At 41.6% G+C, this 288,358-nt stretch overlaps 1 protein-coding gene, 1 non-coding gene and 1 pseudogene across 3 annotated transcripts; 1 reads left to right on the top strand and 2 right to left on the bottom strand.

Moving 5' to 3' along the window:
• The first annotated feature begins 24,732 nt into the window (after positions 1-24,732).
• PPP4R2 (protein phosphatase 4 regulatory subunit 2) lies at positions 24,733-176,818 on the top strand. 2 transcript variants are annotated; one of them, XM_067755216.1, is made up of 13 exons: positions 24,733-25,022; positions 45,611-45,803; positions 53,142-53,273; positions 98,958-99,130; positions 111,112-111,200; positions 126,143-126,224; positions 161,024-161,194; positions 170,252-170,345; positions 172,130-172,167; positions 173,027-173,101; positions 173,358-173,501; positions 174,520-174,806; positions 175,067-176,818. In XM_067755216.1, exons 1-13 carry the CDS (start codon positions 24,748-24,750, stop codon positions 175,369-175,371), a joined length of 2,058 nt encoding a protein of 685 aa, XP_067611317.1. In that variant the 5' UTR covers positions 24,733-24,747; the 3' UTR covers positions 175,372-176,818. The 2 variants fall into 2 exon arrangements, with proteins under 2 accessions (XP_067611317.1, XP_067611316.1); XM_067755215.1 differs by lacking the exons at positions 24,733-25,022; positions 45,611-45,803; positions 53,142-53,273; positions 98,958-99,130; positions 111,112-111,200 and adding an exon at positions 124,870-125,129.
• Positions 157,695-157,802, bottom strand: LOC137233225 (U6 spliceosomal RNA). Its single transcript, XR_010947384.1, has one exon. It is a non-coding gene; the product is annotated as a U6 spliceosomal RNA (small nuclear RNA).
• An 86,961-nt stretch (positions 176,819-263,779) lies between the features above and the next one.
• On the bottom strand, positions 263,780-264,677 carry LOC137233138 (S-phase kinase-associated protein 1 pseudogene; annotated as a pseudogene).
• Positions 264,678-288,358: the final 23,681 nt, after the last annotated feature.

Below are 288,358 nucleotides of genomic sequence, written 5' to 3' on the forward strand. Positions count from 1 at the left end.
TGTGTGCCAGCACTGCACAGTATCCTTTATAATGATCTCATTTCCCCATTCTGACAGCTCCGTGAACTAGGCTTTATATATCCCCATGGTTTGCACAGGATTACACAGCTAGTGAGTGGTGCAATGGAAATTGAAACCCAAGTGAGTCTGATTACTGAGCCCAAGCTCTAAAATACTATAGAGCTGACTCCCTTTAATATTACCACATACCCAACTTTTTTCCCATTGTAAGCACAAGTCTCGCTGCTTTAGAACATATTGGGCCTTATAAATAATAGGCACTCAATAATGAAAATAAATTGATACAAACTTGGAAATAGTAAAGCTCTCAAAAGGTCCCTTGACCTCATTCCTGGAGGAATGGGACCTCATTCCTGGAGGTCACAAGCATTAATTTTTTAAATTATTAAAAGCTATGCATGAGGAAAGTCTGTTTGAAAGCACTTTACAAAGTAGAGCTGTGCATTTCCTGGATGTTTTACTCTTTGTTTGGCAACAGACACACACACACACACACACACACACACACACACAAGATTGCAACACAGAAAGACTATATGGTACATTGCTGCTGTTATTTATTTATTTCGATGAAATATATATTGCATTTGCTATATCATAAAATACTGATATATATAACAGGGATTTGTTTACTTGGATTTCTAATTAGTGATAAATTACACAAGTTAGAAGCTCATTCTCTTTTTTAAAAAACAGACTACAGATAAAGTTCCCTTGATTGCTGTCCAACTTCGGTCTTTTCTTCTGCTTCCCCAAGAGTGATCCATCTAGCCACTCTTGCAGAGCTTTTTATCTTTCTATGTACATATTTCTAGGCACCCTGTTACTTTATGTCTGTATGTGCATGGGTACATTATCACACTATAAATGTAAGTCTGCAACATTATTTTATTATTTTTCTTGGGTACTTTTTTAGGCATATCAATATCGATTCAAAGATCCAGTCGAGTTCGTGTTTCTAGATATAGACGTTGCTTGAAAATAAACACATCCTTTCAACGTTTCATTTTAACTCTGCTTTAGAGGGAAAGCAAACAAGAATGAAAATTTTCATCATTTTTGAGCATTTGAAGTTGCTGTATTTATTTATTTTTGTTTGTTTTTTCCATTTTCTTAAGGCCTACTTTTGGATGGCCTTGCACTACTTTAAAAATAGTTTTTTCTGTGGCCAATTTATTGAGGACAAGCATATAACCTGCCATCTCCAATTATATTAAATTAGCCCCTCTTCTGGTCTAACAAACTTAATTGTGATTCACAAGGCTCAAGATTAAATGTCAAATTAAAAAAATTTTTTTCCATAAACAATTCCAGTTTCAACCCTATTACAAAGTGCTACTATTAGGAGTCTTTTAATGAAGTGCTCCTAGCTTCCAGAAGGTGGCAGGCATTTAGGCAAGTAAGACAACCTTATCTTAAAGAACATACTTTTAACCTATGTTGGAAATAGCTTCCTGAATAAGCTGTTTATAACTCTAGTTCATTCTCTGAGCCATTTTGGGGAGATGGTGGGATCTTACACAGAATCTGCAAACTACACCTTAACCACTGTTATTATTTTATTTTATTTATTTACTTTTTAATTCACATTTTTCCTCTTTATTCCTTTAATCAATGATTATGATAATAAGGTGACAGTACATTTCAGATACAAAAATTTCTATAAACTTCTTATGTTCTAATATTTTCTAAATCATTCCTCCCTTCTTTTTCCCCCATTTTTATTATTTTTTATTTTTTTCACACACACACACTGTATTTTATTTTCACAAGAGATAAATAAACTGACAGCAAGCATTGTAAATGGATGACCACAACAAAAGCAACAATGATTGCAATTACCAAACATGAAACACACTCATACGATGTCATAATAGTGACATTCAGTGCAGTAATCCTCCACTGTAACAGCTCCTTTACTTTGCAGTGAAAATTGATTTGTATATTTTTTGCCTCTGAGTCCTTGTGAGATTTTTCTTTTTATTCAAACAGAAAGTCACCAAAATTATAGTCATCCTCATCAGTTCACTCAGTCCCATCGAATTAATTTTTTTTCGTCTTGGTCTTTTGTTAGCACTTTTATGAATTCATCAGTTTTCCATTAGAGTTCTGAAAATGCTTATTCATTCAGTTCAGCAGTATAGTCAGTTACCAGAAACCTGTACTTGTCAGAGTCTTTTCCATGAATTCCTTGAAGATGAAACCCTTTTATAGGAACATTTTTGCAAAAGCATCAGAGTACACCCAGAACTGTCTGAAAATGACAAAAGACTTAAAAATGACCACTGTTAACGATTTCATGAAAGTTCATAATAATGCAATTGACAAGGAAATTTAGTTATTTCTGAGATATACATTTTAAAGTAATAACTAGAATCATGACTTCTAACATTATACCAGATCATACAAGATTTTTAGAAATTTCATGTAATGTCTGAAAAATTTATATTAACATATTTCCATACAAATAACCCAAAAAATTTAGTATTAGTTGTTTTTTTGGTTTGTTTGTATGCTTTTTTATACTGCAGGTTCTTATTAGTCATCAATTTTATACACATCAGTGTATACATGTCAAACCCAATCGCCCAATTCAGCATACCACCATCCCCACCCCACCATGGTTTTCCCCGCTTGGTGTCCATGCGTTTCTTCTCTACATCTGTATCTCAAATTCTGCCCAGCAAACCAGTTCATCTGTACTATTTTTCTAGGTTCCACGTACATGCGTTAATATACAACATTTGTTTTTCTCTTTCTGACTTACTTCACTCTGTATGACAGTCTCTAGATCCATCCATGTCTCAACAAATGACTCAATTTCGTTCCTTTTCATGGCTGAGTAATATTCCATCGTATATATGTACCACCACTTCTTTATCCATTCATCAGTCGATGGGCATTCAGGTTGCTTCCATGACCTGGCTATTGTAAATAGTGCTGCAATGAACATTGGGGTGCATGTGTCTTTTTGAATTATGGTTTTCTCTGGGTATGTGCCCAGTAGTGGAATTGCTGGGTCGTATGGTAATTCTATTTTTAGTTTTTTAAGGAACCTCCATACTGTTCTCCATAGTGGCTGTATCAATTTACATTCCCACCAACAGTGCGAGAGGGTTCCCTTTTCTCCACACACTCTGCAGCATTTGTTGTTTGTAGATTTTCTGATGATGCCCATTCTAACTGGTGTGAGGTGATACCTCATTGTAGTTTTGATTTGCATTTCTCTAATAATAAGTGATGTTGAGCAGCTTTTCATGTGCTTCTTGGCCATCTGTATGTCTTCTTTGCAGAAATGTCTATTTAGGTCTTCTGCCCATTTTTGGATTGGGTTGTTTGTTTCTTTAATATTGAGCTGCATGAGCTGTTTATATATTTTGTAGATTAATCCTTTGTCCATTGATTCGTTTGCAAATAGTTTCTCCCATTCTGAGGACTGTCTTTTCGTCTTGTTTATGGTTTCCTTTGCTGTGCAAAAGCTTTGAAGTTTCATAAGGTCCCATTTGTTTATTTTTGTTTTTATTTCCATTACTCTAGGAAGTGGATCAAAAAAGATCTTGCTGTGATTTATGTCAAAGAGTGTTCTTCCGGGCTTCCCTGGTGGCGCAGTGGTTGAGAGTCCGCCTGCCGATGCAGGGGACACGGGTTTGTGCCCTGGTCCAGGAAGATCCCACATGTCGCAGAGAAGCTGGGCCCATGAGCCATGGCCGCTGAGCCTGCGCGTCCGGAGCCTGTGCTCTGCAACGGGACAGGCCACAACAGTGAGAGGCCCGCGTACCGCCAAAAAAAAAAAAAAAAAAAGAGTGTTCTTCCTATGTTTTCCTCTAAAAGTTTTAGAGTGTCCGGTCTTACATTTAGGTGTATAATCCATTTTGAGTTTATTTTTGTGTATGGTGTTAGGGAGTGTACTAATTTCATTCTTTTACATGTAGCTGTCCAGTTTTCTCAGCACCACTTATTGAAGAGACTGTCTTTTCTCCATTGTATATCTCTGCCTCCTTTGTCATAGATTAGTGGACCATAGGTGCATGGGTTTATCTCTGGGCTTTCTATCCTGTTTCATTGATCTATATTTCTGTTTTTGTGCCAGTACCATATTGTCTTGATTACTGTAGCTTTGTAGTATAGTCTGAAGTCAGGGAGTCTGATTCCTCCAGCTCTGTTTTTTTCCCTCAAGACTGCTTTGGCTATTCGGGGTCTTTTGTGTCTCCATACAAATTTTAACATGATTTGTTCTAGTTCTGTAAAAAATGCCATTGGTAATTTGATAGGGATTGCATTTAATCTGTAGATTGCTTTGGGTAGTATACTCATTTTCACAATATTGATTCTTCCAATCCAAGAACATGGTATATCTCTCCATCTGTTGGTATCATCTTTAATTTCTTTCATCAGTGTCTTATAGTTTTCTGCATACAGGTCTTTTGTCTCCCTAGGTAGGTTTATTCCTAGGTATTTTATTCTTGTTGTTGCAGTGGTAAATGGGAGTGTTTCCATAACATCTGTTTCAGATTTTTCATCATTAGTGTATAGGAATGCAAGAGATTTCTGTGTATTAATTTTGTATCCTGCAATTTTACCAAATTCATTGATTAGCTCTAGTAGTTTTCTGGTGGCATTTTTAGTTTTATACATTCTATGTATAGTAACATGTCATCTGCAAACAGTGACAGTTTTACTTCTTCTTTTCCAATTTGTATTCCTTTTATTTCTTTTTCTTCTCTGATTGCCGTGGCTAGGACTTCCAAAACTATGTTGAATAATAGTGGTGAGAGTGGACATCCTTGTCTCGTTCCTGATCTTAGAGGAAATGCTTTCAGTTTTTCACCATTGAGAATGATGTTTGCTCTGGGTTTGTCATATATGGCCTTTATTATGTTGAGGTAGGTTCCCTCTATGCCCACTTTCTGGAGAGTTTTTATCATAAATGGGTGTTGAATTTTGTCAAAAGCTTTTTCTGCATCTATTGAGATGATCTTATGGTTTTTATTCTTCAATTTGTTAATATGGTGTATCACATTGATTGATTTGCGTATATTGAAGAATCCTTGCATCCCTGGGATAAATCCCACTTGATCATGGTGTATGATCCTTTTAATGTGTTGTTGGATTCTGTTTGCTAGTATTTTGTTGAGGATTTTTGCATCTATATTCATCAGTGATATTAGTCTGTAATTTTCTTTTTTTTTGTAGTATTTTTGTCTGGTTTTGGTATCAGGGTGATGGTGGCCTCATAGAATGAGTTTGGGAGTGTTCCTTCCTCTGCAATTTTTTGGAAGAGTTTGAGAAGGATAGGTGTTAGGTCTTCTCTAAATGTTTGATAAAATTCACCTGTGAAGCCATCTGGTCCTGGACTTTTGTTTGTTGGAAGATTTTTAATCACAGTTTCAATTTCAGGGCTTGTGATTGGTCTGTTCATATTTTCTGTTTCTTCCTGGTTCAGTCTTGGAAGGTTATACCTTTCTAAGAATTTGTCCATTTCTTCCAGGTTGTCCATTTTATTGGCATAGAGTTGCTTGTAGTAGTCTCTTAGGATGCTTTGTACTTCTGCAGTGTCTGTTGTAACTTCTTTTTCATTTCTAATTCTATTGATTTGAGTCCTCTCCCTCTTTTTCTTGATGAGTCTGGCTAAAGGTTTATCAATTTTGTTTATCTTCTCAAAGAACCAGGTTTTAGTTTTATTGATCTTTGCTATTGTTTTCTTTGTTTCTGTTTCATTTATTTCTGCTCTGATTTTTATGATTTCTTTCCTTCTGCTAACTTTGGGTTTTGTTTGTTCTTCTTTCTCTAGTTCCTTTAGGTGTAAGGTTAGATGGTTTACTTGAGATTTTTCTTGTTTCTTGAGGTAGGCTTGTATAGCTATAAACGTCCTCTTAACACTACTTTTGCTGCATCCCATAGGTTTTGGATCATCGTGTTTTCATTGTCATTTATCTCTAGGTATTTTTTGATTTCCTCTTTGATTTCTTCAGGGATCTCTTGGTTATTTAGTGATGTATTGTTTAGCCTCCATGTGTTTGTGTTTTTTACTTTTTTTCTGTGTAATTCATTTCTAATCTCATAGTGTTGTGGTCAGAAAAGATGCTTGATATGATTTCAGTATTCTTAAATTTACTGAGGCTTGATTTGTGACCCAATATGTGATCTCTCCTGGAGAATGTTCTGTGCTCACTTGAGAAGAAAGTGTAATCTGCTGTTTTTGGATGGAATGTCCTATAAATGTCAATTAAATCTATCTGGTCTATTGTGTCATTTAAAGCTTCGGTTTCCTTATTAATTTTCTGTCTGGATGATCTGTCCATTGGTGTAAGTGAGGTGTTAAAGTCCCCCACTATTACTGTGTTACTGTCAATTTCCTCTTTTATAGCTCTTAGCAGTTGCCTTATGTATTGAGGTGCTCCTATGTTGGGGGCATATATATTTATAATTGTTTTATCTTCTTCTTGGATTGATTCCTTGATCATTATGTAGTGTCCTTCCTTGTCTCTTGTAACATTCTTTATTTTAAAGTCTATTTTATCTGATATGAGTATAGCTACTCCAGCTTTCTTTTGATTTCCATTTGCATGGAATATCTTTTTTCATCCCCTCACTCTCAGTCTGTCCCTAGGTCTGAAGTGGGTCTCTTGTAGACAGCATATAGATGGGTCTTGTTTTTGTATCCATTCAGCAAGCCTGTGTCTTTTGGTTGGAGCATTTCATCCATTCACGTTTAAGGTAGTTATCGATATGTATGTTCCTATGACCATTTTCTTAATTGTTTTGGGTTTGTTTCTGTAGCTCCTTTTCTTCTCTTGTGTTTCCCACTTAGAGAAGTTCCTTTAGCAGTTGTTGTAGAGCTGGTTTGGTGGTGCTGAATTCTCTTAGCTTTTATTTGTCTGTAAAGCTTTTGATTTCTCCATGGAATCTGAATGAGATCCTTGCTGGGTAGAGTAATCTTGGTTGTAGGTTCTTCCCTTTCATCACTTTAAATATGTCATGCCACTCCCTTCTGGCTTGTAGAGTTTCTGCTGAGAAATCAGCTGTTAACTTTATGGGAGTTCCCTTGTATGTTATTTGTTGTTTTTCCCTTGCTGCTTTCAATAATTTTTCTTTGTCTTTAATTTTTGCCAAGTTGATTACTATGTGTCTCGGCATGTTTCTCCTTGGATTTATCATGTATGGGACTCTCTGAGCTTCCTGGACTTGGGTGGCTCTTTCCTTTCCCATGTTAGGGAAGTTTTCAACTTTAATCTCTTCAAATATTTTCTCTGGTCCTTTCTCTCTCTCTTCTCCTTCTGGGACCCCTATAATGCAGATGTTGTTGAGTTTACTGTTGTCCCAGAGGTCTCTTAGGCTGTCTTCATTTCTTTTTATTCTTTTTTCTTTATTCTGTTCTGCAGCAGTGAATTCCACCATTCTGACTTCCAGGTCACTTATCCTTTCTTCTGCCTCAGTTATTCTGTTATTGATTCCTTCTAGTGTAGTTTTCATTTCAGTTATCGTATTGTTCATCTCTGTTTGTTTGTTCTTTAATTCTTCTAGGTCTTTGTTAAACAGTTCTTGCATCTTCTTGATCTTTGCCTCCATTCTTTTTCCAAGGTCCTGGATCATCTTCACTATCACTATTCTGCAGTCTTTTTCTGGAAGGTTGGCTGTCTCCACTTCACTTAGTTGTTTTTCTGGGGTTTTATCTTTTTCCCTCATCTGGTACATAGCCCTCTGCCTTTTCATCTTGTCTGTCTTTCTGTGAATGTGGTTTTTGTTCCACAGGCTGTAGGATTGTAGTTATTCTTGCTTCTGCTCTCTGCCCTCTGGTGGATGAGGCTATCTAAGAGGCTTGATGAGAGGGACTGGTGGTGTGTAGAGCTGACTGTTGCTCTGGTGGGCCGAGCTCAGTAAAACTTTAATCCACTTGACTGTTGATGGGTAGGGCTGGGTTCCCTCCCTGTTGGTTGTTTGGCCTGAGGCAACCCAACACTGGTGCCTACCTGGGCTCTTTGGTGGGGCTAATGACAGACTCTGGGAGGGCTTACACCAAGGAGTACTTCCCCGAACTTCTGCTGCCAGTGTCCTTTTCCCCATGGTGAAACAGAGCCAACCCCCGCCTCTGCAGGAGACCCTCCAACACTAGCAGGTAGGTCTGGTTCAGTCTCCCCTGGGGTCACTGCTCCTTCCCCTGGGTCCCGATTCGCACGCTACTTTGTGTGTGCCCTCCAAGAGTGGAGTCTCTGTTTCCCCCAGTCCTGTCAATCAATTCCCACTAGGTTCAAAGTCTGATTCTCTAGGAATTCCTCCTCCTGTTGCCGGACCCTCAGGTTGGGAAGACTGACGTGGGGCTCAGAACCTTCACTCCAGTGGGTGGACTTCTGTGATATAACTGTTCGCCAGTCTGTGAGTCACCCACTCATCAGTTATGGGATTTGATTTTACTGTGATTGCACCCCCTCCTACCACCTCATTGTGGCTTCTCCTTTGTCTTTGGATGTGGGGTGTCCTTTTTGCTGAGTTCCAGTGTCTTCCTGTTGATGACTGTCCAGCAGCTTGTTGTGATTCTGGTGTTCTCACAAGAGGGAGCGAGAGCACATCCTTCTACTCCGCCATCTTGTTTTCCTCCTCCTGTTATTATTTTAGAATACATCTTTTCAGACTCAGTCTATTCATAAAATTCATAAAATATATCTTCTATTCATAAAAAGTACAGAACAATTTTAAACAAAAATGGTATCATACTCTTATTTTCACTTTTTCCACCTAACTTAGCATTATAATATTTCAATTTGACTACTTTTTTGTCAAGAATATTATAGCATAATTATACCCTTTTTATTTATCAATGTTAATATTGTTAATTCTTAAGAAGTTAACAAGGTGATGATTCATTTTGAGAGAGGAAAAAAATGAAACCAGTAGTAAAATCATAAGCATAGATCACAAAACTAGAATAAAAATACAAAAGTTGAAATACAAACTAGATAACACATTTTGAAGTTTGAAAAACAATTATCCTTTTATATACAATGGGACTAGATATCCTAAGTTTTGCAATTCTGAGTTATAAACTGATTCTAAGAGGGCTTGGATGAATTCATAGATAACTTACAGATAAATACTGGATTGTAAAAGAGGATTAAGAGATGGTCCCAACAGGATACAGACCATGAATCTAACACTGGTGATGTCTCCAAAGTTTTTTAAACCCCTTTATAAGCACAACTATTTTTGATCCTTGCACCAATCCATCAGCCCATTCAAATTACAGTTGTTAAAAGAGCACAGTGTTGGCAATAATATAGCACAGTCATGGGTATTTCTGGTAGGATTTAGCCTGATTCCAATTGTATACATACAAGCTCAGTAAAGTTCTGAAGAAAATCTAAAACAGTTACAGCTGATCCCAGGGTATTTTTGTTTTGTTTTGTTTCGGACATTTTTGTGCAGTGTGTAGCTAAGGGCTTAGCAACATATATTTCAAGATGCTAGTCCCATCCCATTAGATGAAATGCAGATCACAGGGGAATGCTAACCAAACTGCATTTTGAACTTCCTTCATTGTTTTTTTTTTTTTTTTTTTGGCCGCCCTGTGCAGCGTTGTGGGATTTTTCTTCCCCCACCAGTGATGGAACCTGCACCATCTGAAGTGGAAGCCTGGAGTCCCAACCACTGGACCTCCCGGGAAGTCCCATGAACTTCCTTCATTGTTTAATGTTGTATATCTAAAAGACATCTACAGAAGGTACCATTTTGATGCCCTGCCCAGATGTTCTTTATGGAACTGGGGAGCCCATCTGTCACTGGCTGCAAACATTGGGGATGACCTCTTCTCCAAAGACTTTCTCTAGTCCAGCGTTTCTCCACCTCAGGTATCTGGAGCCAGATAATTCTTTGCCGTGGGGGGCCCACCTGTGCATTGTGAAATGTTCAGCAGCATCCCTGGCCTCTTACTTCTCAATGCCAAGAGCAGCTCTGCTATGGTGAGAACCACAAATACCTCCAGACTTTGCCAAACGTCTCTTAGGAGGCAAAATTGTCCACAATTGAGAATGACTGCCCTAGATTGATGGAAGGCTCCCGAAGTAATTACCACCACAACCGTGAGGACTGGTACGGGGTACAGAAGACTGCCTTAAAGGGCAGATGAGTCCGGTGTGGCTTACGCTCCAGAGTTCCTTACAGGATCAGGCCAAGGGTAGATTTTCCCTGCCCGTATCTTTGCTCAGCACTTCCCCTTTCCCTGTCCTTCACTTCCTCCCTTACAGGTTTCCCCTGGGTAACACCCCACAATAAATCCCATGCATCCGAATCTTTGTCTCAGGTTCTGCTTCTAGGGAATAGGTTGAAGGTACCTGACCTATGTGCACATCTTGAGGAACATCTTAACATTCCTTACAGTCCCTCAAAACTACTGGAGAAAAGTATCTACAATATCTATGGAGAATACATGACACAAATTTTTATGTTACTTTTTTAAAAGCTCTTATAATCCTGTTATCCTCAGCATAACTAATCTTTTCCTTAATTCATAGTGAACATGATTTTAGTCCATCACGCACAAATGATTTCTACCCAGCTCTTTTGGCACCAAAGATTGTGGTGGGGCCTTCCCTGGTGGTGCAGTGGTTGAGAATCCGCCTGCCGATGCAGGAGGCACGGGTTTGTGCCCCGGTCTGGGAAGATCCCACATGCCGCGGAGCGCCTGGGCCCGTGAGCCATGGCCGCTGAGCCTGTGCATCCGGAGCCTGTGCTCCGCAGCGGGAGAGGCCACAACAGTGAGAGGCCTGCGTACCACCAAAAAAAAAAAAGAAAGAAAGAAAAGATTGTGGTGGGATTGTAAATCGGTACAACCACCTTAAAAAATTATTTGCCAGTATCTACTAAAGCTAAACGTATGTATGCCCTAGCATCCTACAATTCCTCTTTTTGATACATAACAGAAATGAGTGGTAATCGTGCATTAAGAGATATGTATAGGAATGCTCATAGATGCATTATTCATAACAGCCCAAACTGTATACAATTCAAATGCCCATCAAGAGTAGAATAGACAAATTGTGGTATATTCACTCAATATTGCTAAACGGAAGTAAGAAAGAATGGACTAAAGCTATATACAACATGCATGAATCGCATAGGCAAGTTAAGTCAAAAAGACCAGATCCAAAAGACAATGTGGTATATATACAATGGAATATGACTCAGCCATAAAAAAGAATGAAATAATGCCATGTGCAGCAACATGGATGGACCTAGAGATTATCCTACTAAGTGAAGCAAGTCAGACAAAGACACATACAAGACACCACTTATACATGGAATGCAAAAAACTGATACAAATGAGCTTATTGACAAAACAGAAATAGACTCATATAGAAAACAAACTTAGGGTTACCAAAGAGGAAAGTGGAGGGGGGATAAATTAGGAGTTTGGAATTAACAGATACACACTATTATGTATAAAATAGATAAAAAACAAGGACCTACTGTATAGCACAGGGAACTATATTCAGTATCTTGCAATAACCTATAATAGAAAAGAATCTGAAAAAAGCATATATATATAAATATATCTATACGTTCAAATATATGTATATATTTGAATCACTTTGCTATACACCTGAAACTAACACAACATTGTAAATCAACAATACTTCAGTTTTTTTAAAATAGTGAAAAAAAATTTTAAATCCAAAAACAGATACCCTCTGCCTTTCTAAGTGATAAAATCACTCAGATAAGAGAGTTATTAAAGAACGTTTATATGTCAGGAAAAAAAAGACCAGATTCAAAAGAGTTCATACTAGACGTTTCCATTTACACGAAGTTCAGAAACAGGCAAAACAATCTATGGTTGTAGATGTGAGAATAATGATTACTTTTGTGGGGATGGTTATTGACCGGGAGAAGGCATGAGGAAGCCTGCTGGGTGCGAAATATTTACTCTATATCTTGATTTGGGTGGGAATTATGTGGATATATACTATGTAAAAGTCATAGAGCCACACACATATTTAAGATTGGGCACCTTACTGTATGTAATTAATCAATATATAATAAAAGAAATTCTGTGCATGACTACAAAACAATAAGAGCTGACTCACCCCTGGATGCTGGGAATATAGGCTGCTGATGGCTCACAGCCGTGTCCCTCACAGGGCATTGCCCTTGACTGCAGAAAACTGCCTTATCCAAAGTTACCCACCTCCAAAAGGCTAATGCAGGATTCAAAGGTCTGGCTCGCTGCCTCAGACGGGACAACTCTGAAAGCCATCCTGGCTCCAAAGCTCCCTGCAGGATTGGCAGAGGCCTTGGTTGCAATGGCACTGTGGGCCTCTGTCCAGTGTCACTTTCTCTTTACAGGTATATCTCCCAAGGCATCCCTCCTAAAACCACCTTCACTCAATGGTCCTCCTCAGAGTCTGTTTCCAGGAGCTCCGATCTAAGATGCCATCTGTGCTACAGGTCTACTCTTCCAAATAGAGTGGAATGCCCACCTTGCTTTCAATATCGAAATTCCTAAAATTAACTCAACAGCCTACTTCTTGGTCTTTCTGCAGTGTCATTTCCTGGCATTTCTTCACCAAGGGGTCTTGAAGCCATGATTTTGCCTATATTTAAAAAAAACTGTTGCCAGGACTCTCTTTCTTCCTGAATGCCTTTTGATTATTGCAGCCACGCAGAAGAAAACCAGTATTTTGGAGAAAATACTAAGCAAAACTATGAGCTCTAAGGAGGAGAAAAATAGGTCCCCCTGCAATTTGAAACAATTTCTGTTGGTTATGTGTATTGTAAACTCACTGTAAGTACTTCTCTGTAAAAGTGAAACAGCGTAACTGGATGATTTTACGTTATTTTCCCAGAAGAGTTCACATTAGTCACTTTTTTCCTAAATAAGAATAAATCCTTTCAACTAGAGGCCATAGTATTTGAAATGCAGGTAGTAATTATGTCATTGTCAATAGTACATAATGAAGACCTAGCCTTGAATCCTCTCCCAATCTTCTCCCTTGGCTTTGCTCCATTCTGCACTCTGGTTTTTGCATAGTTTCTAAGTGTTCATTCATCCGTCAATTTATTTACACTTCTTCTCCTACGTTGACATTTCCTTCATTTCAAATCAAGATTTTTTCCTTGTGGGTTTTGTTTATTTACACTTGTTTTTCTTGGTCATTTCAGCATTTAACAATCTTTTTATTGTGATTTTTTAGGTCATAATTTGTAGCCAATTAGATGTCTTCTTTCTTTATATGAGACATGAAGAAATAAGAAAATTTAAACTTACGTCTTCACGGCATCAGACGTCTCCAGCCAATGGGACAGAGCCTGCTGCCTTCATTATCATAGTTTATGGAATTTTTTTTCACCCTGGAAAATAATACTTGGGTTCTTTCCTTTTCCTCTGGGCAATACTGCCCCCAAGTTATCATAAATTTATGGTATAAATTTAATCAACAATAATAGCTGGTATTTATTGGTCACTTATTACATAGGAGCCATTTTTCCAAGTGATTTGCAAACAATGTCATTATTTCAGCTCTAGGAGGAAACAGCCGTTATATCACCAGCACCCTCATTTTATAGATGAGGAAACTTGGACTTAACAAGGTTGAATGACTGCCCAGGTCTCATGGCTTATAAGTAGCACAGCCAGGATTGGGACCCCTGAGCTTATCCCACCTCTAGTCCACCATCTATAAAACTCATGTTTCTGTTCTTGATGATCTGGGAAGAGGAGAGAGAGGAGATAATACAAGATGAAAGAAATCATCGCTAACTTCAAATAATTTAGACTTTAGCTATGAAAATAAAACACAGAAGGATTAGCAGTTGTGGTAGCCAATTTCCAAAACTGTGTCTTCCCACAATGAGCCACTCCTCCCGGTAATCATACCCTTGTGTGGTCCCTTTGCACAGTGAATCTGGGTTGGCCCTGTGGAGCCAACAGAATGCAGCAGAGGTGACACTGCATGACTTCTGAGAGCCAGGTCATAAAAAAACCTTGCCACTTCCAATTGCACTATTGAAATGCATGCTCTGAAGGAAGCCAGCCACAGTGCAAGAAATCCAGCTACTCCTGAGACCACCAGGCTGTGGGGAAGCCCAACCTGCCACGTGGAGAGGTTGTGTGGCTGGCCCTAGCTGCCTCCGCCATCCCAGCCCAGGCACCATTCCCAAGAGTGAAGAAGTCACCTTGGCCATTCAAGCCTCAGCAGATGTCACATGAAGAAGAACAGAGGAATCTCACTGTCAGCCAGAAACACAGCTTTAGGCTTATGGCTCCATCCCACCCACCTCTAGGATCTGAGCCACTCCAGCTGAGGCCCCAGTTACATCAGAAGAGAGACAAGCCATCCCCGCTGTGCTTGCCCTACTTTCTAACTCGCAAAATTGTCAGCCTAAGAAAATGATTGTTGTTTCACATTGGTAGGTCTGGGGGAGGTTTGCAATGCAGCAATGGATACATGGAATAGCAATGAAAGACATACTGTGTAGAAATTCAGTCAGAGAGATCCAGAGATAGAGAAATGCATGGGGGTTGGAACAATTAGAAAACTCTCATTTCTGATAAGTGTGGGGCCTGAGCAAAGGCTCCCGGGAGAAAAATCACAGATAAATGGGGTGGAACCAGGTCACCTTATCTTATCTTATGTGGAGGATACAAAAACTGAAGCAACAAGCATTAGGATTGTAAAAGAGGTTGGGGCAAATTGGTAAGGGTGGTGAACGCCAAGGAAGGTAAGTCTGCAGCTGAACAGGACTATAAAAACCATCTAGGGCTTCCCTGGTGGCGCAGTGGTTGAGAGTCTGCCTGCTGATGCAGGGGACACGGGTTCGTGCCCCGGTCCGGGAAGATCCCACATGCCGCGGAGCGGCTGGGCCCGTGAGCCATGGCCACTGAGCCTGCGCGTCCGGAGCCTGTGCTCCGCAACGGGAGAGGCCACAACACTGAGAGGCCCGCGTACCGAAAAAAAAAAAAAAAACCATCTAGTACAATCCACTTTTTTTTTTAAGATAAAGAAATTGAAACTCAGAGAAATGAAGTGATTGCGGGAAGGTCACATAGCAAGTTGGTAGCAAAAGTTAATACTCAAGGCTAAGACTTAGTTTCTTTTCTCCAGGACCCCACAGTTGGCTTAGGAAACAGAATCATAATTCTGTGCCTAATCTAGATAAGCTTTCTCTCCTGGCATCAAAAAATACCACAGTGGATTTCCATGGTGGTGCAGTGGTTAAGAATCCACCTGCCAGTGCAGGGGATATGGGTTCGAGCCCTGGTCTGGGAAGATCCCACATGCCGCGGAGCAACTAAGCCCGTGCGCCACAACTACTGCAGCCCGCGTGCCTAGAGCCCATGCTCCGCCACAAAGAGTAGCCCCCGCTCACCGTGACTAGAGAAAGCCCGCACACAGCAACTAAGACCCAATGCAGACATAAATAAATAAATAAATAAACAAACAAACAAATAAATAAATAAAAACACCATGATATATCCATCCTAAATATCTGGTAAATATCTGGACAGATCCTGTAGTGTTTAATGCCAGATTCTTTCCTCTGTAGTTGTAAAGTCTCGAATCATTCTTTCCTCATCCTCTCTTTCCATGTTAAAACCAAACCAAAACAAAACCTCTAAACCTTTTAGGCTCTGAATTTTCACCAAATTCTCCATTAAGTTTTTAAAAAAACTTTATTGAGGCATAAATTACATTTCATAAAATTCACTCTCTTTTAAGTGTACTGGTCAGCGATTTTTTCTACTGAGCTGTGCAATCATCACCTTAATCTAGTTCCAGAATATTCCCATCCCCCCCCAACAAAATCTCTCTGCAGTTACAATTAATCTTTCTTCCTGCCTTGAGCTGCAGGTCACAAATAACTTACATTTTTTCTCTATAGATTTGCCTTTCTGGACATTTCAGGTAAATTGGACCATACAATAGGTGGTCCTTTGTGCCTGGCTTCCTTCATATAGCATAATGTTTTTGAGGTTCATCCAGGCTGTAACATGAATCAGTAGTTAATTCCCTTTTGTTGCTGAATAGTATTCCATTGTATGGATGTGCCATATTTGTTTATCCATTAACCCGTTAGTGGACATTTGTCTTGTTCCACTTTTCGGCTATCATGAATAAAGCTGCTTCCACTAATTTTTAAAAGTAGTAAGGATTGCTTAGTATAGAGAAGTGTCACAGAAGTTTTGGGAGTTTTGTGGAGATTGTTTATTTAAATTAAAAAATACAGAAAAACATAAAGAAGAATACAAATTAACCATTCAGAGACAACCAGACTATGTTCTACATTTTTTTGCTAAATATATAGACTTTTCTTATAATAAGACTAAACTGTACTTACTTTTTTGATAGCTTATTTTTTTTAAGATTTTTTTTGATGTGGACCATTTTTAAAGTCTTTTATTGAATTTGTTACAACATTGCTTTATGTTTTGGTTTTTTGGGCTCCAGGCATGTGGGATCTTAGCTCCCCAACCAGGGATCGAACCTGCATTAGAAGGTGAAGTCCTAACCACTGGACAGCCAGGGAAGTCCCTTGGTAGCTTATTTTTAAATTAATGTTGTCATGAATAACCTTTCTATGTGAATTACATTGTATTGAATTGAGGTACCACAATTTATCTGATCTCAGTGATTAGGTAATTCAGTTACATCCAATTTGCTGGCCGTTATAAACAACAATGACTTTGGCTATGCTCACTAAAGCTGTCTCCAAACTAAATTCATAAAACGATTTACTTCTGTGTTCTTTCAGCTCTTTTATGGTTTATTGTTTATATTCAACTTTTTATTTCTTCCTGATGGTATTTTGGCATTTGTTTACCCCAAAGTCATCCTTCCACACTGACTTAAAAAGCATTCTTTAATGCACAGCACAGATGGATATTGTCCAGAATCATTTCTTAGGTTTCTATTCTATTTCATCAAGTGACTTAAGTGCCAATAACATCCTGCTGTAATCAGAGCTGACTAGAGCATGATAATACATGGCAGCATTAGTCTTCCTTCAATGTTATCTGGTTTCTTTTTGTGCAGTTCCCCAACAAAAAATCCTCAGAAGTCTAATTTTAGCTAATATGTGTATCCTGGAAATTTAGATAAAATTCACACATTTTAATAGCAAAATTGTTTTCTGAGTTCACCAAGAGAACTCCTGGTTGAAGAGACCTTGGGGTGACTTATTTGGAATCCATATATCAATAGTCCCCTCTTGTCCGTCTTTGTCTATCATCTTCTACTCCCCCACATGACTACCACGTTCTGTTCAGATGGGAGTTCTGCACTCCTTCTCCTGTCCCTGTGATGAGATGGCCATGAACTGTGAGTCAGGTTGTTCTCAGAAGTAGGTGGATCTTAAAACCCTAGTGTACCTACATAGCACCAATACAATCCGTGTTAGGTATGAACTTTCAACTCAGGTACCAAAAAATGTAACTTTGATTTTTCCATATCTGAATTTCATTTCTCTCTCTAGCAGCAGTTTGCCTGTCAATTTATGGTAAACTCAGTCACTTCAGAGCTTTTCTTTAATCTCTCTGAGGTGAACTCAAGGGGTTAAGTTTTTCTCTTCCTCCCTAATTCACCCCAAGGTGTCATTTTATGTCTAGGAAGTTTTCCAAAAATCATGGAACTGAGTAGAGTGGGGTGGGTCTGAGAGGGCATCTGATGCTTGGAGTCATTTCTGTTACACAGACACGTGCAGGAATGTCCAGTCCTGTGTGATCCTCAGTCATGGTCGTCTCTCCATACTACCATCTACGGAGACATCCGAAGTCCTATGTCATAGCTGTACAGTCCGTTCCATTTTCTGCTGAGAAATCGCCTCATCAGCGCAAGGACCTTTATTGTCCTCAAACCACAGGTAGAGTGGCTCCTGCTGGGCCCCATGTTTTATTGACACCCACTCTGGCCCTTGTCAGGCAGTGCCCATCCAGAGCCCTGGACCCTCCTCCTTCTAGAACACACTCTGGATAGCCAAGACTCTGTGATTCCTTATCTAAATGCTCCTGAGCCCATCTCCAGGGTTGGTGCAGGCCTCTTTCCTGAGTGGTCCTTCTGAAGGCAAACTGCCCCTAGTGTACACGTCCTTGGACCTGAGCGTGGCCAAAGGGCAGCTGTTTGCAGGGGCGTGGACAAAGCTTAGACATATGGACAGGGGTGCCCACGCATGGGCCAGGGTGGAGGGAGGAGAGGGGGAGCTCAATGCTGGGGCTGAGTACTTGCTCTCTATCACCCTCAGGCATCATGTAGAAATCAAAAAGTTCCTCCTGGACTTCAAGGCTGTTATCAAAACATATTTGCCATGCAGGAGCATAGAACATATGTCATTTGACAGTGGTTAGTTTGACTTATAACTTGTAAATAGTTAAGCATATGGTAGGTGGGTCTCCATTTTTTTTAATTTTTATTTTATATTGGAGTATAGTCCATTAACAATGTTGTGTTAGCTTCAGCTTCAGGTGTACAGCAAAGTGATTCAGTTATACATATACATGTATCTATTCTTTTTCAAATTCTTTTCTCATTTAGGCTATTACAGAATATTGACCAGAGTTCTCTGTACTATAATGGTGGGTCTCCATTTTTACTCTTGCCCCAGACCCTGAGAATTCTAGGGATGGGCCTGATAAGGTGCTATTGATCAGCTGAGTGATGCTTTATACAGTCTGTGACTGTTATAGTCAGAGTGCCACTCTTTGGGGGACCCAGTTTATTCAGGTGTTCCCACTCCAACCTCATACCTTGCTTGGTTGGGCTCTAGGTTTTATTTCCTATCCAAAGAAAAATTTGACTACAGGGCTGAACAATCTCTCAGGTTTCTTACTTTCTTGTGGTTTCTTGGCCTCAGAGATTTTCCTCACTTTCCCACCCACTCAGTTATGCTTCTCAAAAGTTTATGCATCCTTGAAGGATACCAAATAAGATTTGAACCAATAAGGGACGCTAAATCACTCTCAATTGGAAAAACAAGATTGTGCAGATGTTAATTTGTTGTAAGTTAATTTAAAAATTTGTCTTAATGCCAATAAAGTTGTGTTTTTAATTTTAGAATGAGACAGACTAGTTCTGAGTTCATATCGAAAAACAAATAAAAATAGCCTGGGAAGCTCTAAAACAATAGGAGTCATCCTGATTGATATGTAAGCATGTTTTAATGCTAAGTACGTAAAATTGCACTCTCACACGGGAGACAGACAAGCAGAATGGAATAGAAAACCCAGAAATATCTCAAAATACACCTGGGACTGCAGCACATGACCCAGGCGACACCTCAAATTGATGGGGGAAAGATGGACTGTGCAGTATTGGTGTTGAGAAAACCATCTGAAAAAGAAAAAAAAGGTTGGGCCCATACTCACCCAGGATAAATGCCAAGTTAATCAAAGATTTACATTTAAAAATGAAACTATATTTATTGATAAGGGTTCTTTATGCAGATTCTGGAGAATCCTACAAATCAATCAAATGCAACTCAACAGAAAAATGAGCAAAAGACTGGAGCAGATATTTCATAAAAGACATAAAATAAGAGTCTAGTTGGCCAATACATACATGAAAAGATGCTTAACTTCATTAGTCATCAGGGAAATACAAATTAAAACCACAATACCACTACACACCCACCAGAGTGGCTAAAATGAAACAAACAAACAAAATGTTGGCAAAGATGTTTAGCAACCATGACTCTCATGCATTACTGGTAGGTGGGTAAGTTGATAAAATCATGTGGGAAAACTGTTGGGTAGCAGCCACTAAAGGTAAGCTTATGCCTACTTTGTAGCACAGCAATTTCCATCCTAGTATATATCCAACACACGCATTCTTATGCTCACCAAAAGACAAATACACAAATGTTCACAGTAGGTCTCCAGTGGAAACATTTCCTTCCACCCCTGTCTTCCATCTGTTCTGGATTTCTTACTATGTAAGATGAATATATCAAGTCCTTGCTACTTAAAATGTTGGATCACCACTAGCAGCGGGAGCAATGGTTTTGTTTGTATTTTTTTTTGCGGTACGCGGGCCTCTCACTGCTGTGGCCTCTCCCGTTGCGGAGCACAGGCTCCGGACGCGCAGGCTCAGCCGCTCCGCGGCATATGGGATCCTCCCGGGTCGGGGCACGAAGCCGTGTCCCCTGCATCGGCAGGCGGACTCTCAACCACTGCGCCACCAGGGAAGCCCCAGGGAGCAATGCTTAACAGCTTATTAGAAATGCAGAATCTCAGGCCATGGCTCAGATACACCACCTTGATGTCTACATTTTAATGAGGCCTCCAGACCATTTGTCCACCCATTTAAGTTGGAAAAGCCATAGATTAAGCCACAGTTAGTCAGCTATTCTCTTCCGTTGCTTCTAACTGATACAGACATAACCCCAAACCTCCTGTCCTGCCCACTGGGGTATTTATTGGCTACCATCTTGTAGAGGTCATTTCGCAGCCTTCTCTTTGCTCAAGCAACATATATACATTATACTCTGGGGGGCATGGTTAACAACACGGACAGTAGAGTCAGAGTACTTGAGTGAAAAATCCCATACCTGCTTTTTTAAAAGAATAGATTTTTCTTTAAGAGCAATTTTTTAGGTTCACTGCAAAATTGAAGGGAAACTACAGAGAATTCCAATACACATACTGTCTCCTCTTATACACAGCCTCCTCCACCATCAACACCTCAGCACCAGAGGGGTACATTCGTTCAACTGAAGAATATGCATTGACACACCATTATCACCCAAAGTCCACATCCAACTGTGTGGACGCACTACAGTTTATTGATCCATCACCTGCTGAGGGACACCTTGGTTGCCTCCAAGTTTTCACAATTACTATTAAAGCTGCTATTACGAATTACTAATAACTAATTAGTAATAACCTGCACTGAAGTGCAGGCTATTGTATAGATATAAGTTTTCAGCTACTTTGAATAAATACCAAGGAGTGTGACTGCTGGTTGTATGGTTAAGGGTGTGTTTCATTGTGTAAGAAACCACCAAACTGTCTGTACCATTTTGCATTCCCACCAGCAATGCACGAGAATCCCTGTTGGTCCCCATCCTCGTCAGCATTTGGTGGTGTCAGGGTACCAGATTTTGGCCATTCTGATAGGTGTGTAGTGGTATCTCACTGTTTGTTTTTTGTTTTTTTTAATATTTATTTATTTATTTGGCTGTGCCAGGTCTTAGTTGTGCCACATGGGATCTTCACTGCGGCCTGCAGCGTCTTTAGCTGTGGCATGCAAGATCTTTTTTTAGTTGCAGCATGCAAACTCTTAGTTGTGGGATATGGGATCTAGTTCCCTGACCAGGGATCGAACCCGGGAAGCGCAGAGCGTTAGCCACTGGACCACCCTGGTGACAGAACGTGGAGCATCTTTTCATTCACTTACTGGCCATCTGTATATCACCTGTGGTGAAGCATCTATTAAGGTCTTTGGCCCATTTTTAAATCAGGTTGTTTGTTTTCTTATTGTTAAGTTTTAAGAGTTCTTTGCATGGTTTGCATAACAGTCTTTTGTCAGATGTGTCTTTTGCAAATATTTTCTTCCAGTCTGTAGCTTGTCTTCTGAATCTCTTGACTTTTGTCTTTCACAGAAGTTTTAAATTATAATAAAATCCAGCTTATCAATCATTTCTTTCATGGATTGTGCCTTGGGTATTAGATCTAAAAATTTGTTACCATCCCTGAAGAGTTGTAAGCAAAGGAGAAACAGTTTATGTTTTTAAAAGATTATTCTGGTTTAAGGATTGGAAGAAGCCATGGGAAAAAGCAAGGAGATCAATTAGAAAGTTTCTAGGCCATAGAAGAGCCACTTCATATAATTCAGAGTCGTGGGGGATGGAGTGGGAATAATTTATGTGAAATACTATGGGAACAAGGCCATTAGGAATTGGGCAAGGTTTGATCTTGTCAAGCAAACACTATTGACAATTCAGGAGAGAAGTGGAGAGATGCCGATTATGTCTTGGAGGCAGAGTCCACAGAGCTTGCTGACTCTTTGGGTATGGGCAGTGAGGGAAGCAGCCTTCTAAAACAGCTCCCAGTAATCCTGGTATTCAGGCCCTTGTGTAATCCTCTCCACCTGAGTGCAGAATGAATTTAATGCCTTGCTTCCAACAAGGAGAAGATGGCATAGTGATGGGATATCACTTCCAAAAATAATAAAAAACTGTTACCTCTGTCTTGATGGCATTCTCTCTCTGGCTCTTCTGATGTACTTATTCTGATAGAGAGAGCCACCTGGCAAGGCCCTGAGGGCAGCCTCTGACCAAGAGCCAGCAAGGACCAGAAACCCTCAGTCCAATGAACTGAAACCCTTCCGACGACCATGTGAGTGAGCTTGGGAGCAGCTCCTTCTCCAGTTGAGCCTTCAGATGAGACCACCACCCCCAGGCCAACACTTTGATTACAGCCTTTTGAGAGCCTGTGAAGCAGAGGACCCAGCCAAACCGTGCTGGATTCTTGACCCACAGAAAACATGAGGTTGTACGTGTATTATCTTAAGCCACCACACTTGGGGTAGTTTGTTATGCAACAACAGAGAACTAATACAGGAGGTGAGAGGAAACAGAGAAACCAAGGTTGGTTCCCACCTAATTTCTGGCTTGAGCAACTGAGTATCTAGACAAGGGGAGAAACAGATTTCTGGGGTAGGGGGACAAATACACAAGCATTTGGTATATTTGACATCCAAGTGACAAATGGGATGAGTCATAGATATGGTATCTGGAATCTTTTTTCCATCATGCTAGATATCAGAATGGTAACCCAAACATGAATTTGGATGCAGGGGAAGGAGATAAATCAGGCCTTTCCTTTGTTTCAGCAAGGTAAAAGAAAACAGAGTCCTCTGTTTGGTCAAACCTAGTTGTTCCAAGTTCTACTTTGGTGTTTGAGGCCAAAACCTTAGCTGTTAGCCAAGTGTTACTTTGCCTTATTTTATTCTTATTGCATGTGTCTCCTTGAGGAAGAGAGGAAGTGGCAAGACAGAGTTTGGGAATTCTTGCTTCACTGGGCCACATACTAACATAATAGTGGCCATTTCTAAACTTGGAAGGCCTGAACACCAGGCTTTAGCCTATCCCAGTGTTTCTCCACAGTGCCCCCCCCCCCCGTGTTGGCAGTTGGCCCAGGACAATTCTTTGTGCTGCTGGAGTGTCCTGAGCATTGTGGGAGGTCCAGTATGTGCCAGTAGAACTTGCCAGTTATTGTGACAACCCAAAACATCCTTCCCCCAATTCCAAATGCATCCTAGCGGGACGATACCTCACCCTCAGTGGAAATCGATGGATTTTTTGGTGCTCATTCACCTGCAACATCTGCTGTGCACACCTTGAGCCTGCATCCTGCCATCTCTTAGGTGCCTACTTGGCCAGAGGTTCCAGGTGTTTAAATATTCTCATTCCTAGAACTTTAAATACAATGGGATCTCAAAGAATTAAAATGTAATGCTAATATGAGAACCATTCGGAATATAACTGAATTTTAGACGATTTATAAGGCAACATGGAATCTTGTAGAATCTCAGAGACGTTGTCATAACTGCTGTTCCTTGTCACGTGGCCAAGCAGAAAAGAGAGTTAATAGAACGCTGGCTGTCAGTTCATGGTGAATAATAAGAGGAGGTGTCCTCATGCTTCACATTGATGCTTGGGGATGCCCTGGAAGAAGAGCTGGGAAACTCTGGAAACTTCATCTGGTGATTGCGGCTGTTAAAGTCTCAGAAACATTCATTTCTACACTGGCTTGTGAATATTACTCTATATCAAATCTACGTCAGAAAGAAAAAAATGTGCATTTATGTATATATGACGAGCTCTGTTTTATTGTACTAATTATCACAGAGCTTTTATTGGGCACCAATTGTGAGCCAGGCACTGTGCGAGTTTCTTCGAATGCTTTGTTTAATGTAATGTCCACACAACGGCTCTGCGGAGAGCAGCAATACAATCCCAGTTTGCATGTAAGGAAATTAAGGCTCAAGAAAGTTGTGCCACTTGCTCATGATCACCTAGCCTAGATCACGAGCAGCAGAGTCAGATTTCAAACCCAGACTCTAGAATTCACTCTGTAACTTGTTTAGACAACGTGGATCTGGAGTGGTTATCTTACAGGTACCCACCAAGTGCCAGGCCCTGCATTGGGAAAACTGGACAGAGATGTCCCTGCCTGATTGGATGTATGGGTAGGTGCACGAGTGCGTGGATAGATGGGTAAAAATAAATGATGGGGCAAATGCATGGAATAAGAGAGAATCCGATGAAGAGAAGATGGAATGGGAGAGTAAGTGAATGAGTGACGGAATTGAGGAAGTAAACGAGGGAATGGAACAGAATGGGAGACAATGAATGAATGAACGAATGAATGAATGAGTGGATGAATGAGGAGGTGAGAGGTTTTTAGGCTGCCCTACCTGAAGACGGAGCGCCTGGCGGCTGGCGGGTGGGCGGACGAACGGGCGGCTACTCCACACAGTACGGTAGGCGCGGGCTGCCCCTCCTCGGGCCGGCTCACGCCTCCCCCTCCCTCCCCTTCTTCCTCCTGCGTCGCGCGCCCGCTCGCCTGTCGGCCGCCCGGACCCCAGTCCCCGGCTGGCGGGCTGAGGAGGCGGCCGTCGCGCGCCGCTGCCCTCGCCCCGCCGCCGCTGCCGCCGCCGCCGCCGCCGCCCGGCGCGCCGCGATGCGCAGAGGGACCGCGCCGCCCAGGGGCCGCCGCCGCCGCCGCCGCCGCGCCGCACCATGAAGCTCCGCAACAAGGCGGCGGCGCTGCTCCTGCTCGCGCTGGCCGCGCTCCTGCTCGCGGGGCTGTCCCTGCGCGCCCGCCGCGCCGCGCCCCGCGCGCCGCTCGCTCGCCCCGCGTCCGCCCCGCCGCGCCGCCCAGCGCCGGCCCCCGCGCGCCTCCCGGGCCCGGGTGCCCTCCCGGGGGCGGTCCAGAGCGCTCGCCGGCGCCGGCCTCCGCGTCCGCGCCCCCGAGCCAGCCGTCGGGGCGCCGAGAGCCTGAAGAAGTTGGCGAGGTGAGTCGTGGCAGCCCCAGAATCCCATCCGCGGACCCGTGTCTCCCTCCTTCCACCCGTGTCCGGTCCATGGGAGGCTGTGGGCTGGAGGGACAAACTCCAAGTTCACCCACGGGCTGCCCACTTTTCTTTCTTTCCCCGCTAGAAATGAAAAACCGTCTTCATGGAGTCCTGTTAACAGCGCAGTGCTGGTCATCACGTACCTTTTGAAAAGAGAAGTGTCGGGGAAAGTGGTCTGCATGGTACATTTTTAACTGTCAGGGCAAAGGCTTTTTTTTTTTTTTTGCGTTCTTGCAAACATGCGCCCTTTGTAGAATTTCTCAATAGCCATCACGATTTAAGAATGCTTTATCTAACTCTCATGTTTCACTGGAGAATATCTACCAAAAACTTAGATCTGACTGAGTTGGAAAAGTTAGATGTTTACTAAGTACTGGCTGCCTCTCATTGAACCGCGAATCTCCCCCTGTGCTTAGAACAGAAGAGGCTCTCGACCGGAGTGTACTAAGAAGTGTTCTCCTTGGAAGCGTGGGGCTTTCCCTGTTCCTCCTTCTTTTTCAGACTCATGTGTGGTCAGAGCCCTGTAAGGAAAACATGTTAGCCTTCGACATTCTGTTTGATATCCTCTTTATCTGCACAGAGCTTAACCCGCCACAGCTTTTCATCTTTGGCCTTAGGGTTGCTGGAACACCCGCAGGTTAGGGATTTGCGTTCATTTCCTTTGTTGTGGAGAGCTTTTAAAAAATCCCCTTGTCTGGTAGCCCTCTGTTTCCTCTACCATTTGGAGACTGTTGATGGTTATAACTGCCAGTTGCAACGTCCACATTTGCTGGGCTCCTTAATTACTTGAAACGAGTGGAAGACTTCTTTTTCACCGTAATGACTAAATTTGGTTTGGCGTTTTTACTGTAAGTGAGAGAAAAGTCAGGAAACCTAGTAAGTAGCTGTGTCAGCTTTTGTTTCTCTTCTGCCTGGTAAGAAATGTACAGATGGGTATGGACAAGTTTTAGGGGAAAAAACCCCAGTGATGTATAGAATTGCTTTTAAGTCTATTTAGAACCATTTACAATCTCTTATGAATGTATTCACTCTTTAAAATAAGGATATTTCTGTTAGGAAGTTAATAGGGTTTTCCCTCTTATGTACTGAGGTTTCTTGTAATGGATTCTATTACGGTTTAGCTACAAAGTTGCTATGATTTGTAAGTTGATAGGACAACTTGGAAGATAATTAGAATGGACACCATTTATCACAGCTAACTTTTTACAAGGCATAGTGTTAACCACAGTACATTAAAATAGTCATTATTAACACTTAGGTTACGTTCATTAACTACGCCATCAGCACCATAACCCTAGATAGTGGTTCTCTTGGAGTTCTCTTTGAACCAGCAGCACCAGAGTTACCTGGGGCTTTGTTGGAAATGCTGAGTCTCACCCCTTCCCTCCTCCACCCAGGCTCACAAAATCAAAAATCAAGAGGTTGAGTTCAGTAGTATGTGTTTTAACAAGCACTCCTCCTGTTTCTGATGCACACCAAACTTTGAGAGACAGCTCTGTGAAGTAAGCACTGATTAAGCACTAATATTATCTCCATTTTACAGACGAGGAAAATATTACACAAGGTTTAGCAATTTGTCCAAGGTTCCATGATGAGGATACTGATCCCAGCAGTCTTGGTACAGGTTGAGCCCTTTCGTACTAATGCAGGTGTCATACAGTAGGCTTGCCTGCATTCATAATTTTCCTGAAATTTTTCTGAAGAAACATCATAGATTTTTGGAACTGTCTTCATCCTTCAAGGTGTTGGGAACATTGGGGCAGCATTTTCTTGTCTCTGCCTGAAAAAATTGGCTCTGACTTGGAAGAGACCATGAACAGAATCCAAATGGTTGTTTTCGGGAAGGACTATTTCCATGAGCAACAGTGTCTCCTGAAGCCATTTTTCTTCTAAACGTATCTCTTAGATTATCATGGAAATCATGGGCAACACCATAAGAATAAAGAACAAAATTTTCAAACTCAGGAAAGAGGAAAAAACAAAAAAAAAGCCACAGGAAGTCTCAGGCTCAAATGCATAAACATGAAAGTCTAGCGTCCTCTGGCGATGTTGACATTTTCAGGGACTTATTAACGTTTCTTTTGCTACCTGGGCAGAAACAGCGACAGAGCACTAAGGGAGCAGGAAGAAAGATCTCTGCATGGACGCCTTTGTTGCTTTCCTAATCCTGCCTGGGTTAAATTTTTGTGGTTTAGGAGGAATTTCATTTTAGGGAGGGAAAAGAAAGCCTCATGTTTTCAGAAAATGAGCGCTTTAATCTCTTTACATGGCTAGAATCCAGAAGAGAGGAAGGCTACGGTGATCTTGTATCTCGAGCCTGGGGAGTAGTCGGCAGCAAGCGTGGAGTTGGGTGGGACCCAGTCCACCACCTGCTGACCATCCTTAGGCCAGGCTGCACTGCTCCCCCCCAGGTCCTGGTGTAAGTGAAGTCCTGCCACGTCAGCACAGCAAGCATGGCACTTTCCTTCCACATCTTGTTTTCATTTCGGAGAAGTTTCCAGGGACTTGCCTAGTTAGCGGGCAGACCCTACAATTTTATAACTAGTCATTTGTATGCAGTCTGTCGTGTGGTGGGCTCTCCTTTCTATAAATATAAAGCCGGGAGGTAATGTCTGAGTTTTAGGTCAAGGGTGGGATCTGAAAACGTACACCACACTATAAGTAGCCGTTCCAGTGCACAAGAGAAATGAAATCTTCCTTCTATTTTGTTTTTTTTGGTGATTTAGACCTGGCTGACTTCCAAAACAAATTTGAGACGTCTAACAGTAACACAGACATATACAATAAGGCCATTGAAATACTTATGAAACATGAAAAGTCATCAAGAGGAGTAGGAAAGAAGTACTTTTTGACAAAAACTAAGGCCACTGTTTTTGTTTTTAATTACTAATTTTTCCAAATCTGAATTCTATTTATCTTTAATTTTTGCTGCGTTGGGTCTTCGTTGCTGCACGCGGGCTTTCTCTACTTGCGGTGAGCAGGGGCTGCTCTTTGTTGAAGTGTGCGGGCTTCTTATTGCGGTGGCTTCTCTAGTTGCGGAGCATGGGCTCTAGGCGCGCAGGCTTCAGTAGTTGTGGCTCGCGGGCTCTAGAGCGCAGGCTCAGTAGTTGTGGCGCACGGGCTTAGTTGCTCCGGGGCATGTGGGACCTTCCCGGGCCAGGGCTCGAACCCGTGTCCCCTGCATTGGCAGGCATATTCTTAACCACTGAGGCCACTGTTGTTATGAGGACTAAGTGTTCAATTTAGCTATAACGGGGCTTCCCTGGTGGCGCAGTTGTTAAGAATCTGCCTGCCAATGCAGGGGACACGGGTTCGAGCCCTGGCCCGGGAAGATCCCACATGCCGTGGAGCAACTAAGCCCGTCTGCCACAACTACTGAGCCTGCGCTCTAGAGCTCGCGAGCCACAACTACTGAAGCCCACGTGCCTAGAGCCTGTGCTCTGCAACAAGAGAAGCCACCGCAATGAGAAGCCTGCGCCCCGCAACAAAGAGTAGCCCCCGCTCACTGCAACTAGAGAGAGCCCACGTGCAGCAGCGAAGACCCAATGCAGCCAAAAATTAAATAAATAAATAAATTTATTAGAAAAAGAAAAATTTAGCTCTAACCTTCCTGGCAGCCGTGTCAAAAAGGGAACCATGATGGGCTGCCTTATTTTCTTTGAATGATAAGGGGAAAAGTTTATCAAGAGGGATCATTTATTCTTCATGGAACTGAATTCTAAAATGAGAATTTTATATTAGTATAGACTTCGGATTTCAGAAGACTATCTCTCCAGCTTGCTCTGAAAACTCCTCTTTGAGCCTACATACGGAAGAGGAAGTTCAATATAACTGCCCATCTGTGTGATAGGAAAAAGAATTTGGCATCTGGAGTCCAGAGGATTGGGTTCTAGTCCTGAGCCATTTCACCCTAATTTGCTTATCTGTAAACATGTGGGTCGATCTACAAGTTTTCTAAGATCTCTTCCAGCTCTGACATTTGATGGTCCTGTGACGAGATCAACAAGTTCAGCTGCAAAGTCCCATCAATGACTGTTGCTTAGCCCTTTGTGCCATCTCTTGCAAAATCACTGTTTCTCATTTACTGTCTGTAGCCTAGAGCTCCAACGGATTCGTCAGCCTCAACCCCCTCCTGAACTTTATTCTTTGTCTCTGGGTTAGCCTGGCTATTGCTGTTTTCTCTTAAAATATGACTTCTAAGGGAGACTTAGGCTACCTCTGTCATTTTATTCCACAGTCATTCAGCAAATGTTTATTGAACATGTATCCTGGGGCAGGTACTCAGTGTGCAATGGTGAATGGAGTTGCTTCCCTCCCAGAATTTGGGGGAGGGGGGAGGGGAGACAATACAGAAACACATTACACACTTGGCAGCCTCTGGAGCTGCCCCGAGAGGAAGCCTGCGTATTTGCTCATCAAGAGACAGCACTTCCTGCAGTTCTCTTTGGTCTCTGAGATAAGTCTTCTTAGAGGGTTCAAGCCTGAATAAATGTCTCACTAAAGAGGGATGATGTTATAGAGCAGAATGCCAAGTCTGTGGCCATCCTATAATTAGCTGGTCGCCCCAGAACACATTACAGATCTCTAGATCTTGGGAACCATCTGTGATATTTTGTCACTGTGAGTGCTGATTCTTGTCCAATTCATTTTTGTTGATTGGTCCGTGAGACCCCTCTTTCACCCTCTCTGTGTATTCAGTTAATAAGCCCTCTTGGTTTTATCCCCAAATATAACCCCAATCCCACTACATCTACCACTTCCCTGCTACCACTGAGCTAAACACCATAGTTTGACACATGGACTACAGTAGCTTCTCTCTGGCTTGGGGTTTCCACTCTAGCGCCCTCTACAGTCCATTTTCCATACAGCTGCTGGAATAATCTTAAATATGTAACTGGGTCACTTTGCTGGTTCCAGTGCCTAACTTCCCATCATACACAGTAAAATTCAATTTCTTAGCGTGGCCTTTGAACCGTTGTTTGATTTCAGCCCATTTAGCTCTCTGATCTCATGTCCTGCCCTTCTCCACTTCACTCACTCTGCTTCAGCCACACTGGCCTTCAAATGCCCTCATTCCTACCCCAGCACTGTTTACTTTTTCCTGTGGTGGAATGTTCTTTGCTCACATCCTTGTGTGGCTAACTCCCTCATTTCTTTCAGCTCTGCTTTCAGATTCTGTCCTCAGCGGGATCTTCCCAGCTGCCCTAGGAAAAAGGACCCTGCCCATCATCTTCGACCTCCTTACTCTTATTTCGTATTTTTTTTAAATAGCACTCATCATTGCATGAAAATCCTACTTTGTTTGCTCCTCCCCTCTTCATGCACACTTCATGTCTTATTAACCAATGTACCACTGGCACCTAGAACAGAGATGATTTCACAGTAGGTACTCAATAAATATTTGTCAAATGAACTAATGAATGAGTACATGCAGCAACCCCCCCTTGTGCCAGCACTATATTGATACTAAGACTTTACTTATATTATTAAGTTACATGTTACCTAATAATATTCAAAACAATCTTACACCCTTTAGGAAAATAGTAAGGATCTCTAATAGTAACATCCTTCCAAGAGAGGGAATGTTTTTCTTTTTAAGAGGTTTTATTTTTTAGAACAAATTTGTGGAAAAATTGGGGAGTATGTAGTACAGAGCGTTACCATATAGCCTGTATCCAATTTCCTCTCTGATTAAAATCTTACACTGGTACAATACATTTGTTATCATTTATCAAGTAATAGTGATACATTATTACTAATGTTTAATGTATTTAGATTTCTTTAGTTTTTACTTAGTGCTCTTTTTCTGTTCCAGGATTCTATCCATGACACCACAGTACATTTAGTTGTCATGTCTCTTTAAGCTCCCCTTGACTGTGACAGTTTCTCAGACTTCCCTTGTTTTTTGTTTTTTTTTTGCGGTACGCGGGCCTCTCACTGTTGTGGCCTCTCCCGTTGCGGAGCACAGGCTCCGGACGTGCAGGCTCAGCGGCCATGGCTCACGGGCCCAGCCGCTCCGCGGCATGTGGGATCTTCCCGGACCGAGGCACGAACCCGCGTCCCCTGCATCGGCAGGCGGACTCTCAACCACTGCGCCACCAGGGAAGCCCTCCTTGTTTTTGATGACCTTGCGAGTTTTGGAGAGCACTGGTCAGATATTTTATAAGATACTCCGCTGTTGGAATGTGTCTGGTGTTTTACTCATGGTGATAACTGGGGTTATGGGTTATCTGGAGAAAGACTGTAGAGGTAAAGTGCCGTTTTCATCACGTCCTATCACGTGCGTATACTATCGACATGATTTAACGTTGACCTTGGCCACTGGCTGAGCTAGTGTTTGTCAGCTTTCTCCACTCTAGACTTACTCTTTCCCCCCTCACTATACTCTACTCTTTAGAAGGAAGTCACTGTGCACAACTCCCACCTAAGGAGTGCGGAGTTGTGTTCCCCCTCCTTGAGGGCGGAGTATCTCTATATAAATAATTTGAAATTCTTTTGTGCGAGAGATGGTGTGTTTGTTCTCCCCCCTGTATTATTCAGTCATAAATCAGGATGGACTGGTAGATACTGATTTTGTGCTTTGAGTTACAGTCCAGTATGACTTTATTTTGTTGCTGAAATTGTTTCCGTCTGGTGATTAGTAGCTCTTTCACTTGGCTGCTCTGCTCCTCTGGTAGACCCCCATCACTGTGTTTCGGCTTTCTGTTTTCAGTTTTGCCTTTCTGAGCACTTTCTTACTCTCGGGCGCTACAAGATGCTCCAGGCTCATCTTGCTTCTCTGGATGAGGGAGTGTTTTTATTTCCTAGAAGCACCAGTGAAAGTTTTCTCCCATCTCATTGGCTTTGGTTGGTTTAAATGCCTACAGTGTGGATGAGGAAATGGGAAGGAGTAGAGGGGTGGGATGGGATTAGCTAATTGAAGTAAACCAAGCAAGGGCCACCCGTAGAGTTAGGGATGAAGCCAAGACCACCTAAACCACTGGGGGGAGGGTGATGTAATAGACTTGTCTTTGGCTCCTGACCTCCATTCTCCCACCCCACCCCCAATTTGACAGTGAACTGTACCTCCAGGCAATGGTCTAAGCCTGCCATGACAGTCCCATCCCTGTCGTAGTGTAAACTTTATGTATCCGGGGCTAAGACATAATTTCATTTCTCTGGCAATAGTTACTGGTGTACAGGTGTTACATGACCCAAGCTGGCCCAATCAGCTCCTGCTTAAGAAGGGAACGGGGGCTTCCCTGGTGGCGCAGTGGTTGAGAGTCCGCCTGCCGATGCAGGGGATACAGGTTCGTGCCCCGGTCTGGGAAGATCCCACATGCCGCGGAGCGGCTGGGCCCGTGAGCCATGGCTGCTGAGCCTGTGCTCCGCAGCGGGAGAGGCCACAACAGTGAGAGGCCCGCGTACAGCAAAAAAGAAAAAAGAAAAAAAAAAAAGGGAACAGAATAAGAAGAGAAGGACTTATTTTACATTATTGGACAAAAGACTTTATCTTCTAGATATGAACAAGGAAATAAATAGTCCCAGTTGTCACCACGATCCTTAGAAAACCAGCTTTGGCTGAAGTCATCACTCTGGGCAGTAGAGTAGAGAAAGAAGGAGACTGTGGGTCCCTGAGGACAGTACTGAGCCCTGGGATCCACAGATCCAGAGGCCTGCCCTATCTAGGGCCCTTCTCTTCCACGCTGGAGTTGAGGTTTCTGTTATTTGCATCCAGAATCCTCTTAACAGAACCAGATGGTTCTTTAAATCAAAACCTCAGTGCTGTTGATGGAGAGAGAGGGGAATGGCTCTAGGGGGCACACAGGACATGAAGGTCCGTCACACCCTGGAGTGGCCATTCTGTGCACCTGACCTTGTCCCAGGTGGCAGGTGATTCCGGGATAGGTTCCTAAGCCAAATTAGAGCCTTTTTTTTAGGGATTTAAAAAATTGGGGTCAGAGACAGCATAAGGGAGAACTGTTTCTAGTGGCTGCAGCTGTGTCTCTGCCAGGTGGAGAAAGCTGGTCTGCATGGAGAGTTCATGGACCCAAGGTGACCTGGAGGGGTGAGAAGCAACATCCAGCAGCCGGGGTGGGGGCGGGTTCTGACGTTGTTCCCAAGGCCAGCTTCTGCCCTTTGCCACTGTCCCGTCCCCGTCCTAGCTTCCATGCATTGAGTTTCTGTCACTCACCACCATAACGTCCTGACGGATGTGGATGTGTAGCACCTGCTTTTAGCACCTTTAGAAAATTCCGTCAATAGTGGCCCTATTGACACATCTCCCTAGAAACTCCATAGGTGAGAGTTCTTGGAAGAAAATTTGAGAACAGATTTGTTTCCTTTGGAAATACTTCTCTTCATGTTATAATTTACTGTAAGAAAACAAGAGGTAAAGTTTTATGTTATATCTATCTTGCCACCATTTAAAATATTAAAAAAAAAAAAAAAGAAAAGAAGAGGCTTCAGTTGAAGACGGAATTCATTGTATGTTCCCCTCCAGATCTTCCCCAGCGCTTGATTTATCTCCTACGATGAAATTTCGAAAACTGCCCCCTGGAAAGAGGAGTTTCTTAACTTGATGCTTTTATTGGGAGTCCGTGATTTTTTTGGCAGCCAAGAGCGACTGTGGTGTATTTGAGGGTGATGTTTGGATGCCCCTCCCCCCGACCTCTTTTAGCAACACGGAAGACTGTCATCTTCTGGTAAAAATTCATCATGGTACAATTTAGAGTCCAAGCTTTCCATAAATAGGAGGCAATAGAGAACACATAATCTGAAGCGTGATTTCCTTTTATACAAGAGGAAACTGAGGTCCAAAGAGCTGAAATTGTAATAATGCACATAAAACACCAAGCACAGGGCCAGCTCATGGCGATCACTCAGCAAGTGACGTGCTGCTCTGAGTACCGTTAGTGTCCATGGTTGCTTTATTATTTAGAAACTGAATCCTAACTAGATCCAGCTGACTGGCTGTGTGGCTTTGAATGAGTCAGTGCTCCTCGGCCAATCTAGGCTTTCTTCTAAGTTCAACGAGGAAATGAAACGATGTGAGTCAAAGGCTGGCACGGTACCTGCAACACGAGAAGGTCTCAGCAAATGTTAGCCAGAGCTAAGGATTTAGGCAGGCTTTTCCCTGGGTTGTGTCTTGAGAAAATGAAGACAGCTTCCACATATAACGAATGCTACCCTAACCCCAGTGTCCCGGTCCTTAGTGAAAGCTCGGGGACTAGATGGGACAGAACCCTTTTCACTGCCTCTGGTTGGGTTGGGCGATTGTTCTGGAGACTTTGAGACCTGGAAGTCAGGCTGTCTGTAGCTTTGATTTCCACTCAAGGGCAGAGAACTATTGTTTCCGAGCTTAGAAAAGCAGAGGGTAAGTGAAGAGTTTTCAGGAATTAGGAGGTGTCCTCAGAAACCAAAACGCAGAATTTTGTTCACAGACAGTGCTCTGCGGGGGCCTGTGTCTCTGCTTGGGCTTGAACCCTTGCTCTGCTTTTTCCTCATCCCAGTTTTGTGGGAATTAAAAGGAGCCGGGTTGTCTGACCACTGGTTCCAAAGTAACAAGCCTTAGTGTTCAAGTATCAAATTTCATCCCTCAGGAGGAATGGGTTAATGGATGTCCGTGTTAATGTCTGAGAACTTTTAAAAATGTACAAACACTTCAAACCTCGTTTTGCAGTAATTTAGGGTATTGACACTTAAAATAAATTTTTTGCTGCTCTGCCTCGCCCATTTTGGGCATGGACATAAAATATTTGGAGAAAAATGAAGGCTTCTGATGCATCTAAGTTAATATTTAATAATAATGATGATAACAAGTAATATTTAATGATGACTTAAAACATGTCAGGTACCGTATGAAGCACTTCACCACGTTATTTCATTTAATCTTCGTAACAACCTAAGGGGTGGGTACTATTACTGGATAGGTCAAATTCTTTTTCATTTGGAGTGATGGAATCCCAGCTCATCAGCTCGTATCACTTAATCATAAAAGGGGATTTACTAGCTCATAAAACTGTGATGTGCAAAGGAGATAAAGCTTCAGTCATGGGTGTGTCCAGGATGTGTGACCATCTTGCCTCCATCTTTTAACTCTGCTTCCTTCTGTGTGGGCCACACTCTCAGGCCAGATTTTTCCATGTGATAGTTCCAACGGGTCTGGCTTAAGTCCTCCTTCTTTAGTAACCTTGAAGGGAAAGACTTCATCCAGCAAGAGTCCCAGGGCTGCCTCTAACCGCCCTGGCTTGGATCACATGCACACCAGCCCCTGATGTCTGCATCTGGGGGAGGATGCTTCAGTGCGTCCAAACCTCATGAACTGAGAACAGTGGTTTCCCCCGAAGAAAACTGAGGTGCTCTTACCAGAAACACCTGGAAATGGACGCTAGTAAGAAACACCAAAACCAAAAGCAAAGAGCCACTAGAATCAACAAGCCCTTTTTACAGATGGGGAAACTGAGGGTGAGAAGTAGTTAAAGTGTGTGCCCAAGATGGGACAGCCAAGTGGCAAACCTAGAATTTGAAGCCAGCTCTGTGTGCATCTAGATCCATATTGCTTACAACTATACTGTACTTGGGAACAGATCTTGAAATGTGAAGTATTTGATGGCTTTCCAGAATCCCTTTGAAGAAGATCCCTTTGATAAAATCTCTTTTCTTTTTTTAAAGTTGAAAATTGTTCGTATTTGTAAGGGAAAAGAACAGATTATAAAAATTATCCCATTCTTTAAAGGTTTTTACATGTTTACATACTTATATACACACACCTACATATAGTGGTTGTAACTCTGGAAGACGGTATACCAAAACGTTAACAGAGGTTATGAAGTTGGTTTGGTTACCCCTCGCCCGCCTTCGCTTGTCTGTATTTTACACTTTTTTCTGTGATAAGTATATGCATTACTTATATATTTATGAAACAATTTAAAGTATATTAATTATCATAAAAATTTAAAATCCCTATTGGCCTGAGGCATAAGAGTATGGAAATTAGCTGGGGAGACCACTTTTCCTTTGCTTAAATTGGTAAGTCCCGGGGCTTCCCTGGTGGCGCAGTGGTTGAGAGTCCGCCTGCCGATGCAGGGGACGCGGGTTTGTGCCCCGGTCCGGGAGGATCCCACATGCCGTGGAGCAGCTGGGCCCGTGAGCCATGGCCGCTGAGCCTGCCCGTCCGGAGCCTGTGCTCCAGCAATGTGAGAGGCCGCAACAGTGAGAGGCCCGCGTACTGAAAAAAAAAAATTGGTAAGTCCCTTATGCTCTTTTTCAGGAAATGAGATAGAGGTGCCCATTCTCAGAATATGTAATCCTCATGCTTCCCCCTCGTATGTCACCAGACATGTATTTCAAACCAGCGCTGCTGGTTCATATTTTTTAAATCTCAATAACATCTTAATTTGAAAAGAAGAGGGAGATGGAGAAATAGAATCCCCTGTGTGTCAGGAACAATCACGGGGGGAAGAATGAAATGAGAATCAGTCCAGGCAGCATCCTAGAGTTTTGGAAGGAGAAGAATTATAAACCCAATTGTGCGTGACCTCAGCTAAGAGCGAGAGGATGGATTATGGAGGTAGAGATGGTGCAGGTGTGCTGTGCGAGTCACACCTGGCGGGACTGTGGGTGAGGACTGAAATCCAGTCCACCTTCGGATCATTGAGTCAGGAGCTCTGAGTAGAGATAAAGGCTTCATCTGCCTGGAGGGGCTCCTTTTCTGACTCGCTTGTGTGTGACCCCAAATACAGCGTCATAACTAAAAGCAGGGCTTCTTAAGTCCAGCTGCCTGAGTTTGAATCGTTGCTCTGCTACTTCCTAATCATAAAGCATGTATATGTGTACAGTGATGGCTAAAAGCAGACACACACACCTAGAGACGCACAAAGCCACCAGCTTTGGACATTGAACACCTAATGTGCGTTAGACCTAGACTTTGTTTAGGAGCACAGCCATGTTTCAAATATCATGATCCAGACTAAATACAAACTATTAGTAATTGGATGCCCTTATCGAACGGTTTTATCAAGCCTCCCCCTCATGGCAGATATTTTTGGCACTGTGTCAACACTGTTCATGTAATGCTGGGACTTCAGGCTTTTCTGTCTGTCTTGGAAGATTAAAGATAGTTGATTTAACTCCAAACCATGGGTCGTTAAAAGTGATTTAACTGTTAGCACAGTCCTGAGCATCATGTCTGGGTTGCTAAGTGAAGGCTCTACTTACAGCTTCGGTGCGGAAATTTTTTGTCAAGGGTCTCCCGTGTTCCCAGACCTGTGGTTTGTGAGGAGCTTCACTAGTGCCTCTGGCTGCCAGCACTTAAGGCAGATATAACCACCCATCACCAGACGCTCCTACTAGGGGCTAAATCAAGGTATTTCCACGTCTTCAACTGCCACTCTGACCCCATTTGCAAACTTCTACATTCAGATAGCCGTGGCTTCGTCTTGTAAGAGATTCCACTAGGGGAGAGGGGAGTGGCATTCTGCTAGTCAAGTCTTCCCCTAGGGTGAGCATATTCAACCTCTTAAAATGTGTCTGCTTCCTTCCCCACCCTCATATTTCTGTGTTTCCTTCCCTGTTAAAACTAGTCACCAAATGTTTCAGGCTGTGTTTGAAAGAACTGTGATTTTTTTTCCATCCAGCTCACACTGCCGGCCCGTATCATAGCATCAGCTTTACCTGAGTTAATTTAGCCTGTCAGTTAAGGAGAAGCCCTGGAAACAGAGGTAGCAGCAGATGGCAGAAAAGAGGGTCTGAGTAGAAGCAATTACTCGCTTTAATAATTCAGTGTGTTTTGCGGTAATAGGCTCCAACTTAAATAGCAGACACACAAATGCCGTATTTCATCATTTATACACTCCAGAAATTGAAGTTTAATTAAGTCACACGCTTGAGACTTTTTAAGCAATTAAGGAGACGCTTCGTCTTGGGCAGCGCGGAGGTGGTAAGGCTGCTTCTGCTCTGAGCCTTCTGTGTTATTATGAGCATCATTTCTCATCGGATCACAGGGCTGGCTTAAGCCAGGACAATGGGGGCGGCGTTTTACAAGCCTCAGTTGTTCCCACGTCAGTGTCATGATTCTTTTAACATGACTACCCTATGATATGCTAACTTTAAAAGGAAAAAGTTTAAATCTATCCTTGTTATAAATGTGTGCCTTTTATGTATTTAATAAACAGCTTTATTGCAATATAATTCAAATACCCTTAAAAGGTGTACACTGTGGAGGTTTTTAGTTTACTCACAGAGTTGTGCAGCCATCCCTGCTATCCAATTTCAGAACAGTTTCATCACCCAAAAAAGAAACCCTATACCCATAAAAACAGTCACTCCCCATTTGCCCCTTCTGTGAGTCCCTGGTAACCACTAACCTGCCTTATGTCTCTATGGATTTTTCTATCCTGGACTTTTCATACATATGGAGTCATAAAACATGCGGTCTTTTATATTTTCACGAGGTTCACAGTTCACAGTTTTAAAGGTTCATACATGTTGTCACAGGCATCAGTACTTCATTCCTTTTTATTGCCAAATAATATTCCATTGTATGGATATACCACATTTTGTTTATCCATTCATCAGTTGATGGACATTTGGGTTGGAATTTTTGGCTATTGTGAGTAATGCTCCTATGAACATTTATGAATGTACACGTTTTTGTGAGGACATATGCTTTCATTTCTCTTGGGTAGATACCGAGAAATAGGATTGCTGGGTCATATGGTAGTTCTATATTTAAAATTTTGAGGAACTGTAGAACTGCTTTCTGAAGTGGCGGCACCATTTTGCAATCCCACCAGCAATGTTTGAGGGTGCTAATTTCTCCACATTCTAAGTATATTTGTTTTTAAAGGAAATTTTATAACATCACCATGAATTGTCAGCAAAAACATAAACAGAAGGTAATTGTCAAATCAAACACTAAGAAAACCAAACAATGTTGTTCATTTCTAACTTGATACTCCTGCTGAAGGTTCTGTATCTAAAGTCTGCTGTCTTTTCAGTTGAAAGGGAGGATTAGGCAACATTAGAAAGGTGTTCAGGGGACTTCCCTGGTGGTCCAGTGGTTAAGACTCCATGCTCCCAATGCAGGGGGCCTGGGTTTGATCCCTGGTTGGGGAACTAGATACCACATGAATGCTGCAACTAGGAAGTCTGCATGCTACAACTAAGAAGTCCACATGCCACAGCTAAGAGTCTGCACACCACAACTAAAGATCCCGCGTGCTGCAACTAAGAGCCAGCACAGCCCAAAATAAATAAATATTAAAAAAGAGAAAAAGAAAGGTGTTCAAGACATATTAGCACCAACTGAGACTTTCTTATTGCCATTGTTGAAAAAGAACTGAAAATGGAATAAGTTCTCACTGTGTGACTCAATGTTATTTGATGCAGTGTCTAAATGATAACTGCAACCTAAGCATCACCGCTTCAGAACACAAGGAATTTGGAGGCACTGATGCCATACGCAAGTGTGTTTCATCTTGTTTCAGCAGTCAGCTACACGGTTACCTCATACAAGGAGTTCAGAGGTGGCTGGGCTAATGTTTATTACATTTTTTTTGTTTTTGCTTCTTACGGTCTGGTGTTTTCCAAGAACTCTTGGGTAAATGCGAGAAACTGTCAAAATTACTACATTCTTGCTAGGATAATAGCTATTAACCCAGTAAATCCATTCCAGGGAATGTAGTAAAAGGAAATAATGCAAAGAAAGAAAGAAATCTATTGGCCCACCCATGCTTAGTGCAAGATTTTTTAATATATATAACTGAGAACAATTGGAAACAACAACACAAAGGAAATGATGATAAGCCATATGGTGTTTTAGCCGGATAGAATAAAATGATGGTCATGTTACTTAAAAAGTAACAAGAAAAATAAAAGAAGCAGATGAAAAAAGTAGGATATAAAATTGTATGTACAGCATTACTGCAGCTGTAAAAATATGTATTCAATAGAGTAAAGACCAGAATGTAACATGCAAAAATTTTTTATGGGGCAAGAAGTTTTTTCATGTACCAACTTTACTATTTCAACACGTTTTACATTTTTTAAATTGAAAATGTGCATTGTGTTTTATTCCAGTCTTTTTTCTAAAGATATTTTTAATTTATTGATACACTGTCTTATATTGACCGTAAATAATATTGTGTACTTGCTATAAATTACAATGAAAGAATATATAATCACCAGCTGAGGTTCATTTTTGGAATGAAATAAACAAAGACCATGATGGAAAATAAAAGGGACGGTGCTCCTTCAATGAGGTGTCAGGGGAGGCCATTCTGCTGTCCAAAAGAGAAGGAGGCAGCTTTGCAAAGAGCTAGGGAAGAACATTCCAGGTGGAACAGTTTGTGTGAAGGTCCAGGATATGAGCCCAGCACTAGGTGCTTCAGGTAGGAAGAAGGAAAAGGTGCAGGGTGTTCAGCTCACAAAACTGAAGGATCGGGAACCATCTTCTAAAGAGCAGATGAAGCCCCGAAGAATATTGAGGAACGGGGGTGAGGAGAAACACTGTGGGCAAGAAGCTCAACTCAGTGAATGAAGAGAAGTAAACCGGCAGCTGAGAGATGACGGCAACACGGAAGGTGGAAATAGCCGCATCCACGGACTTCGCCATGGAGACATGGTCCGCGTCTGGGCTCGGCAGTGAGAAGCAAGGAGGGAAACAGCCGCTCCTCCTGCCCTGAGGCCCCTAGGACAGGGCAGGAAGAACAGCTGCCACTCGAGGGGTCTGCCGGGGAGGTGGCGTCCTCACAAGGCAGCATGTTTTCATTAAGGCAAGAGGTGAAGAGGAGACCGTGAGAAAAGGCAGAGGATAGAATGGGCGTTCCTGAGGGCTCGGGGAAGAGTTTGGGAGACAGAGGAGAGGTGAGAGGTCAGCTCAGATGATGAGTTCCTGGCTGGAGATGAACTGCAAGTGGTTGTAGTTCAAGTGTGTTTATGTGCAAACTCTGGGGCCTCACCCCAGACCCACGGAATCAGAATCTCTGTGAGATGGGGTTTCAATACTAACAAACACCTCCCGTGATGATGATATGCAGCCGGGTCGGGAATCCGCTGTGCGACATGGTATCTGGTGTCTCCTCCACCTATGAAACTGGTAGAGTGATGGAGATTTGATCGAGGTCCTAGTAGTGAGCTACAGAGAGGGAGTGGATTCATGGAGCATTTCAAGGATGACTCCCGGTGAGAATATGAGGGAGGCGGAGTGAGTCCAAGGTGATTGGAAACCTATTTTTAAGACCTACGTTAAGACACCTTTTTTTTTTTTTTTTTTTGCGCTACATGGGCCTCTCACTGTTGTGGCCTCTCCCGTTGCGGAGCACAGGCTCCGGACGTGCAGGCTCAGCGGCCATGGCTCACGGGCCCAGCCGCTCCGCGGCATGTGGGATCTTCCCGGACCGGGGCACGAACCCGCGTCCCCTGCATTGGCAGGTGGACCCTCATCCACTGCGCCACCAGGGAAGCCCTTAAGACACTTTTGATTGCTAAGTTGTAAGTTTGTTTCAAACTGACTTAAGTAGAGGAGAATTTATTGGCTTGATCAATGAACTTCCAGGGTTAGGGTCAGTGCACCTGGATTCAGGTGCTCAAGTAATGTCACCCGAGATCTGACCCACCATCTTGTAGCTCTGCATTCTACTCTGCTGACTGCCTTCCAGGCTCCACCAGTGTGGTGGCCAAGGTGCCTGCCATCAGCTCCAGCCTCAGCAACAGGTCTTTAAAAATCCTGGACAGCAAATGTCCACTCCAGTCTTCTTTTATAAAGTGTAAATAAGAACATAGTTAACCACCAGTCAGAGCAGGGGAAGTACAGTTCCCCATCTCCCATTTGCCACCAACACCTGGTGACTTAAGGGGTTAAGAAGTCCTAGGTTCACAGACTGGACTTCCCTGGATCCTTGCAGAGCCTTCAGGTGACATTTGAGAGGGGCTGAGTGTGCTGTTGGTAAGATCTCGTGAAAGGCACACCATTTCAGCACCCTTAAACTTGATTATTCCGTGTGACCACACAGCACAGACGCTTATTACCTGAAGCCCAGGATTTTTAATGTAACGTGAGAGGTAACACAGTAGGGGCAGCAAAGGTCTCGTTAAACCCCAGCCGCTGATACTTGAACTGCCACCAGGAGAGGCTTTTATTTGTCTTTTTTAGTACCTGTCACCAGACACCAAAAAATTGCAGGCCCCAGCCCCTGCTCTGTGTACCGTGCAGTCCTGTATCACTGAAGCCTGCAAAGAAAAGAAGTGGCCTGCTGTGCTGCAGGGAGGTGCAAGCTTTTTTAATCAAAAAGAAAAACAAAGTATATGTCAAATAGTTTGGGCGTACGAATAAAACAGACAATTACATCATGAATTTCTGTGAACCCTGCACTCATCTTAAGAAATAAAAACTTAAGTCCCTGGAAATAACCACTGCCTTGCCTTTGATGTTTGTCATCCTCATGCATGATGACTTTTGCTCCATATGTCTGTGAACGGCACGCAGTGCTGTTTTGCTGGTTTTCAAGCTTCATCGAAACGGTCTCATTCTATCACTATCCTGCTACAAATTGCTGTTTCTCCTCTTGATCCTTATGTTGACACGTGACTTTCTGAGTTGTTCGTTTTCTCTGCTGTGTAGTATTCCACTTAAACTTGTCAAATATATTCATGATTCTCCTGTGCGTAGACAGAAGAGTTTTTTCCAGCTTTTCACTATTATACACAGGGCTGCTGTGAGCATTCTTGTGTGGGTCCTGTGCAAACGTGCAAGAGTTTCTTCAGGTCACATATGTAAGGGTAGAACCAGAAGAGTGAGGGCGTATATATATATATATATATATATATCTTCACTCCTGATAGATGTTGCCAAAAGGCTTTCCAAAGTGTTTGGGTCAACTTACACTGCCGCTAGCGGCCTCTGAGCTGTCCCCCACCTCCATATCCACTCTGAGACGTGTATGGTCCAACTTTTATTTTTTATGTTTTGCCAGTGCGAAAATAACGTGGAATCTCTTTATTGTTTGAATTAGTATTTCCCTGATTACTGAGGTTAAAACTTTTAATTTATGTAAAAGCCCAAGGTGTAAAGCTAAACTAGGCCGAGTGGTTCTATTTGGGGGTGGGGTAATGGTTCGTACTTAAGACATCTAAGCTATTGTATTTATCACTTTAGTACCTTTGGATACCTGTGTTTTTAAATATTGAACATAACTTTAAGCAAGTGAGTTTGCATTTAATCTCTTTTGTAGCATACTTTGGCTGGTGTTTTGACTGTCTTTTTTGTTCATTGACTGTGATTTTAGCATTATCTGTGACGCATCCTTCCCATCCCTTTACATACATTGGTTGGGAGTTGGCTTTAATAGCAGGTATGAAAACCCATCCATGAAGCTGAGGGAGAGAAGACGTCTGAATCCTGAAGGCAAGGGTTCTTGAGTTCACCAGGCATGCTCCTGATTTAGTGTCTTTGCTCTGACTGTCCCCTCTGCCTGGAATCTTCCTCACCCAGAAAAGCACGTGACTCCCTCCTGCCTTCCCCACCGTCGGGCTGTCGTCGGATCTCACTTGCTCAGTGAGGACGCCCCTAACTTTGCACTGTATAATATATTCCAGCCCATCAGCCACTCCTGTATCCCTCCTGGCTCTGTTATCTATTTCCTCCTAGCACTTACCACTGGATAACTTTCTATATGTTACTCAGTTATTGTTTGCTTTGACCATTATTCTTTCTTTGTCTTTTTCCTACCACCTGTAGAATGTAACTTCTGCAAGCGCAGGCATCTTGGTCCGGTTTGTTCGCTACTGTCTTCCTGGCACCTAGAACGGTGTCTGGCACATAGTAGGCACTCAGTATAGATTTGTGGACTCATAAATGGGCTGCAGTTAGCAAGGCAGAGAGAGCAGAGAAGAGCATTTCTGAGAGACAGTGTATGTGCCAAGGCCCGAAGGCAACCCAGCATGGTCTCATGACTAGGAGTGAGCTGGAGAGCTGCAATATAAGTGTGACCGTGATTTTGCATGGCTGCCCATGCAGGCGGAGGGTGCTAGAGGCAGTTACAAGAGATATAAGTAGGAGCCGCAGTCAGCAGTTTGGACTTGACCTTGAAGGCAGTCGGGAGCCTTACATGATTTTTATCAAGGGAGTAACACGATCCTTTGTGCATTTTTAGAAGAACGTCACTCTGGCACCCACAAGAAGAAATCATAGGATAGGGGTTAAGGATCAGACTGGAGACAGGTGGACCATCTAGGGGGCTGTCACAGCGATCAGGTGAGGGAAGTTGGTGATCTCCTCAGGTAGCAGCAGGGGCATGGAGAGACGTGGACAATTTCAGGAGATATGTAGGACAGCTCTACTTGTCTTTTCCTCCGATCCCCGAAATAACTAGAATCTCAGTGACTCCCCGAATCTGAGCTTAACTAAGCCAGCAGGCTGTGCTTCTATTCAGCGTGCTCTTAAGTAATCAAACTGGAAAGCTATCAAAAGTCCTCCACCCACATCTTCAACTTTCCTCTTGGTGAAAGAAATCTGGAGCAAGGCTGCCTTTATTCGACCAAGCAGTGAATAATGGAGCAGCACGCTGATTGAACTCGAAGTTTTTGGAAGGAAGGTAGCATTCCACGTCCAAGTTCCCCTGGTCTCCAGATCTTTTGTGCAAGTAAATTAGTTTCATTTGTCTCAGGGCACCTTTTCCAGGCCAGCTTCTTCCAGCTTGCCTGCAAATGTTTCTCAGTGGTGTGTTTGAGGCTTGGCTGTGTCTCCTTGTCTGGAACAAATGTTTTATTACGAGGAAATAGCTGGATGATGATTCTGGACTTCTTGGACCCTATTCCCCTCTCAGCTGTTGACTGGATATTTGATACCTTGGTAATTTTCAGCTTAACCTGCCCCCTCTCCTGTCTGCTTCTCGTTAATATGCATTTCACACTGGAAGCTGAATTTCGTACCTACCAGCTCCGCAGTCTTGAGCGAGACATTTAGGATTAACACCTGTTTCTTTAAGACTCTCCCAAGATGGAGTGGAGGCCCATGCGTTGTTTTCTTTGCTCACTTCCCGGGTGTGCATGATTTTCCTATGGTCCGGTGGTCATGCATTCCACTGCAAGCTAAAACCATCCAGATCATGGGAGTATCATGTTGCTCGTTTCACATGGGAAAGCCACCGCCCACCTTCCTCTTGTCCAAGTTGCGTTCAAATCTAATTTCCATGGCCCATGTGAGTGGGAGCTCCACAGCCCTGTGTCAGCTGTCAGAGTTTAGCAATACCATTTCCAAACATGGGCCAGTAGGCAGCCAGCAGGCACTAGACAGCTGAATGCTGGCGGAAAAAGCCTCAGACACCTATAGCAGTCCAAACAGTGACTCATCCTGCTATTGCCAGGATAAATATGGGAATAAACGGTATTTTTCCCTAAGCAGGAAGAATTGTCAAAATGCTTATCATTTTATAAAATATAACAGATTGTGCCTGTTCATGTTTTGAAACGTTCCAACCCTTCACTAGCTGTTTTGTTTTTCTTTTATGAGTTTAATAACAGCGTTCACCTGTTTTTCTTCTTTCTAGGAGGCCTGGAGAACTCCGGAGTTTCCAAGCTGTGCTGCCCCCCGAGCTCTGGATCCACCTGGCCGTGGTGGCCTGTGGCAATCGGCTGGAGGAGACGCTGGTCATGCTCAAATCGGCCGTGCTCTTCAGCCACAGGAAGATGCGATTTCACATCTTCACCGAAGAATCTCTGAAGTCCGAGTTTGACAAGCAGGTGAATGTGCAGGAATTGTGGCACGCTGTTTACTGAGTGCAGACAGACTGCATTGCGGGAAAGGCATATCCTGTTTCCTAATTATTCTGCTGCATGCTCAGCTGTGCGCCCATGAACCCTTGACTCCGAGCCTTACTGTTCTCATCTATAATATAGGGATAATTACACCCCCTGTAGAGAGACATGGTGAGGATTAAATGAGATGATGCACTTAAAGCACTTGACCCAGGGCTCCATCCCTCTTGGTGTTATTGACATTGTTCTTAGTGGGAGTCACGTAGCTAATTTTTATCTATGTATGTGTGTTTTTTGAATGACAAATAATATACGCTCATCAAAATAAATTCCAACAGTATAGATGTTATAAATTAAAAAGGCAGAAGTCCTTGCTACGGTTCTTTCCCACACAAGAAACTGTCAGAGTCAACACTTGTGAGTGATTCTCCCATATTTTTTTCATATGCAGGTGTGTGTGTGTTTACACATCTGTGTGATTGTGTATGTTTGTGTGTATACACGTATATTTGTATAAGTATAAACACATATATGTATAACACATGCACATGCACGTATTCTTTTATTTTATATATATAAATATATATAAATATACAATATATAAATATACAATATACTTATTATATTTATTTATCAAAACATATTTCTTTTACAAAATCCAGATCCCTCTCTGTGTATTATTCTGGAACTTGCGTTTCCTCACTTAAAGCCATAGCATCAACATCGTTCCAGGTGAGGACTCATAGATTCTCACCTCATCCCTTTTTGCTGACGACACAGTCTTTTATTATGTGGCTGGGTCATCATTGATTTGACTCTTCCTGTACTGAGGAATAAGTAACAGTTTCCTCCCAGTCCAGGAGAGCTTTGGAAATGCCTCTTCTCCCCGGGCTCGGTACGTGTGCGTCAGCACACTGAGCTTTGTTTTCCTGGAGAGGCTTCTCTTGCGGTGAGTTCTTGTGCGCTGGCAGAGAGAGAAGCTCTTTTGTTTTGTATCTACCGACTTGTGTCACCAGGCTGCATCCTGCTACTGGGGTAGCCATGCTGATGAGAAAGGCCAAAGCAGCCTGTTGGGCAGAGAAAGACTAATAACAGAAAGCTAGAAAACGTGTTATGTTTTCTCCAGAAAAAAAATCACCTCGACATCCTCACCAAGAGAAGTCAGGGCAGAACAGTCTTGGGGCTTTGAAATTGATTGGAAAATGGCTTGAGGAAGGTCTGAGTCAGTGAAAGGGGCAAAGAAAAACATTGAAACACACATAGGTAGCTTCTCTGTGGTGTAAGGGGAATTATAATTAATAATAATAACACTAATAGTAGTAATAATAATTTTAAAAATAAAATAGCCTTTATCAAGGGCTTATGACTTACGATTTACTTTTACTTAATCCTCACAAGAATCCTTTGAAGATGGTAATAACCATGTCCCTATTTTACTAGCTGAGATCATTGAGACTCAGAGAGTCTTAGTGAGTAGCTCATCAGGTGTCAGTTCAAGGTTACTGACTCAGACCTCCACGAACTTAACCACTATATCCTACTACCTCCCAAACTAGTAGATGGAAGTCTTGAATTCAAAATTTAGCTCCACTCTTGCTGTGTGATCTCCGGCAAGTCTTGTGGGCTTTTTGGACTTCGGTTTCCCCCTTTGTAGCTCGGGACCAGCAGAAGTGATACAAGAGATGCTTATCGATAATCTTGATAGGCTACCTCAGGCTGCAGTGACAGCTTCCAGAAAGCTCAGAGACTTTCCACATGCCTGCTGCATGTCTCATGCAGGCACAGCAGGGTCCCTGTCCACACGGCCCCCTCAGCCTGGGACCACAGTTGACAGAGACCATTCATGCACGTAGCTGCACCTGCTGGAACATTTGGCCTCTGCAGTTCTTGAGATGCCACTAAAGGAAACATTGGGACTATCGGATCCCCACTGTGCTTTTCACTCCCTCAACTTGACAGTGACATTTCTGCTCCTATTTAACTGTCCAGAAGCAGTTGGTCACAAGGGCCACCCAACTCCAAGGGGGCTGAGAGGTATCCTACATGAAGGAATGGAGGAAAAGTGGCTATGGGTCAACACTAGTCAGGTCATGTACAATATCCATTGGACAAGCATTTATTGAGTACCTACTGCATGCTAGAAGTTGGGGCATGAGGACAGAGCAGAACATAATACAGGCTTGGACTTAAAAAAGACAAGAGAAGGAAGATGTGTATGTGTAACTATAGATGTGTAACAGATTGTGTTTTCCAAAGGGCCTCCTGTTATTCACACCTTTGTATATTTCCCTCCTGCACTGTCCCAGGCCTGGCCTGTGTGACCAGTAGCATAGGGAAGAAGTGATGCTATGTCACTTTTGAGATTAGGTTTAATAAGGCACTGCACCTTCCATCTTGGTTGCACTCTTTCTCTCTTGGAGGTCAGCTTTTATGTCAGAGCGCCCTTGCAGAGGCCCGTGTGTTAAGGAATGAAGGCCTCTTGCCGACACTTGTGTGCTTGAGCTTGGAGACAGGACCTCTAGCCCCATCCAGCCTTCACATGACTCACCCTCATGAGAGGTCCTGAGCTGGAACAACCCAATTCACAGATCCCTGACCCTAAAAAATGATACGAGTTAATGAACATTTGTGGTTTTAAGCTACTAGCTTTGGGGGTAATTTGTTATAAGGCGAGGGCTAACACAGATACGTCTACATACATAATACGTATGTGTATATAAAATAGAGTATGCCAAATGTCCTGGAGCTAGATCATTGAAAGCATACAGCTTGTGCCTGGCTCTGTCTAGGGATGCCTGGCCCTGGAACCTGACCACCATGCAGTGAGGAAGTCCAAACTCGCCCACACAGAGAGGAGCTGAGGTCCCCAGTCGGTAATTGACCTCCACCACCGGACATGTGAGAACGAGCCTTCAGACGATTCAAGCCCCCAGCCTCCAAGCCTTCTAGCTGAGGCCCCAGACATTGTGGAGCGGACTCAAGCCGTCCCTTCTGTGCCTTGTCTGAATTCCTGATCCTTGGATATCTGAGCATAATAAATGGTCGTTTTATACTGCTGAGTTTTGGGGTAATTTGTTATGAGCCAAAGAACCGGGGACATTATAAATTAGGAGCTAAAGTTTGGGGAAATATTGCAGATACTTGTGAAGTTGAGCCACGTTTTACGTTGCCCTGCTGACTTTATCCCTCTGATGGCTTATTTCCTCAGTTCTTTGTTAGACCAGTGAAGCTCCACTGGCAAAGGAGATTATAATAGGGTGTTCACATCACCGCAGGGCATAGGGAGTCACCCCTTTCTTTTCCATGCTGGGATCATGGTGCAAGTTTAGATGTTAAATATTGGCTCTTCCGTAAGTCACAGAACTTTTCTCAGTCTCAATTTCTTCATCTGTATCAAGCAAAAATCTATAATAGACATACAAAAGGGACCCACGATTCTTGCTCTTCTTATTGCAGAGTGTAATTGTGAGGCTGAATCAGATAACCTATTTATTCTCTCATTCCACAAAGATTCCTTGGAACGTCTCCCTGGGTTGGGCACTGTGTTAGCCCTGAAGCTATAGATCAGCGGCAGTTGGTTTCTGCTCAGCCACATGAGATGCTGGTGTGGAGGCGCAGGTTATACCATCCTTCTGAAGGTTGTCAGTTTCAACACTGAGGCATTGTGGGAATATCCAGAGTGTCTTGGGATAACTTCCGGAGATGCTCAGGGCCACATACCTCAGGGTCAAAACAAAACAAAACAAAACGCTAATTGCCATCATTATCCCTCTGGAAATGGCATTGTGGATGAGTTCTGTTATACTTAAGTAGAAATTTTTTTAAAGCTGCTTAAGTACACTGTCTGGTGGTATTTACTGTCTACGTTGTTGGTATTTAATATTTGAAAGTTTCATTTATTTTTGTCATCTCCCAGTATAAAAGCTGAAAATGCCAGCTGGTTGATTTCGTAGCTTCTCCAGACAGTTCAGGATCAAATATATGATTTAAGTTTGGTTAATTTGTGCTCCTGCCCCAGACTCAGAATCAGGAAATAGTGCGACACAGAAGCAGGGATGGCCACCAATCCGTTCTGGTGATAGGTGGGGCCCCATGGGGCATTGACATCGTGTGTGTGTGTGTGTGTGTGTGTGTGTGTAGCTCTGACATAGGAAGACGTGTCAACAGGAATTTCTAGTGGCTGGAGTCAGTATACTATTCAAATATAGACATAGGAACAAATATAAATGGACTGAACATTCCACTTAAAAGACATGGATCGGCAAAGGTGGATAAACCCTTCTAGAAGACAGGATGCTAAAGATCAAAGAGTCAAGGAAATCAGTAGACTATGGGACCTTCCCGTTCTCCTTTGGGCTGTTGTGCAGTGGCACAGTTGTCCTGAGTATTTGTGCCCAGTGTCTGTTCTGATTGGTTGGTACTGTTGCACTGAATATTCATGCCCAGTGTCAGTTCTGATGTGTTCGTGCACTTGTGTTGGGTATTTATGCCTGAAGATTTCTCTCCCAAATATCCATCTCAAAATTGCAAATTTAAAGTGTTCCCAATGGTGTGGTTTTTCAAAAAATTTTATGCGACTATATAAGCAATACATGTACACTGTAAAAAAAAAAGTTGTATTAGTGGACAGAGAGTAAAAATGTAAACTATCAAAAAAAAGTTATAAAATCAGAAATAAAAAAAATCAACCATCATATTAATGCTGAGGAGAACAATTTTTGTGTATTTATTTACATTTCTTGTCATATCAACATCAGAAATGGAATTATATTCTATATTTTCTATCACTGTTACTTATATTACTGAATTTCTTCTAAAATAGGGTTTGACCAACTTTTTCTGTGAAAGACCAGGTAGTAACTATTTTAGGCTTTGCAGGCTGTCTGGTCTCACAGCTACTCACCTCTATTCCTTCTTATAAAAGCAGCCATAGATATACCTAAACAAATGGGTATGGCTGTGTTCCAACAAAACTTGTATTTATGGACAGTGAAATTCAAATTTCATGTGATTTTCACATGTCACAAAGTGTTACTCTTGTTTTTATTTTTATTTTTTTTGCGGTACGCGGGCCTCTCACTGTTGTGGCCTCTCCCATTGCGGAGCACAGGCTCCGGACGCGCAGGCTCAGCGGCCATGGCTCACGGGCCCAGCCGCTCCGCGGCATGTGGGATCCTCCCGGACCGGGGCACGAACCCATGTCCCCTGCATCGGCAGGCGGACTCTCAACCACTGCACCACCAGGGAAGCCCTCTTGTTTTTATTTTTTCCAACTATTTAAAAATGTCTAACCCATTCTTGGCTTGTGTGCTATTTGTAGCAGGCTGGGTTTGGCTCTTCCACTACCATGTTTTGCTGACCTTTTTCTGCAACATTGTCACTAGTAGCTGCATAGTATTCTGTTGTGTAAGCCTATCCCAGAGCTTATTTCACCAATTTCTTATTTACCTTGTTTCCTATTTTTCACTGTTACAAACAATACTACAGTAAACAACCTTGTAATAAGTGTGTATGTACTTTTGGAATTTTTCCATAGGATAAATTCTCAGAAGTGGAGTTACTGTGGCACTGGGAAGGCATTAACTAAAAAGAATTAAGAAGATACACAGATACATATGCAAATAAGCATATGAAAAGGATGCTTAAGATCACATGTCATTAAGGAATTGCAAATTAAAATGATGAGATACAGCTACATACCATTAGAATTGCTAAAATCCATAACACTGATAACACCAGATGCTGAAGCGGATGTGGAACGACAGGAGCTCTCACTCATTGCTGGTGGGAATGCAAAATGGTACAGCCACTTGGGAAGATGGTTTGGCAGCTTCTTAGAAAGTTAAATGTAGGCTGACCATACAATCTGGTAATCGCACTCCTTGGTATTTACCCAAATGAACTGATAAACTGTCCACACAGAAACCTGCACATGAATGTTTAGAGCAGCTTTATTCCTAGTCACCCCAAACTGGAAGCAGCCAAGATGTCCTTCAATAGATGAATAGGCAAGCAAACTGTGATATGTTTATACAATGGAATAGTGGTCAGTGATAAAAAAAATAAGCTGTGAGGCTACAGAAAGACGTGGAGGAACTTTAAATGCATATTGCCAAGGAGAAAAGCCAATCTGAAAAGACTGTATGCTGTGTGATTCCAACCATATCACATTCTGGAAAAGACAAAACTGAGAGACAGTAAAAAGATCAGTGGTTGCCAGTAGTTCAGAGATGAAAAGGAGGGAGGAGGGATGAGTAGATGGAACAGAGGGGATTTTTAGGGCAGTAGAACTATGCTGTATGATACTATAATGGTAGACACAGAACATCATGCATTTGTCAAAACCTGTAAAATTACACAACACAGAGAATGAACCCTAATGTAAACTATGTATTGATATTGGTTCTTAACAATGTATTGATATTGGTTCATCGGTTGTAACAAACGTACCACATTAATGCAAGATGTCAATGATGGGGAAACTGGGGGGTGGGAGGGGAAGGAGAGAGGGTATATGGGAACTGTCTCTGTACTTCCTGCTCAATTCTGTAACCATAAAACTGCTCTGAAAAATAAAGTCTATAAATTAAAATAATTTTATTATAAAATTAATTTATGCAGACAAAGTAATATACACTGTCCTTAAAAGTCTTAAAGAACACAGAAATATAAACTTAGAAAATGAAACCACCACCACCTCCTCCACAGGTACCCACGTTTAACAATTAGGCGCATATCTGTTCAGATTTTTCTCTACGTGTAAGCGTATGCATATATTTTTCCCTGTAAGATAGAACCATATTATATATTTCGTATTGTACTTTGCTTTTACTAAAACCTAACTACATATTGTAACCATTTTCTCATGACAGCACATATAGATCTGCTTTAACTGTACATTAGTCCACCGCGTAGTTCCATCGTAATGCGTCTTCCCGATTCCTTATTGTTGAGCATTGAGTATTGAACAAGGTTTTTTTGCTTGTTTGTTTGTTTTTATTACAAACTATGTTTCAGTGAAAGTCGTTGTGCGTCTGTCTTGGGATTTGCTGTTACTAGTCTCCAAATTGCCATCCTGGAAGTTTGTTTAAATTTACCCTTGCAGTTTAGGTGCCAGTTTCCCATCATCCTTGCCAACTCTGGGTGTTATTTTTTAAAATCTTAGCAATGGTCTTTTTATTCAGTGAGCATAAATTGTGGTGATAAAATTAGACTTTCTTCGTATGCTACCTGAATAATTTCCACCTGGCCATGCAGAAGACTTAGGTGTTTTTCATATTTCTGGGGTCTAATCACCCTCCCCTGACCTTCCATGTTTTTCAGCTACGACAGTGGCCAGACTCATATACAAAGAAGTTTGAGTACAGAATCTACCCCATCACATTTTCGGTTGGAAACCCTCAGGAATGGAAGAAATTATTCAAACCGTGCGCTGCCCAGAGACTCTTTCTTCCGGTAGGAACACCTGCTTTTAATAAGATGCTGCTTGGGAGAGAATTGCTCTTGGAAACATCATGGAATTAACTAGGGTGTGTTTAGAGACATTTTAATTACAGTGGAAAATATGTTCCTCTTGGTTTCTGTAGTTGATGCTCTGAGTCTTCCGGGTGTAGAGAGAGGGTCCCTGTGGTTGAGAAATTGTCTTTCCCAAAGATTGAGGGACTGAGAGCATCCCAAGCATGTCTTGGATTATGGGTCTTTGTGACTATGGAGGCACCAGTTACTAACTGTGTGGACCTCACTAAACCTCTTAACTTCTCTAAGCCTCACTTTCCTCCATAAGCTTGGCACCTAGTTGGTGCTCAATAAGTGTTATTCTAGATTATTATTATTTCTCTTATAATAATAACTATTTCTAGATGTAGCTATGCTAGGGGATAATTCAGAGAAGGTCCAGAGTTCTGGTTCACCTTTTCCATTTTGAATTTTCACATTGAATGTTTTTGTTTCCTCCTTTAAAATTCTAAATAGAAAAATCACCGAAGATATTCCAAAACTGAGAATATCACTGAACAAAGATGGCAGCTTTGAATTGTGAACTGTAACCTTGACATTTGTGAAGGTCATGCCTTCAGTAAACACTTCTTGAGCGCCCATTAGGTGCAAAGCCCTGGCTTAGTGATGGCGATATGGTGGCGAGCAAGACAGTTGTGGTCTTTTTTTTTTTTTTATTGGAGTAGAGTTGATTTACAATGTTGTGTTACTTTCCGCTGTACAGCAAAGTGAGTCAGTTATACATATACATATATCCACTTTTTTTTTAGTTTCTTTTCCCATGTAGGTCATTATAGAATATTGAGTAGAGTTCCCTGTGCTACACAGTAGGTCCTTATTAGTTATCTATTGGTCTTGCCTCCTTGGAGTTTGAGTCTAGCAAGGCATTGAACAGGTAATTAGAAATGTGATCCATGCTGAGGTGGAGAACAGAGTCTCATGGATGTATGTAACATGGGGTTCCACTCTGGTCTGGGGGATTTCTAGAAGGTTCTCTCGAGGAATGGCTTTTATGCTGAGACGTGAAAGAAGGAGTAGTAGGGGGTCACTGAGAGACTAGGGTGGGTAATGAGAGAAAAGAGTTCCAGGCAAATGGAATAGTAGGTACAAAGGGGCCCTACTGCAAAAGTGGACAGGAACACGTTTGAGAAGATAGAGGGTCCAGTAACCAGAAGATAGAGCACGGTACGATAGAAGAGGTCGGCAGGGGCTGGAGCTTACAGGCTCTGTAAGCCATGTTGGAGTGTCTGGTCTTTGCGTTAAGGGCAGTGAGACGCCATTGAACAATTCTTAGCACGAAAGTGAGGTGATCTGACTTGGGTAATACAGAGGACTCACCGGTTCGTTGCAGTGTGGACAGTGGAATTGCTGAGGCCAATTAATACTGACTTCGGCTATGACAGTTGCCTTAGAGATGGATGCAGACCGTGCCTGAGGAATAGAATTACCAGTCCCCGTGACTGGCTGGCTGTGGGAGTTGAAGGGGAGAGGAGGTGATAAAGATCTCACCCAGGTGTCTGACCTGAACAGCTATGAAGGTTGATCTGTTTGACATTGCCAGTATTCAGCTACTTATGACCTTCAAAACAGGCAATTTCTTATAGTTCAGCCTACAGAATGGGTGGCAGTGCTATTTAGAGATGGAAAAGGCTAAAGAAAGACCATTATTTGTAAGGCAGAAGATGAGTGTAATTTGGGTCATATTTTGATTTCGAGGTGCCTGGGAAACACCCACACAGGGAGGTCTTACCATCTGTTGGTCTGAAATCCCAAATGGCAAATGGCAGTTTTAGCATTTCCTGTGCAGAACCTGTGAAAAAAACAAGGCCTGGCTGTACTCTTGGGGCTGATTTGCTGCACAAGCCCACTCACTACTAAATGACTTATTTTTCACATGCCACAGCCTTTTATACAGGTTGTGAGGTGGGATTCATTGCATTAAAATGGGAGTAAGAAAAGACTGCCCCAAATCAGAACCAACATCTCCAGATTGGTGAAACGAAAAGTAACTACTATTTGAGAAGACGAGAGAAAATCTCAGGCTTCTGCTTCTTATCTCTGTCTTAGGGGAAAAAATATTAGAAATCCCAAGTTATTTTTGGAAAATTGTCTCCCCAACGTATGCAAAAAAATAGTAGCAACCCAGTAGAACACATTTGAATCTTCCCTGACCTTGAATTGTGACTTGATTGCCACTACTAAAAAAACAGACCCACCACATGATGGTTTTCATTCATTCCCAGCTAAACAAGTCTATTCCATTCTGAATGACAAATGAGTGCTGACATTCCTTATCTGCTTTTGATAATGGAAATTAGCCCTCCTTAAAAATAATAAAGACAGATTGCAGTTGACAGGACATTTACCTTCCCTGAGTTGTATATCGTAACAGAAGATTATAAACATAGAGTTTCTGGACATCAGTGAGATATATTGATCCTCAGGGTAATTTGAAATAAAGTCTAGGTGATGTTCTCCTTGAAATTCGTCTCTGTAAAACCAGACCCGTGTGCTGCTGAGGCACTGCAGAGGAGATGGAGATTCTAAAATGCAGGGACTTCCCTGGGGGCACAGTGGTGAAGACTCCGTGCTCCCAACGCAGGGGGCCCAGATCTGATCCCTGGTCAGGGAACTAGATCCCACATGCATGCCACAACTAAGAGTTCACATGCCACAACTAAGGAGTCCGCGAGCTGCAACGAAGACCCAGTGCAACCAAATAAATAAAATAAAATAAAATGCAAACATTCTAGCCCTGGTCAGTCGGTTGACTGAGAATCACAGTCTTACCTCTTTTCTTTCTTTTTTAAAATTTTTAAATTTTTTTTATTTTTAATTTTTATTTATTTTTGTTTTTGGCTGCATTGAGTCTGCTGCTGCGCGGGCTTTCTCTAGTTGCAGGGAGCAGGGGCTACTCTTCGTTGCAGTATGCAGGCTTCTCATTGTGGTGGCTTTTCTTGCTGCGGATCAGGGGCTCTAGGTGCACGGGCTTCAGTAGTTGTGGCTCGCGGACTTTAGAGCGCAGGCTCAGTAGTTGTGGCACACGGGCTTAGTTGCTCCACGGCATGTGGGATCTTCCCGGACTAGGGCTCAAACCCACGTCCCCTGCATCGGCAGGCGGATTCTTAACCACTGCAGCGCCAGGGAAACCCTTACCTCTTTTCTGAGGGAGTGTCATCTACAACAAACCTGTAGATGAAACCCTTTCTCAGGTAAGATTTTACTAATCAGAGCATGTGTCTTTGCAACTCAAGACTGTTAGATTCTCAAGTACAATTAGTGGAATTCAGATCCCACCAATTCAAGATTTATGAAGTCCTAAATCAGTGGATGCTTACTTTTCTATTTCTGTGAATGGTGGATCTAAGGACCATTATTAGTGCAAAGTAAACAGCAGATGACTTGATTAAGCTCCCTAGACTGCATTCTGCTTTCAGGTAATTCAGAAGCTCAAAGTATTTAAAACAATATGCCAATCACAAATAAATCAAACCTGTCAATTAAAACTGACCTTGGAGGACTTTTCCCTTTTTCCTTAGTGAAGGCCAGAAGCCTTTATTCTATAAGAATAACTGAGTTTTGTGAATTCACATCACCTTTTCCTCATTTAATAGGAATTGGTGAGATTGCATAATGGATCTCTACATTTTGTTACACACTGTGCCTGTTTGATTATAAAGACCTGTCTTCTCAATAATGTGCTCCTCTGGAGATCCTAGAGATATTTAAAATATGACAAGAAATCACTGGATTGCAGAATCTACAGAGACTTTATTGGCAAGCGGTACCAAACATGGTAATATGAGGTAGGTTAAGGCACTTTCCAGTCATCCTCCAGAGGAAGACTTTTTTGACCAAGTTTTGTAAGTTCCAGGATTATAATAATGTCTGATGCCGTTGCTCATAAAACTTGTCATAAGTATCCACATTCAAGGAAGGAGTTAGGGAAGAATATTATCAAGAGAGATTGGATAAAATTGCTCACAGTCTTGAACTATAAATACATCCTGAGAATTTCTAACTCTTATGTTTCCAACAAACTTGTCCCATGCTTTAATATGTCAAAGTAGTAATATCCCAAATCAGCAAAAATCTTAATTACCTAGATTTTCTATATCACATCAAGGGCAACAACATAAGTCTTCCCTCTTTCTACTTCTAATTTGTTAAAGAGGTCTTTATCTGGTTCAAATATTTGGAAAACTGTATGCTTACCAGAAATGTTCTAATAAGTTTGCCATAGACCGATGGAAAAGAGAGGTTTACCTGACTTATTAGACCTTTCTATAATTAAAGTTAGGCTTCTGTATTATTATTAATATTATGCCTCAGAATTAGCAATTAACATTGAGACTTCCTTGGAAACAACCCTTTGGGTAGCAACAAATATTGACAGGCAAATAGGAACGTATTAAAAATGCTTATTAAGAGGAACATCAGTTAGAATCATCATAAATGATGTCTATCTATTTCTTCAAGTACTCAGAGGCCATAAATTATCAGGATGAGATTAACTACCTAAATATCACATGAAAATGACCCTAGATACTAATTTTGTTGAACAAGCTTTCCACAGTACTTATCGTTTACTCACACATTATTAAAAGTTTGACATTCAGGGTATTAGTTACAACTCTTGGTTACATGTGAGAGGAACTCCATTGCAACTAGCTAAGCAAAGAAGGCAATTTATTCACTTATCTGACTGTGGAGTCCAGATCAGAGGGCTCATCTCAAGCACAGCTAGATCCAAAGGCTCCTATAATGTCACCGGGTCTGTGTCTGTCTCTCTCCCCGTCCTTTGCAGGGCTCGCTCTGTGAGAATGATGACTGCTTGAAGCAGCCTGAGAGACAAATTCTAACGCTTAGCTACTGCAGCAGAACAAGAGCCTGGCAGGGTGGTGACATCTGAAATGGTGGCATGAGAGCTCTGGAAACTGTTCCCCAGTGAAACAAGCATAACTGTGAACATTGTTTTTAAAACAACTATCTAGAGTCTTTGGAAATTGTCCTAAGGACCTAAGCACAGTAAGAAACAGATTTCTTACTCAAGAAAATCTACTAAAACTTAATAAGGAAGAGCAAGAGTCTGTGACACTTGAATCATGACCCACTCCCTCCCTCTCCCCTTCTAGCTCTGCGTGGTGGAAACCCAACTCTAGACAATTCAGTCAAGAACACAGGGATCCTCCCAGCTCCCAGTTGAGGGCTATGGTATTTCCTTGGGAGGGGCAGGTCATCAGCATTTCTCCTCTCTACCAGCTATATCTTACAGAACTTAAATTTCAGGTAAGTATGTCCAAGGGTTCAGAGGCTCTGTTCATTAAGAGAAAGCTTCATGAGAGCAACAAGCTAAACGATAGGCTAGTTAGTTTACAAGGGAGACCCAGGGAAAGAGACAAATAAAAACTGCACTCCTGGTGTCAGAACAAAGTTTAAATACCAACTTCAAAAACTATCCCTGCAAATGGGCCAGAATTTAATGGATCATACTGCAGGATCAACTTGTGCTCAGGCCGTTGTCAAAAACAGTGGAGCAGGGCTTCCCTCCCTGGTGGCGCAGTGGTTGAGAGTCCGCCTGCCGATGCAGGGGACACGGGTTCGTGCCCCGGTCCGGGAGGATCCCACATGCCACGGAGCGGCTGGGCCCGTGAGCCATGGCTTCTGGGCCTGCGTGTCCGGAGCCTGTGCTCCGCAACAGGAGAGGCCGCGGCAGTGAGAGGCCCGCGTACCGCAAAAAAACAAAAAAAACAGTAGAGCAATCGGCTGGCAGTTAGTGAAGGCTGATAGCTGGGTGTAATACCAGCAGGGATGCACAGCCTAAGAGGATGATTAGAAGAAGCGTCCATCAGAGAGAGCCCTGATAAAACCACTGTCATCCTGGGTGACTGTGGACATGCACAAGGCTGCACCCACTGAGGAAAATCATCATAGGTTTCACACAGTGGATAAAGTGGGCTTCACTGAAATAGCCCAGTCAAGATACTAGACAAATAAACAAGCAAACAACATGAACAAGCCCTGTATGTTGAGTTGGGGTGTGCGGTGGGCAGGGGAGAGTTATCCAGAATTGCTAAAACATCCTAAAATGCATTATCATGCTAAAATATATTAACATGCTAAAAATATGCTCTAACTTTTTTTCAGCAAAAAAATATGAGGCAGGCAAATAAACAGGAAAGTGTGATTCATTCACAGGGAAAAATGCAGGCAGCAGAAGCTGCCTGGTGAGAGGACCCAGCTGTCAGATTTAGGAGGAAAAGACTTCAAAACAGCCATTGTAAATATATTCAGGCACCAAAAGGAACCTGTGCTTAAAGAAGTAAAGTAAGATGTGATGACAATGTTTCATAAAATTGAGACTATCAATAAAGAAATTTAAATTATTTTTTTAAAAAAAGAGCCACATGGAAGTTGTGGAGTTGAAAGGTGAAATAACTGAAGTGAAAAAAATCATTAGAGGGGCTCACTATTGATTTGAACTTAAAGGAGAAAGAATCAGTAAACTTGAAGATAACCAGTAAAGATTATACAATCTGAAGAACAGAGAAAAATAACAAATAAAATTGAACAGAGACTCAGAGATGTGAAACACCATCAGATCCACCAGGACATGTATGATGAGAGCACCAGAAGGAGGAGAGAGAGAAAGGAATAGAGAAAAAAAATTTTTTTGAAGAAATAATGGTTGAAAACTTGCAAATTTGATGAAAAACAATCTACACATCAGAAATCAATTAACTTCAAGTAAGATAAACTCAAAGAGATCCACACACAGATAAATCATAGTAAACGTCCTGAAAGGCAAAGACAAAATCTTATAAGCAGCAAGAGAAAAATAACTTGTCACATGTAAGGGAACTCCAATGAGATTATATGCTGACTTCTCATTAGAAACTATGGATGCCATAAGGCAATGAGATAACATTATCTGAAGTGCCAAAAAGTAGGGGGAACTGTCAACCAAAAACCTTATATCCAGCAAAATGATTTTTAAAATGAAGGTGAAATAAAGTCGCTCCCAGATAAACAACATCTGAGATAATTCATTTACAGCAGAACCACAAGAATAAAGGAAGTTCTTCAGGCTGAAAGCAAGTGACTCCAGGCAGTGATTCAAAACTCACAATAAAAAAAAAAAAAAAAAGAGCACCAATAAAGGCATTAATGCAAAAGACAATATAAGTGAGTATTTTTTACCCTTTATTCTCTGGATTGATTTTAAAAACAATTGTATAAAACATTATGTATATAATAATCATGTGTTGAGCCTGTACCATAGAAATGTAATATAAATATAAATATATATATATATATGTATATATAATAGCACAAAGGAGGTTGGAATGGAGGAAAAATTGTATGGAATAAGAAAATGACACCAGATAGTAACTTGAATCCACAGGAACAAATGAAGAAAATTAAAAATGGCATATGAAAAAGTTAATATAACAAACTCCATAAATATATACTTGCTCTTCTTCCTCTCTCAGCTTCTTTAAACACATAAAATTGTAAGAAGTAGCAATTATACTGTTGGGTTTGTATCAGTATAGATGTAATATGTACAGCAATGTCATAAAATGGAGAAGAGGGAATAGAATTATATATGACTAACATTTGTATATCTCACTGGAATGAAGTTAGTGTAAATCTGAAGTGTATTCTGATAAGATATATATGTTAATCTCTAGGGCAACCGCCAAGGAAATATCTCAAAAAATATGGTGAAAAAATGTATTAAAATGCTATGTTAGAAAATACTCAGTGCAGAAGAAAGCAGTTAAAAGAAGACTACAGGGATAAAAAAGACATGCGATATTGAAAACAAAAATTAAAATAGCAGACATAAGCTCAACTGTATCTATAATAACATTAAATAAGAATGGGTAAAATTCCAATCAAAAGAAAGAAATTGCCAGAGATAGATGGTAAAGAATACAATCCAACTGTGTGCTGTTTACAGGAGACACACCTTAGATTCAAAATACAAATAGGTTGGAAGCAAAAGGATGGAAAAAGATATGTCAATCAAACAGCAACCACAAGAAAGCTGTAGTGGCTATACTAGTATCAGATAAAATCGAATATAATATGTAACATTATTAGAGAAAACCAGAAACATTTTATAATGATGAATGTGTTAGTCCACAAAGAAAATATAACGGTTGTAAACATTCATGCACCTAACAACAGAGCCCCCAAAATACTTGAAGCAAAAGCTGACAGAATTAGAGGGAGAAATAGGTAATCCACCAGTAAGAGTAGGAGATTTCAGTGCCTCACGTTCAATGATGGATTAAGCAGTAGTCAGAACATTGACAAGAGAATAGAAGACTTGAACAACATTATAAACCAGCTGGACCAACAGACATCTCTAGAACAGTCCACCCAACACCAGCAGAACACACATCCATCTGAGTGCATATGGAGCGTTCTCCAAGATAGACCATATGTTAGGCCATATAAAAGCCTCAGTAAACTTGCAGAAACTGACAAGCTAATCCTAAAATTTATATGGAAATTCAAGGATCTTTGAAGTCAATAAGCCTCTAGCGAAGTTATAAATAAAAGAAATGACACAAATTACTCATATCAGAAATGAAAAAGGGGCATTACTACAGATTCTTTCTAATGGACATTAAAAGTACAATTAAAAAAATACTATGAACAACTCTTATGACCACAAATTTAATAACCTAAATGAAATGGACCAATTCCTTGAAAGACGCAATCTGTCAAAACTCACCCAAGAGGAAACAGATGTTCTTAATAGGCCTATATCTATTAAAGAAATTGAATCCATAATTAATAACCTTCCGAATAGAAAGCACCATGCTCAGATGGGTTTGCTGGTGAATTCTACCAAACATTTAAGAAAGATGTTATACCAGTTCATAGAAATAGAACCTTAAATAGATCAATGGAACAGGATAGAGAGTCCAGAAATAGACCCCCATAAATACAGTCAATTGATCTTTGACAAAGGTGCAAAGGCAATACAATAGAGCAAAGATAGTCTCTTCAACAAATGGTGCTGGAACAACTGGACGACCACATACAAAATAATGAATATAGACACACACCTTACACACTACAAAAATTAATTCAAAATGGATCATGTAAATGTAAAATGCAAAACTATAAAACTCTTACAAGATAGCATAGGAGAAAACCTAGATGACCTTGGGTATGGTGATGTCTTTTTGACAACAGTAAGGACACAATCCATGAAGGAAAAAATTGATAAACTAGACTTCATTACAATTCAAAACTTCTGCTCTGTGAAAGACAATATCAAGAGAATGAGAAGACAAGCTACAGACTGGGTCAAAATATTTGCAAAAGACACACCTGATAAAGGACTGTTACCTAAAGTACACAAAGAAGTCTTAAAACTCAACAACAAGAGTATAAATAACCTGATTTTAAAATGGGTGAAAGACCTTAACAGACGCCTCATCAAAGAAGATATACAGGTGGCAGATAAGTATATGAAAATGTGCTCTGCATCATATGCCATCAGAGAAATGCAAAGTAAAACAACAGTGAGATACCACTGCATACTTATCAGAATGACCCAAATCTGGAATACTGACAACACCAAATGCTATCAAGGATGTGGGCCAACAGGCATTGTCATACATTGCTGGTGGCAATGCAAAATGGTACAGCCTCTTTGGAAGACAGTGTGGCAGTTTCTAACAAAACTAAATCTATGCTTACCATATGAGCCAGCAGTAGTGCTCACTGGTATTCACCCAAAGGAGCTGAAAACTTGTGTCTACCTGCACTTGGATCTTTATAGCAGCTTTATTTATAATTGTAAAAACTTGGAAGCAACCAAGATATCCCTCATGAGGTAAATGGATAAATAAACTGTGGTGCATGCAGACAGTGGAATATTATTCAGTGCTAAAATGAAATGAGCCGGCAAACCATAAAAAGTCACGGAGGAATCTTAAATGCATGTTACTAAGTGAAAGAAGCCAATTTGAAAAGGCCAAATACTATATGATTCCAACTATATGACATTGTGGAAAAGGCAAACCTATGGAGACAGTAAACAGTGTTTGCCTGGGGTTTGGAGAGGGGGAATGGATGAATATGTGGTGCCCAGAAGATTTTTAAGGCAGTGATAATATGCTGTATGATATTATAATGATGAATATATGTCATTAAAGCCCATTTTATGGGCTTTGTCCAAACCCATAAAACGTATAACACCAAGAGTGAACCCTAATGTAAACTATGGACTTTGGGTGATTATGATGAGTCACTATAGGTTCATCCCTAGTAACAAATATACCACTCTGGTGAGTGACGTTGATAATAGGGGAGCCTATGCTTGTGTGGAGGCAGGGCATGTATGGGAAATCTCTGTACCTTCCTCTCAATTTTGTTGTGAACCTAAAACTGCTAAATATATATATATATAAAGTTTTTTTAAAAATTCAAGACACCCAAAATATCCAAAACAATCTTGAAAAAGAAGAACAACCTTGGAAGACTCTCACTTCCTGATTTCAAAATTTACAACAAAAGTACAGTAACTATGCCAGTGTAGTACTGGCATAAAGGTAGAGGTATAGATCAGTGGAAGAGATTTGAGAGTCCAGAAATAAACCCTCATATTCACAGTCCATTTATTTTAGACGAAGGTTCCCAGGCAATTCAGTTGGGGAAAGAGTAATCTTTTCAACAGATGGTGTTGGAAGAACTGGATATCCACATTCAAAAGAATGAAGTTATATTCTGTACCTTATACTATACGTAAAATTTAATTCAAATGGATCAAAGACCTAATATAAGAGCTGAAACTATAAAAGTCTTAGAAGAAAATATAGGAGTAAATCTTCAAGACCTTGGATTAGACAGTGGTTTCTTAGATGTGATACCAAAAGCACAAGCAACAAAAGAAAAACTAGATAACTTGGACTACATCAAAATTGAAAACTTTTGTGCTTCAGAGAGCACCATCAAGAAAGCAAAAAGATATCTACAAAATAGGAGAAAATATTCGCATATCATATATCTGATAAAGTACTTTTCTCTAGAATATACAAAGAACTCTTACAACTCAGTAATCACAGACAAATGACCCAACTAGAAATGGGCAACGGATCTGAATAGACAGGTCTCCAAAGAAGATTCAAAAATGGGCAATACACGTGTGAAAAGATGCTCAATATCATTAGTCATCAGGGAAATGCAATCAAAACCACATTGAGGGGCTTCCCTGGTGGCGCAGTGGTTGAGAGTCTGCCTGCCAATGCAGGGGACACGGGTTCAAGCCCTGGTCCGGGAAGACCCCACATGCCACGGAGCAACTAAGCCCGCGAGCCACAACTACTGAGCCTGCTCTCTAAAGCCCATGAGCCAAAACTACTGAGCCCGCGTGCCACAACTACTGAAGCCCACACGCCTAGAACCCGTGCTCCGCGACAAGAGAAGCCACCGCAGTGAGAAGCCCGCGCACCGCAACAAAGAGTAGCCCTGCTCGCCGCAACTAGAGAAAACCCATGCGCAGCAACGAAGACCCAACGCAGCCAAAAATAAATTAAAAAATAAGTTAATTAATTTTTAAAAAATGCATTGAGATGCCACTTCACACTACTAGGATGGCTTTAAACAAAAAGACATAGTAACAAGTGTTAGCAAGGATGTGGAAAAATTGGAACCCTCATGCACTACTCGTAGGAATGTAAAATGGTGTGGCTGCTTTGGAAAACAGTCTGCCACTTCCCCAAAAGATTAAACATAGAGTTACCATATGACCCAGCAAGTCTACTCCTAGATAATGGAGAGAAATGAAAACACATGTACACAAATATTCATAGCAACATGATTCATAAGAGCCAAAAGATAAAAGATGGAAGCAACCCAAACATCCATCAACTGTTGACTGGATGAATAAAATGTAGTATATTCATACAATGGAGTAATATGTTGCTGTAAATAGGAATGAAGTACTGATACAAGCTACAACACTGGGTGTGCTTTGAAAACACTACGCAAAGTGAAAGGAGCCATTCAAAAAAGGACATATATTCTATGATCTTATTTATATGAAATCTCCTAAGTAGGCAAATCTATTTATAGAGATAGAAAGTAGATTAACAACGGAGAAAAGACAGCCTCTTCAATAAGTGGTGCTGGGAAAACTGGACAGCTACATGTAAAAGAATGAAATTTGAACACTCCCTAACACCATACACAAAAATAAACTCAAAATGGATTAATGACCTAAATGTAAGGCCAGACACTATCAAACTCTTAGAGGAAAACATAGGGAGAACACTGTATGACATACATCACAGCAAGATCCTTTTTGACCCACCTCCTAGAGACATGGAAATAAAAACAGAAATAAACAAATGGGACCTAATGAAACTTAAAAGCTTTTGCGTAGCAAAGGAAACCATAAACAAGACGAAAAGACAACCCTCAGAATGGGAGAAAATATTTGCAAACAAAGCAACTGACAAAGGATTAATCTCCAAAATTTACAAGCAGCTCATGCAGCTCAGTATCAAAAAAAACAAACAACTCAATCCAAAAATGGGTGGAAGACCTAAACAGACATTTCTCCAAAGAAGATGTACAGATAGCCAACAAACACAAGAAAGGATGCTCAACATCACTAATCATTAGAGAAATGCAAATCAAATATACAATGAGGTATCACCTCACAACGGTCAGAATGGCTATCATCAAAAAATCTACAAACAATAAATGCTGAAGAGGGTGTAGAGAAAGGGGAACTCTCTTGCACTGTTGGTGGGAATGTAAATTGGTACAGCCACTATGGAAAACAGTATGGAGGTTCCTTAAAAAACTAAAAAAAAAAACTATCATACGGCCCAGCAATCCCACTACTGGGCGTATACCCTGAGAAAACCATAACTCAAAAAGAGTCATGTACCACAATGTTCATTGCAGTTCTATTTACAATAGCCAGGACATGGAAGCAACCTAAGTGTCCATCGACAGATGAATGGATAAAGAAGATGTGGCACATATATACAGTGGAATATTACCCAGCCATAAAAAGAAATGAAACTGAGTTATTTGTAGTGAGGTGGATGGACCTAGAGACTGTCATAGAGTGAAGTAAGTCAGAAAGAGAAAAATAAATACCGTGTGCTAACACATATATATGGAATCTAAAAAAAAAAAAAAAAAACATTCTGAAGAACCTAGGAGCAGGACAGGAATAAAGACGCAGATGTAGAGAACGGACCTGAGGACACAGGGAGGGGGAAGCGTAAGCTGGGACGAAGTGAGAGAGTGGCATGGACATATATACACTACCAAATGTAAAATAGATAGCTAGTGGGAAACAGCTGCATAGCACAGGGAGATCAGCTTCGTGCTTTGTGACCACCTAGAGGGGTGGGATAGGGAGAGTGGGAGGGAGACACAAGAGGGAGGAGCTATGGGGATATATGAATACTATAGCTGATTCACTTTGTTATAAAGCAGAAACTAACACACCATTGTAAAGCAATTATACTCCAATAAAGATGTTAAAAAAAAGAAAAGAAAGTAGATTAGTACTTGCCTAGGGCTACAGGTTGGGCGAAATGGGGAGTGACTGCTAGTGGGTACAGAATTTCTGTTTGAGGTGCTGAAGATGCTCTAAATTTAGATTCTGATGGTGGTTGCACACCTCTGTGAATATACTAAAAACCACTGAATTGTTTACTATGAATGGGTGAATTCTCTGATGTGTAAATTATGTTTCAATAAAGCTATTAAGAGAGGATAAAAGCATGGTCTCTAATAACTCTATCATAAAAATCGTGGTGTATATTTTGACTGGCCCCTCATGGTTCATGTTCTTGTCCCTGAACAATTACTGTGGCCAGGAAAATAGGATACTCTGATTAGCCCAACTTAAGTCACATTCTCTCCTTTGGACGACAGGGACCAATTGCATCGGAACCATATGGATTCAGTTTTTCCACAGGAGAGAGGGTAGATATAATGTTTATATATATATATATAGAGAGAGAGAGAGAGAGAGAGAAGTAACTTTTCTTTGCCTCAATTTACTTATCTGTAAAATGGGAATAAGAATTTTACTAACTCACAGTGTGGTGAACACTTAAATTAGTTAATAAATGTAACACCCTTAGGAATAATGCACAGTACATAATAAGTGTTATCTGTAATTCTTATTATTATTGCTGTTATTATGAGTACTGATAAGTAGCATCAAACTACTGAGATCATTAACTGTTTTCCCCAAAGGACCTTATCTTGCTTAACAGCAGCAAAAGTTTTTTCCGTCTAGTTGTCCAAGCCATAACCAGCACAGAACAATTACAACATGCCCCAGCAGAGGATGCTCCTATTTTGATATCAGACACATCGTAGTCTTTTTGACCAACATGATTACCATCTTAGTAATTCTGGAATTACCATGTTTGTTATGAAGCATAGTACAAGAATCGTGACTAATATTTGTTGATTACTTACTGTTACATAATTCTTTGATTGCAAGCAATTATAATTGACTTAGGCTGAGTTAATCAGAAGAGGACTTGATTGGAAGGATGTTAGGGACTCTCAGAATGGAAAAGAAGTTTAGCACACTAGGCTTGTGTCTGATTAGAGACTGCAAGCAAAACATCTGATTTATATTCGTTCTTTCCCCAAACTATACTAAAATGGATAATTAATTTTTTAAGTAGCATAAACCTTCTATTCTAGGATAGAAAGTACAGAAGAGGAGGCAATTAAAGCTTGAAGTAGATTTTACCACTAAGTTGGTGGTAACCAACTTAGTCTGCTTGAGACATCTGTGTCATTAACCAGCAATGGAGAAAGCCCAGGAGCAAATAACTCACATGACACAATCCCAAAAGGCCAGTGAACTGGTGGCATCAGCCGGAATTGGCAGTGAAAATATGCCTAAAATCAGTGGTTTCATTGCAAGATTCTTTGAGAAACACTTAGACCCCCAGATTGCCAATTTCACATCATGTAACTGGGATTCCGCCTCTCTCTTTCCCTGGGCAAAAGATTGGCGGTTCCATTTCTAGAGAAGATAAAATAGATTATTTCTGGACTATAGGAATCCAGGCACAGTAGTGGGCATCATGTTGAAACATGAGGTTCAGTCTAAAATTTAAATATGAATGCTGAGACCACAGACCTTTCCTCCCATATAGCTCTCAGAACCTTGCAAGGAAAATTATGTCTTCCAAACAGGGATTTGAAAGAAATATCTTTGGGGATTTAAGGACACTGACATCAGGAGTTTCCCCATTAAGGTGGCCCAGCCAGAGCTTCCTACACTGAAGCATACAGCTGACAAGTTCCCTCCACATACTTCCAAACTCCTCTTAAATCTCAATGGAAATCCAGAAATCACTAGATATTTGGAGAAACCCTCTACTAGGAAAGACAGAGGTCAAGACAAATAAAGAGAAAAACATCAATATAGAGGAAAACATCAATACGAAGGATGAATGAAACTTCTAAAAAAATTATCATCAGTATTCTCAGAGAAATAAAAGAAGGTATTACATGAAGAAGCATAGGATTCTATTTTAAAAATGAAACATTTAGGGACTTCCCTGGTGGCGCAGTGGTTAAGAATCCGCCTGCCAATGCAGGGGGCATGGGTTCGAGCCCTGGTCCGGGAGGATCCCACATGCCACGGAGCAGCTGAGCCCGTGCGCCACAACTGCTGAGCCTGTGCTCTAGAGCCCGCGAGCCACAAGTAGAGAAAGCCTGCACACAGTAACAAAGACCCAACACAGCCAAATATAAATAAAATAAATAAATTTATTAAAAAAAAACATTTAGAGGATTTTAAAAACCTCATAAATTCAAACTGTGGTAGTAGAAATGAACAAATCAATAGAAGAATTGGGAGAAAAAGGTTTTTATTCAGAAAGTAGAATAAAAAAACAATAAAAACCAATGATATGGAGGATAGCAATACAATGTTTAGAAAATTAGAGGATAGATCAAACATCTAAAGAACAGGAGCCCTGGAAAGAGAACATAGAACACAAAGGATAGGAAATCAACAGTGAAACTAATTCAAGAAAATTTCGGGACTTCCCTGGTGGTCCAGTGGGTAAGATGCCACACTTCCAGTGCAGGACACCTGGGTTCGATCCCTAGTCAGGGAACTAGATCCTGCATGCATGCCACAACTAAGAAGCCTGCAGGCTGCGATGAAGATCCCGAGTACTGCAGCTAAATTCTCTTCCAGGGTAAGAAGTCAGTAGATGAGGCATATGTGACATAATGAGAAATATACATTTGGTCTCTGGTCCCGGTTCCTGACACAGAGTTCCTAAAACCCTTGTAATTTCTTGAATAATGGGTGTGATAGAGGCATCTTACATAGAGCTTCTTAGTCCCTTGGGATTTCCTGGTTAATAGGTATGTCTTTTTTTTCTAATGAGGTGACTCTTGGTGGGCTTCTGGATGGGGGCCGGTCACTAGAAAGACCAAGCCATGATTGGAACTTTCAGCCCTACTCCCCATCCTCTAGGAGGGGAGAGGGAGATTGGAGATTGAGTTGATGACTGATCATGCCTACGTGATGAAGCCTCCATTAAAATCTGTAAACGATGAGGTCCAGAGAGATTTTGGATTGGTGAACGCATCCATGTGCTGGGAGGGTGGTGCAAACGTTATGGAGACAGAAGCTCCTGGGCTCAGGACCCTTCTGGACCTCACCCTACGTAGTCAGTGTCATAACTGAATTGTAGGACAGCCAGTTGGTGTCTGGAGTGTTGGCGAATTGGTTGGTGTGGGGGAAAGCCCCACACATTTGGTGCCAGAAGTTGTGAGTTCAGAGAATTGTTTTTCTTTTAGCGTGTTATTTAGAGACGTGGAGGTACCTACCCAAAGAATCAGTTTTAAAGGATTGGAATTGGTTGTTTTTGGTGAGAGAGGGAAATGTGGTGGGAGATGTTGAGGACATTTTTATGTATTTGTTCATATGTCTGTTTGTCTGTCCATCTACATTAAATTATTTACCAAGCCTTTGTTAACGGTTCGACCCTTGTGTTTCTCAAATACTAGAAAATTACTCACTGGTAACTCTTGAAATCAGTTTAGTGGCTAATGATCAGTTCTTTAAAAAATTAAATAACTAAAGTAGTATCAAATAAGGGATATGCGTTACTATAGTAAGGACAAATATATATTTGAAAATGTTTCTGTTTTATATATTTATGTGTGCATGTACTACTAGTATCATGATATAAATGCATGTCTTACTGTGGGGTGCAGTTGAAAACAGCATGAGAAATGAGGCTTTAAGACAGGACTTCAAGACATACAACTGAAAGGGGAGATCTGAATGGTTGGTGGTCAATGGCCAGGCAGTGACTGTCACACTAGTACATTCTGGGATCCTCAGGTTCATGATTTCATCAACTCTTCACTTTTTGAGGAATGTACTGATTGGTACCATTTTTTTCTAACAAGGAAACTGAAGTTGAGGGAAGTTAATCATTTTCCTGGAGTAAATCTTAGAGCCTGGATTGGAGCCCAAGTTTCTCCCATAGTATAGTCTTTCTGCCCTGCTTCTTGTAGTTTCTAAATGCCAGAATTTTCTCCTGTATTTGTAGAAAAGATTCCCAAAAATTTCCAAAATACCTCCTTTGGAAGATTCCCTGGAACCTTCCATCCTTATCTGTTAAATGGGTATAAAAATAGTACACATGTCTTTGTTCACACTCACTTGTTCAGTGAAGCTATTGTATTTAAAATTGCTCCCCTCCCTCACTTTATTTTTTCCTCTATGCTACTATCTTTAAAGTTAGAATACTACATACTTTACTTATTCGTTTTATTTTTGGGTTTCTCTCACTAACATGTAAGCTCTATCATGGGAAAGGTTTTTGGTCTCCAACAAGTAGAGTAGTGCACTGCACATATTAGCGGAAGGCACTCAGTAAAACTATTGGGATGTTTGGATGGGAAAGAAGGAAGGGAAGGAAGGATGGAAGGGTGGGAAAGAGGGAGGGAGGATGGACATCGGATGCATGAATGAATGGACTTACAATAAGGGCTTTACCAAGTTCATCAAAGGGTCGTAGAGAGGATTTGAAGATTTAACACTTATAACTTGCTAGACTTGAACCCAGTATATATTCAGTACACGTTAGTTGGATTTGATTTCAAATACAAGGAAAATGAAAACATTTGTCGAAAACCAGTCCAATTCGAGGGAAGAGCTACAGTTCCTTGTGACCCAGTGATCCTGTTTCCAGCAACTCCCTAGCAGACAGCATATTCTCTGGGACAGCATCATCTGACTAAGAAACTGGTCTCTGCTTTAAATGACAGTTGCCAGGGCTAACAGGATGTCTACAGCCTGCAGGAGAAGATAGTGTGTACTTGCTGGCCGGGATTGCAACACCTGATAAGAGGAGGAAGCAAGCCAAAGGGATGGAAGCAGATGGAAGATCTGAGAGAGCCATTATCTCAGAGCATGCCAGAGAAACCAGACACCTTCAGTAACGCAAGGCCTGTGGAAAACGTCCTGCATGCAGTTAAAACAGCTGACCCAACAGCTGAGATGATGAAATCAAAGACCAAACACAAGCTTGACGAGCCAGACTTTTAGGAGAAGCGTCCTGAACAAAGCCATCATTGATTTGCCCAACTCAGAGGCAATCTGAATCTTGTTTGCATGGAGATCAGAGATTAAACTGATCAGAAGAGTCTACTGCGTTGATGGGAACATGTGTGAATGTAGTAGCCAGGACATGGGTACAATCTGCTCTTTGTTAAAACTTCACAAAAATGAGTATGTAAGTTATATATCATTCCACAAGAGGGCACAATAGAGGCAAAAATAAAAATGGATGTAATTTTTCTCCTGGGCCACTGCATTTTTTTAAAAATTATTTATTTAATTAATTTATTTTTGGCCGTGTTGGGTCTTCATTGCTGCGCACGGGCTTTCTCTAGCTGCAGTGAGTGGGGGGCTGCTCTTCGTTGCAGTGTGTGGACTTCTCATTGCGGTGGCTTCCCTTGTTGCAGAGCACAGGCTCTAGGCGCGCGGGCTTCAGTAGTTGTGGCGCACGGGCTTAGTTGCTCCGCAGCATGTGGGATCTTCCCGGACCAGGGATTGAACTCATGTCCCCTGCATTGGCAGGCGGATTCTCAACCACTGCACCACCAGGGAAGCCCCCACTGCATTTTAAGCTAGCCATTTAGTGACCCTGAAAAATCTCAAAACAGTTTAAGTGGTGCGTCACTATTTAATCAAGAGTGGATATTTATTTTTGTACAAGTTCCCAATGGAACAGGGAAGAAAACACTATATGGGAATGATACATTTCAAGTGTTCATAATTCTCTCCCCTACCTTAAACTATTTGCACATTATAAAGGATGTTTGAGAATATGTAGAATCAAACAGAAAGTTCTTTGTTCTCTGCACATCCAAAACAAAAGGGAAATATCTGAAAAGAGAAAATTAGAAAGTATGTATAGAGTGAATCCATTGGTATTTTTAAAAATCCAAAAGTATGTGTTGGTGGGAACATAAATTGGTGCAGCCACTATGGAAAACAGTAGGGAGGTTCCTTAAAAACTAAAAATTCAGTTACCATATGATCCAGGAATCCCAGTCCTGGGCATATACTGGAGAAAAGTCTAATTCAAAAAGATACATGCACCCCAATGTTCATAGCAGCACTATTTATAATAGCCAAGACGTGGAAGCAACCTCAGTGTCCATTGCCAGATGAATGGATAAAGAAAATGTGATACATGTATACAATGGAATATTACTCAGCCATAAAAAAAGAATGAAATAATGCCATTTGCAGCAACATGGATAGACCTAGAGATTATCATACTAAATGAAGTAAGTCAGAGAAAGACAAATATATGATAGCACTTATATGTGGAATCTAAAAAATGATACAGATGAACTTATTTACAAAACAGAGACAGACTCACAGACATAGAAAACAAACTTATGGTTACCAAAGGAGAAAAGGGTGGGGAGGGATAAATTAGGAGTTTGGAATTAGCGGATACAAACTACTATATGTAAAATAGGTAAACAACAACATCCTACTATATATAGCACTGGAAACTATATTCAATATTTTGTAAAGAATATGAAAAAGAATATATATGTATATATTTGAATCACTGTGCTGTACACCAATAAAACACAACATTGTAAATCAACTGTACCTCAAGTTAAAAAAAATCCAAAAGTATGTGCATTTGTGTGTGTGTATATATACACACAAACATTCATATACACAAACATTCATTCAGTAATACTTATTCAGCCCCAACTATGTGACTGGCCCTAGAAATATGACTGTGAGCAAGTTATCCAAGTGTCCTGCTTTCACGGAGCTTACGTCCTAGTCAGGGAAGAATGACAAAAACAATTAAAGTTCATTTCAGGTAGTAATAAGAATAATGGGGGAAAATTAAAGTGTTTAGAGAGTGATGGGGAGTGGGGCTCTCTGAGGAGGTAACAGTTGAGTTGAGATCTGAATTCCTGGCCTTGCAAAGGTCACATATATAGATAAATGTGCAGAAACTGTCTGGGGTGATATTCACTGAACCGTTATGGTTAGTTAATGCAGAAAGAGGAGAGAGGGTTGCAGGGGCATGGAGTGATGGTGTGGTGGGGATAGGCAGAAAAAGAAAAATTTGAATTTCTTATTCTGTGGATTGCTAAATTGTCCATACTTTTATAACACACAAGCATGAATTTGTATATTGTATAATTTAGACAATTTTTTAAAATGGCAAACCAGTCAGAAAAAAAAAAAAGAGCATCAAAGCTTTTCGTAATGTATAGAAACTTTTTGTTCACATTTGCAAATACATACAGGCATGCCAGAATTACAGAAGGTGCTGGCCTCTTTCTGGCCAGGTGTTCTGGTTCTGGGTATATTTACATTAATACAAACAGTAAATGTGGCAATGATAACAGAGAAAATGATGATGGTACTGATCTATTTGTCTCCCTGCCATCCGAGTCCCTTCCCTCCTGCATGCCACTCCTGGCTTTTTGGTTTCTGAATGATATTCTCATGTGGATTCTCAGCCCAGAGCCTTCCCAGAGTCTCTGTAGGATCAATTCGCACCCCCTCAGCCCGGTGTTCAGGGCCCTTTGAATTCTGACCGAGTGCACCTATTAACTTTTCAGCATTATTCCAAATCATGAATTCCCATTCCAGCCAGGCTGCTCTGCCATTGTCTTTCCGAGACGCTGTGTGTATTACCCCCCTCCATACTGTTGCTTGGGGACCACGCCTCTCCACTCTTCCACCTCCAGCCTCACTTATTAAAATCATGCCCAGTAATTCAAAACTCAGCCCAATACCCTGATAATCTAAGCTCAAAATTTTCTGTTTCTTTAACAGATTATTTTTCAAAGGCACATACAGGCTCGTGAGATCAGGTATCAATGTGAATTCATGTTTTTTTTAATAGATAGATAGGTAGTTAACTAGATAGATAGAGATATGTATGTATACCTTGGGTAGTATACATACATGTACTTCCTAGAGATCCACTAAGAGAGGCTAGAAGCAGTGACACCCCAGTAGCAATGAGCACACCTTGCACCCAAATCTTGGTTTCTAAATTCCGTCCTCCAATAATAGGAACCAGGGCTGCTTGTAGAACTTGTTGATTCTAGAACAGAGGGCAGGGAAAGTGCAAGACGAGCCTGGAGTGTCTTGTGGTGCTAGAAGGTAAGGATGTGGAAAAAAAGGAAGGGCGTGCATATTGAAAGCGCACAGGAGCCAATCTGAAAGAGCTCCAAATGACCAAAGTTGAAACAGCTTGAGCAACAAAATAAATAATTATTTATTTAAGAATATATATCTGGGCTTCTCTGGTGGCGCAGTGGTTGAGAGTCCGCCTGCCGATGCAGGGGACACGGGTTCGTGCCCTGGTCCGGGAAGATCCCACATGCCGCGGAGCGGCTGGGCCCGTGAGCCAAGATCCAACTCCGCAACGGGAGAGGCCACAACAGTGAGAGGCCCGCGTACCGCAAAAAAAAAAAAAAAGAATATATATCAAATTTTAACCCCCCAATAAAATAATTTTCATAAGTCCATACTAATACAAATAAATAACTGAACAAATAACTGGATGGAGAGAAATGACAACTCTTTCTTACAGAAGAATTCAATTAATGTAGAAAGAAATGAGGGAAATAGAAAATCACCATTAGAATACTACAGTACTAATTACTGCAGGTAAGATCTGCCAGTGAATACTAAAATTAGGGGGTGTAAGTTTAACCAGAAACAGGATATTTTCATGGTTTCAAAGTGTCTCCTTTACAATATTTAGTAATTACCAAGGAGAAATAGTAAGTTTACTGTGAAGAATACTGATAGACAGAACCTTAGCCAGCCAAGGGATCAAGGCTCACGTCACCAGTAACATATTGATATATCAACATCATGTACACCCAGAGACGGGCACACACAGAGAAAGGACACTTCACCTCTGTAGTATTTTTCCTGACAGTGCATACCCTCAGTCTAATCCTGAGAAAACACCCAAATTGAGAGACTTTGTACAAAATAGCTGACCAGTATTCTTCAAAGCTGTCAAGCTCATGAATAGACAAGGAAAGACTGAAGAACTGTCACAGACTGGAGAAGAGAAAGTACTCCGAACAGCTCAAGGCACTGTGAGATACCAACTGGATTTTGGAACAGAAAGAAGACATTAGTGGAAAAACTGGTAAAATCAGAGTAACTCTGTGGTTAATAGAATTGTACCAAGGTTAATTTCTTAGTCTTAACAAATGTTGGGCGCTTATGTGAGATATTAACACAGGAGAAGCTCAGTGAAGAGTACATGGGAGCTCTCTGGAGTTTTTGCAACTCTTCCGTAAGTCTGAAATGATCTCAAAATTTAAAAAAACACACACATACATACATACAGGCACATTCTAGGGGTCCAGGTCAGACCTAATAATTCAGAATCTGGAGGTAGGGCCTAGGAATCTGCATTTCAACCCAGCTTCTTAAATGAATCTCATGTACGCTGAGGTTTAAGAACAATTGCTCTAGCACTAGTCACATCCATCATTCCCGTTGTGAACAAGCACAATTACTGCTTTGTGGTGGATGAAAAACAACATGGTGGAGCACAAGGAGTGTGAGCTTTGGTGTCAGAGAGCCCTGGTTTCATCCAGGTGCTGCCATTTACTAGTGCTAACCTTAGGTAAGTTATTTAAGCTCATCTATTAAATGAGAGTAATAATACCACACTGGCAGGGTTGTTGAGGCACTGGAAACAATGTACTATGTATAGGAAATGGCTGGAATGATGCTTAGCACATAACACGTGCTAAAAAAAACAGAGGGATCATTATTCCTTTATGTTTGTAAGTTACTTTATTGACAAAAATATCTACCGGTTGAATATTTTCTATAGCTGTGTGACCTTGGGAAAGGAACTTAACCTCTCTCTGTCTCAGTCTCCTCATCTATAAAATGGGGGTCATAATAGTACTACCCCATTAGGTTGTCGTGAGGATGAAATGAGGATTAAATTACCATGATTTTTGCATCTTTCAGATTTCCACTCTGTTTACTAGAGGATCTCTGAGAGGTTACCCAGCCATCAGTGGACATGTCTGTCATTACCTGACCTTCTCCCTTTCCTCAATAATTATTTTCTCTGTAATAGCTTCAAGATAGGTCCAGTGTGCGTTTTTTGAAAAGGAATGTGACATGATGGTAGAGGAAAAGGGAATTTATTTTGATCAATTTGCAAATATGTATTGAAACGTAGAATTTCCTTTTTGTTCTGATTTTGATTTGGAGACTTGGGAATTTTGGTCCCAGAGGAGAAAGTCTAAGAAGCTTGAGAAATTCTATCCCATTCAATTTATCTTTCTGTAGAATGAGAAGGGGTACGGGACCCCAAAAATTTTCCCCGGAATCTACCCCCTTAGGGGAAAGTTCTCTGTTAGAGAGAGGAGGCAGGTGGCAGGGGACGTTGCCCAGGCTCCTTCATTGGCAAAGGTGGGCTCTCGGTCAGCTTTGAAGGACATCTCACCTGGAGAGGTGTGTGCTCTAGGAACGAATTACTCTTCAAAACAGGAAAAGAAGAAAATATAAAGGACAGGAACCTGATAGAATTGTGGAAATTAAAGATCATCTTAGAATAACTCCTGGAGGGCTTCCCTGGTGGCGCAGTGGTTGAGAGTCCGCCTGCCGATGCAGGGGATACGGGTTCGTGCCCCGGTCCGGGAGGATCCCACATGCCGTGGAGCGGCTGGGCCCGTGAGCCATGGCCACTGAGCCTGCGCGTCCGGAGCCTGTGCTCCGCAACGGGAGAGGCCGCAACAGTGAGAGGCCCACGTACCGTAAAAAAAAAAAAAAAAAAAGAATAACTCCTAAAAAGAATAACTCCTAGAATACATTTTGTTTAGGGAAATTAGAATTCACAAAGGTAGAAATAGGTGAGTAAACACCATTGAGTACATTGTTTAAAGCCAACTTTATTTGAATTGAAAAAAGGTTAAGAGTGGTATCTGTATTTCGTTTTTTCCCATTTTTATTGTGGTAAGATATGCATAACATAAAATTTTTTAATTAATCATTTTTAAGTGTACAGGTCAGTGGCATTCAGTACATTGTTGGGCAAACCACTACCGCCATCCATCTCCAGAGCTTCTTCGTCTTCCCAGACTGAAACAGTGGCTGCATTTCTTGGGCCTTTCCATGGAGACCTTCGTTTCTTTAGTCATGACCTGACTTAGTGTATATGGAGACTGTGGCTTTCAGACCGTACGGATAAATTGTTGCTATTTTAGTTATATTCAACTCTCTATTTTTCATAAATGTAGGAGATGTTTCCCCTTGGTAAGAAAACAAACAAAAAAATACGTGTTTCTTTGTTACTTCCTCTTGAAACTTGTCCTTTCCTCCTCTCTGTTTCCACTTCCTGCTTTAACCCTCTTTGAATATTTTTTCCTTCTCCTAATTATCACTAACATCATTTAACAAAGATTCCCTCCTCTGGAATTCAGTCCTACTTGAATCTAAATGGCGTTTTTGTCTTTGCTTCTGTTCTGTCCTTTGCCTCCTGCAGCTCCCTTTCCATTCCTTTAGCTTTTAGGGTCTTTTAAAAATGCTAGTGAGGAACCTGAGTGTTCATCGGCAGATGAAGGGATAAAGAAGATGTGGCACATATACACAATGGAATATTACTCAACCATAAAAAGAAACGTTATTGAGTTATTTGTAGTGAGGTGGATGGACCTAGAGACTGTCATACAGAGTGAAGTAAGTCAGAAAGAGAAAAACAAATACCGTATGCTAACACATATATATGGAATCTAAGAAAAAAAAAAAAGGTCATGAAGAATCTAGGGGTAAGATGGGAATAAAGACACAGACCTACTAAAGCATGGACTTGAGGATACAGGGAGGGGGAAGGGTAAAGCCGTGACAAAGTGAGAGAGTGGCGTGAACATATATACACTACCAAACGTAAAAGAGATGGCTAGTGGGAAGCAGCCGCATAGCACAGGGAGATCAGCTCGGTGGTTTGTGACCACCTAAAGGGGTAGAATGAGACGCAAGAGGGAAGAGATATGGGAACATAGGTATAACTGATTCACTTTGTTATAAAGCAGAAATTAACACACCATTGTAAAGGAATTATACTCCAATAAAGATGTTAAAAAAAAAATGCTAGCGAGGTAAGGAAATGGGATGATATACATACGAAGTGACTTAGCTGTACCATCAACAGGGGCCTGAAGGGTGACGCACTGGACCACACCCGCAAAAGAATGATATTCAGCATGGTAGGTGTTACGTTAGTTTTCTCTTCAGGAACTTAGGTCTTCTATTCTTCAACTATTCACAGACCTTCTTATTTCTCAGGACCTGTCCTTCCTTCTGCAATCAGCCTTGAAACATACTTAAAGTTACAATGTTTCTGAGACAGTTCAGCAGTTGAATTCCTTACTTTGTGTAAATATTTATTGGATGCCTAATATATCTATTAGGCATTGCGTTAGGCACATAAACTTTTAGGAGTTAACTAGACCCAGAAGGTCCCTGTCTTCATGGAACTTCTATTGTTATTGGAGGAGGCAAGCAACAGACGAGAAAATAATTTAACAAAAGGCCACTGGTTGCAGACAGAGGTACGTAGAGTGGTGTGATGGGGAGCCTGGAGGCAGAGAGGAAGGAGGCTCTTGGGTAAGCCTTTCTGAGGAGGTCACACCTGAGCTCAGACCTACAGCGTGAGTTAGAGCTGGCCATTCGAGAATGGTAACTGGAAAGCTCTGCCTCACATCCGGGAGGCAGAGGCTGGGGAAGATGCTTATCCTAGATCACAGGAGCTCCCTAGAGCTTAATCTCAGACCCAAGGAAAGGGGGAGAAATGTGAAGTTACTGCTAATTGATTTACATCAACAGATACAATTTGGGGACATCATTAATTTTCACCCTAATCACAGTTTTGATACTTTAGGCAATTATCTAAGAGGAGAACTCACAAACAATGAAACTGAATAAAGCATCAGGGCTGCACAAGTATTTCATAATTGATAGTGTTTTTCAGCAAATTTGAGTACAGTATCTTCTTTACCTTGGGTGCATTGAATTTCCGGAATGAAGTGAGAAGGAACATTCCAAAAGATGATTCCATTGTTAAATGAGATAGTTTCTACTTTATGTTTTCTTTCCGAAAGGGGGAAACTAACTGTGTTACTTTCTATCTAAAGAAAGACTTAAGAGCATCTCCCACAGAGGAAACCCTGGCTGTAGGCAAGAAGAGAAGTAGGAGCTCGTTAACTTCCCATTAAGTCCATTTTCCTCCTCACCCTCTGTTGATTTTGACAGTAACTGAGCCATAATGAAAACTTGTGCTAGGAGGTGAAAGATCACCACTGATAGGAACTCGGTCCCCTGTAGGGACAGAGTGTGTCCATCCTGCAGAGCCTTTTAGGGACCATGGTTCATGTGTAATGAAAGCACAGTAAAAAGTCTTGAAGGGGTTTAAAGATGAAAGTGGCATCCTCTAATGTAAGGTTTTTAAAAAAGCCCTCTGGATCTTTCATAACAATCAGGCTCAGTCCATCAGGAAGGTGTATCTACCCTAAACGAGTATGCACCTAACAACAGAGCTTCCAGATCTACAAAGCAAAACCATGCTTAGAGAAATAGACAAATCCACAATCAGAGCGAGAGACTTCAACACTCCTTTTTTGATAATTGTCTGTTAGTGTGAAAATAAATGATGGCTCGCAAATCATATCTGTTTTTTGTGTGTTTGTTTGTTTTTGGCTGTGCCACATGGCTTGTGGGATCTCAGTTCCCCACCCAGGGATTGAACCCAGGCCATGGCAGTGAAAGCCCGGAATCCTAAACACTAGGCCACCAGGGAACTCTCCCAAATCATATCTGTTGATGTTAATGAATTTGCAGTAACTTCATATTTCTCCCCTCTTTCTTTGTGTCTGAAGATAAACCTCCATAGAGCTCCTGGGGTTATAATAAGCAAACAGAAAATCAGTTAGCACCTAGAAATCCTTGACAACACTATCAACCAACTGACCTAATTGGCAGCTACAGAATTTACAGAATGCTCCACCCAACAATTGCAGAATAATAAACCTATAGCATTCACCAAGATACACCATATGTGGGCCATAAAACAAGTCTCAGTGAATTTGAGAGGATTGAAATCATGCAGAGTGTGCTCCCTGACTACAAGGAAATTAGATTAGAAATGAATAATAAAAAGATATCTGGAAAATCCCAAATATTTGGAAATTAAACAACCACCCTTGTAAATAACCCATGGGTCAAAGAAGAAATGCCACTGGAGATTAAAAATCCCTCTGGCCGCTCTGTGAGGAATAGATTGAAGGGGAAAGTGTGTACACAGGGAGGCCAGTGAATGGACCCTTCCAGAATTCTAGGGGAGCTGTAATGGTGCCTTGAACTCAGGGTAAGGCAGTGGAAAGGGAGAGAAATGGGCAGATTCAGATGTATTTTGGAGGAAGAGCATACGGGACTTGCTGAGGATTGGATGTGGGCAATGGGGATAGGAGAGGAAACATCAGACCTCAAGGTTTCTGGTTCATGTCATTTCACATCTCCCCATGGCTCTTAGGATCACGTCCAAATTTGTCAGCATAGCTCCTGATTGGGCCCCCACCCACTTAGCCTAATCTCTCCCCACCCCTGGCTCCTGGCTCTCACACTGTAAGCTCCAGCCCCACCAACCAATTTGCTATCCTCCCTGGTGTGTTGCTCCCTCCTGGTCTCTGGGCCTTTTCACATGCTGTTCTATTTATCTTCAGTACTGTGTTTTGGTTTTTTTTTTGTTTTTTTTTTTTAGCGGTACGCGGGCCTCTCACTGTTGTGGCCTCTCCCGTTGCGGAGCACAGGCTCCGGACGCGCAGGCTCAGCGGCCATGGCTCACGGGCCCAGCCGCTCCGCAGCATGCGGGATCTTCCCGGACCGGGGCACGAACCTGCGTCCCCCGCATCGGCAGGTGGACTCTCAACCACTGCGCCACCAGGGAAGCCCTATCTTCAGTACTCTTTGCCCTGCTCTTCACTTGCCTATCTCTCAGCTTAGTTGTCACTTCTGTCCTTTTTTTCAATCCAGAATGGTTTAGTAGCCCTGCCAAGTGCTTCTGTGCTACTCCTACCATTAGCCACATCTTGTTTTGCTTTGCCTCTTATCTGTCTCCCCCACTAAAGCTCTTTGAGAACAGAGCACATGCCTCATTCTTTTACTACCACCACTACTGCAGCCAGTTACCGGGCTATGGATGAAGGAACTAGCCGTCCTGAGAGTGAGCCCATAAGAATGTCACATAGCATTTATTGAGTCCTTACTGTGTGTATGTCAGGGGCTTCACATGCATTACCTCTTTTAATCATCCCGGAAGCACTCTGAAGTGAGTGACCAATCCCATCTACAAGATGAGGAAACAGGGAGTTCCCTGGTGGTCCAGTGGTTAAGACTCCGTGCTTCCACTGCAGGTGGCACGCGTTCGATCCCTGGTCGGGGAACTAAGATTCTGCATGCCGCACAGCACGGCCAAAAAAAAGATCAGGAAACTAAGGCTTAGAAGGCTTAACGCAGCTTGCCCAAGACCGCAGTTTGTAGTAGAAACAGAATCCAAACACAAATGGTTAGATTTCAAACCCCGAACTTTCAGCCACAAAGTTGTACTGTCAAAGTCAGAACAAGGTTGCAGCAAAATGAACTTGAAGGAGTGCCGGTGGCCCCTGATAATCTTGTTGCCGGTGGCCAGGGGCAGCTGCCCAGGTTGGGGTGGTGAGTGGAGCCAGAGCAGCATTGTATACAAATAGCTATTGTCTGTTCTCTATTTGCTCTTCTCTAAGAAAACAGAGGCCTCATTTCTAGCGCTAATTTCCATAAGGGAATTAGAATGGCTAATTTTATATCCTTTCGGTAAATATTCCTCTGCCCGTTATAAAGTGGCCACAGTGATCCTCTTCAAATTAATACCACCAATAATTGCTGCAGAATTAGCCTCCAGAGACGCAATGTTATAAGAAGAGTGGAGTTTTTCTCCTGGTCTTTTATTTTTTCAGATAAAGAGTAAAAAGCCCTGGTGCTCTTGTTTTCAGTCGAGGTAATATGTGGATTATGATATTAGAGATGTTCGAAAACTTCAACTTTTCTCAGCTTAACTTTGTTTATATAAAAGACACTTTGTGGTCGACACATGCTTTGAAGTGCTGTGAACATTGATGTGCATGGTAACTAATTACACGTGAGTTTTAAAAGAAAAAACACGGAGACTTCTTATAGTAGCAACACCGCTATTTACTGAGTACTTACTACGTACGAGCCACTGTACCGAGTTCCCTGTGTGTGTTTTATTTCACTGGATGTTAGTGACAACCCAAAGACAGGGCACGTGGTGGAGGTCTTGCTTTCCACTTTTTATGCATGGGGAACTGAGGAACTTGTCCAGAGTCACAGGGCACATGATGCCAGGATTTGAACTCAGGAATGCCAGACTCAGTATTCCTAAGGACTATCTTCCGTTCCGTCTCTGAGATGTACCATTAGGGCTACTTTTGTGTGTCAGTTTTGAAATATGATCTACCTACCACAAAGAGCCCACCAAAACACTTTATCCTTAGTTTACCACACTCACACCTCTGTAACCACTACTGTGGTCAAGAACTAGAGAAACGACCATCGCCCCAGAAATCCGCCATCAATGCATCCCTTCCTAGGACCACTACAATTTTCTTTATATTTCAGGAAGGGTAAATGCAGAGGAGGAGGGAGGGAGCGAGGCTTTAGCATCTGCCAACTCCAGTACATATGTGCCAGGGCCAGGCAGGTACTTCGGGAGTGACACACATCAGGTGCAATCTCAGTTAAAGGCGATTCCATCATACCTGTTGCTCAGGTTAAAATCCATGGAGTTGCCCTTGACTTTTCTCTTAGTCTCACATTCCACATCCAATCTGTTGCGGAAATCCTGTTGGCTCCATTTCAAACTGTGTTATGGATTCAGCCACTTCTCACTCCCTGAGTTGTTACCACCTGAGCCAAGCCGCCATCGCATCTCACTTGAATTATTAAAATAGCATCCTAACTGGTCTCCCCGCTTCCCCTGTGTGCCCTAATTGTCTTTTCTCCGTGTAGCATCCAAAGTGATCCTTAATCTAAGTCAGACCATGGCACTCTTCTGGTAAAAGCCCTTCAATGGCTTCCATCTCACTGACAGTGAAAGAACAAGTTCTTTCAAAGGCAAACAAAGCCCTAAGTGAAGTGACCGGCCCCCGCTCAGCCCCCGCTCTGCTCCATCCTCATCCCTGGCTCTTCGTTGCCCACTGTGGTCCAGCCACCCTGGCTCCCTGCTGTTCTAAGAGTGGTCCAGCCTCCGCTATTTGTACTTGCCCTCTTTCTTCTCAGTGAGTCCCTCCCAATGTCCCTAATTAAAATTGCAAGCCCCTTCCTACCTGGGACCCCCGCCCCTCTCCCTGCTTTATTTTTAACCAGCTTCTATACTGTATAATCAATATATTTATCTTGCTTATTATTTCACGATGGAATGCCTCCATCCTGAAGGGTTTTTTAGTTTTCCTTTTCCAAACCTTTTTTCAAGTCTTTTTGTTTTCTTTTTTGTTTTGATGAAAGATGGTAACACTTTTATTTTATTGAAGAAAGTGATGATAACTTTAACAATAGTATTGATTTAAGACTGAGAAAAAAACTAATCAAGTCAGTGAGCTTGAATTTAGGGACTAGATGTCTGCATAACCCTTAATTGATTAAAACATTAATATTAATACAGTTTTATTTAGGCCTTATTAGATAATCAGCCATAAAGAGAAATCTGTTCTCTTTCACATGGGTTGAAATAGCTTTCTCGTCCTCTGATTCTCTAATTCTAAATTAGCTTTTTAGTGAAACACTGTGCAGTCTCTCATTTCCTTAAACACATTCTAGAAAGTGACTTTACCGTGTTGCAACTCTATTAGCTCCAAATCCAGCAATTGTTAGCATTATTTGACACATTAACTTGGACAGAACACTTTTCTGTGCATTAGTTTTCCTTCCCAGTAAAATAGGATTGGCAGGATGTTGAGTTCTTTGGGTGGTCTTGAACATCAAAATTGTATTTACATGTGATAAGTAACTTGTATCATGATTGTATAATTTATTATTACTTTTTTTTTTTTGCGGTACGCGGGCCTCTCACTGTTGTGGCCTCTCCCGTTGTGGAGCACAGGCTCCGGACGCTCAGGCTCAGCGGCCATGGCTCACGGGCCCAGCCACTCCGCAGCATGTGGGATCTTCCCGAACCGGGGCACGAACCCGTGTCCCCTGCATCGGCAGGCAGACTCTCAACCACTGCGCCACCAGGGAAGCCCATATTATTACTTTTGTAGAGAGTTTGCCCTTCTTCCACAGTACTCTGGAGTTGTGATTTAAAAAAAAAAAAAAACTCAGCAGGCTCGTGCTAATCTGTGGCAAAGTTTTTACCTGTCCATGGTTAAATAAGAAAAAATAAGTATAGTGTGGTAGATGTTTGTTTAAGTTTGTGTATTCATTTTAAAGAATTCATCCTAATTCTGGAATTAGGATCTTTAAACTGTTAAGACGGATGTCTTCTTTTATGACATGGTAGATGATCATTATTTTTTTTATTTCATTTTATTGATTTGTAAATTCTATTCCTCTAGTAGATGAGGAAGGAAAGATAAATCCTGCAGTTAATCATGTAAGTTTTGAAATTATTCAAGACTGAAATCTCCATGATGCCTGTACCATACAGTGCCCGTGTTCATCAGTTTCAAATATTAGGATCTCAATGGAGTGGTGTCTTAACTTGCCATAACGAAATACCGTAACTGGATGGCTTAAACCACAGAAATTTATTTTCTTATAGTTCTGGAGGCTAGAAGTCTGAGATTGGTGCTGACATGGTTGGGTTCTGGTGAGGACACTCTTCCTGGCATGCAGACTGCTGCCTTCTCACTATGTTCTAATGTAGCAGAGAGAGAGAGAGAAAGAGAGCAAGCTGTCTGGTGTCTCTTTTAATGAGGACATGAATCCCATCTTGAGGGTTCCACCGTCAGGACCTCATCTAACCCTAATTACTTCCCAAAGACCCCATCTCCAAATACCCTCACATTGGGGAGTTAGGGCTTCAACATACGCATTTTGTAAAGACACATTCAGTCCATAACAAGTGTTGTTGTAGTTTTAGGATGATGATCCTTCTTTGGTTAAGCTACCTCTCAATTGGGGAAACAATGGCAAAACAAGGCAAAGAACTCTATTACTAACTATGACTTTAAAGTCTCAAACCCCAGGGCAAAATTCTGGTAAACTAAGCATCTAGCATAGCAAAACTTATTTACTTAAGGTGGCTGACTTGAACGATCTACAACAGAGGTTGACAGACCACAGCCTTTGAGTCAAGAATGGCTTTTACATTTCAGATGGTTGAAAAAAATCAAAAGAAGAAGGCTTTGTGACATCTGAAGATTAAACGAAATTCCAATTTTATTGTCTCTAAATAGTTCTATTGGAAACACCCATGCTCATTTGTTTATATATTGTCCTTGGCTGCTTTTATGCTAACAGCAGTTTAGTAGCTACAACAGAGCCTAAAATATTTACTCTCTGGCCCTTTAGAAAAAGACGTTCGGCCAATCCTTGCAGACAAAGCTGGCCAATGACTTGTTTTGCCTGTTTCCAAGTCTAAATCTTAGCTGAAAATACTATTTCAAAAAGATGCAGAGCCATGTCCATCAACACTAAAAGAAATGGATCCAGAAACAGAGTATTTACCCTAAAGCTTGGCATGAGCTAATCTACGGATTGTCCACTTCAAGTAGTCTAATGCTAGCCCTAGCTTTTCCAGGAAAAAACTGAGAAAGACAGATGGCCTTATTGGAGGATGGAGGAGAAGAAAGCCACAGTCATTTGCTAATGTTTTCATTCCTTGTGACGTTCAACCCTTACCAGATGTAATCCAGGATCCTGGAACTGGACCAATCTGGATCAAGATGGATCTTCCTTTGAGTCTCTACCCTTTGACTGACCCTTATCCCTGAAGTCCAAGGAGAAGGGAGGAATGGAAGCTAAGAGTGGGACCCTTTCTAGCATTAACATTAATCAACAAAATCATTGGCAGTGTTGACTTATCAGGCCGCTTCCTTTGTTTCTTGTTTTCTCCCTCCTCACCCAATACACACAAAGGTGATTTTAAAGGATGTGGACTCCCTTCTCTACGTGGACACCGATGTTCTCTTTCTGAGACCTGTTGATGACATCTGGAAGCTTCTGAGGCAATTTAATTCCACGCAGCTTGCGGCCATGGCCCCCGAGCATGAAATCCCCAAGATCGGCTGGTACAGCCGCTTTGCTCGGCACCCTTTCTATGGCTCTGCGGGAGTTAACTCAGGAGTCATGCTGATGAACTTAACTCGAATAAGAAGTGCCCAGTTCAAGGTAAGGAAGTATGTTATATATCCTTGTTTAAATATCGGGATTTTGTCTCCTCAACGGTGGCGTTCCAGGAGTGTCAGTGTATTGATTTTGGAAGTAGCTGGCTTGCAGGTGAGAATGGAAGAAGCCAGGGAAGAGAAAAGTATTTGGAGAGTTATGGAATATTTGTTGGCTTAGGAGAATTCCAGGTGATTATGGAATTTAAACTGTTCAGCAGAGTTACTATTGGGGAATATTACGTTGCATTTCTGAATTCCATGTTTAAACACTCTGTGTATCCCAGGCTTCAAAAACCCTGGAAAACTTTTTGGAGTTACCCTAGGGATATATTTATGTAAATGTACAGAGATAAACATACAAGGCTGTTCATGGCCTTGTCTTTTATCCTAGCAAAAAACTGGAAGAACCTAAGTGAACATCAGTAGAGAACAAGTCAAAAAAATTATCCTCCTATTGAAAAGAATTAGATCAAATCTATAAGTGAGATAAGAGCTGTAAAAAATATTAAGTGAAAAAATTAAAATGCAACAGAGCATGATGCCATAGAGGTGATCCCTTTTATGCCTTAGAAACTTCCAAAAGAATATCTAAGAGACTGTTCATTAATTGTGGATACATCTAGGGAAAGTGGGAATGGGAATTGCAGGAGGCAGGAGGAAAAATATTTTTACTTTTTACATCTTTGTGTGCTGGTTGAATATTTAGTCTGAATATGTTGCTTTTGTCTTAAAAGTAAATAATTTTTTAAAAAAATTTCTATTGGAGTGTAGCTGATTTACTCTGTTGTGTTAGTTTCAGATGTACAGCAAAGTGAATCAGTTATACATATATGTATATTCACTCTTTTTCAGATTCTTTTCCCATATAGGCCATTAACAGAATACTGAGTAGAGTTCCCTGTGGTCTGCAGTAGGTCTTTGTTGGTTATCTATCTTATATACACTAGTGTGTGTATGTTCATCCCAAGCTCCTGATTTATGCCTCCGCCACATGGGGCGTGATTTTCTGAGCAGAAGCCATAGGCCCAACTGCCAGTTTCTGGTCCATCTACCATCCATGTGTACACCTGTAATCGTCAGCCCTAGTTCTGCTTTGTCCTATGCCTTGAGGCCAACAGGTCCCCTCCTCTGCTGATTTCATTTTCATTCTGGGGAGCGGGGCGGTGAAGGGGAGAACCCGTCCCTGTACACTGATTCTCAGCGAGTGAGATATATTTGCCGTGCTTTAGCCACTCTGATGGTTTTCTCTTTTCCAGAACAGCATGATTCCAACAGGCTTGGCTTGGGAGGACATGCTATACCCTCTGTACCAGAAGTACAAGAATGCCATCACGTGGGGAGACCAGGACTTATTAAATATTATTTTTTATTTCAACCCAGGTAGGTTCCCTTTCAAGAATGCAGTTCTCGGAGGATTCCGCCCACCTCGCCCCACAGAGCACATTCCAGCCTGGGCTGTATTGGCGAAGCCTGAATTGTGCCTGTGTCCCCTGCAAAGGGTGCCTTTTCATCGCCCACCCCACCCCCTCCCCGGGGTCTCACGCGGGCGGTCCTTGCGCTGCTGACACAAAAGGCCAAATGTTGAAACCCCCAACACTGGGCTCCGTTCTTCAAGAATATCTCTTAGGTTTTGCCACGCCATTCTTGCAAGAAGTACAGGCAAAATCAGTGGGTGGCACAGAACTAAATGAAAACAGTATAATCTAGGCACAAGGCCCGCCGTAGCCTGAACAATTGCTAGATTGAAGGGAATTGATTCTTGGGGTCCTTACAATAAAGTGACTTGTTCAGGGTTAAAAGGGTCTAGAAGAAGGACTTGGATTCCCACATCCCTCTTTCTTTTCACCTAGGGCTAAAGAAATTCCTCTTATATTGTTAAGTCAGTGTTTGGGTAGTTGGGGAAGGAAAGGAGATGTAAATTTCTGGTCTGTGTTTTTGTATTGACACCTAAAGCTAAAAATTTTCCTTCTTTTCTTTCATCTTTGCTACAACCTTATTTAATGGTATTAAAACCAAAAGCATGTTTTCTCTTTGAGAAAGATCTCTAGGGGAAAAAAGCACTCTTCACCCCAACCTCCTCAGGCCTCTCCTGTGTCTTTAAAAATCCTGAACTAGAGACTCCTGTTTATAAAGACTTCTGTGTATGTACCTTTTTTTTGTTTTTTAACAAAATTCTGAAATGGAACCTAATCTCACATGCCCTTGGATCAAAAAGTAGCAAATCCTGGAAAAGAAAGCGAGCAGATTGATGTGGAATGGGGTGCATTTCTGGCAAAGAGTCCCAATACTAATTCATTTGATGAAGGGGATGTGTTGGCTGTTCGTTTGTGGCATGTTTTAATCCATTTCACTTTGATAGCAACAGGGATCAACGGGGATTTGAAAGTCTGCCCCTCCTTTTTCTTCTAAAGTGGATTTCATCTTTTTTTCTAGGTGTAGTTATACTGAGTAGGACTCTTGGCTACAAATAAAAGGTCCCTGGAGCTAGTCTAAGCACGAAGGATACTTTTTTTTTAATAAGCAAACTGGTGTCCTGTAGAAACCTAGGGCAGAAAGGCCAGCAGGCTGGGCCCAGGACCTAAAGCAGGAGAGGCAAAAGGAAGAGGAACCCAGGTTGGACTTTCCTTCTCCTGGTGAGACTGTGTATTCCTCTCTTTGAAGGTTCTCATTCTCTGCTCAAAGCAAAGTACCAAGGTTTCATGCTCCACGTCCAGCCTTATGGAAAGACTAACTTCATCCCAGTTCCAAATTCCTGGGGGAGAAATCACATGCTGGCAGTGTGGGTCCCCTAGGCCAGGAGCGTGGAGCTAAGGAATCATGGCTGACATTGATTATTTACTGAGTGTCAGGTGCTCTTCTGAGCATTTTCTTATTTAATCCTCGCAACAACCCTGAGAATAGAATCCCCGTATTATAGACAAAGGTACCAAGGGAAAGAGAGTTAAATAATTTGTGGTGTAGCTAATGAGTGCCAGAGCAGGAGCACAAACCCAGGCCACTCCAACTCCGGCCCCGTGTATTTGGGGGTGAGGGGAAGGTCCCAGAGGAGGGTGGATTCTAGAGAGCTGGGCAGGTTTCCCCAAATGCGTCTCTCTCTCCCGCATTATTTCTGCCCTTTAAATATGGCATTTTTTCCTCTGTGTTGTGTGGCTTAAACTCTCTTCCATGAGCCTATCTGTCCATATTCCCAAACTGAGGAATTCAAAACATTTGCATAGTTGCCTCCGCAGAAATCCTCTTAGCCTGTTGCAGATTATTTGAGGACGTGATCAGTGAGTAAATAACACTCAAAGACGGTCGCAAGCAGCTCTGCCCTTAGATGCGAGCCCCTTGTCTTTAATCAGAGCTGAAAACCAGCTGAGTTTAATGGCGTCACACTGCCCGTCTCAGGTCCACTGAGTACAAGGATATTATAAAATAATTAGGAAGTTGTTCTGAATCTTGGATCTGAGCAGTAGCAAGTAAATAACGGAGCTTCCTAACTTTGGATCAGTGAGTATTAGGGAATTCCTGGATTGTTCTTTGTATGGTCTGCCTTTGATCTTGCATACTTTATCCAGGTACTTTATCAAACATGAGCTCTTTGACCTGAAATCCAGTGATATCCATCACATTGAAAGGTTTTTCTTTGTTTATATTCATTGGGATCATTTTCTATAAACCGGAACTAACTATATTTGAAAAAAAAAAAAGTGTGTCACTTTTATCCCTGGAAAGGAGAGAGAGAGAATTGGCCATGACTCAGGAGATAAACATGCTTATTGTTATGATTCTTTGGGTTGCCATTGGCGAAGCAATACACACAAAACCCAAGCCCGTATCTAGAATGTTTTTACTATTAGAGCCTCTCGTAGCCAATCCCATCGCTTTTAAAATGTGTTTAAAAGCCATTCGCTTAAAAATGTTTTAAAACTCTTGCTATATAATTAGATAGTAAATGCCTGTGGGTGTGTAATTGCCGTGCTGGGTACTAGACTGACTCACAAGAAGACAGCTGAAGCCCATGGGGGACATGCAGGTAGCTCATCCCACGGGACATTTCCTGGCAGGTGAGCCAAGGCAGCTTCTTCAAGGGGTGAAAGACTGAACTCACATATTTACAGGTGAATTTGAGTCAAGAGCAGACTTCTGTAGAAGGGGTAGATTTGACAAGGGCTAAAAGAGAAGCCTATGTAGAAAGATATGCTTGGATTCACGCGCTTAGGTTGCAGGGAATACAACTTAACTCAGACCAGCTAAGTAAAGGTCCAGGTGCCAGTCCCATGAACACATGGGTCAGATCATGCCAGGCCTCATGAGAACCATCTCTGGGCGGCTGCTCAGGATCAAAGCTCATTTCTTCATCCCTCAGAGTCCTCACAGTGTATGTTGTGTCACTTGTCTTCATGCCCATCTGATTCCATTCCATCTGTCCGGCAATAATGTCTGCTTGTACATGGCCCAACCCCAAGCCAGCACAACCTTACAAGCCCATGCCAGTGATGATGGGTTGTCTAGGTTTCTTAATTCGGATTCTTGAAGGTAAGAGAGAGAGGGGTTGGGGGGTTGGCCTGTCCCAGCCTATTAACTGATTCCCAGCCCAGCTATGAACTGGTTCTCTTTCGATGGGGAGACCACCCTTGATCCGGTCATCAGGGACCAGGAGAGCAAGATCACATGGCATTTTCATCTCTCAAACATGAACACCGAGGTCTGTCCCTTCTTTCAAAGCAATTTCTAGAAAAGTGGGGGTGGCCAGGGGAAGAAATGAAACCAGCCCAGTATAGATGACAAGGCAGGGCATCCAGCCAGATGAGAAGCGCTAGGGCTCTGTCCACGAAGAGAGAGAAGAGCTGAAACGCGCATGGAATGTACATAGATCGTCCATGAGTTGAATGTGATACTAGAGAGTCGGGAGGGTTTGCTGGGGCCACAGAGAGCAGGACACACAGTCACATGGAACAGGCCTCTTCAGAGGCCCTGTCAGGCCTTGCTCTCATCCTGCCTGGGTGTGCAACCACACTATATACCCACCTCACCAAAAGCTTCCAGCAGCTGGTAGTTGTGAATGTGTTTTGGGATGGACAGGCCCAATTATTTGGTTTTAGGACTGTCCTGGAAAACTGGAAACAGATCGTTGTTTTGGGAGTCTGAGAAGTTCATGAGCTCTGATACGAAGCTCAAGAATGAAGATCGTAGGGTCCTTGTGAGAAGGGGTTACGTCTACTTTGTCTTCATTGAGTGATTCCAGTGGGAGGGTTAGTGCCTTAACTGGAGTTGATCTTCAGAGGTGTTGGCTGGTTGGAGAAATGGGATTAAGAGACTGGAATGGAAGAAGGAAGGAAATGGAAGAGAAAGAGCACAGCCAGGAAAGTGAGAGGAAGGGATGTTGGGGAGAGAAAGGAGAGGGAGAAAGCAGAGAAAGCGGAAAGATACAGAGGGTAAAGGAACGTATATGCTTTGATTCTCCCATTCATTCAGTGGATATCTTTTGAGCACCTACCTACTAGGTGCCAGCCACAGGGCTAGGCAGAGGGGATGCGGCGGCACGCAGAGGAGACAGCGTCTCTACTTTTACAAAACCTACCTTGTTTTGGGAGAGGTCAGCTTCCAAAGAGTAACAATGAGTCATTCAAAATCACAAACTGTGATCAGTGCTATGAAGGAAACAAACGAGAGGTTGAGAGAGCCACTGTAAAGGCTGGGGAGAGAGGGTTCCATCTTTAAATTGTGTGATCAGAGACATCTTCTTGGAGGAATGAATTGCCCTTTTCTGGAACAAGGTACATTCTGGAAGAAGGAAGAAGAGGAGGCTGGGAAAGCTCAGTTGCAGAATGAGACATTAAAACACAAAGCAGAACAAACAACACGCTGTGGGTCGTGCAAACAGCCTCCGTTCTGTTGATATAGTGTAGTAAGTAAGTAGCAAGCCTATTCCACCAGGAAGTTAAAATGATCAGACATAAACTATTCCATAATCTTAGAGACCCCAAGAGTAGGAAATGATCAGAAATGTAAGGAGCAATCAATTCACACAGTACTTTGCAAGTAGTTAGGAGGCTCTGGAAATAAACGTAGACTCCGGAAAAGGATCGCTAAGGGATTTCAGACTCATAAATAATCAATTACTGAGCTCCTTTATCTACATAAAATGGAGAGGGAAAATAGCAAAGACCCAGGGTTTGAAGAGAGGTTGGCTTGAAAAACATGTTTTTAATAAATTGCAGTGTTTTGAGGCTTTGGAATTTAAAAACCGTTCACTGTATTATTTCCTCAGCAGCAGAAAAAAATAACCCGCACATTTCACCATGCTGTCATTTTTAAACATTAGATTTTGACAGCCATGATAATCTTGCTTAAACTCGATTCGTTTCGGTATAGTTATTCATCGTGTGCCAAATAACCATCATTAATCCACGCTCCGTGTTCATCAGCTGCTCTACAGAGGTTTTCCATCTTCAGCCCAGCCCAGGGTGCTGGTGTAGCCCCTCTCCTCCTCCTTGCCCCCATGGAGAAGGAGATTTCGCAGTGTAACCCACGCCAAATGTATCTGTGAATAAAAAGGCACATCTGTTATTTTTACCTATGCACTCTTTTTTTTTTTAAATTGGAGTATAATTGCTTTACAATGTCGTGTTAGTTTCTGCTGTACAGTGAAGTGAATCGGCTATATGTATACAGACATCCCCCAGCCTTGGGCCTCCCTCCCCCGCCCATCCCACCCATCTAGGTCATTACAGAGCACGGAGCTGAGCTCCCTGTGCTACACAGCAGGTTCCCACTAGCTATCTGTTTTACACATGGTAGTGTATTTATGTCAAACTTTATCTCCCACTTCATCCCACCCTAACCCTTCCCCTCTGTGTCTACACGTCCATTGTCTACGTCTGCGGCTCTATTCCTGCCCTGCAAATAGGTTCATGTAAATGTCCACCTGTGCACTCTTGATTGCCCTTTCTTTTAGTAACAGCACGCAGTTCTCTCAGGGGAATTACTCTTCCCCCATTGCATGCAGTCTTAGAGCCCTGCCCGCCCCTGACTCGCACTTAACTAGTCAGACCATCTCCTGGGAACCTGAGTCTGGGAATCCAAGTAGAAAGTAGGCAGAAAGTAGGCAAGGCTGGTCCATCCTGGCAGCAATGCCGAGAAGCTGACATTAATTAGTCCCCACACCCAGATCCCAGGAGCCACCCCACTTCCTGCCCCAATTCAGCTTTCCCTCTGATTTTTTGAGCTACCTCCTCTCTTTCCAAAGGAAAAAAAATATTTTTTGCCTCACATGCTAGAATCAAAGTTGATTACTTGCAACCTAATAAAGATTTATATATCTTGAATATTTTAGGGCAAAGCAGTCTATTTATATAACAACTTTCCTACCATTATCTTACCTCTTTGAAGAAATCGAGTTTGCCCCCCCCAAAATTAAATGCTTTATCTTTTCTAAAACACACTCTGATTTCCAAACTCTTCGCCATGATCAGGCCATTTTCTCCTCCTCAAATGCTCTTCCAGGCTTCTATTTCTAACTGTCAGAATCCTATCCTTACTATATAAGTCTGAGTTTAAGTAAAGCTTTACCAAAATGCCTTCCTTTTATAAACTCTGATAAAAAATGTTCATTTCTATACTATCTCCCTTAGAAGAGTATAAATTCCCGAAGGGCAGGGGCAGTGCCTTATCACCCAGTGACACCAATGCCTTGCATTGTGGTGAACAAATACTTGTTTCAGTTCTATTCTCACGGTATTTCACGTTTCTTCCTCTGGAAAATTCTGAAGGGAAGGTAAACACGTGAATTGAATTCTGTCTGGGACTGAATTTCACATGTGATGTTCAGTAGCTGTGGTTCCTAGCTGATCTTCGGGAAATCTACAAACCCCTAAATTTGTAAGCAGATATTCTTCATATATTTTTCCAAAGACAGAGTCTAAAGCTTTCATTAGATTCTCAGAGAGATCTGTGACTCATAAAAGGTTAAGAAAGTCTGGCCGCCTGCATGTCTAGAGGCAATTGGTGTAAAACATTTACCACCAATGTGCTATGTGTCTAGAAGGATGCCAGGCTCATTCCATTTAAGTTACCTTGTTTTATCCTTCTAGTAGCCTAATGCAATAGTTCTTGTTATGGCAATAGCAATGATAATAGTAATGATCACAGCTTACATTTACGGGGTGTATCTTCTGTGTGCAGTGAGCACTGTTCCAAGTACTTCTATATATGAACTCATTTAATACTTCCCCAAATCCTACGAGTGATATTTACAATTCTTCCCCTTTTACAGATAATGAAACTGAGGCCCAGAAAAATCATGCCATTTGCTTGAGTTCATGCAACTAATGGCAGAGTTTTGTACTGAAACCCAACAGCTTGACTCGAAAGCTTCCTTCTTAGCCACTCTGCTGTTAGGTCACAGCTAACACGTGGTAGAGCTGGGATTCAAATCTGCATCATTTAACTTCTCTTCAGTGCTTCTAAACTGAGGCCAAGGGTTTCAGCAACTCACCCAAGTTTTTAGAACTAGGAGGTGGTAGAAGCCAACTTTGAACCTACCTGTCTTATTACAAAGCCTTTCGGAAGAATTTCAGTAAAGTAGGTGTTAACTCTTCACTAAATGTTGGACAGAATTCGCCTATGAAGCCATCCGGTCCTGGACTTCTGTTTGTTGGAAGATTTTTTAATCACAGTTTCAATTTCAGTACTTGTGATTGGTCTGTTCATAGTCTCTGTTTCTTCCTGGTTCAGTCTTGGAAGAATTTGTCCTTTCTAAGAATTTGTCCATTTCTTCCAGGTTATCCATTAATTGGCATGTAGTTGCTTGCAGTAGTCTCTTATGATCCTTTGTATTTCTGTGGTGTCCATTGTACCTTCTCCTTTTTCATTTCTAATTTTATTGATTTGAGTCCTCTCCCTTTTTTTCTTGATGAGTCTGGCTCAGGGTTTATCGATTTTGTTTATTTTCTCAAAGAACCAGCTTTTAGTTTCAGTGATCTTTGCTCTTGTTTTCTTCATCTCTATTTCATTTATTTCTGCTCTGATCTTTATGGCTTCTTTCCTTCTACTACCTTTGGGTTTTGTTTGTTCTTCTTTCTCTAGTTCCTTTAGGTGTAAGGTTATATCGTTTATTTGAGATTTTTCTTGTTTCTTGAGGTAAAATTGTATTGCTATAAACTTCCCTCTTAGAACTGCTTTTGCTGCATCCCATAGGTTTTGGATTGTCATATTTTCGTTGTTATTTGTCTCTAGGTATTTTTTGATTTCCTATTTGATTTCTTCAGGGATCCATCAGTTATTTAGTAACATATTGTTTAGACTCTATGTCTTTGTGTTTTGCCTTTGAGTGATGCCCTCATTGGGCTCGGTCCTCTAAGGAGGCTGCAAAGAGAGGAAAAGTTTTCTTTTTGTATTAGAGTCCTTAAACTACTTAGGAAGAGGCAAAAAACCTTCATCACCGATCTTAAACTCCATGAAGGCAGGACCTATACACATAGCAGGCATTTGATAAATATTTGTTCATTCCATCAATCCGTGCGTTTACAAAAACAGAGGTAGTGTCTAGGGCAATTCATTCAGGAGAGAATACTGGCAGGTGCTTAAGCAGGGACTGCAAATCCAAATGGCCGGGCAGGTATCAGAAAGGAGTGAGGTGACTCATGGGATTAAAAAAAAGGCAGCTATTGGGCTGGGGTCAGGTCACAGTTCAGAAGCACAAAAGCATGTTTAGATATTTTCACTCCCACTATCCTCACATCCACCCTCTTCACGGAAGTGCAGCAAAGTCACACAACTAATAGAGGAGTTGGGATTCAGACCTTGATAGTATAACTTCATGATGAGCACCGCTCTCTCCCAGCTGTGGATTATGTATGTGCAAGCGTGGAGGTGAATGCAGGTAAGGGAAACATCCTGGTGGAATGGAGTTCTCCCAAGAAAAGGAAAATCTCATAGTGTGTTGTGAACAGTTAGGAATTAGAGGGTGCTTGGATGTCACAGCAGTCTGTGAGTTTTATGTTTTGTTTTGTTTTGTGGCCGCGCCCCGCGGCTTGCGGGATCTTAGTCCCACAACCAGGGATTTTCACTGCCCTCGGCAGTGAAAGCTCCAAGTCCTAAGCCCTGGACTGCCGGGGAATTCCCCAGTGGCATGTGATTTCTGAATGGTAGAAATATTACACGCCATCTGCCAGAGGGGATGTGCAATGACGTCTTCATTCTTTGCTTTCCATCTCGAAGGTTTCTGTAAATAACCTCTAAGCAGGGGTCCTTTCCATGAGAAGGGAATGACATCAACCCAACCAACAAGCACATCTTTATGACGCTCTTCTGACACTGGTAATTGATTTGCTCTAAGCCTTCTGTGCTGTCACTCGGGGCCTTTCTTATGGTCAGTGGCACACGTTTGCAGAGAACCTTGATCCATCCTCCTCTAGCCCCGGCCCTTAAAGGCACCAGGAAGGAGGAGCCAGGAAGCTCAGGGGTTATGAGCTTACTGCTGATTTTATAATCCCTCGTCACCAAGAAGAAATTTACTGAGTCCATCAGGATTAGAGCAGAGTTTCTCGACCTTGGCACGACTACAGTGGTGGGGCTTGCTGTTCACTGAGGGTATTTATAGCATCCTGGCCTCTACCCACTAGATGCCAGTAGCAGCCTCGTCATGTATGACGAACAATGTCTCCCTCCAAACACTGCCAGGTGGTCCCGGGAGACTGCAGGGTAGCATCACCCCTGGCTAAGAACCACAGGCTTAGAGATGCAAACACACACAAGGACACATGTGCACGTGCTCACCCACAGTGTATATAGTCACCTTGACAGGGGGACTTCTTTTTGTGTTGCTTTTTGTTGTTGTTTTCCTATTGTAATATTTTGTTTGTTGTTTTTTTCCTTCACTTTGTTTCTGTTGGTTGGTTGCTTTTTTTTTTTTTTTTTTTTTGCGATACGCGGGCCTCTCACCGTTGTGCCCTCTCCCGTTGCAGAGCACAGGCTCCGGACGCACAGGCCCAGCGGCCACGGCTCACGGGCCCAGCAGCTCCGCGGCATGTGGGATCCTCCCGGACCGGGTCACGAACCTGTGTCCCCTGCATCAGCAGGCAGACTCCCAACCACTGCGCCACCAGGGAAGCCCTGGTTGGTTGCTTTTTAATCTGAAGAAGAACCTTTGCTTCAATCTTGACTCTAATTTTTCAAGTTGGTCCATTTCACAAAACCTTTTCAAAGAGTTGATTGTAACTGCTAATGCTATGGACCACCGCCGTGTGCTTGTCAGTCTGCTATGCATTTTACATGAGCTTTTTAAAAATTGAATCATCAAAATAACAGGGCAATCCTGTTACATCCATCTTGCGGATGAGGAAATTGAAACACAGGCCGGTTAAGTCACTGGACCCAGGTTGCACTGATTTTGAGTGACAGAGTTCGGATTCTGATCCAGGCCGTCTGCTGCCCTCATTTGCCTTCTTGTCTAAGATGCTATATTGCCCTCCCCTTTGGGGTGAAACCTCCAACATCACTAATGTGTGCTCCTTCAGTTCCTGATCTCAGAATATCGACAAACGTGGTAAAATCTGACCTACAAGTCACAATCACAGTCACGCGCTTTGAAATCCTGTGTGGTGTGCAGTTTATGGAAACGTTGGTTTCGTCGCTGACACTGATTGTACACACATATCTTTCTCTTGTCACCACCAGAGTGTCTGTACGTGTTCCCCTGCCAGTGGAACTACCGTCCTGATCACTGCATGTACGGAAGCAATTGCAGAGCGGCCGAGCGGGAAGGCGTGTCTGTCCTGCATGGGAACCGAGGCGTCTACCATGATGAGAAGCAGCCAACTTTCAAAGCGCTCTATGAAGCAATCCGAGATGTAAGTGTGTTCTCACCCCCCATTCAGCAGACATGTACTTATCAGCATGAAGCAGTGCAGGTGCTGTGGTCACCCGTCCCTTTGAAGGCCAAATAATTCCCAGAAGCATTGAGTTCTACCGCTTTTCCCCAACCTCACTCACGCTACGTCACTCCATCCACTTGCCACCTGGTACTATACTTTGTCCACTCTTGACTTAATATTTCCAAGAAAGTCACTCATTTCTTTTTCTCTGAAATAAATTCGCTGAAGGAAGAAGTGTCCTATCAGACAGAGAAACCCTTGGTAACTGACTATACTGCTGAACTGAACGAATAAGCATTTTCAGAACTCTAATGGAAAACTCATGAATTCATAAAAGTGCTAACAAAAGATCAAGATGAAAACAAAAATTAATTACATGGGACTGAGTGAACTGATGAGGATGATTATAATTTTTGTGACTTTCTGTTTGAATTAAAAAAAAAAATCCCCCCCAAAAAAGAAGAGAACAGTAAGCAAAAAAAAAAAAAAAAGAAAGAGAAACTCTGTGCTATTTGCCGTAATAAAGGGTCAGAGGTTAGGATATAGGTAATACAATAAAAATAAAATATTATGCAGCTCAAGCTAAGTGTTGCCTGGTTGCCAGCTCCACCCTATTGACCAAGCAGGTGTCGAGGTGGTCATTTAGGACAGCGGTCCCCAACCTTTTTGGCACCAGGGACGCATTACAAGGAAGATGATTTTTCCACGGATTGGGTGGGAGGCTGGGAGGGCGTGGGGGATGGTTCAGGCGGTAATGCCAGCGACGGGGAGCGGCACACGAAGCTTCGCTTGCTTGCCCACCGCTCACCTCCTGCTGTGCAGCCCGGCTCCTAACAGGCCGCGGACCGGTACCAGTCCAAGGACCAGGAGTTGGGGACTCCTGAGTTAGGACCAGGAGCCAAACCAAAGTGACAATCAAGTCTTTATTTATGGACTGCCACAGTGCGAGCAAGAGGCAAGAAGAGGCACCAGCTCTCGGTGGTCCATTTTTATCCACCAAAGGATGCTGGCTGAGGGTCAAGTGGCTGCAGCACGGAGGCAGGAATATCTCCTGAATAAAAGGCTTTTGCATCTTTACGGGCCCAGGAATCTTGGGGAAGTGGAGAGGGAAGGAAGAGGGGAGGAGGAGAAAGGTACCCCCCCACACACCTCCCAAAGGAGGCCTCCACATGGAGGTGCTTGGGGCAGGGATGCAAACGTGCGTATAAGCCAGGGTGGCTCATACACACAAAGAAAACTGCAGCTCGCTGCCATGCACCAAGTCTGGGAGGACAGCTTTCCCCCGAGACATGCCAGACAGCCTTGTAATTGCCTCTGGCTGAGTGTGAAGATCACACCAACTATTCTGGCCTGGAGCTGAGGCCCCCTCTTACTCCCTTGAAGAGGTTGATTTTAGCAGGAGCAGTTAAGACCTATGTGAACTATCTTCTTGCAGTAACTGGGAAGGTCGAAAGGACCTTGCTTTGTGGTTCACCACCTAATATCACGTCAAGTACTGCCTGCTGGTACCTGCATCCCTCACTTTGGGAAACACTGCTTTCCACATTGCCTTTCACCTTGAAGTTGGTGGGGCCATTCCAAAACGTAGAGTGTAGGGGTTGGCCAACTTGGGCCAAATATTGGGCCAAATCTGGCCCGTTTTTGTAAGACATGTGGGGTAAGAATGGTTTCTTAAATAGTTGGGAAAAAAATGAACAGAAGAATATTTCGTAACACAGTTTTATGAACTGTGTAACTGTGTAACAAAGTTTTATGAAATTCAAATTTCTCTGTTCATATAGTCTTATCGGGACACAGCAACAACTGTTCATGTTACGTATTGTCTGTGGTCACCGATATGCTACAAAGGCAAAGATGAGTAGCTGTGACAGACTGTACGGCCCACAGAGTCTGAAATATTTACTATCTAGCCCTTTACCGAAAAAATTTGCCAACCCCTGACAGAAGGCATGTAGATTTTATTAGAGGGTTTTTTCCTTGGGGATCTGGGAACCCTCATGATTCATGAAAAGGATTGGGCAGGACTGAGGTGAGGGTGAATCCTGCAACACAGTAATGCATTTTTGCACGTATGAAAGTATGCATTTTGCTAAGGAGAATCCCAGAGAATTCCAATTCTGGAATCCCCAGAATTGTCTTCTGTGGAGGGAAAGAATTTCACGTGCCAATAAACTAACACCTCTTTTTTCTCCTGGGATTCCTGCTGTTGTTTCTCCAAAGCCAGGTGATTTAATTACGCAGAAAATTTGTTCTGTACTTAGTGATATCACATTTAGATATTCAAACACTGACTCCAGGTGCAGATCCATTCAGGAGTACAAATGGAAGGCAAATAAGAATGCAGCAGACGTGGACATCAGAGCCATGCCCCAGGTTGTTCTGTACTGCCAGCCCTGGCCTGGGATTGAGCAACTATGGTTCTAGAGTTACAATCGGTCTTGTTTGTTTTCTGGGTGGATCAGAAAGAGGGCCAAATAACTGTTTCATAAATGATTCTGCATAATACACTCACTGATTTTCCTCAGTTGGGACTAAAAAGACAGTTTTCGTTCACGCATTTCAATCAGGACAGTCACTAACCCCATCCTGAAATTCAAGTAAATATAGACAGACTTCATCATAAAAGACCTATTTCTCCACTTGCCACTGTGCACCCCAGTGCAGTGGAGTCAGGGCTTGGCTTTAGGCATCGACACACCTGGGTTCAGGTCCCAATTTTGTCCCTTTCTGGTGATTAGTCATTAACTCTGTGCTCTTGACTTACTGAGCCTCAGTTTCCTCATCTGTGAAATGGGGATAATAATATTATCTACCTCATAAAACGTGTTGTGAGAATTCAACAAAATGATTGTTTTTACACTTTTAGTACAGCACCCGACATAGAGTTGTTCTCAATAATTAGAAGTTTCACACTCTTTTCTTTTCTTATCTTGTCCACATTTTCTCACTTGCTCTCTCCCTTCCCCTCTATAAATAATTTTCCTCTCTCTCTCTTTCGCTGTATGTCTCTTTCTTCCTTCATCTCTCTCTGAAAATATTCCTCCTGTCCCTCCCTCTTCCTTCTCTTCCCTCCCCTTCTCTCTCTCTCTCCCTCTCCCTCTCACACACGCACACAAACACACATACTCACATACCCTAACTCTGTGTGTATGTTTGTGTGAATGGTAAGTGTGATGTCCCCCCATCATGACCCAAGGAAAATTATATACGAGGCAGACATTCTGCCAGTAATTCTTTCAACAATCATCTCTGAAGAGCCTATTTTATGCAGGAACAATTCTAGGTTCTGGGAACTCAGAAGTCAACAAGACTGACAAAGCCCGCTCCTCATGAAACGTATATTTTGGGTGAGGAAGCCAGACAGTACTCACATAAACGAAGAAATCAATAAAACTCTTACCAGATAGTGGAAGGTTAAAGCAGGTGCTGGGCATCCAGGATGGGCAGCCAGGATGGAGAGGAAGGTTCACAAGCTCGGGTCCTCAGGGAGGCTTCTGCCAGCCTGAGCCTTGATCCCTGGGACAATCTGGGGAGAGATCCTGCCAAGTAGAAGAAATAACCTGGGAAAAGTCCCTGAGTCAGGAGTAAGTTTGTGTGCCCACCGACAGGGAAGAGGCCACAGTAACCAGAATGAACAGAAAAGGGAAGCGAGGAGGAGATGAGCAGGGAGAGTTCCGGGTCACATTGAACCTTTGGGGACAGGAGAGGGGTTGGAATCTTACTCTAATTGCAGCGGGAAGCCCCTGCAGGAAAACGACGTGCTCTGATTTATGCTTTAAAAATATCTCCGTGGTAACTTGGTGCAGGGGGTGCAAGAGTGAAAACAAAAAGGCTATCTATGAGACTTACTGCAGCCTTCCAGGTGAGAGATGGGCTGGCGTGCACTTGGGTGGTGTCGGGAAGATGAGAGGCCAGACTCGGGATGTGCTGTAGAGGTAGAGTTTACGGTACTTGCTGTTGCACCAGGTGAAGGATGTGGGGGAAAGAGAGGAATCAAGCAGGGCTCCACAGTTTTGACCTATTCTGTTCCTGTCACTGGGGATACAGTGATGAAAAGGAGTTTATCAGTGGTCTAAATTGTGCTGTGAAAGAAAAAGCGTTCCAAGCATGGTCTCGGACAGAACCCTTTTTTTGCATTACATAATGTGTAATCTCCTTCTGGGAAGAAATTCACATTTCTGATAAACATGCTTAAGCAATATTTCTGATGAACTTTAAGGGATTAAGACTTGTTCTAGGAAACTAGACACCCACCCACTCTGCTGTCAGGCAATAGTATCTGACTTTTCATCATTCTTATTTCCCTTTTGCTTTTTTCTCTAGTCTTTTTGTTTAGAATGTCCTTGCCAACAATGAATCTTTGACTTGACCTACTAGAGGCCTTTTCCCTTTCGACAAGACTGTAATAAAACTTTGACTCTTGTTCATAATTAGGTGGTCTGAAAGATTTATTTTGGGAAATACAGACACATTCCATAGGAAAACAAGATAATTTCTTTTTAAAGTCCAATATTAAGTGGGAAAAAACCGACAACCAATATTTGGTACCTGAATTACTAAAATAAAGTTCACTGATGATACATTTCACTAGTAGTTGTTAAACTCTGAACTTCGTGAGATTACCATAGTTCCTCCGTTAAGATTGCTACAAAGGCAAGATATATGAACAATTCAGTGTTGGTTGGTTTTTTTTTTTTTGCGGTACGCGGCCCTGTCACCGCTGTGGCCTCTCCCGTTGTGGAGCACAGGCTCCGGACGCGCAGGCGCAGCGGCCATGGCTCACGGGCCCAGCCGCTCCGCGGCATGTGGGATCTTCCTGGACCGGGGCACGAACCCGTGTCCTCTGCATCGGCAGGCGGACTCTCAACCACTGCGCCACCAGGGAAGCCCCAATTCAGTGTTTTATTGTAGTAGATTTCAAGTATCTACTTGAGTCTTTTTAAAAAATTTTATTGAAGTATAGTTGATTTATAATGTTGTGTTAATTTCTTCTGTACACCAAAGTAACTCAGTTATACATATATGTATTCTTTTTCATATTCTTTTCCATTATGGGGTTTGTCACAGGATATTGAACATAGTTTCCCGCGCTATACAGTAGGACCTTTTTGTTTATACCTGAGTCTTGCTTCTACTCAGCAAGAGCATGCTATAGAATATCCTGTCCTGGGAAATATACTTCACTCAGATTTTAAGAGCTTTTAAAACCCAAATAAATCATCTTTTTTTTTTTTTTTTTTTTTTTTAAGAGGTAAAGAAATAGGCCCCAAAAGGGTAAGTGATTGCCTGGGGTTGCACAGGACTGAATCAGGATTTGAACCTCGGTCCTCGGAGGTCCCTTCCTCTGTATCTAAAAACGTACCAAGCTGTGCCTGCATGTTTATATTAATTCCCTGTGTCATTTCTCAGTAAGTTATTTGCGTGTTAAATGGCATTTCAGTAACTAAAATACACTTTTCTTTTTTTTTATTTTTAACTCATCTTTCAGTTTCCCTTTCAAGACAATCTCTTTCAATCCATGTATTACCCTCTTCAGCTGAAGTTTTTGGAGACTGTGCACACTTTATGTGGACGAATCCCACAAGTTTTTCTGAAGCAAATTGAGAAAACCATGAAAAGGGCTTATGAGAAACATGTCATCATCCATGTTGGCCCGAACCAGAGGCGCTGAGTATTTCCCATTGTCTCGAGTCAATTAGGCATCTCATGAACGAGGAAATACTCATCTGCAAGCTGCCTGGATCTCTTTTATGTGAATATTTCATGGTGCTCTATGACAACTAAGTTTAAAAAGACTTGTTAAATGTTGCTAAATCAGTTGCCCCTAAATGGAAATATGCTTTAATTTTTTTCTAAAGTGCTATTTATCTCTCTGTTTTTTTGAAAAAATGATATTTTTGCTCACTTAACACTGTTGAAGTAGGTCGAGCTAGCTGTGAAAAGGAACTCTTGTGAGCCTTCTGATTCCCAAGTGTCTGAGGCAATGTCAGTGGCATCTAATGTGGCACATTTTATCCACTTCTCTTGAGACTCTCTCTATGCAATGGGTTCGCCCCACCCCTTGTTATAAAAGTAATACATGCTTGTTGTAAAACAAATTTTTAAAACTTATAGAGAATATATAGCTCATTGGACCAAAATCAAGATGAGATTAGCCATAATCCTATTAACCAGGGAAAAAGATTTTTATTTTAGTGTAGTCCCTTCTAGACTTTTTTTCCCTACTTTTATATTTACTTGCGGTTGTCTTTTCCATCGTATAAACATGTATCTAAAACAGGTAGTCTAAGTGAAAGTGGGACCCTATGCTGAGATTTTTATGTAGGAGACTAAAAATTTAGACAAAAGGATGATACCTGCAACCCTTTATTTAAAACACGTCTGGGACAGAGATCAGGGTTAGGAGACCGACCACCTGAGACGAGATTAAGGGAGCACAAGCCCTGCTCACACCCTAATCTTGTCAGAGGTCCCACCTCACCATTGTTATAAAACCCCTCATCAAATCCTCTGGGGTGGGGACACATAGTTTTTCAAGGCAGGAGTCTGCTGTATCCCCCCTTTGCCTGGCAAAGCAATAAAGCTATCCTTTTCTACTTCAAAAAAATACATCGGGGAGAAGCATTCGGATTTTAGCTAATTGGGCAGTGATAAAGGATGAAGCATATCTGGGGCTGTTTTTTAAGAAAAATTGTTCAGATTTTTCCAAATCGTAAGACATGTCTATGCAGCCACAGCTTCTGAAAGGAAATTCAGTAATTGTGTTAAACCTAAACGGTCTATTTAGCAGAGATGTGATTTTGTGCTGACCCAGAGACAAAAGCATTTTATCTCTTACTTTGGTAGGTGTGGCCTTCTCTCTTTAAACTCTTGGGCAATAGGTGGAAATTAAAGGCCGACTTGGAATGTAATGTGTACAAATAAATAGTTCAGTGGATTCCACTGACCAGAAAATTCATCTTCCCACCAGCCTTAGAAAGGTCTCTCAAATTTTTTTTTTCTTCTCGAGGGTATTCTAGCTGTTAGCCAAGGTGTGTCTTATCACCTAGCTACAGTAGAGGAAGTTCGGTATTCTTTCCCCAAAGGAATCAAAGTTAATCCCTAGTTGCTCCTGTAGCTGCTATTAGCATAAGGGCATTTTGCATAATGCTTTATTTATCTCAAAAAACGTGTGCTTAAATGATCTCCTTGATGTTTGCAACAACTTAGTGAACTTAGTAGGGGCCTGTGTCATCTCCACTGGGCAAATAAGGAAATTGTAATACAAAGAAACAAATATATTCCATATAATTACTGTTCTGTAAGGCACACAGATGTGTATAGGATACATCCCGTTTCACAGAGAAATTTTTGAAAACAAAAATATTAAATATTTTTCATCACATATAGACAATGATCTGAAAGTATAAAATGAAAATTTTTGTTTTGGTAATGCAAATATGGTATCCGATATATTGGAATCCCGTAGGATATCATAGGTTCTATAATAGCAGAAAAGGTCTTACCCTGAAAAAAATATATGCAAGTCTCAGCACTACCGAAGAATATATAGGTATCAGTCAATATTAGTATGCAGCACCATTATGGTAGTAACAAATTTAAATCTAAAATGGTTGAGTAATAACCCATACTTTCCTTTTGATAAGTTGGGTGACCTGTGGTTTGTTATTTTTGTTAAGGGAAATTACCATTATGATGTGAAACTCTTATCTTTGCTGTTGTATTTTATGTTTCCTCATTTTACCACTGAAGGTGACATCATTCATTATTTGATTTCTAAAGCATGTGGGGGGAATTTCGGGATTGTGTTTTGGACGGGGAAAATGCATTCTGTATCCCAAAAATAGGATTTTGGTGAAAGAGCCAGGATGTGGAGATGATTCCCTGACTTCCATTCCAGTTTTCTTTCTCCTTGTTCAGCACAGCCAGCAAACCCCACAGATGTCACTCAGATTTGCTGGCGGCTCACAGACCTAAAGAAGTTCCTTTCCTCCTTTGGCAAGTCCCACAAAAAATCTGCAGATAAAGACGTGGCATACAGCAATTCCTTTTCTTTTATGAGAGTCAGGTTTACCCACAACTCTCAATTGTGGGTTCTAGTCTGAAGATGCAAATAGGATTTCCAGCAAAGGTCAGTGATAGAACTCTAGAACATTCTAGAATGATGCATTATGAGACTGTGAAGCCTTAGAATTTGGTGTGGTTTTCTGCCTGGGAATTCCTTTGCTGTATCCTGAAATGTTAGGTGAGTTCGGTGGAGAATTTAGAAAAACTCTGATCTTCTAATCCCCATGCCAAAAAGTGCTAATTATTTCTTATAGTTAGGACGTTGCCATGAGGCAGTATTTTCTCTGCCTGTGATAATTTCCAGAAAGCTACGACATTAGCGCCTTTGAAATATGATAACCACAATTTGAATTCAGTGGACTCCTGAAACATGCAGTCTGTGGTCTGAAGTTTGCCAAAGGTTACATTGCCCCCTTTGGCACATCGAATCTGTGGGATGACCATGAGACGGGGTGTCTTCTGTCCTCCTATCTTCTCCTGTCCTCTCCTTGTTTCCTTTAAAATTCTGTTTAAGGCATGACTACAGAGTTCCACTGGAGAATGAAAGAACACTTTCTAATAGCAAAGTGTAGTTTTTTGGGGTTTTTTTTGTTTGTTTTTTTTTTTGCGGTACGCGAGCCTCTCACTGTTGTGGCCTCTCCCGCTGCGGAGCACAGGCTCCGGAAGCGCAGGCTCAGCGGCCATGGCTCACGGGCCCAGCCACTCCGCGGCATGTGGGATCTTCCCGGACCGGGGCACGAACCCGTGTCCCCTGCATCGGCAGGCGGACTCCCAACCACTGCGCCACCAGGGAAGCCCAAAGTGTAGTATTTTTGTGTGCATGGATATTAGAACTTTCAATAGCAGGGTCACTAGAAATGCTGACCATGTTTTTCTTGCTGAGTTTTTCTTTTCCCAATATAAATCTCTGAAATTGTGACTTACATCAGAAATTCCAGTATTTGAAATATTAACTGGCTAGAAAATCTAAGTTTTCTTTCAACTTCCAAGACAATTTAGCATTTAGGATATATTGCTCCAAGCTTAACTATTTATTTGAAACGTTTATTCCATATTAAGTGTTTCCACTGCAAATTGTTGTGACTTTTACTGAATTTATTATTGAAATGGATATTTATACAGACTTATAGAAGTTTGTGAGTATTTATTTCATTGCAGTTATGGTGTTTATAAAACAAGCAAACTGTACAAAACCTTACTCACAGTCACAAAATAGTGATCCAATAATGGAATAATCACTCCAACCCACCCTGAATGTGCCGCAACATACGTACAGATTTAGGGTTATGTATAAATATTGCCTGATACTTATACAAAAAAGATAAATCGCATGTATTGGATAAACCAAAATGAATATGATTTCATGACTGAATTCAGAAATATGTTGAATTCAGAAATATGTTGAATGCCATGAGAGTACAAATCATTATATCCTCATTTATTAGTATGGTAAGCAAGCTTTTTTATGTCTTTCTGTTTCTCTCCTACTTTTTCGTCTTCCTCTTTTTCATTTTTTCCTTTCCCTTCCTGTCTTTGATGTTAGCTTCTCAGTGGTACCAAGATGCTTGGCATTAGTGGCAGAGCCAGAGCACTTGGGGATCCCTGTGCAGGCAGAACTAACTTCTAATCCTGAAATCAGATCTTTATGATGAGAATTTTCCAAAAATTAAAAAAAAAATGTACACAATACGTACAGACAGACAGACAGACACACACACACACACACACCCTTAAATGTTTTTAAAGAAAGACCCAGCATCTATTGTGCTCTGTGAACTGAAGAATCATAGATGGTGACACCTTAGGTGATATCATTTCACAATTGCCATGCTGGCGTTTAAAAAGCTGATGAGATTTCTCTGGCAAACAGAGAACTTTTCACAGGTCGGAACTGGAAATATTCTCTTGTGTCTTCAAGATAAAGCACTTTGTTTGTATCACCATATGCATGAACATATAAGAATCAGGTGCAATTTCTGCTTCATCAGTTTTACATGTTTGTGTTGTCACTGAAAAGTGCGCCAATTGTTTATAGCTCCCAAGGAGAAGCTGAATGCATTTTTTATGTTGGAAAACTTATTTTTTAGTGATTTTTCTTTGGGACGAAATGAGCGTATGAAAGAACACTCCAAAGAAAAGGAATTATTACAGCAAATTAAAAGGAACATAAGTATTATGATTTAATTACTATCTTGTCTTTATAAATGCCATCTCCTGTTTTACTTTTTTTTAATTAAAAGCTTTTAAAAAATCTTGTCTTTTGGTGTTATTTTGGAAGTGTGTTACTTTTCTTTTGGAAGATTTCAAGTTTAAGATTTTATAATATGAAATAGTAATATTTAAGTCCTTCCAGCTATTAAAAGAGATATTTGGTTTAGCAAGTAGTTTAGCCTGTTTTAAAAAAATCATTAAAAATCTTCTTTGTTTATAAAATACCACACTATACATTATGTTATTTGGTTGTAAAGGTGTCTGGTGTTTGACATACAGTGAAGAAAATTTGGAAAATGTGAAATTAGTTCTTGCGTTCTTATATTTTATTTAGCAAAATTGAACCTGACTTGTTAGCTACTAACATAATCAAAAATAACATACCAAGGGTTTTGAGTCTACGTAAAGGTTTTTTCCCCCCAATACCTAGACTCTTAAAAATCAGCACAAGGTATTCTGTTCATCTACTGAGTTTCGTCCTCATATTTTAAAACTTTTTAAAATGCTAAGGTATTTGGATATGGTTTTCTGGAATAACTGGGAACCCACATCAAATTATTTTGTGAGATATGAGTCAGGTACTATATTTAGACAACATTAACTTTAAATCCTAGTTCCACCATTTTCTGCCTACATGTGACCTAGGCAACTGTTTTGACCATCTTTGTGCTTCAGACTTCCCACTTACTAGAACAGGACAAGGATTCCTCATAGATTGTTGTGAGGAATAAACACAAAAACATGGAATTCCAAGATTCTAAAAATTCCTTGTTTGTGGCCCCCTTACCTCCAGTAAATAAATGGCTGATGGATTTCTTAAAGAGTATCATATTGAAAAATTGGCATTTTTATTTATTAGTCTGCCATGGGGTCAGATGTTTACTTACCAGAGGGTCCACATGCTGAAGTTCTGCCTTCCTTGTCTTTTTAGAGGAACATAGGTGGAAAAGTTTGAAAATCTCTGGCTTCAGTAGTTTTACGATTCCCAAAGCTATCCTGTTTCTGTTTGGTTCCTATCACACCCTTTAGCTCTTCATAGCTTATAAGTAGCCCTCCTGTCCTTGATCATGATCTCATAATGTTCCCCCTTCTTCTCCTCCTTCGTGGTTCCCTAAGTCAGTCAGTGTCACCAGTCCACCCCCTGCCTTATCCTAGAAACCTGCTCATTACTTGTTTCGCCCTCTGTCACATTTCACATCACCCTCATCACTAAATCATCACATCCCCATTGACGCACCCCACTCCTGATACCGATTTCTGTACATCTCTTCAAGTTGCAAGTGACAGCACAAACAACTCAAACTAGTACCAAAAAAAAAGAAAAAAGTGTATTGCTTCTACCTCCAGAATATTCACTGAGTCAGTCAGAAATTCCTCTATTTTCACTGTTGTCTCCACTCAAACCATTACTCCCTGGATTCCTCTCCTCTCTGACCTGGATTGTTGTTCTAATGCCTTTCTTATTTCTCTGCATTCAGTCTGGTCCCCTCCAAACCCTAACCCATCCCCACCCTGTGTAAAGCTCCTCAGTGTTTCCCCTTTGCTCCTAGAATAGCGTCCAAAGTTCTCAGGAAGTCCCTGCGTATCTACCTCCTACCCATCTCCCTGGCTTCATTTGAGTTCTTCTTCCTCACTCCGCTAATGTTCACTTATGCTAGTTTGTTTTTCTGTTCCTTTAGGAAGCCGAGCTCTTTCCCATCAGGGGCTTTGCACATGCTTGGAATCAGTTACCCTAGAAATTCACCTGGCAAATTCTACTATCCTTCAGGTATCGATTTAAATTTCCTTTCCTTGTGGAAGGCTCCTTGGATCCCCTACATAAAGGCAGTTCTGCCTCTTATATTCCCTCATATAATCCTGGACTTTTTCTTTGCGGTATGTATTATCACAGCAACAATACTTATTTGCGTGAAACTCTGAGTTAATTGACTGCCTTTCCCCCTAGATACAAAGTTCTTTGAGGGTACAGTTCCTGTTCTTTTCCCCTGCTCAATGTGCATCACCTAACTCAATGGCTAATACATTTCTGGTGCTCCAGAAGTATTTACTGAAAAGAAGTAAAGTGATTCTGCTGCACCATGAACTGGGACCAGTTCCTGTCAGTGAAGCTTCGTAACACGCTATACTTACTTTGCGTGTTGTTTCCAAAACCTATTTCTCCTACAAATGTTCAGGGTGCTGGGTTATGATAACCCATTCTCTAAAGTATCATTAACTAAAAGTGTATTGATTTATTTAATTTCTTGGAGATTTATTTACTTGCCCATAAAATGACGGTTGGATCAGACAGTGCTCAAGTTCCTTTCTACCTGAATGCTCTGTGTTCACGTAATCTGTCTTTTATGTCTCTGTTGTGGACATTTGTGGGATTTTGGCTGCCTGGAAACAACCCCACACCTGGTGCCAATTTCTGTATTAGTTAAAAATTTTTTAAATTGCAAGTGACAGCAAATACAACTCAAATTGATATAGAGGGAGAGAGGGAGAGAGAATGTATTGGCTCATGTAAGTGAAAAATTCAGAAATAGCTCTGGATTCAGAAGCTTAATTGATGTCAAGGGAAATGTGTTACTCTAACAATGCTTTTTTTCATTAATATTTTACTGAAAACCACACATCCTTCTAGGATTCCAGCCATAAAATTTTCATGTCATTTCAATAGAATCATTCCATCTTTGGAAAAATACATTGTCTCTGAGTGCAGCCAAAAAATGGCATCGTCAACTTGGGTCAAAACATCAAGGGGACTTTCCTGGTGGTCCAGTGGGTAAGACTCCAGTCCCAGTGCAGAGCCCCAGGTTATACACCCGGTCGGGGAACTAAATCCCGCATGCGTGCTTCAACTAAGAGTTTGCATGTTGCAGCTAAGAAGTCTGCATGTCACCCGCATGCCACATCTAAAAAGATCCCACATGCTGCCACGAAGATCTTGAGTGCTGCAACTAAGACCCGGTGCAGCCAAAATAAATAAAATAAATACATAAATAAATATTTTTAAAAATCAAGTTTAAAACTTGATAGCTATTTATCATGGTTCCCCTGATATTCTGCTGTTCTTTGCATGTGCATGGTGATTTAGGAGAAAGTCAACATAAAATTAAGAGGTTGTGTTCAGTTGAGATGAAATTTAGATAAAGTCAAGAACTAATTAAGAAAATAGTTGGTGTATTACATGTTGAAATGTAAGCTTCTTAAGGTTGTTGTCTATTTAAATACCACAGTATGTGGCGTGTAATGGTTGACCAGCACAGCATGCCCTGCCTTATTTCCTTAACACGCATTATTTCCATGCATGCCAGCTTAGAATCTCATTTCCAGCCCCTGTGACTCTCTGCCTGAAGACTCTCCTTTTCCACTGCAGCCTGCTCTACTTGCCTTTGGGCAGGCTGGAAGTGTTGGGAAATTAACACATCTGGAAGTAGCTCTCAACCCTTGACTGGCGGGAATTGGTGGATAAATACCCCAGCTCCTTTGCCTCTCAACTCTTAGCTGTCTGTTCTGGAGTTCCATCCCAGAATTCTACACTGGGAGCAAGCTCAGACTGCCTGCACTAGTAACTTCCTTGATAATATATTCTTCACTGGCTTCCTTCTCTTCTCTGTCTCACTTCCCCACTCTTCTACCAGCCTTTCCTTGGATTTGGGCCCCACTGTACTGAAATCTGTGTTTCAGCATCTGCAACTGATAATTATTTTATATGAGTAAAGTAACTGAATTTCAATACTTATGATCTTATTTTACTTATTATGAGAATTCTTCTTCTTCCTTGTCCTCCTCCCTCTCCCCCAGCTTAGTTCCCCAAATGCTTTGAATTCTATTATCCATTATTTTCCTTTTTAAGATATGCATTTTAAATGCATCGTATTTTAGACTAGGATTTTTGTTTTGTTTTTGCATTTATGACTTGTGTTTAGCTAGTCATTAATATTTTTCTACAACTTTGTTAGGGTATAATTGAAGTGCAATAAAATACTTATATTTAAAAGGTACAACTTGATTGATTGTAACTTATGTATGCTCCCTTGAAACCATCTTCACAATCAAGATAACAAATAGTTCCATCACCCCTAATAGTCTTTTCATACCCCTTTCAATCCATCCGTTCCTCCACCCCTGTTCCCAGCTAACTGTTGATCTAATTCTTGTTACTATACATGAGTTTGCATGTTCTAGGATTTTACATAAAAGGAATCATGCATCATGTACTCTTTTTGCTTGGCTTTTTTCACTCAACATCATTGAGATTCATCCATATTATTGCATGTATCCATAGTTCATTCCTTTTTATTTCATCCTCCTATTGATGGATTTTCTTGTCTCCAGTTTTTGGCTATTACAAGTAAAGCTGTTATGGACATTCTTGAACATGTCTTTCGACATATTTTTCCATTTCTGTTGGGTAAAATATAGGATTGAAATGTCTGAGCTCTATGGTAAATGTATGTTTAACTTTTCAAGAAACTGCTAAACTGTTTTCCAAGTTAGTTGTACCACTTACATTTTCACTAGCCGTTCCTGTTTCTCCACGTGCTTGCCAAGATTATGTGGACAATCTTTTTAATTTTCACCAGTCTAGTGAGTATGAAGTGGTATCTCATTGTGGTTTTCAGTTTCATTTTCCTAGTGACTAATGATGTTTAGCATCCTTTCATGTGTTTATTTGACACTCATATGTTTTCACTGGTAAAAAGTCTGTTCAAACCTTTTGTCCATTTTACATTTTTATTATTTATTTATTTATGTATGGCTGCGTTGGGTCTTTGTTGCTGTGCGTGGGCTTTCTCCAGTTGCCTTGAGCAGGGGCTACTCTGTTGCGGTGCGCGGGCTTCTCATTGCAGTGGCTTCTCTTGTTGTGGAGCACGGGCTCTAGGCACGTGGGCTTCAGTAGTTGTGGCACACGGGCTTAGTTGCTCTGTGGCATGTGGGATCTTCCCGGACCAAGGATCGAACCCGTGTCCCCTGCATTGGCAGGCGGATTCTTAACCACTGAGCCAGGGAAGCCCCCAAAGCTGTGTGTTTCATACCACAATCAATTTAAAAAGTTACAGCCAGCTTTAAAAAAAAGTAGAATAGAAGCGTGCATGTTAAGGTAAGTATTATTTTATAAAATCGTATGTTAATTTTATGTACTATATCAGTATATGTTTATTGGGTTGCAATATAAAATGAATTTTTTCTACTGGTTTTGGTCAAAAAAGTTTTCATGCTCTTATGTTAGAGATATGTGCAAAGTGTCAGGCAATCCAATGAAAGGAGCAACAAATGTCTAGCAGAGAGATGAGGAACACTCCACACAGAAGGGATAACATTTGAGCAGGGTCTAAAGGGAATGCTTGGGGGAAGGGCATTACAAGGAGAAGGAACAGCATGTGCAAAGGCCAGCAAGTGCAGAGTCATGACGAGTTCTAGCAATGATGAGAACTTTTCTGTGCCAAGAGCAAAGAATGCTAGGGGTTGGCCTAGTGCAGAGAGTGGGTGGGCCAAGATGAGGCCAGAGAGTCTGGGAGATATTAGGAAGAACTCTTATGGAATACTAGCAAGATTAGCTTTAGTCCCTGGGCCTGTGTTTCTCAAAGTGTGGTCCCAGGGATCACCTTTATTAGAATCACCCTGGACCGTGGTTCTTAAAACATGGTCCCTGGACCGGTAGCATCAATATTACTTGGGAACTTGTTAGAAATGAAGATTCTGGGGGGGGTGCTTCCTTGGTGCGCAGTGGTTAAGAATTCACCTGCCAATGCAGGGGACATGGGTTTGATCCCTGGTCCAGGAAGAGCCCGCGTGCCACGGTGCAACGAAGCCCACGTGCCACAACTACTGAGCCTGCGCTCTAGGGCCCACATGCTGCAACTACTGAGCCCACATGCTGCAACTACTGAAGCCTGCGTGCCTAGAGCCCATGCTCTGCAACAAGAGAAGCCATCGCAATGAGAAGCCCGCGCAATGCAATGAAGAGTAGCCCGCGCTCGCCGCAGCTAGAGAAAGCCCACACGCAGCACCAAAGACCCAATGCAGACAAAAATAAAAATTAAACAAACAGGGCTTCCCTGGTGGTGCAGTGGTTGAGAATCTGCCTGCCAGTGCAGGGGAGACGGGTTCGAGCCCTGGTCTGAGAAGATCCCACATGCCGTGGAGCAACTGGGCCCGTGAGCCACAACTACTGAGCCTGCGTGTCTGGAGCCTGTGCTCCGCAATGGGAGAGGCCCGTGCACCGCGATGAAGAGTGGCCCCTGCTTACAACTAGAGAAAGCCCTCGCACAGAAACGAAGACCCCACACCCCAAAATAAATAAATAAATTTATATTAAAAAAAATTAAACAAAGAAGTGTCAAAGATTCTGGGGCTCCACCCCAGGCCTACTGAATCAGAAACTTTAGAAGTGGGGCCCAGTAATCTGTGTTTTCATAAGCCCTCCAGGTAGTTTTGATGCAGACTGATTTGAGAACCACTGACCTGGGAGTTTGATGAAATGGATATTTCTGGCTCCTACCTCCAGCCTACTAAGTCAGGATCTCTGGGGTAAGGGCCTAGAATGCCCATTTTTATCAAGCTCCCCGAGTAATGCTAACTCACTCCAAACCATGAGAATGACAGTCTAGGTGGTGTGTCATCAGTAATAGATTTTAGGATGCTAGAGGAGATGACAGGAACTGGAAATTCCTGAAAGAAGAGAAGGCACTGGGCACTCCTAGAAAGGAAGATGAGACAAGAAACTATGGTGATTTTGACAAACACACATTGGAGCATGCCATTTCCTTGCTTAAAACATCCTACTTTTTATCACCCTAAAGATGAGAACCAGTCTCGTTAACATGGCTTAGAAGGAATCACAGTTTCCAGCTTCCGGCTTCCTTATCCTTGCTCTGCTCTCCCTCACCCACCATCCTCCCACCCTCCTCCAGTTTCCCTGAACACATCTTTCCCCCTGCTGTCTGAAGCCTCTGCATCTTTAATTTCCTCAGCTCTTTCCCAACATGAATCATTTTCAAGTCTCAACCCAAACATCACCTTTTCAGAGAGATCTCCCCTGACCACCCCACCCGAAACGGCTTCCCCCACATGGCTTTCATACCATATTATCCTGTATATTTCCTTCTTCTTTTTTTTTTTTTTTTTTGCGGTACGTGGGCCTCTCACTGTTGTGGCCTCTCCCGTTGCGGAGCACAGGCTCCGGACGCGCAGGCTCAGCGGCCATGGCTCACGGGCCCAGCCGCTCCGCGGCATGTGGGATCCTCCCGGACCGGGGCACGAACCCGCGTCCCCCGCATCGGCAGGCGGACTCCCAACCACTGCGCCACCAGGGAAGCCCTATTTCCTTCTTAGAACTTGCTACAATCTATAAATCCTGGGCCATTACTTATTTGTCTACTTCCTTTACGTTTCTCTGTCCCACTAGACTGTAAGATCCAGGAGACTGTGCCTTACTCACCACAGTCTCCACAGACCAGCGTCTGGCATAAAATACACACTCTCAGAATTTCCTGGGCTCAGCTTTATGTTCTAAGTCTGCGACTTTGCTGATCGAGGCTGACTCCTTCCCCGCTTTCCTACTCCACACTTCTGGGTGGTGACACTAACAAAATCTACATATAGTTAGGCCATTGCAGAAGTGGCATAGCTTGTGACAACCCAGAAGATAGATCCCATCAATGTGATTTGTGGTTGTCTGGAAAGTCTTTAGGGACTGAGTTGGAATAAAAGATGAAATTACACTCTTGGCAGGAAAAAAAAAAAAAAAAGGAAAAAATATTCCAACTAACAGGTACATCTTGGAAACAAAAAACAACACAGAGGTATTATTTTTCGTACTCATCAGATTGACAAAAATTACTGAGTCCACAAGTGGGTGTACAGTGACATACTTTCGGAAGATGACAGCTCTGTTTGAGGAAGTTCATAGGCACTGCTGATTAAAAACGTGCCTCTCCAACAATTAGTGTCCTGGAGAAATGGTCATGAGGAGGCTTGCAGTAGCACAGGTAATAATAACAGCATAAAAATGCAATAAAAGATTTGCCAAGTCCTGTGCTTCCCTGGTGGTGCAGTGGTGAAGAATCCGCCTGCCAATGCGGGGGACACAGGTTCGAGCCCTGGTCCAGGAAGATCCCACCTGCCGCGGAGCAACTAAGCTCGTGTGCCACAACTACAGAGGCTGCGCTCTAGAGCCCGTGAGCCAGAACTACTGAGCCTGCATGCCACAACTACTGAAGCCCACGTGCCTAGAGCCCGTGCTCCGCAACAAGAGAAGCCACTGCCACGAGAAGCTTGTGCACCACAACAGAGTAGCCCCCGCTCGCTGGAACTAGAGAAAAACTGGCGCGCAGCAATGAAGACCCAACGCAGTCAAAAAAAAAAAAAAATTTGCCAAGTCCTACCCCAGGATCTCTTTTAATCCTCAGTCTTTTATGAGGTGAATACTGTCTATTTTATAAAGGAGGACACTGAGATTTGAATTATACAAGGCCTGGTTTTTAATAGAGAAAAACTGGAGTAGTTGTATGTGTGATTCATAGACGACTGGTTGAATAACAATACTCCATCTATACTTCAAAGTACTACACAAAATAAGATTTTAATTAGTATATCTAAAATAAAACAGAAAGATCCCAAGACATATTGTTAAGTAAAAAACCAAAACTCAAACTGCAGAAGAATGCGTTACCTTTTGAGATAAATTTAAGCCAAGAAGAACTACTTCAATAAATGTTTATGCACCAAATATTTATTTATTTATTTATTTTATTTATTTATTTTTTTGTGGTACGTGGGCCTCTCACTGTTGTGGCCTCTCCTGTTGCGGAGCACAGGCTCCGGACACACAGGCTCAGCGGCCATGGCTCACGGGCCCAGCCGCTCCGCGGCATGTGGGATCTTCCCGGACCGGGGCACGAACCCGTGTCCCCTGCATTGGCAGGCGGACTCTCAACCACTGCGCCACCAGGGAAGCTCTGCACCAAATATTTACTGAGCCCCTGTGGTGTTACAGACACTGCACAAAGCTTCGAGACACTTGGGACAAACCAGGGAACAAAAGAGTTTTCTGTCCTCAGGGTGTTTATGTTCTAGTGATGCAGAGACATGCAATAAACAAAATTTTAAAAGGAAATTACATAATATGAGATGAGAAGGGCTAGGAGCAAAAGAAATAGGGGCTGGGGAGAGAGGAGCTGGTTGAAGGGTGCAGGGGAAGATGGAGGGCGCCATGGCACTTAGTGTGGCCTGAGTAGGCCTCTGTTGAGAAGGTGGTACTCAAGGGGATGAGAGGGTCACGTGGATATCCCAGGGAAGAGGGATCCAGGCAGAAGGAAGAGCTAGGGCACCATCCTAAGTGGGGAGTGTACTCGCAGGTTAAAAGTACATCATGGAGGTCACAGAGGCCCCAGTGCTTGAAGAAGGGCTGGGGGCAGGGGACGAGGTTGGGGGAGGGAGGGGCAGACTGTGCATAGAGGCCCCAGGGCAAGGACTGTGGCTTTTCCTCTGAGTGGAATGAGGGGATTGGCACATGATCCGATCCTCTTATTAAAAACCCTGGCTGCTGTGTTGAAAATAAATTGTAGGAAGGCGAGGACAGAAGGCAGGAGAACATTTGGAGGCTGTTGTAATACTACAGGTGAGACACGTAAACACCTAAGAAACATCTGGAAAGATTTACTACAAACTCATAAAGCTCCGTCTAGCTGTGGTGGGTATTGGGTGAGGGAGACCATCGTAAGAGATGTTTGCTTGCTCTGTAGTCTTTGAATTGCTTTATAAAACATTCTTTATCAGTTATTTGAAAAGTTTAAAATTACTATTATTATCATTATAAATACTAATAATATTTACCCTTCCTTCTGGAATAATTCAGTCTCAAACCAGTTAAGTGTGGCCAAGAAAAGTAGGAATTTGCAAGGGGGTGGGGGGAAGTAGCCTGGTGCAGGGTGTCAGAGCCCAAGACAGGTGAGAAAGGCCACTGTTAAAGGAATTGGTGATAGGTCGCTTGCATAACAGGGAGATTGATAGAATAAAAGAATATATTGAGGAGAATGGCAACACACACAAGGTTCAATGTTGGAGAGTTATGTATATGGAAAGGGAGAAAACTAGAATGAATCCTCCTGTGCTGGATTGGAATTGGAAGCTGAGAACTCATAGTTTTCACTATCTATCTGTGTATAGATAGACAGACAGATAGATAGATAGATGGATATAGCTAGATATAGAAATAAATATATATGTGGAGGGCCTAGAAGCAATGACATCCCAATGGTCATGGACACCCTAGCAGCCTCATCTAGGTTTCTAAATAGCATTCTCCACGAAAAGGAATTGGGGCTTCTTGGAGAAATGGCTAATTCCAGGGCCGGGGAAGGAAGATGCAAGATGAGCCTGGAATACCTTTTTGTACCCGACAATAAAGAAGTGTTCCAAGACTGATGGGGACATGTCAAAAGGATGCAGAAGCCAGCTTGAAGAAGGTCCCACTGGCCAAGTATAGGACAATTTAGGTATCAAAATAAATAATGATAGCAATGAATCATAACCCATTGAATAAAATAGGAATCAGTGAGTCTAAATTATTATAAATAAAACATGAATCAATGGCAGGAGATGACACTTCCCTTTTGGTAGGATGCCAACTAATAAATGTAAAAGGAGCGATGGAATTAGAAAACCACCATTTGGCAACCATCATAGTCATAATTAATTCAGCCAAGAAACGCCAATGGAGGCGAGAACTCAGGAGTGAACATTTGATGAGAAATGGGATATTTACAAAGTTTCAAAGGACCTTCCCACAAAAATCGTTTAATTACTATAGTGGGCTGAATGGCAGCCCCAAAATGATTATGTCTGCATTCTAATCTCTGGAACCTGTGACCGTTATCTTCCTGGGAAAAAGAGTGTTTGTACATGTAATTTAAGAATCTTGAGCTGAGGAGATCAGCCTGGATAACCAGACGGGCTCTTAATCCAATAACTAGTGTCCTTTTAAGAGTAAGGTCAAGGGAGAAGTGATAGACAGAAGAGGCAACGTGATCACAGGGGCAGAGATGGGAGGGATGCATGCAGCCACACGTCAAGGAATGCCGGCAGTCAGCAGGAGCTGGGAGAGGGAAAGAACAGACTCTTCCCTAGACCCTCCAGAGGGAATGTGGGCTGCCTTACATCCTGATCTCAGACTCCTGGCCTCCAGAACGGAGAGTCCCTGATCCTATGGCCTGCCCTTCCCTCCTCATAAATTCCCATTTCGTTCACACAGTTTGAAGTGCACCCCCATTACTGCAGTCAGACTTCATGCAGGCATCCACCCAGGCAGTACTAACTACTGTCTGCCAGCCTCCTCTCTTAACACTGGTCTTCAGCCCAGAGTGGCTGCCAGTGGCCACCACACTGTCGTGGTACCACAGAACACAACGCTGGGTCTTTCGGAGCACACCCTTTGTTGCCCTTATTTCCAATAAAGAAACAGTTAGCTTTTGAAAGTCTCTGGGAAAAAGTGAACCTTGCGGATAGGTGAAGCTATTCTCTTATTTGTTTAGAAACCTGGATTCACTCTAATTTGTCCACCTTCCCACCTCAGCTTCATCCTGGCACTTGTTGCGATATACAAATAAGGACTAGAAAGCATGGATAAAAGGCCATGAGAATCAAAGAGCCTCCCAGTCTTTCTATTCGTATTTTAACACAGCCTGTTCTGTGCCCTTCAGCCCTTGTAGACGGTGTGTGGATTTTTCTAGACTTTTCCTCAATCTCCCATTCTTGTCCCTCCCCACAGGCTCATCTCAGAGGGATGGCCCAACTCCAGTCTTTCTCCCTGGGGTTATTTGAAGATCCTTGCACATTTTTTTCGGACACAGTCCCAGCTGTTTTCTCTTTCCCGTTCTCCTGTCTCTACCTTCTACCTTCTCCTCTGTGTCATCAGGCTTTTCCCCTCTTGTGTACCCTCAGAGGAACGGGCCAGTCTTCTTGCATGTTTGCATTTAAGGGACATCTCTTCTATTACACCCTGACTCTGCGGGGGAACAGATTCCAAGCACGCGTTCTCTGCAGTACCTAGGAGGCCCTCATGGACAGCTTGCCTGGTTCATACCGTTCCCTCTGCCTTGGAAGCCTCTTCTCTTTTGGTGCAAATCCTTTCCAGTCTTTAAGTGAGGCCCTTCCAAATAGTAAAACTTCTATCTCTGCCTGAAAGAGATGTCGCAGGCCTCTGACCACCTGATTTGCATACTTGCCTTCTACTTTGCATCAGAGTCTATAATTATGTTTTTTTCTTTCCTGGTCATTTGTAAACTTCTTGAGGACCAGAAAGAGTCTGGGCCTCTGAAACCAGTCTGGCTTTGAATCATGGGTCAGTCCCTTGCCTGTGTAGTTGTGTGACCTTGGACACGTTAGTTCACTTCTTTATACCTTAGTTTGCTCTTATGTTAAGTGGCGATAATAATATCACGTATAGGGGGACTTCCCTGGTGGCGCAGTGGTTAAGAATCCGCCTGCCAATGCAGGGGACATGGGTTTGAGCCCTGATGCCACAACTACTGAAGCCCACATGCCTAGAGCCCGTGCTCCGCAAGAAGAGAAGCCACCGCCCTGAGAAGCCCGTGCTCCACAACGAAGAGTAGCCCCCGCTCTCGCCGCAACTAGAGAAAGGAGAAAGCCTGCGTGCAGCAAGGAAGATCCAATGTAGCCAAAAATAAATAAATAAATATTTTAAAAAATATATCACTTATAGGATTTTTGCAAGGATTAAATTAAATACTTTTATACAGTGCTTAGAAGAATGCTAGACACATAGAGAATACTTAATATTAGCTGTTACTATTAATATTCTCCTTTGTGCATTGTTTATCTAGTGCTGTGTAACAAATTACCTCAGAATTTAGAAGCTGAGAACAATTATAAACATTTGTCATCTTTCGTAGTTTCTGTGGGTCAGGACTTGAGGTACAGCTTAGATGGGTGGTTCTGACTTGGGATCCCTTATAAGGTTGCAGTCCAGATGCCAGCTGGGGCTGCAGTCATCGGAAGGATTTCCTGGGACTGGAGGACCCACGTTAAAGCCATCAATCCTTTCCATTTGGGCGTTTTCACAGGGCTGCTCTGATGTTCTTGTGACATGGCAGCTGGCTTCCTCTAGAAAGAGCAATCCAAGTGCCCAGAGCAGAAGCCTCAGCACCTTTTATGACCTAGCCTCAGAAGTCAAGTACCATCCCTTCTGCCACGCTATTGTTCACACGGACCCGCTCTCCCTGATTCACCTGGGAGAAGACTACACTGGGGCATGAACCCCAGGAGGCTAGGATCTTCAGGGTCATTCGTGGAGGCTGGACGTCACATTTTATTCTGTTTTGCTCTAAGGGAGTTAGTACCAATAGGAGGCTCTAGAAATTGCAGACATTGGGAAGCATGCTGGCTAGAGAAGAATTCCAAGGAAGAAGGAAGAAATGAACCAAAGAAAATATTTCTTCAGCGTCATCCCTTGCTTCTTCTGCCCTTGCACTCTCAGCTTAAGCCAGACTGAAACTACCTGGCTCTTCTGTCTCATTTCAGCGCCCGTGCACCTAGTTCTTCTCTTTGAAAGCGTCTCCTCTCCACTTCACTTGGCTTCCTTCCTCTCAGAATTCAGCTCTCAAGCTTAAACGCTTCTACTTCCTCTAGGGAAACTTTCCCTCATTCCCTTCGGCTGACACTGCTGTGTGTACTTTGTCTCCTTCCATGGACCTTATCCAGTTTTTGGAAGTTGAGGCATCTCCAAGTGAGGAGAACAGCTGATGAAAAGGGACAGAGCAAGGTGGGAGAAATTAGCATGGTACAGTCTCTAACAGAAAGTTCCAGAAGAACTTTTGGCGATCATGGAATCTTCTCTCAGTGCAAAAGTCACTAGCCACATGGGCCTATTGAACACATGTAATGCGGCTAGTGTGACTGAGGAACTGAATTTCATTGACAAACTCAGGAACTGAATTTTTAATTTTATTTTTAATTAATTTAAATTTAAATACCCATACGTGGCTAGTGGCAACTGTATTGTCCTGCACAGGCCATACAGGAAGACACCTGCTTAAACAGAGTACTGGGTGGCAGAGAGAGTGGCGGCTAAGCTTTGCTGTGTAGAGGGTAGGCTCCTTCAGACTGGAAGGGACCATAATAAACTAAATCCAGGGCATTGAAAGTGTTGGCCCACTGTGATGATGCCACCCTAATACATCCCCTGCAAGGCTATTTGTAACTGAGCTGGATGCTTAGAACAGTGAAAGGGTCTCAAGATACTAGGGACTGGTTCTCTGATGGTAAAATCCAGAAAAGTATTTTTTTGTGGGGGGGGCGTTGCCTCCATCTGCCACCCAGGTTCAGGGTCAGAGCTACTATCTTTTAAGAGGGTCAACACTTGTGATGGCTGTGTCCAAATTTGCACCTTCTAACACCAGTCAAGAAATAGCTTTCTGTCCTCCCTTCCTCCCTCTCTCCCTTCCTTCCTTTCACAGATTTGTGTTAGGCTTTGAGAAGAGAAGGTGGAACAGTGCAGTATCTTTTTCTTGAAAAGCTCACAGACATGAGAGTTTAATAAAAATGTCCACACACTAGCTAGTTGCCAGATGTTCTGGGTTCTGCTGCCAGACTAGTTCTCCGTGCCTCAGCTATCCCATTTGTAAAATGTCAGGGCGGGAGAGCACTTCTGAGGTCTCTGCCCTCTGTAACTTCCTGGGTGCTTATGTAATGTAATCAAAATCATAATGATAATAAAAACAGCAGCCACATTAAGTGCTTAAGTTCCAGGCACCCTGTGCGCTCAGTGCTTCATCATCGCCGTTTCACTCAAGTCTCAGGGCTGTTTTACAAACTTCCATTTTGCGGATGAGGTAACTGAGGCTACCGGAGTTTAAGTACGTCCGACAGGGAGTAAACAGTTGAGTTGGGCTTTAAATCCAGCTGGTTCCATTGCCTAAGCTTTTCATCCCTTTGCTGTGTGCCTTGCTTCTCTTCAAGGGTGGGTCATCGACGAGCTTTGGATTGAGGCAAGGAGGTATTTTTGCTACGATTACTAGTAATAGTGAGTGCTTTTAAAATGCGTACTCTGACCACTAAGTGTACACACTCTCACCTGATTTTCGCAGCCACCTAATAGAGTGGTCCATACTAGTGCTTTCACCGTACAGATGGGGAAAGTGAGGCTCAGAGAGGCTCAGTAAATTGCTCAAGGTCACACAGCTAGCAAATGGCAAGGACTCACATCCAGGGGGTCTGCGTCCCACCCCCCTGCCTAGACCACTCCGTCTTCAGGTCGGCGCAGGTAGCTAGGGCCATCCCGGGGGAGAGGCGGGGCTACTGCCCCTGCCGGGTCTGCGGGGGACTGCCAGGGTCCACACGCCTCACCGCGCACGCGCTCTCGGGTTCCGGGTCTGGGCGCGCCGCGGGCGCGAGGACGGCGGCGGGGAGCGTGCGCGCGATGACGTGCCGGGCGCCATGTTGGAGGGCTGGTGGTAGCGGCTCGGGGAGGTGCTGGCTCTCTCGGTCTCGCTCTCTCGCTCGCTTCCCCCGGCTCCCTTCGGTGCCCCCCCCGGTCGCCTGCGTGCCGGAGTGTGTGCAAGGGAGGGGGAGGGCGTCGGGGGGGTGGGGGGAGGCCTTCCAGTCCCCGGGAGATCCGCGGAAGGAGGCGGAGGCTGCGAGGGGCTCCGTGAAGCCATGGACGTCGAGAGGCTGCAGGAGGCGCTGAAAGGTGGGGGTAGCTGCCCCCTCTCCCTTCCTTCTCACCCTCCGTGGTCCTATCTCCCTTCGGGGCAAGTGGTTCCGCGGGGCCGGGCCAGGCTGGGGGGGAGGGCGCGCTTCCCCGGCTCCCATCCCCCTCCCGCTTCCCCGGGGGCGGGGAGCCCCGTGGGCAGCTCCCTCCCGCCCTGCTCTGGGCTTTGTGTCGGCCGCCGGCGTCTGGGCTGGGGGAGGGGAGCCGGGAAGCTCTCGCGGGGGCCCCGGCCCCTCTCCCACTCCCGGGGCACGGGTCTTGGGCCCGCAGCGCCTTCCCAGGCTGGCTTCGTTCTCCATCAGGCCCCCGCACGCCGGGCCACGGCTGGGAGAAGAAAAGTGAAAGGTTTGGGGGGGGGAGAGGGGGCGGCAAAGCAACTTTCAAGTGTCTCAAGGAGCCTTTTTCAGGGCTTCTGAAGTCATCTTTCCACGCGCCCTCATTCTCAGGTGGTCGCCTTCCCGGCTCTGAATTGCTCGCCTTCCAAGCAACAGGCTTGAGAACAGTGGTTCTCAAACTTGGGAGAGCATGATTTCAGCGTTCTGAGAATTAGGCTTTGATACCCAGGATCATTGGGGGACGGCTACGAGAGGGAGCTGGTGTTTTCTTAAAACGCAGATTTATGAACTTCATGTAAATAAACAGTCTGTGGGGTCGGGATCTGGGGTTTTTGTATTTTAGCCGGTCTCTGAGATGAATGTGGTCCTGGTGTTCCCCCGGACCACAGTTTGAGAAGCACTGCGTTAGGGCTGGTTTGTGGCGAAGTTGAGTGCCCCCCTTAGGAGGGCTCTCGTTACCTGTGAAGAGTGACATTTGAAATTGGAGAGTAAGAGGTGGATATTTCGTTGAGAGGCTTTTTTAAATTAAAAAAAATTTTTTTTAATTGCTGCTTAATATGAGGAAGGAGTGAGAGGAAAGTTTGTTGTTAGAAGGCATTGGAAATGGTTGGTGGACTTTTAGAAATACTAACAACTTTTCTTTCTTCCCTTATCTAGATTTTGAGAAGAGGGGGAAAAAGGAAGTTTGTCCGGTCCTGGATCAGTTTCTTTGTCATGTAGCCAAGACTGGAGAAACAATGTGAGTTGAAAACATGTAATCGTTGTTATAGATCTGTGTATCCTTCAGAATTGCTCAGGAAAGGGACAGAAGTGTATTTCAGAAGCAGTGAATACTCCATCTGTCTAAACTGCACGAGCTCCAGTAATTTAAAGCATTTACTAAGTGTATATGCTTTATTTACTTCATATGTGCTCTGTAACGAATTTTAGAGCTTTGTTAAGATTTTCTTTATGCTTGGGCGCATTTAGAATGTGTTAGTCTAGAAGAGCCAGAGAAAAAGAAGAATGCATATTCCATTATGGCTGTTTTTGGCCATAACAAACAGGCTTATTTCCCAAATTCTGTGGCTTTGATTCTGTTTCAGATTCTTTTATTGGTGGTATTTTCTCCTATTGTCCTGTATCCAACCTTTTGTTGTCATATTTATATATGTGGGTGCTTGAAGTGTCACTTATATTTATTCTCTTGAGCACTCTGGGTGATTATCTGACAAATTCCAGATGCTAATCTTGACTGTCCTGTAAACTTTCTAGGATAGCTAACTTGTTAACATACGCTCAGCATTTTATTAGGCTTGTTTGCAAATGCTGTGAATCTGAAACTTATACTATGAAGTTAGCACTGTTTTCAGAGGAACATTTCAGTTCATTGTTGTGTGTGTAGTTGTTTAGGAGTTGTTTTCACACTCAGGCTAACTTTATTTGTAGAGAGCAGTGCAGATTTGGTACCTTGTAGCCTTTGTGTAGGAGGCAGTGAACAGGAAGGGGAGAGGTTTTTTTGGGGGGTAGTTTTAAAAAGTGGGCTTTCTTTTGGCTCCTCTACTTCATGTCTAGTTTTAAAATTCTTCTTGAGGCCTAATAAAAGAGTGTAAGCTTCAGCAAATGATGTATACTTTCTTTGGCTTTATTAGCAAATGTTCATTTCTCACAAGATTTGCTTATGGTTGCAGTGTAGCCTTCTAATAACTGGCCTGATTTTAGAAAGGGGGGAAAAAAAACCCTCTTTAATGGTCTTGCAGACGAGCTGAAACTCCCTGGTGCTTATTAAAATTACCAGTCACCTTAGGAATGTGACTGTGATGTGTTCAATCTTAAATTTCTATTTAGTGCTTTTAAAAAATAGAACCCTTCAGGAAAGAAAGGTAATTTTTGTCTTTGAATTATAGTCTCCTAGAACATCTTGATTTTAAAAACTTGATGCAGAATAATTTGTATTTATATTGATTGGTAGTTGGTCCGAACTAATACCTCTCTACAGTATCCAGAGGAAAAGCATTTTACTTCATAGTTTTGATAAACAAGATTATTTGGAGTTAAATACTTAACGCCTCTTACCAGGTGTGTACAGACTGCCGTCCCTTTTTTTTGGTGTGTGCGGTACGCGGGCCTCTCACTGCTGTGGCCTCTCCCATCGCGGAGCACAGGCTCCGGACGCGCAGGCTCAGCGGCCATGGCTCACGGGCCCAGCCGCTCCGCGGCATGTGGGATCTTCCCGGACCGGGGCACGAACCCGCGTCCCCTGCATCGGCAGGCAGACTCTAAAGCACTGCGCCACCAGGGAAGCCCCTGCCGTCCCGTTTTGATAAATTACTTTGGCTGTAAATGTATAAACAGTTGAAAGTTTCTACAAGAAAGCTCTTTAATATCCTGTTTGACTGGATCACTAAGTGGCTAGGGAAATTCAACCTGATTTTTCTGGACAATTATTTGTCCTGAGAGAGGACTTAAAAAGGTCATCAGTTGTCCCATCCTTGTCCACCCCTCCAACCCCCCCAAATCTTTAGGTCTTTGTACATTCACTGAGAGTATTTTGTATTAAAGTGATTGGTGGTGTTAGATTCTTTATGGAGTTTGGAAAATATTTTTTAATTTATGATTCAAACAGCTGGTGTTTTTACATTTAGCTTTATTTAGTCTTTTTTGTTTTTTTAAATCAATATGGGCATTCCGTAACTTTTTTTTTTTTTTTGCGGTACGCGGGCCTCTCACGGTTGTGGCCTCCCCTTGCAGAGCACAGGCTCCGGACGCGCAGGCTCAGCGGCCATGGCTCACGGGCCCAGCTGCTCCGCGGCATGAACCCGTGTCCCCTGCATTGGCAGGCAGACTCTCAACCACTGCGCCACCAGGGAAGCCCATGCCTTAACTTTTGATACTGAAATTTGCAGTTTCTGTCGTCATTTATGGCTAAACTGAGCTTTGTCTAACTTCTAAGACTGTAAATACGAGAATGAAAATCTAAAAGGTAGCAGTTCAGATCTCTTTGATGTTTTAGGATGGATGAGTTTCTTAAGGTAAGAATTCCTGGATTTTTTTCCTCATTTCTGTTTTTAGAAAATAGCTTTACTTAATAATGCTTATTTTAAAAAACTTCAATTATTGATAACAGTAGGTTTAGTTTACTAAAAATATAGAGTTTGGTAAATTTTGACATCTACACTCATGAAACTAACACCACACCCCAGATGGAGAATATATCCATTACTCGCAGAAGTTTCCTCGTTCCCTTTGTAATCTCCCCTCCCTGTGTGTGCTCTCCTCCCCTCAGGCAACTAAAGATCTGCTTTTTGTCACTGTAGATTAGTTAGCATGTTCTGGAATTTTATGTAAATGGAATCATACAGTATATTCTTTGTCTGCCTTTTTTTACTCCGCATAATTTGAGATTGATCCACGTTGTTCAGAAATCAACAATTCATTCCTTTTTATTTCTGAGTTGTATTCATTACATGGATATCCTACAGTTCTTGCTTCATTCACTGGTTGATGGGCATTTGGGTTATTTCCAGTTTTTTTAAAAAAATTTATTTATTTTTGGCTGCATTGGGTCTTCATTGCTGCGCACAGGCATTCTCTAGTTGCGGTGACTTCATTGAGGTGCACAGACTTCTCATCACAACGGCTTCTCTTGTTGCGGGGCATGGTCTCTAGGCGTGGGCTTCAGTAGTTGTGGCTCGTGGGCTCTAGAGCGCAGGCTCAGTAGTTGTGGCGCATGGACTTAGTTGCTCCACAGCATGTGGCATTTTCCCGGACCAGGGCTCCAACCTGTGTCCCGTGCATTGGCAGGTGGATTCTTAACCACTGTGCCACCCTGGAAGCCCCAGTTTTTTCTTTATTAAATAAAGCTACCGTGAACGTTTGTGTATGTGTCTTTGTATGCATTCTTTTTTTCTTGGGTAAAAATACATCCAGGAGTGGAATGGTTGGATCATATGGTACATGTATGTTTAACTTTAGAAACTACTGAACAGTTTTCTTGAGTGATTGTGCCAGTTTGCTTTTCCACCAGTATCATGGGAGTTGAGATCAGTTTCTCCATATCCTTTCCAACACAGTACGGTCGATCTTTCTCACATTAGATATTCTAATAGGTGCCTATTGTATAGTGGTTTTAATTCGTATTTGCCTAATGACTAATGATGTTGAGCATCTTTTCATCTATTTATTTGCTGTTTGTATCTCTCCTTTAGTAAATTGATTCTTCGCATTTTTGCCCATGTTAAAATGGGGTTTGTTTGATTTGTTATTGGGTTTTGAGAGTTCCTTATATGTTATGGATACAAATTCTTTATTAATGTGGTTTACAAATACTTGCTACCACTGTGTGGCTTGTCGTTTTATTCTCTTAACAGTGTCTTTTAAAGTGAAATTTTAAATTTAATTCCATTTTGATTTTTCAAAATTTCCTCTTTTGAAGGATTCTTACTGCATTGTGTGTTGTGATCATTTGTTCTTGTGTGCTTTTTAGTTTAGTCTTTATTTCCTGAAGTAATTCTTTTCTCATTCTTTGCTGTATTCTATTGCTTCATTTTCTGAGTTTCTCTAATTCTGACTTGTATCATTTTTCTCAATATGTTTAGCTCATTTTGAAAATAGTATAAGGTTGTGATCTGTTTCTGAGCAAGTCTTTCTAGCTTCCCTTTGCTGTCTTGAGGGATGTTATTTTGCTCCTTATTCTCCTTTTTTCTTACAACAATTTCATATTAGATTTGACCTTGATATTTTTCTGTTTTGCATTTTTATGTGAAAATAGTTTTTCTGCACTTTGAGGAGGAGGCATGGTTCAGAGTAGCTGTCCTTAACTTCACAGAGTTTGCTCATTATTTTTGTGAAGTATTAGAATATGGAGTGTTCTTTCTGAAATTTCTAGGCTCTGTTCTATCAATACTTTTATTTGGACCTTGTCTTTCCTTCATCTCTCTTGTATCTTTCTCTTGTCTTTGGGGTCTCCTCTGGATGGGAGGTCTGGTGGGTCACTTTCAAGAGCTCATGAAGCAAGACTTTGTCCCTTTCAGCCCTTACTGGAGGTCCTTTCTCTTCACTTACTACTGTGAGTGGGCAAAACCTATCTCAGTTTCAGCTACTGTTCTCACATTGACCTGCCATGATTTCTTGTGAACACCTGTTGGCAATTTTGTGGTTCTCCTGTTTGTAGGCCCTTCCGGTTCACTACGACTTCTGTTTTCTCTTGTACAGATTCTGATAATGATACTGGTCATGTGACCATAAGTTTTTCCTCATTAACTTACATTTTGGGGTTTGTGAGGTAACCTTGTCAGGGAGTTTTGTTGTAAATGTTTTTGCTTATTGGTTTTGGGTTTGCTGTTAGTTACGTTTGACATAAGAGGTTTTGGAGAGATGAAAAATTGTAGCACCTCTGCCATCCTCTCAGAGTTACACTATTTAGGAGAACTTTTTCTTTTTTTTTTTTTTAATTTATTTTTGGCTGCATTGGGTCTTCATTGCTGCATGCAGGCTTTCTCTAGTTGTGGCGAGCAGGGCTACTCTTTGTTGTGGTGCGCAGGCTTCTCATTGCAGTGGCTTCTCTTGCTGTGGAGCACAGGCTCTAGGCGCGCGGGCTTCAGTAGTTGTGGCGCACGGGCTTAGTTGCTCTGTGACATGTGGGATCTTCCCGGACCAGGGCTCGAATCCGTGTCCCGTGCATTGGCAGGCAGACTGTTAACCACTGCGCCACCAGGGAAGTCCCTAAGAGAACTTTTTAAGTCAGTCCCTGTTAAGTTAGTTTCCTCATCTATAAAAGGGAATAGTAATAGTACCTCATAGCATGAGTACGTAATACACGGAAATACACTGCTTCATAAACAGTGTTAACATTATTTATTTACTCAATAAATAGTAGTTGTTATCGTGTTGATAATGCTTATATTGAGTCTACTTTTTTTTCCCTCCCTGCAGTTTCAAACTCTTTGTGTTCAGCAATTTTGAAATACTACTAAGAAAATAAAAGTTACTTAAAAAGTAGTAGTAATCAACAACTGAGATCTGCATTATTATAAATAAAATCTCCTTAAGTCCATGTGACTGTTAGATCCTTCTTCTGTGGCTTTCTTTAGGGAGGGAATTTTGTTTTGTCTAACATAGTATCAAACGCTTGAACATTATTTCTAAAATGTCAGTTTCACATACTACCTTTGGGATTTTTTGCCACATCCTTGTAGCATCTGTACAATTATTTACTTAATGTTCTTTTTGAGGTCAGCTTACTTTTCTTCAGATTTTTTTAAGATGGAAGAATACTACAGATAGAGATTAAGCCCTCATTTGACCCCTCCCCAGAAGTATAATCAACATGTTAATTTCTTCCTCTTAGTCTTGTGAGAAGTAAGGAGGTCTGAAACCAGTGGTTTGTTGCATTAGTTATATTTTTCTGTCATTTTAAAATCTGTAAATACTAAAATATTAATTAATATGAATTACCCATGTGCCACCTAAATTCCTATCATGTACCATTATCACAGTGGTACACAGAGGAAGCACAGTAGATTTTCAGTAGGTATTAGTTAAATGTTGCCCTTTTGCATCTAAATATTTTAGTAACTGCAGTGATTAAATAGGAACATGAAGAAAATTGTAGTTTTCATTTGTTTCATCACATCAAACCTGTAAATCTGATGTGTCATATACGCTGTACAAAATCTACTGCATGATGCACTGGAAGCTAGATGTGTCAACACAGTTTTCTGACTGGAATTAACTTCAAATCGTCAATCTTTTTGGTGTGCAGGTGAGTTCATATTTTCCATGTTCAGTCCAGTTTTTACTAGTAGTTGGCTAGTCCTCTAATTTCATGAGAATTAGCGTGTGGTAATGTCATTCTGGGAAGGAGCATGGCTTGATTCTGAAATTAGCTTGTCAGAATTAGCTGTGTGAATTAGGGCAAATAATTTGTGAGCTTGTTTCCTCACTTCAGAGATGGGGTTTATACCATGAGGTTGCCTCAGCTTGTGTGAGGACTTGAATAAATGAAAATATGTAGCTGTAGATACTAAAATTTGGGAGAGGGTAAAAGTTAGAATTGTCTGTGCGTTGGGCATAAATAGAGTGCATTTGGCTCATGAAACAAGTGTGAGGTACTTAATCTTGTGGAAAGAGCTCTGGTTGGAGAGTCACGAGAGCACAAGACAGACCTGGGTTTGAATTCCCAGCTCTACCACTTAGTTACTCTGTCACCAAGGCCAACTTCTCTGTGCCTTAATTTCCTTATCGTAAGATATGGGAAATAAAGTAAATCCATCTCAAGGGATGTTATGGGAATTCACTGAGTTCTTTCTTTATGAGTGCTTAACGCTGTGACTAGTGCATAGTGACAACTCCCTCCTCCCCATAGCTACTATTTTAGTCTCCAGTAAGTCACTTAAATTACTGTGGGCCACACTTCCCTCAGGTACTGAATGAGGAGCTTATAAAAGATGATTTCCAAGTTTCCTTCCATTTCAGAAGCCTGTGGGAGTCTGTGTTGTGGCAGTAGTTACCAGGGGTGGTATTGCAGTAACAGTGGTAAAGGGTGGGGCACAGGCACAGTGGTTGTCATTAAATGTCTGCTGAAGGTGAAGATGTTATCTCTTGGGAGTATGTTACATAGGTTAGTGGTTTGGAGACAGTAAAAAAATTGAGAATCACTTGGATGAGAGAGACCAGTCAGTGTTACCACTAACTCATGAGAGGCACAGAGCGGTTCCCAGAGTGTCTGTTTTAGTGTTACCTACATGTGTGCCTTTTTATCTATATCCAGAGATCCTCTTTGTGCCTGCCAATAAATTGGAGTTCATAATGCTTATGGACTATTACTGGAAGCCTGTCACCAACTTCATGTGGCTTCAGAACATCTTATTAGTAGGAAGATGAGGAATTTATGGTCCAGATTTACAGTCGTTTCCCTCTGTTCTGTGGACTGTAGGTCTTTTACCTTTCTGATATGGGAGTTTATTATTGGGGGGCTGGGGGGGTGAGTGAGTGTGTGTGTATGTTTGTGTCTGTCTACCTAAATCAGTATGATAGCAAAAAAACTTAAATCACTTACTAAAACAGACTATAGACAGTTGAAGGGGAGAACGTTGACTGTTATTTCATTTAATACATATGCCTGTGAAAGCATTGTACTTTAAAATACCTGATGAATGTGAGAAATGTGTTTTAGATCTTCATTTTTGCTAGGCCTTCATATGTGTTCAGTTGCTCATCTTTGTTCTCTCTGGTTTCACCCACAGCGATCCTTTTCGTGTATCAGGCTGCCTGGGTTTGGCACTCCTTGTAACCACCCTCCAAACTCCATTCCTACCAAAATAGATTGAATATTATTGAGAACGTACACCATTGACTGTAAAGTGTATAAGAGCTAATTTAAGTCTCAATAAAAATGTAAAATAATAGTAATAGTGACCCATTGCTTTTAAAAAATGTGCCATATATGTGGTAGTTCAAGTAGAGCTTTTTTGTTACCACTTACCAGTTTGACTTTGTTGGGGGGGGGGAGGGAGATAGCTTTATTGTAGTGAAGACACACTTGGAGCTGTGTATGTCAAGGTATCTCTTGTCTCTCTGCTTATAATCTGCTTGACTCTAGGTTAGCAGGCTGTCCTGGTTAAAATTCTAGTTTCATTGTAACCTACTTGAATGACCATGATGGAACAAGTTAGTCACCTACACCCTCTTTTCCTCTGTTCCCCAGGTGAAAATATGAATAACAACACTTAGGTTGCAGAGTTTTTGTGAAATAGCAGGCATTCAACAAATCTTAGATGCCTTGTTTATATACTGTGATGTAAAACATAAAAATTCATAGTAAAAATAACACGTATTTGATACCAGTGTTGATACTTAAAAGTTTTTGCAGCTTACTGAAATGAAATCCTAAGAATGAAAACATACTGACGAGTAACAGTGATCTGTTTTAAGGTCCAAGACTTCCCTAATCTCATCAAGTTTCTTTATACTTGTGACTGAGCTAGCTGTTCATTTTACTTGCCAAAACTTTACTTCAGCTATTATCGTTTCCTTCTTTCCTGTAGCCAGGTCTGACTTAGATGTGCATACCTGTACTTGTGCATACCTGTACTTGTACTATCTCCCTATGATTTGTCTGGGCTCCCTTCAGGGGGTGGAGCCTCTTGAGTATTTTGACTCTTTAAATCTTATTCTCCTAATGTTATTTTTTGTAGTATGTGGTGCTTGTGAGTAGTCCTACCTAGTTAGAGTCTTTGATTGATTTTAAAGTGGTGAATCAGAAATCTTTAAGGGACTAGGATTTTCACATAAGAACTTCTGTTTTGGGTTATCAGGTTTTTTTCTTCCTAAAAGGCAAACTTTTAATGAACATTTCTTTTGTGCCAGAAACTATCAGATGTTTCATATGCCTACCCTAATTTAATCTTCACTAGTACTCTTTGAAGTAGGTGTCTCCTTTTTAAAAATAAGGATACTGAGGCTTGCAGAACTTAAATAATTTTGATTGTGCAGCTGGTGAGTGACAGAATTGGGATTTAAACTCAGCCATTCTGACTTCAGATTCTCCCATAACCAGTACTTTATACCACTTCTCACTTGTTCATTTGTCTTCTCACATCTTTCCTGTTTACTGTAGCTATCTTAGAATCCTTACGAAACTACTTAGAATTTGAAGCTATGCATTTGGTAGGAATCTATTACCACTGTTATTTTTGTAAATTCTAAGACTTTCATGCTGCTTACCTAAGCCAGATCCCACATACCTGGCCACCCTTCCTTTCCTTGTGCTACGGTATAATGTGACCTTCTAGGCACTGACACCACAGGTGGTTTCCTGGGGGAGGGATTGTGGCAAGTATGGGGAGGTGGGGTGTGGTGGTTTGTGGTTTAAGAAAAACTATGTTAGGGGATATTTATTGAAAGGGTCAGTAGGGTAGGTGAGTTGATGTACCCTAACATTTGTGATTTTGATCATTTTCTGGTGACCCCCAATGCTGAAACCTTTCAATAATTGTAATTTTGCAGTATACATATGAAGCATATAGGTGATGAACTGATGTATGTATTTTAGGTAGAATGTGTAAGCCTCTTTAATACATGCATCTTGGATTTGTTATTCTGTCACCCCCAAATCTTACCTTTGCAGTATTGGGAGATAGGTTGATAATATTTACAGGTGATGAAACAAGAAACTACATATTATAGAAGGATTTGAAATTTGAGATACGTAAGAGGTCTTACAGGTGTATTGGTAATTTTTGCACTGTTGTGTACTGCTGGGAAGGCGGGTGAGGTAGCTTTTTTATTAACAACAAAATATTTCTATTCAGAATTGTTTGTGCTAAAGTGAATTTAGTATTTCTGGAGATAGTTTTATTCTGGTCTTATTTTAGGGATATTATTCATGAGGACTCCAAGGTAACTTTTGAGATTGTGGGTATTTTTTTTCTCAAAGTGGTTCTTTAAGTGGAGACTAGTCTGCCTTTTCTAGGGCCTTTGCACATTAAGAGTATTTCTGCAAGGAGTAATCTTAAATGTGGATAGAATGTGGCCTGGTTTTCTTTTTTCCCCAGTGAAGACTGTTGGTGAACCATGGGTTTTCCTGTTAATCTGTTGTAAGACAAGTTGTCTTTCTCTTGCTCCTGTATAGCTATTAATACCTCTCTAATCTTGTCCTAACTGTTCATACTAGAGGGTTCATGGGGATAATACCTTGTTACCGTGTCATCCACTTTTCTTGTAAATATTGTCTGTGCCTTTTGATTTTGCTATCTTAGTTGCTGTAGCATATGGCAGAAGTGAATGCCACAGCTAGGATTTGGCCACTTTAAAAATTCCAAAATATTGATATTAGGTGAGTATATGGACAGGTGGTAAATATAAATGCAGAACTTTCAGTGTTTCTGAAAGTATCTTAAATATGGAGAATATCATATATATGCTTTTAAAATTCACATCTCCATATTGGTTAACAAGAAGTTTGGTGAGAATAATTGCATTTTGAGTTCAATGGATCACATAAATTAAATAATTATTATTGTGCCCATAATATGAAAAAACTCATGTACAAAGATTATGGAAATTAATACTCCTTTAGATAAGCCTGTCTAGTTTTAAAAGTTTTTTATTACAAAGTACTCACAGGAAAAAAGAAAAATCAAACTAGACTGTTGTTAACCTGTTTCGTGTGTATTCTTAATAGAATTTTTCTATGCATATATGTGTATATATGTTAATTCTTTTAAAAAATATTATATCATACTTCTGCAATTTGTGTATGTCTTATTGAAGCACATCATTTTTGGGGTTGCATAGTATTCCATCATTTTGTCTGTATTGTAATTCATTTAACCTGTCCACTTTGATGGTCTTAAAGATTGTTTACAGTTAAAACAATGCTTAAGTGAGCATAATTATGTTGGCACAGATGCACAAATGGGATTTATGGGTTGGACTTTATGTGCATTATTATCTGGCCTTCAGAAATCTTTTTGTTTCAACATATGCCTATAGAAACAGTGTATCAAAGTTACCTGTCCAGTATCAGTACTGAACATTATTAGACTTTTAAGTCTGAAAATCAGATAGATGAAAAATGGTATCTCATTTTAATTTGCTTTTTTAAATTTTATGCCAGCATCTTTCCATTTGTTTATTGCTATTTGTAGTTTTCTGTCTCCCTCATTTATTAAGCTATGATTTGTTTCTTAATTTTTTTGGCTAGATTTTTATTGATAAAATAATAGAGTACCTTGATAAAGTTAACTTCTAAATAAGTTATACTTTTGTTGTGTTAGGAATAATTTGAGTTTAAGACAGTCTCAAGGACTTCACTGGTGGCACAGTGGTTAAGAATTCACCTGCCAGTGCAGGGAACACGGGTTCGATCCCTGGTCCGGGAAGATCCCACATGCTGCGGAGCAAGTAAGCCCACAAGCCGAAACTACTGAGCCCGCGTGCCTAGAGCCCGTGCTCCGCAACAAGAGAAGCCACCACAATGAGAAGCCTGCGCACCGCAAGGAAGAGTAGCCCCCGCTCGCCGCTACTAGAGGAAGCCCGCGCACAGCAACAAAGACCCAACACAGCCAAAAATAAAATTAAATTAAAAAAAAATTCTCATTCTAAAAAGAAAAAGACAGTCTCAAGCAGCAAGTTGTTTAAAAAGGATGGTCTAGACATTATAGCAAAGGATAGTCTTTGTTATCATGTGTGGGTTGAATTGTTATTTCTGGCATGTATCTGTCTTTTTATTCACATTCCAAAGACAGGTAGGCATATTTATCAGTAAAGGAAACTTCAGATACAAAGTATGAGCAATGTCTTTCATTTTTATGACTGTATTTGAAATTTTGTCCTGGTAAATCCCCCCCCCCCCACACATGTGGTCCTGGTCTATTTATTTGTAAATAGGCCAAAACAACCAGTTAGTTTGAGAGAAAAAAAAACAAAACAAAACTACATTCTGTCCTTAGGTTGGCTGAATACTGAGAACACGCTGAGATCTCAAAAGTGTCATAAAGTCCTAGTCAAGCAGAAGAAATGAAAATACTACCCCAAAAAAGGGACGTATCTTAAGATTGTTTCCTACTATCTTAAAATTAGTTTTGAATAAATACACACTTTTATTTAAATGTACGTAAAATACTAATGGTGTCTAAGTAAAAGTAATTGAAGATGTGTGAGATTTTTGAGATGTGGGATTTTTCTTCAAATTTGCATTTAATTCTGTAATATTTATTTCACTTTCTGTTTCAATAATTCTTAACAGTGGTTCTCAACCAGGGGTGACAACGTCTGGAGACATTTTTGGTTGTTACAAGTGGGGGACGCAACTGGCATATAGTGTGAAGCCAAGAATGCTACATTGCACAGGGTAACACCCAACAACAAAGCATTATCAGACCCAGAATCTCAGTGCTGAGGTTGAAAGATTCTGCTTCATAGGAAAAAGCATACGTTAATCTTTAAAAAGTGTCTAATAGTTTTGTTCTGTGACCTGTGAAATAAAAATAGTGATGGGTATTATGAGACCATCAAGGTCTTTAACCAAGGCTTCTAGTTTTATTGATACCTTTCAGGCTTCTATTTGACAAACTTAGAAAAGTCTGATTTTGGGAAATAAATACTACTTATTGAAGATTTGATAGTTTAATTAAAGTGTTGTCTTTCCTGACTTTCAGTTAAGATGAAAGTCCCAAATGTTTTGCCTTTTATCTGATCAGATATTGTCTAGAACTCTTTCTGCTTGCTGGTCATACTGACAACGCTTTTGACGTTAGATATGTGGCAATTCTGTGATACCACCTGAGTCTCCGACAATTCAGTAGTGCCATTTTCTACTTGGAGTTAGCATCAGATCTCACATGTTAAGGGCTTAGTCCCACAATACTGCCACCTACCTATCCCCTTCAGACACCAGTCAGAAGTCCAGGCTGTTATACCTGTGTTTCTGACCAGCAGGCTAAAAATTAGAGGGTTCTATGACCCCTTCCTCAGGTTCTGTTAATTTGCTAGAGTGGCTCGCAAAACTCAGGAAGTTTACTATCTAGATTATTCGTTTATTAATATTGCACAGGATGTTAAAGGTTATGAAGGAGTAGCCAGATGAAGAGATACATAGGGGGAGGTCCAGAAGGGTCCTGAGCACAGATGCCTGTGGAATTTGCGTGCACCACCCTCCCGGCAGGTGGATACATTCTTGGTCACCAACCCAGAACCTCTCTGATCCCCATAGTTGATAGATGTCTATGGAGGCTTCATCAGGTGGGCATAATCGATGATTAATTCCACTTTTAGCCCCTCTCCAAAGAATGACAGTGGGAAGTGCGGTTGAAAGTACCAAGCTTCTAATCATGACTCCATCTTTCTGGTGACCAGCCCCCATCTAGGAGCCTACCAAGAGTCAGAGTTGCCTCGTTAGAATAAAAGACATTTCTATCACCCAGGAAATTCCAAGGGATTTAGTAGCTCTGTGTCAGGAACTGGGGCCAGAGACTAAATTTTACAACAGAAGATTCTCTTAGCACCTTTATTTTCAAGGGTTTTAGGAACTCTGTTAGGATCTGGGAGCAGACAGCAGTATGCATAGTTCCTTTTTTTTTTTAAACATCTTTATTGGAGTATAATTGCTTTTCAATGGTGTGTTAGTTTCTGCTGTATAACAAAGTGAATCAGTTATACATATGTTCCCATATCTCTTCCCTCTTGCGTCTCCCTCCCACCCTCCCTATCCCACCCCTCTAGGTGGTCACAAAGCACCAAGCTGATCTCCCTGTGCTATGCGGCTACTTCCCACTAGCTATCTCTTTTACGTTTGGTAGTGTATATATGTCCACGCCACTCTCTCTCTTTGTCACAGCTTACCCTTCCCCCTCCCCATATCCTCAAGTCCATTCTCTAGTAGGTCTGTGTCTTTATTCCCATCTTGCCCCTAGGTTCTTCATGACTTTTTTTTCTCTTAGATTCCATATATATGTGTTAGCATACAGTATTTGTTTTTCTCTTTCTGACTTACTTCACTCTGTATGACAGACTCTAGGTCCATCCACCTCACTACAAATACAGCTCAATAACGTTTCTTTTTATGGCTGAGTAATATTCCGTTGTATATATGTGCCACATCTTCTTATCCATTCATCTGTCGATGGACAGTTAGGTTGCTTCCATGTCCTGGCTATTGTAAACAGTGCTGCATTGAACATTTTGGTACATGACTCTTTTTGAATTATGGTTTCCTCAGGGTATATGCCCAGTAGTGGGATTGCTGGGTCACATGGTAGTTCTATTTTTAGTTTTTTTAAGGAACCTCCATACTGTTCTCCATAGTGGCTGTATCAATTTACATTCCCACCAACAGTGCAAGAGTGTTCCCTTTTCTCCACACCCTCTCCAGCATTTATTGTTTCTAGATTTTTTGATGATGGCCACTCTGACCAGTGTGAGATGATGTCTCATTGTAGTTTTGATTTGCACATAGTTCTTATTACTGCACAAATATGTCCATTAGCTTCATTGGACCATTCTTATATGTGTAGGGGAGAGAGAGAACCTTGAATTTCTCACTTCGTTGGTGGATTGCTAGCTTTGTGTCTTAATTAACTGCTCTGCATATACCTAATCTGTAATTACCCATGAACTCTGCTGACTGATAGCCTGGCAGCTATGTGTATCTCACAAAGTCACAGATTACTACACATCTGGTCAGTACACCAATGGGACATCAGTGGCAGCAGTGTTGACCACTTCTCCCAGCTCCAAAGGAGTTAGCAGCCATAGCCACCCGCTGCATACTGTCTTTGAAAGGGAAGGGTTAAGTTGAGCCTGGAACAGGTGAGAAAGATTTCTGTCATTTTTCAGATTTAACTGTGTTAAAGTGAGGACTCTCTTCATTACTCATGCATTTCAGAAACAGTCTGACAAGGTGAGAGAAATTGGAGGTACAAAGTAGAGAGGTCTACCAAAGCTGCATATTTTAATGTAATTATTATTATTTTAAAATTTATTTATTTATTTTGGCTGGATTGGGTCTTCATTGCTGCACACGGGCCCTCTCTAGTTGCGGGGAGCGGGGGCCACTCTTAGCTGTGTTGTGGGGGCCTCTCATTGCAGTGGCCTCTCTTGCTGTGGAGCACGGGTTCTAGGCATGTGGGCTCAGTAGTTGTGGCACACTGGCTTAGGTGCTCCGCGGCATGTGGGATCTTCCCAGAAGAGGGCTCGAACCCGTGTCCCCTGCATCGGCAGGCAGATTCTTAGCCACTGCGCCACCAGGCAAGTCCCTAGTGTAATTATTAATAATACTTCATTAAATATGATACACATGGTAAACTGGGCAGAACACCAGGTGTAGACTAGGACTGTTCTAACTAGGATGTATTGTCTCTCTGTTTCCTTTGAATTCTCCCTTGTATAGCATTACTAGTTTGTATCATTCATTCTTATACTTTTATCCTATTAGTTAGGCAAATACTGTTTTATTCTTTATACTGGTTTCTTGATCTGGGCTTTTTTTACCTCTCCAATTTGTCTCTTGCCACTGTATGTAACTTTGCCAAGTGACTTGCAGTTCACTGAGTATGCAGTGCTCTGTTTTGCTAGTATTAAATTCTAATAGCATCTGTTTTTTAAAAATATTTATTTATTTATTTTTGGCTGCGTTGGGTCCTCGTTGCTGCACGCGGGCCCTTTCTAGCTGCGGCAAGCAGGGGCCACCCCTCGCTGCGGTGCGCGGACCTCTCACCGCAGTGTCCTGTCCCTGTTGTGGAGCAGGGGCTCTAGGCTCCCGGACTTCAGTAGTTGTGGCGAAAGGGCTCAGCTGCTCCCCGGCACGTGGGATCCTCCCGGACCAGGGCCCTAACCCATGTCCCCTGCATTAGCAGGTGGACTCCCAACCACTGCGCCACCAGGGAAGTCCCTCTAATAGCATCTGTTTGTTGCCTCTGACATTCTTCCTCATGGGATAACTTCAACTTGTCTTTTAAGACTGTTCAGACAGCTCCATTCAAATACATACAGATCGCCTGAGAAGCTCTCTTGGATTTCCTTTTCTCCATAGAAACTACCATATTTATGACATGCATTGATCATATTTTCTGTTAGTCTGTTTCCACTTGTGGTTCTGTAGGCTTTGAGCGCGCTGAAATTGCCTCGCTTAAAACGTGTTGCAGAGTTAGGAGCTGGATTAAATATCTAAATGGGAGAAAAATAAGAATCTTGTCTTCATCTATTAAAGAAATATTCTTTTCTTTAGAAAAAAATAGAAAATATTATTGGTATCAGAATTTTGAGCTTTGTGTATGTGTGAAAATTCTGAGTTTGCTTGCTTTCTCTCTTCCCTTTTTTTCCTGTGTGCAGATTCTATTTATCCTTTGTCAGTTTTGCTTGTTTTTACGCCTCCCTAGATTTTAAAACAAGATAGTAATCTTGCCTTTCTAAAGTCTGCATTTTACCATTTTCTACTCTGTATGGGGACTTTTTTTTTTTAATGGTTTCATCAATTGGCTTTTTTTAAAGTAAATTTATTTATTTATTTTTGGCCATGTTGGGTCTTCGTTGCTGTGCGTGGGCTTTAGTTGCGGCAAGTGGGGGTACTCTTCGTTGCGGTGCGTGGGCTTCTCGTTGTGGTGGCTTCTCTTGTTGTGGAGCACGGGCTCTAGGCACATGGGCTTCAGTAGTTGCAGCATGCGGGCTCCATAGTTGTGGGTCGCTAGCTCTAGAGCGCAGACTCAGTAGTTGTGGCGCACGGGATTAGTTGCTCTGTGCATGTGGGATCTGCCCGGACCGGGGATTAAACTCGTGTCCCCTGCATTGGCAGGCGGATTCTTTTTTTTTTTTTTTTTTTTTTTTTGCGGTACGCGGGCCTCTCACTGCTGTGGCCCCTCCCGCCGCGGAGCACAGGCTCCGGATGCCCAGGCTCAGCGGCCATGGCTCACGGGCCCAGCCGCTCCGTGGCATGTGGGATCTTCCCGGACCGAGGCACAAACTCGTGTCCCCTGCATCGACAGGCGGACTCTCAACCACTGCGCCACCAGGGAAGCCCCCGCTGGCGGATTCTTAACCGCTGCGCCACCAGGGAAGTCCCTGTATGGGTACTTTAATAGAAGTATTATTTCTTCTACCAAGCTAGACCCTTAGAGGCCATAATTTGTTTTTTGATCATTATATGCTTCTGTATCATATGTCACTGTTCCTTCAAAGTAGTAGACTTGCTGTCTTAGCTTGGGTTACTGTAGGACAATACCGTAGACTGGGTGGCTCAAACAACAGAAATTATCTTCTTACAGTTATGGAGGCTGGAAGTCTGAGCTCACAGTGCTGGCATGGTTGGGTTCTGGTGAGAACTCTTCCTGGCTTGCCCAAGGTCACCTTCTTTTTGTGGCCACACATGGAGGGGATGGGGCCTGGGGGACTGCTCTCCTGCCTGCCCTCCACACCCCCCATTTTTTCTATTAAAAGTAGTAGTCCCATCAGGAGGGTGTTACTCTCAGGACCTCACTCATACCTAATTGTCTCCCAAAGGCCTTATCCTCAGATGCTATCACACTGGGCTAGGGCCTTCAACAAAAGAAATTTGGGTGGATACAAACACAGTCTGTAACATTCGTCAATGATTTGTATGTCTTTTTATTTTTACTGATTACATTCAGATATGGATTGTTTTATGCAGATGTATTCTTAAAGGTTTTGATGTTAATTGAGTTTTATGAAGTAAACATTTTAGGTGTACACTGTTAAAAAGAAAGTGGAAGGAAAAGGGGCTGGGATTTATTGAATGCATAGTGTGTGATAGTAAATGCATATTATGTGACATTTTATGTAAAAAATGCTGGTGTGAAGTTTTCTGGCTTTGTTATATACTGTTCTTCAAGTTAGTTTTTGTGTAATTTCTGTGTATCAAGTTTGCTTAAATTCCTTCAAATCTTTATTGAGATGTCAACAAATGATTATTGAGCATATATTCTATCTGGGTACTGTGCTAGGTACCCTGGGATGCACTGGTGAGCACACAAACCACAGTCCGTTACAGTGTTTATTATTTTAAAAGTGTTATATTTCATTTAATATTTTGCTCAACTGCTTTTATCAGTATTTGCCAGTATCAACTATGTGTTAAGTTTATCTTTAAAATTAGGACTTGGGAAACTTAAATGTGTAGTTCCTTAAGAGTAATTTTTTTCAGTTGCTCCTTTAAGTCAGCATATGCTGTAAGAGTAATCTGATTCAGTAATTACCATTTTTGATATACATTTCTATTTTTAAGTTTTGGGTGGGGAGGTGAAAGCTTTAGTGTCAATACTAGCTTAATAATGTGTGAAGTGCAGTAGAGCTTGGTCAGATTAGATGGGAATAAAATTGAAATTGCTTTAAGATTTTGCTTTTTGAATTTTTTTATGCTATGTATATAAATTCCAGATATACCTCAAAATTTTGACATAATTACAAATTTTATTAAATTAACAGTTTAATCCTAGAATCTCTTTGCTACCCAGAAAGACGTTTTAAAATTAATTTTTTGTAAATATTCCTCATCAGTGTGTGTTTTTTCCACATTTTTATATCTTTGAAACTGAATGTCTTTCAAACGTCAATAGTGTCCCAGTTTTCTTAAAATAATGGAGAGTCTTACAGTTTCTCCTGATTTAGATTTGATTAATACAGTGTTGTTAGCTCTTTGAAGGTTTAGGAAAAGTACATATTTAAGTGTTTTGGATGGATAGTACAGACAGTTTGGAAGAATTATTTTAAAAGAAAGGCTTCTGAGTTTACAGTGTAAGTAGATTGATTTAAGTGTTGGTATGTTTCAAATAAAAGGTTTTAAACATTTTAAAAGTATATTCCTTTTATATTTAGTTGGTAGTCTTTAAAAGTTGTTGGTATGAGGATTTGTGGATAAAATCATATTCTTGTTTGTGATTGTTTGAAGGTTTTGCTTTTTGAAACATTTGTAGTTGAACTGTACAAAAACTTCAAATTATAGAATCGCATTAATGGAATGAAGTTTTCTAAATGTGGTAATTTTTAAAATTATTGAATTTGGTGTTGGTGTGAGGCGTAGTGTTGAGAAATGTGGCCGAGTATTTAAAATTTTTTTTTTTTTAATTATAAGATCAGGATAGGGTACCTTATTTAAAACAATTTGAACAGTGCAGTATTTCATAAAAGAAGTGAAAGTCACTCCCATTTCTGTGCCCCGAAATATGCTTAATATTTATATACTTCAGTAAAATAAAAAAGGAGAATTTAATAGTAGCTTTAAAAAAAGTCATCAGAAAAAACTATAGCATACTTGAGCAAACCTTTGTGTTCTGAGGAATTAAATTCAGGCATATGTGAAAAAGAAATGCCAGTAGCCCTTTACAAATGTAATTGGATCAACTTTGCTTTTTAGTTTCCAGTTTGAATGGTTTTATTAGAAAGTTTCTTTTTTTTTTTTTTTTTTTTGCTGTATGCGAGCCTCTCACTGTTGTGGCCTCTCCCGTTGCGGAGCACAGGCTCCGGATGCGCAGGCTCAGCGGCCATGGCTCACGGGCCCAGCCGCTCCGCAGCATGTGGGATCTTCCCAGACCGGGGCACGAACCCGGGTCCCCTGCATCGCCAGGCGGACTCTCAACCACTGCGCCACCAGGGAAGCCCGAAGAGGTAGTTGTACTTTTAAATAAGGTGGTCAGAGTAAGCCTCATTTTGAAGGTGACAGTTGAGCGAGACAAGAAGTTGGCCATGCATATATTTAGTAGAAGAGCATTCCAGGCAGAGGACTTCCAGTGCAAAGGCCCTTAAGAAGGAGTGTGTCTCACTTTTTTGCAGACTAACAAAGGTGGCCACTGTGGCTGGAGTAGACTGACCAAGCAGAGGAAATCAGAGAGGTTAAAGGAGATTGGGGTCAAATCATGTAGGCAGTGTGGACCATGGTAAGGACTTTTTAGACTTTACTCTGAGTGAAATCAGCAGCCAGTGTGGGGTTTTGCGTTGAGAAGTGACATCGTCAGACTTAAGTGTTAAGAGAGTTGTATGAACGGCCGTGCTGATAATAGACTTTAGGTAAAGTAAACTAGAAGCAGCAGTTATTGAAAATAATAGTGTTTTTGAAGAGGTGGATTAAGTGGTAGGAGGTGGTGAGAATTAGTCAACATTTTTAATACATTTTGAAGGTGCAGCTGGCAGGATTTCCTGAAGATAGGGTGTGGTGTGTGAGAGAAAAAATGGAGTCAGGAATGACTCCGGTTTGCCATAGCAGCTAGAAGGATGGAATTTCTTCACACCTGAAATGGGAAAAGGTGTGTGAGGAGCAATTTGTGGGAAAGACCAGCAGTTCACTGTTGGACATGCTGAATGCTATTTTGATGTGGAGCAGGTGGTTGAATGGGTGAATGTGGAGATCAGGAGATTTCATGGGCAAATAGTATTTAAAACTTCCAGACTTGACAGTATCACCAGGTGTAGACAGAGAATTGATTGGTTGAGCTTTGGATTACTCCAGCATGGAGCATTTTGTGAAACCAGAAAAGGACAATGAGTAGGAAAGATCAGCAAGTTAAAAGACAGTATCAGAAAGTAATTGAGGAAAAAGGATCAACTAACTGTGTGAAGTACTCTTTATATGCTGTTAAGATGAGGTGTGAGAAATGATCATTGGATTTAGCAATATGGAGGTAATTGATGACCTTGATAAGAGCAGATTAATTTTAGTGGTGGGAGTGAAAACTTGTTTGGAGTGGGTTTGAGGGATAATGGGAGGGAGACAACTATTTCAAGGAGTTTTCCTTCAAAGGAGAGCAAATAAATGATGGGGGAGCTAGGAGGGTAAGTGGAGGGAAGAACAAAATTTTGAGATGGGAGAAATATAGATGTATTTGTAAGGTAGTGGAAATGATCCATTAGAGATTTAAAAAGTTGATATGGTTGATAGAAGAAAGGGGAGAATTACACAAGTGATGCTCTTGAGCAGGTGTGCAAATGGAGAATCTGGCATGTAAGTAGATGAGAACATGGGTAGTTTATAACAGGTGGGAATTCGGGGTGTGCATGAGCCTACTAGTAGGTGGATAAATGTGGTGGGACTCTGGAAATTCAAGGTCATTAATTGTGAGAGTGAGGGAGAACTCAGTAGGGGTTTGAGGAGAGAGAAGGTATGAAATAGTTACCTAGAATAGTCTGGAAGTGGATAAACTAGGGAAATAAAATATTAATCTGGTAGTGTACTTGAAACAAGCCAGCATGGTGATTCATTTTTCTTTAATTTTGTGTTTGTGCCCATGTGTGCTGCTGTATAGGCACAGATTTGGTGGGGATTGCATTTTAACCTACTAGTAAAGTTGACTTTGTGAGTACAGTGAAGCCGGAGAGGGCAGCTGTATGCAAGGGGATGACTAATGGTTAATGATTAATTATAATTTAATCTTGATAATGAAGGTGGTGAGGGACAGTAAAAAGGTGGTAGGATCAATGGATTGGAGGTACTGGTAGAGTCAAAGAACTTTTGCAGTAAGTGCAATATATTTAAATATCTTCTAGTTTAGAACTATTAAAAATATGACTAGCTAAGGTTTGACAAAGCTGGGTGAAGTGTAGGGTTTTTTCCCTGTTCTAAATTCTTACATTAGCTAAAGTATTATGTTTACTTTTTAAAAGGAAATAATTTTGTGAATGGGTGAAGAAGGAATATTGGGTAAATTTTCTCCTTTCTCTAATAGAAGGGAATAATTAAAGAGGCTCTAGAAGTGCTCTTAGGCTGGAGAGATGGCCTCAATTTGTTATATATCTGTTATGTGAGAGTATATAAGATAAGCTCAACCATCTTATGCCCTAAAAGAGGTCTTTCTCACTGTCCCAATCCATTTTTACACCTGGAAAGCCGTCTGGAAAACTCTGCATATTTCTGCAGTATTACTCAGATGTTCTCCACATCCTGAGTTTCTTGAGGACAAACAGCCATTGATTGAGTACTTACTAGGTGTCAGCCACTTTGCTAAGCAGTCTGCTTACACTAATGTAATCCTCACAGCAGTTCTGTGAAGTAGATACTGTTACCTCCATTTTAGAGAAGGGAAACAAAGGGAGTCTGGAGTTATCTCTCTTAGGTCATACAAATGAAAAAGTGGCTGAACTAAAATTTGAACCCAACCAAACTTTCAGACTCTTAGCACCAATGCTTTTTAATTTTTTTTTTTTACCATGTGATTTTTACTTTCATCGAAGTTTTACATGCACAGGATTTAGTGAGTTTATTAATATGACAAAGGGAACAGAAAAAAGTCTTCTGTGTTCTTTCCTTTTTTTCCCCTATTCCCTAGAGATAACCACTTTAAAATCATTGTTTTCTTGGGGGAATGGGTGTTAATCTGCCTATTTCTAAGTTACAGTCTTAGAAAATCCCTTTTTTCTTTAAATTTTTAGAATTAATTATTGATTTCATAATAATCACAGTGAGGATTTAGTTTTTTTTACTTCCTCTCCTTCACTCCATACATACATACTTCTCACTTCCATTGCCCAATGTCTTCAGTATAATTATATTGAAAATTTGGTCAGTTCAGCATGTGTTACACACATTGTCTTAGTGAATGCTATGTTTTCCATTTAATTTTCTGTATACTTATGGCTAATTCCACCCCAAACTTTAGTTGTTTAGATCTCATTGCAAAATATGACATATTAGGTCTTCTACCAATTTTATATTTTTTTAAAAATCTCTTGTGGAGCCTTCTTAACTGCTCCATTCTGGAGTGGTTGCTCTTAGACCTGCCCTATTCCTCCGCTCTTGGAATCTGCCTTTATCATTATTCTGAAATTCACTTTCTCCTCTTGGGTCTTTAGTTTCCTTGATAGCATGTCACATTCTCTTTCTTGGTTTACTTCATTGTTTTGGTGGACTGAGAGAAAGCATGATAGGAAATACATCTATTTTTGTACTTTCAACGAAAATGTTTTTTTTTTCCTACCCATTTACTTAAATGGATAGTTGGAGTACAAAATTCTAGGTTGAAAAGAGTTTTTTTTTTGAATTTTGAAGGCATTTTCCTGTTGCTTTCTTCCTGCACTGTTGTTAAGTCTGAAGCCCTGTATGTAATCTGTTTTGTATCGCTGGAGTTTTGCAGAGTCTTTTTTTTGTTTCCAGAATTATGCAATTTTACTATGATGTCTGACCCCCTAATCTATTTGTCAGCCTTTATGAGGCTCTCTCAGTTTGAAAAGTAGTATCTTTTAAATATGGCAATTTAAATTTATATTCTGTTTTACTACGGTGAAACATACATAATATAAAATTTACCTGGCTTCCCTGGTGGCGCAGTGGTTGAGAGTCCGCCTGCCGATGCAGGGGACATGGGTTCGTGCCCCGGTCCGGGAAGATCCCACATGCCGCAGAGCGGCTGGGCCCGTGAGCCATGGCTGCTGAGCCTGCGTGTCCGGAGCCTGTGCTCCGCAACGGGAGAGGCCACAAGAGTGAGAGGCCCGCGTACCGCAAAAAAAGAAAAAAGAAAAATTACCATTTTAATCATTTTCCACTAGCTTTATTGAGATATAATTGACATATAGTCATTTTTAAGTGTACAGTTCAGCATTAGTGATGTTGAGCACTTTTTCCTGTACCTCTTGGCCATTTGAATGTCTTGTTTGCAGAAATCTCTGTTCATATCCTCTGCCCATTTAAAAATAAGGTTTTTGGTTTTTTTTTTTTTTGCTATTGAGTTGTATGAATTCCTTGTATATCTTGGATGTTAACCTTATCAGCTATCTGCTTTGCAAATATTTTCTGCCATTTCATAGGTTGCCTTTTAATTTTATTGATGGTTTCCTCCACTGTGCAGAAGCTTTTTAGTTTGATGTGGTCCCATTTCTTTATTTTTGCATTTTTCGCCTTTGCTTTTAGAGTCAGGTCCAAAAAATCATGTTTAAGAGTTTTACGGTTTTGGGTCTTACGATCAAGTCTTTAATCCATTTTGAGTTGATTTTTGTGTAGGTGTAAGATAGTGATCCAGTTTCATTCTTCTGCATGTGGCTATTCAGTTTTCCCAGCACCACTAATTGAAGAGACTATCCTTTCCCCGTTGTATAGTCTTTGTTCCTTTTCCAAAAATTAATTGACTGTATTTATACATGCATGGGTTTATTTTTGGACCCTCTGTTCTGTTCCACTGATCTGTTTGTTTTTATGCCACTACCATACTGTTTTGATTACTATAGCTTTGTTATATAGTTGAAATCAGATTGTGTGAGGCCTCCATCTTTATTCTTGTTTCTCAAGATTGCTTTGGCAGTCCAGAGTCTTTTGTGGTTCCATACGAATTTAGGTTTTTTTTTTTCCTGTTTCTCTGAAAGATGCCATTGGCATTTTGGTAGGGATTGCATTGAATCTGTAGATTGCTTTGGGTAGTATTTGGCCATTTTAACAAGATTATTCCATTCCATGAGCATGGAATATCTTTGCATTTGAAAGTGTCTTCACTTTCTTTCATCACTGTCTTAAAATCTTCAGTGTACTGATCTTTCACCTCCTTGCTTAAATTCATTCCTAAGTATATCATTGTTTTTGATGCTGTTGTAAATGGGATAGTTCTGTTTCCAATAGTGAATTATTAGTGTGTAGAAACACACTTGAGTTTTCTATCTTGAGTTTGTATTCTGCAACTTTACTGAATTCATTTGTTTTAACAGTCTTTTGGTTGTGTCTTTGGACTTTTCTATACATAATATAATGTTACCTGCAAATAGAGATAGTTTTACTCTTCCTTTTGGACTTGGTTGCCTTTTATTTCTTTTTCTTGCCTAATTGCTGTGGCTAGGACTACCAGTACTATGTTGAGTAAAACTGGTGAGAGTGCACATTCTTGTCTTGTTCTTGATCTTAGAGGAGAAGCTTTCAGCTAATTACCACTGAGCATGATGTCAGCTTTGGGCTTGTCAGTTACTTGTTTTAAAAACATTTCCCTGAAAAAAAAATTTCCAGTTAATCTTCTTAGTTTCGTCTTACGTAGATGGAGATTCTCAGGAAGGGTTATCCATTTCAGTATTGTTGTGTTCATTTTTCACATGTTCAGACAGTTCTTAGACTAGAGTACAAATTGTTTTCTCAGTAGATACTATGCTTTTAGTGGTTATTATTTTTTCTTTGTTTTGAGAGTGTGTAGATAGAGAAAAATGCTTTCTAAATAATTATATTTTATTAGTAATTGTAAGGTAGCATAACTCTGGGTCATACTTCAAAACACTAATAAAAATAATCTGTAAATGGAATAGCACAAAATAGATACATACCACACTATAAAAAGCCAATATTGCAAACACTATAAAGACACTTTGAGCTTCACCTTCAGACTCTAAAAGGATTCTCCAGGATGAAACCGGTGTACTAAAGTGTACAGTAATCTGCCACCACTGCTGTGTTAACTCATTTTATATTTCGTTAACAAATTATAAAACCATTTATGTATGTTCATTCAATCTCCTTTAAAAACTTGAGTATTTAAAACTTCCTTTGCTTTGCACCGCATGAATTGATATCTGGGTCCAGGTGGAAGGACTTTTTGCTGTTGTTTGTTGTGTTTTTTCCTTCACCTTTCTCAATGAACAGAAGACTACACCCTAGGAAAAATAAATTCTAGATCATATCTCCACAGCTCATTTTCCTGTACGACTAGAAGTGATTCATGAGATAGATTTTAATGCTAATGAGCATTTTTTGAATGACTCATGTACATTTTAGAATTTCTCCTCTGTCTCTTAAAATATATATATTCGTGCTGTTTTATTCTTCAGATTTTTTGAGAGTTTGGTGTTGCACCTCTGATTTTGCCAGCCTTACTGTTTTTCAGGAACCAGTGTAATTCTCAACAAAAGAGATTGTGTATTGCAGTGCTTTTCAACTGGGAGCAAGCCTCCCTTCCCCCCAACCCCAGGGTTCATTTGTCAGGTTCTAGAGACAGTTTTGATTGTCACCATTTGTGATGGGGATTACTGGCATCACAGTGTAGGGGTCGCAGATGTTGCTGAACATCCTACAATGCACAGGACAGCCTACCACAATACAGAGCTCTGCAGCCTAACTGTCAATAGTGCTGAGTTTGAAAAAGTCATTTGTCCATATTAAACTCCTTCTATGTTTAGGTCCTATACTTTCCCACTTCCTTTTTCATACTCTACTCATGCTTTTCAGGTTCACCTTTTAAAGTCCCACTTTGTCCTGAGGCTTTTCTTGATGGCTCTAAACCTACATTTCATCTCCGTTTTCTTTGTTCTATTATACCATCACTGAAATCTTTGCATCTGATAGTCTATGCTGTTTTATTTCTATTTGTTTATTGTTTATGTATCTTGTTTTTCAAACTAATTTTGTGAAGGATCAATGTCTTACATTGTTTCTGGGCTTTCTAACTGCTGTTGACACTGACATTACATTGTGAGTTTGTAGAATGAAAAAAGGGCCCATGGCCTACCTAGGCTCTGGCAGATGTGGTGGTAAAAGAATGGACTCATCTCTGTTGATGGCAGTTTGGCATTAGTATCAAATGGATTATGGAAGAAGTGATAGCATCGGTGGTGAATGGAATGAGAAGAGTGACTCTCCAGTAGCAGGGAGGAGGGTAGATCCACTGCAGCCATTAAACTAGTGCTATTTAAAAAAAACTAGTACCCTCTGAATTCTAAATTGGCTGTCTTCAGCCTGAGTCATACTGTTAGAGGAGATCTATCTTTGGTTCATACTTGTTTGGTTCAGCTGTCTGTGTGGAAGGGAAGGATCCGTGTTGATCTGTTAATAAATTTGAGAAAGATTTTCAAAAAAGGGTCAAAGGTTAGCTAAGAGTTAAGCATAAATCAAGCTAACCAGAACACACTGTTTCTTGAACTTTTTGTTTTAATTGGTAGAGAGAGATGGGTGAGTAGAGGAGTGTAACTTGAATCTTTAGACATGTTAGAGTCCTTATCATGAATATACAAGTTGCCAAAGAAGAAACCCAAGTTTGCACTAAGGTATTACCTGAACGTTAGCGTTACCTGCTGAAGCTTTCTTTTCCATCTGATTGGATCCTTTTTGTGTACAATTATCATTAGATATTTAGCACTCTTAATTTGAAAACTTCACTTCTAGTGCCAAATACTTTCCCTTCAGAATTTGTGTCATAATTCTATCGCTTTGGAGCAGGTACCATTCCATCTTCAGGTGTGAGTTTCTGAGCAAAGAAATGTATGGCATTTCAAAGATAATTTCAACATAGGAACAATTAGATAAATATTTTAGTGTCACTTCAACATTTATATGAAAACAACAATTTTTATTTTTGCAGCAGTTGGTACAAAATGAGAACGCAAAAGTTTTGTTCATACTTGTGTTACATAGTAATTTTACTTTTTCTGTAATAACATGAGAGTAAGAAAAAGACAATTTTAAAGGGGTGGAGTAGGCAGTGGTTTTTAACTGGGGATACTTTTTGTCTCCCAGGAAACACTTGGCAATATTTATAGACATTTATTATTGTCAAAATTTGGGGGGCAGTTGAAGGTTGGGTGCTAATGACTTCTAGTGGGTAGAGATCAAGGATTGCTGCTCACCATTCTACAGTTCACAGGACATCCCCCTTTGACAAAGAATTATCAGGCTTACAGTGTCAGTGGTGCCAAAATTGAGGGACTGCAGGATGAGGAATTGCAAAGGACCTACTCAGACCCAAAAGAAATGTTTTGTGGGTAGTAAACATAGGTAAAAATACTCAGTTTCACTTGCAGTGAATGAAAGGCAAATTAAAGTGTTTTTCTACTATTAAATATACAGAGTTTTGAAAGCGTGTAATACTGGAATAAAATAGGTGTTTCTATACTGATGGCACTATAAAGTGGTACAGCATTTCTGAGGGGCTTTTGAATATATGTATCAAAAGTTCTTGCATTTCATACTTTTGACTCAGTAATTCCACTTACAGGAATTTATCCTAAGGTAATAAACAGATGCCTACAAAGTTTATTCTTGGGATATTAAACGCAGTTATTTTTAATTGTAATGAGCTGGAAGCAAACCTAAATTCTTTGTTTAAAATGGTGGTTATTAAATAATGGTACTACCATATGTGATATATATTGAAAATCTTACTTTTCAGACTACTGGTCCCGTGACAATACCCACAGTGAATGAGGTAGGGAAACAAAGGGATATTAATCAAGGATACCCAATTTAAATAAATAAATATTAGTGAAAAAATACACTAAACATGTACTTTAGTAATAATTACTGGGCACATTACGGACAATTTTCATTGTTTCTATGTTTTGTAATTTTTTCCAATGACTGTCCTATTTATATAATCAGAAAGAGGGGGAAACAGATATCTTTTAAATTTTTAAACTCTAGTAAAATTTTGTAGTAGCTCTGTCATTTCTCAGACTATTTGCTGAAAAATCTGTCCTTTCCCATATACTGAGTTTCCATTTATGTATGGGTCTGTTTCTGGTCTCTCTGTTCCACTGATATTTTAATGCTTGCTCAATTAATTGATAAAGTATAATATATTTTAAAGGTATAATTATGCAAAAGAAATTATGCAAGGAATGTTCTCTTGGTTTGGACCCCACTTGTAGGTTTTCTGAGCTAGTGATTTGTATTTTAAAGGAAGTTCTTAAAAACGTTGTCAAGATTTTGTGTGAGCAGTTGTGTTCTGATTTTTGCCCATCTTTATCACTCATGTAATTCAGTATTCAGATTAAATTTACTTGTCTTTGTTTGCTCCAGTCAGATAGTTACGACTAAATTCTGTGGCACTTTTAAGTCTCCTGATTCAAAGCCTGTCACCTTGTGTCAGTGATCAGCCCTATTAATTTCCTTTTTGTTTTCATTCATTCATTTTTTTCCATATTCCCCTTTGTTTACAAATGGTACAGTATCTGCTCTCCCTTGGAGATAGTGTAGGGCTCTCCTGTGCTCTCTTCTCTTAGCTTCCCACACAGATTTTGTGTGGAAAGCAATTAGTCTGAGTAGGAAGTAATCTTAATAGAATTTGGAACTGTAAGGGGCAACAAATTAAGATGTTGCTGCTGGCCACTAAAATGTTCTAGAACTAGCTGGGAAATAAGAGATGGATTTTCGGCTCTTGAGTCTCTGAAAGATACCTTTAACCTGAGAATTGTGAGGGAAACACGTTTGTTTTAGTACTTGAGAGTTCCTGTGGAAGAAAAAGGTCAGTGTGGTGTTTGGAAGGAGGCTGCATTTATTAGTGATATGAGTTGTTCTGCCTTCGTAGAGGAGAAACTGCATAAAGGGAAAAGTGGAAGGGAAAGAGAAGAAAAGGAAGTGAAGGGAGGTGAAGTTACTTTAAAAAATTAATGAGTAATGAAATTCAGTAAATTCTCGAGTTAATTTTAGCAAAGTAGATTTAAATTCTGAGTATGTATTTTATTTTTGGAGGAAATTTTTATGTGGAGGAGTTGATTTTAAAGTTGAAAGCATGTTTATGTTTCATGAGCATCTGTTTAGAATAATTTTATTTTCATGTGAAAAATAAGGTTTTTGTTTGTTTGTTTTGTAGTTTCTTGTCCTGTGAGTACATTCCTAAGAAAATTATTTCTGTTGCCAAATTTTTAGTTGATTTACTCTTGGCCTATTTTTGTGCTCAAATTACATAATTTTCAGGGAAGCATTTTTTGCTTTTGTTTTTATCAGTTGTGTTACATCAAAAAGCGTTATCTTTCACATTTTATAGAAGCATTTTTTCAATTATATATGGCACAGGAATTTGACTTGCATCTATTGGATCTGATTTAGACTAACTGTGCTTGATACATTTGGAACTTAAAACACAAATTGTACATAATTCATTTCAGTTTATGGGACTTAATTACCGTCTGACCTAGAATTGGTGACCTAGAGTCTTTGAAGCTCCTCATAGTTTGCTTTACTTGGTCTCTATCACTCCTTGTCTCCCTATTGCCATTAATGTGTTGCTGCTGTTGTTTGGATGTCATGGGTGGATTCTCAAGCAGTTCGTGGAAAGGTAGGTTAAAAAACCCATGTGATATGGAAATTCTAATTCATGAAACACGTTATGACTTAGTGGGTGATTATTAAAACTACAAAAAGATTCTTAATTTAAGAAATGAAAAGTGTAAGACTCCTATTTCAGTACCCTCCCCTGGTGTGTTTAAGTATTAGTTAAATGACTGTAGGGAGTCTAGTGAAATTTAAAGATAAATTTTAGTAACCATTGACAATTGTATACTACTCAGAAATTAATATTAGGCATGTTAGAGATTATAATATGCTGCCTCTGCTTGTTAAACCTCTAATTCCCCTTCCCAAAGAAGACTAGGGAAAGGAGGGAAAACTTAGTCATGCAGATAGCTTTAGATAATCACCCTCACCATATTTTAAAAATAATAGTAGTAAAATTTACCTACCGTATAATTCACTCATTTAACAGAGTAAGTTGTCAGGTCACACATCAACTCTCTTTTTTGAGGAACTGCCAAGCCAAACTGTTTTCCAAAAAGGCTACACCATTTTGCATTCCCATTAACAATTGCCCTGCATCCATCAACAATGTGTAGGTTGCATTCCCATCAACACCATTTTGCGTTTCCCGTCAACAGTTGCCCTGCATCCTTCCCAACACTTGTTTGTTTTTTAATTTATTATTTATTTACTTATTTTTGGCTGCGTTGGGTCTTCATTGCTGTGCGTGGGCTTTCTCCAGTTTTGGCGAGCGGGGGCTACTATTTGTTGCGGTGCGCGGGCTTCTCATTGCGGTGGCTTCGCTTGTTGCGGAGCTTGGGCTCTAGGCGTGTGGGCTTCGGTAGTTGTAGTGCTTGGGCTCAGTAGTTGTGGCTCACGTGCTCTAGAGCGCAGACTCAGTAGTTGTGGTTCACGTGCTCTAGAGCGCAGACTCAGTAGTTGTGGTTCACGGGCTTAGTTGCTCCGCGGCATGTGGGATCTTCCCGGACCAGGGATCGAACCCGTGTCCCCTGCATTGGCAGGCGGATTCTTAACCACTGCGCCACCAGGGAAGTCCCCCAACACTTGTTTATTGTCCATCATTTTCTTTTTAGAAGTATTTGCATATACCTTTATTGGTAATATAAATTGGTATGCACAAGAACGTTTACCAGAATATAGGTTTTAGTTCATTAATTGTGAAAGATAAACGAAATACACGCCCACACACATATATATATATGTCAGTAAGAGATTGTCATACATCTATTCAGTGGACTGAGCCATTAGAATAACGAAAGTTAGTATATTTCGAAAATGGAAATGTGAACGACACATTGTTGAGTGGAAAAAAGTACATAATTCAAACTTCATTTACATAAAATGAAAGAAGTAGTGCATATGAAAATTCATAAATACTCTCTGGAGGATCTTAATAATATTATTGATGGTCATGTTGAGGTGAGATTGCAGATGATTTTATATTTTTCCTGTTTTGCTTGACGTATCTACAATGAGCTTTATTACTTTTATAATCAGAAAAAAACCCTGTAGTTTTGTATTTCATTTTTTAATACACCAGGTTCTTATTAGTTATCTATTTTGTGCATGTTGGTGTATATATTGTCAATCCCAATCTCCCAGTTCATCCCCCCCCCGCCCCACTTCCCCCGCTTGGTGTCAATACATTTGTTCTCTACATCTGTGTCTCTGTTTCTGCTTTGCAAACCGGTTTATCTGTACCATTTTTCTAGATTCCACATACATGCGTTAATATACGATATTTGTTTTTCTCTTTCTGACTTACTTCACTCTGTATGGCAGTCTCTAGGTCCATCCACGAAAAATATGGAACGCTTCACGAATTCGCATGTCATCCTTGCACAGGGGCCATGCTAATCCTGTTCTGTATCGCTCCAGTTTTAGTATATGTGCTGCTGAAGCGAGCACTGTCTGTCATTTTTATTATAACAACTTTAGTGGGTGTGAAATGGTGTCCTGTGGTTTTGATGTGCATTTCCTTAATGACTAATAATGTCAAGCATCTTTTCATGTGCTTATTGGCCATTTATTGATCTTCTGTAATTATGTACCCCTTTAAACAGTAACATCTCACCCATCCCTTCTTCAAGACCCTGGCATATGCCTTTCTGCTGTCTCTTTGAATTTGACTATTCTGGATACCTTTGAAAAGTAGAATCAGAATACTTGTTCTTTTGTGTCTGGCTTATCTCACTTAGCATAATGTGTTCAAGATTAATCATTGTTTTAGTATGTGTCAGAATTTTCTTCTTCTTTAAGGCTATATCCTATTGTATATACCACATTTTGGTTATCTCTTCATTTGTTGAGGGACACTTGGGTAGTTTCTGCCATTGTGTATAAGTGAGTTTCATGTGATTGAGTTTCTGTTTTCACCTCTTTTGGATGTCCAGAAATGGAATTGTTGGATAATATGGTAATTCTTTGATTTTTTTGAGGAACCGGCATGCTATTTTCCACAGGGACCCCACCATTTTACATTCCCACAAGCAATGCACATGGGTTTCAGTTTCTCTACATACTTGCCAGGCAGTCGTTGTTATTTTTTTTGTGTGGGGTTGGTTGGTTTGTTTTTTTGGATAACGATCAATCTGATGGATGTGGAGTTCTGTTTTACTGTGATTTTTGATATTCATTTCCCTGAATAGTTACGTGGAGCATCTTTCTATTTGCTTTTTGGCCATTTCTGTATCTTTAAAGAAATGCTTATTCATGCACATTTACTTTTTATTTATTTATTTTTGGTTGCGTTGGTTCTTCGTTGCAGCGCGCGGGCTTTCTCTAGTTGCGGCGACCGGGGGCTACTCTTCATTGCGGTGCGTGGGCTTCTCATTGCGGTCGCTTCTCTTGTTGCAGAGCACAGGCTCTAGGTGTGCAGATGTGTCAGTTGTGGCAAATGGGTTCAGTAGTTGCGGCGCACGGCTTTAGTTGCTCCGTGGCATGTGGGATCTTACCAGACCAGGGCTCGAACCCGTGTCCCCTGCATTGGGAGACGGATCCTTAACCACTGTGCCACCAGGCAAGCCCTGCCCGTTTTTTTTTGTTCGTTTGTTTTTGTTTGTTTTGTTTTTTTGTGTTTTTTTTTTTGCGGTACGAGGGCCTCGCACTGCTGTGGCCTCTCCCGTTAAGGAGCAACAGGCTCCGGACGCGCAGGCTCAGCAGCCATGGCTCACGGGCACAGCCGCTCCGCGGCACGTGGGATCTTCCCGGACCGGGGCCACGAACCCGTGTCCCCTGCATCGGCAGGCGGACTCTCAACCACTGTGCCACCAGGGAAGCCCCCTGCCCGTTTTTAAAATAGAGTTGTCTGTTTATTTGGTGCTGAGTTGTGGGAGTTCTTTATATGTCCTGGATATTAAAACCTTATCAGATAGATGATTTGCAAATAGTTGCTCCCATTCTGTGGGTTGCCTTTTCACTCTTTGCTGATAGTGTCCTTTGATACACAGCTTTTTTGACTTTGATACAGCTCAATTTATTTCTCTTGTTGCTTGTACTTTGGGGCGGGGCGTGTCACAATATTTTTTATATCAACAGTGGTAGGTTTTGAAATGTCTTGGGAATGTATCAGGAACCTTTGAAGCTCACAGTGAAGAACAAACATTTTCTAGATTTTACATTTTTTATTTTGAAGTTGAAATTTTATCAGTGGCCACCAGTATTGCAGTTGATTTTCTTCAAGTGATAGACTCACATGTTCATTTTTGAGGTGATGTCTAGCAATTTCTCTTGGTCTGAATAAGCATTGTTTGTTTGACATTCCTTTCAAGTAAAAATGGCTTTCATTCAACCGGCAGCAGTATTTAACTTTTTGTGACTTGAGATGTCCATAATGTTATGTTATGCAACAGAAGTCCTTTATGTATACTTCTTATCTTGTTACATGGGATATTAAAAAGGTGTGTGTGTTTTCACAGGTTCAGATTTAATTAAGTTAGTAAATTTGTTTTATTAAACTTTCCAGTGAAACAGGTTTTTTTGTTTTGTTTTAAACTGTGAGTCTGGTGATAAAGAAGGTAACGACTACTTCTAGTATGGTTGGGTACTGCTGCCTTGATTTGTGCTGAAGTGTTGTCCATTTTACCCACTGCTGCTTTTGCACCTACTGTCATTGCAAATGTCAACTCAGTGAAAAAGTCAACTCTATTCTTATGAAAATAGCTTTGACCTCTTGGGCCTCGCTTTGAGAACTGCTGCCTTAATTTGTAGGGTTGCTGGATGGGATGGAAGAGTGGTTGCAGACTAGCAGTCTTGTCTCGCTTAAGTCATCTCCTGTGTAAGAGATCTATCTGCTGCCAGTAATGGTTGTAGTGTTTGGAGGAATGGTTGGCATTCCTGACTCTTGCATCTCCTAGACATTATGCTATTTAGGCAGGTATCACAAAATATCCTTATATTAGTGGTAAAATGTGAGGGAGCAGGGGTAAAAGGATGTTTATATTAAAAGTTCATGAACAGATGTGAAGATTACACAAGGGTATTATGTATTTTTTTACATTGCAGGCTACATCTTGGATAGAACCTATGATATATACCTTTTAAATGACAAAATACTAAAAAGTTTTGTTGAAAGCAAAAGAAAAAGGAGAAATTGAAGTTTATTTTGCTATTTAAGAGATAAAAAACAAGAAACATTTACTAGTCTATATAAGCATTATACCTTGGATGTTAAGAGCTTAGGGTATGGAGTCATTTGTCCACTTAAATTTATAAATGTAAGGTTGGGCCAATTTCCAATAGCCGCTTTTAAATGGGGGCAGTAACACCTCCTGGGTTAGGTTTGTTATGAGAGATAGATAGAGTCAGAACAAGATAATGTTTTAAAAATGTGGAGAGGGGGACTTAGACAATAAGCTTTCAGCCAGAAGTAGTTAATTTTAAAGATTTTAATCTGATTTAGGTTTTGTTTGGGTCAGGAGTTTGGGAGAATTGGATGGAACCCAGTTGGACCTTGTGAGTCAGATTGATCAGGCTTGGTGCAGACTACTGAACGAAGACATTTTCACGACTACTTTTCCAGATCTTAATTTTGTTAGCATTAGTGTCATGGTAAATTTTGTATTTGTGCTTTTTTTCAAGAATTGTGACCCTACATGGTATTATATATTTTTTTAATTTTTTGCTTATAGGATTCAGTGGTCCCAGTTTAAAGGCTATTTTATTTTCAAACTGGAGAAAGTGATGGATGATTTCAGAACTTCAGCTCCTGAACCAAGAGGTCCTCCCAACCCTAATGTCGAATATATTCCCTTTGATGAAATGAAGGAAAGGATACTGAAAATTGTCACTGGATTTAATGGGTATGCATTTAATTCAACTTATTTTAGGTTTAATTTTTAGGAGAACATCAGATTTTTTCTCTTAAGTTTTGATGTGTCTGGTTGATAACTGATTATCCATTAGAACAAGTTCTGTGTCTTGTGATCTATATAGTAGTTATTGATTTCCAGCTTACAAGTATTTAAAATATTGACAGCTTTTTTTTAAAAAAACTTGAACCACGTTTATATGGGTCAGTGGCATTTAGACTTTAAATGTGTAAGACAGTGGAAACATTAATCAAATATTTTAAAATTTTTTCTTTCTGTTTTATATTTGATATTATAAATCCTTATACTTTGTCTAGAACCTATCACTGAAATAAGTAACATTTCTTTTAAAATGAAAAGCAACGGTTTATGAAAAGATTCTACTTAGTGATTTTTTATTTTAAAACATTTTTTTAGAGTCCCTCTTTTCCCTCCAGTAAGTAACCATTTTCAGCCCTTTGTAAAACATTGTACTGAAAAGTTACTCTCCACTAAAATGAAGTTGACCTTTAAATTGCGTGTCATACTCTGTGTTATTTTAAATACTTCCTTTTCAGGACTTTGTATTTTTAGGGTTCCCTTTATTGAAGGGAAGAAGTATTTGTTAAGTTGAATTGTTCAGTATTTAATTAATTTATTTTTATTTTTGGCTGCGTTGGATCCCTGCTGCTGTGCTTCCCCCCCCCCCCCCACAACCAGCTGCAGCGAGCAGGGGCCACTCACTTGCCGTGGAGCGTAGGGGGGGCGCCCCGTGGTGGCCTCTCCCGCCGCGGAGCACAGGCTCCAGGCACGCAGGCCCGGCAGCTGTGGCTTGCGGGCTCAGTTGTAGCGCACGGGCTCAGCTGCTCCCTGGCATGCGGGATCCTCCCCGACCAGGGATCCAACCCGTGTCCCCCCCACCCCCGCCGCCGCACTGGCAGGTGGATTCTTAGCCACTGCACCACCAGGGAAGCACGAATTGTTCCGTATTTAAATTGGCATTAACAATTTGGAGTGTGGAATGACAATACCTAATTTAATGAATTGTGGGTATGTTAACCATGAATTCATATTTAGGGGCAGTTTTTATTTGATCACATTTCATTTGTGAGTAGTTTTAGGTAGCATAAATGGTCTCATTTTTTTCTTCAGTTACTTAATCACATGGGATTTGCAACAAGATAGTGTAATCACCTAACCCTTTATTATATGCTATGTTCTCCTGCTTAGCAGTTTGGCTTAAAATATCAAATTCTTAAGCTTTGGTTTTAAGTATGTTGCCAAAATACTTCTCTTTTGGGAGAAATTAAAGCTTTATCATTGAGCTGCTCTTGGGGGTTTGGGATTGGAGGGAGACTTTATTTTCACTGTGTACCCTATTGTACTGTTGACAATTATTTTAACTGTATGTATATATTTACTTACCAATACTGATTTTTTTTTTAAAGCACATGCCAAGATGAAGACATGCAATGTATTAGAAGTATACGTAAGATTTACTGTTGAATTGAATGTGGTTAAGAATACTTCTTGGGGGTGTTTATAAATAGTGCAGAGGTAGTTAGATAGTACTTAGACATTATGGTAACTCATCTTTTACTTCAATAAGTTATGGCTCTCATTTAAAATTACGAGTTATGGTCAAACAGGTTAAGTTATACCACTGCTTTGTGAATGTGAAGCTACTTGTGATTCTGAATTTAGTAATACCATTTTCAGTTCTTTCAAATTAAATTGGATGAAATACATATATGTAGGTATTAAATTAATCTAAATATTTGTAATGTCTTAATTTGCTAAATAGGTAGTCGACCTACCTCAGAAAATGACTTGAACAGTCATTAAATGCCTAAGCATACATAAATATAATTACTTTTAAAATATTTTTCATCTTTGAACCATAAATACTTTGAATTTATGTTTTTTTCTCTGATTTTTCAGAAAGGTGGTTTACGAATTATTTTTCTTAATCAGGCAGAATCCAAGTCTTTTTTTTTTTTTTTAATTTTATTTTTTGGCCACACCATGTGGCATGTGGAACTTCCCTGACTAGGGATTGAACCTGTGCCCCCTGCAGTGGAAGTATTGAGTCTTAACCACTGGACCACCAGGGAAGTTCAGAGTTCAAGTGTTAATCAGTGATACATTAATATTTTTCATTTCAGCCATTTTTGTCTGTATCATACTATATTGGTACATGGTATATAAAAACATGTCTGTAATATTTTTCAATTTTACTTTTGTGTTTGAATAGACATAGACAAGCTGTTGCTTTTAAAAAATTTTTTGCTAAGAGTGGTGGGTAGAAGTAGCATTTTGTTCTTTTTTAGCTAGTTTGAGAGTATGTCCTTGCCGGTATGCCTCTCCTGCTATTTGTAATAGATCATCTTTTAAATTATAAAAGTGACATAAGTATGTGCATAGTTATAAAAAGATCCCCAGTCGCCCTAGGAATATATAAAGAAAATAGGAACATGTTATATGCCAGTTTTATTTTACTTTTAGAAGAGCTTTGAAATCTTCTTTATATCAGTACATTTACAGCTGTGTCTTCTATTTGTCTGTTTATTTGAAATAGCAGCATTGTTTTCTGTTACATGAACAGATTATATAGTTCATTTTCTCTGTTCCCACTGGTGATGGGCATTTATTTTTTTGGCTGTTACAAGTAGTGCTTGTAGTGAGCCTCCTTGTAAATACGTTTTTGTGTTGATGAATGTCATATGTTGAATATATGTATAGATTTATTGTTGCTTTTTTTTTAATTTGTAGAAAAGGAGTTGCTAGGTCATGGTGTATGCACACTTAAAATTTTTATTAATATTGCCAAATTCACCTCACAAAATGTTTTCATTTATGCTTCTATGTTTATATAAATGCAGATAGTTTATTTCTTCAGTATTTTTGTGGGTATGTACGTGAATTTGTGTCTGACTGCAAGTGAAATTGAACATCCATGTCCTTAATGACTCTTTTATGAATTGTGGTTTCATATGTCTTTTTTTGGTTTTTTTAATCTTTTGGTGATTTTCTTATTGGTAACTTCATTTTGTTGTTTTTGTTTTTTGCTTTTAATTAGTGAAAGCTCTGTGTTAAATGCTTCAATATATTTTGGCATGGGGACTTCCCTCGCGGTCCAGTGGTTAAGACTCCATGCTCCCACTGCAGGGTGCACAGGTTCAATCCCTGGTCAGGGAACTAAGATCCCATGTGCCGCAGGGTGCGTCTATCTTAAAATATATATATTGGCACGAAAAGATTAACTGTTTTCTAAAATTAGTATTGTCAGTATATAAATTTTCCCTCTTTGAAGCGGAAATTGTCCATTCACTTGTTTGCTTGACTTCCTGAACTGTAAGATTCTGGACACCAGGGAGGACTATCTTTTCCATATAAGGCCTAGCACAGTGAATGCCTGAACATAGTAGGTTTTCAAACAAACAGGTATGGAATGAGTGAGTGAAAGGAATAAAAGCATGTTTCTGTATCTGTATTTTGTTTAATGGGGCAGGGTAGATAGAATTACATAGTTGAATGCTTAAAGTTCTTTAAAAAATTTTTTTTAGTCATATTTTCTTGTCCTTTTAAAATTACTTTTGAACTTTAAAATTTTATAGGGGAAGATGGATTATAGCTACTCTCCAGAACTGAAGTTACAGTTTCTTAGGTGAGAAACACCAAAAATTAAAAATTAACGAAATTAGAAACTTCAACGAATGGTCGGTTAAAAGACAGTTGCCTTTTTTTTTTTTTTTTTTTTTTTTTTTCCCCTGTGGTACGCGGGCCTCTCACTGTTGTGGCCTCTCCCGTTGCGGAGCACAGGCTCCGGACGCGCAGGCTCAGTGGCCATGGCTCACGGGCCCAGCCGCTCCGCGGCATGTGGGATCCTCCTGGACTGCGGCACGAACACGTGTCCTCTGCATCGGCAGGGGGACTCTCAACCACTGCGCCACCAGGGAAGCCCGACAGTTGCCATTTTATGCCCTCTATGTGGGTTTATAATCAACAAGAGTATATGTAGGCTTACTCAAACTGAGGCCATTTATGAAAATTCTCTTCCTATCTTAGATGCCATGAATATAATTTAGAAATTGCTTGTAGCTAGTAGTTCATTCCTATAATGGTACCCAAAGAGAGATTTCGAGAGGTAGAGAATAACTTACATTCCTAGTAGTTTTTAAAAGATTATTTTAAATCCTAATTATTGAAATGGAAGAATAATGAATGTAAATTAATTACTTAAGTCTTCCTCCACCTCTGACAGTCTGTTAGAGCTAAGACCTCTCTAAAATAAGCAGTAAATTTCACTTACTATGGGTAGTTGACTAAAACAGCATGGCTATGTATTTATGAGGGGTTCTAGGCACACTGCACAACTGCTTGATACCTAAAAATCTTTGTTACATCATCTCTAAGGCGTCCAATGCATATCTTTTGGCATGATTATAGTCTGACTATAGAATTTCTTCTCTAAAGTTATTTTATTAAAAAAATTTTTTTAACATCTTTATTGAAGTACAGTTGCTTTACAATGGTGCGTTAGTTTCTGCTTTATAGCAGAGTAAATCAGCTATACATATACATATATCCCCATATCTCCTCCCTCTTGTGTCTCCCTCCCACCCTCCCTATCCCACCCCTCTAGGTGGTCACAAAGCACTGAGCTGATCTCCCTGTGCTATGTGGCTGCTTCCCACTAGCTGTTTTACATTTGGTAGTGTATATGTGTCCATGCCACTCTCTCACTTAGTCCCAGCTTATCCTTCCCCCTCCCCGTGTCCTCAAGTCCATTCTCTACGTGTGGGTCTTCTAAAGTTATTTTAATGTACATAATTAACTAGATTTTGCTTAGTCCTGAAAACTTTCACGTGATTGTTTTATATGCATGTGCACACAAACGGAGATCTCTTGTAAGTTTCTGCACCTGAGAGTTTGCCTCTTCATACTTTTTTTTCTTAAAGGTTCATATACAAGGTTTTTAATACTTCAAAATCTAGATTGTAGATATAAAACATTTACTCCTTTTTTGATTTTGTATTGTTTGCTTTACAGTTAGCTCAGATTATTCAGGGATGAAAGAATGGGTTCCAGCCTTTTGTTACTTTGTTCTTTTACTCCTTTTACCTATTTTATTGCTTGCTGGAATTTCTGCTCCTCTGTTGAGAAAAATAGAATTATTGCATTTTTTATTAGTTATTTGTGCCAGTATTTGTTGAGCATATTGAATCCTTTAGCTGAAATTTGTTTATTTCTTTTTCTTTACTCCCTTTCTTAGCATAACTAGTTGAGAATCAGAATTATTTAGTAACCTTCCCTCCTTATTCTCCTTCCTGCCTTACCTTGTCTGGTGGTAATAGGGTTTGATATGATGCTCTCTCTAATAAAATTTTATAATTGAAAGGAAATAAACCTGCTGTATTAAAAAAAAAGAGAGGAAATAGCAGGAACCTAATTAATTTTTCTTAACATTTTTATTTGAGGCAAGTAAAGTAATTCAGGCACTGTAGAAGATGGTAAACTTGATTAAAAGTGTTGACAATTGCTATAGATTTGTTTTTTAATGGGGAATGGTATAGATACTAGTTTATGGTTATTTACCATTATTGTAAGAGGCTAATTCTTCATTTTCTTAATTTTCTATACTTGCCATTTTACAGTGCTGTTTTCAATAAATCTCAATTACTAACATTTGATTTGAGTTGTAAAATATATGCAAATGAATATTTATGTTGTGTATATTTATACAGATGTTAAATAAATCCTGATCCAGAAAGAGCATATTGTTTCAGGTCAGATAATATCACAAGATTCCAGTGGTGATTTCTGACTTCTATAGGACTTAAGAGTAAACAAAACTTAACCAATTTAACCTTTGATATCTAAGAGATATATAAGTTAATTTCTACTTAAATAGTTGAGGTCAAACGAGTAATTCTGTTAACTAAGACACAGTATAAATGTGGTCATTAATAGAAAATAAAGATGTGGTAAAAATCACCTTTATGCATAAAACAGAAGTGATTGGTTGTTTTAGCAGTTTTTAAATAGGATGTCTGGTTTTGTGGTTATCTCTTTAGCCTTTTACTTTAATGGCCTCTGTGTTTTATACTCCTTTATCTTTTTTTATGAGGAACATTGCTTATATAATGACATAGAGGCAAGATATAGGTTATCTGATTTTTAAAATCTTAGACTCTGACTGAAATGTGCATTTCTTCTTTTTGGATGCCTTCTTAATACCTTGGTATATATCCAGAATATTGGCACATCTTGATGATCAAACCTTTAAACAGACTAAGATAAATTAAAAACAACACATAAATTTTAGTTACTTAGAGTCTTTCTCAAGTTAAAATACAGGATAGGAAATTCTATCTTTAGGGCTTAGTGTTAGTGTTTAAAATTTCTAATTTGAGCTTAGATGTCTTTCTCTGATGTTCAGCAGCTTTCTTGGTATATTTTCCAAAGTTAGAATAAACTATCTTGTGTGCTTATGTGTAATGGAAGAGTAACAGAAAGCAGAACTTTCATATAGTTGTACCAGGTGTTCATTGGGGATTTATCTGGTTTATTCTTATACCTCCTTTTAAAGACGCACCTTAAATTAAGTGTTCCCACGTTTATCCTCGATTCCCTGGCAGTTTATTCTGTCTCCGTAGCACTGTATACGCGATTTTATTAGCATTTCTTGTTGTAATTGGGTTGTTTTTAATTGTAATTGTTTACATTACGTGTCTATCGGGTCTGCTATTGAGTATATGTTAATATTTCTGCTTCATAGTTGGCTCTCATGTTTACTTAAAAGGTTAAAAAGTACACACTTTATGAAGAGACCTTCAGTGCAGTTGTCAGAATTATAATATTGTTTCCAGTGGATACTTGGATTTACAAGAAATGTTTGTATTTTAAGCCTGTTCACTTGAGGGAGAGTTGTGTAACATTTTAGTGCCATCTATTGGACAGTTGGTAAAATGACTTCAAAAGCTTCTGGAAGTGTCTAAGAATGTAAACTCATTTTGTCATAGGCTGACATCGTTATGCAAACATAATACATTTTTCCTCATAAAGCAGTATTAATATTCACCCACGCATACAGTGTTAATAATTGACTAACATTTTACCTACCTTCCTAGAGAAAATTAGCCAAAACATTTAGTGTAAAAACATTGTTAAGCAGGGAGTTGGAAGATGCTCATCTTTTAAAGTTAATTTTAAAAGAAAGTACTAGTATCAGTGTGTGAAAGAAATTTAGTTGGAGGAATAGACCTAACTAGACAATGTCTGTTTAAGTATTTGCTGGTTAAATAGTATTCGAATGTTCTTAACACTGGGTGCTATTTTGCTAGTTTTTGAAAAATGGGTAAAAACTCCTTTTTAGTATCACTCTGACGTCATTAGTGAGGGAATAGCATTTGGAAGTGTGTGTGTGTTTAGGATTTGGAAGGTAGTGAACTCAAAGAGGGGCTAAGGTACAGGTATACCAGTAATATTCTGAAATCCATGATGGTACTGCATTTCAGATATATATGTATATAAATAAATTATATATTGACTATCTTGTATGTGAAGATATCCTGCCCTTAAGAAGCTTTCAGTCAAATATGAAGAAAGACAGTTTGGAAAAACAAAGATAATTAGTTTTGCCAGTGTACTCTACTATGAATTTTAAGAAGAAAAAAACATTACTTTTTCTCAGAAACCAAAGAACTTTCCTATAGCAGTCTTGATGAATATCAGAAGTTGTCCTGTATTTCTGTCTGCCTCTGAATATTTGTGATAATGAGACAAATGTTTCGCCTCTTAGTGCCCAATGATAGTTTTCTGACTTTTAGGCTTTGATATACGACTTGAGAGAAGATTGATACTTGGTCTCTCGCATAACTAAAATACTTGTTTTCATATGAATAATATTTATTTTAAACGTTTTCAAAATTTGTCATAGGTCATATATTGAATTTTGTTTTTGAATTTTTAAAAGAACATAAGAATAGTGTTGATGCTAAGAATACAAGAACTAAACATTGTTTGTCCAACTAGAAAATAAACATTTACGATTTTACGTATGTGCAGTGTAGTGGAAGGGACAACATGGGATTTGAAGTTAGACTGGGTTTTTGAGTCCTGCGGTATTAATCACTAATGGCCTTACTTTGTGGGTGGGAGGGAATTTTGTGTTGATCTGCCTGTCAACAAGAAATAACTTTGTGGGTAATAACTGTTAATCTGAGGCTTTGTAATTGTCTTTATAAGGAGAATAAATAGATTTGTGTGGCAAATAACTGAAGTCTAAAGTTTACGTTTACACTTTTTAGCTGCATTTGTCATCTCTCTGCTCACATGTTTGCTGTTCATATTGTAACACTCAGGAATGCTAATAGTGTGTGAGATAAACACTGCTGTTTATAACATGATTTTAGGTCCAATTTATGTTTCAGTTTTGTATTTTCTGTGGTCAAGTGAAAATTTGATTGTGGTTGAAGTATTTGTCAAACAGTAAGGTACCTACCAAAATATTGAGTGTATTTGTATGTATTTTAAGTTTGATGAAACATGTAGGTTGTACATAAAATTTTAATTATGGAGCATAACTATGTTTATGATACTTTTTCATTGGAATCACTTGTCTTATTCTGTCTGATAACAAAACATTTGTAGTTTTATTTGAACACTAAAAAAATCTTTGCAAAAGAATACTTGAGAAAGTTTCCGTATTTAAATAAACTCTGACTTGATTATTATTTGTGTTGCCTCTCTTGTAAACTTAAAATTGAATTGTCAGAATTAAGAATGTTAAAATTTTTTCTCAGTTTTGAAGCTTTCCGTTAATTTTGAATGTTCTTTATTGCTTTTTAAGGCAAGGGAGGGAACATTGTTTTCTTTTTAAATAAGAGGACAGGTGTGCTTATTGCCCTGCCTGTTTTTAAGTGACTCATCCATTCATTTATAGCATTTTCTTTTGTAGCTTAACACAGGGGTGACTAGATAAAGCTTGAAATAGCAGGAGTAATAATGTTCCTAATTTTCTTAATAATTAATGACCCCAAACTATAAAACTATATTCTTTTGCAGTATACCTTTTACTATTCAGCGACTATGTGAATTGCTCACAGATCCAAGGAGAAACTATACAGGAACAGACAAATTTCTCAGAGGAGTAGAAAAGGTATTTATTTTATTATTGGAATTATATTAAACTGTAGCATAATAGATTTCAGAAAAGAACTTTGAGTAGGCCCTGTTTCAGGCACCTTTTCTTGAAATAGGTTTCTCAGTCTATCTGAAGTTTTTCCCAATTTGTTTTCCAAATTATGTCCTAAGTTTCAGAGGAAGATTTAATAGGAGGGAGCTGGAGGAATGCTTGAGGTCAGTTAAGCTTGGGAAAAGCAGTTTATTATTGTCTCGTGGGAATTCTTAGTATACCTTAACATATTAATAGCTCCAAGAAGTTCTATAATTGATATTTTAATAATAGAGCGTTTTGCAAACTTGTTTATCTACAGAATTCATTTCTTTCTAGAGTTCAGAGGTACACAACTTGGAAAATCTCTGATACAAAGCATTTAAGTTAGATATTGAGAAGGATATATATCATGTGTAAGAATGAGAGAAGCATTAGGTTTTTAGTGGGTGAGGGGATGTTAAAGGAGCAGGGCATTCTGGACAAAGGAAACAGTCTGAGAGAATGAAAAGCAAGACACATAGACTTGTCTGGAAAGAATGAATGAAGGAGCCCCATGGGAACCAAGATTGTGGACCAGTGGTTTTGTTAAAACCATTGGTTTTTAGTGATTGATCCTAAAACATAGTCTAGTGTTATTTTAAGGTTCTAATTGAAGTTCAATTTATTTTACCCTTGGAGCAGGAATCCAAAATCATTGCCTAGTAATTTATAATAGATCTTAGGGCCTTACTGGATTAATGTGTTTTGTTGAGCTTCTACACCTTCGATTTAGTAAGATTCCTGAAGGGCAGGAAACTGAGATGGTTCTTCAGTATTATTTTCAGTTCAGAGACTTTCAGTAATTCCACTTGGGCAATCTTTGGATAACGAGGCAGTGTCACAGTAATCATAGTTGTGTGACCATGGACCAGGTACATAACCTAAGTCTCACTTTCCTCATCTGTATAGTGTGGATCATAATGCGGCTGTGAGGAGGATTAAATGTAAAAGCTCTTACTTTGGCTCAGCAAACTTGCAATGAGTATTGACTATTAATAAAGTTATTGTTACCAGAAAGATTATATTATAAAAAAGGTTTGAGTCTCTTTCCTTGAGGTATATTGTGCTACACATCAAGCTTTTGATTGGGTACTGCTTTAAAAGGAAGTTCGTTATAGTAGGCCTAAATACTTCAAACTCTAAATATCTTGGTGAGATTCTATCTCAAATAAGAGACGGTGGTTCTGTTCTATTATCTGTAATACATAATGTCAGGGCTCTAAAGTAACTAGAGTAGAGTAAAAAAAAAAAAAAAATGAGGCTGGCAAAAAAATAGTTTAGTGGGATATTAGATTTTGGGCTTTTGCTATTGTTTTAGTTTTCGTTGCTTGATTAGAGATTTTTCTTTATCCTTTATCTTTTTTTTTTTTTTTTTTTTTGCGGTACGCAGGCCTCTCACTGTTGTGGTCTCTCCCGTTGCGGAGCACAGGCTCCGGACGCGCAGGCTCAGCGGCCATGGCTCACGGGCCCAGCCGTTCCGCGGCATGTGGGATCTTCCCGGACCGGGGCACGAACCCGGGTCCCCTGCATCGGCAGGCGGACTCTCAAGCACTGCACCACCACGGAAGCCCCTAGAGATTTTTATTTTTAGCCATTTCTTTTATTAGTAAAAATGTAATAAAATGGAAACTTAATACCAGGGGAGATTCTGAGAAATTAAAAACAAATAATTAAACTTTATTTTGTGGTACTTTTCCTCGTATTAATCACCAATTTTGTTATTGCAGAATGTGATGGTGGTTAGCTGTGTTTATCCTTCTTCAGAGTAAGTATAGATATTTTTCTTTTTCTAGTATATTCTAATTATTAAATCATTTCTAATGTATTAGTCTTAAAAATAGGTTGCATTTATTTTATATGTAATTAAGCATGATAATATTTGTAAATGCTTATGAAACTACCATCCAGTACTCAAAGTAGAATATTACCAGTAACATTACCTATATGTTTTTCCAGTGAACAGAGTTGTATTAAAGAGATTCATGATTTACTGCAGTCTTAACACTGTTGGATTTATGTACTGTCTGGACCCTGGGATCCCATCCGAGACAGGCCATTTCTAGGAAATAATTCTTAGGTTTGTAATAGCTACTTGATGACATCGCTCTTCATGATGGAAAATTATTTCCAGTTGCTAAGATTTATATAGTAAATTAAGGTTGCAATTTAGGGCACACTCCTTGGCACCACTGGTATTTTATTATGAGTGGATGTCCTGGGATTGCAGGAGATTTAGCACTGCCCATGGCTTCCACTGAATGCCAGTAGTGTCCACCACTTCCCGTGAAAAATTTCTTTAGACGTTGCTAAATGTCCCCTGGGGATGCAGAGTGAGGGAAGGGGGATTGTTGGAAGATGTTGCCCCCTGTTGAGAAACACTGGTTTAATGGTTAAAATATCTGATCTCATACAGACCAATAACAGTGAATTTGTTAGAACTCTTGAAGAATGTACCTGTATGTTGTTAAATAACATACTAAGATAATCCCATAGCTGTTTTTCTTAGAAGTCTTTCATTTGGTTCTGTGACAGTGAGATCTTACAAAAGATCTTTTAGACCCGTGATTCTCATCAAAATTAAAGAATTAAACTATCCATAAAAGCGTTTTTTTCTTTTCTTGTAGGAAGAACAGTTCCAATAGTTTAAATCGAATGAATGGTGTTATGTTTCCTGGAAATTCACCAAGTTACACTGAAAGGTCAGATTATTGATTTTTATTATTCAAAGAGTTACAGTTTCTTAATTTTGGTTAGGAAATTCAATATACTTATTAAGAATTGGGAATTTTACGGCAGGTTAGGATATACCAAACAGAATTAGTTAATTTGGTAATCCATGGTTCTGAAAGTCAAAATTAAAGAAAATGTTTCTGTGATATGTTCATATAAACAAACCTTGGGAGGGATGACTTTTTAACAAAAATGGGAAAATGATGTTCATTTATTTTACTGTAGGTCTAATATAAATGGACCTGGAACACCCAGGCCACTTAATCGACCAAAGGTTTCTTTGTCAGTCCCCATGACAACAAATGGCTTACCTGAGAGCACAGACAGCAAAGAGTCAAACTTAAAGCAAAATGAGGATAAAAATCACAGGTTTGTATGTGATTTATATTTAAAAGAAAAAATGTTTTCCAAAAGAGTTAACATTTATTGATGGTTTTTCAGCCCTCATTATTTATTATTTAGAATTTACTGTTGTTTTGAGGGGTAGAAAAGGTTTTAATGTAGTTAAAAGGGGCTGCAGCTTTTTGCAGCATTATCACATGCTGACGATGGGCAGAGAAAAGACTTAAACTGCTAATTTGGGGAGATTTTATTTATAATAGGGTGTTAAGAAAGTGGTCATGGTACATTTTTTACTTCTTTTTGAAAGTTACTTGAAAAGAGAAGATATTTATAAATGAGTTGAAATTTTGTGAATTATTTCTCATTGTAGATCATAAAAGGAAACCTTTTTATTTATATCCCATCTCAAATTTTCTACATCACATTAAGGGAAGGAAGACTGAATGAGTGAGAGGAATTAAAGAGTATTGGCCTGCCTGGACAGAAGGGTCTTATCAGAACTGATTTCTTAAATTGGTGATGACGCAGAAAGGTGTCTTTGTTCTGACTTACTCAGGAATAATGAGCATCTTATCTACAGCTTACTCTCAGATGGTTCAGAAAATTACTAATGACAATAAGAATAAACAGAGATGGAGACAGGGTGATGGAGCAAATGCAGTGAGTTGCTAATTAAGGGGATCTGCTTTAGGGGGATATGATAGTTCTTTTTCTGTGAGTTTAAAAATATTTCACAATAACTTACTTAAGGAAAAGAAAAGAGTATGTCCCTGTGGAAGACTCGTAGTTTTATTATAGGAGGACATTTAACTTACTGGAGAATTGAACAGAAAGGTCATGTAACTTATTGACAAGTTGCTAGTGGGAAATATTTATTAAACAGTTTAGGTGTCCTCGAAATTATTCTCTTGTGTTTTTCTTTGCCCGGATGTTATAATTTAACTTTGACACTGAAATACAGTTAAACATTATTAGACCTTAAAAATGAGAATGTAAACGATGAAGACACAGTCCTACTAATGACACTTTAAAACAATATTTACAGTGACTCTTCGACATCTGAATCAGAAGGTTCCTCAGTGAGCCCTATAAAAAATAAACATCCAGATGAAGATGCTGTGGAAGCTGAGGGGCGTGAGGTAAAAAGACTCAGGTTTGACAAAGAAAGCGACGTCAGAGAGATGGCCAGTCAGACATCTTCCAGTGAAATTTCTTCAGTTATGGTAGAAGAAACAGAAGCTCCATCTTCATCTCAGAATAACGACAAAGAAATTAGTTGTACCAGGCAGCACTGTACAGAAGAGGATGAAGAAGAGGATGAAGAGGAAGAAGGTATTTAGAGACCATCTGTAAAAGGGTGGAGTAAGGAGATCCTCAAATTCTTGTACTTCATTTTTGCGTGAAAGAATGTCACATAATGGAACTCCTTATAATGCTGATGTTGGGCTTTTCTCCCACCTTTATGTGTTCTGTAGTTGCTGCTGAGTTTCAGGGATATGATTTGAACTGTAGAGTATCAGAATTCATGAAACTTAACTGTGGAGGTATTTTGAAAATGAAATTTAACTACAACAACATTTGCTTATTTTTAGAGTCTTTTATGACATCAAGAGAAATGATCCCAGAAAGGAAAAATCAAGAAAAAGAATCTGATGATGCCTTAACTGTGAATGAAGAGACTTCTGAGGAAAATAATCAAATGGAGGAATCTGATCTGACTCAAGTTGAGAGAGGTTTACATTCTGAAGGTAGTGAAAATACCGGCCCTGTAAGTAGTTCCAGTTGCCATGAAACGGAAGAATTAATAGGATCCAATTCCAGTAAAACTGGAGAGATTCTCTCAGAATCTTCCATGGAAGCCACAGAAGTCACAGATGAACCAATGGAACAAGACTAACTATTTAGAAATATTTAGATGCAGTATTTTCCATACAGTTCTGGTTTCACACTGTATAAAACTTTTATGTAATAAAGTGGACCTTTAGTTTTACAAGAGAAGCAGGTTGTAAAATAAAGTACTGTATGGGATCAATCCTGAAAGAGTCGCACATGTAAGAACTGTGAGTACCAGCTCCTCGGGGTCCTGCTTACCGCTGACTTCTTTTGCTCTGGTCAGATCAGTGGTTTGTGTATAGATTGTTTTTTTTTTTTTAATTTAGAGTTAAAAATTTTAAACTGGAAGATAATAATTATAATTTTGAAAACTTTTGGAGATTATCACATTTAGTTTATACATATGCAAGAAAGCTTTTTGTCTTGTCTCTTTCTGACAGCTCTAGCAGTTTTCATATTTTGGTCATAGTTTCAACATTTTAACATGAATTATAGGGTTTCATGTTGGTTTCCAGATTTTATTGTTTGACTATGTACTATGGAACTTTAAGTCATATATACATATATATATATATATTATTCTAAGGGGGGAAATGTTATATTTTTCTTTTTCTATAAGAGATGAATACAGTGGATACTTTTTCTATTGGTAATGATTGAGTTCACCTCTTTCAGAAGACAGTTTCTTTCTCTTCTGAGCAATTCAAATAAAATCTGGCCCTTGTGGAACCCTGGAAATCTTAAGTCTGTTGAAATGCCAGGTTAAACACATTCCAAGAGATCTGTTCAAACTAAAATTCTTTTGTATACTTCTGAGGTGCCTGAGAAAAAGACTTCATTATTTATGAGAAAATGTGCTTTATCTTGGAAATTGTGTTCAAACATTAGCTTACTGTTTTGTAGAATGAGTGCTTACAAAGCTGACATGAAACCATCTCAGAAGAACCAGGCAGGTCTCTTCACCTTTTGCTTGCTTTTCTGAACAGCGGGAACACTACACATTTCTTTCTAAATTGTTCTAGAGTATACAGATGCCAATGGTACGAAACACCACTGTACTGGAAGAATTGATACATTACTTTAGTAATGTACCAGAGCTAAATGACTGAAGCTTTAGGGGTACATAAAAACCACCGTAATTTGTATGACATTTTGAAGTGAATTAAATATTTTTGAACATGCTTCTTCGACAGCCAGTGTTATATTTTTCAGATCAACACAAAGCACAATGGTTACTCTAAACTCAATATTTTCAAATTCACATAACTTAAAGTCATGCAAGCTGCAATTTCCCTGTCTAAATTACTGGCTGCCAAATTTATACCTGTTTCTTCAGCTGTACCTTTTGATATTTAGAATTTTTAAATTTCTGTAAAGTAGATTTTGTAGAATGTAATGTGTTCACTGCCTTTGTGAAGCGGTATATAATTGTATAATTTCTGTGTGTAAACTGAATGCTTGGGCTTTCAATACAGTATTCATATAAAGCAATAAATATTAATGTTATGAAATATTTGAGTACATTTTTATCAAAATATATAAGAATCCCTTTTTTTAATTTCAGATACCTGAAGTACACAGATGAACTTATAAAACTGATGCAAACATTTTCTGACACTGTATCATATGCTCTGGGGTGATTTGGGCGGCAACCACAAGTTTTGCATTTTGCCTACTTCAGTTGCTATGACTAAAAATACCAAAATGAGTTGGCTCCGTTTATGTCTGTAGGATATTATACTACTGACTGACTTGACTGTCAGGTTTACAGCAGCTAGATGATATATTTGTGAATATGTCTCATAGTTGAAATAAAAACTGAGTATTGATTTATTTACTGTTATTCAAGAGGGGAGGAAAAAAATCACACGTTGTAAATTTTTAAAAAAATTTTGCAAAAATGTTAATGAAGCAGATTTTAAATGTGACATTCATTTGTAGTGACCTAGTCTTTATTTTCTTGAGGGATATTTTGCCAATGAGAGCAGATTTTAAACATTTTAAGTTTAGAAATTCTGAAATTTTCTTTAGAATATTTATGAAATTATTGTCAATAAACCTATTCTTTAAGATTCTGTGACCTTTTGATATTTTTTATTTTAATTGTGCCATGGACCACTTGTAAACTGATTTACTTTTGTTAAATATAAGTTGAAGATTTAGCGTCATGACTTTGAGGTCTGTGGTTTTATTTGTAAACTTGCAGTTGCTGTTTTGGCAAGGGCAAATGTATTTCTTTATTAAATAAAGTACAATAATGGTGAATGTACCAAAATGCCATCACTCAACTCTATGAGAGATCTGCATTTTAATCTATAGTTTAATAGTTTTAATATTTATTAGATATTCTTATGTTGATCATAGATCAAACTTGTTGCTGTTTATACAGATAGTTGTAGAATGCTCATGGAATATTTTCTTTAGGATAGATGGAATACTTAGGTAGTTAAACTGGGAAACCTTGTTCAGCTGGTTGGAGATACGATGTCCATTGGGAAGTAAATTTCCTCGAGTATATGCATAGGTGCACTTACACAGACTTTGCTTCATGGAAATGTCAGTTCTAATAGTAACTGATTCAGATGTGTATTTTTAGAAGGCTAATTTTAGGCACATTTTCTTAACACACATCAGCAAAGTCATATTAAAAGATCTAAATGAAGAATTAGGACTTTGGTGATTAAAATATTGTTTTCTGTTTTGGCCTTGAGCAGATCGTTTACCTTTTAGACTCTATCTAGACTCTGAACCCAACATGTAAAAAGAATTTAAAATGTTGATGAGGAGAGCGAGAATATACATGGAATACACTTTCAGCACTTTTCCCTTTTAAGAAAGTGAAAACATTATCCCAGTACATTTTTTAAAATATATCTTCAGTTCTGAAAATGTTGGCAGACAGAAATGAGTAGTGGAAAATGTCATATTTTATATGTTTGATTATCAGATACATTTAATCCACTTAGGGTTTATTGTAACTACACCTTTCAGAAGTGTGGATGGAGCAATGAAATTGCCTGTCAGAGCTATAAAACCCTCTGGCTTGGAAAGGCATCCCCAGAAACCCTGGGTAAGAAGGCGTGGCCTGTTAAAGCATGGAGGTTCAGAGTGTTTTATTTTGCTGGTGTAGATAGGCATGTACTTATGCATTTTTGCATTTGTAAAGTCAGCAATTTTTCAAATAATGTAATTGTAATATACTAGTTTACTTATAAAGATACTTGAGGCAGAATCTAAAGCTACGATGTTTGAGTATGAGAAATGTAACGTGTGGTAAGGACAAAAATGCAATTTGTAGAACCAAAGGAAATAAAAATTTTGGATAGTGTTTCACAATGTCTTCTGAACAGGAGTTTCTTAAATACATTGGTTTTGATCAGATGAAGCTTAGTTCTCTCGAGATTTGTGCTAATCATAAAATGGATGAATGCAAAAACACCTTGTAATTTCATATGGAATTATTATAATTAGGTTTATTGGACTATTGGCCTAGCAAGAATGCTAGTATGTATTGGTTAGAATACATCTAATATTTCACATTTTAAAAATAACTAGTACACTTTCTTCAGAATTTTATTTCATCAACTTGGAGCCTAGATTACTTTGCCAAATAAATGTATTATTTTCATAATGCAATAAAATATAAACTAGAAGAATATCTTTATGTGTGGAATTACTTTATTTGCCATTAATAGTTTACACTCCCTCCCTCCAGTGCCCCCTTTTCTCTCACCTTAGGCACGTTAAGATCCACAAGCATTTCCTGATCCATAGGGAGAGGAGCCGCATGACTTCATTACAGCTCTGTTGCTTAAGTGACAACAGGGTGTTTCCACAGAGATGGTGCATCTGAGTTGAATGGACGATTGTTCTCTGCTAGGCAACTCGTACCTGGGATCAGTAAAATCAAGATTTACCATGTAAAAATTTCTCTTGGCATAATTTGGCACTAGTTGTCATGCACAGCTCTACGCTATTTGTATTAGAATCATTTTAGAAATGGCAGTTTCAGACAACTACATGGTTAAAAGTGTAGAGTTGCCCTCAATGGAGAGGGTGGATTCCATTTTCAGTTCTGGGTTCTCATTTCTTCCTATGTATTACTGCACAGTAGGTGATAGTAAGTGGTGACATCTGTGGCTCTCGACTCAGAAGATAGGAGTATTAATCAGCATGTTTCTGAATTTAAATATTGAGTTTCAGCTTCTCATCTTTGATTTCTAACTTCTCCCCACTTTATTATTTACTAAATGCTATAGCTAGTATAGAGTTTTGGGTTAACTGATACGAAGACTGATTCTTCTATTGATTAGGAATAAGAAGCATGATCTCTGACCACTTGCCCATCTAGAATGAAGAGTACACTACTGTTGTATTTTAACAGATTTTTTTTTTCCAGTGTAAAATTCAGTTGAGTCTGGGGTCTTTGGATTTATTTGTACGCTTTCAGAGTTTTTCTTCCCAAAGGCAATGCATTTTTTTTTAACTAAAAATAATGACAAATACACAAAAATGCCAGTAATTCCCAGTGTCCTAGTCAGAAGACTCCACTGGTTTACTGATTTTTATAATCTTGCGAGCTAGTCCTATGCTTGGCAAGTGGTAACAGTTGAAATTAAGTGGGCTTTGTGGATACTGGCTACACAAACACTTGATTCCTGGGACTACTTTCTCCCTGCTTTAAAAGGGTTCCAAGTTCATCCCTGAAGCCTTTCATTGTTGCAAAGTTTGTGGATTTGGGAGCAGTATATGCCATTGGATGTTCCTAAATCCAGGGGCAGAAATGTGCATCCAAATAACAAACTTCTGTGACTGTGTGACCAGCCCCCCTGACCTATAGAAAGTCACCACACCACACCCTTGCCTGATTGGGGACAGGTGTTTCTGGAAGTGGTAAGTTGTGTCATTAAACTCGCAAAGTCCTGCTTTAATGTGCTATTAACGGGACTTGCTATTTGGCCGATAATGCTTTCCTTCAAGAAATCTTGGCGGTTGAATACGTTTGCAAGGCCTTTAATGGTGCCTATGTTTGCTGAGACTTTGAGGGGTAAATACATGGTTAGTGTTTGGCCGTCTTCATTTTGGATCATTGTTTTTCTTTCCATTGCTTGCAGTGCTGCAGAATGGGAGGTTAAGCTTAATTGTCACCACCAGAATTCACATGCATTTAGGAATGCACATAATCTCCCACTTTCAATCTGGGAACCTGAAATTTTTAGGTGGCAACTTGTATGAATTGTGTATTTGGGGGGCTAGAGGAGTAAACAGTCCATTCAGTCATGCTTGGAGAACAATAACTAGGCAAGTTTTTAGCAAAAGGCAGCTTGCGACTTGCACAGGACAGACATTAGTGCTGTTGTGGCAGTCTGGGAAGGTGTCTCAGATGAGGTGGGGTGCAGTTTGGCCTTGAGAGGTGAGCAGGACAGCCAAGGAGGTAGCACGGTATCAAGGGGCAGAGTACAGAGACGTGGGTTAAGTCACAGCTTCAGAGTCCCCACCTGAGGTTCCTTGGGAAAGTTACAGTTTCATCATTTGTAAAGTGGGGGAAATAACTTTTCCTGGTAGGATTGTTGGGAGCGTTCAAGGTAATTATGGGCGTAAAGCTAGATCTAGTCCAGGACCTGGTATTTCTTTTAAGGAGGAGAGTCATGGAGGGGGGAGATAGGGTTTGTCCCTGGGGAATGCAACAATTTTGCTGGACTCAAAAGTCGAGGTTTCAATCCTGGTCAGTACCTGGTAATAATGGCAAGCACCAGCTGAGCGCTGACGTTATGCTCTATGTATCCTTAGCAAGTGTAATGCATTATCTCGTTTAACCTTCCCATCAACCCTATGAGATGCTTAATATTATCTCATTTTACAGACGGGGTTCTTGATGTAAAGAAAGGCAACTTGCCCTGGGACCCTTCGAAAGTGGAAGGTGAGAACTCCAAAGCCCAATGATTTTTACCTATTGTGCTTAGGTGCTGTCTAGTCGTAGGAGACCTGTAGACATAGTAGGGCAGCAGAGAGGAAGCCATTCCGGTATCTGAAGGTTCTCAGAGACACTCAGACCTGCCCAAGTTCAGGTACATCAAAAGGCTTCGTCAGTCAGAAACCCAAGCACTTGGTTTCACACTCCATGAACTTCACAATCTAGCTTCACATCTTTTTTGTATCACCCGTGTTTTTCCAGCTAGACATTTTGAGTATATCATCTATTTTTTAAAATTTATTTTAAAAATTAGATAATGCATACCTGGCAAAAATTCAAATAGAGCAGAGCAATATATACCAGACTGTTGTTGTCTTACTAGTGTTCCTTCAAGTCCCTCAGTTTCACCCTCCTCCTGAACCCCAAGGGAGGTGCCCTTTCCAGCCGGGCTTAGTGCCTGACAGTCAAGATCCTGGGGCAGGTTCTCTGGGTTTCAGTCCCAACTCTGCCACTTGCTGGCTGTGTGACCTGTGACTGTAAGATGTGGAGGAGGTCCCAGCCTCATGGGGCTGTTATGAGGATTAACCATTAGAAAAGAGTCGGGCATGTAGTAAGCGCTGCTTGCATATGAGTTCAAAAAAACAGCATTTTGAAGAAATTGTATCTTTCCAAAGATAACCTAATTCCATTGCAAACCACCGTGGTGGTCCCTGCCTCTCCCCTGGCTTTCCTTTCCGTAGTGAATGCACATTACACACATTGAGATACCCTTGGCCTTTTTTCTTCCCTATATATTTTTGTGATACTTCTTTGACATCAGTACCTGGAAAGCTACCCCAGTCATTTTAACGGCTGCATAGTATTTCAGTGGTAGATGAACCATAATTTATTTAACAACAGGCCTCCTTTAAGGGACCTCATGATATTTTGACTTGTGGCCATTGTTTGCACGGTGTGAGCAGTTTGACACTGAGACATGTAAAACCAGCCCCTCCAACCCCCCTCTACGGAAAACAACAACTAAACAAGCCTTTGGATTTTAAGGAATCCTTAAAGAATTATTGTGTGTGAAATAGATGTCCTTGCCCCTGGGGAAGTGGTGGAGGGAAGGATGAATTATCTGTCAGGCAAACCACATACTATATTTCAAGCCATCTCAATTGTAAGATACAGCGCTACTTTATGTAAAGTAAGAAAACAAGCCGCCCATGGAAGCATGAGACAGGCTGGGTGCTCTTCCTGCACAGACCTTTCGCGGGTCACAGCAGCCTCACTGTCTCCGGGCAAATTTTGCAGTTTGTCTGCCCTGCTGTGGCCTGTGATGGTGCTGCAATGAAACAAAACACAGCTTCACTTCTTTGTGGGTATTTTTTTCTTTCTTAGACTCTGCAAAACTCTTGGTTGTTGCTTGGCAAGAAAATATGTAATTTCAGTCGTTTTCCCAGTAACGAATACTTGCTTTTCTAATGTCAAAGATTTACTCCTTGCTGTCCTGTTTCTGTGACTTTCAGGACATGGTCACACACACACACACACACACACACACACACACACACACATTTTGGTTGGGGGACATGCTAACTTGTGGTCTCAATGCGGGATCACAGCATAAGCCTTTTAAAGACGTTTCCAGGGCTTCCCTGGTGGCGCAGTGGTTGAGAGTCCGCCTGCTGATGCAGGGGACACGGGTTCGTGCCCCGGTCCGGGAGGATCCCACATGCCGCGGAGCGGCTGGGCCCGTGAGCCATGGCCACTGAGCCTGCGCGTCCGGAGCCTGTGCTCCGCAACGGGAGAGGCCACAACAGTGAGAGGCCCGCGTACAGCAAAAAATAAAAATAAAAAATAAAGACGGTTTCCAGTGGCGATTAATTTCGACACACATGGTGCGCATCACTAGATTGGAGGGACGAGAGTATGAAAAGGGACGGCCACTTTGCACATGCCCTCACTGTGGCCACTGCCACGACTCCCGCTGGCCTTCCGTGATTGAGATGCATCCAGATTTCTGAGAAGATACAACCAGGATGCTAGAATCCAGCGTCTCAGAAAGAGGCATCAGTCAATCCAGGCAGTGATTTGCTACTTTGTTCATCCAGACGTATTTATTAAGGGGTTACTTGTGAACCTGGGCCTGGAGACACAGCAATTAATGAAGACAGACAAGGTAAGTAGAAATGTATGTAAGACAGTTAGTACCTCTAAGGACCCAGGTGAAACAAGGGAGGAAGATGGGCAGTGGGGGGATGGGAGGAGCAGTAGCTCTATCTTAAATCGGGTGTCAAAAACTGACATTTTGGGCTCCCCTGGCGGCGCAGTGGTTGAGAGCCCACCTGCTGATGCCGGGGACACGGGTTCGTGCCCCGGTCCGGGAAGATCCCACATGCCGTGGAGCGGCTGGGCCCGTGAGCCATGGCCGCTGAGCCTGCGCGTCCGGAGCCTGTGCTCCGCAACGGGAGAGGCGACAACAGTGAGAGGCCCGTGTAACGGAAAAAAAAAAAAAAAAAAGACATTTTGTGTTGAGTGTGTTGGTTGTGCCCCACAGAGGGGCTCAGCTCCCTGGAGGGCAGCCACTGTCTGTCTCTGAGAATTCAGGGGGGTCTCTCTGATTCTTTGTTCTTTCTTATACTCATGCCCTTCCAATTAATAACCAGATTTGGCTTCTTAATAATGGGATTAATTGTTTTCCATGTGCACCAAAGAAGATATTCAGATTACTTTTTGAATATGTGAAAATAGACGTATTTATGACCATGCATCACATACTCCACCTATGCCCGCACTCTTCACCCCCACCCACATACTCATAGGAGCCTGAGACATTGTTCAATCAAAGTTTTAAAAAATGAACAAGTGAAGTCCTTATTTATTTATTTAATTTATTTTTGGCTGTGTTGGGTCTTCGTTGCTGTGTGCAGGCTTTTTCTCTAGTTGCGGCGAGCAGGGGCTACTCTTCCTTGCGGTGCACAGGCTTCTCATTGCGGTGGCTTCTCTTGTTGCAGAGCACGGGCTCTAGGCGTGCGGGCTTCAGTAGCTGTGGCACACGGGCTCAGTAGTTGTGGCGCACAGGCTTAGTTGCTCCGCAGCATGTGGGATCTTCCCAAACCGGGGCTTGAACCCGTGTCCCCTGCATTGGCAGGCAGATTCTCAACCACTGTGCCACCAGGGAAGGAAGTCGTTTTTTAAATTAGATTTTTCGAATACCTAAAATGTCAAGATGACATAAAGCTCTCTCCCACCCTTGTCTCCATCTACCTTTCCCCCAACTCTCTATAGGTAACCATTTTTTATTAATATCTTGCTTTTTCTTTCAGTGTTTCCTGACGTAAATACAAGCGAATTAAATATATATAGTCTTATGTCTCTGTCCTTCCCGAAGGTATCTTGCTGAGTACAGTTGTGCTCCTTGCTTTTTTCAGTTAATAGGTCCTGGTGCTCACCCCACACCCAACCTAGAGACCGTCCTCATTCTCTCTACTGTATCCCATAGGGCGATAGACACTTGTTTCCAATCTTCGCTGCTACGATAGTGCCTCCATGAATAACCTTGCCAATATATCATCTGATTCACGCACAGCACTGTCTGTTGGGTGGATTCCCAGAAGTGGGATCTTGAGTCGAAAGGTAACTTTGCAATCATTTGGGTGGTTCCCAGAAATTGCCCTCCACAGGGTGATGCCATTCCGTCCTCTTACCAGCTGTGAGGGTGGGTGCCTGCTTCCATGGCCTCATCACCAACCCTGTGGGGCTCTCATGTGTTTAAGGGCTGTTGCTATTTCCCTCCCACACCCACTTGCCCATTTTCCTACTGGGTTGTTGGTTTTTCTCTTTAGAATTTCCAGGAGCTCTTTATATATTATGGGAATTAACCCTTACTCTATGACATGGGTTACAATCATCTTTTTTCCCCAAGTTGGTCTTTTTCCTATGGTTTTTGCTTAGAAAAAAAAATCATAAACCAAACATTACTTTTATGTAGCTGAATTTGAGTTTTTTCTTTTAATCTTTTCTGGATTTAATTTTTTTTAGAATTTATTTTTATTTTTTATTTTTTTTGTGGTACGCGGGCCTCTCACTGCCATGGCCTCTCCCATTGCAGAGCACAGGCCCCGGACGCGCAGGCTCAGTGGCCATGGCTCATGCGCCCAGCTGCTCCGTGGCATGTGGGATCCTCCCGGACCGGGGCACGAACCCGTGTTCCCTGCGTCAGCAGGTGGACTCTCAACCACTGCACCACCAGGGAAGCCCTTTAGAATTTATTTTTAGAAAGCCTTCCCCTGTTTAAAGTTCCATAGTTTCATTTCTCACATGGAATATTTGGTCCCTCAGGAGTTTATCCTGATGTGTAGTGTGTCTTTATGGCCCAACATCATTTATTTAAAAGCTCATCTTTATCACAATGATTTGATAGGCCACCTTTAACACATCGTAAATTCCTGGGTGCATTTGGGTATACTTCTGTATTTTTTAATATATATATATATATATATAATTTTAATTATTTTAATTTTTTTGGATCTTTATTAGAGCATAATTACTTCACAATGCTGTGTTAGTTTCTGTTGCACAAGAAAGCGAATCAGCCCTATGCATACACATGTCCCCATATCCCCTCCCTCTTGAGCCTCCCTCCCACCCTCCCTATCCCACCCCTCTAGGTCATCGCAGAGCACCGAGACAATCTCCCTGTGCTATGCTGCTGCTTGTGGGTGTATTTCTGGACTTTCACTTTTTTCTGTTGCTCTGTCCATATGCGGGCTGATTCCACATTGGTTTCAATGCTGATGTTCGCAGTGTATTTTACTTTCTAGTACAGCTGGTTCCTCCTCACTGCTCTTTTTTTTCTGGGTTTTCCAGACCTAATCTTGCTTGTTTGTTTTTTCATGTGAACTTAATTTTTTTCCACTTTTATTGAGATATCATTAACTTATAACCTTGTGTACGTTTAAGGGGTACAGCGTGTTGATTTGATACATTTACGTATTGCAAAATGATTATAACCAATAGTGTTAGCCAAGACCTCATTACCATGTGTTTTTTTGTGGTAAGAACATTCAATATCTACTCTCTTACCAACTTTACAATATATAACACAGTATTTTTAGCTATATCATATGAACTTTAGAATCAGCTTGTATGATTCCAGAAAAATCATCTGTTGGTACTTTAATTTGATCATAATACATCTTTTAAAAAATTTATTCAAGTATAGCTAATTTACAATGTTGTGTTAATTTCTGCTATACAGCAAAGTGATTTGGGTATACATATATATACATTCTTTTTCATATTCTTTTCTATTTTGGTTTATCACAGGATATTAAATATAGTTCCCTGTGCTATCAGATACCTTGTTGTTTATCAATCATAAACATTTTAAAGGTCCACAATTTAAAATTAACTGGAAAAATGGGCATCTTTATGATGTTGAGTCTTTCTAACCAAGTATGTGATATCTTTCTGTTTAAGTTTACTTTTAAAAAGTTTCATTAATTAATTTTAGTTTTGGCTGCATTGGGTCTTTGTTGCCGCACGTGGGCTTTCTCTAGTTGCAGCGAGTGAGGGCTGCTCTTCATTGCGGTGCACGGGCTTCTCATCGCGGTGGCTTCTCGAGTTGCAGAGCACAGGCTCTAGGCATGCGGGCTTCAGTAGTTGTGGCGCACGGGCTCTAGAGCGCAGGCTCAGTAGTTGTGGCGCACAGGCTTAGTTGCTCTGCTACACGTGGGGTCTTCCCAGACCAGGGCTCAAACCCGTGTCCCCTGCATTGGCAGGTGGATTCTTGACCACTGTGCCACCAGGGAAGTCCCAAGTTTACTTTTTTTGACTTCAAAAATTTTTTAAATTTCCTCATGTAAGTTTTGCATGTTTTTCTTGTTAAGTTTGCTCCTGAATGCATTATCTGTTTTATTTCTCTAACTCAAGGGTGGGCAAACAGCAGGACCACTGCCTGTTTTTGTATGGCCCTTGAGGTAAAAAATAGTTTTTTACTTTTAAATATTTGGGAAAAAAATGGGAAGAAAAGAAAAATTTGTGATGCATGAAAATTATTTGAAATACAATAAAGGGCCATAAAGACACACTTAGTGTTTTTATTCGGTGTCTGTAATAAAGTTTTATTGGCATGCACCACACCTGTTCTCTGATGTACTGGCTACAGATCTTTTCTTGCTATGAGGGCAGAGTTGAGTAGTTGCTACTAAGGCCATAGGGTGCACTGAGCCTAAAATATTTACTCTTTGACCCTTTACAGAAAAAGTCTGCTAACCTCTGTTCTAAGGGGTTGTTGTTCTAATGTGTACTGCTGTCCTCCTGGTGTGTAATCACTCATGGCTAGCTATGTCCTACATTTAAGACAATTTAGAACCTACCCAAGGTTGAGGAAAAATTAGCAGAAAAACAGGCTTGAAGGGTTACTACCAATAATGGAAACACCTGTAAGTTATCCAGTGGAGAAATAATTTATAAAACCATTGACAAAAGGTTGAAAGTTTTTTTTTTTCTCTTCCAGGTGAAATTTGCTTTCATCCTTTACATGGGATGGTTTCTTGTAAGAGGTGCAGTCTTCTTTGGGGAAAGGAGGGAAAGTGTCAAACTATGTCTTCACAGAAGAGAAATGACAACTCACCCCCTTGGAGCTACTGTCCCACCGTGGTTGTCATTGCCAGTTGTGGTCCCAGCGGTGGTGGAGGCATTGAGTTGGCATCAGATGCCTCGAGTCAGGGGTCCCCAGCCTGGGAGGACTGGCTCCCTAGGTCCACTTGGTCAAGACTTGGCCCAGACCGCTCTCCCTTTCATGAAGTTCTTTGCATTTGACTGACGGACGCCTGGCTGCTCCCTTGTCATTCTTCTCATTCAGAAGCTGGAACCACAGGTCCCAGCCTGGTTTCTAATAATAGAATATTAGTCATGCTCTGGAACAGAAACAGACAGATGTGTGAGTTTGGCCCAATATGGTACATCTTCATTTACGACAGCTCATAGAAGTTTGTGCCCAGACTTAATTCCACTAGGATTTGTTCCATGGTCATGAGGATGAACACATCTGGAAAAAAAAAAAAAAGGGATTTTTCTGTGTTGTGTCTCCAAAAACCATAGGCTCCTTGGTGTCGTGTCTTACAGGGTCTCCCTGCCGATGAGAAGGGCAGCCCGTCCTCACACTCTTTCCAGAGTGGGTTTTGAAGAAATGCAGAAACCAAGGACGATGTGGAGAATTTCTCACTTAACTAAATGGATGTGAGGTATAGAACACATCATTATTCTGAGATTGTCTTTGCTCTTTGAAGCGTTAAAATCTCTTTTTTATGAAATGATGGAGGTAGCAGGGGAGATGGTGCTGTGTTAGTGTCTTTAGTTGGTAAAATAAAACAGTGAGAACCCTCGGCCCCGTGGCAGACTATTGACAGATACACTCAAAGCCATGATCGTCCCCTTTCCCTTTGCCTGCCTTTACTGTAGAGGCTGCAGAGGTGACTAGTGGCCCTTAGGTCCCAGGAGCAGCCATGTCGTACAGCTCTGGCCAGTGATGTGAAGGCAGAGTTCCACAGGGAGTGCTTCTTCACTGGGAGAAAGGGCTTTGTTCTTTGCCTCTGTATCCTTTGCCCTTTGCCTTTTGCCCTTTCTCTTCCCTCCCCTGAGCTCCTCTTCTTACATGTAACTCAGACCCAAGTCTTGAAGGGAACAGCCGTCTTCTCCTTTGAGGAGACCCAGATGAGGGTAAAAACCAATATGTGATGCTTTGCTGAGCAGAAATCAGAAGTGTCCTAGTTAATAAAACCCCAAAGTTTGGGAACCACATCTTGGTGTATCAAGAGATGAATTTGCCAAGTAGCATCTCACCAGCCTTGGTTACAAACTCTTGTGATCGCTAGACACCTGAAATTACCTTTTGCTGATGTGATCTTCCAGTGAATGCTTGAGGTAACTCTTGTTGTTGAAACTCCTGTCATTTTTATGGAGAGAGACTCCTTCATAGCAGAGTGTGGGCTTTCTGAGTCCCCCTCTTCCCAGCTCCTCTCCTCTCCTCCCTGAAATTTGAGCTAAGCAGGCTTTGGATGCTCTGTGAAACCCGTGTCATTCAAATGCTTCCTAAAGTATTTTGAAGATGTTCTTATTTCAGCCATTGACCGGATGTTGATGTCAACATCTAAAAGCAGGTCCTTAAATATCTCTCTGCTGTGGTAGGAAGGTCTGAAGCAAATGGCATTTATCAAGCAGTGATAATTTTCATGAATTTATTTGAATTTAAAACTCCTGAAATCTTTCCTGGCATCTCTTGTGGAATTTCAAAAGGGGACCTAATTCATACTCCACAGCAACACAGAGACATTTCTTTTATGGACACCCAGAGGTGTCATTTTTCCAGTCATGTGACCTGTCCAGCCTGAGCATGTGAGATAAATGATAATTTAGCTTAGCCCTTTCAAAGCATCCGTCATGCATCAGATGATTTAGATTTGCTTTTCCTGACACTCCCAATCTGGAAATAGGTACTCTTATTATCCTAGTGTAGAAATTTTTTTAAAAGTTGATTCAGAGAGGCTAACTAATCTCTCTAATGACACACAGCTAGTTAAACATCCAAAGGGGTTCTCTGATGTCAGTTTTCCCTTTGGCCTCAACCTTATGTCAGGGCAACTGATAACATGTACTTGCATGTTTAAAACCTTTTCCTATCCCACCCACCCCAATTCTTTCAAATGCATCCATCAAACCATCCTGTTTACAGTATTACTGAAGTTACAAAAGTTCCCTCTGAGGGTGTTACTATCTAAGAATTTGATGGAGTAGCAATGGCCCTTTTTGTGACAAGAGTGCCTAAGTCCGCTTTATCCCTTTCAACTTCTCCATCAGTCCTCTTCCAAGCCTGATTCTATCATGGAGGAAGTTTTCCCAGAGGCTGTAATTTACAGGATCTTCAGATTTCTTTGGTTTATGCTTATAGCTGTTGATCTATACACTGTCACTCAACCCTGATAAAAGAACGTAGAAAGAAGCATATTTGAATAAATACGGTACTTTTGTTAAATTCCTACTAACCGGACAAAGTTCTGCAGCTTGTTATTTAGTGCTGTTGTTGTTATTATTATTAATGTTCTCTTCCAAGCCTGCTCCCCGAAGGGTGTACTAACCCCTGAGAGATGCAGATATTGGAATGAAGAATGATTAAGGGTCCCAGGGCTTTGCACCATCCCCAGCATCTCTAAATTTTCCATCCATTTTACACGGAGGAAAGCACGGCCTCAGGGTGCCCTCTTGTGGTCCTGTTTTTAGTTGCAAGACGGTGATGGAGTTCTTAAAAATTAAAATAAAGAAAAAAGAGAAGAAAAAAAAGTCGTGCATATGTTTTTAGTCAGCAATAAGTTTCGAGATGTGACAGTCCTGTCAAAACAAAACAATTCAACAAACTTCAAAGTAACCACAACAGAAGATATGCAGACACATATGGAGGCTTGGCGACAGAGCCTTGCCGTTAAATGTGCCAAAAGCATTTTGAAGGACAAACCATAGGATCTGAAAGGGGATCGGGGTGAAACACACTCAGGTGTGTGCGAATTAGGACAGGGACCCACAAGAACACTCACTGAGAAACAGAGGCAGAGCGTTAGTGTAAAGGCAGAACAGACCTCCCATTGCCAATTTTCTGGTGCTAGAAGCCAAGCTTTCTGCCCATTTCTTAAGAACACAGGTTCTCTGGTTCCTTTATTTCTTCATCTGTCCATGTGAGAACAAGACAATGTCCTTGTGTTCTTTGAGCTTACATTCATGGGAGGGGGGGAGACAAAATAAACACACAAGGAAACAAATAAACAAGATAATTTCAGAAAGTGCGAAGTCCTTTGGAGGAAATAAAACCGCATGATGAGATGGAGATAGAAATTGACAGCGATGAAAAGAAATGGGAGAGAGAGAGGGAGAGAAAAGTTCTCAGTGAAAGAAGGGGTGCATTTCTGGGTACGTTCTGAAGGTGGACCTGACAAGGTTTGTTGACAGATGGGCTATGGACGGTGAGAAAAAGTGAGCCAGCATGATGTCGAGATTTTTGACTCGGGCAACTTCCATCCACTGAGATGGGGAGAGTCCAGACAGGGCCACCTGGGGAGTCAGGTCCTGAAGACGCCGAGTTTGCCTGGAGCTGTTGAGCAGAGCACGGGATACAGTGATGACCTGGGCCGCTCCCCGCCCTCTGGCTCACCTGTGCACACTGAGTGGCAAAATCAAAACTTCACGGAGCTAAATCCTTCCTGTCCAAGGAGAGACTTGAGAAGGCCCGGTCTCCGGGGCAGGCGGAGGTGACAGACAATAGCCCATTAAAGAGCTTCATGGAAAACATCACATGGGTTTAGACCGAGTCCCTTCAGGGGACTGAGCTTAGAGCCCGAAGACCTTGGAGCCAGAGGCCAATTGGCAGGAGGGGCTGAGGGAGGTCCCCAGGGTCAGTGGGCAGCGCGGGAGTAGCGGGAGGTGATGGGGCAGCGGGGGAGGGACGCGGGGGAGGGACACAGGTGGGTTCTGCATGGCCACCTCGGCCTTTTCAGAGCAAGGCTCCTGCTCTCTGCTCTGCCTTCTCCAAAGGGCCACACACCTGCTGGGGGGATTGCTGTGTAGCTGACACAGAGTCCGCTCTGCAGACCCTCTCCAAGGACACACAGGGGGAAAGAGCACCTCCTTCTGGAAGCCATGTTCACTGGCACCTACTGGGTGCCAGGCCCTGTGCTTGGCCCTGGGAGGCGAGGTGTGCATGGCAGTTTCTACTGGTTTCCAAGAGAGGCTTAACACTTCAGTCTGTTGTATCGAGTTGGATTTTTAATTGCACTGAATTGGATTAATTAAAGATCTACTCTGCGCCCGCCGCTGTGCGTGGTCCCGAGGGAAAATGGGGTGCAAAGCCAGAGCGCCGCCCTCAGGGCGCCCACGTTCTCACAACGAAGAGCACCCGAGCGGAGTCTGCTGTGCCGTTCAGCAGCTGTGTGCACTTGGGCAGGTCTCTCACGTCTCCAAGCCTCAGTTTCCCAGTCTCTAAGATGGGTAGAGAAACTGGACCTACTGTTGAAAGGATTAAGTGACAAGAGGCATGGACACAGCATCTGGCAAGGCACCTGCTACACCGTAAGCCTCACTACACGTTCTTGTCAGTGAGTCATCAGTTAAACGGGAATAATAATAGTTCCTACCTCCCAGGGCTGATCTGATGCCGAAGTGCTTTAGTCTCGGTAAAGGGCTAAACCCAGCATCGCACAGGCGGGCTAAGTATTAGGGACCTGGGGGCAGCGGCAACGTGAAGCCTTAGTTCTGCGCGAGCCCAGCCAAATCAGCTGTCCGCTCAAGGTCGCTGTTTCCCAGTCTGCGAAATGGGCACAGTCGTAATCTTGCCTCTTGGCCCGTTTGTGAGGATTAAAAGAGGCAACAGTGGAACAGCCTGGCCTGCCCCAAGCTCTGGTGACCTTTATCATTCCAGCGTCAAGGTGTGCTGTTGCTGTTCATTTATTTGAAAGCACTCAGTCTGATAAACCGACAACCTCAGAGAACACAATGATTACGGAGAGAAAGTTGCTTTAAGGGATTCCTGGGGAGGCTGCTGGCTTCTGCGTTGGGGTTCCCACCCTTGAGTTCCTGCCGTAACCCTGCCATTAACCTGCCGGGTGACTCCCTCCCTTGGTCTTGGGTTCCCAGTAGTAACGATACAGGGGTGGAATGAGAGCAGCGGTTTTTACCTCGGAGTGGGTTTCAGAGTCACCTGGAGAGCCCACGCCCCACCCTAGGGGTTCTGAGGCTCCAGTGGGGGTATCCTGGGGGCCTGAGGTTTAAATAAGGGTCCAGGGGATTCTGATGCCCACAACAGCCAGAGAAGCTCTGGACCAGGGCGTCTCCAGGGTCCCTTCCACCTGCTCTCTCCAGCCGCGGAGGCAACTCTTGGCAATGAGCCTCACACGGGCTCCGGGAGGGGCTGGGTCACGGGACCTCCCTGTGCTTGGCGTGTCCCTGCCACGTGGGGACGGGGAGGGTTACTGTTTGTGCTCCTCAGAGGCTGGTGAGAATGAGGGGGAAGGGAAGGAGAAAGCGGGCGCACCTGGCCTCTCTGCGATCTGAATCCATCACTTCCACCTGAAGAGCAGGAATAATAACCCCGCCGCTGGGACTGGAGTGGAGGGAACGAGGCAGAGAGCGGACAGAGCAAAGCTCCCTCAGGCCCACGCAGTTGTTAGACGTTAATAAATCAAATAACAAGCAAAAATGCCCTCCCACGTTTGGAAATGTAAAACTAGTTCTAAGTAACTTAACGGTCAGTGAAGAAATAATGATGAAAATTTCAGTGCTTAGCGCGTAGCTTAAGTGCTGGGCCTGACCCAGAGCAGATCTGTTTAGAAGCCGGATGGGGGTCTGCTTTCGGAGGCTGTTAAAGGGGCCTCCAGCCAGTCCCATACCAGCCGAGTTCTACGCCCTGGAGGCTTGGGGAGGCAGGCAGACAGGGCTGCCAGGTAACACACAGGACGGCCAGTTCAAGTTGAATTTCAGAGTCACGATAATTTTTAGTATAAGTGTGTCCCGTGCACTATTTGGGAGATACTTATGCTTAAAAGATGTCATTGTGTCTCTGAAATTCAAATTGAACTGGACATCCTGTACATGTGTGTATGCACGTGTGTGTGTATGTGCACTTTTAGCCTGGTCACCCTAGCAGGGCACTGCAAGGGTGGGAGGGAAGGGCCTGAGCCCCGTCCCCCCAGGGCAGCTCCCAGCGTCCTCGGAGCAGGGGCTGATCCTCCCAGGCCTTCCCTCCCCCTGCTTCCACTCAGCCTCGCCCTGTTTCACGGCCCTCAGGAGGTACACCTGGGCTGCAGAGGGATCTCGCCTTCCCAGAAATCTTAGGGCCAACGTGCCCCACGTGTTCCACGCCAGGAGCTGGCGCCGCCCACCCAGCTCCTGCTCGGGCCTCCGGATCTGCGTCTCCTCTTTGCGGCTCCCACCCGGTGCTGGCCCTGGAGCCCGGACTGTGGGGACAGTTCAGGACTTTGCTTCCTTGTGGTGGAGCAGGAAAGACTCTGATCTGGGACTGGATTCACTTGGCCTGAAGCCACATCTTTTATTTTGGAAAACCAGCAAAAGAAAACACAGCTGGGACTCTTCAAACAAAAACCCATCCAGTGGACCTCAGGTAAATCGCCTCACTTTTCTGATGTTGGCTTCCTTGTCTGTGAAATGGGGATAACTGCACAATCTCACGGATTTGTTATGAGGTCATGCGAGGGGCCCATGCCTAGGCCCAAGAAATGGTATCTGTTGTTGGTTTTATTTAGTGCTGACTTGGACGGTCTTAAGGGGCTCTCTGGGGGTGGGTCTTGAAGCTGCACTTACACTGGACTTCACATAAACTAGAAAATGTCATTTTTAAAGATGGGCGGTGCGCTGAGATGCTCATGAAGATTTTGAGAGCCCCAAATTTCCTTTTGTCTCTGCCACTGATAGGATTTAAACACTTCTGAGCCTGAGTTTCCTCGTGTAAAATAACCCAGGAGTTAAATGAGAACGTCCCTAAGCTTTTGGTGCTATCCTGACCCAGAGCAGGAACTTGCTGTGACTGATGCCCTCAGGACTGCTGTTGCCATGGCCACGTCTGCTGGGGTGGCCCGGGGGCCCTGCAGTGCTTCTGGAGACAGCCAGCCAGGGGGATGGGAGGAGTCTGGTGAAAGCTCCCTTTGCTCTGAAATTTTCTCTCTGGATGCATGTGGGTCCATAGGAGAGAAGCATTGGGAATTGTTTGATCAGAGAAGTCACCCGCAAGGAGTTCCAGAGAGTTCCAGAGGGGGCTGATGGCTACGAATCGGATCGTCTTGTCAGGTCTTTTTCTGTTTAACTACTGGGGCTTCGAAGTTTTCCTTAAACATTTGAACAAGCTCTCTATATAGCAGAGTCACTTACCTTTCTACCGTATTCCATGAAAACTCCTACCTTTCTGGTTTTTTTCTTTTCTATTCTAGTGTTATTTTTCAGCCCATGAGGTTTTACATTAGGTAAATCAGCAGTTCCCAAATCTGGCTATGCCTGGGGGAATTTGTTTCCAAAAAATGCAGACGCTTGGGCTCTGCCCTCAGCTTCAGATGGTAACAGGCCTGGGACTCTGTATTTCAAAAAGCTGAAGCCAGGGATCTAATTCTGATGGGTAACCACGCCTGGGAAGCCTGGGTCCAATCTCGCTTTTCTGTTTGTCTTTTCTTCCTTTGCTTAAAAGGGAGTAACTTACCCTGAGATCACAGAGCAGCTGTTCTCAATGTGGGGCCGTGTGGTCCCTGGGAACTTGTTAGATAGGCAGACGCGCAGGTCTCGCTGCAGCCCTGTGGAATCAGAAGCTCTGGGGTGGGGCTCAGAGCCCGTGTTGTAACAAGCCCTCCACGTGGTGCTGGCGCCCCTGAAGTTTGGGAACCATGGCAATGGACTGAATATTTGTTTCTTTAAATTGACTTGTTTAATTCTCCTGGAGTTTAATTGTTTTAAATTTATTTTAAATTTTAAAAATTATTTTTATTTTTTGGGCCATGCTGTGCAGCTTGCGGGATCTTAGTTCCCCGACCAGGGATTGAACCCGTGCCCTCGGCCGTGAAAGCACGGAGTCCTAACCACTGGACCACCAGGGAAGTCCCTGGAGTTGAATTTGTGTGCATTTCTCAACGAGTCATTTCCCCTAGTTGTTAGGAATTTATCCCCCAAATGATTGATTAAATGATTCTTCCCATTCCCGAGCTTTGGAAAGCATTTATTGAGCCCCCATTGCATGCCGGGCTGGCCTAGGTAGAGGGGTTCAAATGCTCAGAATCATATAGGGGTAAATGAGACCCCTGTATGAGTGCTAAAATAGGCCAAAGAAGACAGGCAGCAGCTCCATGGGGGAAATAAAGGCAGGAGAGAGAAGGCGCCTGATGACGGGGAGACAGGGAACGGCTTCACAGAGGGGCCTCTGGCATTCACCTGACATGGGAAAAATGTCCATGCAAGGACTGGATTATCTTCTTTTTTTTTTAAATTAATTAATTAATTTATTTATTTTGGGCTGTGTTAGGTCTTCATTTCTGTGTGAGGGCTTTCTCTAGTTGTGGCAAGTGGGGGCCACTCTTCATCGCAGTGCACGAGCCTCTCACTATCGCAGCCTCTTTTGTTGCAGAGCACAGGCTCCAGATGCACAGCCTCAGCGGCCATGGCTCACGGGCCCAGCCGCTCCGCGGCATGGGAGATCTTCCCGGACCGGTGCACGAACCCGTGTCCCCTGCATTAGCAGGCAGATTCTCAACCACTGTGCCACCAGGGAAGCCCTGGATTATCTTCTTAACTAGTGGTATCTGGAGTAGAAAGAAAATGCTTCCCGCACTCCCCCCATTCCCCACCCCCTTGAAGTCCTGGTTCAGTTATGTGCATCCTACTCTTGTTCATGCAAATACATTACAAACATAGATGCCAGTTCTGGGGTGTCCTGCCCTGGCTCCACAGCTTTCCTCCTTCAGCAATATACACGGCCACCCCTGCAGGTCAGTGGACAGAGTTTACACTCATTTCTTCTCATAGTGCAGAGTCCTCTGTAGTGTGGAATACCTGCTTGATTTAACTGTTCTCACACTGATAGCGTTTAGCCTGCTGTCTAGTTTTTCGCCACTTGAGATGAACAAGGGGGAATTTCGGTAGGTAGGGGTGATGGGTAGCTGGAAGGAGTTTGACTCTTGTTCAGAACAGGGTAAGAAAATTGGGCATGTTTCAACTTTACCAACAGAAAACACTTATCAAGAAAGAGGGGGGCTTCACTGGTGGCGCAGTGGTTAAGAATCCGCCTGCCAATGCAGGGGACACGGGTTTGAGCCCTGGTCCGGGAAGATCCCACATGCCGCGGAGCGACTAAGCCCGTGCACCACAACTAACTGAGCCTGCATGCCTAGAACCCGTGCTCCGCAATGAGAGGAGCCCGTGCAGCAATGAAGACCCAACACAGCCAAAAATAATAAATAAATAAAATAAATTTAAAAAAAAAAAAGAAAGGGGATAATGCTGATTTCTGGTTGGGAAATATCTACACATTAAAAAAGTTGAGAGGAATGAACTGGGTGGGGTTTTTCCAGCAGCGCTGGCACCCCTCAGCACTGCATCCCCAGATTCAAATGATCTGGGATCTGCCTTCGAGTGGATGGTCCAGGCGACCAGCACACAGCTGCCTTCTGTCTCCGGCTTGGCAGGACCCAGCTCCAGCTTTCTGCCCCAAGCCTCGATTTCCTTTCATGCTCCGCCCGGGTGGATTTCCAGGGAAATCACCTCCACGTATTTTCAGAAATTTACACCAGTCATCAAAGGGGATTGCGTAAGAAACGTTGGCGGCCCCGAGGAGGCTCTGAGCGCTTCAGATCCGGTCTTTTTAGCAACAGGAAGCCCTTTCTTGCTCAGCATAAACAAAGCCGAGCACTTCCCCCACCTCCCTTTCCCCTCCATGTTCAAGTTTGCTTTGAAATTCACAGCAGAACATTTGATTCGAGGTGTGGCCTCATTCTGGCATCAGCCTTAATTCCCATTAACTTATGACGAGTCTGTACCCACTACCTTCCCCCCTCTCACATATAATTTAATAAAAGTCACTTGTGAGAGGGGATTATCATTCAGTTAGCTGGAGTAAAAGGCCGTCTCTGTGTCCCCAAGGCCAATTCCCATTGCTTTCGGGGAGCAGGCACTGGGGGATGGGGGTGGTGTGGGTACCGGTGTTGCAGTTTGAATAATGACCACCAGAGGGAGCACTATGCTTTGAAAACCACCCAATTGTTCCTTTCCATCCTGGAAAAAGGGAGGCCTATTTGCTACCAACCCCGTGTAACAGAGGAGTTGTCATATCCCTTCCACACGTGGAGCAGCTAATGAGATAAGGCGAGAGGTTTCTTGCTGGGAATTTGAGAATTCAAGGAGAGACACGTCCCACAATGCAAATATTAAGCTCCGTAAATAATTCATACCACTGGGCAGCTCGTGGGTGTGGACCTGGTTGGCTGTAGTCAAGTGGCATTTACAACTCTAAGTGAACGTGGATAGAAGTTTGTTTCCTGCCTTAATGAGTATGTCAGAACCTGCCCCGGAGGCCCTGTTAGCTTTTAAAAACTCATCTATGGGTAAAGTTGTAAACAAGTGACAATTAATAACACTTTGGTCCCCAGACCTGTTTGATAATTATCTTCAACTGTCTATAGCAGCTCTAAAGAGACCTGTGCTGTGCTTGTTCCGGGTAAAATTATGGATTTGGAAGCCCAGGGAAGAACTGAAGGTAGCAACACAGCCTGATGTACCTGAGTTTGCTCTAGGAAGACTTCCGTTCTCAACTTCCCCTGCCCTGGACGCTAGCTGTATCTGGCACTGGGCTTCACGGGCAACATCTCACTTAATCTTCATGACACTCTAGCAAGGTGGGAGCTTTCATCATACCCAGGAAAAAAGATAAGGAACTGGCTTAGCATAGTTAACTATTTACCTCAGGTCATATGTTTGTGGAGCTGGGATTTGAACCCAGGGCTGAGTGACTTTGCACATTCATTCATTCATCAGACATGTACCGTGTGCCTTTTGTTCTAGGCAGTGTGCTGAGTGATGATGGGGATGCAAATAAGGAATAAGGAAGAGGAGATTTCTTTCCTTGTAGAGTTTACATTCTAGGAGGCAATGGCAGACTGTAAACAAGTAAAGTGAAAGACAAGATGCTTTTGATGGGTGCTCTGGAGAAAACAAAGAGGACGATTTGATAGACAGTCATGGGGGTGGTGCAGGGAGGAAGGACCATTTTAAGTAGGATGTTTGGTGGAGGCTTCATGGAGAGAGGACAGTAGAGTGAAATCTGAGTGGTGAGAAGTTTCCATCCCGGGCTAGATACAAGGAGGAGCATTCCAGAGGGAGGCCCAGCCGGTGCAGAGCCCTTGGATGGGGACAGGCTCAGTGGGCTGGGGTAAGAGCCAGGAGGCCAGAGCACGTGAGTGGGGGTGACAGAGATGGGGACAAGGTGGGCAGGCTGGGCTGTAGATGCTGTGTGTCACCACTGCACTGAGACGCCCCTAAAATTCTCCCCCTGAGAATCCAGCTTCTGGACATATGTGCCGCTGTCAGATGCAAGACGAGCCTGTGGCTGGATTCCAGCTCATGTCACCATTTTTTTTTTTTTTTGGTTTAACATTTAATTCATCCTTACTGCATCCCCCACCCCCCCCCCCACCGCCCCCCAATTCCCAAAGGAAGACCCAGCTGCCAGTTCCCTCTTTATTCTAATCTGTCTCTGGGTCCCACCATCTGCTTCTGATCAGGGTAGAAACTGGCATCTTCTCCTCTGCCAGAATCAGCCCTACATCTTTTTTAACCCAACTGGCACTCAGACACCAAACCTCCAGATCAAGGGCAAGCCAGGCCTCTGGGATGACCAGAGACGTGAGGAGAAGAGAATTCAGCCACATTGAGTTGGAAGGAAAAATCCGGGCTGAGGCACGTGCCGGGATGGTCACTGTGATGGAGGAAAATGGGAACAACGTAGCTGGCTATCAGCGGGCGCTGTCTATCAACAACATTTTGGTCTCTTAATAAAACGGTGTACCGAGCCATCATTAAAATAATGCCATACCGCCTGCCGATGCAGGGGACACGGGTTCGTGCCCCGGTCCGGGAAGATCCCACATACCGCGAAGCGGCTGGGCCCGTGAGCCATGGCCGCTGAGCCTGCGCGTCCGGAGCCTGTGCTCCGCAATGGGAGGGGCCACAGCAGTGAGAGGCCCGTGTACTGCAAAATAATAATAATAATAATAATAATAATAATAATAATAATAATGCCATCGAGCCATATTCATGGACCTAAAATGATGACCACCACATAGTGTGAAGAGGAAGAAGCAGACTAGAAAAGAGACTTGTCTGGTTCTGCGTTTGCACAGGTTAGAAGTCTGTGCTTGTGAACATAGGTGCCTAGAAAAAATTTCTCAAGGATCCGCAGCAAAATATTAACATATGAACAAAATATTAGCATATTAACATGTCATGTCTGGTTGGTGGGATTCGGGTGATTTTATTTGTGCCTTCTCTTGTTTAAAACGCTTCAGTGGTGCTCACTTTTCTTAGGCTGAAGCTTTCCAGTCCTCACAGGACCTGCTCACAGAGCCTTGTGTTGTCTGACCGCATCATGGGCTGTCTCTCCTTTCTGCCAACGAGCTTTGTCCCTTCCTGTCTCAGGACCTTTGCACAGACTCTTTGCTTTGCAGGAATCTTCTTTCCTGGTAGTCCACCCCACCCACTTGCTCCCTCTCCTTCCTTTACCAGCTTATCTTCACTTTCTTAGAGATCCTGCCCTGCACTGACTGCCCCCGACCAGGCTGCCTCCGTCCCTCCTCCCCCCAGTGAAGCGCCTTTCATCCTTTGCTCCTGCCAGGATATCAATTCCAGGAAGGCGGCCGAGTTTTCGGTCTCAGTCCTGTCTGCTGTGTGTCCCTCACAGCAGCTGCTCAGAGCTTTGCTGAATGAACGACACAAAAACCCTTCTGCCTGTGTAAATACGTTTCTATAACTAGCATTTATCCTTCATTTGGGAAAAAAAATAATGGCAAATAAAAATATTTTTTCTGACAGTTCATAATCATTGCAGGAGTGTAAAATAATTCAGAGAATGTTAAATTACCTCTATTATAGCATTCCGTGGATCTGAACACTAAAACGATTCTCATTTGTGGGAAAAAAGGAAAGAAGGGAACGTCAGACCTTTCCATATTCTCTTTCTTTCTTGAAAAGTGTGGTGTGGTGGAATGTGGTCTCTGGAATCAGGCTGCCTAAAATCAGTACCTGTCCAGCACCAGTCTTGACCAGCTGTGTGACTTTGAGCAAGTGGCTATACCTCTCTGAGTCTCAGTTCAGATGGATTAAAGGGAGAAAGTAGAAATGCCTTCCTAGGGTTGTTGTGAAAACTAAGTAAGATAATGGATGTAAAGTGCTCAGTAAGGGAATTCGCCAGTGAGTATTCACCCAGACACCCACCTGTCTCTTCTTGGCTAACCCGGAGCCCCAAGTTGGCCATTTGGTAACTCCAGAAATATAGGGACATGGTCTGTTTTGCTACCTGCCATAATCCCAGTCCTAGGATGGAACCTAAGACGTATTATTAAGAGTTCAATAAATATTTCTTGAATAAGAAGAAGTTCTGAGCCTCATGAGATGCTTGTCAGCATTACTCTATTTTCTTAGGCTGAGAAGTGGTAAAAATCACTACTGTTTCTTTTTCTCTGCTTATTTTAGACGCAGCCATCCTCAGAGGTCAAAAACTGTGAAAATAGAAAGTGAACTTTGGGACTTGAGGTCTGAGGAGCAGTAGCCCTCAGTGATAAGAGAGGATGAACTGCCCCAGGTTGGTTGCCTGAGATGATGTTCCCTGTGGCCCCTTGAGTTGGAGCCTCATTTGACAGGTGTTTGGGTGTTGTTGCTAAGGCCTGTTCTTCTGGTGCTCAAGGCCAAGGGATGGCCCTTTGCTGCCATGTCGTAACCAGATCTTTGGGAGTTCATCCAGTCACATTGGCTGTGGGCAAACCTCCAAGATGTACCTTGTCTCACCCTCTTTGGCCTAATGACTTAGATTCAAAATCTTCATTGAAAGTTTTCTTCCTTACTTCCCTCTCTTTTGCTTCTCTCTGGGCATCGAGAGATCATTCCAAAGGGAATCTATACAGAGAGGAATCTTTTATGAAAAACAGGAAGAACGGCACACAGGTGAAGGGCTCCAACCAGAATTACGTATTAATACACACTCACCAGCCAGTATCCCGTTTGTCTCTTAAAGTGACAGTTGGTTCTAAGCTTTTTCCTGTTCATCCAGAAAAGCTCACAGACCTTTGTTTTGCTTTCTAGGCAAAGGTAAGATCATATCTCTTGAATTTCCTAAACCGTGTCTAGGGGAACTAGGGTCCTGCAATAATGTTGTATTAAATCAGTTAAGTAATTTAAAAATGTGTGTGTTTACACGTTGAACATTTATTGAATCTGTAGTAGGTGACATAAGGTACTGTTGTATTTGCTTTATCTCCATTAATTCAGCTGATCCCCATAACACCTCTGTGAACTTCGTCAACTTTCATCAGTGAAGAAACTGAAACACAGAGAGGGTGAGTAACTTTCCTGAGGTCACACAGTCAGGGGCCGAGTCAGGTTGTGTATCCAGACACTCGTTCCAGAACTTGCACTAAACCACTGTGCTCTGCCACCTCTTAAATAGGTCTGGGGTTTGTGACAGCCCGAGTTACACAGCAGGATTTTGTGCCGTAGGACTTCTCAGAGCCTTTAATATGCTGATGTGCGTTGTGAGTCTCCAGAAGGTCAGAGGAGGGAGCACCTTTTCTCAAATTCACTTGACCACACACCCTTTGTCAGACATTCCTATTAACACCTTCAGGATCTGACGTTCCATGAAAACACTGGGCAGGGAACCCTATGAGTTAGGTTTGGGCATTTTGGCTGTTTCATTAGGAATTCATTTTTAGAGTGAACTATTGCTTTCAAGCGGTTTGTCGCTGGAATGGAACTAAAACTGTAACCCTACTATAAAGATGAACATACTTTTGATTCGGTACCTAATTCCTTCTGTTTAGTAAATTCACCAAGTTTGCTTTCCTGGTCCTGAAAAAGGGGCAGGTCTGGAACTCGGTGGTGCCTGGGGCTATGCACAAGCGTTAGTGCTGCTACCGCCCTTGAATCACCTCCTGTTTCATCTTGAGGAAACATTTGTGATTTGGTCTCAGCTGGTCTGGTGAGCACACGGCCCAGCCCACTGAGCCTCCAGACAGTCAGATGAAGGTAGACGTGCCAGACCTGCCAAGGCCACCCCCTGCCAGGGCAGTGATGCCCAGCTCTGGCTTGTGCTTGGGGAGAGTCCACACACCTTGAAAGTAGGACACGCTGAATCCCACCTGGCTGGCAACGGGTGTGCGTGATGACTTGAACCCACACAAACCCACACCCACACCAGCCTTGAAGTCCTCATTTCAGTAAATCCAGCAAATAGTTGATTTTCACGAGAGGTGTTTGGGTGGACATTGGCTGAAAGCTGCTGAGAATCAGACTTGTTTCGATTTCTGGGCACAAGGCAGTGGGCCTCAGTCTTCAGTACATCTGAATCCCTTGGAATGCTTGTGAAAACGCAGATTGCTGGGCCCGGCCCAGAGCTGCTGATTCAGGAGGGCTGGGGTGGGGCCTCAGAATGTGCATTTTTAAGACGCTCACAGGTACTGCTGCTACTGCCGGTCCAGGAACCACACTTGGCCAGAGCCACTGTTTTATTTTTATTTTATTTTATTTTAATTAATTTAATTTTTCTTTTTATTTCAGTCCCTAGACTCCCAGCTCTGCCATTAAAAAAAAAAAGAATGGAGGAGAAATTCACCTGTAGTAAAATTAACATTCTTTTTTTAAAGAGGGGGAATATTTCTTTCCTTTTTTTTTTTTTTTTTTTTGCGGTACGCGGGCCTCTCACTGTTGTGGCCTCTCCCGTTGCGGAGCACAGGCTCAGCGGCCATGGCTCATGGGCCCAGCCGCTCTGCAGCATGTGAGATCTTCCCGGACCGGGGAACAAACCCGTGTCCCCTGCATCGGCAGGCGGGCTCCCAGCCACTGCGCCACCAGGGAAGCCCTTTCTTTCCTTTTTTTTAAAAAATATATATTTATTTGGCTGCGCCAGGTCTTAGTTGCGGCATTTGGGATATAATTCCCTGGCCAGGAATTGAACCTGTGCTCCCTGCTTTGGGAATGTGGAGTCTTAACCACTGAACCACCAAGGAAGTCCCTAAAATTAACATTAAAAAAATTTTTTTTTGAATTCTATTTTATTTTTTATACAGCAGGTTCCTATTAGTTATCTATTTTATACATGTTAGTATATATATGTCAATCCCAATCTCCCAATTCATCCCAATTCTGTGTCTCTATTTCTGCCCTGCAAACTAGTTCATCTGTATTGTTTTTCTAGGTTTCACGTATATGAGTTAATGTACAATATTTGTTTTTCTCTTTCTGACTTCACTCTGTATGACAGTCTCATTGAGTGGAAGCTGCTATTAATACTCTTTTTCTTAATTTGTTACTTCTCAGATCCTGTGATGAGGATTTGGGTACCAGTAGCGTATTTGGGATGTAATCCCAAGAAACATCTTTAGGGGAGTTAAGAAGTAAGATAGGGCAGGGAAACAGTCAATCTAGATGGTCTGTCTTATCAAGCCAGCAACCACTGCAGGCACCTGGAGCTTAATCCTGTTGGAATCACACCTCCCAGCATTATCCCACCACAGGGCAAGGGGCCTGGAGTATTTATACAACAGCTCCTGCCAGCCATCTGGGAATTCTCCAGTGTTTTGGGCCAGAGAAAGGTGTGGTACTCAGAGAAATCTCCAGGTAAAGAGACTCAGGTGCTGGTCTTTGGAGGCCTGACCTATGTGTGCTGAAGTGGCCAAGAGGATGTGGGCTGGTACTGGCAGCATCCTTTGTCTCTTCTACCTGGATGGTTCTGTTTTTGTGCCAGGACCTTCCTTATCTTTCAAGCCCATCTATGTTTGCTCCATCTTCCTTGTGAGATAGACGGATAGTGCTGTTAGAAGCATCTAAATGGCGCGTCTATCTATATTTCTCACAGAGCATAGCATGGTGCTTGCTCAGTAGAAGCTCTTACAAGCAACCCCACTTAACATCTGATCAGCTGGTGGTGTTCATGCCTCAGGAAAGGTTCTAAGTGAGGCCCTCGGCTTGCCCACCAGGCAATTCTCAGCTGACTGAGCTGCAAGTCTCTGCACCCATGCCCCAACACCCCTTGGACTGAGTTTGCTCCCAAACCTGTTTATGTCAATTGTGTTTTAATTTAGAATAAATCAATTCAATTAAATGGATTAATAAATAAATGAATTAAATTGAATATCATGTAATCCAATTAGATAAAAGTGCAAAATTTTTCATTTCTATGAAAAGTAAGATGAATGCATTAGAAAGATAATTTGCTAAAAGAATGCTGTTGAATTAGATGTGGGCAAGAAAACTGAAATATTGAAAAGTTTGTTAAAATGTAGAAGTAGTCTGATGGCTTTGAAATGCTTGTAGGTTTTCTCTCTTTTGGCAGACCCTGTTGACTGGGTAACTCAACATCTGTTTCAACCTTCTTTCCTCCTGCTCTGACACTTCCATACAAGCTAAGTACATAAATTCTGAGCTTTCTTTGGAACTGGGTATGTCTGTGATTCTGTTCTGACTGAAGAATAGGTGAAAGTGTCCTGAGCGGGGGGTGATTCTGAGAAAATAGTCTTTTCTGATATAAGGAACAAATGTGATAGGCTCTACTGTTTCATCTTCCTGCCTTGAATGCAGATGTAATGTCTGGAAGTGCAGCAACAATTTTGTGATCATGAGGCTACAAGCCAACACCTAAGGCTAGTAGAGTGGAAAGAGAAAAGAAGCATGGGTCCCTCACAGCATCATGGGGCCACAGCACCAATGCCAAAATGCCAACTTTCAAACTCTTTTATATATTAAATAATTAAATGTCTGCATTGCTTCAGCCATTGTTAGTTACAACTCAAAGCATTCCTAATTGATACAGCCTCTTCGAAGAGCTTGAAATCAAACTTTACAAATGGTACATTATCGGTACGGTTCATGCAAGAAAGGTGGTGTACATCTCCAGTCAGGAAACCTATCCTTGGAAGTATTGAGCATTCATCAAAATATTGGCTAGTGAGGGTACATATATGTGTTTTAAGTTAAAATAAAAATTTATATATATAACCTCAATCTAATCTGGAGAAAAACATCAGTCAAGCCCACAGTGAAGAACATTCTCCAGGATACCTGCCCAGGACTCCTCAAGACTGTCACAGTCTTGAAAACAAGGAAGGACTGGGAAACTCTCACAGACCAGAGGAGGCTGGGGAAGCCTGACTGCTAAATGCAGTGTGGAGCCAGGAGAGGATTATGGGACAGAAAGAGAACATTAATGAAGAGAACTGGTGAAATCCACCTCAAGTCTGTAATTATTAGTAAGGTATCACTGTTAGCTTAGTTTTGACAAATGTGTCATAAAATTAGAATATGTTAGTAATGGGGGAAGCTGGCCGAGGGCTATCTGGGATTCTCCATTCTATTGTTGCATCTTTGTTCTGTAAACCTAAAATCATTCCAAAATAAAATGTTTACTTAGGGACTTCCCTGGTGGCCCAGTGGTTGAGAATCTGCCTGCCAATGCAGGGGACACGAGTTTGATCCCTGGTCCGGGAAGACCCCACATGCCGTGGAGCAGCTAAGCCCGTGCGCCACAACTACTAAACCCGCGAGCGACAACTGCTGAGTCCGTGTGCCACAACTACTGAAGCCTGCGCACCTAGAGCCCGTGCTCTGCAACCAGAAAAGCCACTGCGATGAGAAGCCCGCGCACTGCAACGAAGAGTAGCCCACGCTTGCCATAACTAGAGAAAGCTTGCGCAGCAGTGAAGACCCAACAACAACAACAACAAATAAATAAATTAATTAAATGTTTACTTAAAGAATACTATGGGGGCTTCCCTGGTGGCGCAGTGGTTGAGGGTCCGCCTGCCGATGCAGGGGACACGGGTTCGTGCCCCGGTCCGGGAAGATCCCACATGCCGCGGAGCGGCTGGGCCCGTGAGCCATGGCCGCTGAGCCTGCGCGTCCGGAGCCTGCGCTCCGCAAAGGGAGAGGCCACAACAGTGAGAGGCCCGCGTACCGAGAAAAAAAAAAAAGAATACTATGTATGCATTATCTATTGTTTTTCATATCCTCACTTGGACAGACTCTTTTTTTTTTTTTTTTTTTTTGCAGTACATAGGCCTTTCACTGCTGTGGCCTCTCCTGTCTCAGAGCACAGGCTCCAGACGCGCAGGCCCAGCAGCCATGGCTCACGGGCCCAGCCGCTCCGTGGCATGTGGGATTCTCCCGGACCGGGGCACGAACCCGTGTCCCCTGCATCGGCAGGCGGACTCCCAACCACTGCACCACTAGAGAAACCCTGGAAGACTCTTGATTAACTCACCAAGTACCAGCCTTTCAAAGTGAGACATGAGGGCTTCTAGTGCACTTGGGGGAACTTAGTAATGCTTCCCACCTTGGTCACATGGAAGAAGAAAGATTTTACAGGGGACTTTCTCTCCCTTTCCAGTCCACAACTCACAGCTTCCCTATCATAGGGCTGCTCATGTTTTTAAAGTTTATTTTTAAAAAATTTATTTAAAATTTAAATTTGTATTACTTAAATTGAAATTATTCTCAGTAATTTGTGATATAATTATTTTTACTAATCTAATTTTATGTTTAGTTTAGATATACTTTTTTAAATTTTTATTTTATATTGGAGTATAGCCGATTAACAATGTTGTGATGGTTTCAGGTGTGCAGCAAAGCGACTCAGCCATACATATACATGTATCCATTCTCCCCCAGACTCCCCTCCCATCCAGGCTGCCACGTAACATTGAGCAGAGTTTCCTGTGCTGTACAGTAGGTCCTTGTTGGTTATCTGTTTTAAATATAGTGGGGTGTTTATACACACTGATATACTTTTGTGGTGCTCAGAGAGCAGATAAACGTTGTGGTCAGAGTTGATGTCTTCTGACATGCAGTGATTGGTTTAGGGATACGTGTAGGGCTCAGGACATCGCTGGCATCCCTGGGAATGGTGCCCTGACTTTTGGCTGGGGACGCTAAGCTGATGGATGTCTGCCTGGAGCGGGTGACATCTGTGCCATCGTCAGTGCAGAGGCCTGCATGGCAATGAACCCAGAGGTAAGCAGAGCCCACGCTTACAGACGAGCCTTCCTGACATTGTTTGAGCCACTGGGATCCAGCCACTGTCAAATTCCTGGGCTTTTCCATTTAATGAGCCAGTGAGTTTCCCTGTTCTCTTTTTAAAGCCACGTGGAGTTGGATTTCTATTTCTGTCACTTGCAACTGCAGGAGTTCTGTTGAAACAGTCACTTGTCCCTGTTCTTCTAGGTTACAGTTTGGTCCTCTTCCTCTGCCCTCCCACGGTCATTAGCATGGAGCCATCCACTGCCTCTTCTTGCCCAATATTCCTAACTAGCTCCACTGGGTTGGCGTCCTTGCTCTGCCCCTTCCTAACTATGAGCAAGTTAAAACCAGAGTGAATTCCTTACCTTCTCAGAGCCTCAGTGCTTTGTTTGTAAGATAGGAATAAAAACCTTACCTGAGGGACTTCCCTGGTGGCGCAGTGGTTAGGAATCTGCCTGCCAATGCAGGGGACACGGGTTCGAGCCCTGGTCCTGGAAGATCCCACTTGCCGCGGAGCAAGTAAGCCCGTGTGCCACAACTACTAAGCCCGCGCTTTAGAGCCCGTGAGCCACAACAACTGAGCCCGCGTGCCACAACTACTGAAGCTCACGTGCCTAGAGCCCGTGCTCTGCAACAAGCGAAGCCACTGCAATGAGAAGCCCGCGCACCGCAACAAAGAGTAGCCCCCACTCACCGCAACTAGAGAAAGCCTGCACGCAGGAATGAAGACCCAACACAGCCAAAAATAAATAAATTTATAAAAAAAAAACAAGCAAAAAAACCCAAAACCCTACCTGAAGGCTTGTTGGGAGAGTGAAATAACGCAACACCTGTAAGGCATTCACAGGGTTGCATATTAAATACTCAAATGTCAGTTATTTTTATCTTGTTGTCAGCAAATGGCAAGGTATCGCAGGCAGCAATCCTATCTTATTTTTCTTTGTATCTTCCACCATACCTGGCATATAGTTGGTGACTCAGCAAATTTAAAAAGTGTTAAGGGCCTCTGTGCTGGTTTCTAGGAATAAAATGATGAGTAAGACAGAGTCTGTTGCCTTTAGTTCTTCAAGGCTAGTGAGAGCCACCACCCAAGGGAACGCCAATCAAGAGCAAAGAGGGAACATACTTAAAATAACACGGGGTCCGTTCATGAAAGCAACACGTATGTACAATGCCAGGCCCTGTGCTAGCAGAGCAGCAGTGAATGGAGACAGGGAAGCCCCTGCCCTCACAGAGAGGTGATGAGACGGATACAGAGCTTGCCTGTACACTTAGGCACAGGTGGAGCGGTGGAGCGTAAACGGAATCAACCCTGAGTTTGAGGGCCCCTCGTCCAGGAAGGATCGAAATTTTATGGCATGTTGGATGGATGGCCCCAAAGAAAAGCTTTCCCCCCAAACAGGATGGGTCAGATGGCCTCTCTCAGACAGGTAGCTGCTACTTTTAAGTTCAAGCAAAAGAAACGGGCACCAAACTTGTCACAATTTAAATATAATTATTTTCATGATGTTATTACAGAGCAATGAGATATATATATATATACACACATACGTGTGTGTGTGTGTGTGTGTGTGTGTGTGTGTATGTATGTGTATATATATGTATATATATTTTGGTCGCGTCGTGCAGCATCTGGGATCTTTGTTCTCCAACCAGGGATCGAACCCACATCCCCTGCAGTGGAAGTGCAGTCTTAATCTCCTGGACCACCAGGGGAGTCCTGAGAGTGATCATATTAATTCAGAGAAAAATAATGTCTCTTGCCACTCCTAGCCCTCGTCGAAGAAAAAAGTAAATTTCCTCTTGCCTCCCTTCTTTATGAAACAAAACCACTGGAGAAGCCAAATCTAAGCCGTTTCAGAATTGCAGACGCGCAAAAAAGTCTTTACGAAAAACATTTGACCTGATTTGTTTTACTAATCAACAGAGAACCCGCCCCTGAATGGCATGTTTCACCCGACAGCACGCTTTTAATCAAGGCATAAATTGTAGCAAACCGAGGTTTTGAAAAAAACCACAAAGGCCACCTTGCACCAGAAGGATAGGAGCATGTCACAGCAATAACACAGTGGGAACCTGCATGAAAGGAGCGGGGAGTTCCTTGGTGAAGGGAATGAACTGTCTGCATGGAATCACAGATTCCTGCCCTGTCTGGATGTGCTGCAAACGGCCACTAGGAAGTGGCTGGAGGAGGTCTCCTGTAGAAGTTCACGGTGACACCTGGTTGTCATCAAGGGGCTGATGGCATCCGTTGGCATCCAGAACAATTAAAGGAGAAAAAAGATGTCAAGAAGTGCATTTCCATGTGAGCCGTAATCTTGGGGCCACAGAGCCGTATTCAGGACTGAGCAGCTGAAACGCCAGGGTCGTTGGGAGAGAATTCCCTGTGGTTCCCTCGGGAGTTGAAGTGCTGACGAGGTCTGTGCTCTGCTTAGGGTGTGCCCGAACCCTGGTGCCTGAGAGTGGATTGTGACAGCCTGTAGGTGAACTTGGCGAAGACGAGAGAAGCTGATCCAGGAACACAATACCCCAGGCTTTTAGGGAGAGAGGCTGCGTCTAGTTTCAGGGCTGTTTACATTCTGAGGCGTTGCTGTGCTTCATTTCCAACTATAAAAAGTTAGCCTTTGAGTTTTCCTGTTTATGCAATAGTTGACAATAATCTTCTAGGGATTAGAGTGGTTCGGATCCTGCGTTAAAGGGGGAGCTGAGTTTCTCCTTCTCTCAATCCCCCTCACCCTCTTTTTCCTCCTTTCTCCCTTCCTTTCTAAGAGAAGTCCTCCGTGGAACTCTTAAACCTAAATGACAGTTCAAACGTTATGAAGTAGATTTAAAAAACCTTAATACACCCTGCTAGTTAAAATTCAATCATTATCTCAAAAATAAATGTCTCTCATGATCCCATTTCCCAAGGATAATGACTTAGCATGGTTTGGTGTATATCCTTCCAAATTTATTTTTGATGTAGGAACGAACCTGATTGTCTTAACAGAAAGGCGCTGTTCATACGTCTTTACTTCGTTCACCGTTGGTGGTTATTTGTATTTGTGGCTGCCCTATATCTCTGAATGCCTCGTGACATCTTGACAGTTTTGCCACACGCTGATCTGCTTTGCTTGCTTAATAATCTGTCATGGAGATTTTTCTATATTGGAACTTACTTATGCACTGCCTCATTGCTGTATTTGTTTAATGTCTGTGGCTGCATGGTGTCCCATTCCAGTGTCTTTTCGTCTGTTCCTCCCTGATGGACAGGAGCAGAATATATAAATTTGGAAACTCTCTCAGTCTGTACACATACACACATATAGACAGTTGGAGTTTGTAGCTTTTCTCTGTAGGGTTAAGGAAGAGAGAAATGAGACTGAGGTTTGTGCGTGCACGTTTATACGTACATGCAGGATCTGTATACCTGCGTGTGAATTCAGAGGTGATGGAATCTCTTCGTGTACGAATTGCTTTTGTGTGGTTATATATATTGCATGGATTATGAGAAAGTTACACTGCTGAAGGTGGTGAAGATCCTGTTCTTCCTAGAAAGGCTTGATAAATAAGAAAGAGACGGTAGGCTGCAGAGTCATGCTTTGAGCTATGCAGGTGCTGGGTCAGACCCCTGCTTGGAAAAGAGAAACAGAGGGGCCACAAGATCCAGATACCAAAGACCAATGCACAGTAACGGGATGTTAATAAATAATGTTTCAGCCAAGGCAACGTCCCAGGAACTTGGGGGCTGTAGGAAGAACGATGCTAGGAAAGAATGCTGTGTTATTCCAAAGTGTTTTGAAAGGCAAGTTGGATAGAGATGGAAAATAAAAAGTAGGCTGGAAGTCTAAAGAATCAGGGTCGATGCTCCTTTGCCTAGGGATTGTGGGGTAAAGTTAACAAGCACATAGCACTCTTATGGTAAGTTTTATGTCCTTTGCCCATGCAGACGTTGCGAATTGATGACAGCATCTTTCTCCCTTCGAACTCAAGGCAGCTTCCAAAGTCTCTCTGTAGTGTTTGCGAGCAGTCTTTGTCAGAGTTAGCCAGCAAGATGAGATCCGCTTGGTAACCCAATCTGTAGGGACCTTGTCTTGTGAGGGGCAGGGTGTCAGGGTGGTGGGACTTAGCATTGCCCTTGACGGGTTCTCCTCTCTTTCCAAACCTTTGTCATCCCAGAAGGAAAACAACAACAGAGAAACGCAGTATGGAATATAGTGAGACAAGGAAGGACTTTGGGCTTATCCAAATTAGAAGAAAAGCCACTTGTTAATTTGGGAACTTTAGATAAGTTAACTAATTTATCTTTGACTTCATTTCCTCATTTGTAAAGTAAAGAAAAAAAATAACGGCCCCACAAGACCACAAGAGACATTAAAAAGTGAATGGCATGCTCTCTGAAACAATGTAAGTGCTAGATTGATAATTTAGATTTCAATAATGTAAGAGCATTATTTTCTTCTTTACCGTCATCTTGATTTTATTGTTTCTTAGAAAATAGGCTAATTTGCCTCTGGGTGGGGCTGCAGAGCTCACAGTGGCCGGTTCAGGATGCTTTCCTCCTCCCGTCCCTCGGCACCCATTGGATCCGAAGGACAGAACCGTGTCTCTCTGACCGGAGTTCTTGGTTGAAGAGTGGGTCCTGACCCAGGTGGGCCCATCACAGTATCCATTCCCTGGCACAGTGGTTTGGGAACGTGAGCCAAAACGATCCACCCTTTTGCCTGAGCTGTTTGGGTCAAGTTTTCTATCGTGTGTAACTAAGAGAGTGCTAAGAACGGCTAAGGTGCCAGGCTCTGTCTTGTTGTTGTTGTTGTTTTAATATGACTCCTTAATTGAACATCATTGTTGAGGCGGGGCTGACCAGGGATTTGGTCCTGAACCCACTGCCTCTGCCTGCTGCTTCTGTCCACTGCTGGAGGCCACACATGCACCAGCCCAGGGCAGGAAAGAGTGGAGACACTGCCCCTTCCAGAAGGGGCCTGAGTGAGGAGGGATAGGACTCAGACCTCGGAGGTTTTGTCTCTTCTCGGGTTATGTTCTCCATAAGGGTCTACCTACCAAGATATCCTCCATGAGTTTTTTTTTTTTAATTAATTAAGTATTCATTTGTTGGCTGCGTTGGGTCTTTGTTGCTGCACACAGTCTTTCTCTAGTTGCGGCAAGCGGGGGCTACTCTTCGTTGAGGTGCGCGGGCTTCTCACTGTGGTGGCTTCTCTTGTTGCAGAGGCTTCTCTTGTTGCAGAGCACAGGCTCTAGGCACGCGGGCTTCAGTAGTTGTGCCATGCGGGCTCAGTAGTTGTGGCTTGTGGGCTCTAGAGCGCAGGCTCAGTAGTTGTGGCGCACGGACTTAGTTGCTCTGCGGCAAATGGGATCTCCCCAGATCAGGGATCGAACCTGTGTCCCCTGCATTGGGTCCATGAGTTTTATTGGGAGTGTGTAGGCTATAAGCAACAAATTCAATTGACAACAAAGAGAGGATTTATTGTAATGATACAGGCACAGTGCCCAGCACTTTACATGGATTATGTAATTTAATCCTCACAACTGCAATTACCCCCATTTAACAGATGAAGAAACTGAGGCCCAAAGAGGGTGAGGAACTTTCCCAGGAGTATGCAGCTTGTCGGAGGAACCCTTTTTTAAGGGGTTACTCTCCATCTTGCTTGTAGGTGCCAGGGGCTTGCTCATGGAATCTTTGCCCATTTGTGTCTTCGCTCCATTCCTTTTCTATATAAGTCAGGGTTTGGTGACCTTCTTAGTTTGCCAGGGCTGCTGTAACAAATTACCACAGGTGGGGTGGCTTAAACAGAAATTTATTTCTCATAGTTCTGAAGGCTGGAAGTCCAAGCTCAAGGTGTTGGCAGAGAGCAAGTCCTCTCTCCTTGGCTCACAGATGGCCATCTTCTCCCTGTGTCTTTTTATGGTCTTTCCTCTGTGTGTATCTGTGCTCTAGCCTCCTCTTCTTATAAGGACACCAGTCATATTGGATTAGGGCCCACCCTAATGGCCTCACTTTAACGTGGGTACCTCTTTAAAGACCTTCATCTTCAAATATGGTCACATTCTAAGGTACTGGGGATTAAGACTTCAACATATGAATTTTTTGGGGGGTGGAGGGAGTGGGGGCACAACTTAGCCCATAACTGTGGCAGAAAACAGAGATCACTCCAGGTATCTTAAGCAGACAGGGATTTAATAAAGGGGACTAGGAACAGTCCCAGGAGTATGGGTGAAGGAGCAGGCACCCAGAATGTTGAGGAACACTGCAGAACTCAGCCACCAGAGGAGCTGCTGCCTCCTCCACGATCAGGAAGAGGTGATTGGGGATGCTGTTGCTGGAACTGTTGTCTCTGGAAACACCACCATGCATGGCAGCTGCTCTCTGGAGATCCTGAAGGTGCTGCCCTATGCGTTGGCTTCAGAGCCACACTGAGCCAGGAAAAGCAGATGCCCACAAGACTTCAGCCCGCTGGGACTGGCTGTGGAAGAATTCAACCCCATCTTCACTATCATGCTTGCTCGCTATGTAGCAGAAACCTCTGTGTCGTTTCTCACAGGGGTCTGACTGGTGCAACCTAGTTTATATGACAAGCCCCAGCTGCAAGGTGCTCTGGGAAGTGTAGTACCTTCAAGAGGAAGGCATGCCTGGAAAAGGGCACAAGGGGTGCTGAGCACAGGTCTATCCACCCATCCTTTATATGCCCATTGGAACAGCTCCCTGTGCTTACTCAGTTTCTCCCCTTTATAACCTCAACTTATAAATGGCCTTGGCTTGTCATTCTTTCGTGCAGCTTTCACAGCTCACTGCTGCTGTTTCTGTGTTTCTCAGACCAAATATGTGCACAGAAGAATCTGATTAGCTCTGCTCAGTCTTATGAGCTAGGCCACATCACTGGTCACTGCACAGCTCTTGAGTTGATTGGCTGCCCTTAGATCTTGCACCCCTTCTTCATCCAGTCAGCTTTGTCCAAGGAAGGTGGGCGTGTGGTGCAGGTGGTAGGGGATACAGTGTGGCTGCCTCGGCTCCAGTGGCTGAGGGTGGAAGGTTTCAGTTGGGAAAGTGTGTGAACGTGATAGACAATCACTGATGATTCTAGCACATTTTACATTCACGATTCAGCTCCGGTCCAGCCTCTACTGTGACTTGAGCTCTATAGCTTCTTTCACTGACTCCTGAGCATCACGTTCTAGTTTCTATGGCACTGAGTTTGTCTTTTACACCTCTGTTTTATTTTACTCCCTAACCCTCTTATCCAAAGTATCACTCCCATTCCTCTCTGTCCCCTCGCCAAGGTTTTGTTTTCATCATATTGTTATATATCTTGTAGGTTTTCACCTGTCTTTATATCCCTCCCTACCTCCCACTAGAAGGTCATCTCCACAAGAGGAGGGACTGGTTTTGTTTTCTGATGCATCCTCAGGACCTAGAATTGTGCTCAGTGTGTATTTGTGACTGTATTGACTATCTGCTGTTGTTTAGGGTGGAAGGGATGAGTAGCAGACTATGAGTGGTTGACACACAAGCAGAAGGGCATGGTGGTCAAGAACGTGCGATTGAAATGAAGCAGAACTGGGCTTAAATCACGTTTCAACCAAATTCTAGCTATGCAACTTGGGGCTACTTATTTCTTCTCTGAGCCTCGGTGGTCTCATCTGTAAAATGGGGCTAATGGTGACTTGAGATGTCTTTAACACAGCCAGGACTAAGCCTTAAATATGTAGAGGGTCCCCATGGAGGCGGTGACAGATGAGCATGATGAACAGGACAGTACTTGCCCAGCTAAAGCAGCAGCCTCTGCTTCGTTCCTGCAGGGCATGGAAAATAAATAACCTTGTATGGCCAGCCCTTCAAATACTTTTAGAGTTGCTGGGAATCCAGATTCTTAAATGTTGAATCCATGAAAACAGTACCACTCTGTGAACCAACTAAAAGATATGCACACCCCACACTGTTGGTCTCTTGGGTTGGAGAGTTTGTGACTTTTGATAAAAGCAAATAAGCACAGTCCATCAGGAAGTCTAAGCTCTGCTCAGAGTCTGACATGGCTGACTGCAGGGAGCTCTGTGACCCATCCGTAATGAACCATGCCCCTCGAACATCCATGTGGCTGACAGGGTCTTGGTGCTCCGGCCAGGTGTCAGGCCTGAGCCTCTGAGGTGGGAGAGCTGAGTTCAGGACATTTGTCCACCAGAGACCTCCCAGCCCCACATAATATCAAATGGTGAAAGCTCTCTCAGAGATCTCCACCTCAACACTAAGACCCAGCTCCACTCAACGACCAGCCAGCTACAGTGCTGGGCACCCTATGCCAAACAAATAGCAAGACAGGAACACAACACCACCCATCAGCACAGAGGCTGCCTAAAATCATAATAAGTCCACAGACACCCCAAAACACACCACTGGACGTGGTCCTGCCCACCAGAAAGGCAAGATCCAGGCTCATCCACCAGAACACAGGCACCAGTCCCCTCCACCAGGAAGCCTACACAACCCACTGAACCAACCTTACCCACTGGGGGCAGATGCCAAAAACAATGGGAACTACGAACCTGCAGCCTGCGAAAAGGAGACCCCAAATGCAGTAAGTTATGCAAAATGAGAAGACAGAGAAATACACAGCAGATGAAGGAGCAAGGTAAAATCCCACCAGACTAAACAAATGAAGAGGAAATAGGCAGTCTACCTGAAAAATAATTCAGAATAATGATAGTAAAGATGATCCATTTTTGGAAATAGGATGGAGAAAATACAAGAAACGTTTAACAAGGAACTAGAAGAACTAAAGACAAAAAAAAAAAAAAAAAAAAAGGTGAAAAACACAATAAATTAAATTAAAAATTCCCTAGAAGGAATCAATAGCAGAATAACTGAAGCAGAAGAATGGATAAGTGACCTGGAGGATAAAATGTTGGAAATAACTACCGCAGAGCAGAATACAGAAAAAAGAATGAAAAGAATTGAGGACAGTCTCAGAGACCTCTGGGGCAACATTAAACACACCAACTATAGGGGTCCCAGAAGAAAAAGAGAAAAAAAAAAGGGGACTGAGAAAATATTTGAAGAGATTATAGTTGAAAACTTCCCAAATATGGGAAAGGAAATAGTCAATCAAGTCCAGGAAGCACCGAGAGTCCCATACAGGATAAATCCAAGGAGAAACATGCCAAGACACATATTAATCAGACTATCAAAAATAAAATCCAAAGGAAAATATTAAAAGCAGCAAGGGGAAAGCAAAATATAACATACAAGGGAATCCCCATAAGGTTAACAGCTGATCTTTCAGCAGAAAATCTGCAAGTCAGAAGGGAGTAGCAGGACATATTTAAAGTGATGAAAGGGAAAAACCCGAAACCAAGATTACTCTACCCAGCAAGGATCTCATTCAGATTCGACGGAGAAATTAAAAGCTTTACAGACAAGCAGAAGCTAAGAGAATTCAGCACCACAAAACCAGCTTTACAACAAATCCTAAGGGAACTTCTGTAGGTAGGAAACACAAGAGAAGGAAAAGACCTACAATAACAAACACAAAACAATTAAGAAAATGGTAATAGGAACACACATGTTGATAACTACCTTAAATGTAAATGGATTAAATGATCTAACCAAAAGGCACAGACTGGCTGAGTGGATATGAAAACAAGACCCATATATATGCAGTCTACAAGAGACCCACTTCAGACCTAGGGACACATACAGACTGAAAGTGAGGGGATGTAAAAAGATATTCCATGCAAATGGAAATCAAAAGAAAGCTGGGGTAGCAATTCTCATATCAGACAAAACAGACTTTAAAATAAAGACTATTACAAGAGACAAAGAAGGGCACTACATAATGATCAAGTGATCAATCCAAGAAGAAGATATAACAATTATAAATATTTATGCACCCAACATAGGAGCACCTCAATACATAAGGCAAATGCTAACAGCCATAAAAGGGGAAATTGACAGTAACACAATCATAGTAGGGGACTTTAACAGCCCACTTTCACCAATGGACAGATCATCCAAAATGAAAATAAAAAAAGGAAACACAAGCTTTAAATGATACATTAAACAAGATGGACTTAATTGATATTTATAGGACATTCCATCTAAAAACAACAGAATACACTTTCTTCTCAAGTGCTTATGGAACATTTTCCAGGATAGATCACATCTTGGGTCACAAATCAAACCTTGGTAAATTTAAGAAAATTGAAATCGTATCAAGTCTCTTTTCTGACCACAATGCTATGAGACTAGATATCAATTACAGGAAAAAAATCTGTAAAAAATACAAACATATGGAGGCTAAACAATACACTACTAAATAACCAAGAGATCACTGAAGAAATCAAAGAGGAAATCAAAAAATACCTAGAAACAAATGATAGTAAAAACATGATGACCCCAAACCTATGGGATGCAGCAAAAGCAGTTCTAAGAGGGAAGTTTATAGCAATACAATCCTACCTTAAGAAACAAGAAACATCTCAAATAAACAACCTAACCTTACACCTAAAGCAATTAGAGAAAGAAGAACAAAGAAAACCCCAAAGTTAGCAGAAGGAAAGAAATCATAAAGATCAGATCAGAAATAAATGAAAAAGAAATGAAGAAAACAGTAGCAAAGATCAATAAAACTAAAAGCTGGTTCTTTGAGAAGATAAACAAAATTGATAAACCCCTAGCCAGATTCATTAAGAAAAAAAGGGAGAAGACTCAACTCAATAGAATTAGAAATGAAAAAGGAGAAGTAACATCTGACAGTGCAGAAATACAAAAGATCATGAGAGATTACTACAAGCAACTCTATGCCAATAAAATGGACAACCTGGAAGAAATGGACAAATTCTTAGAAAAACAAAGCCTTCTGAGACTGAACCAGGAAGAAATAGAAAATATAAACAGACCAATCACAAGCCCTGAAATTGAAACTCTGATTAAAAGTCTTTCAACAAAGAAAAGCCTAGGACCAAATGGCTTCACAGGCGAATTCTTTCAAACATTTAGAGAAGAGCTAATACCTATCCTTCTTAAACTCTTCGAAAATATAGCAGAGAGAGGAACACTCCCAAACCCATTCTACGAGGCCACCATCACCCTGATACCAAAACCAGGCAAAGATGTCACAAAAAAAAGAAAACTACAGGCCAATATCACTGATGAACATAGATGCAAAAACCCTCAACAAAGTGCTAGCAAACAGAATCCAACAGCACATTAAAAGGGTCATACATCACGATCAAGTGGGGATTATCCCAGACGGCAAGCATTCTTCAATATACTCAAGTCAATGTGATACACCATATTAACAAACTGAAGGAGAAAAGTCATATGATCATTTCAATAGATGCAGAGAAAGCTTTTGACAAAATTCAACACCGATTTATGATAAAAACCCTCCAGAAAATAGGCATAGAGTGAACTTACCTCAACATAATCAAGACCATATATGGCAAAGCCACAGCCAACATCATCCTCAAAGGTGAAAAACTGAAACCATTTCCACTAAGAATAGGAAGAAGACAAGATTGCCCACTCTCACCACTACAATTCAACATAGTTTTGGAAGTTTTAGCCCCAGCAATCAGAGAAGAAAAAGAAGAAAAGGAATCCAAATTGGAAAAGAAGAAGTAAAGCTGTCACTGTTTGCAGATGACATGATACTATACATAGAGAATCCTAAAGATGCTACCAGAAAATTACGGAGCTAATCTATGAAGTTGATAAAGTTTCAAGATACAAAATTAACGCACAGAAATCTCTTGCATTCCTATACACTAATGATGAAATATCTGAAAGAGAAATTAAGGAATCACTCCCATTTACTATTGCAACAAAAAGAATAAAATATTTAGGAATAAACCTACCTAAGGAGACAAAAGGTCTGTATGTAGAAAACTATAAGACACTGATGAAAGAAATTAAAGATGATACAAACAGATGGAGAGATATACCATGTTCTTGAATTAGAAGAATCAACATTGTGAAAATGACTATATTACCGAAGCAATCTACAGACTCAGTGCAATCCCTATCAAACTACCACTGGCATTTTTCACAGAACTAGAACAAAAAATTTCAGAATTTGTATGGAAACACAAAAGACCCCAAATAGCCAAAGCAATCTTGAGAAAGAAAAATGGAGCTGGAGGAATCAGGCTCCCTGGGTTCAGACTGTACTACAAAGCTACAGTAATCAGGACAGTATGGTACTGGCACAAAGACAGAAATATAGATCAGTGGAACAGGATAGAAAGCCCAGAGATAAACACACACACATATGGTCACCTTATCTTTGATAAAAGAGGCAAGAATATACAATGGAGAAAAGACAGCCTCTTTAATAAGCGGTGTAGGGAAAACTGGACAGCTACATGTAAGACAAAGAAATTAGTACACTCCCAAATACCTTACACGAAAATAAACTCAAAATGGATTGGAGACCTAAAGGTAAGGCCAGACACTATAAAAGTCTAGAGGAAAACATAGGCAGAACACTGTATGACATAAATCACAGCAAGATCCTTTGTGACCCACCTCCTAGAGAAATGGAAATAAAAACAAAAATAAACAAATGGTACCTAATGAAACTTAAAAACTTTTGCACAGCAAAGGAAACCATAAACAAGATGAAAAGACAAACGTCCAAATTGGAGAAAATATTTGCCAATGAAGCAACTGACAAAGGCTTAATCTCCAAAATTTATAAGCAGCTCATGCAGCTCAATATCAAAAAAACAAAGAACGCAATCCAAACATGGGCAGAAGACCTAAATAGACATTTCTCCAAAGAAGATATACAGATTGCCAACCAACACTTGAAAGGATGCTCAACATCACTAATCATTAGAGAAATGCAAATCAAAACTACAATGAGGTATCACCTCACACTGGTCAGAATGGCCATCATCAAAAAATCTACAAACAATAAATGCTGGAGAGGGTGTGGAGAAAAGGGAAGCCTTTTGCACTGTTGGTGGGAATGTAATTCATACAGCTACTATGGAGAACAGCATGGAGGTTCCTTAAAAACTACAAATAGAACTACCATATGACTCAGCAATCCCACTACTGGGCATATACCCTGAGAAAACCATAATTCAAAAAGAGTCACGTACCACTATGTTCATTGCAGCACTATTTACAATAGTCAGGACATAGAAGCAACCTAAGTGTCCATCACCAGATGAATGGATAAAGAAGATGTGACACATATATACAATGGAATATTACTCAGCCATAAAAAGAAATGAAATTGAGTTATTTGTAGTGAGGTGGATGGACTTCAAGACTGTCATACAGAGTGAAGTGAGTCAGAAAGAGAAAAATACCATATGCTAATATATATATGGACATATAGGATATATATATACTAACATATATATGGAATCTAAAAATAAAAGAAATGGTTCTTAAGAACCTAGGGGCAGGACAGGAATAAAGACGCAGATGTAGAGAATGGACTTGAGGACATGGGGAGGGGGAAGGGTAAGCTGGGACGAAGTGAGAGAGTGGCCTGGACATATATACACTACCAAATGTAGAATAGATAGTGGGAAGCAGCTGCATAGCACAGGGAGATCAGGTCAGTGTTTTGTGTCCACCTAGAGGGGTGGGATAAGGAGGGTGGGAGGGAGATGCAAGAGGGATAAGATATGGGGATATATGTATATTTATAGCTGATTCACTTTGTTATACAGCAGAAACTAACACACTATTGTAAAGCAGTTTTACTCCAATAAAGATGTTTAAAAAAAAAGCAAATAAGCAGCCTTTATAACATTTGTGAGTGATCCAAAATCCTCCACTTTTCCTGTCTTCTCTGTGGCTTTGCCACAGTGTCTCCGACCAAAAGCACAGGCAACCAGAGAGAAATAAACTGAACTTCACCAAAACTCTAAGCATTTGTGGTTCAGAAGACACCGTCAGGAAGGTGAAAAGCCTATTCAGAGACTGGGAGATAATATTTGCCTATCACTGTATGTGATAAGAGACTAGTATCTAGAATATATAAGAACTCTTACAATTCAACAATAAAGATGACTCAGTTAATAAATGGGCAAAAGATATGATTAGACGTTTCTACAATGTAGAAATGTAGAGGTATAAATGGCCAATAATGGTTAACAAATCAATGCTTAACAAATCAAAACCATAATACATTACTGCTTCACATCCCCTAGGATGGCTATAGTAAAACATATAAATAATGATAAATGTTGGTTAGAATGTGGAGAAATTGGAACTCTCCTACTTGGCTGGTGGAAATGTAAAATTGTGCAGACTCATTGGAAAACAGCCTGTCATTGCCTCAAAAATTAAACAAAGAGTTACCATAGGACCCAGAAATTCCGCTCCATGTATGTGCCCAAGGGAATTGGAAATGTATGTGCTCACAAGAGCTCATACATGAATTTTCATAATGGCATTATTCATCACAGCCCAAACATGGAAACAACCCAAATGTCCATCAGTTGATGAACAGGAGAACAAAACATGTATACACATACGAGGGAATATTATTCAACTATGAAAAGGAATGTAGTACCGTTACGTGGATGAATCTTAACAACCTTATGCTCAGTGAAAGAAGCCAGACACAAAGGCTGTACCTTGTACGATTCCATTTATGTGAAATGTCCAGAATGGGCAAATCTCCAGAGATACAAGGTAGATGGCTGGTTGCCAGAGGTGGAGGAAGTGGAAGTGGAAGTACAGACAATGTTATCGTCTGTACCTTTATCCACCTTTGAGCCTGTGTCCTCAAACCCTTTTCTAAGTAGGCTGAGAGTGTCACCTGTGGCCTCTTAGCTTCCCCACGTCCCATCAATCCTAAGCTCTGATGACTCCACTTTCTTTGATTAATGGCTTTCAGGATGGATTTTCCTCCTGCTGGATGGTGACAAATTGTGGGATGGACTGAGGCCACAAAACCTGTTTTCTCTTGTGGCTTCAGTGAGGTTTGAACCCAAGTCTCCAGAGAGGAAAAATTACTTCTTTAATCCACTACATCAGGAGGCTCCCCTTAATCTGATTCCACTGGGGCCTGATGTGCGCTGGCCACACAGCTGTTGTGGTAATCGACTATTAATCAGGACGCCCACAAATGGAGGGAGAGCTGCTCCACGCTGCTGAAAAGCCTCCGTTGGCTCAGCTGGGCCATGTCAATAAGCCATGTGATCAATGAAGGAATGGCTGTAAAGCACCCTTTTGAAACCTTGAGAGGAATGAGACATTTACAATAGTGAAACGGGATGTTGGGTATCAAAGGATCTGTCACTGCAGCCGTTAAAATAAAGATTTACGGATTTACGGCTCTTTAGTTATTTCCCCCAATTGCAGAGGGATGAGATGTGACATATGGCCTTTCTTGTTGTTAAAGCTCACAGATCAAATGTTATAAATTGTCGTCTCTCACCGGGAGGAATGATAAAGCAAGGGGCTTCCATATTCAAACAAAGAATGAAAGAGTTTATGTTCCAGGTAACACTGTTATTTAGGATAGGCACCATTCTTCTTTTTAAAAAAATTTATTTATTTATTTATTTTTGGCTGCATTGGGTCCTCGTTGCTGCGCGCGGGCTTTCTCTAGTTGTGGCGAGCGGGGGCTACTCTTCGTTGTGGTGTGTGGGCTTCTCGCTGCAGTGGCTTCTCTTGTTGCGGAGCATGGGCTCTAGGCAGACGGGCTTCAGTAGTCGTGGCTCACGGGCTCTAGAGCGCAGGCTCAGTAGTTGTGGTGCACAGGCTTAACTGCTCCGCGGCATGTGGGATCTTCCCGGACCAGGGACTGAACACGTGTCCCCTGCCCTGGCAGGCGGATTCTTAAACACTGTGCTACCAGGGAAGTCCCAGAACAGACACCATTCTAAATGCTTTACAGATGCATTCTCTAAGTCTCAACAACAACCCTAGGAGATAGGTGCTGTTATTATACCCATTTTATGGATGAAGACACTGAGACACAGAGAGGTTAAGTGACATAGCCAAGGTCACAAGGGTAGTGGCTGGTAAACTGAGACTGCATGAGATTTCCAGAACTTTTAATGTAGTAATAAGAATGATAAATCTTTAATATCTGGATAGAGGATATGACATTTTTCAAATTAATTGTCCAAAGTCAAGATGTTGTAATTTTGCAGAGGAGCTGAATTCAGACCCACACAATCTGGTTCCAGGGTCCAAATATTTATTAAACCATTCTGTCACACTGTGTCTTAATGTGGCCTAATTTCTCAAAGCTGTTTTCCCCTAAAATGATAAAAATTAGAACTGTGAGTTCTAAGTCTATGTTTAAAAGCTGATCATCACCCTAGTGTAACTAAGTACAGCCCGTCTATCCTGGCAGAGGACATCTGTCATTTTTGCCTGGCTGGCATCCATAATCCCTTCTTTGTCCTGTACCCCACTTTTCCTTTGGGGTCCCACACTCTCCTTGCATGCAGTCAAAGTGTTCTGCTGTTTCCTGCAAAGAGATGAGCACAGGATTCAAGTGAAGGCAGGTAGACACTCCCCTGGGGATTTGAATCTTTTGTAATTGAGCCAGAGGACTCAAGTACAAACAATGGTGGGAGCAGTTGTGTCGCTGCGTGCGGGAGCCTTGATATAGCTGGGCTGCCTACCTTTCTGAGTTACCTTGATTGTGTCTTTTCTGAGATCTGGTTATTGTATTAGTTATCTGTTGGGATAGTAATGCTGCATGAGAAACAGCCACAAAAACTTCAGTAGCATTCAACAATAAGCCTTAGTTGCATGTGTGTCTGGGGTCAGCTGCCTTTTGGCTTTGCTGATTTGCTTGGGTTGCTCACGTGACTGGGGCAGATCTGCTGGCTGTCGGCAGATCTAGGGTGGCCTTGGCCGGGCAGCTAAGGTGACTGACTGTGCATCACATGTCTCTCATCCTCCATCAGGCTCGTCCTGGCATGTTTTCATGGTGATGGTAGAGGCACAAGAGAGAAAGTCCTAATACTCGAGTCCACTGAGAAACAGAATTCTAATTTTTCCCTTTAAAAAACTATTTTGAGATGATTAAAGATTCACATGAAGTTGTAAGAGAGACAGCAAGATCCCATGTACCCTTTACCCAATTTCCCTCAGTGATGTTGTCTTGCAAAACTATAGGATCACAGCTAGGAGATTGACATTGATGTAACCCACTGATCTTGTTCAGATTTTCCCAGTTTGCTTGCACTCACTTATGTGTGCATATATTATATTTAGTTCTTTGCAATTTTATCACAGGTGTAGATTTCTGTATCTACCGTTATGGTCAAGATATAGTATAATTTCAACACAACAAAGATCCCTTTTTAGAACCATAACCACCTTTCTCTATCCCCTACACCCCACCCCCAGTCCTTTTTTTTTTTTTTTGCGGTACGCAGGCCTCTCACTGTTGTGGCCTCTCCCGTTGCGGAGCATGGGCTCCGGACGCGCAGGCTCAGCGGCCATGGCTCACGGGCCCAGCCACTCCGCGGCATGTGGGATCCTCCCGGACCGGGGCACGAACCTGTGTCCCCTGCATCAGCAGGTGGACTCTCAACCACTGTGCCACCAGGGAAGCCCCCACCCCCAGTCTTCAACCCCTGGAAACCACGCATCTTTTTTCCATTTCTGTAATTTTGTCATTTCAAGAGTGTTATTTAAATGGAATCATACAGTATATGATCTTTGGGGATTGGCTTTTTCTCAGCATTATTCTTTGGACATTCATCCAAATTGTTGCGATATCAAGTTTGTTCCTTTTTTTTTTTTGCAACAAAAATTTTTTTAATTTAACTTACATATAATTTTCTATTTCTTTTTGTTGTTGTTGTTTTTTAGATTTTTTAATTTATTTTTTATCTTTTAACATCTTTATTAGAGTATAATTGCTTTACAATGGTGTGTCAGTTTCTGCTTTATAACAAAGTGAATCAGGTATACATATGTCCCCATATCTTTTCTGTCTTGCATCTCCCTCCCTCCCACCCACCCTATCCCACCCCTCTAGGTGGTCACAAAGCACCGAGCTGATCTCCCTGTGCTATGTGGCTGCTTCCCACTAGCTATCTATTTTACGTTTGGTAGTGTATATATGTCCATGCCACTCTCTCACTTCGTCCCAGCTTACCCTTCCCACTCCCCGTGTCCTCAAGTCCATTCTCTAGTAGGTCTGCATCTTTATTCCTGTCCTGCCCCTAGGTTATTTTGGCCATTTTCTTTTTTTTTAGATTCCATATATATGTGTTAGCATACGGTATTTGTTTTTCTCTTGAGTTTGTTCCTTTTTATTTCTGAGTAGTATTCCACAGAATTGACCTAGTTTAACCATTCACTGACAGAAATATCTGGTTTGTTTCCAGTTTTTGATTGTTACGAACAAAGCTCCTATTAACAGTTGCTTTTTGTTGCATACATGTTTTTGTGTGATTATAAGTTGCTGTTTCTCTTGATAAACGTCTAAAAGTGCAGTTGTCGGGGTGGGGGGCATATGGTAGTCACATGTTTACTTGTAGAGTTGACCCTTGAACAAGGTGAGTGTTAGGAGTGCTAACCCTCCCTGAAGTTACAAATCTGCCTGTAACTTACAGTCGGCCGTCTGTATCCGTGGTTCCCTGTATCTGCCAATTTAACCAACCACAGATGGTGTAGTACTGTACTGCTTATTATTGAAAACAATCTGCGTATAGGGGACTTGAGCAGTTCAAACCCATGTTGTTCACGGGTCAACTGTATAAGAAACTGCCACACTCAACGTGGCTTTGCTACTTATCATCCCCAGCAGTGTATGAAGGATCTAGTTTCTCTGCATCCTCACTGGCATTTGCTCGTCACTATGTTTTCTCTCACACTTGATAGGTATGCAGTGATACCTCATTGGGGTGTTAATATCCATTTTCCTGATGACTAATAAAGTTGAAAATCTTTTGATGTCCTTATTTGCAACCTGTATATTATCTTCAGTGCAATGTCTGTTCATATCTTTTGCCCATTTTTAAATTAGATTGCTTGCTTTTTTACTGTTGAGTTTTGAGAGTTCTTTATATAGGCTGTATACCTTTTGATGGACTTATTGTCTCCAAGTCTGTAGTTTGTCTTTCCATATTCTTAACAGGGTCTTCTGAAGAGCAGGTTTCAGCTTTGATGCTGTCCAATTTATCAATTTTTCCTCGTGTGGATTGTGCTTTTGGTGTTAAGTCTAAGTGCTCTTTGCCTAGCCCTAGGTCCCAAACATTTTCTCCTATGTCTGTTTTAAATGTTTTATAGTTTTACATTTTTGTTCGTGATTCATTTTGAGTTGACGGTTGTACAATGTGTAAGGTTCAAGTCATGGTTCATTTTTAGCCTGTGGATTCTCATTTGCTCCAGCACCAATTGTTGAAAAGGTCATTAAAATGCTTTTGCCCTTTTGTGAAAAATGAGTTGTATATATTTGTGTGTATACGTCTGGGCTCTCTGTTCTGTTGTATCAATCAATGTGTCTCTCCCTAAACCAATACCACATTGTCTTGATGACTGTAGCCATATAATAAGCCTTAATATGAGGTACAGGGAATCCTCCCACTTGGTACTTCTTTTTCAAGATTATTTTTGCTCTTTTAAGTCTTAGGCCTTTCTATATAAATGTTACAGTAAGCTTGTCTATGTCTATGAAAAGCCTTGTTGTGATTTTGACCAAAAGGACATGAAACCTATAGATCAATTTGGAAAGAATAGATATCCTTAATGTGTTGAAACACAATCCTTGAATTTGGCATAGCTTTCCATTTATTTAGGTCTTCTTTGATTTCTTTAATCAGAATTTTGTGATTTTCAGCATACAGATTCGATATCTATTTTGTTGCATGTGTATTTGAACATTTCATTTTCTTTGGTGCAATGGTAAACACTGTTGTGTTTTTAATTTCATTTACCACATGTTCATTTTTAACATGTAGAAATGTGATTGATTTTTGTGTGTTGGTTGATTCTGTACTCTAATACCTTGCTGAACTCACCTGTTAGTTCTAGGAGGATTTTTTCTTCTTTCTTTCTTTCTTTTCTTTTCTTTTTTTTTTTCTTTCTTTCTCTCTCTCTCTCTCTCTCTCTCTCCCCCTCTCTCTCTCTCTCTTTCTTCTCTCTCTCTCTTTCTCTCTTTGTTTCTTTCTCTCTCTTTCTTTCTTTCTCCTTGAGGTTTTCTGTATAGACAGTTATAACATCTGCAAATAGGGACAGTTTTACTCCTTACTTTACAATCTGTATGACTTTTATTTCTTTTTCTTGCTTTATTGTACTGGCTGGAAATTTCAGTGCTGTGTTAAATAAGAATTATGACAGAGGACATCTTACTTTGTTTACAGTATTAGGGGGGATGCAGTCAGCCTTTCATCATGAAGTATGACATTAGCTGTAGATTTTTGTAATAGACGCTTTTTATCAAGATGAGGTAGTTCCACTCTATTCCTAGCTTGCTGTGAGTTTTTATCATAAATAAATGTTGGATTTTGTCAAATGCTTTTACTGCGTCAATTGATATGATCATATAAATTTTCTCCTTTAGCCTGTTGATATGGTGGATTACACTGATAGATTTTCAAATGTTGAACCAGCCTTGCATACCTGGAATAAATCCCACTTGATTATAATGTATAATTCTTTTTGTACATTGTTGGATTCTATTTGCAGTATGTCATTAAAGATTTTTGCATCTAGGTAGCCTGAGAGATATTCTGTAATTTTCCTTTTTTATTACTGTCTTTTTCAGTTTTTGGTATCAAGGTAATACTGGCCTCATGAAATGAGTTGAGAAACATTCCTTTCTCCTCTTTTTTTCTGGTTGAAGAGGTTGTGCGAAGTTGGTGTTGATTCTTCTTTACATTCTCCAGGGAAGCTGTCTAGTCCAGAGCATTTCTTTTATAGGTAGCTTTAACATTGTATATTCAATTTTTTTTAATGATTATAGGAGTATTCAAGTTACCTATCATCTTGGTTAATTTTAATAGTTGGTGGTTTGCAAGAAATTGATGTTTTTCTTCTAAATTGTTGCATTTATGTGTAAAGTTGTTTTTAGTGTGCGCTTATTATCTTCCTTTTTATGGCTTCAGGATCTGTACTGATCTGCCTGTTTCATTCCTGATATTAGTGATTTGTGTCTTTTTTTCTTTTTGTCAGTCTTATTAGAAGTTTTAAAATTTTATAGGTTTTTTTCCCTCCCGATAACCAGTTTTGGTTTCATTGGTTTTCTCTATTTTCTTCATTTTCAATTTCTTTGATTTCTGCACTTACTATTTTTATTTCCTTCTTTCTGTTTGCCTCGGGTTTATCTTTCTTTCCTTTTCCTAATTTTTTTGATGTAGTAACTTAGATTATTAATTTGAGAACTTTTCTCTTTTCTAATCTAAGCAGTTGGTGTTATAAATTTTTTTCTCAGTATTGCTTTAAATACACTCCACATATTTTAAAATGTTATATTTTAATTTTCATTTGGTTTTTGTGTACTTTAAAATATTTCCTTTGAGGGTTTCCCTTTGACTCATGGATTGTTTGGAAGCATATTATTTAATCTCCAAGTCTTTCTGTTATTGATTTACAGTTTGATTCCATTTTAGTTGAAAAACAAAATGTATGAGTTTAATTCTTTTAAATTTGTTGGGGTTTGTTTTATGTTCCTGGATATGGTTTATCTTGGTAAATGTTCCATGGGCGCTTGAAAAATGTATTCTGCTGTTGCTGGGTGTTGTATAAATGCCAGTTAGTTGCTGTTGGTTGATGGTAGTGTTCAATTATTCTATATTTGTGCCTATTTTCTATCTAATAGATGTATCAGTTACTGAGAGTAGGGTGTTGACACCCCAGGGATAATTGTAAACTTACCTATTTCTCTTTTTTATTTTCTTTTGTGGTATACAGGCCTCTCACTGCTGTGGCCTCTCCCGTTGTGGAGCACAGGCTCCGGACGCGCAGGCCCAGTGGCCATGGCTCACGGGCCCAGCTGCTCCGTGGCATGTGGGATCCTCTCGGACCGGGGCACGAACCCGCGTCCCCTGCATTGGCAGGTAGACTCTCAACCACTGTGCCGCCAGGGAAACCCACCTATTTCTCTTTTTAGTTTTTGCTTCATGTGTTTTGAAGCTCTGTTTTTTAGTGCATCCACATTTAGGATCACTATGACTTCCTGATGAATGGACTGTTCTGTCATTATGTAATGTCCTTCTTTGTCCCCTGTAATTTTCTTTGCTCTGAAGTCTACATTACTTGAAATTAATGTAGCCACTTCTGCTTTTTAAAATTATTACTTGTGTTAGCATGATATATCCTTTTCCATTCTTTTACTTTCAAACACTGTCATAGTGTTTGAAGTGAGTTTCTTGTAGACAGTCTATTGGTAGGTCATGTATCTTTATCAATTCTGTGACTCCCTTTTAATTGGTATATTTAGACTACCTACATTTATAATAACTGTTGATATGTTAGAGCTTAACTCTGCCGTTTTATTACTTTCTCTTTGTTTCCTCTGCTTCTCATTTCTCTGCTCCTCTTTTCTTGCCTTCCTATGATTACGTGAATATTTTAAAGAATTCTTTTATATTGTTTTTCTTAGTATCTATTTTATTGTTTGTATTATCTTTTATATTGCAATTTATATATGTATTTTAATGGTTTCCCTAGGTTGTACAATATATTTATGGAGTTTATCACAGCCTGTCACTCTTGCTGGTATTGATGTCTGTCACATTGAATGAAGTACTGAAACCTTAGTTCTATTTAGGTCTCTGTATCACCCCTACTTTTAATTAATTTTTAAAAAAGATTTAATTTTATTTATTTTTGGCTGCATTGGGTCTTCGTTGCTGCATGAGGGCTGTTTCTAGTTGCTGTGAGCAGAGGCTACCCTTCGTTGCGGTGCACAGCCTTCTCATTGTGGTGGCTTCTCTTGTTGTGGAACACGGGCTCTAGGCACGTGAGCTTCAGTAGTTGTGGCTTGCGGGCTCAGTAGTTGTGGCTCGCAGGCTCTAGAGTGCAGGCTTTGTAGCTATGGCACATGGGCTTAGTTGCTCCGAAGCATGTGGGATCTTCCGGGACCAGGGCTCGAACCTGTGTCCCCTGCATTGGCAGGCAGATTCTTATCCACTGCACTGCCAGGGAAGTCCCACCCCTACTTTTTAAATACAATTGTTTCAAGTATTTCCTCTACATGCCTTAAGCACCACAGCAAATGATGTTGCAGTGTTTGCTTCACCCATAAAATATTATTTAAACAATTCATGAGTATGAGGATACTCTCTTATTTTAACCCCCTTTAAACCAATTCCATTGTTCTTCCTTTTTTTAAAATGAATTTCTTATCCTTCTTCTGTTATTCTCATTCTGGTCTGAGAGTTTCCTTTAGCTATTCTTTAAGGGTAGGTCTGCTAGTGACAGAGTCTCATTTTTTTTTCTCATTTGGCGATGTCTTTATTTCCCCTTTTTTCTTGAACAACAGTTTCACCAGATCCACAACTCATGGTTGACAGTTATTTTCTTTTATCCATTGAAAAATGTGCCTCTCCTTTCTGGTCCCTATGGTTTCAGATGAGAAATGAATTGTTTAAATTGGCATTCCTTTGTAAGTAATGTTAAGTAACCAGTTCCTCTCTGGTTGTTTTTAGCATTTTTTTTTTGTTTTCAAGAGTTTATAACGTGTCTTTGTGTTGATTACTTTGGGTTTATCATATTTGGTGTTTACACAACTTCTTGAATCCATAGGTTTATATTTTTTGTCAAATTTGGGAAGTTTTCAGCCATTGTTTCTTTGAACTTTCTTTTTCTTTTCTTTTTTTTTTTTTTTTGCTCCATGCTTTCTCTTTTCCTTTAAGGATTCCAAAGATAAAAATGTCTTTCTCTTAGTGTCCCATAGGTCCCTGAGATGCTGTTCATTTTTTTTCTTTCATTTTCTCTCTTTTGCTCAGATTGAACAAATTCTATTTATCTGTCCTCACACTGACTCTATATTTTGTCATCTCCACACTATTCTTGAGCCCATGCATTGAATTCTTCTTCTTTTTTTTTTTTTTGGCGGTACGCGGGCCTCTCACTGTTGTGGCTTCTCCTGTTGCGGAGCACAGGCTTCGGACGCGCAGGCTCAGCGGCCATGGCTCACGGGCCCAGCCGCTCTGCGGCACGTGGGATCTTCCCGGACCGGGGTACGAACCCGTGTCCCCTGCATCGGCAGGTGGACTCTCAACCACTGTGCCACCAGGGAAGCCCTGCATTGAATTCTTAATTTCAGTTTTTGTTTTTTCCAGTTCTATAATTTCCATTTTAAAATGTTTTATTTATTTGCTGAAGTTTTAATTTAAGAACATTTTACTTTGTTTAAGAGAATTAATAATTACTTGTTGAAGGAGTTTTAGGACAGCTACTTTAAAATCTTCATCAGATAGTTCAAACGTCTTATTCATCTCAGTCCTGGTGTCAGTTGATTGTTTTTTCTCATTCAAGTTGAGATTTTCCTAGTTTTAACCCTATTTAAGTCTTTTTAATTTTAGCAGCAAGTCACTTCGTCTGATTTAGTGCGTAGTTCTGGCTACTTTTGTGGGCTGTAGTTTCAGTGACAGTTTAGTTTTCCTCTGCTCTGCTTTTTTCTCTGGCTCCCTCCTGATCCCAGCTGCTGGACCCTCCTGGTGCTGCCCAGGGCTGGGAGGTGGAGGGTGGGCACTTTCCTGTGCCACCTGGTGTTGTTAGGTGGGACTTGAAGGTTTCTGGACCTACGGGACAGAGAGTGTTTCTCCTAATCTGTTCTTTGGCCACCTGGTGTAGGTGGGCTTCTCACTCTGTCTGTGCCAGTGCCTCAGGAAGGAAAATGCCTGTAGCTGGGTGGATGGCCAAGAGTCACAAGCTCTGGTGGTTCTCTGCCACTGGGTGGGGAACCAGGAGGGTCCAGGCTTGCTTCACCTGCTGCTGCTGAGTGAAGGGCTGGAAATGCCAGATCTGGGTTGCCTTTTGTGTGGAGTGCCAGAGATGCTAGTTCTGCTCATGTAACCTGGTGTGGGATGTGGGTTGATTGCACCTGCCCACATTTCTCTCTTATTGATGCTGCGGGAAGATTAAAATGGCTCGTTCCCTGGAGCTCTGCTGGTGCTGATGTTGCAGGTAGATCAGGCTCTCACTGTCACTGGATATGGGTCTCCTTTCTAATTCCCTGATGAGGACTTTGCCCAGGATACGGCAGACTTTCTTGTGGTTTTTGTTTTATTTTGTTTTTTAATGCCTGTTGATGTTTCTGGGTTATACACTATCTGGTACCCTATCTGGGGCATGTGGGAGAAGAAAACCCAGGGAACTTATTGTGTTTTGTTCCTGAAGTCCTGAGGTCCCTAGCCAGCTCACCTTCCTCTCTCCTCCTTTTATGGTCATCTGTCCAATTACTGCTGTGGTACTTGGTTGTACTTAGAGAGCAGCTGCGAGAAAAGAGAATGACACCATCTTGTTACCCAAAGAAGTCCATTTTCAGCCTCTGCTTATATCACATATGCTAACACCCCTTTGGCCAAAGCAAGTCACAGTTGAGCTTAATGTCAAAGTGAGGAGCAGCTCAGCCCAGCTATGGTGGGTGGGCCCTGAAACGTTACATGCAGAGTGCATGGAGATTGGGAGGGGTGAGAACTTAGGGCCATCTTTGCAAGCGACCACAGTTGTCCTAGTTAACTCCTCTTTTCTTTTGTTTGGAGTCAGTCTTGCTTATAAACAAAGAGCATAGGTGATGCAATTTTCTATCCCATCCTTAGGTTAAAAGTTGATGCCTCTGTGGGCTGTGAAACCTCACAGGGGTTGGGACAATGTACTTCAGTTAGTTACTATATCCTAAGTGTGTAGAGGAGGCAATTCAGCAAAATATGTTGAATTCCACAGCACTGGGGTGTGGCATCTTCCATCTCTGTCAGGATGCACAGTCAACGCGATGCCGCTTTGTTCTTCTTCCCTGTAGGTCTCCAAGCCCAGATTCGGACCCAGATACCCCATGCAGCCATATGTCAGAGTCCAGGCAGTACTATTGATCCGGGTTTATGTGTGCATCTTTACTATGTGATATGGTTGAGTGTGCCGCCCTTGTACTTTCTGTGAAAATGGCTACCACAGACCCCAGATCTCAGTGCTGGGAAGTCTGATAATCTGGGCTGGCACATGTAGAGTTCCCTATTCCTCTTCAGTCATCTGGACGCAGACCAAAGAAGATTATGAGACTTTATTTGATCTCCCCAGTACCCTAGACTTGGATTTCACAGCTCTCCCTGCAGCTGTGTGGAAAGAAGACAGAAGAGAGAACTGTGTCACAATCTCCTCACACACATTGAATTTGCAAATGCTAGACCCACTAGGATACATTTGACCCTCCTGAAAGGGGTTGTACCTGTGGAAAGGGTATATAGTTGGAGGACGTTTTGCCATGTTGCTAAGTCAGGTACATAGAAGCGCCGTGTGTATTAGCTCCTTTTGTTATTGCTTTATTCTCGGCATTTAAAACCTCCACAGTAATGAAGATGACGTTGCTGTGAGTAGTAATAAGAGCAACTAAAATTTATTCATTTATGCAACAAATATTTATATAAACTTACGAGGTCCTAATAACCCCCTAAGAAGTATGCACTGTGACTCTTCCCATTTTGCAGGTGAGAAAACTGAGGAACAGGGAATTTATGTAATTTGAATAGGTAGTGAGGAGTGAAGCCTGAAAAACGCTCTCCTAGCCCCCTGTTCCTCCATATAACCCCAGTCTTTGGAGAGGAGGAAAGCAGGCAACTGAATTCTCAAAGAAACAATTGCTTCTTTTGACGCTGGAGACACATGCTGCTCCCACACTCAGCATCTTTTCTTCTCTAGCAGTTTTGCAATATCAGAGGATGGCCTCTGATTTATCTGGTATATCTAAATGCCAATTCTGAGCTGCATATTAATTTCCTCGTAATTTTGGCTTTTATCACAGGGCTTTTATCACATGCTCTCCGAGCGTAGCCTGCCCCCTATAAGTCACTGTCAGCCACCTGTCCCTTCACTCAGATCTGCACCCTAGTCCTAATAGGGAAGGGAAAGGAGTGACAGAGCAGCTGTGCTGTCACTGTCGGGAGTGCCGAGGAAATTAATTGAGAATCAAATATTTGCCTGCTCCAGGGTGATTTATCACAATTAAAAGGAGTAATTATTTGCCCTTTGGTCAATCAGAGATTCTGAGGGTTTGACTGCTGTGCCGCGTAAATAAATCACACTGCAGTAGAAGAGTCTTCTGGATTCGTTAGCACAGCAGAACTTCCCAACTGCGATGCCCACGGGTGCTCAGGGAAGTGAATTCCTGCACCAGGGAAGGTGCTAAAGGCAGTGCGTCAGGAGCACGTGCAGGGTAGCCCCAGAACCACAGTAAATCCAACACAGGGATCTTCTCCCCCGCGAACTGGAACTCTCTGTGGTTTCTTCAGTTGAGACCAGATGTGCTTAAGAGTTGGCTCGGGCTTAGAGTGACTGTGGGGCCAGCTGAGTCTTATTTCCAATCTCATGTTCTCTCTGGGACATACGCTCGTCAAGTGGATGGAGGGCAAAGTCATTTGCACTATTTCAATTATTTTCCTTTCCACCTCTCCCTCTTTTTTTCTTTTTGGCCAGTGCATGTAATTGAATTTGCAAATGCCAAACCCGCTAGGATACAGCCGTCCCCTAGTGAGATACCAAGAAGCCATGACTCTTCAAAGTTAGAAAGCACTTTCGTGACAGTTCTGGAAAATTCCATCCTGTAAGCCATGATGACAGCTGGGATTGATTAACTTTCACTAGTGATTCCAGTCAAGCCCAGGGCTGGACCATGTGATCAAAGCAGATGTAGGAGTTAAAATGTAACAGTGTCTTGGTGGCAAAGACTTTTGTCTTCGATAAGGCTCTTACAGATCAACTTTTAGGGATGTTATTTTTAAGCAGGAAAATGTGGTTTGTGTTGAAGCTTTTTCAGTGAACAGGGGGGTTTCTCATGCTTGCCTGCGAGGCATAAAACTACCCCAGATGAACCATTTAGAGGCAAGAGCTTGCAGCTCCAGGATTTCGCAGGTTTTTGGAGACAGGAGAGGGTTTGCTTCCAAAGAAAGTGGGTGGCATGCGCCACAGTCTGCATATGTGACCTCATGCTTGCCCGAGCTGTAGCGGAGTCTCCTAATTAACTCAACACAAAACAGCCCTCACCTGCCTGCAGGCTCTCAAGTCCTTTGCCACCGCAGTAACCTGAAACTCTGCCCCTTCTCCTCCCTGGGGGACAACGGATGGCCGCTTTGCACTCAGATGGGAGAATGGGAACTGCCAAGCAGCTGCCCTCGGATGCCCTAAGCCAACAGAGGGCCCCTGTTCTGTCATTTTCCTTCTGACTTGTTCCCTTTTCTGATTTAATGACCGAGGCTACCTTTTGGGCCAGCTACTTCCTGATGCCGCCTGTAATTGAGACTCAAATAGTAAAATATACATAACTGGCCGTTTTATCCAGTCATCATTTATGAATATAGCTCGATTAATTGGTTTAGTCAGATGGAGAGGGGCAATAAAAAGTGATTGACTAAAAACAATTAAAACAGTAAAAGTAAATTGTTTGTGTCCATTAAAACCTGCTGAGGCCGTCAGTTGAAAATTGTGGGCCTCCATGTGAAAATTAAAACTATTGATTTTCCCCTGTATGTATGTGAATATCAGAGTTCTAATTTGTTTTGTTTTTTACTGGCTGAAAGCCCCTGCGGTCAAAATGCAGGTGGGCTTTCAATAAGCTCTTTTGGTGGAGTTAATAAAGATTTGGAAAGGCAGATAGGATAAGAAATGGCTGAGATGTTTTAGAGAAGAATTATGTGTCTGGTCGGTACCAACTTGCACTGCTGCATGCTAATACTTTGTAATTTATGGCATTTTGGGGGTGAAAATGGAAAATCAACTGCAGAATATATGATAGTCATAGGTTGAATTTTTAGGGCTTTGCCTTAATTTATGTGAGCGAGATGGATTTTTTTTTATTATTGTCATTTTATTTTTTTATGTGCTACACTAAATCTTGTATTCCATGAACTATTATTTTTTAGTGTTCAATTAAAATACCAACATAAAAGGAATTTTACATGGACAAATCTTGACTCATAAGAAGAAAACTTGGAAGAAAAAAACCCTCTGGATCAGATGAGGAGGTTTTTCAGTTGACAGATAGGATGGGATTAAACCTTGGAAGGGTGTAAAAACAGTGCAACATGTTTGGAGTTCCAAGTATTAGGCTGTCACTCATTGTACCAAGTTGGGCATGAGTTAATATCAGGGTTGCATTCTTAATAAATCATACGCTGAGAATGCAAACTGTTATATTTGGTAATTAAGTTAATGATCAGTAAACAAGTCAGACTTTCTTTTAATCTTTAAATATAAGTCAGGCATGTTTTTTAAAGAAGGGTTTATAAGGATGGAGATTTGGCCCTTTGAATATGGCGTTTAAAAAGCTGTTACAGGGACTTCCTTGGTGGTCCAGTGGTTAAGACTCTGTTCTCCCAATGCAGGGGGAACGAGTTCGATCCCTGGTTGGGGAGCTAAGATCCCACATGCCTGGTGCGGCCAAGAAAAAAAAAATGTGGAGTTTTTGTTTCATTCTCCACCCCCATCCCACCCCGAAGAGTTTTCTAAGGAGAAAATAGATTCTTCACCTACAGCAAATGCTGTGTCTTCTGCACAATTCGTTTTGTTTCTCTAAATTTTATTTTTTTCCAGCATTATTGAGATATACTTGATAAATAAAAAATGTATATATTTAAGGTGTAAAAAGTGATGATTTGATATCCATTTACATTGTGAAATGATTACCAGGATCAAGCTAATTAACACATCCATCACCTCACAGAGTTACTATTTATTGGTGCGGTGATAACATTTCAGATCTACTGTCTTAGCAGATTTTGAGCATGCAATACAGTATTATTAACTGTAGTCACTGTGCTGCATATTAAATCTTCAGAACTTATTCATCTTGCATGAGAGAACCTTTGTGCCCCTTGACCAACAGCTCCCCCCCTCCCCAGGTCCTGGTAGCCACCATTCTACTCTCTGCTTCTATGAGTTGGAGTCTTTCCCTCCCCAGATTCCACGTATAAACAAAGATCTTACAGTATTTATCTTTCTGTGTCTGGCTTATTTCACTTAGCATCGTGTCCTCAAGGAAGGTGGAATCGAATACTGTTCCACTGTCTGTATTAACCACAATTTGTTTATCCATTCATCTGGCGACAAACACTTAGGTTGTTTCCCTGCCATTGATCATTGCAGCATTAGCCACAATAGCCAAGATAGGGAAACAACCTGAATACTTCTCTTATTAGTGACTTTCAAATGTGAGCGAGCTGGAGACTCCTTTCTGTTTTATAGGTAGATCCTTAGGCACCGCCTGCAGATATTCTGTTGCAAGAGGTAACCAGTTTGTAGGAATATGCATTTTAAAAAGTGTTCTCTTCTGGGTGGCCCTGATGTGGGAAGTCTTGGGACCACACATGGAGATGTGTGTTCCAGAACAACGATGCTTAAACCTTTTGGGGTCAGGAATCCTTGAGAATCTTCTTAGAACAATATACATATTTTTTCTTTCCTGAAAATGTCTCAGTTTCATGATCTTATAGTAAGAACTCCTGCTACAATTTTTTAAAATGGGGGATGGGTAAGTAGTTTCACCTGGGAGCATTAAGCAGGGAAATACCCAGGATTCAGTTGGTTTTTATTTGAGGACTCCTCATGGTCCTCAAAGATTTACTTGTCGGTGAGCTGAGGATTTTTGTAATTTGGTGGCTTCTGGCTGGTGTCTGGATGCCAGAGATGCCAGGTAAGTGGTGTCAGGTATGCAGCCTGTGACGTTCTGATCAGTCCCTCTCCTTACTGTGCAGGTTAGTTCTGTGGCCATAACTCTGAAGTTATTTAGGAAAACGAAATCCTGTGCAGATTAAGTTGGTGAATGGTGAATAGGGATTGGGGCATGCTTGGGATGGAGGGGTGTATCCCATGCCCAATGGGGAAACATCATCCCAGCTCTTTCTTGGTGCTAGCAGGCGGGACAAACAGGAGGGTTGGGCTGGCCCTGGTGAGTCACAGGGTCCTGCTGGACTAAGAATAGCTTGTGCTGTAGATTATCAGCTTTGCAGCATTCATCGTCATCTTTTCTTAAAAACAAAAGCTGAAAGCCTTCCTGCTAAATTTAGGAATAAGGCAAGAATGCCTACTCTTACCACTTCTATTCAACGTAGTATTGGAATTTCTAGCCACAGTGATCAGACAAGAAAAAGAAAAAGGTATCCAAATTGGAAGGGAAGAGGTAAAACTGTCACTATTTGCAGATGCCATGATACTCTATATAGAGAGCCTCAAAGTCTCCATACAAAAACTGGTAGAACTAATAAATGACTTCAGCAAGGTAGCAGGATACAAGATTAGTATACATAAGTCTGTTGCTCTTCTTTACACTAATAATGAAATATCAGAAAGAGAAAGTAAAAATAACCCCAATCTGTTTTAAACTGCATAAAAAATGTCTAGGAATAAACTTAACCAAGGAGGTGAAAGACATATGCTGAAAATTATGAAACATTGATAAAAGAAATTGAAGATGATTCAAAGAAATGGAAAGATATCCCATGCTCTTGGATTGGAAGAATTAATACTGTTAAAATGGCCATACTCTTTCTGACTTACTTCACTCTGCATGACAGACTCTAGGTCTGTCCACGTCTCTACAAATTACCCAATTTTGTTCCTTTTTATGGCTGAGTAATATTCCATTGCATACATGCACCACATCTTCTTTATCCATTCATCTGTCGATGGACATCCAGCTTGCTTCCACATCCTGGCCATTGCAAACAGTGCTGCAATGAACACTGGGGTGCATGTCTGTTGTTTTTTTTGTGGTATGCGGGCCTCTCACTGTTGTGGCCTCTCCCATTGCGGAGCACAGGCTCCAGACACGCGGGCCCAGTGGCCATGGCTCACGGACCCAGCTGCTCTGCGGCACGCAGGATCTTCCCGGACCGGGGCACGAACTCGCGTCCCCCGCATCAGCAGGCGGACTCTCAACCACTGCACCACCAGGGAAGCCCCTGTTTTTGAATTATGGTTTTCTCAGGGTATATACCTGGTAGTGGGATTGCTGGGTTATATGGTAGTTCTATTTCTAGTTTTTTAAGGAACCTCCATACTGGTCTCCATAGTGGCTGCACCAATCCACATTCCCACCAGCATTGCACGAGGGTTCCCTCTTATGTGGAATTTAGAAAAATGATACAGATGAACCTATTTGCAGGGCAGGAATAGAGACACAGACGTACAGAATGGATGTGTGGACCCCGGGGTTGGGGGGAAGGTGGGGTGGGATGAACTGGGAGATTGGAATTGACATATATACACTACCATGTGTAAAGCAGATAGCTAGTGGGAACCTCCTGTAGAGTGCAGGGAGCTCAGCTTGGTACTCTTTGGTGACCTAGATGGGTGGGATGGGGGGGAGGGAGGTCCAAGGGGGAGGGGATGTATGTATGCATATAGCTGATTCACTTTGTTGTATAGCAGAAACTAACACAACATTGTAAAAGAACTATACCCCAATTTAAACAATGGCCATACTACCCAAAGAATCTAAAGATTAATGTGGTTCCTATCAAAATACCCATGACATTTTTCACAGAACAAATAATCCTAAAATTTATATGGAGTCACAAAAGACCCAGAATTGCCAAAGCAGTCCTGAGGAAAAAGAATAAATCTGGGGGCATAACCCATTCAGACTTCAGACTTTACTACAAAGCTACAGTAATCAAAACAGTGTGGTATTAGCACATAAACAGACATATGGATCAATGGAACAGAATAGAGAGCCCATAAATAAATTCACACACCTACAGTCAATTCATCTACAGCAAAAGAGGCAAGAATATACAATGCAGAAAGGACAATCTCTTCAAAAAGTGGTGCTGGGAAAGCTGGACAGCTACATGTAAATCAGTGAAATTAGAACACTCCCTCACACAATATACAAAAATAAACTCAAAATGGTTTAAAGACCTAAATATAAGACATGACATAATAAAACTCCTAGAAGAGAACATAGGCAAAACATTCTCAGACTTTAATCATAGCAATATTTTCTTAGATCAGTCTCCCAAGGCAAAAGAAATAAAAGCAAAAGTAAATAAATGGGACCTAATCAGACTTAACTTTTACACAGCAAAGGAAACCATCAGCAAAATGAAAAGATAAGCTATGGAATGGGAGAAGATATTTGTGAATGATGCAACTGACAAGAGATTAATATTCAAAATATACAAATAGCTCATACAACTCAGTATCCAAAAAACAACTCAACCAAAAAATGGGAAGAAGACCTAAATAGACATTTTTCCAAAGAAGACATACAGATGGCCAACAGGCACATGAAAAGATGCTCAACATTGCTAATGATTAGAGAAATGCAAATCAAAACCACTATGAGGTATCACCTCACACTAGTCAGAATGACCATTATCAAAAAGTCTACAAACAATAAATGCTGGAGAGGGTGTGGAGAAAAAGGAACCCTCCCACACTGTTGGCGGGAATGTAAATTGGTGCAGTCACTATGGAGAACAGTATGGAGGTTCCCTATAAGACTAAAAATAGAGCTACCATATGACCCAGCAATCCCAATCCTGGGTATATATCCAGAAAAAAAGAAAACTCTAATTCAGAAAGATACATGCACCCCAATGTTCATAGCAGAACTATTTACAATAGCCAAGACATGGAAACAACCCAAGTGCCCATCAGCAGATGATTGGCTTAAGAAGATGTGAGATATACACACACACACACACATACATACATACATACATACATATGCATACACACAATGGAATATTAGCCGTAAGGAAGAAGGAAACTTTGCCATTTACAGCAACATGAATGGACCTAGAGAATATACTAAGTGAAGTAAGACAAAGACAAATATGTGATATCACTTATGTGTGGAATCTAAAAAACAATACAAATGAATCTATTTACAAAACAGATTCACAGATGTAGAAAACAAACTTATGGTTACCAAAGGGGGCAGGACTAAATTAGGAGTATGGGATTAATAGATACAAACTGCTATACATAAAATAGATAAGCAACAGGGACTTACTATATAGCACAGGAAATTATATTCAATATCTTGTAATAACCTATAATGGAAAATCTGAAAAAAAAATAACTGAATCAATTTGCTGCACTCCTGAAAGTAACACAACAGTGTGAACCAACTACACTTCAATTAAAAAAGAAAGTAAAACTGAATTTAGTAATTTAGGTAGGCAGTACAATTCCAACGTTCACAACTTTAAAAGTATAAAAGTTGCACATCCTCCTATCACAGGCCTCTGGTTTGTTGTGTAACTTAGGGGAAATTTTATGCAAATGAAATCAGGTAACATGTATATGCAATTATCTTCCTTTTTGTTTTAACACAAATGGTAGCATATGAAACATTGCTTTTTGTTTTAAAATCTAGGTTTGTATTCTTTTCTGGAGCAAAATTCAGAAAGAGACTCTGATAATGCCTGTGTAAATTTTATTGCTCCTTTTTTTTCATACTGAACACTGTGTATAATCCCAAACAGATGTAGAGTGGGTATAAACATGAGCTCTTTTCTGGAGGGCCGATTCTTCCAGCTTGGAGCCATGCTCTGGGGTAAGGCCAGAGACGCTGGATGGTATAAGATGCTGCATTTAAGTATCCACTAAGGATTCCACTGGGGGTTGTAACAAATAAAAATAGGGAGAAAGATCTGGCCACCATTGGCACAAAGTCCCCTCAAAGTGGTGCTTCTGCTTTCCTGGTTCCCAGGACGGCCCCAGGGGCAGAGGAGGTTGTCTAGGTAGCTCACCTGTCCCCTAGTAGAGCGCTCAATGGGGAATCAGGGCTGGGGACTGTGGCATGTCACTTTGTTTTTCTCACCTAGAAGATGAAGTTTTTGTGGTTCTTAAACCTGATGATCACGAGAACCCCATGGGGGCTTCTAAAACAACATGAATCCTGGCGTCTCCCTCTGGCAGTAGTCCTGGTGCGTGGGTCTAGGTTAGTGCATGGTTAACTAGCGCCTCCCCACACACCCACCAGGTGATTCTGATGTAGGTGGTCCATGGGCCAGAGGCTTTCTAAAGTCTTGCCAACTCTCAATGGAAATCATTTCATCAGTATCTATTGTAATATAAGAACTCGTCTTAGCTGGGCCAGTAAGAGTTAGTGTAGGTTTGACTGCCCACCTTCAGGCTGAGTCTGCAACAGATACCGTGTTGTCATCTGTCTTTGACTAAACAGAACTCCCTAAACTGTGAACCACAGAGCCTCAAACTTTTCCACCAATTAACTGCACCAGCTGTGGTTCAGACACCTGCTTCTGTCCTCATTAGGAACAGGTTTATTACCAACCAGCCGCCTTATTAACAATCCCCACGGCCCCCATCATTCCCGGGAATCCCATATTCCCTGCAGCACCTTGCTCTACAACGTAGCACATGCATAGATGTGGAGGGGGGTGTGTGTGTGTGGGAGAGAGATGTATTTAGGAGTAGACAAGGGTCACTTCTCGTCCAGCTTCATCCCATAGTCCTGATGTCTCCTCCTCTGGCTGATGGGGACAAGAGCTTCTAACACTAACATCATTATCTTTTGAGTTCACGGCATAATGGTTAAACCCTGAGGTGTTTATTATAGTGTGTTTAGGGACCATCTGTGTCAGAATCCTCTGGGAAGCCTGTCTCAACAGGCTGGTTTCTAGGTCTTAGCAAAGCCCTTTGAATGGGTGTCTGGTGGCAGGGCCGTGGAATCAGAATTTTCACATGTTCCAGGGGTGATAATCACAGCAGCAGGGCCAGCATTTCACTGATAGCCTACACACAGGTTTGGTCCTCTTTTACTGTGACAGCCCCGTGAACGAAGGCTACGTTAAAGCTTAGCTTTCTGATCGTTTAAATCAAGGGCTCTTTCCAAACCAGATAAACAGGCATTTCTAATTATGGGAGTGTTGCTACTGACACTTTTTTCTTTTGTCGATCTTCTAGCGCAGTATCCCATAAACTTTAATACGCTTGTGAATCCCTTGGGGATTTTGTAAAAATACAGATTCTGACTCCGTGAGTCTGGGGTGGGGCCTGGGGCTCTGCATTTCTAAGAAGTGTCCACACGATGCTGACACTGCTCGTCTGTGGATCACACGTGGAGTCGCTCTGTTAGCGGGCAGATGTCTCCCACCTCTGATTGGGGTGCCCTCCCTCCTGGCTGAGGGTGTGTTAATTTAATAGCTCTAAGGCCTGTCACATGCAGCTGCCTGGGCACATGAGTGTCCTGGTACCGCCTCTCAATTCCTCTGGTTTTATTCCTTTTGTAGATGAAGGAACCTCTGGGAGAGAAGCTGGGCTCTGTCGCCACCCACCTGCACCTGCGGTGGAGAAAGGCAGCCGATGACATCGTGAACCAAAGGGTCTATTGATCCGGGGCGGTGGGCATAGGATTGAATTGGAAGCAGCCCGCTCCAGTGTTTCATGCGGAGCCTCTGGAGAGCAGAGACCTTCCTTGCTTTTGTTTATTTTGTAATTAAGAGGAAAAGAGCCCAACCTAAAACGTTGCTTGGGGGCCCTGGCCTTTAAATTTATGTCATTGAACACTCTGTGAATCAAGGCACTCAGTGTGGAGCCATCCCTTCTGGTATCAGTTCTCTTTCTCAATGGCTGTATGCAAATTCGCTGGGCTCCCCCGGCAATAAGCTTAAGGGGGACGCCAGACCCGGTCCGTCCTAAGCTGGATGTGTGTCGTTGGTTGTGCGTCGGCGTCTGAATATGGAACTCCTCCTGCTTTGTCTCCTCAGCCTGGGGAGTGGAGGTGACATCAGTTATTTCAAAGGCCTGTGTGAGGGGAACGGACTTGGAAGTTCTGATAAATGTGAAGATTTATAAGCCTTAAGTCAGATTCCTGTACAAAGTGATTTCAGTTCAGGAAAACATCTCTTGTGCTGTTTTTTTTCTTTTCTTTTAGAAATCAACAAAATCAAATAACCCTGAAAGATACCTAGTTAAAACATATAAAATTGTTAGTTCCTTTGTGTGGTTTTTAAGTTCAGTTATAGAGAGTTTGCTTTTATCATCTTGATGATTTATTTAGCTTTCCTTAGTTTGGCACCTACCAAGGACCAGGCATTTTGCTAAGTCCTGTGAACGGCAACAACAAACGAATGGTCAAGCTATAATTGCGCCGTTACAGGATTTCTAGAAATTGTATGTGTGCCTTTCTGTTTACAGAGCAATTTTGTGATATTCAAATAATGCTTTGGGAGGATGGAAGTTGGGAGAGTCTGATGCTGTGATTATATTGTTCCATCATGTTTGTGTAAATATAATTAAACTGATTCCATGTTAGCACAGGCATTGGCTGGCCAGCCCAGATGTCAGTTGCCTGCTCCTTGGAGATCTGATTAAGCTTGCCATGGATGTTTAATTTCGCAGTATTCCAAGGTTCCAGAGACCTGCTCCCTCTTCCCTGGAGACCTAAAGCTTCCTGGACCTTCCTTTCTTGTTGCTTCTCTCTGTCTTCCATTCCTGTTTTCCAAGTGTACTGCTTCGGTTTATATGTGAGTTCATTTAGTCTTTCCAACTAGATTGTCAGGAATTTGAGATCAGGAACTATGGCTGCTTCTAGGGAGTTGCTCACAGTTCTTAGGCTGGGGTTTGATGGGTCCTGCCTCCAAAGCTGGGCTGATCCACGGGGACAGCTAGATTCTTAGAGCACGTGACTTCTGTCTCTGGTGTTGAGGTAGAGACAGAAGTGGGCGGCCCCAAGGTCAGTAATAAGGGGTCCTGAGTTCTGTTCAAAAACCCAAGCAGTCTGGGCTGTGGGGCAGAACGTTTGCCCCTGTCTTTTTAGGTCAATACTTCATTTGCTTTGCCTCCTCTGGTTTATTGTGCCTGATAAAATAGAGTGGTTATTTTACTCTTTCATAATTTCTAACATCAAAGGAAGTTAAGTAGTCATTTCTGCTCTTATTAATTAGTCTTTCCTTTCTCCAGTTAGTTTTCCATTGATGTTCTCAACAGATAAATGCAATGTCATTTATTCCTCTCCATGAAGGCCATTTAAAGTCTTAGTGGATTTAGCTTTTAATGGATTGTTGAATTTTAAGTAGGAAAAAGAAATGGGAAGGTAAGTTAGAACAGATACGTTTAAATGGACATGTAAGTTGCTTTCCCCCCTTGGATTCTCCTCTTTCTTAAGCAAGTATGCCGTCCAGGCACCCATGAATCACACATGATTGTACTTACATGTACCATCTGTAGTTTGTCATTGGGGGATGGGGGCGGAGGGAACATCTTGGGCAGGTAGTGAAATAATTAAATCTCATGATTTTCTAATCTTTGTGGCAGATGTCCTATTGGTGTTTTTATTCTACTAAATAGTGCTTCATTGCAGAAAGTTTTGGCATTCTTAAGCTTCGGAACTTTAGGTGTTTCCATGATCACAGAAGGCACCTACTCTCAAGGAAACAAAAGTTCTGGGGAGGTTCCCAGAGGTGTCACATTCCCGAGAGGGGGCTGAGGTATTCACAGTTCTAGTTCTGGGAGGACCTGTGGAAAGGCACAGTCATTGCAAAGAATCCGAGCATTTACGTTCCTCAGTTATGTTCATGGACCATGCTGGGCACCTTCGTCAAAGCAGGAGCCAATGTTATCTCTGGTTTAGGAAGAAAAATGCTTTGCTTTGCTTTCTCGTAAACCAGGTTGGCGGGCAGGCCCGTCTATCAAAGGGAAGGTGGTTTGCATGACTTTTTAATTCTATTAGGTTACTTGCTAATTGGAAAATTTAAAACCTGGGTCTACCTTGAAAATGAATAAATAAATCTCTCAGTTTAGGGTGGATAAGTTGTTTCACTGCGTGTTACATAACAGTCTTAAGCTGTTTGGGGTTAGTTTCTGTAGTTAAAACAGTGCTTGAAAAAAACTGAGAACGGTCAATGATACCAACATGCAAATATTTGTAGGCAAACAGAAGCAGACCATATCTTCAAGGACTTGAAAGGATGCTTGGCTGGTGTTATCTTCCCAGAAGCTAAAGGCTTACAGCCAACCAGGGCAGAACCTCCCAGTCTGAGCCACCAACTCCTCTTGGAAAAGGTTCACAGCAGGGCTTCCCTGGTGGCGCAGTGGTTGAGAGTCCGCCTGCCGATGCAGGGGGCACGGGTTCGTGCCCCGGTCCGGGAAGATCCCACATGCCGCGGAGCGGCTGGGCCCGTGAGCCGTGGCCGCTGAGCCTGCGCGTTCGGAGCCTGTGCTCCGCAACGGGAGAGGCCACAACAGTGAGAGGCCCGCACACAGCAAAAAAAAAAAAAAAAAAAAAAAAAGGTTCACAGCAGTATATTTGTGCAGATCCTTATTTTCCCTTTGATTTTTTCTTAACTTGCAGTTTTGATTAATTACAAACATATTGATGTTTGGCTATGAGGTGTGGATGCTTCTCTGTACTTTCTCAGTGAAGGTTAGACTAAGGTGGCACACAAAATCTAATTAGTCCTTTTGAAGTCCCCTCCAGACCCCATTTCTTTCTAAGTCTCTCCCTTGGATAGTCTCAGGTTAAGTGTGTGGTCTCTTCTGGTGTGTGAAAGGGTTTTCATTATGTGTTTAAAAGCAGTTAGCATGCTACACATATGGAAGTATTTAGGGGGAAGTATACTTGTGTCTGCAACCTACTTTGAAATATATGTATATTTCTTATATAAAAAATAAGATGGATGGGTGAAGGAATAGAGCAGTGGATAGATATGTGATAAAACAAGAATAGTAAAATGTGAATTGTAGAATTACATAGTGGGCATATAGAGATTCACTGTAAAATTCAACTTTTATGTATGTAGGGAAATTTTTGTAATGAAATAGTGGGGGGGGGGAAGGGCAGGTTTCTATCATGTAGGATTATCACTCGGATAAAACCCAGGCTACAGAATGAATTAACTCTTAATGCTACAGGGAAACTCAGGGGGTGTTAATTACCTCTGGAGTTTGGAAAATTCTGTCAACATGAATTTGTTATTTTTTAATATATATATTTACAAATTATAAAACCTTGCTTTTTCTTAAAATACAAGAGTTACAGATGTGCATGACTTAAAAAAGTGAAACTTCTGCGAGTATTTCTTTTTTTTTCTTACCCCTTTTTCCCTCCTTGTTTCCATGATCTCTCCAGATTGGAAAAATCTGCATGAGCCTGTATAGCACTTTGTTTTTCAATGGGACCATGATATACAGGTCGTGATAACTTGTTTTTTATCACATAATAAAGGTGGAACATCCTTCCACGGCGTTACGTGTGAATCAACCTGCATTTCTTCTGAAAGCCTCCATGGCACTCCAGTTGTATGAATACGCTGTAGTTGATGTAACCAACTTTTGACTGATATTTTTCAGTTGCCATAACAAAATACCACAGACTGGGTGGCTTAAACAACAGACGTTTATTTTTTCACAGTTCTGGAGGCTGGAATTCCAAGATCAAGGTGCTGGCAGATTCAGTTACTGGTGAGGACTCTCTTCCCAGCTTGTGAGCAGCTGCCTTCTTGCTGTGTCCTCAGATGGCCTTTCCTCTGGGCGTGTGTGGAGGAAGAGATCTCTGGTATCTCTTCCTCTTCTTAATAAGGACACCAGCCCTGTAGGACTGAGGTCCTACCCTTATAACCTCACTTAACCTTCATCACTTCCTTATAGGACCTGTCTCCAAATACAGTGACTTTAGGGTCAGGGCTTCGACATATGTATTTGTGGGGGAAGACCGTTCAGTCCACAACAGTAGACATTTAAGTTGTTTCAAATTTGTGGGCTACTATAAGCAAGTCTGCAGTGAATTTACCTGTGCAGTGGATGTGGAATTGCTGGCTTATAGGTTATACACTTTGAATGGGCAATGCTAATTTATCTGTTGGAACTAACTTACGTGATAATTTGTGTTTTCTGCACATTGCCCACAGTCACTTCTTACCAGATCAGTGTTTTTAATACGTGTCAGTGTGATTAGTGAAATATTTTGTGTTAATTTGTTTTTCTTTGATAGCTGGTGATTACACATTATTGTATTTAATTGTCTTTTGTATTCCTCTGGGTTTCCCTCTTCATATCTTTTAGTATGTTTCTACAGGGCTATCTGGATTTTTTTTTTAATTGATTTAAAAGACTCTCTTCACATCAAAGAGTGAAGTCTTTGTTGGTAACAAAGCTTGCGAGCACTTCTCTTCAAGGTATTTTTTTGCCTTTTAATCTTAGTTCTGGGTTTTATAGTTTCTTATCCTACTGAAGCCTTTTCATTTTCTACCGGCAGTTTTAGTATATATATCAGAGTACAACTTTGCTCCTTCGTAAATTGGTGTTGTCCATTTGTCTAACTGCTTCTCCACCTTATCCTCTGTTAGGGGGTAAACTGTGGGCCCCTCAAACTCCTGTGTTGAAGGTTTAACCCTCAGGACCTCAAAATGTGACTGTTTTTGGAGATAGGGCTTTAGATAGGTAATTATGGTAAAATTAGGTCGTTAGGGCGGGCCCTAATAAGATGTGACTGGTATCCTTACAAGAAGAAGAGATTAGGACACAGGCCACATAGACTGAGGGGTGATAGTGTGAGGACGCAGTGAGAAGGCAAAGTTCACAAGCCAAGGAGAGAGGCCTCAGAAGACATCAACCCTGCTGACACTTTGATCCTGGATTTCCAGCCTTCAGAACTGTGAGAAGTGGTACCTCCTGTGGTTTTGATGTGCTTTTACTTTTTCCCTAATGACTAATGAGTTGAGCATCTTTCCATGTGCTTATTGGCCATCTGTATATCTTCTCTGAAGAACTGTCTATTTAAGTGCTTTGCCTATTTTTTAATTGAGTTTTTTTGTTGTTAAGTTGGAGGAGTTCTCCTACATGGATTTTGAACTGTTTCCCAAAGTGTGTTCCTTGGAACACTGGTTCTGCAGAATCTTACTTTTTATTTATTTATTTACTTATTTTATTTATTTTTTGGCTGTGTTGGGTCTTTGTTGCTGCGTGCAGGCTTTCTCCAGTCACGGTGAGCGGGGGCTACTCTTGGTTGTGGTGTGCGAGCTTCTCATTGTAGTGGCTTCTCTTGTGGAGCACAGGCTGTAGGCACGCAGGCTCAGTAGTTGTGGCGCACAGGCTTAGCTGCTCCGTGGCATGTGGGATCCTCCTGGACCAGGGCTCGAACCTCTGTCCCCTGCATTGGCAGGCGGATTCTTAACCACTGTGCCATCTGGGAAGTCCCCTGCAGAATCTAATGGGCTTTTTGAGTAAAAAGCGTTCTGAGACCAAATACTCAGAGTATGCTCTGGGTTAAAGTTTAAATTGGTTTCTTACTAATACATACAGTAAATCTCCATGTGGGGAGAGTATACAATATTTCCCAAACTTAATTGACCACAGAATGCTTTTTATGTAGGACATTTTGCAGGACTAGAGTTTTGCAGAACAGGATCTCGAGACTGTTGGCCTTTAGCTGATTCACTATGTCAGCTTCTGTAGATTTCCTTCTTTAACCGTATGCCTACATTATTTTCTCTCTCATCATCTGTTTCCTTAATGGCTTCTGGCTTCTCCTCAGCCTCCTCTCTTCCCTTTTACTCACTCTTTCTAGTCAGTGGGCAACAAATCTTGTTGATCCTTCCTCCCTAAAAGTGTTTTGAATCCACCCAGTTCACTCTGTTTCTTTTTCCTCAGCCTTGGTTGCTTGGACTTCTGCAAAAGTCCAAACCGCTCTTTACATCAGGCTACCAGAAGGATCTGTTAAAAATATAAGTTAGATAAAGTCATTTCCCAACTGGAATTCTATAATAGCAGTTAGCAGTGGTGTGTCACAGTCATTTTGGGCTGTGTTGGAAAATATTATTCAAGCAGCAAACTTAGTGATGTCTATTAAAAAATAAATAAATTAGAGCAGATTCAGTTCTCTCCGATCCTTTACTCTCAATCACTTGTGTTCTTCTTGAAAACAGAGAAAACAATCCTTTCTTGAGGGGCAGAGTTAGAGGGGTATGAGGTAGATTGCATATTATCTACTGCCTAATGTCTTTATACCGTAATAACCAACTGCTACTGTCCTACAGTTTATATTTTGTGGCAATTGTTATAGTAATAACTTGTTTCTTCTTGGCATTTCTTGAGTTTTGTCAAAATGTGATTATACTTCCTGCATCTTAGAAGAAAATGTAAGTAAATCTCACTTCCCAGTGGTTCTCAACAGGGGGCGGTATTTCTTCCAGTCTGGGGTTGTTTGGAATGGGTATGGGAGTTGGGAATGTCATAATTATTGGGGGTGCTACAGGCATGGAGTGTCTGCTGCCCAGGATGTTAAATATCCTGCAATGGATCAAACAGTTCCAGACATAAAGAATTGCCCCACCCCCAAACGTCCTCATCATGAAACACCGTAACAGGGCCACAAGTCTAAAACTGTGTGATGGATAATTTCTAAGTGAAACTGCTTTTCCCATCCTCTCTCTCCGTTGCTGGGAACTAAAACTTAAGTCCTTTGTTACTGTGCAGTCTTTGCTACTGATTAACGTGGGTGGGCATTCTTGCTGTTTTTGCTTGTTCCTCTGATCTTAACCCCAGCCCAAGACTTTCCTTTAAATATGCCTGCTTTCTCCCCACAAGGCAGGATGGTAGTTTTCAAGACGCTAGTCTGCTACTCTCCTCATTTGCTGGCAGATCAATAAAGTTCTCTTTCCTTCATCCTCAAAACCTCATCCTTGTTATTCTCATTTGGCATCGGGGACAAGGACCAAATTTTCGATAACGATAGTGTCTGTCATCACAGCGTAAACTTAACCCTGCCTGTGGTCCTTCATCAGACCAAGCCCCTGACTGTGTTTTCAGCCTAACACACATACCCTCTCCTTCTGCTCCCTATTATTCTCCAACGCATGCAAATTTATTGGGCAAATGAACCGTTTATGCGTTTTTCTACCTGGAATGCTGTTCTGTTCTTGACTAGTTAAAAAACTCTTCATACTTAGCATTTATCCCTCTGTAAAACCAGCTCTGACCCTTTCTACTCCAAGGGGAGGTTAGTTGCTCTTTTCTCTGTGTTCTCATAGGAGCCAGCATATATCTGGTAGTCACTGGGGATGGTCTAAATATCTTATATCCCCTTGTCTGGGAACATGGTAGGATTATATTCCCCTGTCGCTCCTTAAACTTCAGCAAAATCAAATGACTGTGTAACTGCCCAATGGAAGCTTTAAGAGGCAGTCACAGTAGGCCATTTTCTCTTCCATTCTGCTCTGCTAACTCGAAGTAAGCCACATGGGAGCTGCTCTGACCCTCGGTCCTAGAATTAGGATGGCAGGGAGCTCAAGCACAATTGACATGTAACATGTCAAGAATAAGAAATAAACTATGGCGGCTCTACCCACCCCCAGTCCCTCCCATCAGGAAACTTGCACAAGCTTCTTAGATAGCCTCATCCACCAGAGGGCAGATATCAGAAGCAAGAAGGACTACAATCCTGCAGCCTGTGGAACAAAAACCACATTCACAGAAAGATAGACAAGATGAAAAGGCAGAGAGCTATGTACCAGATGAAGGAACAAGATAAAACCCCAGAAAAACAACTAAATGAAGTGGAGACAGGCAACCTTCCAGAAAAAGAATTCAGAATAATGATAGTGAAGATGATCCAGAACCTCAGAAAAAGAATAGAGGCAAAGATCGAGAAGATGCGAGAAATATATAACAAAGACCTAGAAGAATTAAAGAACAAACAAACAGAGATGAACAATACAATGACTGAAATGAAAACTACACTAGAAGGAATCAATAGCAGAATAACTGAGGCAGAAGAACAGATAAGTGACCTGGAAGACAAAATGGTGGAATTCACTGCTGCAGAACAGAATAAAGAAAAAAGAATGAAAAGAAATGAAGACAGCCCAAGAGACCTCTGGGACAACATTAAACGCAACAACATTCACATTATAGGGGTCCCAGAAGGAGAAGAGAGACAGAAAGGACCCGAGAAAATATTTGAAGAGATTATAGTCGAAAACTTCCCTAACATGGGAAAGGAAATAGCCACCCAAGTCCAGAAAGCGCAACGAGTCCCATACAGGATAAACCCAAGGAGAAACACGTCAAGACATGTAGTAATCAAATTGGCAAGAATTAAAGACAAAGAAAAATTATTGAAAGAAACAAGAGAAAAGCGACAAATAACATACAAGGGAACTCCCATAAGGTTAACAGCTGATTTCTCAGCAGAAACTCTACAAGCCAGAAGGGAGTGGCATGATATACTTAAAGTGTTGAAAGGAAGAACCTACAACCAAGATTACTCTACCCGGCAAGGATCTCATTCAGATTTCATGGAGAAATCAAAAGCTTTACAGACAAGCAAAAGCTAAGAGAATTCAGCACCACCAAACAGCTCTACAGCAAATGGAACTTCTCTAAGTGGGAAACACAAGAGAAGAAAAGGACCTACAAAAACAAACTAAAACAATTAAGAAAATGGTCATAGGAACATACATATCGATAATTACCTTAAACGTGAATGGATTAAATGCTCCCACCAAAAGACACAGGCTTGCTGAATGGATACAAAAACAAGACCCATATATATGTTGTCTACAAGAGACCTACTTCAGACCTAGGGACACATATGGACTAAAAGTGAGGGGATGGAAAAAGATATTCCATGCAAATGGACATCAAAAGAAAGCTGGAATAACAATACTCATATCAGATAAAATAGACTTTAAAATAAAGACTGTTACAAGAGACACTACATAGGAAGGACACTTCATAATGGAAGGAAGGACACTACATAAAGGAAGGACACTACATAATGATCAAGGGATCAATCCAAGAAGAAGATATAACAATTGTAAATATATATGCCCCCAACATAGGAGCACCTCAATACATAAGGCAACGGCTAAGAGCTATAAAAGAGGAAATCGACAGTAACACAATAATAGTGGGGGACTTTAACACCTCACTTACACCAATGGAAAGATCATCCAGACAGAAAATTAATAAGGAAACACAAGGTTTAAATGACACAATAGACCAGACAGATTTAATTGCTATTTATAGGATATTCCACCCAAAACCAGCAGATTACACTTTCTTCTCAAGTGCACACAGAACATTCTCCATGATAGATCATATCTTGGGTCACAAATCAAGCCCCAGTAAATTTAAGAAAATTGAAATAATCTCAAGCATCTTTTCTGAAGATAATGTTATGAGATTAGAAATGAATTACAGGGAAAAAAATGTAAAAAACACAAACACTTGGAAGCTAAACAATACATTACTAAATAACCAAGAGATCCCTGAAGAAATCAAAGAGGGAATCAAAAATACCTAGAGACAAATGACAATGAAAACACGATGATCCAGAACCTATGGGATGCAGCAAAACAGTTCTAAGAGGGACGTTTATAGCTACACAAGCCTACCTCAAGAAACAAGAAAAATCTCAAATAAACCATCTAACCTTACACCTAAAGGAACTAGAGAAACAAGAACAATCAAAACCCAAAGTTAGTAGAAGGAAAGAAATCATAAAGATCAGAGCAGAAATACATGAAACAGAAACAAAGAAAACAATAGCAAAGATCAATAAAAGTAAAAGCTGGTTCTTTGAGAAGATAAACAAAATTGATAAACCATTAGCCAGACTCATCACAAAGAAGAGGGAGAGGACTCAAATCAATAAAATTAGAAATGAAAAAGGAGAAGCTACAACAGACACCCCAGAAATACAAAGCATCCTAAGAGACAACTACAAGCAACTCTATGCCAATAAAATGGATAACCTGGAAGAAATGGACAAATTCTTAGAAAGGTATAACCTTCCAAGACTGAACCAGGAAGAAATAGAAAATATGAACAGACCAATCACAAGTAATGAAATTGAAACTGTGATTAAAAATCTTCCAACAAATAAAAGTCCAGGGCCACATGGCTTCACAGGTGAATTCTATCAAACATTTAGAGAAGAGCTAACACCCATCCTTCTCAAATTCTTCCAAAAAATTGCAGAGGAAGGAACACTCCCAAACTCATTCTATGAGGACACCATCACCCTGATACCAAAACCAGACAATGATACCACCAAAAAAGAAAATTACAGACCAATATCACTGATGAATATAGATGCAACAATCCTCAACAATATACTAGGAAACAGAATCCAACAACACATTAAAATGGTCATACACCATGATCAAGTTGGATTTATCCCAGGGACGCAAGGATTCTTCACTATATGAAAATCAATCAGTGTGATACACCGTATTAACAAACTGAGGAAAAAAACCATAAGATCATCTCAATAGATGCAGAAAAAGCTTTTGACAAAATGCAACACCGATTTACGATAAAAACTCTCCAGAAAGTGGGCATAGAGGGAACCTACCTCAACATAATAAAGGCCATATACCACAAACCCACAGCAAACATCATTCTCAATGGTGAAAAACTGAAAGCATTTCCTCTAAGATCAGGACCAGGACAAGGATGTCCATTCTCACCACTATTATTCAACATAGTTTTGGAAGTCCTAGCCATGGCAATCAGAGAAGAAAAAGAAATAAAATGAATACAAATTGGAAAAGAAGAAGTAAAACTGTCACTGTTTGCAGATGACATGATAGTATACATAGAGAATCCTAAAGACGCCACCAGAAAACTACTAGAGCTAATCAATGAATTTGGTAAAGTTGTAGGATACAAAATTAATGCACAGAAATCTCTTGCATTCCTATACACTAATGATGAAAAATCTGAAAGGGAATTTATGGAAACACTCCCATTTACCATTGTAACAAAAAGAATAAAATACCTAGGAATAAACCTACCTAGGGAGACAAAAGACCTGTATGCAGAAAACTATAAGACACTGATGAAAGAAATTAAAGATGATACCAACAGATGGAGAGATATACCATGTTCTTGGATTGGAAGAATCAATATTGTGAAAATGACTGTACTACCCAAAGCAATCTACAGATTCAGTGCAATCCCTATCAAATTACCAATGGCATTTTTTATGGAACTAGAACAAAAAATCTAAAAATTTGTATGGAGACACAAAAGACCCCGAATAGCCAAAGCAGTCTTGAGGGGAAAAAAACAGAGCTGGAGGAGTCAGACTCCCTGACTTCAGACTATACTACAAAGCTACAGTAATCAAGACAATATGGTACTGGCCCAAAAACAGAAACATAGATCAATGGAACAAGATAGAAAGCCCAGAGATAAACCCACGCATCTATGGTCAACTAATCTGTGACAAAGGAGGCAAGGATATACAATGGAGAAAAGACAGTCTCTTCAATAAGTAGTGCTGGGAAACTGGACAGCTATATGTAAAAGAATGAAATTAGAACACTCCCCAACACCATACACAAAAATAAACTCAAAATGGATTAGAGGCTTAAATGTAAGACCGGACACTATAAAACTCTTAGAGGAAAACATAGGAAGAATACTCTTTGACATAAATCAGAGAAAGAGGTTTTTGATCCACCTCCTAGAGAAATGGGAATAAAAGCAAAAATAAACAAATGGGACCTAATGAAACTTAAAAGCTTTTGCACAGCAAAGAAACCATAAACAAGACGAAAAGACAGGCCTCAGAATGGGAGAAAATATTTGCAAAGGAATCACTGGGCAAAGGATTAATCTCCAAAATATATAAACAGTTCATGCAGCTCAATATTAAAAAAACAAACAACCCAATCCAAAAATGGGCAGAAGACCTAAATAGACATTTCTCCAAAGAAGACATACAGATGGCCAAGAAGCACATGAAAAGCTGCTCAACATCACTAATCATTAGAGAAACGCAAATCAAAAGTACAATGAGGTATCACCTCACACCAGTTAGAATGGGTATCATCAGAATATCTACAAACAAGAAATGCTGGAGAGGGTGTGGAGAAAAGGGAACCCTCTCGCACTGTTGGTGGGAATGTAAATTGATACAGCCACTATGGAGAACAGTAAGGAGGTTCCTTAGAAAAGTAAAAATAGAATTACCATATGATCCAGCAGTCCCACTCCTGGGCATATACCCAGAGAAAACCATTATTCAAAAAGACACATGCACCCCATTGTTTATTGTAGCACTATTTACAATAGCAGGTCATGGAAGCAACCTGAATGCCCATCAACAGATGAATGGATAAAGAAGATGTGGTACATATATACAATGGAATATTACTCAGCCATAAAAAGGAACAAAATTGGGTCATTTGTTGAGACGTGGATGGATCTAGAGACTGTCATACAGAGTGAAGTAAGTCAGAAAGAGAAAAACAAATATCGTATATTAATGCATGTATATGGAACCTAGAAAAATGGTACAGATGAACCGGTTTACAGGGCAGAAGTTGAGACACAGATGTAGAGAACAAACGTATGGACATCAAGAGGGGAAAGCCGCGGGGGGTTGTTGGTGGTGGTGTGATGAATTGGGCTATTGGGATTGACATGTATACACTGATGTGTATAAAATGGATGACTAATAAGTACCTGCTGTTTAAAAAATAAATTAAAACATTAAAAATTAAAAAGAAATAAGCTATGCTATGTTAAGCCACTGAAATGTTTAGGTTGCTTGTTACTACAGCATAACCATGCTCATACTGATGGATACCCCTGTTACAGCTCTTATCACATGGTGGTGTTACTGTTGATTTTCCATAGTTGAATCTTCACAGTGTTCACTGGAGATTTGTTCTGGTAGAGACTGTGCTGTTTTCACTCCGATGTTGCCAGAATTTTGCAAAGTCACGAGCTGTGTTAGTTATTTATTGACACGTAACAAATGACCCCAAAACTAGTCATTTAGAGCGATCGTAAACATTATTCTCCTCATGGTTCCAGTGGGTGGTTCTGGCTCTGTGTCACTTGTGAGGTTGCAGTCAAGAGATCAGTTGGGGCTCCAGTCCTCTGAAAGCTGGGCAGGGCCTGAAGGATCCAAGTTCAAGGTTGCTCTCTCACATGGCTGGCAAGTTGGTGGCCGTTGTTGAGAAGGCTCCGTCCTTGCCCACAGGGGCCTCTCCACAGGCCGTTTGAATGTCCTCACAACATGGCAGCTGGCTTCCCTCAGAGCAATACAGTAAGTCCTCTACGTACGAACGAGTTCCGTTCCGAGAGGGTGTTCTTAAGTCCAATTTGTTCGGAAGTCCAACAAAGTTAGTTTAGGTACCCAACTGACAAAATTGGCTATATAGTACTGAAGTGTAATAGGTTTATAATTCTTTTCACACAAATAATACATAAAAATCAAACACAAAAAATAAAGAAAATATTTTTAATCTTATAGTACAGTACCTTGAAAAGTACAGTAGTGCGGTACAACATCTGGCATACAGGGCTGGCATTGAGTGAACAGGCAAGAAGAGTTACTGACTGGAGGAGGGAGAGGAGGTGGGAGATGGTAGAGCTGAAGGATCGGCAGCAATAGGAGATGGAGGGCGAGCTGCAATTTCACTCACGTCTGACGTTGACAGAATGCAAGTTCGCATCTTTGAAAGTTCGCAAATTGAAGGTTCGTATGTAGGGGACTTAGTGTAATCCAAGGGCGAGTGAGATGGGAGTGATAGTGTCTTTTATGACTTAGCCTCAGAAATCACACACGGTCACATCTGCCACATTCTACTGGTTAGAAGTGATTCACTAAGTTGGGCCCACCTTCAAAAGAAAGAGAATTAGATTCTCCCTTTTGGAGGGAGGAGTGTGACTGTGGTCTGAACATTTGTGCCTCCCCAAATTCCTACCTGAAATTCTGACCCCTGAAGATTATGGGATTAGGGCCTGGGGCATTTGGGAAGTGAGTAGGTCGTAAGAGAGGAGCCCTCATGAATAGAATGAGTGCTCTTGTAAAAGAGACACCCTCAGGGATCCCTTGCCCCTTTCACCATGTAAGGAAAGAGTGAGAAGCCTTCAGCTATGAACTGGGAAGAAGGTTCTCACCACAAGGTGGCCATGCTCGTGCTTTGATGTTGGACTTTCCAGCCAACAGAACAGTGAGAAATAAGTTTCTGTTGCTTATAAGCTACCCAGTCTGTGGTATTTTGTTACCACAGCCTGAATGGACTAAGCCAGGTATCAAAAAAAAAAAAAAGTTCTGTGACCATGCCTTTAAACGATCACACTAGCACATAATGGGTCCTCAGTAACTACTTCCTGAAGGAATGACCAGCTTTTTTATTCCGTCTGGTAGAAAGTGCCTCAGCCGGTTTTCTCTTTGACTTCAATGTGTCCAAGTTGTTTTTTCCCCTCTCTTCAATTAACCTTTATTTCAAACTTCATCTCTTCATTTCTTTAGCTTATTTATGCTTCAGAGAATGCATTATGTATTACCAGTACCAGACAAGTTTTTTGAGTGTGCCTGAGGAGGTTCAAACAGTAGGAGGGCTAAGTCTCATCTGGCCTGTAAATTAAACCTCCCCAAATCATCACAGGAAATAGAAAATTTTATCCTTTCCAAACGTTGAGAAAATCATCTTTACCTTGTTACTAGAGGTTTTTCCAAACAGCCAGTGAGATGTGGGATTTCATCGTCACCATTTCTAACTGCAAAGAGGATCATTTTCCTCACCTATGGTTTTCGGGACAAAACCCAGGGTGGTCTCATTAGTCAGGTCATTTTGTCAGCTTTAAGCTGATGTAAGATTCTGGGTAGTGTTTCTGTCAACTGCATTGCCTCAGCATGGCCTACAGTGCTAAAAATATTTCTTTCCAAAATGCCTGAACTTCTAGGTTTGTTAAAGTGGGTTGCGTTAAATGTTCACGTCTTCAGTTCAAGAGATATCGTTTACCTCGTTTCCTTAGGGAGAAATGGAGCTTCTTGTTGACTAAAGCTCTTCCAGGCACTGTCTTCTCATGGGGAGACCCTTGCTGAGCCATGGCATAGAATCCTCTTGGTTAGTGGTGATTTCTTCCAGCTTCTCAGAGTGGGAATGGGACACCTGGGGGGTCAGGGCTGGTGCACCAACCCAGGTGATGACTCCCGTGTTGGTGAGGAAAGGCTGTAGCTGGAGCCCATCCTTGGCCCTCCATTGTGTACACACTCTGTGGGAAGTATGGAGGGAGAGGTTCTCCAGCGTTCGTAAGCCACCCCACCATCTGTGCTCCATCTATGGCACTATGTAGAGCCCACATCTCATCCTCCCCAGAGGAACCCCTCCAGAGCCCAGGCTGTTCAACCCCGTCTGTTTCTCTCCTTCACTGACGTCTCCACTTCTACATATGCTCATCTGCTTTATTTTGGGAGGAAATTTCACTGTACCCTACTGTCTTCTTGTACATTTTATAGCCAAGCTTTACCAGGATGGTTAACTGTTCTCCATTCACTTCCTCACAGTGAAGTCCCTTTTTATCCTCCTGCACTTGCAATATTGCCTGTCTTGTATTCCAGTGCATTGATGTCTCCAGGAAACATTTTGGGAATTGGTGGGGGCCTCATAATGATCGTGGGCCTCTAAAGGAATGTAGCAGGTGGAAACCAGGGATGCGGGATACTCCACACGTATGGATTCGTTCTACACAGTAATGAATTGCTTTAAACCTGTCTAACTCTTCAATGCCCTGCTGGTTACTTTTATGAAAGCAAACCTGTTTGATTGTGTAGACGCCAACTACTTTTTATATAATAAAACATTTTTTAAACAGTTTGAGTATATGCTGACTTTTCCAATAATGCTGCTACAAAGAGTTTAGCATCTTAGAAAACTCCCTGACTCCTGGGAGCCACTTGTATTCGGATTGTCAATGCTATACACTCCCCCCATCTGTTCTTTTAATGGCAGTGTTTCTGTGATTCTGCATGTAGGTGCCTTTGTCTTTCTTCTCTAAGACTCTTTTTTCTCCCTTTTCTGCAAACGTACCTACTTTTGGGGCTCTGTATCTCACATGATTATGTCAAATTAATCTAAGCAGCAATGGATTTAGGTTACGTATTGCTTTTAGGTGGAGTAGCTGTACAGTGTAATGATTAAGAGTACAGATTCTGCCCAGCTCTGCCTGGGAACAAGTCCTGGCTCTAACTTTTAGTAGACCTGGGGACACAGCATCCTCATCTACAAATAATGAGACCCACTGAAGAAGCTGGTGGGGGTGAGGGCTAGGTACTTTCCCATAATATCTTTATCAGGGTTTACTGTATAACAAAATGAACTCAGACAAAATTTCTCCACATACACAGGCATTTGTTAGTCAAACAGTAACAAGTGAACAGAAAACATGCATATTCTCTTTTTTTGTGAGTGTGAGACATGCTCTGTCATTTTTTAGCTGTTCTGGCTTTCACCTTTCACGCAAGGTTGACTTGAGGTGCTCTGACAGGTAGCATCGGGCAAATCCCGTAACAGTGGACAAATACAGGACATTTAGGGATTGAGATTTGGGTACCATTCCCAAGGATGCAGGTCACAGATCTTGGTAGATTCTTATACCTTGTTGGAGGGGGGAGATATCCTAAAAATATGTTAGCCAGAGTACCTTAATGTTGCCTGTAAAGAGTCTTCCTTGAACATTTATTATGCTGTTTAGCAAGCCATTAATTTCACCAGTAAGAGTCTGTTTCTGACGTTCATCATGCTAATTAACCCAACCTTGAGTGCTGATGGAAATACAGATAACAGAAGCTTTGTAGTAGCTGCCTCTGGAGTGTGGTCCTTCTGATATGACATCAGTTAATCATTCTGAAATACAGATTTTTTTTTATGAGAGCAATGCATTGGCCTTTCGTGTTAGAGCTTCGACTAGCTAGAACATACTTAAGTGGGAGCATTTTAGAGTAAATTACAGACCTCGTACCACCTCTTTGGGCTGTTGTGCTGCTTAAGTGAGTTACTATATGTGAAGTGCTTAGAGCAGTTCAAGCGACGTTGTATGTGCTGTATAAGTACAGTTGACTGTTGAGCGACATGGGTTTGAATTGCATGGGTCCACTGACATGTGGATTTTTTTTCAATGGTAAATATACTACAGTACTGTATGATCTGTGGTTGGTTGAATTTGCAGACATGGAGGACCCACCCTAAATTATATGTGGATTTTCAACTGGTGGAGGGTTTGAGCCCCTAACCCTCACGTTGTTCAAGGGTCAACTGTATATGCAGTATTGTTATTATTGTTAGTAGTAGTTTGAGTGCTTTGACATATGTTGTCAGTTTGGTATCCTAATATGGTCTTATTTTCCCACGAATTGGCTGGGTTCTCACACAGCAAACTGAACAAAAAGCATAGTGCAGTCCCTCCACATTATTCAGAGATTGTGTGCTTGCAAATTTACCTACATGCTAAAATTTACTGGTAACCCCCAAATGAATACAGCACTTTCGGTCATTTCTGAGTATGCACAGAGTGGTGAAAAATGAGGGTCTGGGGTCCACCAAAATGACCTGGAACAAGGTGATGTTCTGTCTCCTCATTGCAGCTCTCACACTGTAAACAAGTGTCCTTCTCGTGGGTCATTCAGAGACAAGTTTTGCATTTGTTGTTGTTGGTGGTGGGTGATTTCACTGTTTAAACAACACCCTTGCTTAGTGCTAAAGTGTTGTCTAGTCTTCCTAAGTGCAAGAAGGCTGTAGGGTGCCTTATGAGGAAATATGTGTTAGATAAGCTTCATTCAGGCATGAGTTATAGTGCCTTTGTCAGAATTTCAATGCTAATGAATCAATGGCATATTCTAACTAACGTGTCCTTGAGCAGAAACACACGTAACACATTGATTGGTTGATGAAAATGTTGTGATCAGAAGCTCACAGGAACCTAACCCTGTATTTCTCCTAGGAGCCTCGTTCAATACTCATTAAGTCAGTGTTCGTGGCAACTTTATAGAACATAGCGACCGTGAGTAATGTGACTGTATCACTTTCTTGAGGCCGCCTTTTCAAAAGTGTTCCTCTGCAATGATTCAAGAATCTCAGGGGCAGGACCGGTTACAAAATTTGTAGGCTCACGCAGAATAAAAATGCAAGACCTGTTGTTCAAAAGTTAAGCAGTTCAAGATGAACATTGAACCAGCTAAGCTGAGCATATGGGGTCCTCTGCGAGTGCAAGTGTCACAGGCCCACAGAGATGGTCCAGCTCATGGGTTTACTCGATCTGAAAGACTGTACCTCAAAACAGCAGGCTGGGAGAGAAGGGGGAGAATGTGATGAGCCCACAATGGCTCCTGCTTTTGGTGGCCGGTGTGGAAGGTGTCACAGTTGAAAGTGAAGGCTCACAGTTCAATGGACACAGCTTGTCCACTAGTGTATAATGTCCTTGCTGGTCCAGGCCCTGCCCAGGCTGCCATGTTCCTATTTTTAGAGTTCCCATCACATGATCAGTTACCCATCCCCAAAGCACAAACGCCATGGGAGGGTAGTCAGCTCTTGGTAGAGTGTGGAGTGCAGCCCAGACTTCTCCCGCCTTTTTGAAGCTCTCTTTGGAGGACTTATTTGGCACCTCATCTCAGTCCCCCCAATGGTTTTCTAAAAGGTTTGATTTGGGGGAAGCAGATGTCCTTAATATTTTTACCCAGGAAGTTCCTGGAACTTGACGCTAATTTGACTTTTCTTATTCTAAAGGTCTTCACAGCACAGCAAGGGGGAGGGGACAGCTTTGCTAACTTAAAGGACCAATTAAAAAAAAAAGAGAGAGGAGAGAAGATGAGGATTTAACTTTTTTTTTTTGCAAGTTGTTTTATTTACAGTGCCAGCTTTTAAAGGTCACTAAGGTAAAGTTAACTGGACAATAAACTAGGCAGAAATAGCTTTACAAAGAGAGGGGAAGCCCAAAATGCCACTTTCTATAGAGAACCCACAGTTCAAGTTTATTCAGAGCAAAGAAAAAAGAACTTTTGATCATACTAGAAGAAACTGAGCCATGAGTTTGCAATCTGTGCTGAAACTACACATGCAACGAGGATGACATTCTGCTAATACAACTGATTTGCTGCTGCATTTGTGGACCGTTTTTCTAATATTAACAATTATAAACAAAGGAGTGCAACTAGTATTTGCAACAGTCCTTACAGTGTTACAGCATCAGACACAAAATTTCACTTCTCCTCACACCACTGGTTCTCTTTGCATACCTGGGCTTCCTCTTCTTCAATAAAATCATTTTTGATATTGAATGTCTTTCTAATCTCCTCAGGAGTTTTCCCCTTGATCATATTGGCAACAGTCTTGCAGGTAACATCAAGCAAACCTTTGATGTCTAAGTAGTTTGCTGCCAGTATAAGCTCAAAAAGTGTTCCTTGGTCAACTTTCAGGAATTCTTGATCCCAAACAGGGATGTCATCTGTTCGCTTTTCTTTGTCCTCACCATCCTGAGGAGAAGGAGAATCACCCCTGTGGTGGGTGCACCACTGAACGACCTCTTTTAATATCATTGCGTTAACATTTGGCACGGGGACTGGCTCATCATCTCCTTCGTCACCCACTCCCAAATATTTCAGCATGGTCTTAATCGTCACAGATTGTTTCGCAACTTCAACATCAACTTCAAATATCTCTCCGTCAGAACTCTGCAACTCAATTGAAGGCATGGTGTTAGGACTCAAGGAGATGGCAGGCCAGAGGCTGATGAGAGCAGGGCGGCGTCTGCGAAAAGAAAAACAGAAAAGTGGAGAACAAGGGCAACACTGCAGAGCGGCACGACGTCTGCCTCGGATTTAACTTTTTAACTCTCTCCTTCCTCTCTCCTTCCACATACATACACACGCTCATGCACACACTTCCAGTCTCCCTAGCCTGGCAATTCAGTTAAATGATACCTTTTGGTTATATCAATATCTCTGTTTTCTTACTGTGAAATTTAAATGTAATTCACAATTTTTCTATTTATTATGTCATGCGTCTTATCATGCATTACTTCCTTTGTTGTACAACTCTGCTTGGAATAAAATTTATTTTTTAATTACTTAAAATAAAAGGGACCAATAGTTTCATCCCCTCAAAGTGTGAAAGCCTAGGAGTTTGGCCGCATATGAAGAGGCTCCTTACGTTACCCTACATAGAAAATAATGACAGTGTGCTCCAAGGTACTGTCTGGCTCTGCCTCGGAGCAGCAGTGAAGAACTGACACAGAGATGTCATACACATTCATTTCTTTTTTTGGTTTGGCCTGTAAAGAGGTTTTTTTTTTTGTAAAATTTCAAACAAGTTGTCAATATTTAAATTTCATAAAGAAATCTATTGTGGCCTCTCTGGGAAAAATCTGTGGATCTGAAAACAGATGGCTTATATTCCCACATCTGCCGTGATCTGGAACTGACAGCAGCTTCCCCTACAGGCAAGCACGAGCTTTCCTCTTCCACAGCCCCCTGTGCCCACACCTTCCTTTCACCTGCTGGGCCATGTGGGCAGGGCTGAGAGATGCTGACGGGGACTGTTCTGAACCCACGGGTGCCCAGGTAGTGCCAGTTGTTAAATATTCATTATTTTGAATATCACTCCCTCCTGGAGCCATTTGAGCTGCTAACCTTGCTCTGCAGAGAAGCAGCTGTCAGCTTCTTGCTAAAAAACTAAATTCAGACTCCCGGGTCGTTCTGTTACAATGATTAATCTGTTAGATTGCCAGGGTTCTTCACCATTTCATTTATCCGGAGCGGAGCTTCTAGATGAGTGTAAGGAATTCACTAACTGTGGCCATGTCTCTGCTGATGGAGTGGGCACCCTGGGAAGCCAATCTGCATGAGGACTGAGGCCCTTCCTGGGGGATAATTCGTCCTGATGAAACAAGGAGCCAGCTCTGGAGAGCCCGACCCTGTTAGAGGAAGCTCCGCTGTCAGATGACGGTGTGAAGTCTGTCATCTGGATTTCTCTCTGCATCCAGCCCTCACTGGATTCTCTCTGTACTCTCGGAGAGTAGAGCAACAAGTAAAAAAGGAACAATTTCTCTACAAACCCTTGGGTATCCCTTTAACAGAGTTGAACATAAAGGAGATAAAGAGACATTCTCCCATCAGTTCCCCATGGGCACTTTCAACGCTTGGAACACACCTGTACACCTGGCAGACACTCCAGTGCCCCGTGGGAGAAGACATGTGGCCCCTGTGGATGGTTTGGGGTCCTAACTAATCAGCATCACACCTTTCCAGATCCTGAAAGTGTAGCAGACAGAAGGAACCAAATGGGTTCAAACTCAGAAATTGAGAATATGGCAGGGTGGTTATATTGTCTGCAATTTTCTTAAAATATTTCATTGTGGATGGTGGTGTGTGTGGGGTGTGTGTGTGTGTTTATTAACTTCAATATATACCCTAGGAACTGTTGATTAGCATTTCGATTATTTGTAGTCCGGTTACCTATTGCTGCGTAACCCACCCTAAAATTTGCTGGGTTAGAAAGCAGCATATTACTATCGATATTTCTCATGGGTCTGTGGTTGGACCGACTCAGGTGGGCAATTCTCACTTGGAGCTTTTTGCGTCGTTGCCGCCAGATGACAGCTGGGGCTGGAGGCACCTGGAGCCTTATCTGGGCTGGATGTCAACATGGATTCTCTCCTCCTGGCTGGCACCTGGGCTGGGATGTCTGGAACAGCTGGGGCCTAGCTGAGCATCTCTTTCCCCTCAACCCCAGCCCCTCCCCTCTCACTCCTACAATGTGCTGCTGTCTTATTTTGCCCCTTTAGTCTGTTGGTAAATGTCTTTCCCTACTCCCTCCCCACACTTTTATTAACAGTTTCCATATTAAACTCCCCTTGCATTGCCCAATCTGAGTGCGTCCTCTCTTTCCTGCCTGGACCCAGACTCAGACACTAGGTCAGCTGGTTTCTCAACTAGGGACCATTTTGTCCTTCAGGAATGTCTGGACAGATTTTTGGCTGCAATTAAGGGAGGATGCTACTGGCATCTAGTGAGTAGAGGCCAGGGATGCCGCTAAACATCCTACAGTGCACAGGACGGCCCACAACAGAGACTTATCCACCCCGAATGTCAGTAGTGCCCAGGCTGAGAAACCACACTCTAGGCGTTAACTCTCACGTCTGCTATACAAGTATAAACTCAACACAAATCACATAGGAATAAAACTATATAACCAACGACATTTAAATTAACAATGTTAATTGTAAGTGAAGGATGCTGTTGTTTTGCTGAAATTAAACTGCTGCTCACACAGTACGAGGTGGTCCTGACTGCTGGGTGCTGGTTGCGTGTGAATTTGGTGGATGTCCATCCGTAAACCAGCCAACTCCCTTCTCTCCAGACGCCTCTCTGCTCAAGCTCCCAGGACACCTCTCCTCCTAGGGCACACAGCGGGGTCTTGTTGGCTTTTCCTTGGCATCGGTATAATTTTCATCTAAAGTCTACCACTATCGTTTCTCTCATTAACTTGTTTCCGTGGAAGTTATGCTAATTGGTACCAATATACACATGATTGCCAAGGAGAACCCTATGACAGTTCTCAATCCTTCAGATATTTTTTTTAAGATGTCGTCGAAATGAAGGTAGGAGACTAAAATAGAAGGTTTATAGAGAGCTCATGGCACCCTGAGAAGCTATCCTTGGAGTCCTGGGAGAGAACCACTCTTGTGATGTTTGATGGGAAATGGAAACAGACCCCGTTCCTTCTTGTGGTTGAGGATGGAAATACAGAAAGCCTCCACTGCGGGCAGAAGCCTTTGCTAATGGACAACCACAGCTTTCTTCTTGGCTCTTTTTGTAGTGCCTCAAATATAAAGAAAGGACTTTCTGATTAAAGCTTTATCCCCTAGCCACACAGCAGAAGTTCTTACACATTCCAGTCAACGTGTTTTGCTTTCTCAGCTCTGGCTTTCTTAATGAACTTTGCCCGTGACAGGAAGATGGCAACATGAACTTCTTCTCTTCATCAAAGATATTTGTTGGATTTCCTCCTTTTTCCCCTGGCTGGGGAAGTGCGTAAGCTTCTGAGGGCTGTTGAGTTTGCACTGTACAGACCAGCTCTGTAAAGAGCCTGTGTTCTCTATTCCACCCAGGACATGCAGACCTCCTTCTTGCATTTAATGACACATCCGGCCTACCAGATCCATCTTGTTTTGCTCTTTCTTTTGTTCACGTGTTAGCACCTTTTGCAAATCTAAAACAATTATGAAGCCATTTAGAAACAATAATGCTTAAGTGCAAATACTTAAATGTTATTAAACTGTTGGCATCTTGCTGAATTATTTCCTTATGGTTAATTACTTCATTTCTTTATAGCTAGCCATGATTGATTCCTGCTTAGGGCTGTTTCTACTCTGTAAGAAAATATAGTTATATACTTTAAAACTGTAAGGGATGCCCACCACTGCTTTCCAAACTCTCTGAAAGCATTTTTTTTTTTGGTCATGGGAGTTCTTAATTTTAATTTAGTTTTTATTTTTAAATAAATATTTAGCTACAGTGATTTTGATGAAAAGCTCTTTACTGGCTTAATGAATTTTATGGGTCTATATAACATCAGTGTCTTAATTACTACAAATGGATAATAAACCCTTTCTCATATACGGGAATAGGAAACACACAGAGTGAGTGCCATTAGGAACAATTGGATTTTCACTTGATAATTCAGTAAAAAGAAAAAAAAAAAAAAACGTAAATACCGCAAATAACAGCCCAAGGGGTAATCTCTGCAGCTCCACCAGAAACCGTAGAGTGTAACTAAGTTTTACAGAGATTTTCTCTGTGTTTTTTGGGCTGTGACAAAAGCAAAGTATAAATTCATGCAGGGAATGAAATAGTTGTTCATTTGATAGGTGCTAATTAATTTCTCCCTGTATGTCAGAGACATTTAATTCCTCATCATAAAAGGTCCTTGAATTTAGGAGGACACCCGGAGAGGAATCTGTGACCCCAGGCGAATAGTTGCAGTGTACCAGGAAGAGTATCGTGGGTTCTTATTGTGTGTGTGGCTTTAAGAAATTCACTTGGTCTGAGAAACTGTCACTGCTGGTGCAGAGTGGGCTTTGCCTGGTTAGCAAAAGGCCAATCAGAAAATAATCTCAGAGAGGTAGTAGGGTCAGTACTTCAAATAAGTGAATGAAGAGTTATTTAGTAGATCTTGAATGAGCTGTTGAATTGTTGCACTCTTAATATTTACAAATCAGAGGTTTTCAAGCTAGAGTGTGTCTAAGAACTGCTTGGAAAACGAGGTAAAGTGAAGATTTGGGAGCTCTTCTCCAAGAATTGATTCAGCAGGTTTGGGTGGGGTCTAGGAATGCTTTATTGATAAGAATCACAGGAATGGACCATATTTTGAGCACATTGGTTTCTTTTGGTGGGTTAAGCATTCCCCTTGAAGTTATTCCTTTTATTTTTTTCCCCCCATTACATAAAAGCATTGAATTTTACTCAGTCCCTCATCAGATGGGCCCAAATTTCAAGTTAAAAATCTTAAGACCTGTTTATACACAGGAGGTATTTTCCCCACCGTCTTGGCCGTGCAATGCGTTATGGTCCTTGGATTGTGGCAGCCCAGAGATCGTTCTAGAAAATGGCAGTTGTTTGAAAAAGCTTGTAAATTGAGTACGTGACTGTATCGCTACCTTTTCTTCATAGCTCTGGTTTGAATTAAGATAGGGAAGCTGCAGCCCAGGTCTGAAGAAAGATTGTGCCCCCAGCTCCAAAAACGTAATTTATAAGCTTCTTGTAACAAGATTTTGGTTGGACCTATGTCTGCGATGTTATTTGATTAAAGATTTATCACTTTAATTGGGGGTTAGCTTTTATTTCTGATCGTATAAAGCATTTCCTTTGTCCTATATTTTTCTCCTTTGCATCCCCACCTCCATTTTTAAACCCTCAGTGCTCCATAATGTGTTGTTTATTTTCAAATGAACTAGTCACAAAACCAAAACATTTTCTTCATCTACTTCAATTTAGGATCTTAAGAAACTGACCCATTTTCCTCTTTGAAAAAAAAAACCCAACGTTTTCCTCTTTGAAAAAAAAAAGGGTCCACCATATCTAACCTAAAAGGACCACTGGGGTCCTAGGTAATTCTTATATATCACTTATTAGTACAAAAATTGAGATTTAAGTTTTGATTCAAAAAGTAACATAGTTTCAATTTTTCAAGGATTTAAAAAGTACAAAGGAGAAAATAAAAATCGCCCATTGTACTACCCTGATGTAACTCAGTTAATATTTTGGCAGAGTTGACTTTCCGTCTTCTAAGCCTAGATTTTGTTAAAAGGAGTTTAAATTTTACAGTACTCGCTCTTAGAAATTTATTAAAAACCTCTGACCTATGTGGCCACGTTTTGTCTTGTGTTTTGGAGCATCTCCTAAGAGGAGAGAGACTACACTGTGGGGTTATTTTTTTTAAATTTTATTTTACTGAAGTATAGTTGATTTACAATGTTGTGTTAATTTCTGCTGTACAGCAAAGTGGTTCAGTTATATATATATATTTTCTTTTTCATATTCTTTTCCATTATGGTTTATCCCAGGATTTAAAAAAATATATTTATTTACTTATTTATTTATTTGGCTGTGCCAGGTCTTAGTTGCGGCATGTGGCATCTTCATTGCCGCATGTGGGATCCTTAGTTGCGGCATGTGGGCCCTTAGTTGCGGCATGCGGGATCTAGTTCCCTGACCAGGGATTCAACCTGGGCCCCCTGCGTTGGGAGTGTGGAGTCTTAACTGCTGGAACACCAGGGAAGTCCCTATCCCAGGATATTGAATATAGTTCACTGTGCTATACAGTAGGACCTTGTTGTTTATCCATTCTATATATAATAGTTTACATCTGCTAATCCCAAGCTCCCACTCCATCCCTCTCCCACCCCCTCCCCCTTGGCAACCACAGTTCTGTCTCTGTGGGATTGCTGGAGATACTTCTAGGCTTTGCACCAATTCTGTTATGGGCTCTTTGCTACTGGTTCTCTCTCCTAATCCTCTTGGAGGTTATGGGATCCAATCTGGGGGACCAGTGAAAGAAATTTCTCTCCTCCTCTTCTTCCTTCCTCCTCCCCACTCATTCCTTTCCTCAGCTGGCTCTTGTCTGGGTAAAAACACAAACCTTCCTGTGGGCATCTTATTAATCAATACCCACATGACACACTAGAGAGGTAGATTTTTCTCTCTGTTGTGACTGCTGTAATTTGATATTTGCCATGCCAATAGCCACCACGTGCTGTCTTGTAGTTAAATGACATTTATTTGACATCCTTTGTCACATGAGTAATCTTTATCCTATGCTGCCCATTTATCTTCTTCCGGTCTTTTGGTGACAATCTTTGTTCAAATAATAACAGTAGCATGTATCCATCGGTTATTGACCATTTACAGTGTGCCGGGTGCTGGCATGAGTGCTTAAAACATATTTACTCAGAATCCTTGCAGCCTTCTCTGAGGCCAATGATGGCATCATGTTTTGACAGGCGAGGCAGTCAGGTTCAGAGGGTTAAGAAATTTTCTTTGACGTGGCAGGTTCCAATCCTGGTTTCTTGCATTGCTAGCTCGTGGTGACAATAAATGGAGACTGCTTTCTAGGCAGTGTTATTGTTTGTTTTAAAATTCTCTACAGTCAGTGCTCTTCCTTATTTCCTGTACTTGGGGAGGATCACAGCTCCCACCCCTCCACCCCCTGGCCCTTGGTACATTCCCGCTTAAAAGATTGCTTTGGCTTCAGGCGAGTTTTGAGCTATTTCTAATCCATTTCTTGATTTCGTTTTCCCACCATTTTTCTCAGATGAAGGCTCCTGGACGGCAGTCTGGGCCAGGGTTAGCATTGTTCGATGGAGGACGTCATTTGTCTGAGCACGTGAGCCCACTACCCCACTGCCAGGAAAAGAGTAGCATGGTGATACTCCCTGGAGGGCTGAGTTTGCCTCTGTCATGGACATTCTCATCCCAGCCCCCAGGGATACCACTGGCCAGGTGTCTCACCACAGTTGAAGTGCCCCATGACCCTGGTACAGAGAGAAAGTCAATGGTCTGCATTAAGATCGAATCTCTTTCTAATTTGGGTTCTTTAGGAGGGCGCTCAGATATACCAGTGCCCCCGTTTCCGCCAGATGCAGAAAGAGTACCAACCTAGCTCTCCAGGCTATGCCAGCAAGTTGTGTTCACCAGCTGCGTTTACCCCCCTCCTCTGGTTGCATTTTCTTCTAAAATGGCTACTTAACAGCACAATGTAATCTTGATCAGCAAATCCCATTAGGAGATGGTCCCTTTGCAGGACAATCTCATCAGAAATTCCCCTGGAGAAAAAAATTATATTAAATTTGGTTGAGGGAATCCTAATTCCATCCAGTACAGCGTCTCTAAAATATATCCTTCTTGTGATGAGACCAGAAAGGCCTGTGGATTCATCCTTATCTTGCTGGTACTTGCTTTGTAGAGATTTTATTTTTACTGTAGAAATGATAAGTACAGCAAGTGTATTCCATTTGGCTTTCCATGTGAGATAAAATACTTATTGAAATGACGAGTGTTGGAAACCTCTGAGACTAGTAAGTCCATAGAACATCTGGAGGAGAACCCAAGAAAATGCTTTCGTAGGTTTTTGTTGCAGGGAGACAAGTGGGACTTGGGCTGTAGGAGGTGGGCGGCTGAAAGTGCTTTGTCTCATTTGAAAAGACGGAACAGGATTAGGCCAGGAGGTCCCCAAGGAGTTGGGAATCACGTGAACCAAGCCTGTTGTAGGCATAACACACTTTATGTGTGAGAGTTGCTTTGCCAGTCCTGGGACTGTTTGCCTGGAATCCAGTCTGGGGGAGGAGGGGTGGCCCCTGCAGGCTCCTATAACGCCTGGCTTGGTTGGGCCAATGGGATACGTGGGTGGGAGGTTGGAAGCAGAGGTAGGGGTAAGCCAGGGTCTGTTTTCTCCCGTCCCCACCCTTCTGTCTTGGGCAGTGTCTCTGGCAGTAGCTGTGGTTGCTCTGTGGCCTCAGCCCTGTTGCTTCAGGGCTGTAAGGACTTTCTGCTGTTGCTTTTTCCTGGGGCCGCCTCCCTGTCCCCTATTGGCTTCTCAGTTCTTTCCTCCTTTGGGTAATCAATTCCCTGCTTTAAATTCCCTCTGCTTCAAATGCAGAGAAGTTTCCATTCTTCTGGCAGGATCCTAAAGGATGCAACCTGAATTCTTTTGTTTTTAGAAGTGGCCCCATGGGAACCATACATGAACCATACATGAGGCAGATACATGTTTGGTTTATTCTTCACTTACAGTCGTTCTTGTCCTTCTTGTTCTTCCTCCTTGTATTCCATCCAGGACCTGTTCTAGACTTGTATCTCTGCTGACCAGAGCACCATTGGAAAAGAATTGTTGGTTTCATATTGATAAGGTTAATTGACTGGATGGATTTTGGGGGTTCAGTAAATAGACTGAATGCTGCAGCCCCAGAGTTGGGAATAGATAGGAAGCCCAGCACCGCCCTGGTCATAGAAACGCTCCTGCTACTACTTCCATGGCTGACCTTTAACCTGACTTTCCATTCTGATGATCCCCGAGACTCAAGAGTCCTGATGGGTAGAATGCTGTTGGCTGAGCTGAAGTCATGAGGCCCCCTCCATCTGTACCAGAGGACATGGGAGTGGGGAGGAAGGAGCCCCACGCTTTGATTTCCACAATGACTGTGAGTCTCTGTAATTACCATCCCACAAGGACCACACACAAAGGAGAATAGACGATACCCCAGGGGGAACTGGGCCACTGTTGGGAAGGGGGTATGGAAGCTGGGCTGCCATAGTGGGACCAATATTCGCCACCTGCTTGAGGAAGGGTAGTTCTTGTTGGTTACTCTTCCTATTCCAGCTTCTCTGGGGAGGGTCTCCTAGTCACTACTGGTGTTTTTGCTTTTTGGCATTCAGCTAAGAGTATCATTTCATTTGTCAGTTTACAGATGAGAAGACAGTGGCCCAAGATGCTGAAATAAATGCCAGAGCTCACACAACTGGAAAAGCAGCACAGCTAGGTTTTAGTTCAGGTGTGTCTGGCCCCAAGGCTTTGGATGGCGACCAGGAAGCCTCCTTCTAGAGAGGCTAGTTATGCATGGTCTGTGGCTGCATCACCTAGAAGGAGCTCTGTAGGATAATCTCCCTTCAGGGACTCCTGGTGTATACCATACTAGAGGCTCTGAAAAGTCCTAAAATGATAGACCCTTTAGAGCTTTGTTGAACTTATAATTTACTAGCCTAATTTGACTTTGGAACCCATTATACTTATTAACATCCGTGTTAGGTAGGATTCTCCGGAGAAACAGAACCAACAGGATACATATTCTAAGCTGGAGAGGCAGGGAAGTTGGTGGTGTAATTCCAGGCTGAGTCTGAAGCCTGAGAACCAGGGGAGCCACTGGTGTAAGTCCCAGTCCCAGGGTGGGAGGAGATGAGCTGAGATGTCCCAGCTCAGGCAGGTAGGAAGGACAAGGGACCATTTCCTCCTTCCTCACCTTTTGTTCTATTCAGACCCTCAATGGATTGAGCCTAATCCAAACTGGACTTTGAGTTCCCCAAGTCAAATGCTAATCTCATCCAGAAAGACACTTGCAGACACACCAAGAGATAACGTCTAATCTGGGCAAGCGATGGCTAGTCAAGGCGACACATGAAATTAACCATCACAGTATGTCGTCTGATAGACACCATATTGGAAAATTTCACTGCACCGCCGCTCACCCTTCTAGGTGAATAGGTGAGGATGCTCCTGGCTGAAGATGGATAGCGCAGGGGCTGTGACTGCTGTAAGGAATGGGGGGAGATATTCTGGTAACTCAGTGTGCTGTGCCACACTGGTGCGGACGATGCCATGCAGTTTTGGTGCCAGGCCAGAAATTCTGGACTTTTTCTTCTCATTCTCAAATAAATAGGCATGCCACCTTGCTACGTCACCTCATAAAATGATTGAAATGGATTTAAGTAGATTTTTGGGACTGTTATGACATCACTTAAGGTAACCAGAAGTCTCCTTGGTGTTTCAAAATTACATTTGGGGCCAACATTCGTTTCAATATTTTGTTACTAGATTATTGTATTCTGGGATTAGAGACACACTCCTGAGGCCATCTTGTCTTTCCCCAACCAAGATGAATAGAAAAGAGGATTCTGTAATTTCATTCATGCATTTTTCATTAAAAAAGCAATCCTGCCTCAAATCTTTTACATCTGACTTTGTTTTAGAAATCAACACAGTAATCTTTCCAGATGGAGAGTTTTCTAGCATGCACGTGTATGGGTGTGGGAATTAATGGTGGCAGCAGTGGTGGTCATTTCCTGGTATCTTCATTAGAGAATTAAAGAATAGTTTCTGAAGAATGACAGTGACTGTGTTTGAACTGTCAGCCATCTTCCCATGACACATTGCAGCTTGCATCTTTTGGCTGTAAAGCTGCAATCCTATAAATCTGGAAAGAGGCAAATTACAAATTAGGCATCTTGTGCTATTAGCTGCAGATTTCATGATAAATCCTGCACATAAAAATTTCCCTGCAATGGTTCTATCTGTGAGAATTTGTACTCCACATAGATCTTTCAAAATGAAGATCGATGAATAATGCTTTGGCTAAGCAATAAATACATAACGAAGCAGCACCTTTGACCTTTCTTGCTTTCTATGAGGTCAAAGTTGGGATAGGTTATAAATCATGATTTATGCCTTTAAATCTCTGTTTTCTTTTTTTCAAGTAGCCTCTTCCCTGCACTGGTTTGATTTTGAGGTGTTTAATTATTCATCAATCTGCGGTACTTTCACTTCTTCGATATTAGGTATATTTGTTTAATTTTGGATACCATTTGGTTTTTGAGGTTTGCCTTTGTTTTTCCATCACAGTGTATCCTTTTGTTTTTAATCTATTGCATGTTAATAACGTCACTGTGAAGACAGCTGCAGTAATAAAAAGCTAAAAGACATCTGTATATACATGGGATCAACTGCAATGGAAATAATAGATTTTAAAATAGAATTCTGAGGCATTTTCTTCACTGGGTACATCTTTTTCTGTTTTTCTTCAAAACTCAAACATCTAAATGCTCACAGGAGCCGTGGGGACTCAAACACATGGGATGTTTCTCACGCAGTTATAATGACTTTTAAAATACTGCTCGATGGTGTAGGCATTTGATGAGAAGGAATTTTTTAAAATAGTGTTTCTTTATAAGATAATTGATTAATAGTAAGAGAAAACTCGAGTTGGTTTTGCAAACCCGGGGATGAGGTGCAGGGGGGAGGCACACATACTTTTCAACCTAGAGAGACAGCACCACGCAAATTCCTTTTTATCTTAGTGGTTGGTTTTAAATTTTAGGGTTGATGGATAGACAAGACTGTAACGTATCTAGCCCCTAAATTTTATGCTATCTGATGTTAAAATACATCCATCAACCTTTTAGCATAACTTGATGCTGTAATTGGATACTGGCAAAAGCTTGTTTTATACATTACTTCTGTTAATTTGTTTTTAGGCCCCAGTTAAATTTCCCTGCCACTCAGTACCTCATGGCGAAGAGACAGTTGGCAACATACTCAAGAAAAACCCCGGAGTTCCTCACATACAGGGTAAAATACGTCTTTTCTCCCCCATATTGCCTTTGTACCTTGAGAGATAGTTCTGCCAAGGATGAGGTTGTTGAAACAGCACAGAATATTTTAGTGAAAGCAGCATCACCTCATTAAGCATCCTTAGCAAGGATTGAATATGGCCTTGTGGCCACTCTCATGAATATAGTCCCCGCACTAAAAAACATTTATCGCCACCATTAAAAAAGGAACTTTTAAAATGAGTTTGAAAGAAAGCCATTACCTCCTTAACTACCAAATAAACTCAGTGGTCTATGTATATTATGATGAAATATCTCTGGTGCTTCCATCTTATTCTCTTTGTTCTATAAGCTGTAATTCATACCCCGCTTTTGCTGACATTTGGGTGACTCTCCTCTCCAGGTCCCTCCCCTCGCCCAGCAGCAACCTTGGCTCGCTTATGGTTTTTTGCTTTGTTTGCTTTACACTCTTGTTTTCATCTTGGAATCAACTTGTTTGTTCATTATTTTCTTTTTAGCTGCATGTGTGCATGTATGTGTGGATATAGCCTAAGGTATAGAAACTTGAAATAAAAGTTTGTTGCTGTGGAGCGTGGTAGGAACAGGCTATCACAGCAAGCATTACTTTTAGATTTCTGTGTTTCTTGCAAATACTGTAATTCATTGCTAAGTATAGACTAGACTGCAACATATTTGGGAAAACTTAAATGAATTGACCTAGATCATCAGGAATAGAGAAGTATCCAGTTACTCCACCATCACACTGACCAAGGTCTAGAAATCTAGTTTCTCGAAAGCTCCATGAATCCTAAGAAGACATAGTCAACAGTTTTCCATGCCGAGGGGGCAGAGCACAAAAGCTTTTCCTTCTCATTTTCTCTTGGCCTCTTTGCTGTAGGTTCTGGATAGGGCTGTGCTCTGTCTTTAAAGGCAACAATAGGAGTGGAGTTTGGCAGAGTCTTTGGTAGGAGTAGTAGAATCCCTGGGAGGTCTGAATTTTTCTGCCGGTCAGCCGTTTTATTAGCCCTGTTCCTAACATATACCCAGCAACATCCAAAATGCTTTGGGCAAGAATTAGCTAAGTCTCTCTCTCCAACTGGCCATGCTTTAATTGCAAATCATTGATACCATTTTATGACTGGAGGGTTCCTGAACTTAATCCCAAGTCTTCTAATGCAAAGGGGCTCACAAGAGAACAACTAACCAACAAGCAAGTAAACAAACAGACACAGTATCTAAGTGAGTGAATGTTCATGTTCATTTTCAGCTCATAATCTCTCTAGTGTGGCTGAGGCCCCAGACTGTGTCCATGGAAGTTCCCACCTGTGACTTCCAGGGCTGGCAAACAGGACGAAGAACAAAAGACTTTGTGGTTGCGGAGTGGCAGGCGGGGTAGGGAATGAGCCAGGAGACCTGGTCTTAATTCCTCCTGTCTCTCCTTCCTAGATGCGACCTGACACCCGGCTAAGGTTCACTTTCTCATCTCGGGAGTCAGGATAAGGCCAGGGGTATGAAAGCAAGCAAAGTAACAGATGTGGAGACACTTATTAATAACATAAATTTCTTAATGATTGTTATTTGGATTGATTTGTGGCAGGACCAGCGTCACGGGAGGTGAGCGATTCAGTCACACCGGGGTCTTGCTCAGAAGGGCCCTGAGCTTGGTTGAATGCTCTCCTGTTGCCATCTTGACATTCTTCATACTTATTGACTACAAGACTCCACAGCCCCACACTTTTATCTTGCACTGGGTCCCCCAGTTCCGTAGCCAGTCCTGACCGTGAGTCCACATTTGGTTTGCACAGATGGATTTGTCCACCTAACAGGTGTTACCGGACCCTGCTCTGGGCAGATGTGATTCTTAGTCCCGCGTCCGTCTCCATCCTCACAGAAAGGCAGCGGCAGATTGACTGGAAAGCTGGTGCCACTGAAGCCTCTGGGTCCCTCCCTTGCGTGGCCCCCTCCAAGGCTTTGGGAGGGCCTTTAGGGATTTTGAAAGTATATTTACGCAAAATTGTATGACCTTCTGCTCCATCTCTGCATCCACCTCTGCTGTCAGGGAGCACTGTTTCGAGATTTATGGGAGTGTTTCTGGTTGTCATAGTAATCGGAGGGGGGCCATGCTGGCCCTTGGTGGGCAGGGTTAAGGATTGCTAGGCTGCCTGACATGCACACGCAGTCGCACATGTTAGAGAATTTCCTTCCTTCCCATGTGATGTTCGAATGACTTAACCAGGCATTCTTGTAAGTGAACCCTGGTTTCTGTTTACAGAAGGCAGGATCTTAGTGCCATTTTCCACGTTAGTACAATACATTTTTGCCGGGTTTTAATATACACTGAATCTTCCAGGAATGCAACTGCAGTAAAGTAAAAATAGAGGGCGTATTATATAGTGTGCTTCATGTGGAACTTTACTGAGAATTATCCTCTATTTTTGAGGTTCTTAACCCCTGATATGGCGCTCTTGTCTGAGTCCACACTGGCTGAGGCGTTCAGGGTGCCCTGATGCACATATATACACAGGTATACTTACATAGGCTTTATTTAGACATGTCCAGTCCAGACCTAGTGATGATAAGGAGATCCAAGCATCTGACATCTTGTTTTTTTTTTAAAAATAAATAAATAAATAAATTTATTTATTTTTGCCTGTGTTGGGTCTTCGTTGCCGAGCGCAGGCTTTTCTGTAGTTGTGGCGAGCGGGCGCTACTCTTTGTTGCGGTGCATGGGCTTCTCATTGTGGTGGCTTCTCTTATCGCAGAGCACGGGCTCTAGGCATGCGGGCTTCAGTAGTTGTGGCATGCGGGCTCAGTAGTTGTGGCGTGCAGGCTCAGTAGTTGTGGCGCATGGGCTTAGTTGCTCCGCAGCATGTGGGATCTTCCCGGAGCAGGGTTGGAAGCCGTGTCCCCTGCATTGGCAGGCGGATTCTTAACCACTGCACCACCAGGGAAGCCCCTGACATCTTGTTATAGATCTAGTTACTGTTGTTGTTCCCGCAAACTAGAGCTTCTGGGCCAAATCCATCCCATGGCCTGTTTCTGTACAGCCCACGAGCTAAGATTGATTCTTACATCTCTAAAGGGTTGTGTATATAAAAAAAAAAAAAAGAAGAAGAAGTATGCAACAGAGACTCTCCGTGGCCCGCAAAGCCTGCAGTGTTTACTAAATGATCCTTTACCGGAAAGGTTTGCTGACCCCTGGTCCACCATAATAATGTTCAAGCACCTATATACCACAATACATAGTTCAATTAAATTATTTTCTTTTCTATTTCTCCTTTATGTTAGAGTCAGGACAAGGTATTGATTGAAGCAACTTGTCAGCTGGTAGGGTATTTACTACTTCCTTTCCGAGCAGTAGATGATGATGTTATCCACGACCTCTCCATCTCTTGCCTCAAGGTGACCTTCATTCTCAAGCTGGCCCTTCCCACCTGGGAGCAATGCTAGCTTTGGGTGAGGAGGAAATGCATATCTCCTCACTCCTCCTGCCTCCAGAGAAGCAGGAACTTCTATTACCCTCTCTCTCCACAAGGGGGAAGGAGTGACGTCTGGCGCTATTTGCAAGAAGGAACTGGGCACGTGCAACTCAGTGGCCTTTTCTTTTTTGGGATGATCTGTCTTCAAGATGGTCGTATTATTGGCTGTCCGTGTGACACGCTTCCTAGCGTGGGGCCTGTCCCCCTCCGGTAATAAAGCTGGTATTGTTTATCCGTATCGTTGGCTCCTGTGTCAGGCTCTCTTAATTAGATTTGTATACAGGAGTGGGGAAAGTGCGGTTTAACCACCAACTTCCAAACCCCATGTATGACCACAGTTCACGGCTTCATTTCACCAGTTTAGCAACCTGGAAAGAAAAGCTTCCTTTCTCTGTATCGTGTTAGCAGAAGTGTCCATCTGACCCTCCTTGGATAGGCCTGAGTCCCATGTGTATCCGTGAACCAGGCTTGCAGATCAGCCACGTCTGTGGGTCAGCCCCACTGGGGTCACAGACACAGTGAGCAGAGAAAGGGTGGGGGTCTTACGACAGTGCTTTCCAAACTGTAATGTACAAACAGGTTACCTGGGTGTCTTTTTAAAATGCAGGTTCTGATGCAGTAGGCTCCTCTGGTGGGGCCTGAGATTCTGCATTTCTGACACGCTCCCAGGCGATGCTGATGGTACTGGTCCGCGGACCATCCTTTGCATAACAAGGTTTTAAGGAACATTTTAGTGTGGTTACCATAGGGGTAATGATGGTGGGCAGGGGAAATAACCCACACATGCTCATCATACTTCCTATTGCCCACCTCTTCTGCTCAGTGAACATGAGTCCCAAGCTTCCCATGAAACTTCCCTCAACAACTGCAATCCACAGTGATCTGTTCCTCAGTGATCTCTTTAATGGTTACTGTATGAAATTAATCCAACTTTAAAAAAACATTTTTATTTATTTATTTTATACAGCAGGTTCTTATTAGTTATCTATTTTATACATATTAGTGTATACATGTCAATCCCAATCTCCCAATTCATCCCACCCCATCCCCGCTGCCGCTCTCCCCCCTTGGTGTCCATAGGTTTGTTCTCTACATCTGTGTCTCTATTTCTGCCTTACAAGCAGGTTCATCTGTACCATGTTTCTAGATTTCACATACATGTGTTAGTATATGATATTTGTTTTTCTCTTTCTGACTTACTTCACTCTGTAGGACAGTCTCTAGGTCCATCCACGTCTCTACAAATGGCCCAATTTCGTTCCTTTTTATGGTTGAGTAATATTCCATTGTATACATGTACCACATCTTTATCCGTTCGTCTGTCTATGGGCATTTAGGTTGCTTCCATGCCCTGGCTATTGTAAATAGTGCTGCAGTGAACACTGGGGTGCGTGTGTCGGGTTTTTTTTTTGGTATTTATTTATTTACATCTTTATTGGAGTATAATTGCTTTACAGTGTTGTGTTAATTTCTGCTGTATAACAAAGCGAATCAGCAATATGTACACATATATCCCCATGTCTCCTCCCTCTTGCGTCTCCCTCCCACCCTCCCCATCCCACCCCTCTAGGTGGTCACAAAGCACCGAGCTGATCTCCCTGTGCTATGTGGCTGCTTCCCACTAGCTATTTGTTCTACCTTTGGTAGTCTATGTATGTCCATGCTACTCTCTCACTTTGTCCCAGCTTACCCTTCCCCCTCCCCGTGTCCCCGAGTCCATTCTCTACATCTGCCTCTTTATTCCTGTCCTGCCCCTAGGTTCATCAGAACCTTCTTTTTTTTTTCTGGTTCCATATATATGCGTTACCATAAGGTATTTGTTTTTCTCTTTCTGACTTCACTTCACTCTGTATGACATACTTTAGGTCCATCCACCTCACTACAAATAACTCAATTTCATTTCTTGTTATGGTTGAGTAATATGCCATTGTATATGTGTGCCACGTCTTCTTTATCCATTCATCTGTCGATGGACACTTAGGTTGCTTCCATGTCCTGGCTATTGTAAATAGTGCTGCAGTGAACGTTGTGGTACATGACTCTTTTTGAATTCTGGTTTTCTCAGGGTATATGCCCAGTAGTGGGATTGCTGGGTCATATGGTAGTTCTATTTGTAGTTTTTTAAGGAACCTCCATGCTGTTCTCCATAGTGGCTGCACCAGTTTACATTCCCACCAGCAGGGCAAGAGGGTTCCCTTTTCGCCACACCCTCTCCAGCATTTGTTGTTTGTAGATTTTCTGATGATGGCCATTCTAACTGGTGTGAGGTGATACCTCCTTGTAGTTTGATTTGCAATTCCCTAATAATTAGTGATGTCGAGCAGCTTTTCATGTGCTTCTTGGCCATCTGTATGTCTTCTTTGGAGAAATGTCTATTTAGGTCTTCTGCCCATTTTTTGATTGGGTTGTTTGTTTTTTTAATATTGAGCTGCTTATATATTTTGGAGATTAATCCTTTGTCTGTTGATTCATTTGCAAATATTTTCTCCCATTCTGAGGGTTGTCTTTTCATCTTGTTTATAGTTTCCTTTGCTGTGCAAAAGAGTTTAAGTTTCATTAGGTCCCATTTGTTTATTTTTGTTTTTATTAATCCAATTGTTTATGATGGTAAGACATACGGATGTGAAGAAAAATCCTTGAGGAGAAATACATCCTTACAAAACTCAAAGGAAGCAAGAAACATTGTTTCCCACATTGGAGGACATTCTGTAGAGCTTTTGCTCTAAGTCCATCCATTCTACAGGTAGATTGGGACTGAGAGGCTTCTGTGGCCTGGCCCACAGAATAGATAACTTGCTTTGCTGGAGAAAATTGGTTCTACATTGCAAACCAATAATTTATAAAAAACAGTCTTCTGGAACAAAAAAATACTTGGTTGAGCAAGTTCCTTCCGTTGCTTGGGAATAAGCAAGAAATCTATATATCATTTGAGAGAAGTATATGCCAATGTGGTAACAGTGGTTTATCTGAAGTTGTTGGGCTTGTTCCTTAGTTAGCTAATGCTCTATAACAAAACATTCCAAAAATTTAGTGGCTTAAAACAACAACCATTCATTTGACTCGGGAGTCTGCCATCTGGGCAGGGTTTGGCAAGGACAGCTCATCTCTGCTCTACTTGGCATCAGTTTGTGGGGGGCAGGCACGGGAACAGGAGGGTGGAATCACCTGGCGGGTCACTGGTGTGTCTGGTGGAGACTCAAACAGCTGGGGCTGGACAGCCGGAGCTTAGCGTTTATCTTCTATTTAGTTTCTCCTTGTGATCTCTTCAGCATGGAGACTTCTTTCATGTCCATCCAGGGCTCCCAAAGCCCATGTTGAGAGAGAGAGACAGAGAGACAGAGAGAGAGAGAGAGAAAAAGGGAAGAGTGGAGAACGCAGCTACAGCCACATCACCTTTTATGACCAATCCTTGGAAATTATACAGCATCACTTGCACTGAATTTTAAGTGATCAATGCAGTTTCAAAGACCCACGTAGCTTCAAGGGGAGGAAACATGGATTCTCAATGTGAAGTATCCATTTCACAGTGTAAGAAGAACTTGAGGGGTGGTGTGTGTGTGTATGTGTGTGTTTATAGCCATCTTTAGAAAACAAAAACTGCCACAGAGGCTATGAGTGACATTATAGCCTTTAAAAGATACGTACCTTTTTGATTTTTTCAAGGAGAACATATGGTGTTAATAACCAGAAAAAATTACAGTAAAGCAACTTTGATAAAAAGGACTTTGTATAGGATCTTAGAACCAAAGACTTGGCTAATACATAGTGTTTTTCTTGGCCCTAATCTCCTAGCCCCTCTGATCACTGATTATGACTGAATCAAGCCTGCTCAGCACAGAACAAGCTGTTGGTAACCTGGCTGGCCAAATCACAAACAAATTGATTTCTTCTCAGTACTTCTTGATATTTCAGACCAGCAGCAAGTGAAAAGCTGAGGATGTTCTAAGTCAAATTAGAGAACCCCCGCCCCAAAACGCTTGTCAGTCCTTTCTGTTCAGTGGAACTGTGCAATTGCTGAGGCTGGGGTTGGACTCCGACAGCAATATCATGGCTGCAGGACATGGCGGCAGGTGGAGTACGGCGTCTGATAAGCTCAGACTCTCCATCATGGCCTGGCCACATAAGGAGAGCGACAGAAACACTCAGAGAATGAAAACATCCATCAAAGGCTGACAACCTCTGACACAGATTTCCTTTCTGTTACTGAAGGAGCTAGTTAAATGTGACGGAGCTGCTCATAAAAATTCCTTGTTGGTCCTAATGAAACAGCTCTGTATGCCCCATCTCCTTCCTTGTTAGGTGAGCAGAAAAGAAGCACTAGAATGTTCGGTGGCTAACACTGTAGTCTAAGGCAAGGAGACCAGTGACACCCAACTCAGTTGTCTTTTGGAACTGGTGATGACTCGGCGGTGAATTGTTTGAATGGTGGTCTTTGCCACTGAGGGGCTCGTTCTGTTATTGTAGCCAAAGAGCAGATGCTTTAGAGCCAGCGAGAGGTGAGGGAGACAGGATCTGCTCTTCCCTCCATGAGTCTAATGTGTTGCTTTCTTCTGTCATCAAAGATGGTACCTTGAGGCGAGTGAGCTACTTCTTCTAGGGCTCAGCAGAGGAGAGTGATCTGTTCCACACTGAAGGAAAAACTGGTTTCAGAGGAATTAGTGAATAAGGTACTTTAGTTGCAACATGGTCATTCTTAGGTTGTGTCCCCTTCTTAACTCACCTGCACTGACCACAAAACATCTGGGGTGACAGGGCATTGTCTTGGTTCACATTGATTACTTCCTGTTTCCCAGTGTCCACTGCCAGGAACTTTGATTCCGGTGGCATCCTTGCTTTCCTGACATTGAAGGGGGTGGCCTCTTTGGCCAAGTAGGAGACCTGTGGCCTGTGGGCCCTTGTCCTCCTGTGCTCTACACAGCCATCCCTCCTGAGATCTGACCATCTCCCAGGGCACAGTCAGGGAGCAGGGACTTCTCCGGGCAACGTAGATTGTGACTGTTCTCAGGACCCAGAGACCCCTGTCTTCTTCCCAGTCTGGGGGGATTCCTCTTCCTCATCGTTCTCCTTCCTTTCCAAGCCTCTAGTTTCTTGGCTCATCTAGCATTATGGCTTTCTTGGAGTTGGGCTTTCATAAAACACTGGGAAGGTGGCAACGTCAGTCTGCTTCTGCTCTCTTTCCTATTAAACAAAACAAAAAAAAATCCCTGAAACAGTTTAGAAGGGACTGTCTACCTTCCAGGAGGGGAAAACAGAGAGAAAAACATATAACGCAGCTTCTCAGAAACATAGCCTTCTCTATCACCAATTCTGGCATGGCGTGCTCTTCTGCAGATGAGGAAATCAAAGCCTGGGGAGATGAAGGGGTTTGGACACAGTGACGTTATTAGAGGCTGCTCTAGGCCGAGGTTCTGCCAGTCAAAGCCCAGTACGTCTGAGTATGTCTCCATCATTTGGAACCAACTCTGCTCGTCAAATGGGTAACGCACTTCTGAGTGTTTACTCTTGTCACGGCTACGACTTCTGTCCTCTGGACAGATAGGTGGACCGTCAGAACACCTTGGAATTCCAGCTTTCCAGCTGCCACAGTTGTGTGATTTTGGACAATTCACCAGCCCTCTCTTGATCTCCAATTTTTAAAATCTAAAACACTTCCTAGATCAACCTCAAGAGATGGTGAGGATTAGAGGAAAATTCTGGAAATCTTCAGTGCGTCATAAGCCCCCCAAGGGTGGGGTGTAAGCGATCAGGATTGCTATGATCTTCCTCTGCTTGCTTCAGACTTCAAGGGATCGTTTTCTTCACCTCTTCTAGTCTTGAAAATCTCCAGAGTCCTGACGTCACAGTGTGGGCATCAGAGACATTTATTTGCTTATTATTGTTTTTACGACCTGCGACTATCTCTTGCCTCATTGGGATTTGACTCCTCCTACACAGAAGTAGTTTGGGATGTCATCCTGTTGACAGAAGTCACTGAACAATTAACCTGTGTCCTTGATAGTTTGTTACCAACCTCTAGGCTTTGGTGATGTGTGGCCCTGGGCGTCTCAATGAACCATTGTTCCTCCCTGGTCTCTCGTGAAAGGGGTTGACTGTGCTCTAGGGCAGCTCTATCCTGGAGGAAGAAGTTCTCCTTATTGAAAATAAAAGGTTCTTCTCACATCTGCTTTGCCAATACAGCCCCTTCCCTTGCTCAAGGCCTGTAGGTCTTAGGTGCCAAGTAGAGCAGAATGCTTCTTTTGTAGGTCTTTGTTACCATCAACATAATGGAACTCTTGTTTACTTAACGACTTCTTTCCTGACCAGATTGAGTTACCAGGGGTCAGGGCTCCTCTATTCTTTCTAGTATCACCAACACCATGTAGCCGGATAGTTCACATATTATATTTGGTGGCTAAAGCTTGTTTTGAGCTGAATTTTCCTCCTGAGTTGCCTTCTCCACACAGAATGGCCGGTGGACTTATGAGCTGTTGGTATTAACCTAGCAAGTTTATTTTGCAGATAAATGGCTTGTTTAACTGCAGAGGGTGAGTAGAGAGACTCATCTTGTGCCATGTACGATTGCACCAGATAGTATGTCGAAGTAGGAGAAATCATGGCGTTGGCAGGTCTGATGTCTTTCTGCGGCAGCTGCCGGAATGCCTCTAGAATTCCTTTGGAAATTGCCTTGAAAATAAGCAGTCTCAGAGTTTCAGAAGGTCATGAGACCAGAATGCATATATGTTAGGCGTGAGGGGAGCGTCTAAAAATACATGTTTTCGGCTTTACCGTCAGAGATGAATATTCAGTGGGTTTGAGACGGGACCCAGGAATCTACGTATTTAAGAACCCCAGATGTTCAGCTGAAGGTGGTCCTCCCAACACGGTTTGAGAAACACTGATGTTTTCTCCCAATTCCTGAACAAAAAGAAAACCGGACATCCGAGTGATTGGCAACGTTGAGATTTCCGAAGTATTGTGTTGACTAAAAACATGATTCACAACCTACAAGTTGAGAGTTATGTGTTATTTGGTGGGAATTTTTAGGACTTCAAGCCCGGGAGGCAGCATCTCAAGTCAGCTTTAGAGAACTGCTCCGAGGAGGTGAGAGGGGAGCTGGGCTGTATAGGAGTTTTGCAACAAAGGGTGGGTAGTCTGAACGTCAAAAGATTAGTGTTAATTAAAGAAAACCAGATATCCCAAGTCAAGGAATTTAGTGCTTTTTTATGTATGGGAAGATGCAAGAGTCTGGGCTCACTGAAATCATTCCTTTGATATGCACCTCAGCTATCTGGGGCTAGTATCTCAAAGTTTCCTCCCTTGAGTCAGGAGGGCTCCCCGGAGCGGGTGGCTGCAGTCTGATGGCTGCTATATGGCAGGTATTCTTTCCTTCCTGAGTTTCCTCAGGGCTCACTGACACACAGCAGAGGGCTGCAGTTGCTGCTGACTGTGACATCCTTTGTTTACTATATGGCAGGAAATATTCCATTTCTCAAATGAAAAGTTGCATGACAATATTTCGGAGAAGGATGAAATCCTTAGAATGCAACATGGGCAAAATACACATTTGCAAGGTGAAGTTCAAATGTGGAAGACTGATATTCTGGTTATCTACTGCTGCATAGACAACTATCTAATCTGTAGGTTAAAATAACCATTTTAGTTTGTTTTCGAATTTTGGGGGGGTCAGGAATTGGCGAAGGACTTGGCAGGGCAGTTGGAGTCTGACTCACAGGCTATCAGCTGGGCCCACACAGCCGGAAGATCCACTTCCACGATGGCCTTTACAATCACATGCCTGGTGCCAACAGTGCTTGTTGGCCTCTCTCTGTCCACATCCTGCAAGGCCTCTCTGTGTGGCTCGACCTTTCCGCGCGTGGTGGTTTCAGCGTAACTGTACTTTTTCACAGTGGCTGACTTTGGAGAAGCAGAAACAGGAAACCACCAGGCCAGTGAAGGGCTACGTGTATAACTGGCGCAGTGTTGCTTCTGGGGCATTGCACTGGTGAAGGCTGCCCAGGTTTAAGGGGATAAAGGAATATACGCCACCACCGGATAGGGTGTTGGGAGGTCTCATTGCAAAAAGAGCCTGTGGGTTGGAGGATGTTGTTGAAGCCATCCTTGGACAATACAGTCTGCCATGTGTAACTTGCCCGGGATTAGGCCAAGAAGAGGTCTCCTGGAGGATGCGTGCCTAGGGAAGGGGTCCCATTGTATGTATCCTTTAGGAACAAGTGCATATATTGGTAATGAAAATGTTGGGGAGTAGACTGTTACAGCACATGCTTAATAATCTCTATGTTTACAGAATGTTTACTCTGTTACTTTGCATATTTTCTTGGCATTTTTGCGAAATGCAAACTCCCATCACACACACTTTCACATTTATCCTCTTTGTCCTGTGTACCTTTGTGAAGAGTGAGACTG

This window comes from Pseudorca crassidens, chromosome 10, assembly GCF_039906515.1.
Source record: "Pseudorca crassidens isolate mPseCra1 chromosome 10, mPseCra1.hap1, whole genome shotgun sequence".
NCBI classification, from domain to species: domain Eukaryota; kingdom Metazoa; phylum Chordata; class Mammalia; order Artiodactyla; family Delphinidae; genus Pseudorca; species Pseudorca crassidens.

Excerpts from the sequence above, each read along its gene's own strand:
- PPP4R2 (XM_067755216.1), top strand. The coding sequence starts at position 24,748 with ATGAAGCTCCGCAACAAGGCGGCGGCGCTGCTCCTGCTCGCGCTGGCC. Across the intron at positions 173,502-174,519 it reads AATGAGGATAAAAATCACAG|TGACTCTTCGACATCTGAAT; the intron begins GTTTGTATGTGA and ends CAATATTTACAG. Across the intron at positions 174,807-175,066 it reads AGAGGATGAAGAGGAAGAAG|AGTCTTTTATGACATCAAGA; the intron begins GTATTTAGAGAC and ends GCTTATTTTTAG.